Consider the following 243793-nt stretch of genomic DNA (forward strand, 5'->3'; position numbering starts at 1 on the left):
AGGCCACACCTCCATGCCACTACACTCCTTTGAAATTTCGTGTCCCTGTGGGGGAGGGGGGGCAGTTCAGGATGTCCAAAATGTTTGAAAGAAGGACGTCCACGCCTTCACTATGCCTCCACTGACACACACATACCTCCCCTCCCAGGGACCTGCATACTGCTGCGATGGACCTGAGTATGATATTTGAGGCTGGCAAAAAAAGATTTTAAAGTTGTTTCTTTCAGGGTGGGAGGGGGTTAGTCACCACTGAGAGAGTCAGGGGAGGTCATCCCCAATTCCCTCCAGTGGTCATCTGGTCAGTTCATGCACCTTTTTGAGGCTTGGCCATAAGAAAAAATGGACCAAGTAAAGTCGCCCAAGTGCTCATCAGGGAATGCCCTTCTTTTTTCCATTATCGCTCAAGGATGCCCATCTGTTAGGTACACCCCAGTCCTGTCTGCACTACGCCTCCGACATGCCCCTGGGAACTTTGGTCATCCCCGCGACGGGAAGCAGTTGGGGACTGCCCAAAATCGGCTTTCGATTATGACGATTTAGGTGACCCTGAGAGAAGGACGCCCATCTCCCAATTTGTGTCGAAAGCTGGGTGCCCTTCTCTTTGGAAAATAAGCCTGAAAGTCACACAAATGTAACATTAATGACAATGCATACAAAGAACTAATTATGAATCCATCACCATCCACATGATCCTTTACCCCCAAAGTGTACTGACATATCTCATTCATTTTTGAGTCTGACTGTTCTGACTTAGCCTAGTTTCAGTTTTTGTTATGCCTTCTAGATCAGTACCCAGGTAAGGATGTCATCAGTACAAATATTTACATTTGGGATTCCATCAAGTATTAGCCAGGATCGCCGAATATTATTTGGTTACTTGACCTAGTTATTGCATGTGTTGGTTTTATTCATACAATCTTGAACTCCACTTTGACCAAAAGTCTTTTGCAACAGCAAATCCTAAATATTTAAAATAAATAAATAATGTGTATTACTAGTGATGAACACACTCCAAATGTAAATCTTTAAAAAGAATGATGTCCTTGAAATTTGTTTTTACTCTTTGGGGATCTTGCCAAGTACTTGTGACCTGCATTGGTTACTATTGGAAACAGGATACTGGACTTGATGTCAACGCTTATGTTCTTATGAATGCTTAGGCTATAGGGCTCGGTACTCTGTTTCTACTGGTGTTTGTCAAATCAATATTGTTATGTCCAACCTTGAAAAATATTTGGCTATAAGTTTCCCATCTTTTTGGGAAATGTTAACACTTTCTATTTACAGAACTGTTTGTTTTCTTCTGGAGTCAGTCCAGAGGCAGGCAGGCAGTTTCATCGGGCCTGATATTCAGCCAGCAGCAACCAGCATTTTGCTGACCATCACTGGCAGTTAAACCCAGAAGTTCAATGCCAGGCCATGTCCAGGCACTGGCACTGAATTTACAGGATTATGAACTGGCGAACACATAGCCAAGTAAGTATGATATTTATTTTGGCTGCTCTTCTTTGAACCTTTTCTAATTCCACTATATTTTTTTGAGATAAGGCAACTAGAATTGCCTAGAATACGCAAGGTGAAGTCGCAACATGGAGCAATACAGAGACATTATAATATTCTTTGTGTTATTTTCCGTCCCTTTCCTAATAATTCCTGTTTGCCTTTTTGGCCACTGCTACACACTGGACAGAAGATTTCAGCATATTTACTACAATGATACCTAGATCTTTTTCTTGGGTGCTGACTCCTAAGGTGGACCCTAGGATTCAGTAACTATGATGTGGATTATTCTTCCCATTTGCATTTGTCCACATTAAATTTCATCTGCCATTTGGATGCCCAGTCTTCCAGTTTCCTAAGGTCTTCCTGCAGTTTTTCACAGTCTGCATGTGCTTTAATAACTTTGAATTGCTTTGTGTCATTTGCAAATGTAATCACCTCACTTGTTGTTCTGATTTCCAGATCATTTATAAATATGTTAAATACCACTGGTCCCAGTACAGATCCCTGCAGCACTCCACTATTCAACCTCCTTCATTGAGAGAAATGGCCATTTAACCCCTCTGTTTTCTATCTATTAACCAGTTCCTATCCCGTGGCTTTTAAATTTTCTCAGGAGTCTCTCATGAAGGACTTTGTCAAAGATTTCTGAAAAGCAAAGATAATTACCTGTAGCTGTAGCAGGTATTCTCTGAGGACAGCAGACATTATATTCTTACAATTGGTTAATGTGGTCCCATGTTGTCCAGTCTAGAGCTTATGACTAGCTTTAGAAGAACTTTGTGGAGCACAAAACTGGGAGTTTCTCCCTTATATGGTATGAAGCCCCGCATAGCACATCCTAGGATGCACTGGGCAGGGCTGGGCACTGCCATTTTCAAGGCGGCAGTGATGGAAGAGGAGGGAGGCCACCTCCCTCCTCCAATGAAGGTAGGGGTTGGGGAATGGCCACTTAACCACCAGGTGGGGGGGATTGACTCGCAGCCTACTGGGCCACCAGTGCTCCATGTGAGGGGATGCCAGGGGGTTAGGGGGGCTGGAGACCCACTGGATATGCAGTTCCCCTAAACCTGTGTCAGGGGGATGGAGGGTTGACTCGCAGCCCACTGGGCTCTATTTGAGGTGACATTAGGGGGTAAGGGGGGCTGGTGTCATTTGGTTTGGGTGGGGGTACTTGGGGTCTGGTGGTCCCATGGATCTTCAGCCCCTGTGTTTTGACAGCCTAGATCTGTCAAATAAGTGTGGGAGGATATAGACCTATCAAACAAGTGTGGGAGGATTGTGCCAGAGCGCATGAACCTCCCGCACTTTTACCCTATGATCAGAGAGAATAGCATGCTTAAATTTGCATGCTATTATCTCTGATCATAGGGGAGGTAGAGCCTATGCTGTTCCAGTGCTATTTTTAGAGCACTGTTTGGAATAGCGCAGGGCTTTTGATCATATGCCCATGTAATCTTCTGCCTGTCAAAGGAGCTGTTCCCTTAGCAACACAGCTCAAGCTTGATCATAGGTGCTGGCTCTGTGGGTGCTATGGATGCTCGAGCACCCCCAATATTTTGGAGCCTGATATAGATGGCACGGCAAGTGAAACACTTCATCAGAGGGCCCCAAATCATATCCACTCCATATAAGAGGCTTGGGGAGGCTAAGCCTCCCCAGACCAACCATGAACTGACCTTCCCTTCCTCCCTCCTGCTGGGCTGCTACTTCTCAACCTGTGGGGACAGCAAGAAAAACAAAGTTGAGCTTCACCTCCATACTGCCTGCCTGCCCAAGCTGCTGCCTTCCCGATTCTGTGGCTCAATAAACAGAATCCATGCATGTGGATACATAAAGCTCTGTGCGCCACTGTCAGCTCTGCCTGTCACCCCTTATTATGCAACTTCATGCTCGGGCAGACCAGCAGAACTGATAGCGGTGTACAGAGCTTTATGACCCCGCATATGGTTTTTGTTTATTGAGCCACTGAATCGGGAAGGTGGCAGGTCGGGCAGGCAGGCAGTGTGGAGGTGAAGCTCAATTTTGTTTTTCTTTTTAAGGTAATTTGTTTTTCTTGCTTCAGCCAGGTGGAGGTGCCCAAGAGCAAGTGGCTGGGGAGGATAGAAAGAAATAGGGAGTAAAGAAAGAAGATGATGAGAGGGGTGGAGGAAGAGAAGAGACAGAGAAGCAAAGCTGGATAGTGGGGATGAGAGAGATGGGTAGCACTGAATGTTGGGGGAAAAGAGGCAAAGTGGTGATAGTAGAGGGAGGAGAGAGAGGGGGCCATTGCTGAATGGAGGGGGGGTTAGAAACAGAGGGGCATCATTTCAAGGGATGAAGAGACGGACAGAGGAGAGATCCAGGATGGGTAGGGTAGAGGGAGAAAGAAAGATGATGGATGGAGGGGAGAGATTGAGGGGTATCATTGTAAGGGGGGATGAGAGAGACAAAGAAGAGATCCAGGATGGCTAGTGGAGGGAGGGAGAGAGAGAGAGAGAGAAAAGAGATGCTGCTTGGAAGGAGGGAGAGAGAGACAGAAGGGTGATGTTGGATGGCAGGTGGAGAGAGAAAAACAGAAAGGGGTGGGAAGTTGACCACAGATCTCTGGTCCCTTGTGATATATTTGTTGCGTCATGTGTTGTTCATGTGTGACCACAATGTGGTATTCTGCTAGAATGTAGTATTTGCATAGAGATCTTGTTTGTTTGGGGGTTTTTATTTTTCACTAGGTAATTTATTGGTGTTTTAGGGCCCAGTTTAGTATTTACAGTGCTGCCTTTTCACTCATGAGGTTGTAGCTCTTTGTGTCCTGGGAGTTAGTGCTATTATGGTATGGTAAGGTTATGAGTGTGCTTGTGCTCAAGTTTGTGTAAAGATGTCTGAACAAGGTGTGGTTTGGATTTTAAAACACGCAGGTGGCAGTGCTTTGATGGTATAGTAATGTCTCAGGAATGGTGTGCAAGCTAAAGTTCGGGAAATGGAAACTCATGTTATCTTTGAATGCAACCTGAGACTATTTTTTTTTTGGTGTTGGCAGGCAGAGGGAGAATATTGAGTTGTGTTCAGCACCCTCAATCATTTTGAAAAGTTGGCTTCTATGAACTTGGTCATCTGACAAGGGATAGCCAATCACATGATCTCTAGGTTTCTTTCATGGCTTCATGGAACCCTTTTTGAAAAAGCACATTCTCCATTTTGAGATTATTTTTCCCCATAGGATATAATGGGAAAATTAAAGTTTTAACAGAATTCCCACCAAAATTATCATAAAATTCACTTAAAATAATCTTTATCCCTAAAATCCATCAAACTACATATACCATAATGTTCTCACAAATTTTATCTCACAAGTAAAGACATTCCTAGGGTTTTGTGCAAAAATACCCCCCCAAACCCCCATGAAACCACTGATATCCTCTCTAAAAAATATTAACATTGCCCCACGCATGCCCCCCGAGTGACCTCAGTTCAAAGAAATTGTTTCTAAGCCTCAAAACTGCCCCAAAGCCAAACCTTCCGTTTTAACCCTAAAGATAATTTTTGCCAAAAGTTTTGTTGTATTCCCCCAACACAAGAGGTTCTCAGGAATTCATAATTACCATCAGTTTAAAAAGAATTAACCTCATACTTTCCAGTCTACTGGAACCAAAAACACTATTTTTAAATGAATTGAAATAAATTCTTGGGCAACCAGACCCCTTACATGACCCCTAAAGGCTCCTCAGTCAACCCCCACCAACCGTGGGAAAAAGACCTAAAAAACCACTGAACTAATACCAGTAGGCCCAAAATTCAAGGCCCCGACTTGAGTGCTTGGAGTGCTAATGTGCATGCGCATAAAGCCGAACATCAAATCAAATCAATTCTTGTACACAGCTAATATCCACTTTCCAGGGTTCAGTGCGGTTTACATTCTAGGTAAGACAAAAGCCAATAATGTTAGTATGAGGTATGAGAACAATTAGAGACAATTGGTAGGAATGCATGAGACCTAAAACATTATAGGAAAGCATAATGAATGATACTAAGAGATAGAAGTCAATGGATTGTTATGAAGCAGTCTTTGGGAAGAGAAAGGTTTTTAGCCTCTTCCTGAAGCTAAGGTAGCTGTTTTCTGTTCTGATGGCAATAGGTAGAGAGTTCCATATTTTAACTCCAAGTACAGGGAATAGAGAGCTGAAAATCTGATTTTGAATTGTCTTTTGAAATGGTGATGTTAGCATCAGTTGTTCTTTCAGTCTGTTAGACTGGGCCAAATGTAGCGAAGTGGTCTTAGTCAGCAGTTCAGAAGTAAATCTCTGTAAGATTTGAAAAACTAAACAAGCAGCTTTGAACCTGAGTCTTTCTGCTATGGGAAGCCAGTGCAGTTTGTTAAGATGAGTTGAAACATGAAGATGGCTGCATATACCTAAGGAGCGGTTGACTCCTTGTTTCCTCTTTTCGAGAAATGCCTAAACGCCGGGGAAAGGCAGCCATTCGAGCCCCCCTGCCACCTGTATCCCCTATTGTGGGTCCGATGGATCGTCACTTGAGGAGTCTGGGGGCTGGAGGAAAAGTCGGGAGTGGACCTGGTGGAGATGCCGGCTTGAGAGAGGAAGCGGCGGCATCTCCCGGGCTTAAGATATCATTAAGCCCTGACGAAAGAGCTCCTCCCCCGCAACCACAAAGATCAAGTTCTCCCCTCTCTGAATTGATGGTGCCTTCTTTGAGAAGTATGCAAGGCACCATTTCAAGTGAGGCTCATTTATATTGGGGGGAGATTGGAGGAGACGGATTGGAAGCATACTCCCGGGAAAACAAACTTGTTGTGAGCGAGACAGGGGATCAAAGTGCTCCTGAGCTCAAAATGACAAGTGATATTTCTCAATCTACACTGGTATCTTTTCCTGAGTCTTTGTGTAAGAAACCTACTGAGGTAACTTTAGACTTTATGGTCTTTAATTTCTGATCTAGGTAAGACTTTATTTTCACAAACTGCTGTTCTTACACAAAGGCTCTATCAAATAGAACAGAGAGTAGGAAAAGTTGAAACAGAGGCGAAGGAGTTGCACTTTCAAATGGATCAAATTGACAAGGATTTTTCTAATATTCAAAATGTACAGATTTCTTTAAAGACTTGTCTAACTTGAGAAATAATTGTGAAACTTTAGAAAATTTTGCAAGGAGCAATAATCTTTGCTTTTTAAACTTTCCAAGGGTAACCACAGTTAGGCCCTTGGAAATGGTGAAGCGTTACATGATGGAAATTTTGGGAATACTAGAAGATAAATTTCCTTCCTTTACACAAGTTTACTATCTACCGAGAAAAGCAGTGGAACAACAGCAAGACTCTTTAGATGTCTCCACTATACTGGATACCTCAGATTCAGAATTAGCCACCACAGCGACTTTGGTTGCTTCAATGGCACTATCTTCTGATAAACAACATGGTTATTTCTAATGTTTTTTAAAAACAGAGAGAAATTGTTTCTAGGCTTTAAGATTCAATTATTTCCTGATTATCAAGAGATACTCAACGTAGACGTAAGCAGTTTTTATTATTGAAACCTAGAGTTCTGCAAAAAAAGGTGGAACTTTTTTCTTAAGATATCCATGTAAATGTATTATTAGATATAATGCTGTTAAATGCTGTTAAAGTTTTCTTTGAATCTTCTCACTTGTCAGCCTTTATAGTAACTAAGAGAGTTTCAGGAGATTGAGTAGAGATCTGTATATAATTAATTTCTAGCTCATATTCCTCAGGTATATTATTTCCTTTAATTTTTCTTTATTTCTTCCTCTTATTTAGTCCTGGATCCCAATATTGTGGACTTGATTTTTATTATATTCTGTTTAAAATGTTTCTTTATGAGAGGTTATAATTTTCTTGTGTAACACTTTTCTGTGCAAATGAAATTGCTTGGATTTAATTTGTAAAACTTATATATAAATTTTAAAAAAAAGATGAGTTGAAACACTAGTATATCTATTCAATCTGTATATTAGTCTAGCAGCTGTGTACTGTATGATTTGCAGTTTTTTCTGATATCAACATGCAATACCAAGAAATAGAATGTAATCCAAGTGAAGTAGGACTAACATTTGGACTAGTAGTGCAAAGGCATTTTGGTCGAAGAATGATCTGATTAGATGTAGCTCAGTAGCTGTCTCATTTTGAATAGCTTCCATAGCTGGTTAATATGGGAAGAGAAAGTGAGTGAAGAATCAAGCAAGACCCCTAGTACTCTGGTTTCAGACTCGACTGTAATGCTTTGACCACTAGACAAAGATATTAATGATGGGACCTCAACTCCCTAATTTCGGAACCACAGGACCTTGGTTTTTTGTGCATTCAATTTCAGTTTATTGCTCAGAGCCCAGGTACTAACAGCAGACATGCCATTCGCTACAGACTAAATTGTTTGATGCTGTCACTGGTAAGAGAAGCAGGATGTCATCAGTGTAGGAAAATAGTAGTTCATTAAGACCCAGGTGTATTGAGACAAGGGATGACATAGATTGAACAGGATAGGTGAGAGGGGAGATTCATGCAGGACCCCGCACTTAGAAGACCAGTAGTTAAAAAGTTGGTTCTTTTGCTTGACAGAATAGCTTTGATTTGAAAGGAGTTCACTGAACCATTTGATCAGTGCCTGGACCTTATCTGGTCCAGGCATTCAAGTAGCAATGTGTGGTCAACCACATCGAACCCTGCCGATAAATTGAATTGTAGAAGAATTACTTGGTCGCCTTTGCATAGGTGTTGTTTGACATATGTAGTTAGAGCTAGCAGCAATGTTTCCATACTATGTGACGATCTGAAGCCAAATTGTGACCAATGTAATATAGAACATTTTTCCAGCTATAAAGAGAGTTGTTTACTGATGTCGGATTCTAATACTGTAGTAAAAATGGGTATACATGCCATTAGATGGTAATTTGCAGGCGATGTTACATCTAGCCCAGATCCCTTCAACAGCATAGTGAGAACAATTTTGCCCATATCAGTAGGAAGAGAGCCAGTTTTTAACAGTTCATTGAGACTGTCGAGTAACCAGTTTACTGCTTTCATAGGGATGGATTTGAGTAGATATTTTGGGCATTGATCCAGGGATAAGTTGGCTTGGAAGCATTTCAATAGCAGTGATCTTACATCCTACTGTTAGTGGTTGAAAAGATTCCCAGTTTTGGTCAGTTCTGAGTCCTTGGATTATAGGATCTCTGGCAATTGAGGCTGAACTATGGGTTGGACTGTTTTCCTCTGTTGGAGTAGCTTTAGATAGTTCAGACCTAATTTGGAGGGCCTTATTGGTGAAATGATCAGCTAGGTCTTGGGTGGTGGGACATGTATTTTGTGAATGTTTATCATCATTAGTGGAAGCTGTTTTTTTAACTAAGGAGAAAAGATTTTTGTTGTCAAGATCACCTTGACCTATTAGGGTGCTATTGTATTAGCATTTTGAGTTGGCTACCTTCTTTTGGTAGCATCGGAAGGTCCAACTGACCAACTCTCTTGGCTCTAATCCTCGACTTCTCTTCACCACATTGAACTCTCTCCTCAAGGTGCCCCCTCCCCCAACTCCCCCTTCATTATCTCCTCAGACCCTTGCTGAATTCTTTCACAACAAGGTTCAAAAGATAAACCTTGCTTTCTCTACCTCACCAGCTCTCCCTCCACTAGTCCGTTCCCCTCTCTCTCCTTCCCCTCATTCCCTTTCCTCCTTTCCTGAAGTTACTATTGAGGAAACTACACTTCTCCTTTCTTCCTCAAAATGTACCACCTGTTCCTCTGATCCCATTCCCACCCACCTTCTTAATGCCATCTCTCCTACTCTTATTCCTTTTATCTGTCACATTCTCAACCTCTCACTTTCCACTGCGACTGTCCCTGCTGCCTTTAAACATGCTGTGGTCACACCTCTCCTTAAGAAGCCTTCACTTGACCCTACTTGTCCCTCTAATTACCGACCAATCTCCCTCCTTCCTTTTCTCTCCAAATTACTTGAGCGTGCTGTTCACCGCCGCTGCCTTGATTTTCTCTCCTCACATGCTATTCTTGACCCATTACAATCTGGTTTTCGCCCTCTCCACTCAACCGAAACTGCGCTTACTAAAGTCTCCAATGACCTATTACTGGCTAAATCCAGAGGTCAATATTCCATCCTCATTCTTCTTGATCTTTCCGCTGCTTTAGACACTGTCGATCACAGCATACTTCTCGATACCCTGTCCTCACTTGGATTCCAGGGCTCTGTCCTTTCCTGGTTCTCTTCCTACCTCTCCCTCCGCACCTTTAGTGTTCACTCTGGTGGATCCTCTTCTACTTCTATCCCTCTGCCTGTCGGCGTACCTCAGGGTTCTGTTCTTGGTCCCCTCCTCTTTTCTATCTACACTTCTTCCCTTGGTTCATTAATCTCATCCCATGGCTTTTCCTACCATCTCTATGCTGATGACTCCCAAATCTACCTTTCTACCCCTGATATCTCACCTTGCATCCAAACCAAAGTTTCAGCGTGCTTGTCTGACATTGCTGCCTGGATGTCTCAACGCCACCTGAAATTAAATATGACCAAAACCGAGCTTCTCATTTTTCCCCCCAAACCCACCTCCCCGCTCCCCCCGTTTTCTATTTCTGTTGATGGCTCTCTCATTCTCCCTGTCTCCTCAGCTCGAAACCTTGGGGTCATCTTTGACTCTTCTCTCTCCTTCTCTGCTCATATCCAGCAGACCGCCAAGACCTGTCGTTTCTTTCTTTACAACATCCGTAAAATCCGCCCCTTTCTTTCCGAGCACTCTACCAAAACCCTCGTCCACACCCTTGTCACCTCTCGTTTAGACTACTGCAATCTGCTTCTTGCTGGCCTCCCACTTAGTCACCTCTCCCCTCTCCAGTCGGTTCAAAACTCTGCTGCCCGTCTCATCTTCCGCCAGGGTCGCTTTACTCATACTACCCCTCTCCTCAAGACCCTTCACTGGCTCCCTATCCATTTTCGCATCCTGTTCAAACTTCTTCTACTAACCTATAAATGTATTCACTCTGCTGCTCCCCAGTATCTCTCCACACTCGTCCTTCCCTACACCCCTTCCCGTGCACTCCGCTCCATGGATAAATCCTTCTTATCTGTTCCCTTCTCCACTACTGCCAACTCCAGACTTCGCGCCTTCTGTCTCGCTGCACCCTACGCCTGGAATAAACTTCCTGAGCACCTACGTCTTGCCCCATCCTTGGCCACCTTTAAATCTAGACTGAAAGCCCACCTCTTTAACATTGCTTTTGACTCGTAACCACTTGTAACCACTCGCCTCCACCTACCCTCCTCTCTTCCTTCCCGTTCACATTAATTGATTTGATTTGCTTACTTTATTTATTTTTTGTCTATTAGATTGTAAGCTCTTTGAGCAGGGACTGTCTTTCTTCTATGTTTGTGCAGCGCTGCGTATGCCTTGTAGCGCTATAGAAATGCTAAATAGTAGTAGTAGTAGACTTCCATTTGGATTTATCAGTAGTATCTTTGTTCTTTCTCCATAGCTTTTCAAGGCATCAACATTCCCTTTTTAGAATGGATAGTTGCTCTATAGACCATGGTGAATTTCTGGATGTCTTGACCTTTTTAATGGTAAATGCAGCAATTTTGTCTAGTATGGCTTTCACCTTGGTATCCCAGCAGGATTTGATCACACCATGTGTAGGAGATGAGGTAGTGAGAAAATCTGTTAGGTGAGACCAGAAAGTGACCTCTTTGATTTTACCTCTGGTGGAGAAGAGTTTAGAGGGCATGTGCCTGGTTAAGCTTGACATGCAGATATCAATGGTGAAATCCAGTTGTAAGTGGTCAGACCATGGTATTGGCTTCCATTTGAACTAATAAAGCTATTAGGATAGGAACTCATGAAGTCTAATGTAAAGCCTTTGTCATGAGTTGCACCCTCAGAGAATGTAGTTAGTTTGTAGTCCTTCAGGAATGATTTGAAGTTGTGGACATCGGTGTCTGCATCATTTTCCAAGTGTAGGTTTAAGTCTCCCAGGAAGAAAATCCTAGAAAATTGGGACATGGCAGAGAAAGTAATCTCTACAAGTTAAAGTTCTGCCTTGGACTAAGCTCCCGGAGAATGGTAAATGAGAAGTTGGGTGATTTGATTTGCCTCTTTTGAATCATCGCAGAATTTGCACAGCATATATTCCAGTTCAGGGAAAACCCCAGAACTAACTAAAGACATGTGGAAAAAAATCTTAAATATAAGAGCAAGTCTGCCACCTTTTTTTCCCCTGTCTTGGAGAGTGAAGAATACCATAACTGGGTAGATAGATATGAGGCAATATCGGACTATCAGCTTCTGTGAGCCATGTTTCTGAGATAAACAGAAAGCCCAGATATGAAGATTCTAGCAGATCTCTGAGTAAGAGAGCCCAGTTCCCCACAGACCAGTCATTGATATAAATGGCGGGGACAGGAGTGAGTTGAGACTTGTGTTTCAAAGGGAGACTTGTTTGGGTAACTTCAAAAGGTAACAAGTTTTTTTAGGCCATCAAATGTAAGCCATTTGGTTCTGATCTGAAACCATAGTAGTGTTCTGATGGTATACATTGACAATGTCTAGCAGGTATCTGATATTACAATTGGGGGGTTTCTTAGTACAGTGTTTTCTAGATGAAGTATAGATTAAGGGGATAGGATTAGGCACTAAGTTATCTGGTTGGCTGCTGCCCAATGTGCTCAAAAGGGCTAAGCATGTGAGCCACTTCATGGTGATAGCTTTTAAAGTTAATTTAAGTCAGTCGGGTTTAGCGCTCTTTTTTCAGTCCTAAATGTGGGCTTTTAAGTTCTCCCTTGTAAGGAGGTTGGAGGGTCTAAGCAAGTCAGGAGGAGGTATGGGGCCAGACTACATTCCCCACAAGGCCCTGAGAGAAGGGATCGGGGGGGGATAGGTCCCAAAACCCGGTAGGGACACTACGTGGAAGGGAGGGAGAAAAGGACTGGAAACAGCAGCTACTATGGCAGACGAGGGCCAGAAGGGGGAGCCGTGATGACAAAGCTCAATTCCCATGGGTTAGAAATCAGTACAAGATTTCTTCCACCTGGGAGGGGGAGGAGGTCTCCAACCAACAGCCTAGCAGAGAGGCAGAGTTAATGGAGTGCTTGGAGGAAGGAGAGTCTGAAGGGCCCAGCACACCAGGTTTTGAGGAACCGGTTCACATGGACTGTAATTGTACTTTGGGGCAGAGTTGCAGGGACTGAAGGCAGTGGGTGGTCACAGGAGTCAATTAGCTGTGTTGTGGGTGGTGTACTGCCATTCTGCAACCACCCAAGCGGAAAGACTTTTAAAACTGAAACTCAGGCTGTTGAACTGGGGGAGAACTTGGATTTAAAGGGAAGTTTATTTCTTGTTGCTTTGTTTTGAAACTGAATGGGACTTTAACCCCCTTTGACTGAGATTTGTGGAGGAGGGGAAATAAACCGCTTGGAACTAAAAGCTGTGTTGTCTGGAAGGACTTTGTTTGTGGACTGCTGAAGGGAGCCTACCACCCCCTGAAGGTTTGCTACCGGGATTACACCCTGAGGGTAGAAGCCACCGATGCTGAGGAGAGATCATGGTGTCTCAGGAGCTCATAAGGTGGGGAAGTGTGGATGTGTCATTGTGGCAGACTCCAAAATGATGCTATGACTTGCTGTTATTAGGTAGGGTTCCTCTTTCAAGCTGCCATTCTTCCATAGTTAGTCATGCAGCAGTAAGAGAGTGTTTAGAGCATGTAAGAGGCTACAGTGTAGCTCTCATGTTATAGAATTGTCAATTTTCTTTGCTGTTTGAATTATGGTTACAAGTACAAAGCTAAGCAGGACAGGTATTTGTATGACAGTGTAGATAGAGTAATTGACCTTAAGCACTCCTTGAGTTCCTCTTTCAAGCTGCCATTCTTCGATAGCCAGTCACACAGCAGTGAAAGAAGAGTTAAGGGCAGGTGACAGGCCACAGTGTAGCTCTCATGGTTACAAATCCAGATAATTCTCTTTATTCAAGTTGCAGGTTTGGAATTGCTGCAGGCAATGGAGAGAGGAAGAGGAAGGGAAGAGGAGGGGAGCTGAGCAGCTCAGGTAATTGAAAGACAAAGGAGAGTAATTGACCTTAAGCACTCCTTGGAATGCAGCTAAGAGCAATGCTAATGCAGTACTGTTTTTAGATCCCCACAAAACTTGATAGTTTTCCCTAGATATCTTTATTCAGTTAAAAAATGTTGCCTCAATATAGCTCTTTTTCTAAATTCACTTAATCAGTTTTATTTAAGTCAGAAATATTACTTTTTCTTGGCTAAGAGTTCACTGCATGCAGACTTGTAGAGTTTCAGAGTATAGCAAAAGACAGTTTGTCTTTGGCAGCAGTTATCAATGGTATGTTAATTATGCAAATCTAAACACCAAATTAGAGCTTGTGGAATATCACAGTGTATCAGTGTATGATAAACTTACTCAAGATATTCACCTAATTATCTTAATCGTGATGTGCTGCTCTGTTTAGTTCTAGAGGAGGAAAAGCCTCAAATGTTAATGGGATACTCTGTTGTTGATGTATAATCCAACTTAAGGGAGTCCCATCCATTCATCATAGGCACAAAAACCTCCTAGGATGTTAAACATACAATCCTCGAACCCTGCTTGATTATGCTTTAAGGTTCTAAGGTTCACTTATCTCTCTTGCAGTTCAGTCGGGTTTCTCTTCCATGGCCCTACTTCAGCCCGAGTTTCGATATCTGCCTCAGGGTCCATGGTGCCCGGTGACTCTATCGTATGTAAGAGAGTAACCTTAACATATCACTGTGTCTTCAAATATCGACCTCTTAATACATTTTAGGTTTTCCACACATTCAGTACTAACGTTACTCTCATCTGTCTACTGTAAATTATGGGGGTGGTAACACTACACTGGCAACATGGCCACGGTTTTTAAAGCCTGACGTCAGACGTTCTGAGCTGGGCCATTCCCAGGTTGTTGGTCTGTCCAATCATATTGCACAATTAACGTCAAGGTCTACTCCAATCAATAGATAGACAAAAAAGCATACTTTGATCATCTAGATTATGCACAGTTCTAAGCATTGCTGTATAACGTGCCAGTCAAAAGCAGAAGAGAGATCAAGGGAAACATGAATCATAGAATTGAACTGCTCGATGGCAGTCCTAATTTCATTGTACACTGCCATTAGCAATGACTCTGTACTGTAGCATTGATGAAGCACTGCCTTTCTAAGATATAGGGCAAGAGATTTGTCAAGAAAAAAAGGGAAGTTGCTCCAGGACTAATTTTTCCAAAATCTTTGCTAAAAAGGGAAGATTGTAGAAGAGGTGAAAGCTAAGTACATAAGTATTGCCATACTGGGAAAGACCAAAGGTCCATCAAGCCCAGCATCCTGTTTCCAACAGTGGCCAATCCAGGGGGTCAGCAGGGCTAAGGTGTGGCTTTTTGAGTACATGGGTCATGATAATGTGCATTCAGGACAAAGGCATGTAGCCTTGTGATAAGCAAAATTGCAGCAAGGGCAAACTTATAGTTAGGAGTGGTTGCATCATTTTAAAGAATAAGGCAGCAGGCCAATGGTCCAAAGGAAAAGGGGGGGGGGGTATTAAGGGCAGATGCAAGTTTTTTTTACCACAAAGGAAGTGAGGAAGTGGGAAGCTGCCCAAGTGCAGAGAGGGAGCTAAAGTTCTGGTCTCTCAGATGAGGGGGGTAACAAGGGGGAAATAACAGTTTGATCTGGTATAGAGGCAAGAGGGCACAGATCATGATGAAGAAATATGATTTTGATTTGCCAAGCATGAGCCAGGGAAACAGAAGGAGAGATAGTGGGAGAATAATCTGAAATGACGGAGAAGGTGTGAGAGATAGTGTCATGAATTGGAAATAACTTCTCGGGTTTGTTGGAGGAAAGGGAAATAACACCAAAGAATAAGTACATTTGGCAGCATGACTTGAACTCCAATACTCCTCATATCTGGTTTGCACAATATGGAGGGCTGAAGAAGATCAGCATCTATTCCAGAGATGTTCTGACCATCTTGAAACTTAAGGAGTTTCAAACCTGCCTGAAATCATTGGGAGGTCTTCCATTGATCTGCCCAGTGCAGACAATCAGGGGTCAGGAAGTCAAGCATGCTGGAAAGTGAGACACTAAGAAAAGAGACTTGCTGATTCAAGGGGATATCTGAAGATGGAGCTGGGAGGGGGAGTTACCCCATTGTATCAAGATTAAGATTAGCTAAAGTTCTTGGAAAATATTGCATATACTGAGAAGGCAGACTAGGCAGGGGAGAAAACAAGGAAAAGGTGACCAAATGGTCAGACCTGGAAAGAGGGATAGTAAGAAAATCATGTGGCATTAAAGGCTTCTGGAAATGTGAAAAAAAACAAGGTCCAAAGTATGTCCTAGGTTGTGAGTTGGTTGGACAACATGCTGAGTGTAGCCAAGGCTGGACAAGCTGTCAATAGATTAAAGTTGTGTGAAGAGCAAGTCAATCAGAGTAACTAAGAACAAGGAAAGTTCATCCAAAAAGGCTACCAAGGGGGAGGGGATGATAAATAAGAGCTACATAGAAGGAGAAAACAGCACTGGAGAGGCAGATACCTCAAATGTCGAAGTGGAGAAGAGCTGGGAAGGACCAGTGTAAGACTGAGATGCAGTCCACATGGAAGAAGTTGACCACCCATCCATGTTTGGAAGGTCTATTTTACTGCAAAAATTTGAACCTAGGGGAAGGCCTCAACTAAGGAGGCTATTTTGCCAGGCCACAGCCAAGTTTCAGTGAGTCAAATAAACTTCAGTCCTTAGCTAGTGATCACATGACATTCACAACAAGAGGACCCTTGCATTGGATGGAGCTAATATTAAGGAGGTCAATACTGCCAGGTGAAAACACAAATAAAGACCCTACAGTTGCTTCTACTGGATCACTAGCAGAGATGCCAAGTTACCCAGTTCCAGGCTGGAGATTTTGGGCCAGTCCTGGTTTGGAACTTACATTCCAAAGCAGTTAGGATTTGTAGTGCCTGACCCTGCCCATTGAAATCACTGCTGCAAAGTTCCATAATGCACCAGGATGGGGTGATTAGAAATCCAGGACTGGGCCGAAATCTCCAGCCTGGAATTGGGTAACCTGGCATCTCTGCACTAGCGTTGCTCCAAAACTATGTGTTCAGCGTGAATCCAGGTCCAGACCAGTTAGGAACTTGTCAAAGGACCCAGAATAGTGTTTTGAAACCCATGTGCTCTAGATGAAACCCAGATCATTCCCAATTGTGAATCTGCACTTCTGAATTTTTAGTACAATTCACCTGCAAACAAATTTACAGCTAGATTTATAAGTTTGCATTAGCCTATGCCATTAGCACAGCCTGCAGAAAAATAATTCATGTTAATAGTGGCAGCACATATTAGTAACTCTAGCTGTAAGTTTCTCATACTGAGATAGTAACATAGTAGATGACGGCAGAAAAAGACTTGCACGGTCCATCCAGTCTGCCCAAGAAATGTGCCACTTTTTTGTGTATACCTTACCTTGATTTGTACCTGTCTTTTTCAGGGCACAGACCGTACAAGTCTGCCCAGCACTATCCCCGCCTCCCAACCACCAGCCCCGCCTCCCACTACCGGCTCTGTTATCCAATCTCGGCTAAGCTCCTGAGGATCCATTTCTTCTGAACAGGATTCCTTTATGTTTATCCCACGCATGTTTGAATTCCGTTACCGTTTTCATCTCCACCACCTCCCACTGGAGGGCATTCCAAGCATCCACCACTCTCTCCGTGAAAAAATACTTCCTGACATTTTTTTTGAGTCTGCCCCCTTTCAATCTCATTTCATGTCGTCTCGTTCTACCGCCTTCGTATCTCCGGAAAAGGTTCGTTTGCCTTTCAAATATTTGAACGTCTGTATCATATCACCCCTGTTTCTCCTTTCCTCCAGGGTATACATGTTCAGGTCAGCAAGTCTCTCCTCGTACGTCTTGTAACGCAAATCCCATACCATTCTCGTAGCTTTTCTTTGCACTGCTTCGATTCTTTTTACATCCTTAGCAAGATACGGCCTCCAAAACTGAACACAATACTCCAGATGGGGCCTCACCAACGACTTATACAGGGGCATCAACACTCCCTTTCTTCTGCTGCTCACACCTCTCTCTATACAGCCCAACAACCTTCTAGATACAGCCACCGCCTTGTCACACTGTTTCATCGCCTTCAAATCCTCAGATACTATCACCCCAAGATCTCTCTCCCCGTCCGTACCTATCAGACTCTCGCCGCCTAAAACATACGTCTCCCGTGGATTTCTATTCCCTAAGTGCATCACTTTGCATTTCTTGACAAGTTATTCAATTCAGGCATCAGGTATGACAATGCAATCGTCGGTTCTGTAAATTTCGTAGTTGGGAGTCTTCAGTCCCTCAGAAGCTTTAAAAGAAGTGATTTTCCCTCCCTTTCATGTTTAACTCATTGTTTTTCAATACTGTCCGTTGTACAGATCTGGCTCACAGGACATTTCAGTGCTTAATAAATTCATACTCCACCCATAAGGCCTGCCTTTAGTTATGCCACAGAGTGAAAAGAAAGAAGAACCCTCCAACCTACAGCAATCAAGCTGAGTTCAAATGGGGGGGTTCTCTAACAGAGCATCTATTATAGTCACTGGTTATAGCCAGAGGCGTAGCTAGGTGGGGCCACGGGGGCATGGGCCCCCACAGATTTAGAGCTGGCCCTCCTACTTTCACTCTCCCTGCCGCCAACCCTCCCCCACCACATTTGACACCCCCTCTCTCGCCGCCGCCAACCCTTCCCCGCCGCCACCATCAGGTACCTTTGCTGGCGGAGGTCACCAACCCCCACCAGCCAAAGTCCTCTTCAGCGCGGGTCTCCTGCGCATTGCTGATTTAGATTCAGTTTCTGTGAGTCCTGACATCCTGCAGGACATTAGGGCTCACAGAAACAGAATCCAGATCAGCGAATGCGCCAAACTCGGAGACCGGCGCTGAAGGAGACTTTGGCTGGTGGGGGTTGGGAACCCTCACCAGCAAAGGTACCTGGCAGTGGTGGGAGAGGGTTGGCGGAGGCAGGAGGGGGGTTGAAAGGGACGGGGAAGGGGCGGCGGCACCAGGGGAGGGTCAAAAGTGGCGGGGGAGTCAGCAGCACCAGGGGGGCTAAAATGTGCCCCCTCACCTTGGGCTCTGGACCCCCCTCCTGCCGAAGTCTGGCTACGCCCCTGGTTATAGCACTTGTCTTAAGTCTACTCTGTAAAGAGGAGGAGTTGCCAACTTTTCTTTACAGTGCAATGGCACAAATGGCAGAGTATGCACACCAGCCCTACAGCAGGTGTAAATACCTACAACTAGATGTATGCATGAAAGAACATATAATTATAGCACTCTATAATTTCTATACATTTACATGTGTACATGTGTGTTCCGTCCATGCTCTGCCAAACTCCACCCATATGCACACCCACTGGCAAAGTATGCACATCAAAGAGTGTACTTTTCTGCTAGCTAGTATTCTATAATTGGTTATTTCCACACAGGGCTTTTTTTGAGGGGGTACTTGGGGGTACAGTACTGGCACCGTTTCCATTGTCTGCTAAAATTGTCCTGTGGTCCCTAAGTTTTAATGAAGGAGCTCAGGCTCTGCACACCAATTCTGCCTTGCCATTGATTCTGTGACTGGGTGCAGAGGGCCTGTCTATTGTGGGGTTGGTCCCTCAATGATCACCCCACCCCTGAAGGGTGGCCTGGCATTTGAGTACCAGCACCTTTTTCATTAGAAAAAAAAACACACTGTTTCCACACGTAAGTACACAGTTACCTATGTAAATAACTAGAATACCACCATTTATGCATATTGTTACCACCTAAAGCTACATGATTCTTTATAGGTTTGCTCCCAAAGGCCAATTAATATAACAAGTATTACCCTATTAAATCAAAATAGTTTTGCCATAGCCGTAGAATGGGGAAAACATCCAGAAAACAGTGTCCTTTCAGTAATTGTCACAATAACTGAGGATGGGATGGCCTTAAAAATATACTTTTATTATATACAGGTTAGGCAAGTTAAATTATGGATTGAAATATAAGATGAGCCATACTGCGCTGCACAGATATGCCACAGCACAATCCTGCATCTCATGGCTCGGGAAATCCATTACCAACCGGCAGGGTGATGTTTGGTTGGGCTTCACCCCTCCTCTACGTTTCAGACGCAGCTGAGAGTTATATACCATCATGTGTCAGGTGGTGCAGAGCTGTTCTTTCACATAGCTCTATGTTTATCTCATATCAGTTTCCCATACAATCTAGTCACTAACTTTCCATTGTAACGAAAGGACCAGGACCAGACCTTCACCCCCCCCCCCCCCCCCCCACCCCCAGTAATCTATGGTTCGGTGACTGTAATCCAAAATAATTTTATTTTCAATGGGGTCTTATCACTCTGCAATAGTAGACTGAAACCAAAGGTGTTCTTAAACAAACCCAAGGTAAATTTTTATTTATTGTTACATTTGTACCCCGCGCTTTCCCACTCATGGCAGGCTCAATGTGGCTTACATATACAGGTACTTATTTGTACCTGAGGCTATGGAGGGTTAAGTGACTTGCCCAGAGTCACAAGGAGCTGCCTGTGCCTGAAGTGGGAATTAAACTCAGTTCACCAGGACCAGAGTCCACCACCCTAACCACTAGGCCTTTCAGCTTCATCCAGGCTGTGAATTCATTAAACTGCACTCTTCAAGTGTGGCTGGGAACGATCTAATAAGGTTCTGCGGTCATTATCACAAACTTTAACTGTCATTAGCTTCTTTCCAGGTGGGTAGAGATCATCCAATCATAGTATCAAATTGTGATCACGTGAACTCATATTGAGGATTTTTATAGCATTTTAAAAATAATTTATCAAGCTGTCATGATTTGCAATTGTGATTCAATAAACCCTCAGACAAAAAAATAAAATACCTGAATGAGATGTGGAACTGATGACCATTAACCTAGATTGTGATTTTTTTTGCCCAGCTCAATTTTTAAAAAAATATCCTTTGCTTTTATCACTAGAAGTGATTTAAAAATGTACTGCTCATACTGTAAAAGTAGCAAACAGTGTAATTATTTCTGGTGCTGTGAGTAATTTATGTGGTGCTTTCCCAGTGAGACTTGTCTTCAGTCTGCAAAATGCTCTCTTTACAATCCAAGGAAAGGTTTCAGTGCACTAACTAGCAAGGCGTGTCTCCAAGCTTTTACCTGGGAGCAAGAATGATGCTGACAGGTATTTCAGGTGAGACCAGCCCAAGAGTTTTGGGTGGGGAGACTGACTCTGTTATGCAGCATCTTCAGTGCATCCCTCAGAGTAAGGGAGGCACCTCTAAAACCTGGGTGTAGGAACATCTAAGTGTCTCTTTTTTCTCTGAGATCATAGTAGTCACAGAAGGGATTAGGACTACCTGCAGCAGTGGGGCTTGCACCTGACAGGACAGAGGAGAGAGAGAGAAAATGGGCTCTCTCCATTACCGAACACTGACTGCTCTGTTCATCTTAGTGGTAAGTGGGCTTCATGTCCTATTCTGACTTTTTTCAGAGCCTCCAGTTGAAATTCTAAAGAAACACCTCTCTATAGGGCTGAAGACATTCTGCTGAGCATGTTATTTTTGTCTTAGAGGCATGCCAAAGATTGCATTTCACTGATCCCTTTTAGACCTAGTAGAGGCACATCATTCATTTCAGAAACTTGGGAGCATCTAACGCTCACCTCTTTCAAGACATTTCGCAAGTTAAGGTAGTTGTCAATGGAGACAGCTCAAAGAAACCTGCCGTATTTGTGCCTGTGCATTGTCATGCCTACATCTGAAAACAAAACCCAAAAAAGGGAGATAAATTTAAAAAAAAAAAAGAGAATGTTAATCTTTAAGACTTGAAGCAATGGTTAAGTATTATAATTCTTAGCTCTTTGAAACAGGCTGTTATTGACAGTGTGCATGATGTGGCAGATCGCCTGTGGTATAGAGTTGAGCATGCTGTAGACTTTGAGAAGTTATGAGAGGTATCTGTTCTCAGAGGTTGCTCCTTTTGTTGAGAATAATGCAGTAAGATAGGACAGGACAGACTGGTTCTCAGTAGTATTCTTGCTCTCGTCAAGAAAGAACATCCTTACGAGGGAGGAAGGAGATTATACAAAAATCACAAATGTTCCTCCGATCTGAAGCATCCTTCAAATCAATGTGATCCTCTTTCTCTGGTTGTTTGTAAATATCGTGAACATCAGTTAAGAAGTTGGCCAAGTTTAATGTCTTTAGTTGAGTGGCTGGCTTTGTTTCTGTTCTATAAACTACAAACTCTCCAGAAATCCTGCGGTGGTATGTTTAATGATACAGACCTTCTGAACAGCTCATCCTTGAGAACAAGCAGTGGGGCATACTGTACAACAGGGCTTGTTTTGACAGTAAGCAGAGCAAAGTGTAGCAGGACCGCTGTTTCTTGTTCAGTAAGGTAGAACTAATCAAAACACCCCAGCTGCCAAGTAAACGCCCTCTGTTTTGGCAAGAGCTGACAAAGATCTGAGCGTCTTGATTGATGCAATAGCTTTTGCTCCTTTCTCAGGTCTGAAATGGTGTATTGTGTGTCGCAATAACACAGGCCTCTTCTCAGTATCACTGGGGAGAGCAATACCCAGGCATAGGCATGCCTTGGGTATATACTAAGCTTTGAAATGTACATGGAAATAATGTTATTCAATGCAGTTGTGTGGTCTACTCCTTTAACAGCTCTGGTGTTCTAGCAGATACTCTTGAATAATGATATGGCCTTGTTGATCAGACTTGTGATCAAGCAAAACCAGAAATTTGACATGGAAAGTTATCTATTTTGCCACTCACATCTGCATTGAGCTGCAAATGCATAAAGTAAATTTGAGGTTTAATGCAGACACCTCCAGTCTTAAGTATGATCACAGGCTGGGTGTCAAAGCAGTACAGCATGATTTCATCAACTGGTATGAGCAGATGCATGTCTCAGCAGAGGCATGTGACAGAGCATTTTCTGTTGGAATGTAAAGGGATTATTTCACAGCCCTCTCACGGCATCTCTTAGACATTGAAAAGATACAGACCTCTGTAGGGTTCTGCATCTAAATACTGGAACTGAAAAGAAGATTCAAGACATTTGCAATTGATGTGACCCAGTCCAAAAGGATATTTGACCTTTCAACTTAGGGATAAAGACAGCCGCTTCAGGATGATAATTGCCAGTACCAATGAGAGTCATGCACCAAAGACCTTACAGCAAAAGCACTGCCCTGCGAAATCTTCCTATTAGACAATGGAATTTAATTTGAATCAATTAACATTCATTCTTATTGTGCTTTAATTTTTTTTTAAAACATGGCAGCCATAGCAGAATTTACCTAGTCTTTTGTCATCATGTAATGCCCACTGATTGACCAGCGCTAAAGTTTCGATTTCAAAGCAGGGATGGTACATTTGAAAAGGAATGCATTTTTTTCATGTTTGTAAGCTATTTGTTTCAAAATCAAACTTGGGAGGAAATCATAGTGAATGATGAACTACAACTCATACAGATGGATCGAGTGGACAGCAGAATCAGTCCTAAGTGCTTATATGAGACTGTGCAGGAATTAGATTGTATCAGTGTTATCAAATTTGGTGGTTCCTGTATCCAAAAGGAAAAAATAGCAGTTATCGGGTTTTCTGGCATAGTTGAGCTATTTCTTCAGTATGTTGGCCATTTTCCCCCTTTCAAGCAGGCTCTTAGAAAAGTACAACTGCAACCAAGAATGCATGGATAAAGAGAGGTGCATAGAAGGTGCATTTACTTCCTAAATTCAATTGCTTGGTTGCAAACAAGTTTGGGGAAAGAATGTGCAGAGGTGGAAAATGTCCAATATTCACTTTTTTTTCTACTTTTGCTAACAGAGGGCTTCTGAAATTTTAACCAACCCATATAGAACTCAAAATTCTGACCTGAATAACATTTTTAAACAAAACCACAAATAGAAAATAAGCACAAAAGATAAGTATAATGGTATTTTCAAATATTTAAAAACTGCAGAGAACTTAAAAAAAGTTATTCTGTATAAAGTGATACAGTAATTCTAAATTATTTTGCAATATACCAAATCACTTTTTTTTATAAATCTATGGTGCAAAACTAACATCATTAATTTGACCTTCCACCTGCCATTTTGGGAAATTTTGTAATGATCTTGCATACAAGCCTTTCAGCACATCTTCTGAAAGCCTTAAGCTGACTTTGGAGGATTTGCCTAAATTTTTCATATTGGTGTAACCTTGGTCCCCTCCAGACTGGTCTTCAGGTCAGGCACTCAGACCAGGGTGTATAAAAGGTAAAGTCTCTTTTTCAGCTGTGTGCAGGACCGGGCTGGGCTAAATCCCAGCAGGCCAGGGGATTCTTTGCCATCTTTATTGCTTTACCACAGTCTCAGAAAAGAATTCACTATCACACCAGGAGTTGCTTTTGTAAAACATTTAAACCTTTACTAATAGAACTTTTAAGCAGGAATGTTCAGTGACAAATCAGCTTAACAATCTTAAAATAATTATTCTCTGGGGAAATCCCAGGCATTTGTCAAATGGAAAACTGGACTCTTTCAGTGTCCACTTGATTCTCAATCCAGGAAGACCATCCCACCCAGCAAGAAAATCCGGGGCTGCAGCTTGTCTGCTCTTTTGCTAGGCAAGCATCCCACTGGGCTTTTTCCCAACTGCTGGACTGTATTCAGGACCAGACATCCCTTTCCATCCTTCTTCCCCAGAGGTGCACTTTCACCTCCGGGCCTGAACAGATCTCTCCCTGTTTCCCTCACGGGGTGGGGGGGTATTGTCCCTCTGCCTTCCCCAGGCTTCCTTGCTTCAACCTCTGCTCTTTCCAGCTGAGATCACTCTATCACTGCAGCCCTTGCTTATTGTGCCATGCAGAATATCACCTCACTCCACAGGTCATGGCAGAGGTCTGGGCAACCAAAGATCTCGTGCTTAAAATGACAGATATTTTTAGTCTTCTTCACTCCTCCTCCCGATTACATCTCACTGTCAGTCACTGCAGTATCAACTTTTCCCCTCGCTCATTAGAGTACCAGGGCTATACCCTGGCATATCTACCACATGCCAGCCGGCTGGGTATACACCTCCTCCCAGCCAATAAGCACTCCCATTACTCCTCTCAGCTCCTGGCCAGGAGACACATATAATTCAGCAATCCCCTGGGGAACTCATACAGACCTCACTCCATTACTGGTTCTCCCCCAGGGGATTACACTGGTAATTTATGTTGCCAGTGGATTTGCCTCAGAAAACATGTAATTTGTGGAATATGTGGAACAGCAGAGCACACCGTGTCTTAAGTATGGAGATGTATTTCTCTTTGTCTTCTATAGGGAACATCTTTTGCAAGCAAACCTGTTGTGCTCTAATTATGGGATATCATTATGACAATAACCTATTAGTTTCCCCCATTCACAATCATGGACTGGTTCAATAACCTTTAGTCAAATTTCCAGGCAAGTAGTGGTGGTGATGCTTTACTTTCTTTTGTTGTAATGCAGTAACCTGCAATATAACCACCCGAAAAGTGTAATATAGGATTATTACATTAAATACATAAATTTTCTCCTGTTTTTCCACTGTAGTAGTTTCTCAGATATTGTTCTATCATATATTTTAATAGACATTGTGACAAGCTGGACAGTACCCAAGTGGCATTAAAATACTGAGTACTCCATAGTAATAAAACATAGATAGATTTAAAATATTAAATAAAACTATGCAAGGAAGGGAACGTTAGAACTATTTTCATCCAAGGTTTTATCTCATTTTGCAAAACTCCTGAGTAAAATTAATATTTAGTCAGGGAAAGAAATGTGTAATTTATATTTTAAAATAAGGATCTGCATTCATTCTGAAATGAGTGGTATAGTGTGATGAACGAGTCCATTTTCAGTTTTGTTAGTTTCAAATGAAATGAATGGACCTGGGCCTCAAATGAAGTTAAAGTTATTCACTCCCGTTCATGCTGTTTTGTTATTTTTACTTTATTACCAAGTATTGTGGTATTTACCACTAAGGGTCAGAAGACATCATAACCAAAGATGGCCCCATAGGGGAGGAACAGGTAGAGATATTTCCTGTCCCCCAACTGCCTGGGACTTAAGGGAGTGAGTTGAAACTTTGGGACGTAGGCAGATGGAGGATTTGAATGGGGGAACCCCTAGCCCAGATTTGTTTTCAATAGTGAATGGAGCCTAAAACATGGAGCACCAACAGGAAACAGATTATGCTATTTTGAGCCCTAGGACTGGAGTGGAGAAGAGTGGAAGGACCACTGGCCCACCAGGAATCTGAGGTCCCCTGCAGGGGAGAGTCTAGGGGGCCTCCAATTAAGGCCCAGTGGGAGAGGGGTTTGAAGACTACCTCTGCCACGCAAAATTGGGACTTTTTTTCCATTTTACTTGTGTTCCTGTGGCTGGAAATATACAAAAAGCTTTCAAACATGAGAATTCAAGTAAACCCTTTTGCAAAATTTAACCATGTATTCAATTGGCCCACAAGTTCATTAACTAAAATTCAGAGTCCAACTAAGGCTTCCTCCACTGACTTTAAAACATTTGATTGAACCAATGAGATTCTGAGCTCCAAAAAGAAATCAAACCAAATGAAACAAAAACTGATCTGGAAGCAAACAGAGTAAAACATTTTTTATTGTGTGCTTCCTTATTTATAGATATAATTTCTTAGCATGAGAATTAGATTAAATTAAAAGTTTAAATAGTAACATATTAGATGTCGACAGATATGGACTTACATGGTCCATCCAGTCTGCCCAACATACCAAATGCTATTGATTGTGATATATTTGCATTCTTGATTCTGTTCTGCCTTTTTTCCATTTTTTGGACACAAACTGTAGAAGTCTGTCCAGCACTGACCTTACTTCCCAACTACTGGAAATTGGCATTGAAGCATTCCAGCCATCCACCATCCCTCTTTGTGAAAAAGTATTTCCTGATGTTGCTCCTAAGTTGACCCCCCCCCCCCCCCACACACACACACACACACACACACACAACCTCAATTCATGTCTTCTAGTTCTACCTTTTCCTTGTCTCTGGAAAAGATTAGTTTGCATATTATAACTTTTATAAGTATTTAAATGTCTGCATCGTATCTCCCCTATCCCTTCTTTCCTCTAGAGTATACACATTCAGATCATGAAGTTTCTTCTCATACGTATTTTGGTACAAACGTCATACCATTTTTGTTACTTTCCTCTGAACTGCTTCAAGTCTTTTCACATCTTTAGCAAGATATGGCCTCAAAAATGAACATAATACTCCAAGTGGGACCTCGTTAGCAAACTTTACCTTCTAACCCTTCAGCAATGTTCCTCACAAATATATTAAGTAGAATTGGCTCAATCATGACATTTCAGGATTCTGTATTTGCAAAACCACTGCAGTAAAGTTGCCACCTCACCTACATTAACAAAAGGAGATTTATCCCACCCTGGTTTTGTCCCCATTGCATGGCTACAGTTGTAGTTCAGATTTGCTTAAGAAAAGTAGAACTATGCATGCAATGGAAGGAAAACCCAGACTGAATCATCTCCATTGGGTTGACCTGAATGAAATGGGAACCTTATCGACCAGAAATCAGACCTCCTATATCAGTGTTTCCCAAGTCCGGTCCTGGAGTGCCTCTTGCTAGTCAAGTTTTCAAGATATCCACAACAAATATGTATGAAAGAGATTTGCATATAATGGAGGCAGTGTATGCAATATCAAGTTCATGCATATTCATTATGGATATCCTGAAAACCTGACTAGCAAGGGGTACTCCAGGACTGTCCTATATAACACTCAGTTTTGACCTTACTTTCTATGTAACACTTCAGCCTTGATTAAATCATTTCAGAAATAATAGCATATTTCAAAGTAGAAAAGGAATGTACAATCATTTAACACTGCTTGTACACTGGCATTATAATGAATGAATCAGAGTCACATGATCATAGGCATTCTAATTGGATGGTTGTTCATCAAACTAACCTATACAAACCTTAGTCTACCTTTAGACTTTGTGAGTCCTTAGCTATTTGGGGGGATAATTCCATAAAGAAAGCACCAACATTTAGGCATCAAATATGCGTGTAAATGATCAGAATACCAGCATTTATGTGCATATGTTGCACATATAAGTCTAAATGCCTAAAATATGGCTACATGCCATTCTGTAACTATGCACATATATTTGATAGCATATACTTTACAGATGGGAGTTCATACAGGCGGAGTCTGAGCAGAGTGTGAGCAGGGCACTCACACACATGTATTTATCTCCAGAATCTTGGCACAACTATTTACACCAGAGGTTCACGACCCAGTCCTTGGGACACACATAGCCAGTCAAGTTTTCAGGATATCCACAATGAATATGCATCAGTTAGATCTGCATACAGTGGAGGCAGTACATGCAAATCTCATGCATATTTGTTGCAAATATCCTGAAAACCTGACTGGTTAGTTGTGTCTCAAGGATTAGGATGAGAACCCATGATTTCCACCATCTCTATGGCTGTCATACACATATATACCCGGTTCCACTAGTATTCTGTAACGGAAAGTAGGCACTTGGATGCTTACTTGCAGAGTTTAAGCACAAAAGAGTGAAGTTTATTACTTAATTCCTTATAGGCTGGGCTTTTTAGTTGTTCAACTGGAGATTGTTCTTAGAGGGCTGTGGGGGGGGGGTCATAAAATGGGGAGGGGGTTCTCTGTTGTGTAGACCCTGGGGCCACAAGAGTACTGGCCCTTAGCTCTATGTTGTTTGGTGTCTTGAAGTTTGTTTGGTGGGGGGAGGAGGATGGATTAGATTTGCGAGGTTTTCCGGTTTCATTGTGCTCAATATGCATGGGGGGGCAAATATACAAATTTGATGACAAATTTTGTCTTTCAGTTGCGCAATTGTCTGTATGTAGGAAATTGGTTTTTTTTTGGATTTTTATCTCTTTGCTGTTCTTGAAATTTATCTTTTGCTATGTCATCAATAAAAATAATTGAAACATAAGATAAATTCTGCAAAACATTTTAAAGAACCTAACAAACAACCTAAAAAATGTTTTGAAAAAAATGTAAAAACTGATTAAACCTGTTGATAATATGGATGAGTGAGGGACATGTTGCCTAAGCTAAAGCAGTATGGTCTGGTCATGGTCTGTAGATCCAATCAATAATTAACAGCAATTTGGGAGTGTGTTGTGTTGTGCTGTGATACATTATACTCCTAGTTAGTGCATCTGGGTTTAAAAAAAACTTTGGACAAGTTCCTGGAGGAAAAATCCATAGTCTGCTATTGAGACAGACATGGGGGAAGCTACTACTTGCCCTGGGATTGGTAGCATGGAATGTTGCTACTATTTGGATTTCTGCCAGATACTTGTGACTGAATTGGCCACTGTTGGAAGCAGGATACTGGGCTAGATGGACCACTGTTCTGACCCAATATGGCTGTTCTTATGTTCTTAAATTGTAGCACTTACACCAGCTCTCTGGCAGGGATTTATGCCTAAATTATACTTGTACCTCTAACGTGTTATGCTAGTCTTCTAGAAAGGAATGTCAGCTCCTTTATAGATGCCACATAGATGTCCTCTAGCACCTAAATAGGCACACTGTTATAGAACAGCCCTTGAGGAGAGTGGTTTTGTAAGAGGTTACCTAGGTTGGAAGACTAAGTAGGCAATTAAGACGTACACAGGCCTACTTTAGACAGGTCATAGAAGTAGGAATTGAGATGTGCAGTCCAGTGTGTCTCAAGTTTCGCCACTATTTTAGAACAGAATCTGCCAAAGTAGAGCCTGTTCTAAAATACAGGGAAACGGATGTTTATGTGCTGGGGACATGCAGCATGCACATCCATTTCAGAAAAATAAATGTATATAATATCAATGGGCTCAAAGCCAGCACATAACCAGGTATTATCCTGAAGCTGTCAGAGTGACCGTTTTCCCTTGCCTGTTTGGCATTGGAGGGAAACAAAAACCACTGCAGTGCTGCTCAACAGCAGTTGTTTACCAAATCCTAAACCTGCTTGTTAGGAGGTCTAACTCCTGACGTTGATGTTTAGGACATAGCATAGCATAGCATAGCAAAGTTTCTTGTATTCCACATATACCTCAAATAAGTTCAACATGGATCACATTTAAGATAACTGAAACAATAATCAGGAATTATAAAAAAGAAGAAAATCAGCTAAAGAAGAGCATAATAATATATCAGAATTTAGAAGAATAACAGGCTCATTTTCGAAAGAGGTGGACGTCCAAAAAGTGACATAAATCGGCATTTGGACGTCCATCTCACAGAAACATCCAAATCAGTATAATCGAAACCGCAATTTGGACGTCTTTCTCGGAACTCCATCGCAAAGACGTCCAAATCTCAAGGGGGCATATTGAAGGCGTGTTCAAGGCAGGACTTGGGCGTTCCTAAGACTTGGATGTCTTTGAGCCATTGTGGAACAAAGCAAAAACGTCCAGCACTAAAACTTGGACATTTTGAGCTGGACCTGTTTTTATTACGAATAAGGCACAAAAGGTGCCCCAAATGACCAGATGACCACTGGAGGGAATCAGGGATAACCTCCCCTTACTCCTCCAGTGGTCACTAACCCCCTCCCACCCCCAAAATGTATGGTGAAGAACATTACTTGCCAGCCTCAGATGTCATATTCAGGTCCATGACAGCAGTTTGCAGGTTCCTGGAGTATTTTAGTGCACTTCAGACAGGTGGACACAGGCCCATCCCCCCACTACCTGTTACACTTGTGCAGGAAACTGTGAGCTCTCCAAAACCCACCAGAAACCCACTGTACCCACATATAGGTGCCCTCTTCACCCGTAAGGGCTATGGTAGTGGTGTACAGTTGAGGGTAGTGGGTTTTGGGGGGGGGGTTGGGTGGGCTCAGCACACAAGGTAAGGGAGCTGTGTAGCTGGGAGCATTTTATGAAGTCCACTAGAGTGCCTCCTAGGGTGCCCGATTGCTGTCCTGGCATGACAGGGGACCAGTCTACTAAAAATGCTGGCTCCTCCCACATTCAAATGGTTTGACTTTGGACGTTTTAAACTTGGACGTCTTTGTTTCGAAAATGGATGAAAATCAGAGATGTCCAAATCTCAAAACATCCAAATCCAAGGACGTCCATGGTATTTTCAAACATAAAAGATGGACGTCAATCTTTTTCGATAATGACCTTCTCCCCACCTCGGAATTTGGACGTCTTTGTAAAACATCCAAATTCCAACTTAGATGTTTCTTTCGAAAATGCACCTCTATGCCTTACTGAACAAAAATGTTTTTAGTTTTTTCCTAAAAAGTCTTTAGTGAGATATAGATCTAATCTGATTAGCAGTAGCTGCCCTACTATTAGGTCACCTGAGGCAGGGAGGCAGCACTCTTGTGAGGTGGCATCGCCCCCGCCATTCCCTCCCCAGCCCCCTTCCCCGAAATTACATTTTTCTTTTCTTGCTTTTCAAAAGAAGGCGGCGGCAGCAATTCCCACAGGCTGCCCTGCAGTCGGTCCCATCCCCTTCTCTCTACTGCAGGTGGCCCGCCACCAAGGAAACAGGAAATTATGTCAGAGAGACGGGCCACTCGCAGTAGACAGAAGAAGCCAGGACCAGAGGCAGGGCAGCGGCCTCCATCTTCTTTTTTAAAAAAAGGAAATTTTGAGAAATGGGGTTGGGGAAGGAAGGGGGCAGCAACAGAGAAGCTGGGGTGGCGTCTCATTTCTTGCCTCAGCAGCAGATTGTCTTGGGTCACTCCTGCTGATTTGATCAAGCATTGGACTTCCTACCTCTTGAGTTAGGAAAGCTAAAATAATAAGAATCACGCAAAAAAATAGGTAATATTTTGCGAGAAACAAAATAAATCATACAAATAAGAAGGTGCTAAGCCATGCTGAATCCTGTACAGAATACAATAGAATTTAAACAGCACCCTGCTATGAAAATGGAGCCAATGTAAATGGATCAGATATGGTGAAACATGATCAGTACTAGCTAATGAAAAAGTCAATCTAATCACTGTGTTTTGAATAGGCTCAGTTTTTTTTGAAATATAATTGGGACAAGCAAGAAAACTCAAATTGCAATTATCAATTTGAGATAAAATAAGTCTTTGAACAAGAAGTTGAAAGAATGTTCACTGAAATATTGAGGGGGTAAGTTATCAACTTGGGCTGCCACTAAGTTGTGTTTTACTGTTAACCCCAGTTATCAGGAACAAGGGGGGAAGTTATCAACATGGGTTATCATTAAGCCAGGTTTTTACCACAAGTCATGCTATTTTAGCGCAAGGTCCCATTTAGTGCAATGAGAGCCTGTGTTAAAATAGCATGACTTGCGGTGAAATAACCCCTCTTAATGATAGCCCACTTTGATAACTTCCACCCTAGGCCTCACTGCATAAAATGAGACCCTGTGCTAAAACAGCATGCCATGTTGATAACGATCCCCTCTGAAATAGGGAATAAATGTTTATGAACTTGCCATGCCCTTGCCCCACTCAAAACATACCCAGACCACACCCCATTGCCATTTGTATACACTTGGGTATGATACATACATATCCCAGCTTTGTATAATGATGACTTAGGGGAGAAGTTATCGACACGGGCTATTGTTAAGTCAGACTATTTACCACAACTCATACTATTTTAGTACAGATCTCATTTTATGCAATGAGTCGTAGTTACTAATAACCTAGGTTAATAGTAAAATAATAGGCCAGATTCTAAATATGGTGCCTGAAAAATCCATGCGGTAAAAAAATACCTAAGTGTATTCACTAAAGTACGCCTACATTTTATAGAATGGGCTTAAATTTCCATGTGGTATAGAGAATACAGAGTGGCTCTCCATGGTCACATCCATTTAGGCCATGTTTTTCTTGGCATAATTACCGGCACGTAGATTTAGGCGCAGAGGGCCATATTCTATAACAGTACGTGTAAATTTTAGAATGTTCACAATACACCCATTTCCCCACCTATAACCACGCCCCTTTTTGGCTGCTCACATTAGAATTTAGGCACTCTGCATTACAGAATACACTTAATGAGTTGTGCGTGAAAATTCTAATCATTGCCAATTAGTGCTTACTAATCCTTGCTATGTGCTGTTATCAATGCCGATTAACTTGTTAAGCCAATTAAGTTACGTATGTTATTATAGAATACACTTGGATTTTGGCGTGGAACAGATATAGAATCCGGGGGAAAGTGTATTAACATTGGCCAAACTATGCCTCCAAACACACCTACATGTAGATTGTAAAGAAGTACAGGCTTTTTTGTCACTGTCCCCTAATTTTATAAATGTGAACAAATTTGGGCACGTGCGCAATTTGCTCACTTAATTTAATTGAATAATGAGCTAATTAGTGCCAATAATTGGCATTTTAATAAGCAATCATTGGCACATTAGATTTAATTGTCATGTATGCGTGATCTGAAAAAAAGGGGCACAGACATGGGAGTCATGGCATAACGGAAGCGTTCCTAGAATTAACGTGCATTGTTATAGAATAATGAGGATACGCACCTTATGTAGGCACGTACATTTACACCATGTTTCAGTTGGTGCAGATGGCATAGGAGCCAACTTTTCAAAATTATTGGGGGCACTAAGCCCAGTGGAAATAATCCCTCCATGGACACATGCAAAGAAGTTTCTCAGTATTGGAGGTGCTCAAGCACCCACAGCACCTACACAGTCGGCTCCTATGGGATGGCCACGCCTGGTTCCTGGGCATAAGCACTACTCTATAAACAGCATCTAACTTTAAGCACGGCTTATAGAATTGTGGGGGTTTTGGCGCCATATTTAGACTCTAGCCCAAATATGCTTCTATGAACATAACCTGTGTGCTTCTAGAAGAGGTCTTTTACAGCAAAAAAGCTTACATAAAATTACCCCCATATCGCACCTTAATTTCCACACAGAAATTGAAGTGTATTCTATAACAATGCATGTAACTAAGGGATCCTTTTACAAAGCTGCAGTAAAAAGTGACTTGTGGTAGTGTAGATGTGGACTTTGGGCGCACACTGAAATATTTTTCAATGCACATAGCAAAAATGCCTTTTTTATTTTATTTCCCCGAAAATGGACGTGCGGCACGTCCATTTTGGGTGTCTGACCTTACCGCCAGCCATAGACCTCGTTGTAAGGAATCTGCGCGGTAATGACCTACGCGCATCAGATGCCACTTGGTGCACATCCGCTATGCGTGGTAAAAAATAAAAAAATATTTTCCAGATGCACGCAGCGAACGTGCGCCAAAAATGAAATTACCGCAAGAGCCATGCGGTATTTGGGTGATAAGTTCATTTTGGCGCAAGTTGGGCGCGCATAGATGCTTACATGGCTTAGTAAAAGGGGCCCTTAACTTGTTAACTAGCTAATCAGCGCTGTTAATTGGATGTTAACAATCAATTATCAGCACTAATTGGCATTAAGACTTACAAGCACAACTTGCTAAGCGTATTCTGTAATGTGGTCCATTTAAATTCTAAGTCACATAGGGGCTCTTTTACAAATGCGTGTAAGGGCCTACGCACATTCACTGCACACCAAATCAGCATTACCGCCTGGCTACTGCGAGCCCCGGGAGGTAATTCTGAATTTGGCACATACCAAAAACACATGATAGAAAATATTTTCAATTTTCTAACGTATGACACTTATCTGGCAGTAAACAGTAGTTGTCGCGCACTGCATGCCTACCGCCTGGGTAGCATATGAGACCTTACCACTAAGTTAATGGGTGGTGGTAAGGTCTCAGGCAAAAAATGGACTCGCGTTGATTTTTATTTTGCCGTACATCCATTTTCCTGCCCCTTAAAAAAAAGCCCTTTTTCCAGGATGTAGCAAAAACTGGCTTGGCGCACGCCCAAAAAACACACTTGCACTGCCATAGGCCACTTTTTGCAGTGGCTTAGTAAAAGGGCCCCACTGTTGGACGGGGGGTATGGCCAGGGCAGGGCATGGGTGTTTCTAAAATCTATGCTTGTTATAGAATACACCCTTTCTGCGCCTAATTTAGGTGTCAGGATTTACACCGAATAAAACATGGCGTAAATGACCACAACTAAATTTGGTCAAGTGGCAAACGCTCGGCGCAATTCTATATACCATGTGGAAATTTAAGCCCATTCTATAAAGTTTAGGTGTACTATAGACAATACATCTAGGCGTACTTTTTACACAGCGGCATTTTCAGGCACCATATATAGAATCTAGCCCCTAGAGTGCCCAATTGCCACCTGCCTCAAAGCACATGCAAAGTTGTGCAAGAACAGTTGTGCATTACTGGGGTTCATTGAACTAGCCTATTTTATAAAGGCACATAAGATTATTATCAGGATTTGGCTCACATTTTTTCAGTAATAGTTTAAGATGAGTTAAATTCAGGGAGGTAAATATTTTTCTGTTCCCATAGGACTCACCAGTGGCGTAGCCAAAGGTGGGCTCGGGTGGGCCCAGGCCCACCCTTTTTGGGCTCAGGCCCACCCAGTAGCAGCACACCTATGATTTGGCAGGCAGGGATCCCCAAGCCACACCAGCTGAAAACTCCCAATAACTGACCCTCCTGCATACCTTGTAAATAGCAGATCTTTGCCTGCATCGAGCAGCGACTGATACATACTGTGCACTGGCCCCACAGCCTTCCCACCTATGCAGAAGTAGGAAGTTGCCTCAGAGGGAAGGCTATGGGGCCAACATGAGCAATGTGTATTAGTTTCTGCTCGCTCCGGTGAAAATCTGCTATTTAAAAGCTAGGCAGGGGAGGGGGGATTTTGAGAGACCATATGGCATGCAGGCAAGAGATGGAGAGACCAAATCACTGTGGGATAGGGTGGAGTTCTTCTGCCCACCTATCTTGGGCCCAGGCCCACCCAAAATTGAGTGTCTGGCTACGCCCCTGAGACTCACAATCTGAATTTGTACCTAAAGTGTCTTTGTTGCCTTAAAAAATAAAATAGAATTTAAAAACAGGCATCCAATAGGCATATTTTGAGAATTTTTCTAGGTGCCTTGTTATAAAATCCCCCCCCCCCCCCCCACACACACACACACACACAATATTTATTTTGGCAGTTGCTTTATTTCCTAATGCTACACAAGTACCACTTAGAAGTAACAAGAGCATGAATTGATAAAAAGAACAAGAGAAAAATTAGATGAAATGTAGGCTAAAAATGATAGGGACTTTACGGGGGAAATCATCAACCAGCGTTATGGCCTCAATGCATCTTAACATGCATTTTTGGGACATCCACAATGAATATTCATGAGAGAGATTTACATGCACTGCCTCCACCTCATGCAAATCTATCTCATGAATATTTATTGTGGATATCCTGAATACCTAACTGGCTGGAGTGCCTCCATGACCAGGTTTGGGAACCACTGATTATGAGGAATTAGCAAGCACAAGGGATGAATTCTATAAATGGTTATTAAAAGAATTTGCACTGAAAAAAATGCTTAAGCAGTATTCTATAATCCAGCCTAAAGTTCGGCACAGTTTATAGAATAACACTTAAGCGGAGAGGTTGTACGAAAATTTAGGTGTCACCATTTGCACCAATGAAAATATGGTGCAAATGCCTGCACCTAAATTTATGCATGGAGCACCCCATAGTCTATGATTATATGCATAACTCAAAACCACACCCCTGATGCACCCTGAAACACCCATGACCCTGCCATTTCTTTTCTGTACCCCCTTTTTGAGGCTGTGCATAAATTTTAGGCACAGATTCCGCCCCTAAAATTGCACATATAAGTCCCAATTAAATTCAATTAGTGCCAATTGCTTATTAAAAAGCCAATTATTGGCACTAATTAGGTCATTATTCTATTAAATTGCACACACAAATCGGGGGCACTCCTAAATTTGTGCGTGTAATTTTTGGTGACTTTTAGAGAATCAGGGGGTAAATGCTAAAAGCCTATAGGTATAGAATGGGCTTTTAGCATTTTGCACGCGCTAATTCCTTTAATATGTGTTAAGGCCATAACGCTGCTTGATGAATTCCCCCCTTAGTACTAATATTCAAGGCTCATGTTACTAATGACATCATGTTAATATATTATATGCTTCCATACCTTTTATTAGTTTTGTTTGTTTACAAAATAAGAATATTTTAGTTGGTTTTAAATACATCAAGGCTGCCTATTTTAAGGGACATACAGATGTCATTTAGGGATGAAGGTAGAGTTCATGGATAGAGACGTACACTACAGGCTAGGCAAAAAACTGCAGCCTGAGGACGAGTCACTGTCTGCTATCAACCCTCAGTGTGACCTTCAGCAGGCTAGCACCTTATTCCCATCTTCAAAAGTTCTCCTGCCATGGATAGAGTAGAAATATTCCTCTGTGGAATCCACGTTAGGAAATACTTTTAAAACAAATAGGAGGAAATATTTTTTCACTTCAGTGAATAGTTAAGCTCTGGAACTCATTGCTGGAGGGTGTAGTAACAGTGGTTAGCGTATCTGGTTTAAAAAGGTTTGTACAAGTTCTTGGAGGAAAAGTCCAGTCTGCTATTGAGATGGACACAGGGAAGCCACTGCTTGCCAGGGATTGGTAGCATGGAATGTTGCTATTATTTGGGTTTCTGCAGGTACTTGTGACCTGGATTGGCCACTGTTGGAAACAGGATACTGGGCTAGATGGACCATTGCTTTGACCCAGTATGACGATTCTTATTTTCTTACGTTCAGCCTACAGACAGCTGTATGTATGTTCCCGAACTAATAAAAGCTGTTGAACAGGTTAGATGAAAGAATATAAATTATTGCTATTATTTTGTTTATTTCATTTATAAATTACAGGTTTGTTTTAAAAGAGGTGAGACGCTAGCCTGAGACAAGCAAATGAAATAGGGTGGGGTGGGTGGAAGATACAATCATTCATCTTGTTCATTTATAATTTTTATCTGCATGTTCAGAAAGAGAACAGAATAATTAGAATAGTTTAGGACCTGTTTGTTGCGCAGAACAATAAGTCTCAAATTGGTTTAAGAACATAAGAATAGCAAAACTGAGTCAGACCAATAGTCCATCTAGCCCAGTATCCTGCTTCCAGAAATGGACAATCCAGGACACAAGTACCTGGCAGAAACCCAAGTAGTAGCACCATTCCATGCTACTCATCCCAGAGCAAGCAGTGGCTTCTCCCATGACCACCTGAATAATAGACTATGGACTTTGGACTTTTCCTCCAGATACGCTAACCGCTGTTACCACATCCTCCAGCAACAAGAGATCCAGAGCTTAAATATTCTTTGAGTGAAATAAAATTTCCTGCTTTATTTTAAAACTATTTATGTACTTTGATTGAGTGTCCCCTGGTCATTGTACTTTTTGAATGGGTGAAACATAGATTGACTTCCACCCACTCCACACCCCTCAGGATTTTGTAGAACTCAATCATAACCCCCCCCCCCCCCCCCCCCCCCCCCCCCCAGTCTTCTCTTTGCTAAGCTGAAGAGCCCTAACCTTTTTGCAGTTCCATTCTCTCTATCATTTTGGTCGCTCTTCTTTGAAACTTTTCTAATTCTGCTATATCTTTTTTGAGACACGGCAACCAGAATTGAATGCAATACTCAAAGTGAGGTCACACCATGGAGAGATACAGAGGCATTATAATATTTTTGGTCTTATTTTGCATCCCTCTCCAAATTATTCCTAGCATCCTGTTTGTTTTTTTGGCTGCCACCGCAAACGGGGCAGAAGATTTCAGTGTATTGTCCACAATGACACCTAGGTCTTTTTCTTGTGTGCTGACTCCTAAAGTGGACCCTAGCATCACATAACTATGAATTGGATTATTCTTCCCAATGTGCATCATTTTGCATTTGTCTACATTAAATTTCATCAGCCATTTGTATGCCTAGTTTTCCAATTTCCTGAGGTCTTCCTGCAATTTTTCACAATCCGCTTGCATTTTGACAACTTTGAATAGTTTTGTGTCATCTGCAAATTTAATCACCTCGCTCATCATTCCAATTTCCAGATCATTTATAAAATATGTTAAATAGCAATGGTCCCAGTTCAGATCCTTGAAGCATTCCACTATTCATCCTCCTCCATTCAGTAATATGGCCATTTATCCCTACCCTCTGTTTTCTGTCCAGTTACCAGTTCTTAATCCACAGAAGGACATTGCCTCCTATCCCATGACTCCTTAATTTTCTCAGGAGTCTCTCATGAGGTACTTTGTCAAAAGCTTTCTGAAAATCTAGATACACATCAATTGGCTCACCTTTATCCACATGTTTATTCACACCTTCAAAGAAATGAAGCAAATTGGTGAAGCAAGACCTCTCTTGGCTGAATCCATGCTGACCTTGTTCCATTAAATCATGTTTGTCTATGTGTTCTGTAATTTTATTCTTTATAATATTTCCACTATTTTGCCTAGCAGCACTGAAGTCAGGCTTACTAGCCTGTAATTTCCCGGATCACCCCTGGAACCTTTTTTAAAAATCAGTGTCACATTGGCCACCCTCCAGTCTTCAGGTACTATGGACAATTTTAATGACAGATTACAGGTCACCAGCAGCAGATTAGCAATTTCATGTTTGAGTTCTTTCAATACCCTGGGGTATACACCATCCGGTCCAGGTGATTTATCACTCTTTAACTTGTCAATTTGGCTCAGTGCATCTTCCATGTTCACCTAGATTTCTTTCAGTTCTTTCGCATTGTCACCCCTGAAAACCTAATTGGCTTTGTATATATTAGTCTCACAAAACAATGTTCCGTGAAAAAAAATGTTTCCTATCATTGTTACATTAGCTGTTTTGTTATTGTTTTGCCATTGGTTATATATGTTGCTTTGGAAAATCAATAAAAAAAAGGCAGAACTATAAAAAAAAAGACAAAGTGGAATTTCTGAATATCATGCCCACCATATCACAACCTCCTCACCTCATCTTTGAAATTAGCTATAAAGACACTGTAAGAAAGGCCAAAGATCTTCAGTGCATAAAGAATTCCCCCTCCCCAGCCTATATTTCTACCATACAGTATAACTACCATTATATAATTATTTGATAGCAACATTCAGTGAATTTCTCTTCTTGGGAGTAATGTCTGGAATACATATAGCATGGGTTAGACTCTCAGTATAAACCCTGTACTTCTGTTCTTCTGTAATACACAGAATGCGTTCTCTAAAAATGGAGCAAACAATTTTTGAAAAAATAGCTAACATGTGAGATAGTACATGCTGACAGGCAAATTACCACAAAATGCATTAACGTGTTTTGCAGTAGCTTGTTTTTTATGCACTAAGTATGCGCTAGGTCTTAACATCCTTTAGTGAAAGGCCCCCAGTGTTTTAACATTTTTCTAATCTCCCAGTCTCTTTACCCCACACCCTTCCTCTCTTCTCTTCATCCATCTCCAAAGGCTCTTTTCCTTTTACAAGTGCTCACTGCAGACATTACTTCCCCCTTGTGACTCTGGGCAAGTCACTTAAACCTCCATTGCCCCTGGTACAAAAATAAGTACCTGAATATATGTAAACTGCTTTGAATGTAGTTGCAAAAACCTCAGAAATTCCCATTTCCCTTTCCGTTTGCACTCATTCCTTCCAGAATTATCTCCCCTTTGCATTTGCTCCCTAACTCCAAATTCTCACCTTTTGCACTGTTCCCTTCCTCCCTATTTCCAAACACTCTTTCCCCTTCCACTTTTCACCAATTCCCTCTATATATTCTTCCTCCTTTTCAGTCGCCCTTTCTTCACGTTAATCCTTTCTCATCAACTCATTCCTTCTACTCTTCCTTTCCTTGTCACTCTCTTCATCCATTCTTCCCCTTCACTCTTTCTCACCCCTAACTACAGAAGATATTACTCTCCCATTCCCTCATGTTTCCTAAAATTTACCACATACCCAAAGCTTCCTCTCACATGCATCCTTTCTAAACTCTTACACACAAAAACTAATTCCCCTTCCCCCTCACACATCTTTTTCTCATACATACAGTCCTCTCCTCCTTCCCTCATTTTTCTTTTCCACTCCTCCTTTCTTGCCTTTCCATCCTCCTCTTTTCCATCCTTTTCATTGTGTTTATATTCAATGTTCCCTCTCTTTCAATTCTCTTCTTCAGTTAATCCTTCCCTTTCATCCTCTCTGCATCCCTAGCATGTGCTCCAGCCACCTATGCTCATTCCACAGCCTCCTCTTATCAGTTTCTTACTCCTTCCTCCACTGCGCCTGGCCTGCTCCTCCTGTATCTTCTTTGCTGCTGCTTTCCATTTGTCTTCCCCTGCCTCCTATCCCATGGCTAAACCAGCACTATCTGGGAATCCATGTTGCTGTCTCCACAGTTCCTTTTGTTTATGTAGGAAGCAGGCACAGCCCATCCGTTGCTCATGGCAAGATTCATTATACTTAAAATATTTCAGATAAATAATCATCAAAAAAATGTAATGTACTAATTTTATTAAATGCTATTTCTGCTGAATTAGATGATTGTCTCTTTTATGTCTAATACAGCAAGTGCATAGTGAAGCAGTGGTATGAGTGTAATTAAATAAATTCTTGTTAAAATCTCGATACAGGAGACTCTATCACCTTCCCAGGTAACTTGCAACAGTGCTTAAATATTCTTACATTTTAATTTAATCCATTTGTCAGTAGTATATGCACTGTAGCAAGGAAGGTGACAAACATCTGATCATTATTTCTAAACAGAAACAAAGAAAAATATAGACAGATAAAAACCATATGGCCTAACCAGTCTGCCTAACCGTGCCATCTACTCTCCCTATCACTCCTATGTACTTGTCCCAAGCTCTCTTGAATTCAGGTACTGTTTTCATCTCTACCACTTCCACCAGGAGGCCATTCCACAAATTCACCACCTTTTCCATGAAGAAGTATTTCCTCAGGTTACTTCTGAGCAGGGCTTTTTTTGAGGGAGTACTTGGGAGGTACTGAGTACCAGCACCTTTTCCATTGTCTGCTAAAACTGACCCATGGTCCCCAAGTTTTAGTGAAAGAGCTCAGGCTCTACACACCAATTCTGCCTTGTCATAGATTCTGTGACTAGTTGCAGGGGGCCTGGCTAATGTGGGGTGGGGTGGGTCCCTCAGTGTTCGTCCCATCCCTGAAAAGTGACCTGGCATTTGAGTACCGGCACATTTTTCACTAGAAAAAAACATGCTGCTTCTGAGTCTATCCCCTTTCACCTTCATCCTATGTCCTCTCATTCCAGAGTTTCCTTTCAATTTAAAGAGACTTGCCTCCTGTGCGTTTATACTGCATAGGTATCTAAATGTCTCTATCATATCTCCCCTCTCCTGCACTTTTTAACTGTGGGCCTTGCTCTAAGTTGCAAAGCAGGAGTACAGCACACTTTCATATTAAAAACTGCCATAGACACAAAGTACCCATTGATATATTCACTTTGTTTTTGTGTAGGCACTTTTTGAATGGAAAAAATAAATGGGTGTAACTTTGAGAATGCAATCTGTAGCCATTACTTTCTGTCCCTGGAATAGCAATAGTTTATATAACACTACCAAGAAGCATTGTACTGAGATATGTTAGAGACAAGCCCTTCTCCTTGAAACTCACAATCTAGTTAAGACACAAGGCTTAAAAGAAGAATTTGAGGTGGATCCATGATTGGGAAGAACTAAACCAGGTGGATTATAATTAGGATTAACTGTACCTAAGAACATAAGAGCATAAGAACAAATGAACAACCATACTGGGTCAGACCAAGGATCCGTCTAGCACAGTATCCTGTTTCCAACACTAGCCAATCCAGGCCATAAGTACCCGACAGAATCTGAAAATAAATAAAGATTCCATGCTACCAACCACAGGGATAAGTAATGACTCTCCCCATGTCTACCTTAATAGCAGTTTGTATATTTTTTCTCCAGGAACCTGTCCAAACCTTTTCTAAACCCACTTTCGCTAGCTGCTTTTACCACATCTCTGGCAATGAGTTCCAGAGCTTAACTATGCATTGAGGAAAAACATATTTTCTCCTTTTTGTTTTAAAGTATTACCATGTATCTTCATGGAGTGTCCTCTAGTCTTTGTACTTTCTGAGAGACTAAACAATTGATTCATATGTACCCGTTCTACTCCACTCAGGATTTTGTAGACCTCTATCATATCCCCCCCCCCCCCCCCCTCTCAGCCATCTCTTTTCCAAGCCGTCTCTTTTCTTAAGGAATTCCTAATGTGAGAGGTAATCAATAGAAACCAAACAAAATAAAACATGGAAAAGAAAATAAGATGATACCTTTTTTATTGGACATAACTTAATACATTTCTTGATTAGCTTTCGAAGGTTGCCCTTCTTCGTCAGATCGGAAATAAGCAAATGTGGTAGATGACAGTATATATAAGAAAAACTTCCAAGCATTTCATTGAAAGTCCTACCCATCCCCACCCTGTTAGACTGTCAATGAAATGCTTGGAAGTTTTTCTTATATATACTGTCATCTACCACATTTGCTTATTTCCGATCTGATGAAGAAGGGCAACCTTCGAAAGCTAATCAAGAAATGTATTAAGTTATGTCCAATAAAAAAGGTATCATCTTATTTTCTTTTCCATGTTTTATTTTGTTTGATTTCTATTGATTACCTTTAAAAGTGGATTAACATGGCTACCACACCACTCTAATGTGAGAGGAATTCCATCCCTTTTATCATTTTGGTCACCCTTCTTTGTGGCTTTTCAAATTCCGCTACATCTTTTTTTTTTTTTTTTTAAGATGCAACAACCAGAATTGCACAAATTACTCAAGGTGAGGTTGTACCATAGAGCAATACAGAGGCATTATGATTACATTTATATTCCACTATAAATCATGCTTGAATCAGTGCAGAATTCAAAGCAGAATACCAGGCCATCCTTGGAAAATTACATCAAAATTTAAAACAGATAAAAACATATAGCACGACATTAAAAAAAAAAAAGGTTACATCCATAACAACTATTAGCACAAATATTTTTGAAACAAATATGCTTTCAACAGTTTACAAAATTGCAGATCTCATAAATTCAATCTCAGTTCTGATGGGAACAGATTCCAACACTGGGCCGCACGAAAAGCAAAACTCATTGAGTAAATAGATTTAAATTTTAGTCCCTTACATGTAGATTATTGTAAGACACAAAGATCTTTTGATTGCAAGGGGCAATGATGGACCTAACTACCATGTACCCCGGAGACTGTCTACATACCCTGGGATTCTGTATATGGCGCCTTAATTTCCACACAGAAATCGAAGCGTATTCTATAACAATGCACGTAACTTAATTGGTTAACTAGCTCATCAGCACCGTTAATTGGATGTTAACAAGCAATTACCAGCACTTATTGGCATTAATTAAGATTTATGTGCACATCTCGCTAAGCGAATTCTGTAACATGGTGTGCCTAAATTCTAAGCCACATAGTTGAAAAGAGAGTGGGGTCATGGGCAGGGCATGGGCATTTCTAAAATCTATGCACTTTGATATAGAGTACACACACACTCTGTGACTAATTTATGCATCAGGATTTATGCCAAGTAAAACATAACTACATTTGGTCACATGGAGAGGTGCTCGGCGTTATTCTATATACTGCATGAAAATTTAAGCCTATTCTCTAAAGTATGCCTATTTAGGCATACTTTAGAGAATACACCTAGGCATATTTTTTTTCTGTGCGGAATTTTCCAGTGCCATATATAGAATCTTGCCCCCAATGTCTTATATGCAAGTCAGTAGTGTAGCTACGGGGGACCACAGAGGTCTGGGCCCCCAAATTGGCTCTGGGGCCCTGGTTTGGCTAGTGGGGACCCCAATCCCCACCAGCTAAAGCGTCTGTCCCACACTGGTCTCGCCACATTGCCTGCCCTGCTCGTCTCAGTCGCACATGCGACACTTTGCACATGCTGAGGTTCATTAAAATGAGAGTGCAAGGCGCAACTGAGAAGAGTAGGGTAGCCAATGTGGCAAGACCAGCACGGGACAAATGCTTCAGCTGGCGGGGATTGGGGATCCCCGCCAGCCAAGGTATGATGATGTGGTAGTGGTGGCGGGGGTGGTATATGCTGGGGAGGTGGGCCAAAATGTTCCCCCTCACTTTGGGCTCTGTCCCCCTCCCCCATCGAGGTCTGGCTATGCCAGTGGTACAAGTGCATGGAGTTTAAACTGGCAATGAGCTTCAACTAGGAGCCAGTACAACCTTTTCAACAATGGTGTTGCCCAATCTGATCTGTGCTTGTCATGTATCAGTATTCTTTTTTTATTTTATTTTATTTCCTAATAATTCCTAACATTCTGGGGCCCTTTTACTAAAGTCAGATCATCAAGATCCTACCTAAACCTACACTACCCAAATTGCAAAGGACTGAAATACAAAACAACTTACGCAGCCGGCTTCTCCTACATAAGCGCACAACTATGGAATGGGCTCCCAAAAGCTGTGAAAACAATCCACATCCACTTGAACTTCAGGAAATCACTAAAAACGAACCTCTTCACAAAGGCTTACCCCAATGACCCCACATAATCCTCTTTACCTACCAACACAGCATGACTATGATCGAACAGGACATCACGCAATCTTCATCCATTCCGACCCTCCACTTATACCTCATACGATCACTATACAACTTTGGCAGTGAGAAAAGGCTTACCCCAAAACCAACTAAATCATTTTATAGTATTTTGCCTGTTAGCATGCGTTAAAAAGCAATTTACAATTTTTTAAAATATTTTTGGAGGGGGTGTGTCACGGGTGGAGAATGGGTATGTAAGAGCTAAGTCTTTAAGGTTTTAATGATGCCCTATTAATTATTGCACAAATTTTGAAAGGTATTTGAGATAGCAAGGCAAGTGTCTTTTAGATATCTCTTCTTTTCATTAGTTTCATCTTGAGGAAGACCGTCACACATATTTTTATAGTTGGACCAACAATGTAGAACATCCTTTTTCTGGAAATGTGCCAAATAACTTCATTACTAATGTTTAAAAAAACAAATAAAATATTTTTATTTCATAAGCCATTTTATTATAGAGTCTAACTAAGCCACATGTAGGGTTTTCTTTAATATTTTAGTTACTGTATGTTATATGTTTTTTGTATTATTGTTGTATGGTATGATTTTTGCTTTTTTGAGTGTTAGTTGTCCTAGTACCTGTATATAAAATTGTACTTGTTAACTGCTGTGGGCCAGATTCTATATAAGGTGCCTAAAAAAATTGTGCAGTAAACATTTCTGCCTAGGTGTATTCTATAAGCAGCACCTCGATTTAGGTGCAATATATAAAATATGCTTAGTTGATATCCTAGCACCTAAAACTACGTGCCTCCATTTACACCAAAGAAAACATAGCGTAAATCCTTGCACATAGATTTACATGCACTGGGCCATATTCTATAACTATGTGCGTAAATTTCAGAATGCTCACAGAATGCCCATTACCTCGCCCATGAGCAGTATACATTAGAATTTAGATGCAGTACGTTACTGAATACACTTAGGGATTTGTGCATGTAAATTCTCATTATTGCCAATTAGTGCTCATTATTGCTTGTTAAGTGCGGTTATCGACGCTGATTAGCTTGTTAAGCCAATTAAGTTACACACGTTGTTATAAAATAGATTTCGGCGTGGAACGCTAGGCAAGCTATATAGAATCCGGCAGAGTATGCCTATGTCAAGGCTTCAGCAGTATATCAAATGCACTAAATAAATCACTAATGGACTCATTACTCAATTGAGTAGCGTGCATAAATTGGCTGTGCATACAATTTAGCATGCGCTGCTCGCTGCGCCTTAGAATCTTAGCCCAGACTTTACTACACTTTAATAAAAGGGCCATTCTGTTTGCTTATTTAACTAATTCAGAGTGAGGAAAATGTCATTGAGATCTGTTAAAGAGTACCAGATCCGAAGTAGGCCTCTTTTAAGAGTCTATGGGTTCCTTTTACTAAGCAGTGCTACAACTAGGGGTCAAGTGGCCAAATAAGGCTGAGTGTAGGTTGCGTTATTCATTTGCCATTGGAGTTACTAAAGTGTGTTACTGTTGCCACAGATTAGTGACCTCCATGATAAATTAAGCTGCAGTAAAATGTTATATTTTACCACATTTTAGTAGGTATCCCTTTGTTTCAAAATTCCCACCCTTATGAATGCATAATTGAGCATATAAGTCAAAGGGGGTGATTCTATAAAAGGTTTTTCTTCACACAAAGCTGGTGTTAATTAAGCATTGGTAAAATGGATAGAAAAGGTGTTTTATAAAACTCCATTGCTTTTTAAGCGGAATATATGTGTATGTTGACAAAATGGTGTGTATTTATATTCATACAGTATCAGGGCCACCGAGAGGGGGGGGCAGGGGGGGGGACAATAGCATCATGTAAAAATTCAGCCTTAAAAGTCAGTCCATCACTGGCTGGTTTGGCCTCCAAAAGACAAATAGTCATTTAATGCTGCATTTCACAGATATCTATTGCAGCAAAAGAGGATATTTGTATAGCATTTGGTTATGTTTATAATTTGAAGGAGTGGAGAAGTAGCCTAGTGGTTAGTGCAGCAGACGTTGGTTCTGGGGAACTGGGTTCAATTCCCACTGCAGCTCCTTGTTACTCTGGGCAAGTCACTTAACCCTCCATTGCCCCAGGTACAAAATAAGTACCTGTATATATGTAAACCACTTTGAATGTAGTTGCAAAAAAAACACAGAAAGGCAGTATATCAAGTCCCATTTCCCTTTCCCTAAATAAAAATATTTGGAGGAAGAGGAAAGTGGAGCCTGCATTTCTTTTCCCTTATCAGTCTCTTGTCCACCTCATTCTGACCACTAATAGCTATTCAATTAAATACAGACAGGGCTTTATGTGGCTCCTCACATTCTTAAGTAAATCTCTTCATAAAGGCACTGAATAAATCCCAGTAAATAAATGGAGTTAACATTTTTACTGGGGGTTTTTTTTTTTGGGGGGGGGGGTTGAGCTGGAAGTGGGCTGTGGGGTATCTTAGCTTAGAAGGTATTGAGCCTGTCAATACAAATGGGCTTGCCATCTCTTAAAGGCAGGGGCAAGTTACAAAATGAGCCCTCACTGGCTAGTGTGAATGGGGCCAGTCCTCTTCCCATCGCCCTTTCCCTCTTTAATTGAGCAAATGTTCTGTGCAACTTGCACACACCAGGGCTGCTGAGAGGGGGGGCAAAATTCCCCGAGCCCGGGCATCCAAGGGGGGCCTGGCGCTGGGGACTCTTTCCCTCTCCTGCTTCCAGGCCGCTGGCGCCATAGTCCCTAATCTCCACCTGCCTACCCTCAGCTCCCTCGACAGCTCCCTTCTGTCTGCCACCGGGCCCCCTGCATTAAAAAGAAACAATTCTCTAAAACGGCAATGCAGCCCCAGCGAGCAGTGCATTGAGTCTGTGTGAAAGCGGCAGATCACCTCGAGTGGGCCTTCCTTCACTGTGCCCTGCCCTCACGGAAATAGGAAGTTACATTAGACGAGGGCAGGAAACAGTGAGGGAAGGCCCGAGGTGATCTCCTGCTTTCACACAAATGCAAGGCGCTGCTCACTGGGGCTGCACTGCCGATTTAGAGATATTTTTTTTTAATGCAGGGGGCCCAGTGGCAGACAGAAGGAGGCTGTCGAGGGAGCTGAAGGTAGGCAGGTGGCAACAGGGTACTGCGGCGCCGGCGGCTTGGGAGCAGGAGAGGGAGGCAACAGCAGTAACGATTGGGGGGGGGGGGCGGCTTTGCCCTGGGCCCGACTCAGTCTCTCAGCAACCCTGGCACACACTATGGAGCACCTTCCTCAACTCCAAGCCCTATTCACATATATTTCCAAATGCCCTCTGGTCTATGGGGTAGGGGCAGGAGCAATTCCCAGTCAGTCCTATCTCTGACAAATCGCTAGTGGTCAGGTGGTACTTCCAAGGCAAGACTAGCAAGGAATTGTTCCTGCTCCCACCCCATCCCTGACCACTGAGGATTTGGAAGCATTGTTTTGCATATTACCTTGCCAGTGCTCTCAGAAGGAAGATAACAACTCGAGGAATTAACTTTCATAGAATAACTTGTGATGTTTATTGTAAGCCATATTATTCCATTTCTTTAATAATGCCATTTATACTCAAGAAAAAGATCTGGGTGTCGTTGTAGATAATACGCTGAAATCATCTGCTCAGTGTGCGACGGCAGACAAAAAACCAAACAGGATGCTAGGAATTATTTGGAAAGGGATGGTGAATAAGACCAAAAATACTATAATGCCCTTGTATTGCTCCATGATGCGTCCGCATCATGAGTATTGCATTTGGTTCTGGTCACCATATATCAAAAAAGATATAGCGGAATTAGAAAAGGTTCAAAGAAGAGCGATTAAAATGATAAAGGGGATAGAACTCCTCTCGTATGATGAAAGGCTAAAGAGGTTAGGGCCCTTTAGCTTGGAAAAGAGATGGCTGAGGGGAGATATGATTGAGGTCTACAAAATCCTAAGTGGTGTACTATGAGTAGAGGTAAATCGATTTTTTGCTCGTTCCAAACGTACAAAAACTAGGGGACACTCGAGGAAGTTACATGGAAACACTTTTAAAACAAATAGGAGGACATATTTTTCACTCAACGAATAGTTTAGCTCTGGAACTCTTTGCCAGAGGTAGTGGTAACAGCAGTTAGCGTATCTGGGTTTTAAAAATGTTTGAACAAATTCCTGGAGGAAAAGTCCATAGTTTGCTATTGAGACAGACATGGGAAGCAACTGCTTTCCTGGGATTTGTAGTATGGAGTGTTGCCATGATATGGGTTTCTGCCAGGTACTTGTGACCTTACTTGGCCACTGTTTGGAAAACAGGAAAGTGGGCTAGATGGACCATTGGTCTGACCCAGTATGGCTACTCTTATATTCTTATGTAATGGCAACACAGTCGCCTATCTGCTTTATAAAACAAGCTCATACAAGAACCCTTAACAGTACACAAAGGGGCTCATTTCTGAAAGAGAAAAACATCCAAAAAGTGTCATAAAGCAGCATTTGGATTAATTTCTTCTCAAAATGTCCAAATCTGTATTTTTGAAACTTATTTTTTGCAGACATTTATCTATGCAATTTATCTGCAGTGCATCCAAATCATAAGTGGGCATGTTAGGGGTGTTTAGGTGGTGGGATTAGAATGAGTTTAGGGCATTCTTAACCCAGATGTTTTACTGTCATAACGGAACAAAACGAAAACGTCTAGGGCTAAAACTTCAACGTTTTCATCTAGACCTGTTTTTAGAACAAAGGTGCCCTAAATGACCAGATGACCACTGAAGGAAATCAGGGATTACCCTCCCCCCCTTATCCCCCAGTGGTCACTGACCCCCTCCCACTCCTTAAAGATGTGAATAAAAATAGTACTTACCAGCCTCTATGACAGCTTCAGATGTTGTAGCCAGTTCTATTAGAGCAACAAGCAGATCCCTGGAGTAGTGTGGAAGTCAGTGCAGTGCACTGTAGAGAGGAGAACTCAGGCCTATATCTCACTCTACCTGCTACACTTGTGGTGAAAATATCAGCCCTCCAAAACTCACCAAACACCTACTGTACCCACACATAGGTGGCCCCTTTACCCATAAGGGCTATTGTAGTGGTATACATTTGGGGGAGCAGTAGATTTTGGAGGGCTCAGCAGACAAGGTAAGGGAGCCACGGTGAGATGTGTACCTGGAGCATTTATTTGAAGTCTGCTTCAGTGCCCCTTAGGATGCCCCATTGCTCTCCTAGGATGTCTGTGTGGCCAATCTACTAAGAATGCTAGCTCCTCCTACATCCCAATGGCTTGATTTTGTGTGTTTTGCACTTTTTTCGAAAATGACCAAAAAGATAAACACACAGAGAACAAACATGTCTAGCATATAGCTATTTTTGAAAATGGCTATATTTCCTATTTGGATTTGGGACGTTCAGCGCAAAACGTCCAAAGTCTGACTTAGACGTCATATCGAAAGCACCCCTCAAATTCTGCTGCACAAATTTTCAAGGTGTAAATGTGTGTGTACTCTATGCGTGTACACACTTTTTTTATACAATGCATCTAATCAAGGCCCCAATTCCACCTAAACTATACCCCCGGGAATACCTATGTACATCTTGTGAAACTAGGCATAATCTTTTTATGTGGGTGTGTCTGCACACAATTTTATAACAGCTTCTTCCTAAAACATTTTTTACATGTGAAAATACTTTCTAAAATTTACTCCCTTACAGTATGCTGCACCTATTTTAGAAGCGTAACATATGCACCTATGTGCCTGTCTAAAATTCAAATTTCATGTTTCAAATTTATTGATATACCTTCTATTAAAGACTATGCAAAAGCTCCCCAAAAGCAACTGCAGAAAGTTACATCTGTGCTGAGACGGGATTAACTTTGTACATGTGTATGCCAATAAGAACTGGTATTTATGCATGTATTTTATTTGTTTTATTACATTATTTATAATTTACCATATAAAATAGAGACACAACCAGAAAAATAATAATTCAAAAACTAGAAAAATAATAATAAAGAAAAATATACATAGGCTTAGTCCACATCTAGGAAACTGCTACGGGCTAACAAGTGAGCAGAAACTAAACAAAAATTCTAGAATGCAGAGAGGACAATACAATTATATTCATATATCACTCCAAAACCCTCAAAAACCATAACATTTCAGGAAACCTGTTCAACAAGTACTGGTTTAGCAGAAAAACAATTCCAATTGAGAAGGATCCACAAAGATATAAAACTATTGTTTCCATACTGAACCAGGCACTTACAAGGAAATTTAAGGGGGAAAGTTGCATATTTTATATGATATATTCACAACTGCTGCTCCTGTACCACCCATTCGTGCTTACCGCACCTTGAAATGCCTTACCACTCAGCACACTCAAGCATCCCGTGGTAATTTTGGCATTGATGTGCATTTCCCACGTGCTAAAAAATAGATTTCATTTTTTAGCACTGGAGGAGAATCATGGAGCGGACAGTAGGTATTTATTTATTTTTATTACAAAAAAATTCTACTTCACTTAATACTAATCCCCACTTCTGCACTAATCAGTTAGCACAGCTACACTGCCGCATGCTAGCAACTTAGCATCTGAGTAGCACGTCAACCTTACTGCCTACAAAATAGGTGGCGCTAGGGGTTCATGTATTAATGGCCACATGCTAATGGGAAAATTAGTGTGTAGCCATTAATTAAAAAAAATAGAAATAGCAGCCATTTTACCCATGCAGAAAAAAACGGTCTTAGCATACGGAAATGACCCGCGTAAGCACGCGCTAAGGTCACTTTTCACCACAGGTTGGTAAAAGGGCCTCTTACATACCAACATTTACATGCATTGTTCATGCCTAAAACTAGGTGCCACCTTTCAGAATTACTTCCTGAATGACCTGAGGTGAGACAGAAGAGAACTAGAATCCAGAATAGACCCTCCCCTTATTAAAATGAGGAGCAAGTAGATTGAAGAGTTTCCCCAAACACCAATCCAAACCTTAAGAGTCTGTTTACAAAATGTATGGATCTATATAAATGTCTACCATTCTGTCAAGAATTAGGAAATGAGCAAGAAAAGAAAGCCAAAAACAATGTACAGCACAGACTGCAGAAAACTGACAGCCCTCTGTGGAATCTGCCAGATAACTACAATACTATATTTTAGTATTAAAAACGACAACAAACCTGAACCATCCAACCTCAAATCCCAACCCACTTCCCCCCCCCCCCAAAAAAAAAAGGGACACATATTTTTATTCAGTAGATTATATGTTAGTTTCTTCAAAAATATGAAAACCATTGTGAAAAATAGCATGTCTTCAGTTACGCAACAGTTTTTCTACTTTTCTCTCTCTCCATATTTCCATATGTAATAACATGTAGGGCTCTTTTACTAAAGAGCGCTAAAATTTGCAGTTAACATGATATCTTACTGTGTGGCAACTGCAGGTCATGCAGTAATGTTAACATTGGAGCTTAGGGGATGGGATTTGATACACCGCCTTTCTGTGGTCACAGTCAAAGCAGTTTACATATTATATACAGGTACTTATTTTGTATCTGGGGCAATGAAGGGTTAAGTGGCTTGCCCAGAATCACAATGAGCTACAGTGGGAATTGAACCCGGCTCCCCTGGTTCTCAGGCCACTGTACTAGCCACTAGGCAACTCCTCCAATATTTAGGAGGTGCTAAGTGCTCCCATGTGAATCCCCCAAATTCTATAAATGGTGCTCAAAATTTGCGTGTGCAAGTTAATTGAATAACAAGCTAGTTAGTGCCAATAATTGGGTGCTAATAATCAAGCCTTGTTCTGATATTCATTCAGTTTTCTGAGTATCAGTGAGTCCAGCCCCCTAGATAATATCTAAACAATTCTCTGCAACCTACTCTTTACTGGCCTCCCACTTAACCATCTATCCCCCCTTCAATCCGTTCAGAACCCTGCTGCGCGTCTTATCTTCCGCCTAGACCGATATGCTCATATCACCCCTCTCCTCAAGTCACTTCATTGGCTTCCGATCAGGTACCGCATACAATTCAAGCTTCTCCTACTAACCTACAAATGCACTCAATCTGCAGTCCCCCATTACCTCTCTACCCTCATCTCCCCCTACGCTCCTACCCGTAACCTCCGCTCACAGGACAAATTCCTCCTCTCAGTACCCTTCTCCACCACCGCCAACTCCAGGCTCTGCCCTTTCTGCCTCACCTCACCCTATGCTTGGAATAAACTTCCTGAGCCCATACGCCAAGCCCCCTCCCAGCCCATCTTCAAATCCTTGCTCAAAGCCCACCTCTTCAATGTTGCTTTCGGCACCTAACCATTGTACCTCTATCCAAGAAATCCAGACTTCCCACAACTTGATTTACTGCACTTTTTTGTCCTTTTTTGTCCTTTAGATTGTACGCTCCTTTGAGCAGGCACTGTCCTCCTTTTTTAAATTGTACAGCGTTGCGTAACCCTGGTAGCGCTTTAGAAATGTTAAATAGTAGTAGTAGTAGTAAGACAGCGAACCTCAGTGGTGCCGCTCGGCGAATATACTTTGTCGCTGAGTCTTATGCATGCATATCGTCATTGGCCCAACCCAGAAAACTGGGTGAATATCAGAACAAGGCTTGAATTTTGGGAGCCAGCAGAAGATTATTTTGTCATCTGGAATTTGGTTTATCGAACAATCAATTATTGGCACTAATTGGCAACAATTTGAATTTATGCACTCATCCTCCTAGTTGGTATTTATCAAGATGCACATGTACATTTTTAAGCACACATCTGAAAAGGGGCATAACCATGGGAGGGGCAGGGGTAGGTCAGGGGCATTCACTTTAGATGCGCTTAGTATTATAGAATACGGAAGATCCATACTTAATTTAGGCATAAGGATTTAAACCAGGTGTCAGTTCAAGGAAATCCTTGCGCCCAAAATTGAGCATGGATCTCAGCATTAAATACTGTTCTATAAATGGCACCCAACTTTGGAGCCGCGATATCTCACTCAACTCGGAACCCATGGATTCTCTACACACTGCCTTTTTAAAAACCATATTTTTACAATCATCTTGTATCTATGTTTATCAACCATTTGATGGTTTCTTGTATTTTAGCTAAAGATTCCTGAAGCAGGCTAACAGGTGAAACATGGTACTGTGTCGAGTCTTCGTCAATAAACAGTTTATTAACAATTGAAGCTTCATCGCTTGTTTCTGGTTAGCCTGGTCTATTTCCCATTCTTTTTGTTCTCTTGTTATTTCGTTGTGGGATTTCGGTGTTCCTCCACTTTGGCAGACCTTCACCCAGCTTAGAGTGCCATTTATAGAATAGAGCTCAGTGCTCATTTTTTTGGCACCCAAATTTGGGTGCTATTTACTGAATTTAGTCCAATGTGCTAGTGGGCTAAACTTCCACGCTCACTCTCTACCTATACCATGCCCCCTTGGAGAAAAGTTAAGAAAAATTCAGCAATGTGTGGTTTAACAAGTGGCAAAAGCCAAACTTCCGTATAACCTCTTAACATGTTTCTGCAGTAGCCTGTTACCACGTGCTAACCACATGTTAAGTGTTTAACACACTTTAGTAAAAGGGCCCTGGATTCTTTTTTAATAATTACCTTTTGGAAAGATGAAGCTTTTCTTGAAATTATGAAATCAAGTCTTTATATTTTTTGAAAGGGCACTGGCAGAAATGAAAAGATTCCAGTGTGCCTTGGGGCATGATTCCACTCAAATGCCAGTGCAAGGAATTGTATGGAAAATTCCTCATGTTGTAAGCTGAGATATTGATTAGGTATAAAATCTAAAGCAGACTATGGAAACTTCTGTTGATCTTTCTGGGCAGTAAGGCAGAGGACCTCTAAGTGACAGAAATGATAGTTTCAGTAATGAATCACTGATTATAGTTCATATCAATTCTGGTTTCAATAGAACAATCTCAATTCCAACTAAAGGCATGACTGTCCTATTCAAAATGTTGTTTCTAGTTTCTAGTTGAGGGTTTTGGTGCTCGGTTAGGTCACTGATAACTTTTATTTAAACCATGCAGTTTCCTCTTGCTCCTTTGAAACCACTGCTGGGATATACACCACAAGCCTTCATTTGTAGCTATGTGGACTCACTCAGCTTCTTTTATTCCTGTCATTGCAGTGACAGTCCTTGGCTAGGGGCCATTGCACAAGGGCTCCTTCCCGAAACCTGTAATCATGAGCTCGAAATCCAGCCACAAGGAGTTACCACTGTAAACTCCCCATAGGCTAACCTCAGCCAACCCAGACAAAGGTGACCTGACCCAGGAACCAGATCTGGGTCACTCTGCATCACTATGCACCACACTGTCATCAAACCAAAGGACTAGCCCCTACTTTTTAGTTTTTTTGAATATGTATTGTTCACTAATGTCTGAGGCAGAGTGCTACAGAATTAAAATGCAATGTTATGAAGTACAACCTCCTTAAGATGGAAGTCTTATGTCCTAAGGAGGCTTCCATTCCAGAATTCTCATTGCATCCAGAAATGAATTTCTAGTCAGTACACAAATAAAATAGGTAAAGCCATAAGCACATTTAAAATTTCTTGCATCACTTCTAAATATGTAAAGCATCATACATAGTACTTTGTAATGTTAATTTCTTTTCTTTTTTTCGTTTATAGGTATTTTTAGAACTTGCAAGTGGATGGTGGATACAGGTAATGCAGATTAACTTTGTGCTAGTAATTACCACTATAAGAAAGAAATGCTTTAACATATTTCTGGCTTCTAATCAGGAAAGGGGAAAATAATAGTAGTTAGATTATTCCGTTATTTGATTGCTTATTTCAGAAAAAAATCTCACAGTGAAGTACAATAAAAGACCATGCAATGAAAATTATAATAAAATGAATGAACTTGGACATAATTCCTATTAAACTCAGCCTCCCTTCTCATACAAAACCCACCGCACAACCTACTCACCCTACACAATCCCCTCAAACCTTCTGTACAAAAGAACAAAGTTTTCAGTTTCCTTCAAATAACGTTATAGTTCAGCTCTGTTCACAAGGTTGGTAGTCATTTTTGCACAACTTGGAACCTTGGTACATATGCCCAATAATTCAATAATCTTGCACATACATTTTAACACTTACCCGCTAATTCTATAAAAGTTGCCAAAAATTGTGTGTGCAAATTTGGGCATGTACCCAATTTACACATGCAACTTAATTGAAAAACAAGCCAATTAGTGGCAATAATTGGCTTTTTAATAAGCAATTATTGGAATTAATTAGATTTAATTGGAACTTATGCATGTAAATTTAGGTGCAAGATCGGCAGCTACAGTTTACACATCAGTAACAAAAAGGGGCGTAGAAATAGGAAGGTCGTGGGTGGAATGGATTCATTCCTAGCATTTACATGCATTGTTATATAATGAGGAGGAATGCATGCCTAATTCAGGTGTGTACATTTGCACCACATTTCAGTTGGTGCAAAAAGCTGCGTCTAAATTTAGGCATGCGTCCCTGGCATAAGAACTATTATATAAACTGTGCCTAATTTTAAGTGCAGCTTATAGAATAATGCTTTTCTGGCACCAATTTTTTAGACATCATATATACAATCTAGCCCTTAGAGCTCAAAACTGTGCACGTAGGCTATAAAATACTGCCAGTTATGCAAGGTAATTGGTAAAATAAGCACTAACTGGACTAATAACCAATTCTTGGTGATAATTGGAGTTAATTGGCATTAATTTGCAGTTACATGTGTAACTGCACTTGGTCACTATTCTAGAAACAAAGGAAGGAATTCAATAAATGGCGCTGAAAAAATTGTGCTCGAAGCGCTATTCTATAAACGGAACGCATCCTTTATAGAACAACGTTCAGCGCAGATCCCACACTGCACCAAAAGTTAGTAAAAGCAGGTATAAATTCCGGTACCCAACTTATGCATGCTTTGGGCAAATTCTGTAAATTTGTGTGCAACATTTCGGAAAGCCCGAGCATGCCTCCTTTTCAGATACGCACGATCGAAGTTAGGCACCTTGCTTTATAGAATAGCGTGTGAGATGCACATGCAAATTTTTAAGACTGCCAATTAACATCAATAATTGGTTGTTAGCACCCAATTATTGATATTTCCGAGCTTATTTGTCAAATTATTTGCTTGCATCTCCAATTCATGCACAAAGTTGGGTGCAGAAATTTGGGCATGATATATAGAATTGAGGGATTAGTACACCAAAGCTGTAGCTCATAATTGCAAGGGAATGGGCATGAAGGAGGGGCATGGGACGGTCAGGGGTGTGTCCAGCACTTAGATGCTAAGATTCTAGAATACTGTCAGCAACTGCAATATTTAATCATGCTCATTTACACCAGCCATGGACATGGCATAACCAACCGTGCCTAAATGTTGGCATGTAAGCAGTAGCGTATTTATTCCAGGTGAGAGTGTTGCATACATACCCCCTATCAGACCGCTCCTCCACCCGTGCCTTAAAATCATCTCCCTCCAGTTTTCACGTAGGCAGTGGCACTCATAGGCTGCCCAAGGCCTGCACCAGGACCTTCTCTGTGAACCATCCCACCTTTTCTGACGCAAGATCCTATTTTGCGAAGGGCGGGACAGTTCACAGAGAAAGCCTTAGTGCAGACCATAGGCAGTGTATGGGTGCTGCTGCCGCTGCCCGGGCAAAGACTGGAGCGGTGCAGGTGATTTTAAGGTACTGGGCCCAGGGGGCTGTGTGAGGGGCCTGGGGGGCCATGGGATGCACTCCCTGTTAAACCTTTCTGTCTATGCCACTGCATGCAAATGTCAACTTATGTTAGTATTCTATAATAGCAATTACATGCATAATTGCCAATATAAAATTCACACTTAGGGCCAGATCCAGTAAATGGTACTGAAATTAGGTGCTGGGAAAAAAAAATCAGTGCTCAGCCCTATTTTGAAAAGGGCACTCCAAGAGGCATAGCACTGATTCCCATGCTCAACTTTGGGCACGAGGACTTACGCCAGCTGAAACCTGGTGTAAATCCTAGCATTCAAGTTGGGCATGCATCTCCTGTAGTCTAGAACACTGTGCCCAAATTGTCACCAGGGGTATAGCCAGACTTCAGCAGGAGGGGGGTCCAGAGCCCGAGGTGAGGGGACACATTTTAGCCCCCCCGCCGCCGCCGCCGCCACTACCATCAACAACAACTTTGACCCCCCCCCACCGACGACCCTCTCAATCCCCCCTCCTGCCGCCAACCTGCCATCGCTGTCGCCTACCTTTGCTGGCGGGGGACCCCGCCAGCCGAGGTCCTCTTCTTCCTGTGCAAGGCTTCATCAGACTCAGAAACAGAATGAAGCCTTGCGCCGGAAGAGGACCTCGGCTGGCGGGGGCTAGGGTCCCCCGCCAGCAAAGGTAGGCGATGACGGGTTGGCAGCGGGAGGGGGGGTTGAGAGGGTCGTCAGCAGGGAGGTCCAGGGCAAAATCTACAGGGGCCCAGGCCCCCATGGACCCACGTAGCTACGCCACTGGTCGGAACGCTGATGACCTGCCCATGCCCCCTTTTGGGTTGCACACTATTGGATTTGGGCTTCCAGTGTTATAGAATTGTGCATAGACAGATGCACACCCAACTTCTAATTGGTACCAATTAACGGCAATAATTGATTCTTAACATCCAGTTATTGCTTATTAATGGCTCATGTGCATCTCAGGATTGCAAGTAAATTTGGGGCAAATGTACACACAATCCTAGCGCCTAAATTTCTGCAATGATTTTTTAATTACTCCCATAGGCACTATGCCTAGTAATTTTAATTGAATTAGTCACAACAAAGGTAAAGCAAATAGCTCCGAGCAGATAAGCAAAACTGCCTAGGAGAGACATTCTTGGTGACCAGACAAGTGAAATATCCAGGGGCCGTCTTAAGTTTAATTTTAAACATGAAACATACAATTTTAAAATAAATCCAATTCACAATGGAATTCCAATGTAATGCCAGCAATAAAGGCAAAGCCTGATCCCTCCTCATTGCTTTTGTCAAAATCCTTGCAGTGGTATTCTGAACTCCTGCAACCTCTTTCACAGATATATGGTTAAAGCACAATACAGGAAGTTGCAGTAGTTCAGATTTGAGAGGATGGCAGCATAGGCCACTGAACATAAATCCTGCTGTAACAGACAAGCACACGGCTGGCTTAAAAGCTACAGCCCACAAAGATAACTCCAAATCAAACAAAAATCCCAAATCCTGCACTATTGATTTAATTCTTTTCTCTCTCCTGGCTATACAAGTAGGATATCTTTTTCCATGACACTCACAGGACCTTTAGGCAGATTCAACTGCAGAGTCATAAATGTGCAGAAAAAAGGAAGAATCAACTACAAAATGTGGGTGCAGGATTACCAGTGCAGTAAGGCAATAATAACAAAATAATCCACAATGTCAATGTCATTAAACAAATGCACTCAGTCTGCTGCCCCTCACTATCTTTCTACCCTCATCTCCCCTTACGTTCCCGTCCGTAACCTCCGTTCACAGGATAAATCCCTCCTCTCAGTACCCTTCTCCACCACCGCCAACTCCAGGCTCCGCTCATTCTGCCTCGCCTCACCCTATGCTTGGAACAACCTTCCTGAACCCTTACGCCAAGCCCCCTCCCTGCCCGTCTTCAAGTCTTTGCTTAAAGCCCACCTCTTCAATGCTGCGTTTGGCACCTAACCCTTACCGTTCAGTGAATCCAGACTGCCCCAATTTGACTGCCCCTATCGGACCGACCGTTCACTTGTCTATTAGATTGTAAGCTCTTTGAGCAGGGACTGTCTCTCTTTGTTAAATTGTACAGCGCTGCGTAACCCTAGTAGCGCTCTAGAAATGTTAAGTAGTAGTAGTAGTAGTAGTAAACAATGAAAAAAAAAAAAAAATATATATATATATATATATATATATATATATATATATATTGGAAAAGGAAGGAAAAGCCTCAAAGAAGCTCAATACTTCAACAAAGGTTTAGAGAGCTAGTATGATCACAATAGATCCTTGCTTCATCACAGGCAAAAACCTTCTAAAATTAACATGCGTCAGTCAACAGGCAAATGTCATTTCTGTGTCAAAAAAGTGCTAATGCGAAATGAAAATCACTTATCTCAGAAACAGAGGCTGAGCACTTCAAACAGCTTCTGATAGCAAACAGTGGCCAGCTATCAGGGTATACACAAAAAGCAGCAAATATGAGTTAGCTTGTTGGGCAGACTGGATGGACCGTGCAGGTCTTTTTCTGCCGTCATCTACTATGTTACTATGTTTCGTTGAAAACTGCTTCAGGGTCCCAGAAGGGAAAAATGCAACCGTCTGCGTCCCATGCTTCAGTAGCAGGGTTTTTTTTTTTTTCAAAAAGAGCTTTCTCCAGTTCAGTGCCAAAATGTTGTTCAATAAGATATTGCTACCATTTCCAAAGTATATGCAACACTAAACCTATGGTATTTTTCCATTTAGCAAACAAATGTATATCTATATCTTTATATCTATCTATCTATCTATCTATCTATTTATCTATATATATATATATGAAAATAAATATTTTAAACAGCAGTTCATTAACGCTGAATTTTATTCAAACTGTGTGTAAAACTGAATGTTGAACAACATTTTTATATTCAAGACGACCGGGACGGGCTCCCAAAAGGCTACAGTCCACTTAAGAAGGCAAAAACGTGAATGGATTGTACCACCCGTCATGATAAGAGAAGAGGAAGATAACTCGTACAGAAACCCAATTGCCAAAGTAAGTAATGTGACAATATGAAAAACAAGAATTCATGATTTTTCATGATTATATCAGGGGTTAGGAGATAGTATTTCTATTTTACACTTAAAGGAAGATTTTAGAAAGAATATATAAATCAGGATTGAAACATCCGGGTCAGGACGTGTCATATTCTAGTATTAGTTTAGGAAAGGATCTGTTGGCGTAGATCCTTTTCTAAACTACAGAAAAGGATGTGTATGTGCGGCCACATGCGGTGGTAGCACCCATTTTGCAACAGTCAGTAGCTAAGGGGCCCTTTTATAAAGCTGCAGTAAAACTTGGCCTTTCTGTGCCTTTATGCTCAGTGGTAAGGTCATTTTTACCATGGCCATAAAAACCCCGATTTTCTATTTTTTGCATTAATGGCTGTGTGCTAATGTTCAGACTACAAAAATATTGGGGAGAAGAATCAAAAATGCCTAACAACACAAGTTAAATAAATAAAGATTCTTTTTATTCTTATCAATAAGCAATGAAAATGGTGAATAGGAAGGGAAAACCTCAAGAAGATCCCAGCTAACAGTTGGAAGAACTGGGATTCATCATCATTGGCAAAAAAACTCTCAAGAAATTTAAACGAAATGCTGGCCATTGTTGGTCACGGTCTGATTTTTGGTTTAGCTGGAAGAAAGAGGCTCTACAGCTAAGTATTTAAAGCTGTTATTTTTGACAAATTTTGCTCAATTTGCTAAATTCCCTAATTTGTGATTGAATTTCTTGGGAGGTTCTTCCAACTGTTAGTTGGGAGCTTCTTGAGGCTTTTTCCTCCCTACTCACCATTTTCATTGCTTATTGATAAGTATTAAAAAAAAATCTTTATTTATTTACTTGTGGTATGTGCTAATGTTGCCATTAGCTGTAGCCATTTTTTAAAAAGTTATCACAGGACCACTCACCGCCACCTGTTTTGTAGGCGAAAAGGGCTCCCTCATTATCCGTGTGCTAACCCGTTAGCACATGTTAATTTTTTCCCCTCATGCAACTTTCTAAAATCACTGCTTCCTCTGTAAAGGACCACCCTCCCCTCCCCCCATACTGAAGGTATGTTTTAAAGCTTAATGTCTTAGATAATCCCATTTCATTCTTCAAATTCATCTTCAGATATACATTTCTTGTTGCTGCTTATTTCATGATAGACTGCGGCACTGTTCTGCCTTCTCAGTGATATTGCACGCAATATATTTTCAATTATTTAATGTTAACCACCACACACACACACACACACCCCACACACAGAATAAATTGACTTTTAGGGCCAAAGTTATAAATATTTCTGTGGGTAAACCCTGTTACCTGACAGAAAAGGACTTTTCTGTGTTTATTCCAGTGGTTACATGTGTATAAGCTAGGCTATCTGCACCTATTTTTACACGGACTGCGAGAAGGCCTATTTGAAAGAGTCATGATACACAAAGGTATTTTATAAACTATGAGTACCTGCACACACTTGATGCATGACAATTTGTACCGACTCTCAAGGTGGTACAAATGTATGTGGGTTCATTTACCAGCCATTGTTGCTCCTTTTGTGACATCAATTTAGGGCCCTTTTACCAAACTGCAGTAAAAAGTGGCCTTATCGAGTGCTTATACGGATCGTTCCCGCAAGCTGCCATTTTTTCCGCATGGGTAAAATGGCCCAGTTTTCCATTCTTTTTAATTAGTGGCCAAGCGCTAACTTTCCCATTAGCGCATGGCCATTAGTTCATGAGCCTCTACCGCCTCCTATTTTATAGACAGTAAGGGCTCATGCGCTAACCAAGCAAAAATTGGTTAGATGCGGCAATGTAGCCGGCATACTGATTAGCGCTGTACATTCCTACTCTGTGCCCCCAACTTGCCCCAGTGCTAAACAATAAAATCTATTTTGTTTCTCTCTGTTTTTAGGTCCATTCAGACTTTGCAATAAAACAGCAAATCATATACAGATGCTATGGACAAGGAGTTGATCATCCACCTTATGGAATGTTTATCATGGATCCCAGAACTGGAGACTTGAATGTAACAGGAATAGTTGACAGAGAGCAAATTCCTGTGTTTTTTGTAAGTAAAATAAACACTCTGTGAATGATGATCACTACCATAGTCAAGGTTCATGGGCAACGTAAATAGTCTAAGACTGAGCAATTGGAGAGCAATTCTCTAAGCGGGCACCTCCATTTATCACCCCAATGCCCGGGGTGGCCAAATACAATCTGCTGCCTGAGAAGAGGAATGAGCTGCTGTCCTGGCTCCTCTACCAGCACCCCCACCCCGATCTGATATCTCCGCCCTTGCTTCCCCAACCCCCTTTCCCTGAATTTACCTTTTCCTTTCTTCATTTTCAATTGGCGGCAGCGATTCCCATAGGCTGCCCTGCCACTGGTCCCAGCTCCTTCTCTCTACTGCAGCCCACCTCTCTGGCATAACTTCCTGTTTTCTTGGAAGTGGGCTGCAGTAGAGAGAAGGGGCCAGGACCAGCGGCAGGGCAGCCTATGGGAATCGCCGCCACCTTTTAAAAAACGAGAAATGAAAAGGAAGGAAGGGGGTTGGAAAAGGAAGGGTGGGAGGCGATGCTGCCTCAGATGAGTGCTGCCTGAGGCCCCCGCCTCAGTTGGCCTAATGGTAGGGCCGCCACTGCCAATGCTGTGTAGTGAAACCCTATTCTATAATGGGATCTGAGCACCCAGAATACCATTTCTAGAAGGTTACTGCGTAATGCAGTTTCATTGCACCTTTGCCCACAGTTAAACCAGTCATAGACCAGCTCAAGTGTGGCAGAGACCTCTTCAATGTGGCCTTCAGCACCTAACCTTTATACCTTTCTGGAAATCTAGACTGCCCCTATTTGACTGCCCCTACTTGACTGACTGTACACTTGTCCTTTAGATTGTAAGCTCTTTGAGCAGGGACTGTCCTTCTATGTTAAATTGTACAGCACTGCGTAACCCTAGTAGCGCTTTAGAAATGTTAAATAGTAGTAGTAGTAGTAGTAAGTGGGAGTCCCACTCACGTCCTGCCCATGATCCACTCCTATATGTACCCTCTTGCATTTACACACTAGAGGGGGGAGGAATTCTATAAAGGGCACCAAGAAGATCTGCATTAAACTAGTATTCTGCAACGGGCAATCTGCACAGAGTACCCTTTAAAGAATACCAGCTTAGCATAGATCAAGCGCCTAACTTTGGCCATGGCACTTACACCTGCTGAAATCTGGTATAAATGCAGCATGCAACTAATGGCAGTTGGGTGCATAAATGAACCTATTGTATAAGCTTGTTAAATTGTGCACATTATTATAGAATTCGCACCAATTTTGGTGACGATCTCTAGACGCCCTATATAGGCTCTGGGGGTTACCGCTGATTTCCATGTCTAAGTTTAGGTGCCAGACTTACGCCTGCTGAAACCTGGTGTAAATGCTGGTGCCCAAGTTAGGCGCACTGACACCGTGTTCTATAACTTCACGCACAATGTTTTAGAGTGCCCCTGACACGCCCATGGCCACTGCCCCTTTTCAATTATGCACTAGTACAGTTAGGTACAGAATAGCGCACAGCAAGATGCATGTCCAAATTTTAATGCATGCCAATTAACATATTAACATCAAACACTGGTTGTTAGCACTCAATTATTGATAGTTAAGGGCTCACTAATCAATTCATTTGTGCACACATCTTGGGTACTAAGGGCAGTGGTTCTCAGCCCTTAGCCCCTCAATCCAAATCTAGGCACCCTATATACAATCTGGGGGTATTGCACATCATGTGCCAGTTTTAAGAAAAGCTCACACTATCCCCCAGATTCTATAAATGGCGTGAAAACTTACGTGGATAAAATTTCACACTACTCTGATATCTGCACACAACGAAACTGGCTAATGAGCCAATTAGTGCCAATAATTGGATGCCAACAATCAATTATTGGTATTAATTGGCAACAATTTGGATCTTCTTGCGCATCTTGGTAAGGGCTAGTCTATAAGGATCTGCATGCAAATTTTTTAGTGCACAACTCAAAAAAGGGTGTGGCACGGGCAGCTCAGGAATGTTCATTAAGGATGTCTGTAATACTACTAAATACCAGGGATCAGTGCCTAACTCACATGCCAGGATTTACACCAGGCTTCAGTTGGTGCAAATCCTTGTGCCCAAATTTTCGCATGGAAATTGGCTCTAAGTGGGGTTCTGTAAACAGCGTTCAACTCTCAGTGCTGTTTGTAGAATAGCACTGCAAACAGATTTTTTTGGGTATCCATTTACTGAATCTAGTCCTGTGTTCGCATAGTGCACTCTCTTAACGAGATTTGTTTGAAAAACAACATACTTTATATAGTTTATAGCAGTGTTTCCCGAGTTGGTACTGGAGTGCCCCATTGCCAGTCAGGTTTTCAGGATATCCGCAATGAATATGCATGAAAGAGATTTGCATATAATGGAGGCAGTGTACGCAAATCAATCTCATGCAGATTCATTCTGGATATCCTGAAAGCAGACTGGCAAGGGGGTACTCCAGGACCGGCTTGGGAAACACTGGTTTATAGTATATAGTTTATTTATACTTGTTATACCGCTCTAAGGGGCCGTGTCACAAAGTGGCGATAAGCCCATTGCGGGCTTATCATATGCCAATCAGGAACCTACCACCGGCCCAATGCGGGTGCTAATGGTAGCTCTAGCCCCAGCGCGTGCCACTTCCCACACTAGGGACAATAGGCCTGTATTTTTTAGCGCTGCAGTTACCTGGCAGTAATCATGCAGCACCACATGCTACCCAGTTACCGCTGGGTTAGTGCAGGAGCCCTTACTACCGCCTCAATAGATGGCATTAAGTTTTCCCCTCCTCCCCGCATGGCCACATGTAAGTGAAATCTTACCGCATGGCCATGTCTTTTTTCAGCCTTTTTACCCGCTGTGGTAAAAAAGGCCTTAGCGTGCTGCAAAAAAGACCCCTTGCCACTAGCACAGGGCCCTTTTTACCACAGCTTCAGAGCAAAGCAATGTACATACTACAAAATTTAGAAATGGAAAGGAACTCCATTTTTGGACAGAAAAGCAATACATTCACACAAAGAGAAGGAAGATGGAGGGAACAAAAGAAAGGAGGGGATGGAGAGAAAGGGGTAATAAAAACCTTGATATGCTGGGGAGGGAAGGGGGAGAAGCTGGTGGTCTCTATCTGTCTGTCACTCCAAAAGCCTGAAATAAAAAATGAAACACAAAATGAAAATAAAAACATGAAACAGAAACATGAAAATTTCTGGGTGCTCATCCCTACAAACAGTATGAATCAACCTCACAGTGCTTTAGTTTGCATGATTGACCTGAGATGGCACAGTTCAGAGAGAACTGCTAGAAAAGATCGGTTGATTTACACATTGGCATCAAATACTGTTTGGATACAACACAAAAAGATGACCCACCCATTGTGACTCTGCTTCTATATGGTGATCAAGTGAATCGGTTTACATCCATCAATTATTAAATACACTGTTGTTTTTCCAGTTATATGTAGATGCTATAACTATGAGCAATGTTAAAGTGGAAAAGACACTTGAGCTTCGCGTCAGAGTTATGGATATTAATGACAACCCTCCAATATTTACACAAAGTATTTTTGAAGGAGCAATTGAAGAACTCAGTGCAGCAAGTAAGTACTGATTATATCCTAAAAGACCTATTAATAATAGATAATGAGGTAGTGCAACGTTCAAAGACTGGTCTACTAATATGCTGTGAGTCCTTATCACACCTTCTTCATTATTAGCCTCCTTGAGAACTTTCTTGGTAGAAAAACAGCTGAGTAATCATTTAGACATGCCATTACTCTCTGAGGGGCCCTTTTACAAAGCATCAGTAAGCCCAAAGTGGGCTTACTGCACGCTAACCTGGAGCTACCGCCAGCCCAACACAGCCGCCAGCAATAGTTCTGCCTTGACCGTGCACCATTTCTGGAGCACCACAAAAAGGTTTTATTTCATAGTGCAGCACTAACCCGGCAATAATCGGGCATCGCCACATGATGCCTGGTTGCCGCTGGGTTACTACTACAGGATCCCTTACCGTCATCCATTACTCTCCCCCACCCCACCCTCCCCCACATGGCCATGCGGTAAAAGTAATCTTACCGCATGGCCATTTTTTTTAGGGGCTTTTTATCAGCTGCGGTAAAAAAGGCCTTGGCATGTGAGAAAAGAAGACCCTGCTGCTACCGCAGGGCCTTTTGTCCCACAGCTTAGTAAAAGGACCCCTGAGTTTTAGTGATTATTGTAAATGTTTTAGCCAGGGAACATATACATATTTGTGGTAAACTTTACTCAAGTCAACCTACACTAGTTACTTTAACACTCATATCACATTTACTGCATAGCCTCACCTGAGCAAAGGACTAATAATTCAAGATCCCATGACTATGGAATGTGATAACGTAGTCAGTACTGTATGAAAACAGGGATGATGTGGTTAACCAAATGTTAACAAACAAACAAGCATAGAGAAGTCAAATACAAGACTTTAGATCGAAATTTTCCAAAAATGTAAAGCAACACACCATCTGAGTTCAGTTCTTACACTGTAAATTTAGACATAAATTATCTGTGTTAGCAGGTAAGTTGTATTGCTATGGAAAGGATGCAATTAATTCACCTAACAACATGGATTAAATCATAAAATCATTCCCAAGTTCAACGAGGAAGGGACAAAAAAACCCAACAAAGAAAACACACTGTAGCACTCACTAAGCGTTGGCGTAACTGGTCTACAATCTTTTTATTTATTAGTCCCATAAAATCTATATGCCGGTCCTCCTATAAAATAGTTCATGAGGTGTAAAAATTAATGGAGTCCTTTTACTAAGGCGTGCTAATAGATTTAGCATTCGCTATCATTGCTGCACTCTAAATGATAAGATGCCGAATATAATGGGCATCTCATCATTCAGCACATACTAATCAATACACATACTAAGGGGGTCTTTTACTAAAACTTAGCTTGCGTTATCTGCAGCAGGGCCCATAGGAATAAAATGGACCCTGCTACAGATAACTCAAGCTAAGTTTTAGTAAAAGACCCCCTTTAAGGTTCCTGTTTACTAAGCAGCGATATAGGTGTGCTAACGTTTTAATGCGCGTTAATCATGTATGTGCCTACAATATCCCTAAAGGTGCCTACATGGTTGGCACTCGCGCTAAGTGTAGGCATGCTAAAAACACTAACGCATCTTAGTAAACAGGGCCAGAAATCTGTTATCGAGTCTTAGTAAAGGGAACCCAATGTTAATGCAGTGAACAGACCAGGAACAATAATTTAACCTGTTCACATTTAATGGATTTTTTTTTACATTCAAATCCCAAACAATATCGAAATCAAACAAAGTGGTACATATAAAAAAATCTGAGCGTGATAATTAAATTAAAAAAAAAAAAAAGCAAAAACAGTCAGGGACAAAGTAGAAAAACGTGTTTACAGAAACTGATTTCCCAACTGAGGGCAAACAAGAAATATTCCCTGAAGTGGCAGAGGGCATGAAAAAGAGCAATTTAAAATGTCAAACGTGACTTGTAAAACAACTCAAAACAGTGTTCTGAATGAATTGATATCCATGAGAGGTACTTTCTATTATACAGGAGTTTTACAGCTTAGATCCTGCATGTGCATCAGAAAGTATCTCCATGTTTATCATGGAAGATAGTGGGAAAACAGGCTTTGATTTAATGAGTTTTGACCTATTGAAAAAATTCCAGGCATGCATAGCTTCCATATATTGAAGCACTTTCAACAAAAGATAACAAACTGTACTGAAATTCATATCCAGTGCTCTAACATGCTCTGAATGCTGCAGTATTCATCATGAGTCTTTTATGCAAATAATTCACCGTCTGCAATGTGGAGTTTATTGAGGTGGTAGTTCCGTCTCAAGCGCACACCATTTCCGGCGCAATGGAAAATGATTCAGTATTTTTTTTTGCACAGCGCTAACCTGGCGGTAATCGAGGAGTGCTGAGCGCTGCCTGGTTACCACTGGGCTACCACAGGAGCCCTTACCGCCGCCTCGATAGGCGGTGGTGAGTGCTCATCCCCATCCCCCCGCATGGCCATGCAGTAAGTGCAATCTTACCGGATGGCCATATCGGTTTTTGGCCTTTTCATACCTCCTGCAGTAGAAAGGGCCATAGTGTGCAGGAAAAACAGCCCCCGCCGCTACTGCAGCTCCTAACTGTTTAGTAGAGGAGCACCCACTCTTCAACCCTGCCACGCCTCCTCCAAAAAAATATTAAACTATTTGTTAACGTTCGATTAGCGCACATATATTTGGCAGTTACTACAGGACACCTGAGCACATCTCACAGTACACCATTTTAAGTTGCGTTAGGCATGTATTAGCACCTAACACAGCTTAGTAAAAGAGCCCATAACAGACAGAAAGTAAAGTGGAGGAGTGGCCTAGTGGTTAGAGCACCAGTGCTGACATCCAGAGGTGCATGATTCAGTTCCCACTGCTGCTCCTTGTGATCTTGGGCAAGTTACTTAACCCTCCATTGCCTCAGGTACAAACTTAGGGGTCCTTTTATTAAGCTGCGGGAAAACAGATCCTGTGGCAGTGGCAGGAGCTGTTTTTCCCACGCGCCAGGGCCCTTTGTACCGCAGCAGGTAAAAAGCCCAAAAAATGGCCATGGGGTAAGATAACTCCTATTTCATAGCCATGCGGTGGGGAACATTTACCACCACCCATTGAGGTAGCAGTAAGGGCTTCTGCAGTAACCCAGCGATAACAGTGCAGTACACTGCGATGCCCAATTACCACTGGGTTAGCGCCACGCTAGACAAGAACATTCCGGGGTGCGCCACAAATGGCGCACACTCAACCCGGAACTACTTCCGGCATCTGCATTGTCCCGGCAGTAGTTCAGTTTTAGCGTGCGGTAAGCCCATGTTGGGTGTGCGCTAATGTTTGCATTAGTGCGAACACCCAGTAAAAATAATTACTATTTAGGTGGTGTTAGACTCCTGCTTTATGAATGTGCTAACCCATTAGAGTAGTGGTAATGTGCATGCGATAGCTGATTAGCACAGTCCATGCCCATTCTTCGCCCTAAAATGCCCCTACCCAAAAAAATACAAAAAACAAATTACTGCATGGTTAGCATGCAGAAGGCAAAACTAATGCAGAATGCTTTAGTGCATCCCATATGAGGTTATTTTTGCTGCTTTAGGCGCGTGTTAGCGCCTAATGCAACTTAATGAAAGAGCCCCTCTGTTTTTTGCTAGTAAGCCTCCTCGGCAGTCTCAGCTTCAGTTTCTGCCAGTGGTGGCCCTACCATTAGGCCAACTGATGCGGGGGCCAGGTGACACTCTTCTCCCCCCCCCCCCCCCATGCCAGCCATGCTCTGGCATCACCCCCACTCTTCGTTCCCCAAATTTACATTCTTTTCTTGTTTTCCAAAAGTCACGGCAGCATCAGTTCCCATACGTTGCCCTGCCACTCTTCTCTCTTACAACCTGACTCTTTGATGTAACTTCCTGTTTCATCGGTGGCAGGGCAGGCCACAGTAGAGAGAAGGGGTCGTATGGGAACCGCTGCCACCCCAACTTTTGGAAAGCCAGAAAAGATAAATTTGGGAAAGGGGGTTGGGGAAGGAAGGGGGAGATGTCAGACTGTGGCCGGAGGGGGCAGAGCCAGGGCGGCAGCTCATCCCCTCACCTCAGGCGACAGACTGTCTTGGGCCGCCCCTGTTTTCTGCTGACCTTTCTGAATAGCTATTCCCTATAATTTCCTTCCCATGCTCAAATTGGTTAACTCAAACTCTATGGATTTTCTGAATGTTTTTAGGTGACCATAACTGTACTGCAAAGCTGGCAACTTAAGTTTGTTTTTTTTTTTGTTTTTTTTTTTGCTTCCCAGATACACTGGTGATGCAAATAAATGCTACAGATGCAGATGAACAGGGTACTCTAAATTCCAAAATTGCCTATAAAATTATTTCTCAGACTCCTGGAGCCCCACAAATGTTTATTGTGAACCAGCACAGTGGAGCAGTCTACACAATATCAAGTTACCTTGACAGAGAGGTAAGGGCTCCTACTATTTTCTAAGATATCTAGTATTTGTCAAACATTATGCTTTTTTACATTTTAATTAGCTCCATTGAATTAATACAATATTCCACATTGTTCTCTAATCATAAAATAATGTATATTAGAATGGTGGAGCTTTATATGTGCATTTAGAAAACAAGAAGAAGCAGCAGCCTTAAAGAGGGATTACTTAATTTCATTTCACAAAACATGGTCTCCTCTACCCAGCTATCATTCACCTTCCTCACCCTCCTGAGTGTTTACCTTTATTATATACGCCAATATCCTTCTCACCAACCTTAATACCTATGTATGTTCTACAGCAAAATTAACAGCTTTTATTTTCAGAATTGCATTCACAATTTATATTTGTATTGATGTCCATTGTAACTGTTTTTATTTTCTTCTTAAATTTACTGAAAATGTATAAATAAAATGGGAAGGGGGAAGAAATGAACCTTTGAATGGGAAGAAAGTACATTTTTCAAATTATCTTTGAAAGGACTGGAGAGGGAGATTCGATAAGGTAATGCTAGAGAGGAAATGAGGTTTGTCAAGTGGTTTCCCCAGCAAGAGGTGAGGGTCAATTCGCCACCACCAAAGGGTCAGGTGTACTAATGCATCTTCCTCATTTGGGGGGTTATTCTATCAAGTAGGTACAAACATGTAGGTGCATGGTTTATGCAAATGTTTAGAATACTAGTATATATGCCTATATATGCCTAATCTGTAAATACGTGCTTATCTTGCATAACACATATTTACATATTTTTTAGAAAAGACAAAAAAGCAAAATCTCTCCAAACAAAAGATGATGAAATAAATTAATAGAAAACTTTTAAACATCAATAGAAATAAAATAAGTGCCATGAGTTCTTAGGGCACTCTTAGGCACTCACAGATCTGTGAGAATAGAAAGGCACAGTATTAACATAATATTTGGGGGGGTCTCTTTCTCAAATCAATAAACAAATGTTATTTTTTTTTCACACAAAAAAATTAAGGCATTCAGCAGCTACAGTCTCATTGTGGGAGGTGCAGATCTGGACGGTGCTGCAGGAGGAATGTCCTCACAATGTGGTGCAAACATCAAAATTCTAGACGTCAATGATAATTTTCCATCATTTGAACAGCAGTCGGTAAGAATCTATTTTAATGGGCATTACCAACTTGCCCTTAACATTTCCTTAAAAGTTGTACTCTCTCTCACTCTTTGCCTAGTGTGACATTCTGTAATCAAGAAGTATCACACTTTTTTGTCATTGCTCACTTCTGTGCATTCAAAATTATGTTTGATATAATACAACAGAACTACAATGCTTGTAAACAACTTATTTGCTTGTCTCTTTGTTCTAGTATGCCGTAAACATACTTGAAAATCAATTTAATAACAACTTGCTACGGATGAAAGTGTTTGATCTTGATGAAGAATTCTCATACAATTGGTTGGCACTGTGTGATATTGTTTCTGGCAATGAGGGAGGATGGTTTGCGATAGAAACAGATGCTATGACTAATGAGGCAATCCTGAAAGTTATAAAGGTATGTTTCATAAATAACTGTGAAATACCCAATAAGAGAAAATGCAGCAATTCTAAAATGACTTAGGGGTCCTTTTATTAAGCCGCGTAAGTGTCTATGCATTCCTGATGCATGCCAAAATTTCATTTTTGGCATGCATCCGATACGCACGTCTGAAAAATATTTCTTATTTTTGGACACGCGTAACAGATGCACACCAAGTGGCAGTAAACACACACACCCGGTTACTGTGTGAGTCTTTACCGCTAGGTCAATGGCTGGCGGTAAGGTCTCAGACCCAAAATGGATGCGTGGCAATTTTCATTTTGCCGCACATCCATTTTCAGCAAAAATTTTAAAAAGGCCTTTTGTACAGACACACTAAAAAATAGATTGGCACGCCTACACTACCACAAGCCATTTTTCAGTGCGCCTTTGTAAAAGGACCCCTTAATACCCTAGGACACTGGTTCTTCACCCTGTCCGCAGGGCACACCCAGCCATCCAGGTTTTCAGGATATCCACATTGAATATGCATGAGATAGATTTGCATGCCTCCTTAGTATGCAAATCTATCTCATGCATATTCATTTGGATATTCTGATAACCTGATTGGCTGGGTGTGCCTCATGAACTGGGTTGAGAACCACTGCCCTAGGGGGCATGTCAAGCAGAGTCAAGTAACCATAAATGTAATTTTTATATAACCCTTTAATTTTTACAGTCACTTCTCATGTTTTACTACATTCTTTGAAGATTTCATACCACTCCATCACAAAACTGTTGTTTTACTACAAAGAATGTAGTAAAACTGTGTCTAAACTTTAATCTTCTTTTAGTTTGCATGTGTTCTCTATAACTTTCCTTGTGGATTAATCCAAAGTAAAATGTTTACCATCTCTGTCAATATATCCTCAAATAAGGGGCCCTCAAGTAAAATTTTGCTGAGGCCCTCCATGATGGCAGCAGTCACAATGAGAGGCTCCCAGATTAATAGCAAAATTAGAGGACCTTGTTGATTAATGTAGGCTACGTTAGAGAAAAAGTGCAATTTCTCGAAAAACAGGATTTGGGTAAAGAAAGATTCCAATGTATCCATTCTTAGAAACAGCAAGCAAATAAGCAATCATGAGAACTCTGAGATAGACTGTGAGTTAAGATACAATACTCAAAAGATTTACCCAGCTAAAATTAGAGTTTAACCCAGTGGTTCCCAAATCTATTCCTGGAAGCACACCAGCCAGTCAGGTTTTCAGGATATCCATAATAAATATTCATGAAAGAAATTTGCATGCATTGCACCTCCGTCCAATCCCCCTTCCTGTCCATAAAACCTGCTCTCCTGAGAACATACTCCACCCCCTCTCCCCAGGACCTACCCAAGGGTCTCCATGGTGCTCCAGTGACATAAGGTGGAAGTGTTGCCCCTCCACTCCTGCCCAAGACTGCACTGGGATCCAAAATGTGACCCCCCTAGCACAGTCTGAATATTGGTATGAAAGATAATCATATATCTTAGCAGCTCAGCTAGTTTTTGAATATTGACTCATTCGCTAGTTATAAAGTTACTAAAGATTCCTTTTACCAAGCTGCGGAAAAAGGGCCCTGCACTGGCAATAGGGGCCATTTATCCCGCATGCCAGGGTCCTTTTTACCACAGTGGGTAAAAAAGCCCCCGGCACACATGGCCATGCAGTAAGAGAACCCTTACCGCATGGCCATGTGACAGGGAGCCCTTACCGCCATCCATTGAGCTGGCAATAAGGGCTCCCGCGCTAACTTGGCGGTAACCGATTTCCGCTGGGCTACCGTCTCGTAAGCCATTTCCAGGGGTTTTCTTTTAATGGCACGCTGGGGGAGGGACTACCACCAGCAGCCGAACTGGGCCCGTGGAAGTCCCAAAAGAGCAAGCGGTAAAGCCCGCATTGGTCTTGCTGCCGCTCTGTAAAAGGGCCCCACAGTTTGCCAGAGAAGTGGAGGAGTAGCCTAGTGGTTAGTGCAGTGGACTTTGATCCTGGGGAACTGAGTTCAATTCCCACTGCACGTGCAGGACGTCAGACTCACAGAAACAGAAGCCTGCATGGCCGCGTTACTGATCTGCAAGGGCAGGCTTCTACATGGAAAGTTGCTAGTGGAGAAGTAGCCTAGTGGTTAATGCAATGGACTTTGATCCTGGGGAACTGAGTTCAATTCCCACTACAGCTCCTTGTGACTCTGGGCAAGTCACTTAACCCTTCGTTGCCCCTGGTACAAATAAGTACCTGTAAATAGTATGTAAACCGCTTTGAATGTAGTTGCAAAAACCACAGAAAGGCAGTATATCAAGTCCCATTTCCCTTTCCCTATACTGTTTGGATTACTTGTTCATCCCATGCTGATTTTCTTTTTCTTTGTCTATTGCAGCCACTAAATTATGAAGAAATGCAAACTATTAACCTTGGTGTTATTCTCAGAAACCAAGCAGAATTTCACTACTCAATTGCCTCCCAATTCCAAGCAATACCAACCATCATCAAGGTTCAGGTTCAAAATGTGAAAGAAGGGTTTGGATTTTACCCAAATTCTAAGGTGTTTATAATCCCATCTGGCATGACCAGGGAACAATGGCTGAGTTATATCATTGGATCATATACAGCCACAGATCTTGACACTGGGAAAGCTGCTACAAATGTCATGTAAGATCATTTGGAAAAGATTGCTGCATAACTGTTTCGTACCATTAGGATTTCCAAGTAACTCATCATTTTAGCCATGCTTAGAGAGAGAGAGTAGTATCCTGTCTGTTTGATGTCACACTCTGAATGTTATACTCACTACCATAGTGCCATCACAATAATGAATATTTTTCTGTGAACAATTATTATTACAATATTGATAGTACTGCATATATCCTTTGTGACTTTAGGGAACATTACAGTCTAAGCATTTTGGAAAATTAAATTTATCTCCAAGCAATCTGATTGATTGGAGCATAGGATGTTAAATCCCCAAAACAAACTATCTAGGATATTGAGGCGATTCAACAATACATACTCCATTAACGTCTTGTTCAAACTACACAATTAATGTATAGAGGAAAGGCTTCAAGAAGCCCCTGGCTGTGTGATTCAATAGCTCTCGGGGGGCTGGGCTACTTCATCATCGGCTCAAAACCTTTGGGCTATAGTCCTTAAACACAATTTTTTTATATCTCTCTTTTTCGGTTTTATATGTGTTCAGTTTTAAATAGAAGGCTACTTAGCTTTGTTTGGACCTGGTCCTACTCTTGTCAGAGCCTCGTCAACGCTGATCGCGACCACGACCTACGGTGGCCAGCGTTTCGTCACCTGCTTCAGGGTTGCGTGGTCTGCGTTGGGCTGTAAAGAAAAAATGTTTAAAACACAGATCCAAACTATTCAAGTAACATTACATCATTCTTTGGTCTTTTAAAACCTTCTTTAAGCACCTCCGTTCTCAAAAACTTCAGCTTCTGTGGACCAACCCAGAAAAATGGCCCCTCGGTTATTTATACCCAACTACATCAGACGGCAAGAGTAAATCTGACCAATCAGCGTAAGATCTTCTCGCTTCTTTAATCTTAATTGGAAAGCGGACTTATCTTCTACATTGAACATACTGGTCACCGCTGGCCCCTCCCTCCCGAGTTCGCCGCTGCCGGTACCCCCCCCCCCCCCAAGTCACCGACGCCGGTCCGTCTCTTCGCTATTCAACTTACATCTCCGGAGCAGGCAGATCAGCTGAGCTCCCGTCGGCCTTCCTTCTCTGCCTGTGTCCCACCCTCGTGTGACGTAACGTCGGCGAGGGCGGGACACAGGCAGGGAAGGAAGGCCAATGGCAGCTCAGCTGATCTGCCTGCTCCGGAGATGTAAGTTGAATAGCGAAGAGACGGGCCGGGTGGAGGGGTGGCGGTGACTCTGGGAGGGATGTACCAGTGGCGGCGACCTCGGGCGGGGGAGGGGGAGCGATGGCGACCTCGGCGGTTCCCTCCCCTTCGCGCAGTTTCCCTCTCTGTCCACCCCCCCCCCCCCATCATCACGTATTGACACGGGGGCAGGACAGAGAGGGAAGTCTACTGCGCATTTGCGGGTGAGTACGGTCACTCGCCGTTTATATGTTTGATGTCAATACTTCCCCCTAATTCTAAAAAAGTCACCAAAAGTTGCACATGCAAGTTAATTAAGTATTGAGCTAATTAGTGCCAATATTTGGCCTTTTAACAAACTAATGGCACTAATTACATTTAATTGGAATTTACATGCATAAATTTAGGCGCAGGATGTGCGCCTAAATTTTAAGAGCAAGTAAAAAAAAAGGAGCACAGAAATGAGAGGGTCATGGGCATTCCTAGCAGTTACACACATTGTTATAGAATAAGGAAGAATACACACCTAATTTAGGCATGTAAATTTACACCGCATTTCAGTTGGTGCAAATGGCCGCGCCTAAAGTTAGGCACGATTCCAGGGCATAAGCATTGTTCTATAAACCACACCTAACTTTATGCACGGCTTATAGAATAGCACTTTTTTCAGTGCCATATATAGAATTCACCCCTTTGTGCAAAAATGTATTTAAAACTAAAGTCCATAAAAGCTACGTTACCTATAGTGGCCTTTTGAAATCAAAGTTGAAACCTGCTTCTGTCCATTCGTTCTTCTCTCTTGCCTTTTCTCTGGAAATTTTACCCTTTTATATCTTCAATCTTTTATCAATCACTCAGTGTTTTCCATGTCATCTTCATTTCCTCTTTCTCTTTTCTGACCACCACCACCACCACCCTCAACCCTGCCTTATCTGTTATTTTACTGATGATCAGTTTATGCTACAATCTAATGTAAAGTTGAGCATTTAACATATTCTATTGGTTTAAGAATAACCTTAAAGTTATATAAAGAGTCCTTATGCAAGATATAGGAACATGAAATCACATATCATCATCAGTGTTCATAAAACAGCAAAAAGAAATTCAATTTTGGTGCTTATATATTAGGAGCTAAGGATCCTAGCCTGAATGGTCATCCTGCTCCCCAAACAGAGCATGATACAGCATACTATATAGAATGTGTGAGGAACTGAGTTCGATTCCCGGCACAGGCAGCTCCTTGTGACTCTGGGCAAGTCACTTAACCCTCCATTGCCTGCCGCATTGAGCCTGCCATGAGTGGGAAAAAGTGCGGGGTACAAATGTAACAAAAAAAAAAAAAAAAACAGAAGGAAAGAGCATATTTCAAAATAGCTACATTTTATTGTCAATGTATAAGTTATAAAATACTTAGATGAGCTAACAAGGGAATATAACATGGCCATATAACAATCCTAGCCTAAACTTCTATTTATCTTGTTTTCAAAGAATATATTCTGAAATTATATCTATTTATGTTTAGCACATATCCCTTAAAATGAGCATCTTTTTGATTTTCAAAACAGATACAAAAAAGGAAAAGATCCAGAAAACTGGTTAATCATTGACTCTAAAACTGGCGAGATCAAATTTTCTAAAGAGATGACCCGAGATTCTATATATGTTGTCAATGGAACATACACAGCTGAGATTCTGGCCATCAGTGATGGTAAGAGACAGGTGTCCTGGTTGACAATGTTCATGCTGCAAGTATTATTAATGCAGACATCAATACATATTTTTTGCTGATCACAAAGTAATTCTGTCTTTATGTATACCTTCAGTCCAAACATAACGAGGGTAATTTTATAAGTGGATGACTACTTGGGTGCTATTCTATAAAGACACATAGGTATATGTCCACACTATAATTTTCAAGTGCTCTCATAGATTAGCATATTTTGGGGCCCTTTTACAAAGTTGTGGTAAGCACTGACACATGCTAACTGAAGCAAAAAATGGTGTACCACAGGGTGTGTTGAGGTGTCCCGCGATAATTTTGCCATGTGCGTGCACTACCCACATGAGAAAAAATAACATTGATTTTTTTTTTTGGTACGGGGGCATGTCCGGGGGTAGAGAGTGGACATGTACTGCATTTATCAGCTAGCGTAGTTACATTGCTGTATGCTAACCAGGGGCGTAGCCAGACTTCGGCAGGAGGGGGGTCCAGAGCCCGAGATGAGGGGGCACATTTTAGCCTCCCCTGGTGCCGCCGCCCCCCCCCGGCGCCGCCGCCACCACCAACAACTTTGACCCCCCCCCCCCCGCCGAAGACCCTTTCGACCCCCCTCCTGCCGCCAACCCTCCCCCGCCACCGCCTACCTTTGCTGGTAGGGGACCCTAACCCCCGCCAGCCAAGGTCCTCTTCTTCCCATGCAAGGCTTTGTTCTGTTTCTGACGTGCTGCACGTTGTACGTGCAGGATGTCAGACTCGCAGAAACAGAACAAAGCCTTTTTTTCCAAAAGTCCACAAACTGATGCACCCGCTGCTATCAATTCTCTGCTCAACGTGTCATTCATCGGAACATCTCTTCAAACCTCTTCATCCATATACTTCCTTCAAATCCGATTATGGAATGACACGTTGAACAGAGAATTGATAGCAGCGGGTGCGTCAGTTTGTGGACTTTTGGAAAAAAAGTTTTCTATTTAAAGTGTCAGCTTCTTTTTTCCAATAATATCGGAGTTACGGAATGGACACATAGCAGTATTATTACTGCGAGTAGTGCATTAACAGCTTATTAAAAGGACACATGAGAATTCCATTTGAAGCTGAACAAGAGCTTGGGCATGTGTTGATGTTTAATCAGGGGTGATTTCATCACTTAATTTAGTCCACAATAATAGTATGGACATAAGTTTGTCTCTGTTGCATGTATAATTCATGGGAAGGTCTTTGGGAAAAAGTATGTGTGACTAGGAATGATAAGTTGTAATAACAAATTTAATTGTGATATTGTATTGTGAGTTGGTTAATTAAATAATTCTATATTGGTCATTGTCAACAAATTCATTAGTCATATTGGTTGATACATTGTTATATAGTTGGCTGATTTTAGGTGATTTAACCCTGTTATTGTGTATAATAAATATGCATGAGAGAGATTTGCACATAATGGAAGTGACGGGCATGCAAATCTCTCTTGTGCATTTTCATTAGGGATATTCTGAAACCCATGCAGCAAAATCAAAATTGCCATACGTCCGTTTTCGGTCTCAGACCTTACCGCCAGCCATAGACCTCGCCGTAAAGAATTTGGGCGGTAAAGACTTATGCTTGTCAGATGCCACTTGGTGTGAATCCGCTACAGGCGCCAGAAAATAAAAAATATTTTGCAGATGTGCGTATCGGACATGCACCAAAAATGAAATTACCGCAAAAGCCATGCTGTAGTCGGGCAGTAAGTCCATTTTGGTGCGTGTTGGGCACACGCAGACGCTTACATGGCATAGTAAAAGAGGCCCTAAGTGCTTATTAACTCCAATAATTAAATCATTGCAGCCCATTAACTAATTAATTTGGGCACCAATTAGGAATCCAAGCACAATTTTGGACACACTTTATAGAATCCAGGGGAAAATGTACTACTCTTAGTAGACCTGAAATGGCAAAGGGAAAAATTGATCAATTAATTAATTTTACTGTTTTTTTTTAAATATATCCCTCTGTTTACAACCAACATTTTCTTCTTCTAGATGGTGGTCCTGTTAAGACTTCCACTGGAACCATTGTTCTTAATGTTCCGGGAACCAATAAACACTGTCCAACTGTTTCGACTGAACCACGACACACATGTTCTGAAGCGCCATCTGTTATTATTACTGCTACAGATAATGATCCTGCCCCATATGGTGCCCCCTTTACATTCAGTATTGATAGCAATTCTGCAGGATTATGGACCATTGAAAAAATAAACGGTGAGTACAGACAAAAAGAGCTTTCTGTAAACATTATAGTTAGAAAAACCTGTTCCTTCACAACAGAAAACCAGTAATAGTTTTTCAGAGATGCCACGTTATCGAGTTCCAGGCTGGAGATTTTGGGACAGTCCTGGATTTCTGACCACCCCATCCTGGTGCATTATGGGACTTGCAGCACTGATTTCAATGGGTAGGATCAGAATCCCACACTACTTTTGGGACAGGCCAAAAAGTCACCAGCCTGGAAGTGGGTAACTTAGCATCTCCAGTTTTTACTTAAGAAATACCGCTGATAAACAATAAACCAACTGAAACACAGAAGTCCTTATCACCTACAAAATAGGTAGAAGTAAGTACTGCCATGGTAATTTTTTAAAATGGATGCTGATGGCAACATTTGAAAAAAAAAACTGAAAATCAGGATTTTTATGGCCATGGTAAAATGGCCTAAACATGCGGGAAAGGCCCACGTAAGGGTGCACTAAAGTCTATTTTTACTGCAGCTTAGTAAAAGGACCCCTTAATTCCCAATACTCAGGTACAAAAAAAATGTAAGGGTTGATGTTCAGCTGGCAGCGCTCAGCATTCTGCTGATTGCTGCCGGCATTATGCCCGGAAATTCAATGCTGGACTATGTCTAGGCTCTGGCAATTAATTTCCAGGTTTCTGGAGCCAGCTAAAGCACAGCTGGTTAAGAGGCCCTTTTACAAAGCATCAGAAAGCCCAACGTGGCCACCAGCGGTAGTTCCACCTCGAGCATGCGCCATCTTCGGCATGCCATTAAAAAAATTTTATTTTATAGTGCGGCGAAACTGGCGGTAATCAGGCATCGCACGTGCTGCCTGGTTACCACCAGGTTGCCATGGGAGCCCTTACTGCTACCTCAATGGATATCGGTAAGTGCTCTCCCTGCACGGCCATGCAGTAAGAATAATGTTATTACATGGCCATTTTTTAGGGGCTTTTCACCCACTGTGGTAAAAAGGGCCCTGGCAAGCAGGAAAAAACAGCCCCCACCACTACCACGGGGCGCTTTTTACCGCAGCTGAGTGAAAGGACCCCTTAATTCGATATTCAGCACTTAACTGGCTATGAGTTACCACATAAAGATAGGACTGACTTTTATGCAATGACTTTGGCCACTTAAGGGATGAATATGGACACTTAACTGGCCAAGTGCCGTCTGGCCCTGGAACACTCCCAAAATTGCTGGTTTTCCTTTAGGCACTAACCGGGCATTTTCAGAGGCACTAACCAGTTAAGTGCCTGTGAAAATGATGGGTTACCCCAAACAAAAACTGTAACTGACCAGGAGCCATCAACCCTTAGATTGTGAACACACTAGAAATAGAAAAGGGACCTGCCTATAATGAATATTCAGCGCTTGTATCACAGAAAGGTGGTATAACAAATCCAAATAAAAGTCAATCCAACTGGTTTCTTACTTCAAAAGATAGCTTATCCGATATTAAAGCTGCCTGGTATGTAAAGCTGCTGCAAGGTGTAATTTTTAATGCATTAGGAAAATGTAAGAACTGTCATTCATTTGCTAGTAGCAAACGAGTGCTGGTGGAGCTAGAATCAGATGATACTTATATGATTTTAACTTGCTAAGTCAGCAAGGTTCTCTTAAAGCACGCATAACATCTGTGCCCCTCTTAGTGCAGTGCTATATTAATGAGCTGGCTATGGAGTTACTTATAGTGCAGCAAAGGGGCCCTTTTACTATAAGGAACTAAGGGGTTAGTGCATGGAAACTGGAACCACACATCTGTAGCAGTCACTACAATCCTGGCTTAACTAAAATACACTAAAATGTAGGCTTAACACGTTGCAATGCAGGTTTTTACCATGCGCTAAGCTCAGATTTAACATGGCATCTTTTAGGGGTGTCCCCTCTATTTTTCATTGAAGGTCATGCATTAATGTAACCAGGAGCAGACTGAACATTGGAACATTAGGGCAGCACCCAAGGGTCCACAACAGTAGGGGACCCAATCTCCCCTAGCTTCCATCTAATTTAATCATTTTTGATAGGTGGTTAGGGGCCCATGACCCTTCATGCCCAAGGGCCCAGATCACCATCAGTCTGCCCTTGAATGTAACCATTAGCATGTAGTACCTGAGGATGTTAATACAGGACCACTTACCACCTCCTATTTCAGAGGTGCCAAGTTCTCTTGTGTAAACTCTTGTGTCAGCCAGTTAGCATGCGCTAAGTTTAGCGCACTAGCTGGCTAACGCTACCATACCTACTCTCCGCCCATGCCACACCCCCTCAGAGAAGAGTTCTGAAAAATGCAGTAATATGCAATTTCACAAGCAGTGACAAGCACACCTTTGCACAGTAACTGTTACAGCACGCTAACTGCACACTAAGGACTAAATTCAGTGCATGGCACCCAAATTTAAATACCAAACAAAATGCGTGCTGAGCGCTGTTTTATAAATGGCTCTACGAGTTGGGTGCTGTTTAGAGAATAGTGCGTAGCGCCGGGATCTGCTCCCGAAGATTTACACCTGCTGAAACCTGGCGTAAGTCCTTGTGCATAAATTAGGCGCAGATCCCCTGAATTTTATAATATCGCGTGCATCTTTAGTGAATGTTCCTGACCCACCCGTGCCCCTCCCATGGCTACGCACCTCTTCTGCACATAAATGTCTAGAAGGCTAGCACTTATGTGTGTAAGTGTACATTTACCCACAAAAGTGCCAGCAGGGTGTTTAAGTGCTATTTTATAACGTGAACCTAACATTCATAGGATGGGAATACATAGGAGGAGCACGGGTGGGGTCACAGTTTCATGTGCCCCTGGTGCATTTAGGCATTTATGGTTGGTGTAACTGCAGGCACATAAATGATAGGGTTATGCTAGTATTCTATAATGGAACCTAGACCCTAGACCCCCCCCCCCCCCACACACACACACACACAGGCTGGTTAAATAATATTTAAATGCCTAACCACTGATATTAGCACCAAACCAGCTATGTTGAGCAGTCAAAATAGGCCACTTAAACAGCAAGCCTATCTTTGACCGCTGAAAAGTTAACCAGTAGCCAAAGTAAACTCAGATATTCAATGCAGATCAGGGCCACTGAGGGGGGGGGGGGCTGGGGGCAAATTTCCCTGGGCCCAGCCTCAAAGGGGGGCCTGGAGCTGTGCTGCTGCACTGAATAATAAATCGCCGGTTTTGCTAAGCTTTATTTATTAAATCATTTATTTATAATTTTTCATTTTACAAGGGTCACTTGCAAACAGTAATACAGAGATGATTGCACATTAATACAATATAAGAAAAAAGCAATCCCAACTAGATATATGAATTATATACAGTCTTTCTCTTTCTTAGACCACAAAGTGAAGAAAAATAGGGAGAGGGAAATAAGACAAGGAGATCAATTAAACAGTAAACAGAAAAAGGAAAATATGGTATTAATTGATTATCCCCAGATATTACTCATCTAATTCATTATTCTACATTGATCATCTGGTTGGCTTCCTCAAGACCAAATACGGCATATAGTCAATTCATTTCATTGAGAACATACTTATTGTCCAGGTTTTAGTTAGAAATAAAACATCTGATTACATTCTCTCTCTTTTAAAAAACAGAAATTATTTAACGATACATATACTGAAGTCTCTAATTCAAATCCCACTGATTAAAGCAATCCCAGTTTTCACAGGCTTCACTCCTTTCCAAGTAATAATTAAGGAAATATTTCTGAGGAAAACTTTAGGAGTCATACCTGGAACTCTGGGAAAAACAATAATCTCAACATTAATCATCTTCAATAACATCCACCTTATTATTCAAAGTTTCTGGTCCATTATCATTTTCAAGATCATAACCACTTCTTTCTTGTGCAGAACTTCATCTATCATATCAATTTTTCACTCTCAAAGGGTTCAGTCAAATTGTCCATGCAACTCTCCAATAAGATCATATCTGAAACAAAGTTATTTACTACCACCATTAGGTCCCGAAGCGCCTTCTAGATGGTATTCAATGTAACCTCCACGGAAGCCAAAAACTCCAAGATGATTTCTCTTGAAGTGTTTAGGAGTGGTTCCGCTGATTCAGGTTCTGCTGTAAACGTCCTCCGTTTCAGCATAAGCCTCTAACTCACTCCTCCACACCTTTGGACATGGTGGTTGAATAATTTGGGAGCGATGGAGTTGTTTTTCCAGGTCCAAGAGCATCAACGCTCCTTCGCCAGTGCTAATCAAAGGAATCGCCAACCTTTTCATCTGTGGGCAGTTCGATGCGCAGCGGTCCCGCACTTGCTGCTCAGGGGGCAAAACGCTGGCCATCAGCGGCTGACCACCGGTTGTTCCCGTCCTCTCAGTTAAGAAAAATGCAGTTGCAGAGAGGAAATTTACATAATGAAAACAGAAACCTCAGAGGGCAGCTGGGCCGTTGGGCATACAAACTCCAGGTCACCATCTCACCACTCTCCCAGTTTGGGACACTCTTTGTCTGGTTTCTCCTCAGAGGCCTGTCTGATATGGGTAACCCTTCAGCATAGCCCTCTGAGTCATTGAAACACAGAAGCCCCTCCACCACTACAAGGTGGTGTCCCTTCGGAGGGGTTTGCTAAGCTTTATAAAAGTTGGATGGCGGTGGCATGGTAGAGCCAGGGGCGTAGCCACGGGTGGGCCTGGACGGGCCCAGGCCCAGCCACTTTCCCTCCAGGCCCACCCAGCCAATGTCCGTCCCGCCCCGAGTGTCAGCAGGTGGGGGGGGGGTGCTCCGCTGGCGCCACAATCCCCACCTGCCTACCAGCTCCATCGACGAGCAGACGACCCTATTCTGCCACCCGGCATCCAGCCTTAAAAGAAAAACTCGGTGAAACGCCTCGCATCAGCTCTACACTGCTATAAGTAAACCGAGCAAATCGCCTCGTCACGTCGGCCCTTCCTTCACTGTGTCCCGCCTTCGCGGAAATAGGAAGTTACATCAGAGGGCGGGACACAGTGAAGGAAGTTGCCGACGTGACAAGGCAATTTGCTTGCTTTACTTATAGCAGCGCAGAGCAGACGCAAGGCGTTTCACCGGGTTTTTTTTTTAAGGCTGGATGCCAGGTGGCAGAAGAGGGTTGTCTGCTCGTCGATGGAGCTGGTAGGCAAGTGGGGACTGGGTCGTGCAGGGGGGCTCAGATGGGAGAAGGGGTCTGGGTGGGGTGGGGCACAGTAGGGGACGGGGCTGGGTCTGGGAGGGGAGGAGAGGAGAGGGACTCAGATGGGAGAAGGGGACTGGGTCTGGGAGTGCAGGGGAGGGGAGGGACTCAGATGGGAGAAGGGGACTGGGTCTGGGTGGGGTGGGGTGGGGCTCAGATGGGAGAAGAGGACTGGGTCTGGGGTCTGAGAAGGGGGCAGGAGGGAGAATGGGGCCATGCCTTGGGCAGGTGGGAGAATGGGTCTGGGGCTGAAAAGGGGGGCCCTAATCCAAGGCATGTGGATGAAGGGAACTGGGAGCTGAAAAGGACGGTAGGTGGGATAAGGGGGCTAGTACTGGAACTGGGGGCTGAAAAGAGGAACGGGCTGAATGTGCTGACTGGGGGCTGAAAAGGGGACAGGGAGAAGTGGCTGGGGGCTGAAGCTCCGGACTGGTGGGAGAAAAGTGCTGGGGTTGAAACTGGGGACTGGGGGCTGAAAAGGGGACAGGGAGAAGTGACTGGGGGCTGAAGCTCCGGACTGGTGGGAGAAAAGGGCTAGGGCTGAAACTGGGGACTGGTGGGATAGTGGGACTGAAACTGGGGGCTGAAAAGGAGGGGCAGGTGGGAGGTGTGGGCTGGGGCTGGAACTAGGAGCAAGTGGGATAATGGGGCTGGAACTTGGGGGCCAAAAAGAAGGGACAGTGAGAGGGAGGGCAGACCCTGGATGGATGGGAGAGGGAGGGCAAATGGTGGATTGAAGGGGCAGAGAGAAAGGGCAGACAGTGGATGGAAGGGACGGCAGAGAGGGCAGACACTGGATGGCAGAGAGAAAGCAAAGACAGATGCTGGATGGAAGGAAGACGGTGAAAAGAAGATGAGGAAAGCAGAAACCAGAGACAACAAACTGTAAATAAAATATGTATTTTTATTTTTTTACTTTAGGATAAAGTAGTATTGTAGATGTATTAATAAATGTTTATAAATAGAACATGTAAATAAGGTAATCTTTTTATTGGACTAATTTTAATACATTTTGACTAACTTTCAGAGAACAAACCCCCCTTCCTCAGGTCAGGATAGGATACTGTAACAGCACTATACTGTATTGACCTGAGAATGGAGGGTTTGGCCTCTGAAAGCTAAATGTATTAGTCCAATAAAATTATATTATTTTATTTTCTATATTTGTTTTATTTCTATTTGTTAATTTGTAAAATGGTGATTGGTATTTGTTAGTTTTTTTTTCAAATTTACACCTGCTGTCTTTATATTTTGCACAGTACTAGGGGACATTTTCTGTTTCTGTGGTGTTGCATTGTACGCAGAGTCTGGCATCTTGGGGGTTCAGTTTAATTTTTGTCTAAATAGAAAGTTTATGATTACTTATTCTATAGTGGATTAGGGTGTATATGTGTTTGTGAAAAAGACATGGCTTTCAGTTGGCATTGACTGTGCAGGATCGATGATTTGTACTATTCTGACTGGTTTCGTTGTATGTTCTAGTGCTTACTGTAGTGTTTAGGATGCTTTCCTTTTCCTTGTGTGACATATAGAAATTACTGCTTATGGTATGCTAGAATTGCTCTATAGGTCCTGAGTGTTTTGTATTCTCGGTATGCCTAGTACTGGATTTTGGAGGGGGGTGTTAAAAAATGACCAGCCCCAGGTGTCAATTACCCTAGGTACACCACTGCTTTGATCGCTGTTGCTGCCTTTTCTCCTGCGGCTGATGCCAAACTATGGGGGGGGGGGGGAAGGGCAGGGTTGATGCCGGGCTACAGTTCCAGGCTGGAGATTTTGGGACAGTCCTGCATTTCTGACCACCCCATTGTTATGGGACTTGCAACACTGATTTCCATGGGCAGAATCAGGCACTGCAAATCCCACACTGATTTGGGTTATAAAGTTTAAATCAGGACTGCACAAAATCTCAAGCCTGGAACCTGGGTAATTTGCCATCTCTGTGATTTCTAATTTTTTTGTGTTTTATTCTGCAATTTGTAAGGGGTGGTCTGTGTTCTTGGCATCTCTGCAGTTTCTAATTTTTTGTCTTTTATTCTGCAGTTGGTAAGGGGTGGTCTGTGTTCTGCATGTGACCGATATAAAAGATTCTATGTGCATGTAGTTCGTGTGGGGATCTATATGAGTCTGACTTCTCTGGCTTTTTAAATGGCAATGTCAGTTTCAGAATTTACCTGTTTTATGAATACAGCTTAATCAGGCATTTGCATTTGTTACAAAGCAAAGTTTGAAGGATATGTGCCATTGACATACTTGCCTTATAGCAGTCATATTTGGTCAAGTTTAAGATATGGGATAAAATCACTATATTTAAAAATGTTGGTGTTCCATGAACCAGGTATGTGGTTTGTGTTAATGCAGTAGAGCTGTTGCACAGACTGTTTACTTAGAAATCCATCATCAAGTGCACTCTAAGGCATTATTAAGGAGTATCCCAAGAAACACTACTCACACCTAGTGCCCACCCAAAATGTCAGATCTTGCTACGCCACTGGGTAGAGCAGGCAAAAAGCTACCTGCAGTGCATAGAGTGCAATCTTCTTTAGTTTCCTGACTTGTGCGGGGGGGCTGCGGTGCCGCACTGCATTATTGCCATTAACTTGGTGTGCACCAGTGCAGGTCCTCTGTTACTCCTCTCGTCGTCCTTCTGGCTTCCTTCCTGCCTCTCTCTGACTCTCTCTGGTGCATGCCGGCACTGCACAGCTGGGCCCTGTCTGTCTCAGTGCAACGCCAGTGACACACTTCCTCCCTAGCTGAATGGCTCCTCTCCTGCGCTCAGTGCGCTGCGTGGGCTGCCTGCCCTGCTCCTCCACCACATATCCAGTTGCGGGTGTCGGTCCAGGTTCACTGTAGTACAGTGATTGTACTACTGTGTAGTGTCTATAGTCTAGCTAGCAAGGTGCAGGGCAGGACTGGAATAGGATTATAATCCGGCAGACGGTTTCCCAACCCAACTCCTTCTCAGTCCCGGCAAGGACAACACAGGTCACAGAGGACAGGAGGAGAGACGAGCAGACAAACTAGAAGAATTGTTTTTTTGTAAGGTAATGATTAATTTTATTTTCCAATGCCATTTTCTTATGTACTGACTCTTAAGAGAGAGACTGGTTTCCAGCAGTGTCCCGCTCCTCTCCCTCCCTGCTCCCCCAGTCCCCCTCCCCCACATTATATACCACTTTTATGGGAATATGATTGGCTCCTTATTTTAGGCATGGCTTATAGTCTATAGTCATTATTGCTTTTTCTGAAATGACTACTCCTGCTGTGTTTGCTGGAAATACATGAGTATTTGACGCATCTGTCCATATATTTTAATAAAGGCTCCACATTTGGCAGAGCCTTTTGTAAATTACTGGGTGACTTGTAAATCTCTCAATCTGCATCTCAGTTACTATAATGTTTTTATGTAAAGTGGGCAGGTCATATGTTTGACATGATGTGTGGTGCACGGGGTGGGGATGGCCCTTAAAATTGTTTACCCCAGGCCTGGCTTTTTCTCTCGGCGGCTCTGATGCAGGTCGACAGAAATGGCCCGGCATTGAATATCCAGGTTTAACACCAGCAGCGGACAGCAAACGCCCTGCCCACCACCAGCTGAATATCAGGCCCTAGGTCTCATTACAGAATAGGTTCACACCGCACATCCTCAGAGTGCCTAAATGGAGGTGCCCAATTGTAGAATTGTTGGGGCAGGAGTTGTGAAGGACCCTCTGACACCATTTGGCTACGAGGAAGATGTGAGGAATGTCAATGGAATTTGGAAACAAAGGTTGGGTGTGCAGGAGGGAATGGTAGGGGCCACATCATTTTTCTTTTTTTTTTATTGTTCTAATTTGTTTATTCTATTTTAAATGAAACAAAAGAAAAGGCACAGTGAGAAAAAAATCAACTTGTAATGCCTACTCTTAAAAACAGTGCTTTATTATAGAAGCCACAGCTCCCACCTAAACTTGGGGTGAGCACACATCCTGACTAGGCTACCTTCCCCTTAAGGGTGATGAAAGCTTATCTCTACAACATTTCTCTGGTCCTGGAAAAAGTCAAGCTTGGGAAGCCAATCTATATCTCTCTCACGGCAGCCTGTAGCACTGCCATTGAGTCTTTGCAACTATGGAAGTTTGTTACCATCAACCTATTTGATAATACGGTGTCTAGCATTCAGTGAGTGATGCATATTCTGATGTATTGTAGCATATTTATTGAAAGATCAATACACTCTTTACTCACAATTCACAGGGCAGGCAAAACACAAAAGTCACCAGGCAGCAGAACACCTTGCAACCCATTTTTAATCAAAGAGGCAATGAAGCAAGCAAAACAATTACATGATTCCAACAAAACTACACAGTCCTACAACTATGAAAACTAACCCTTTTTTTAATTATTACTTTTTTTCTCAACAGACACAAGTGCGAGATTATTTTCAACGAGTAAACTCAACGTTGTATCGACTACAGTATCTGTCTTGGTGAAGGATAATGCAAATCTAAACTGCAGTGCGCCATTTGAAATTCCAATATTTCCCTGTACATGTGACCAGAATAACCTGTGCCTGCCAAGTGACACCAGTAAAACCACAGACAGAGGCGCTAGCCTTGGTCCTGCTGCAATCGGTCTCATGGTCATGGGTGGTTTAATACTGCTTTGTAAGTAACCTTGAAAACACTCTTCTCATTTCCTAATGAACCACCACAAGTTATTTCTCTATTGTTATTAAATGTGCATTCCTCTGTGCAGATGCATAATAAGAGACTGCCCTTCTCTGTGGTGCTTACATAGTAGTCAAGACAAGCAGGACAGAAGTCTTTTGAAATGTTGTTTGCTATAGGAAATGGTTAAAATCAGCAAGGCTGTGATTGTAGGAGAAACAGGGGTTAAGATTTAAAAGCAGTGTTTGACTTGATTTGGATAAGTGTAGAGAGGGTGCATGGTGGCTCAGATGGTCTATACCAAGCATACACTGCAGGATGTGGAAAGTACAGAGAATAATGAATAACCTGAAGAGCACAGGAAGGGATATCTGGAGAGATACAGCAAGGAGAGGGATAGTTGGGAGTTGCACTTACAAGTAATTGAAGAATGAGCCAAATTCAGAAGAGGATGAGGAAGATAAACTGTTTGGGCATAGCAGCATTGGTGTTGGGTTATTCATGCAGCAAAATTTGTAACAGATTCTAATGGAGAGATGGTTCACGGGAGATCAGTATCAAGCGGGTTGCAGTAGTCTAAGCAGGTGTTGAGGAGGAAGTGGATAAGAGTTTTTGATAATGTAATCTGAAAGAAAGAGCATGAAGTTTGGTGAGGTTGTAAAGGAATAAACATACAGTGGAATTGAGAACCAGCCTAGTGGTTAGAGCAGTAGGTTGAAAACCAGGGAGGCTGGAGTTCAAATCCTGCTTCTCCCAACAATGCTCTTTGTGATCTTGGGCAAAGCTATTCACCTTCTATTACCTCAGGTACAACTTAGATTGTTAACTCCTCTTGCATACCCATTTGTAACTCAATTTGGAAAGGCAAGTAATTAGGATATGTGATGCCTAAGTGAGCAATAGGCAAGTAATTAAATTTAAACATCTCTAGTGTTTTGGATGTGCCCAGAAAATGTGACAGAGAAGTCAAAATGATTCTGTTAGCTACAAGCAGAAAGGACTGGGAGGCTGACAATGTTATTTACAGAAAAAGAACAAGAGGGAATAAGTAGAATGTGGGTGAAAACATAAGAAATTCTGTTGTGGCCATATTGGGGGTAATCTCTCTATATAAAACGCACCTCCAACGTTCTAATGAAGCCTCACTTACTCAACGTTCTAAAAGTGAGGCGCCAGAGATCAATTTTCCGCCAAGAGTGTCTGCCCCGCCCACGCGTCGAACGTGATGACGTCAAGGGCAGGACACCGACACTGAACAAATGGCACTGCCAACCCTTTGCTACGCGACCGCCAAACCGTTGCCATGCAACCAAATGCATTGTAAATGAACCAATGAAAACCAACTGAAGCAGAATAAGGGAGGAGAAACAACAACAGCGCAATCACTGACGGCCGTGCTACTTCTCCAAGTATGTAATGCCTACATCACTAACGACTCTCACAGCGCTCTGGCCCCAAAGAACGCCTCAACCAGCTGCCACAGCCACTCCACCGGTGGAATGGGATGCAAGGAACAGACGCTCAGCACAACATGTTGCCATCCCTCCACCCACACCCCGAAAACACTGCACCTGCTCGCAGCAGCACTCCACTCCCAGGGACGTGCCCAATCGTCCCCAGGAGTACAAAAACTACGAGCTGGCTATCACAGCACTCCACAAAGAACCGGCCCCTGACAACGCCTCACCCGTCCAAAACCCACAACAACGCTCCTCCAAGAACCGGCCCCCGACACTGCCTCACCTGTCGAAAAAAAGCAACGGAACATCCAGCCCCGCTCGGGGACCTACACAATCGTCCCCGAGTAGAAAAAAAAAACACCCCAAGGACCAGCAAAAAAGATCCACCCTACAAAATATCGTCACAGCAGCAAAAAAAAAAAAAAAAAGAGGAAATGCCCAAAGCGTTTCAGCAAATCTATCTAACCACCCAGCAAAAACTTTAAACGAACCCTCCCTTCAAAATATCGGCACAGCTGCAGCAAAATAAAAGGGAAATGCCCAGAGCCTTACAGCAACTGCATCTAACAATCCAGCAAAAACTGTAAACGAACCCCCCCCCTTCAAAATATCGGCACAGCTGCAGCAAAATAAAAGGGAAATGTCCAGAGCCTTACAGCAACTGCATCTAACCACCCAGCAACAACTTTAAAAGAACCCCCCTTCAAAATATCGGCCAAGCAGCAGCAAAAACCAACACTCCTGCCCACACACTCTCTCTCATCAGAAGGAAGGAGAGGAAGGGAAGAAGAGGGGGTCATGGAACTTACAACTACACACATACACTCTCTGACACACTGTAACTCTCTGACAAAAACACTTTCATACACTCAGTCACTCATACACACACAATATCTCTCCAATACACACTGTGACACACACTCTGACACAGTCACACTCTCCACACATAACAGCAATAGGAAAAAAAAAACCCTGCAAACTCCTGTAACACAATAAAGGCTGACTCCCCTACAAACAAACAAGGTACAGCTTCATTAAACCAAACAAAAAAAAAAACCTTAATCTAACCCCCCCCCCCCCCAAACCCACTTCAATCCAAAAGTGCCCCCCACACACACACAGACACTTATGCACGGTCACACTTCCCCAACCCCGCAAACCCCTAATGTGACTCTCACACCCATACACAATTACTGATGTCTCGCACACACTCATGCACTGTGACTCATCGCCCACCACTGTGGTCCTGCCCACACACTCTCATCAGACAAAAGGAGAGGAAGGGAAGAAAAGGAGGGGGTCATGGAACTTACAACTACACACACACTCTCTCTGACACACTGTATCTCTCTGACAAACACACTTTCATACACTCAGTCACTCTTAAAAACACAATATCTCATCCATACACTCTGTGACACACACTCTGACACAGTCACACTCTCTCACTCTCCACACATAACAGCAATAGGAAAAAAAAAACCCTGCAAACTCCTGTAACACAATAAAGGCTGACCCCCCAACAAACAAACAAGGTACAGCTTAATTTAACCAATAACAAAACCCTTAATTAACCCCCACCCCACTTCAAACAAAACGTGCCCCACACACACAGACACTCATGCACGGTCACAGTTCCACAAACCCCTAATGTGACTCTCACACCCAAACACAATTACTGATGTCTCGCACACACTCATGCACTCTGACTCATCGCCCACCACTGTGGTCCTGCCCACACACTCTCTTATATCCCTTAATATCAAACAGAAAAAAAAAACCACATGCTAGCGCTCGTTTCATTTGTTTCGGAAACGGGCCTTTTTTACTAGTTTGTTAAGAAAGCGTCAATGTTTAGGCACCAATAATGCATGTAAATGGCCAGAATATATTCTGACTACATGCTATTCTATAAGAAGAAAACAAAGGTTGAGTGTGCAGGAGGGTATGGTAGGGGCCACATCATTTTTCTTTTTCTTTTTTTTATTTTTTATTTTGTTTATTCTATTTTCAACGAAACAAAAGAAAAGGAAAACAGTGGGGAAAAAAAGCACTTGGAATGCCTACTCTTAAAGATAGCTTTTTTTTAATAGAGGCCACAGCTCCTAAACTTGATGAGCACACATCTTGACTAGGCTACCTTCCCCTTAAGGATGATGAAAGCTTATCTCTGCAACATTTCTCTGAACATAAGAACATAAGAGTAGCCATACTGGGTCAGACCAAGGGTCCATCTAGCCCAGTATCCTGTTTTCCAAACAGTGACCAAGGCAGGTCACAAGTACCTGGCAGAAACCCAAATTGTGACAACATTCCATACTACAAATCCCAGGGCAAGCAGTTGCTTCCCATGCCTGCCAAGAACTTCTGCCCAGGAGGGAAGGGATAGTATAGCTGTTGTAGTTGGTGATTCGATCATTAGGCATATAGATAGCTGAGTGGCTGGTGGACGTGAGGATCGTCTGGTGACTTGCCTGCCTGGTGCAAAGGTGGCAGACCTCACACATCACCTAGACAGGATCTTAGATAGTGCTGGGGAGGAGCTGTCTGTCTTGGTACACATGGGTACCAATGACATAGGAAAATGTGGGAGGGAGGTTCTGGAAGCCATAGGTAGAAAGCTGGTCTTCTCTGGTCCTGGAAAAAGTCAAGCTTAGTTTGAAGGTGGATATGCATATGGGCCAAGTAAGGGCAGAGCTTACAGTCACACTTAATGGAATACTATAATTTACACGTTGTTCAGCATTTTAGGCTGGTATACGTGCTTGCACCTATGGTATAGGCACAAATGGTACCCGGTCAAAATAGCCCTCACAAAAAAGCTCCAAACAAAAAAAGCTCCCGACACAATAGCCCCTGACTTAACAGCCACTGTCAAAACGGCCTCCCCATAATATAGACCTTGACAAATTAGCCCCCTGACAAAAGGGCTTGATCAGGCTGCCCAGAATATGTCACTGCATTTTTGTCTAGGGGCTATTTTGTCAAGAGTTATTTTGTGGGAGGGGCCATTTTGTCAAGGGCTGTTTTGTTACCAGGCTGTTTTGTCAGGGCTTTTTTGTCGGGGCTATTTTGTCAGGGCTATTATGTCGGGGTGCCGGCACAAATTTAACCTGTTAAGCTAATATTATTTAAAGAAAACTAGGTTCCTACTTTTTTTATATATAGAATAGACTCCCGATAGGTGTCTTTTTATAGAATTGTCCTAATTATCTTAAGGTAGCAGTGAAATATGCAGATGGCAATGTCAAACGAGGAGACAGATTTGGGATGGGATTTTTCTGGTGTGGAGAGGTAGATCTGGGAGTTATCAGCATAAAGATGATACCAAAAACCATGGGAGATGAGAGCACCAGTTCATTGTGGATATCCTGAAATGTTGACTGGCTGGGGAGCCTCCAGGACAAGTTTGGGAGCCACTGGGTTAGGTATTTAATCTTGGTGATTGGCTGGAATCTAAAAATTTAAACAAATAAATGTACTGGTTCTGCTTATTTTACACCCAGTGTACTAAAGGTTTTTTTCCACAACAATGGTTCTCAACCCAGTCCTTGGGACACATCCAGCCATTCAGGTATTCAAGATACCAACAATGAATATGTATGATGTAGTATATGCAAATTTACCTCATGCATATTCATTGTGGATATCCTGAAAACCTGAATGGCTCGGTATGTTCCATGGACTGGGTTGTGAGCCCCTGGTCTAGAGGAAAAAACGCTTTGCACATAGGCCATTTGTGTTGATAGCTACAGAATAAATATAATAATGAGTTGTGTGTCCTTTCCCTCCCAACAGTGATACCGCTTTTGTTGCTGCTGTGCAACTGTGGAAATAAAGGAGGAGGCGGATTTATGCCTGTGCCTGATGGATCAGAGGGTGCTATTCAGCCTTGGGGAATTGAAGGAGCCCAACCAGAAGACAGGGTCAGCTACTGGTTATAACTTGTTACTTTAATGATGACCACAGTATGAATTCATATAACGCAGTTAAATTTTAGCATGGTAATATCACTGCCTTCATTGAGATGTATATAATGCATGAGCCTCAGATATCAATAATCATACCTCTATAGAGGGCTTTATCCACGCTACATATGGTAGAAGAGAATGGAAGATGGACACAGTGCAGTGCTTCCATCGATATTGCACCAGACCTCTACATCATATCACGTCATTCGATGTATTTCCAAGGATAACTGAGATATTAGAAACATACTCAAAAACAACTTTCAGCATGCATGAAGTGCTTTTATGAATCCTTTGATATTTCCAAGAAACACAGAATCATCTATAATGTTATATTTTTGCATCTATATGTTTTTGGTTATTTAACAAGAAAATAATGGTACATTGTTACAGGATGTCTCACATATGCATGTACCAGGAGGAGTTACAGATCACCATGAACACGGGGATTACTCTGGTAAGTAGGCATACGCATTTGCTCTTAAAAGGGTCTGAATGAATTGGCAGTGGGTACACATCAGCCACAGAAAGGGTAACTATAAGAAGGTTAGCGTCACTTTGCACATGTAAGGCCTCCTCTTGCTAAAGGACTGAGGATATAGCAGGGGGCACTACTTAAAAGGACAGTGGCACCTAAGCAACCAGGAAAAAAAGCAGGATAATTGACCATTTAGAGCAGGGCTGTCCAACATTGGACCTCGCCAAGTCGAGTTTCCAGGATTTCCATAAGGGAAATATGCATGAGATCTAGTTGCATACTATGGAGGCAGTGCATGCAAAGAGATCTCATGCATATTCATTGGGGAAATCCTGAAAACCTAACTGGGTTGTAGCCCTCGAGGATCAAGATTGGACACCCTCGATTTTGAAGGAAATTTTATAACATAACACCTACATTGATTGATAAGGTAAGAAGACGCCTATTTTTAGATGATTTTATAAAGACACAAAAAGGGATCAATATTCAGCTGACGGCAGTCAGCGTTTTTTTTTTTAATCGAATATCTAGTTATAAATAGCCAGATAATACTTATACAGTTAAGTGGGATATTCAGAACTGGATAAAGATAAGTCTGTGTTTTATGTGGTCTTATTTAACTGGTTAACCTATCCGGTGATGTGCTGACTCCGCCTCTGGGCCGCCCACAAACTAGCCTAGGTGCTCAACCAGCTATATTCAGTGGCACTATCCAGTAAAGTGCTGCTGAATGTACCCAGTTAGCCTCACACAAGTGGCTCTTGGCTGTTTAAATTGCCTTGAATTGCTTTGAATATCAACCCTATAGGCGCTTAGCTCTAGAAATGCAAGTGTGGAGATGAGCTGATTTGATTCCTGTAGCTAAATACCATAAAAGGAAAATCTAACCTACAAACATTTTTATACATTAGTACATGAGGCCCTTTATCTCGTGCATGCCTAATTATGCTCACATTTGCAGTCCACACATTTGTTACATACACACAAACATTTTTTTCTCGTATCTGTATACATCCTTGGGACATAAGATTACTATGAAGAGAGGGCTATTATAATAGCTATACAATGCTAACATACTGCAATGCCAAATCAGCAAGCAGAACAGTCTTGGGTACTTGTAGCAGTATTAGTCAGTAGTATCCATGCAGACTGTAGGCCCTAAGGGAAAGGGATTCACTGTACCTGCGTTAATTTGTTGTAAAGCACCATATAAATACTTATCTAAATACAACTTCTGTGTGATAAGCAGTTAATGCAGCAATTAGTATGTACTGTTAGCACACAAGCTTGGTAATAGTTACAGCGATGGCATGAGGGCCAGGGCCACCGAGAGGGGGGCAGGGGACAAAATTCCCCAGGCCCAGCCTCCAAGGGGAGCCCAGCTTCAGGGTCTGTCTCTCTCCTGCTCCTGTCATATCCTTAGTGATCAAGTTAACGAGATAACCTGGTCCTAGCACAAAGGAGCCCAGCACCAGGCCCCCCTTGGAGGCCAGGGAGGAGCACTGATGCAGGAAGGTAGGGAGCGGGGTGGTGGTGGCCTGAGAGAAAAAGTGAGCAAGGGGCAGCAACTGCAGCAGCCCTGCCCCGAGCCCAGCTCTGTCTCTCTGCACCCTGATGAGGACACACATTAATTTGTGCATTACCTGCATGCTGTGTGAAAGGGTGGGAACTGGGTAGAATAGGACCTTAGCACCCAACTGACACTTATACATGTGAATTTTAAATTCACACGCGTATGTGCTAGTATTTTGTAATTTTAGCATGCAAATGGTGCGTACATTTAGGTGCTAAGGTTACAGAGGGGGGATTATGTGCAGTGCAGTTGACATGTGGCAAATATATTGTCTCAGCATAAAAACAAAAGCACAAAGGGCCTTCAAGGAAAGGGACGTCAACTCAAACTTTATTCAGCAGACCCAACACGGTCCTTGTTTCAGCAAAACTGCCTGCATCAGAGGTCTTAAAAATAAAACTGTGTCCAAAAATACCATGAGAATGCAATGGGACCAAGCTCAATCTGAGGATGCTGAAGCAGATGCCAATAGTAATTTTGAGTACAGTAGGGTATCAGAAATGCCAACGCCACTCCTCAACCAGGAGCCGGTAGAGAAACAGGCAGTTTTGTCGAAACACAGACCGTGTCGGGTCTGCTGAATAAAATTTGAGTTTACACCCCTTTCCTTGAAGGCCCCTTGTGCTTTTGTTTTGTGTGCTCTTCTATGAGTATACTTCGGTTTCCCTCTCCAGTTTTTCTTCTCACCTATATTATCTCTGCATTAACTATATGGTAAACCCCCACCAGTTAATGCAGAGGTTTTGCAGTTACTGCGAGTTAATTTTGGCCATTAACACTTGGTAACTGCACAAGATAGAAAAGCACAAGATCATACAAAGCACTTTGTAAGCAAAAATTGCTAAAGAGACTTATCTGCAAGTGGATATATTCAGGTCAAGCCGACGGTGGCCAGCATTTTGCTTTCAAGCTACATGGTTCATTTGGTCCTGATTTACCCTGAGGAAGCCTGAAAAGAAAATGCTGGCCACCATCGGGTGAACTTGGATATATCCATATGCAGATAAGTCTCTTTAGCAATTTTTGCTAATTTAGTTATTTTGCATTGCACAGAGCATTTTATTATTGACTAGTAAAAAAGGCCCGTTTCGGTATGAAAGGAAACGGGCGCTAGCAAGGTTTTCCTCCCCCCTCCCTCTCTCACTCTCTCCCCCCCAAGTCCCACGGCCCCCTTTCCTCCCCTCCGTTTTCCATGGCTTCCTCCCTCTGTCACTCTCCTTCACTCTGTTGTCCCTCCGAGTTGCAGGCCCCCTCCCTCCCTCCCTCTGTCTGTCATTCTCCTTCGCTCTGTCCTCCCTCCGAGTACCAGTCCCCCCCCCTCTAAAATCGCCAACCCCCCTCTCCCCCTCTCTGACCGGGGTCCCATCAGCAGCATTGAAGAGTGAACAGACTCAGCAAGTGTACTGCCTTTCCTTCTCTTCGCTCTGAGCTCTGACTTTGGTCCCACCCTCATTTCCTGTTTGCGCAAGGGTGGGGCCAGAGTCAGAGCGAAGAGAAGGGAAAGCAGCATACTCAGACGTCAGTATGACGTCAGTGTTATCTACCGCAGGTAGCAGACCACATCCGATGGAGCCATGGTCCCAGGCAGTTTCAGAACGTTGAAGGTGAGAATTATTATATAGGATATAAAGGAAGGTTTTTTTAAATGCCAATGATGTGTCTACTTTTAAATTTCCGAGGCACAGTTTAATGGCAGGGGTATGGTTCTGAGGCTTTTTCCTTCCTTGTTATCTTATGAAATGCTTTCTATGATCTTGAGTTTTTCTGGTTTGTATAATTATTGGAAGAGTGATGATTTTGGTATATTGATTAGTTTCTCTAATTTGGTGGTCTAATTTTATAAAAGCCATTTTACAGGCATATATTATTCACCTAAAGTACCAGTTGCTATATTTTTCAGACGTTTATGCAAATACACATATGGTAGGAGGAGCTGGAGCACTGCTAGGGGCTGCCGCTGGAGCAGGTGGAGGAAGAGCTGGAGTCACAACTATAAGTGGAAAAGCTTGGTCTACAACTGGAGGAACACTGAGAGATGGAGGAGGCCTAAACCCCGCATTCCTCAACAGCTACTTCAGCGAGGTAAGTTTTCAAAAATGTTATTTAAAAAAATTAATTTTCATTAATACATGTAGTAGTACCATGCATTACATTTTCCAAAGCCAGTCTCCTGTTATGTGTCCATGGCAAGACTTTCTGAAAGGCAGAACATCCCATATTTAAGTTAACCACAACCTTCTTTGCAAGAGCAAATTAACATGGTTCATGCTGAATTTATCTTATTCTTTTTGGAATTTAGAGATGATGGCCCTCATTTTACAAGACCTATTCATATTTAATACATACATAAGCCGGCACTTAAATGTGTATCTTGAATAAATATATACCAATATAACTATGACATCTGTAAATTCTTCCAATTCAGTCTTTAAATATTTGATTTATAAAGGACTATCAGAGGTGGACATCCATAAGAGACAGAGAGGGGCATTTTCAAAAGAAACGTCTAAGTCAGAATTCGGATGTTTTACAAAGACGTCCAAATTCCAAGGCGGGGAGAAGGTCATTTTCAAAAAAGATGGATGTCCATCTTTTGTGTTCAAAAATACCATGGACATCCTTGGATTTGGACTTTTTGCGATTTGGACGTCTTTGAATTTTGGCCATTTTAGCAGACTGGTCCCCCTGACATGCCAGGACAGCAATCGAGCACCCTAGGGGGCACTGCAATGGACTTCATAAAATGCTCCCAGGTACACAGCTCCCTTACTTTGTGTGCTGAGCCCCCCAAAACCCACTACCCCCAACTGTACACCACTACCATAGCCATTACGAGTGAAGGGGGCACCTATACGTGGGTACAGTGGGTTTCTGGTGGGTTTTGGAGGGCTCACAGTTTCTTGCACAAGTGTAACAGGTAGTGGGGGATGGGCCTGGGTCCACCTGTCTGAAGTGCACTAAACTACTCCAGGGACCTGCATAGTGCTGTCATGGTCCTGAACATGACATCTGAGGCTGTCATAGAGGCTGGAAAGTAATGTTCTTCAACACACGTTTTGGGGGTGGGAGGTTAGTGACCACTGGGGGAGTAAGGGGAGGTCATTCCTGATTCCCTCCAGTGGTCATCTGGTCATTTGGGGCACTTTTTTATTCCTTATTCATAACAAAAACAGGTCCAGCTCAAAACATCCAAGTTTTAGGGCTGGACGTTTTTGCTTTGTTCCATTATTGCTCAAAGACGTCCAAGTCTTAAACGCCCAAGTCCCACCTTGAACACACCTCCGGTACGCCCCCTTGAGATTTGGACGTCCTTCCAACGGAATTCCGAGAAAGTCATCCAAAATGTGGTTTTGATAATACCGATTTGGACGTTTCTGTGAGATGGACGTCCAAGTGCAGATGTGTCACTTTTTGGACGTCCATCTCTTTCAAAAATGAACCTGAGAGTATTTCAATTGTACAGGAAGTAGGTGGCACACCTATTTCGTCATCGGTCCATAATAATTTTCTTAAAACTTTTTAAATCTTGTTTTGTAGCCTTTTGTAACGTTTTAAAACTTTTTTTTTCAAACTCTTTTTATATATTTTTCAGTCCATACTTATCTTTCAATTTTAATCAGGGATCTGTATACCCCTGTCTTCACATTTAAATTGGGGGTTGATGTGCCGACATGTGTTTCGCCTGTGCTGTTTCAAGGCAACCCCTTAAATCGTTTAATGCGGACTTGTCGTACTGCTGTGCAATATAAAGATCACTGATTAAAACTGAAAAGATAAGTATGGACTAAAAAATATATTAAAAGAGTTTGAAAAAAGTTATTAAAAAGTTACAAAAGGCTACAAAACAAGATTTAAAAAGGTTTAAGAAAATTATTATGGACCGATGACAATATAGGTGTGTCACTTACTTCCTGCACAACTGAGAGAGTCCACCTCTGATGGTCCTTTATAAATCAAATATTTAAAGATTGAATTGGAAGAAACTACAGATGAGGTATAGTTATATCGGTATATATTAATATCTGTAGTTGGATAAATATATATTAACTTTGAGGTTTGGACACTTATCTTGTATAAATGTCTAAGTCCCTATTTTATAAAGCTGCGCTATGCATGTATCAAACCAAAATATGTGCAAATGGCAAGTGGGCAAAGTCTGGGCATGTTTTAAGTGGGACCAAGGCATGACAAGTTCATAGACATTTTTAGGGGTGAACTCTATATGTGGCGCCAAAAATATCAGCACCACAAAAAGCACTATTTTATCTTTATAGAATAGTAATTATGCCCGGGAATCAAGGCTAAATTTAGATGCAGCCATTTGCACCAAATGAAACGTGGTGTAAATCTTCACACCTAAATTAGGTGCATTTCCCCCCTTATTCTATAACTATGAGCCCTGCTAACCATGTAGGAACCTATAGGGATATTGTAGGCACGTATACGGTTAACGCGTGTACATGGTTAATACACATTTAACACACTAACGCGCCTACAATATGGCTTAGTAAACAGGACCCTACGTGCACTAATTCTAGGAATCACCCTGTTCTACCCATGACCCTCCCATTTCCACACCCCATTTTTGAACTCACATGTAAAATTTAGGCATGGATCCTACATCTAAATGTACACGCGTATATTCCAATTAAATCTAATGATTGCCAGTAGCTTATTAACAAGTCAATTATCAGTGCTAATTGGCTCATTATTCAATTATATTACATGTGCAAATTGGTGACTTTTATGGAATTTGGGGGCAAATGTCTATGTCCTAGAGCATCGACATTGGGAGTTACACTTGCTACCAAGCATGTTTAAGATTTAATAAACAGCTGCTGTTGAGCAGAACTCCACTGGAAAGATGGGGCAGGGTTGCCCACTTAATCCCCCAGTGGCTATTGTCCCCCCTCCCCCCACCATGACAAACTGGCAAGAAAATTGCATTGGTATGGTTATGGTTATGGTTCTAAGGACATTAATGGGCTCATTTTCGAAAGAGAAGGGTGCCCATCTTTCGACATAAATCGGGAGATGGGCGTCCTTCTCCCAGGGTCACCCAAATCGGCATAATCGAAAGCCGATTTTGAGCGCCCTCAACTGCTTTCTGTTGCGGGGACAACCAAAGTTCCCGGAAGCGTGTCAGAAGCATAGCAAAGGAGGGACTGGGGCGTGCTTAACACATGGGCGTCCTCGGCCGATAATGGAAAAAAGAAGGGCATCCCTGAAGAACACTTGGCCGACTTTACTTGGTCCTTTTTTTAAGACCAAGCCACAAAAATGTGCCCTAAATGACCAGATGACCACCGGAGGGAATCAGGGATGACCTCCCCCTACTCCCCCAGTGGTCACTAACTCCCTTCTACCCTAAACAAAATGTTAAAATATTTTTTCCAGCCTCAATGTCAGCCTCAAATATCATACCCAGCTCCATGACAGCAGTATGCAGATCCCTGGAGCAGTTTTAATGGGTACTGCAGTGCACTTCAGGCAGGCGGACCCAGGCCCATCCCCCCCCCATCCGTTAAACTTGTGGTGGTAAATGTGAGCCCTCCAAAACCCACTGTACCCACATCTAGGTGCCCCCCTTCATCCCTAAGGGCTATGGTAATGGTGTACAGTTGTGGGGAGTGGGTCTGGGGGGAGGTGGGGGGTGGGGGGCTCAGCACACAAGATAAGGGAGCTATGCACCTGGGAGCTTTTTCTGAAGTCCACTGCGGAGCCCCCAGGGTGCCCGGTTGGTGTCCTGGCATGTCAGGGGGACCAGTTCACTACAAATGCTGGCTCCTTCCACGACCAAAGGGCTTGGATTTGGTTGTTTCTGAGATAGGTGTCCTCGGGTTCCATTATCTCCGAAAATCGGGGACGACCATCTCTAGGAAAGACCATCTCTAGAGAAGACCATCTCTAGGGTCGACCTAAATGTGGAGATTTGGGCGTCCCAGACCGTATTATCGAAACGAAAGATGGCCACCCATCTTGTTTTGATAATACGGATTTCCCCACCCCTTCCAGGGGACGTCCTGCAAGGACTCCCTCAGGAAAACTTGGGCGCCCTGTTCAATTATGCCCCTCAAAGATAACAAGTTATACATTTTTTATACATTTATTTTGCTAATGGAAAGTTTATGCTGCAATCACCTGCTGCTTAAATGTCCATTTTTTTCCTGTACTGTAGAACAGGCTCTACGTTGGCAGATTTTGCTCTAAAATACTGGTGAAACGTGAGATGTACTGATCTGCTTGTCTCAATTCCTACTTCTAGAACTTGTCTAAAATGGGGCTGTATACTCTCAGCCAAACCTTAGTTAGTGATCTCTTCCAGTCCCAGATTATTCTAGTGACAAATTATTTTACTACTGTAGTGTAATGCATTACATTTTTATGCAAGCCAATTGGAGTGAAATGGAAGCATTAACTTAAAATAAATATGTGCAATTATATGTTTACGGAACCCCCAAAAATGAAAGATTTCTTAATTGCCAAAGAAAGTGGTCAAGGACTTTCCCAGAACTCCCAATAGAGTGAAAATACGCTGATGTATTCCGGCTGCTGATATCTGCATGTCCCTGTTTAATATTTGTTCTTTTTTTCTTTTTTGTAGTATAATTATTCCTTGTATCTTGCTCACATATAGTGGTCTAAATAATGGGTTATTTTTCCTATGTTAGAATTGTGATCTAATTTTGTTTCCATATCTTACATTTATGTAATAGATGTATCTAAATTTTAAATGCAAAATAAATAAATAAATAAATAAATATGTGCAAAATTAATTTGAGACATTATTCTGACAGAAGATTAATCAGATATCATGCAATTTACTTAAGCTGTCTTTCTTTATCCAGGAAACTGGTCATTAGAGTAACCGGCAAGATACATATTTTAGAGGCACTTTCATAACTGTGTTAAGCGTTCATGCAAGTTCATCGCAGGAAAATGGCCTAACGCAGGATGCACTAAAACGTTTTGCGTTAGTTTTGCTATTTGCAAGTGCTTAAGTGCACAATATATTTTTTTAAGGAGGCGTGTGCCCGTAATGTGGGAGCCCTTATCCCTTCCTAAACAGGAGGCAGTAACTGTTCCCACCTTCATTTTTATTAAGTGGCCGCGTGGCCCAGCCAGAAATTCAACAAATAGAAAAATGTCTGTTTATGGCCACACTAGAAATGGGTTTAGCGTGTGGGAAAGTCCCATGTTAGGGCACGCTAAGTACTAGCACAGCTTACAAAAAGGGCCCCTTAATTCTGCAAAACAGTTAAAAATGTTCATGGGAGTAAACTTCCATGGTACAGAGCAAATTATTTGCTGAGCTCAGCTCTGCAACATAATGATAACATAATGATACCACCACAAAGAGGTCCAATTTCAAGGTTCAGGACATTTGAAGATTAGTGGTTACTGAGCAAACTGTAAGATGCAGAACTCATTTTGCTGCTTGTCAGAACATGAAGCCTATTCTATTGTCAGTTTGGTATGTACAGGAAGGATGAGTTAAGAGGCCATTTTACTAAAGTGTGATAGGTTTTGTAGTTACCATACATTTACTATAAAAATTAACATGCAGTAGCTGCAAAGCCTATATGGTAAATGCAAAGGGCGTGCATGGGGCACCAGGTTACACACAGCCACTATGGTACAAACCTGGGCCAATAGCACAGGACCTCTGTGCTATCAACCCGGGCGTGTAAAGCAGTGGCCATACACTTAGACGTAACATGACAGCTAACCATGGTAGCATCACATTTCACCCCCCCCCCCCCCCCCCCCACGGATACCACTCTGATGTCACTGATGGCTCCCCAACTCCACTCCTGAAAACAGTTCTGATACCCCCAATGGCTCCCACAATCCCCCTGAAAACAACTCTCCCCGGTGGCTCCCCAACCCCCCACAAACACAGCCCCAATCCCTAACACAAAAACCCCACCACCAGTGCAGACCCTGCCTGTCTGAGACACTCCCAACCTCCCTGACACAACCTCACCTCCCAACACAACCTGATATCCCTTGAAACTCCTCCCAATGACAGGCCAGACACACACCCTCCCATTAACAAATCAGGCCCCACACAACCATCCTGCCCCATCTTTAAACCCCACCCCTTTAACTAAAAAACCCATCCCCATAGAGCCCAACCATTACCCACCCCTATTCCCCCTGGACTTACCCAGGGGTCACCATTAGTGGGGCAGTGAGTCCCTGGCAGGGGCGTAGTTAGACAGCAGATTTTGAGTGGGCCTAGATAAGAAGTGGGTGGGCACCAAGTGTTCTAACCCCTCCCCCACCAACTTAAAATTATATCTCAGCTGGCGGAAAACACTGCTCTCCACCTTGGCAGCCTGCAGCAGGCGTGCGCAGGTGCCAGCTTAGGAAGCTCAGACTGCTGAAGTGGAGAGCAATGTTTTCAGCACCATCAGGGCGAGGTCTTCAACTGGCAGAGCTTGGGATCCCCACCAGCTACTACTAAATGAGTGCTGCTGTTAGGTGGGCCTGAGTCCTAAGTGGGTGGGCCCCGGCCCACCCAGGCCCACCTGTGGCTACGCCACTGGTCCCGGGTATCAGCGATTCCCAGCTGCTGCTTTCTGAGTTGACTCACTATCCAAAATGGCACTAATGACCCCTAGTGGTAGTCTCACAATACTACTGCTAGGGGTTATCCTTCCTTAAACAGCAAAAATCTTCATATATGGATGATCCCCTAGTGGTAATATCATGAGACTACCGCTTGGAGTCATCAGTACCATTTTGGATAAGGCGCCAACCCGGGTGGCAATCAAAGGAAATTGATGACTGCCAGGTTAGTCCCAGGGGAGGAGTACAGTGGTGGAGGTAAGGACAGGCTCATGTAAGGGTGGGGTTTGGGAAGGGGATGGGATGGATGTGTTGGGGCTTGATTTGTTATCAGGGTATCTGCCTGTCATGGTGGGGATCCAAGGGATATCAGGGTGTCAATCAGGGGGAGTTCAGGTTGTATCAGGGGGTAGGGTTTGTGTCAGGGAGGAGGCTGGGAGTATGTTGAAGGAGTAGGGTCTGTGTTGGGGGTGAGGTTTTTTTGTCAGGGGATCAGAGCTGTGTTCAGGGGGGGAGTTGGGAAGCTGTCAGGGTATCAGAGTTGTGTTTGGGAGTTGACTGGCCGATTGTGATGTCAGGTCTGTGTCAGGGGTGGTGTGGGAGGCCATGGAATGTGCTGGCCTGGCATTTTACATTTCACATCTGTGCTACAGGACTGCCGGTGGCAGAGCTGCATGGTAAGTTTTGTTGCACTATTGGCAACTGGGACAAGTAGCACATGTTAAATACACATGCACTAGCTGTCACAGCTGGCCACATGTCCGCCCGCCCATGTCACGTCCAGATCCAGCCCACTCCCACATTAAGCAGCTAACACAGGATTTTTACTGTAGCAGCTGCCTTTTTAGTGCAGGAGACAGTAGCATGGGTCTGTGCTAGTCTACTGCATGGTAAGCCCAGCATTAGCTGCTTAACGCAGCTGAGTAAAAAGGCATAGAAGAACTTTGAGTAAAGTCCTGAGACATGAGTTCAAGACTCCCAGCTCAGCTGTTGCCTCTCACCCCCCTCCCCATATGATGTAGTGTAGTATGTGTTATCTCCTTGTACCTAGTTATTTCAGAAGCCTACAGCCAAAACAATATCCTCAGAGCTGCCCCTTACCATAACATCGTGGGAAAATGATTCAAACCTGTCTGCTTCTAGTTTTGCTGCTTTCTGCTACTCTGCTGTTAGCACAGCACTGCTGCTGTCTGCTCCTGTGCAGCTACCGCCTGCCTCGCTCAACATGCAGCAGTGCAGATCTGCATTTTATAAGAAAAGTGAGGGGCGTTCTATGACTCTTGAGAGCTCATGGTAAACAGAAAGAACTCAGGATTAGTGTCTGTGCAATGCTGCTGATAACTCCGAAAAATCTCCCTAGAGTTATCCTTAGTGTGGGTATTTCCCGGATTAGGTTCAATTTCGGTATAAAGCTGCTGGCAGAGTAAAAAGGGGCAGAAATGATTGCTAGGAAGGGAGAGGAGATCAAGGATTGAGTAAAGGATAATGGAAGAGATGAATGAATGGGAGGAGAATGGAGAGACTGCTTGGAGTAATAAGAGAATGAATGAGAAGGGAGAAAGGATGAGGAAAGGGGGAAAGAATAGAAAAGAATTAATATGAGACTAGAAAAAGGGAAATGAACAAATGGCAAGGAAGTATGAAGAGAAAAAGGAATATTTGTGAAAGGACAGATAAGTTATACTAGAGAAGATATAAAAATAAATAAGTAAATACCGGTGCTGGGAGGCAGGGCTGGTGGTTGGGGGGCAGGGATAGTGCTGGGCAGACTTATACGGTCTGTGCCCTGAAAAAGACAGGTACAAATCAAGGTAAGGTATACACATATGACTTATCTTGTTGGGCAGACTGGATGGACCGTGCAGGTCTTTTTCTGCCATCATCTACTATGTTACCACGTTACTATGTTACTTCAAAAATTAGAAATGAGAAATAGGGAAAAAATAAAAAATGAAATTAATTAAATGTATGCAAATGAAGCATTTCATTAAACACTCTTCAATAAAAATTCCAAAAGCAACCAACAAACTTGCTCAGATTGTTCTTACTGAAGCAAGTCATTGCATAGTAATTTTTTATCACTTTTCCTGCAATACAGTATATAACACTTGTATTTTTGTCATGTTTAGAAAGCAACCTCCTATGCTAATGAAGATGAAAGCCGACCCACAAATGACTGTCTGTTAATATATGACAACGAAGGAATTGGAAGTCCTGTTGGCTCCATTGGCTGCTGCAGTTTTATTGAAGAGGATTTGGATGACACCTTCTTGGAAAGCCTAGGTCCAAAATTCAAGACCCTGGCAGAAATCTGTATTGGTAAAGAAATTGTAACAGAACCAAATGAGAGAAGACCTCCCATAGTACCTGATATTGTAGGAACTGATAGAAATGTTACAATATCGGAATCTGATGTGGTTGTCCTCGAAACTGCAAATGTGCCTCCAGCCATTGGTAGTTCGTCTGTTGTTACTGAAAGTACATATACCTCTAGGCCTGGTCTCCAACCTGCTATACCTATACCTGATACCTTAGTCCCTGGTAATGTCATAGTAACTGAGACCTATACAACTTCTGGCCACGCTAGAAAACCTCCACCACTGCTGCTCAATCCTAGACAACCTAATGTGGTGGTGACAGAAAGGGTTGTTCGTCCAGCTGCTGGTCTGGGTGGGATGATAGACATCCCTGATCTGACAGATGGCTCCAATGTGGTGGTAACGGAAAGGGTGGTTCATCCTGGCTCTGGTCTGGGTGGCATGTTAGATATCCCTGATCTGGGTAATCTGGGTGATCTGGCTGATGGCTCCGTAGTGGTGAGGGAACGAGTAATTGCACCCAGTGGTTCAAGGCTGCCTAACTCCTTTAGTATTCCTGATCTCAGGGATTCTGGGAATGTAGTAGTGACAGAGAGAGTGATACAGCCTGCTTCTACTCTACAAGGCAACTTGGCTATCCCTTCCGAGCTCTCAAATGCACAAAATGTGATTGTGACTGAAAAAAGAACAGTTTCTACCTCTGGTGCGCAAAGCCAGCTATTAAACCCCGACCCTCTCTTTAGCCAGCCTATTAGGCCTGCTTCTCCTAGTAAATCCGTAAGTAGAGTAACAAAGTACAGCACATTGCAATACTCCTAAACCATAAAATATTTATTTTCCATTTCCACCTATATGATTTTCGTTTACGTTTGAACTACCTGGAAAAAAATAACCACCAATGTGTATCAATTCTTAGTAGAGACCAGAAAATCACAGTAGCGTTACATGGCTAGCCATCTGACTACACGTTCAGGCTATCCCACAAAAACATTTTTCAAACCAAAATGTTTCTTCACATGGAAACATCTGGGTAACTCAAAATCTTTCCTGTCTTTAAATGCTCAAGGGAGAAGGAGCCATGAGCACGATAAAGCAATAGCTTTATCATTAATTATGCGGCAAATTCTAAGCACTGTATAAACTATTGGAAGGGTTAGTTTAATCCTAATTTAAATTTAATCCTGGTTTAATTGTTTGGGATGACAGAACTCTCAAAGCAGGAAACATGAGAAGAGAAAGTATTGTCAACAATATTGATGTTTTTTTTATATCTTCATTCTAGTGAGTAGTTGAGGCAGTGTCTGACTGCTCTTGAAGGCCATTACCAAGTATTTTTCATACCAGAAAAAAAGAGATTTACCTATTGAAGATTAAAGTTCTAAGACTAATGAAATGTGTTCGTGTTTTTCTACAAATAATTCTTTAATCCAGGGCTAAACTGATTTAACAGATATTTTCAACATTAAGGGCCCTGTTTACTAAGCTGCACTAGCATTTTTAGCACATGCTAAATGCTAGTCACCCATATGGGTGACGTAGCGTTTAGTGCGTGCTAATTATTAGCCCGAACTAAAAATGATAACGTGCCCTTAGCGCTGCTTATTAAAAAGGGCCCTATGTTTAAGTACATATATTTAAAGAACACCTAGAGGCCAAGTGCATGAATGTGTTAAAATGCAATATCACAGCCTAGACAGTTTTTAATTTTAGCTCTGTAAAATATGTAAAGATATGATAGACACAAATTCATAGATAGTGTAAATAGTTCTGTGGGGTTAGTTTCTTATTGAATTTCGATAGTGCTGATTTGTCATACCCACTAAAACTCAGCACTATAAGCAAAGGTGCCCTATCGTGGCTTTTGCAAGCTAGGGGCATGGCGTTTTCACTGTGGTAGAACAGAGGTCATCAAACATTTGACATGTTCATCTCCATTGCCACCCGCACCGCAATGTAATATGTGTTGCTTCCAGGGAAGGGGTCTGATCTAGTGGCTAGGGCTTGGGTCTAGGAATCGGGAAATCCTAGGTCGGAGTGCCAGCTCTGCTAGCACCTTACTGTTAACTTTTCAGCAGATAACAGTAATGAAGCAATGTGCATCATGGCTGGAATGCTATTAGTTGCAAATCAAGGGGGTCTTTTACTAAAGCTTGGCTCGAGTTATTTGCAGCAAGGCCCATAGGAATAAAATGGGCCCTGCTGCAGATAATTCGAGCTAAGCTTTAGTAAAAGATCAAGTCAAGGTCTTGTTGCCATACAAGGTACTATGGAAATGAGGACACTGTCATTGGTTCTTGCTATGCACTGTCAAACTCATATATTGTACAGCTTTAGTGACTCTTCTGTGGCTAGATTTCTCCTAAGAATGTGTTCCTATTTTTTGCCCAGTGTGATGAATATTGTATGTTTTTTAAAAAATATATTTACATTTATTTCCCTTCATAAAGCATAATTGCAAGTTCCGGAAGCATCTCAACATTTGACTTCTCAAAAAATAAAAGAATGCTATGTAATGGACAGTTATTTGCACTAACTTTAGGACCACTTTTAAGAACTGGACAAAATGCAACAACTTTTAGGCATATCATTTAATTCATAGGTTGTTGGGACATTGGCTCTTACACATCAGCTGATTTCCACCCTGAGCGAAACTCGATCTATTCCAAAATGGCACAGGGGGAGCTGCCCTGTTTTTGTGTTGCTTTTTAAGTCATTTCCAAATTGTGTAGACATTTTAAGGGTGAGCTGTGTTAAGTAATACAGTATTAAAAGCAAGAAAATGTCTCACAATTTTCCTGAGGCAAACAGTATAATAACAGAGGATGAGGCAGAAAGCAGGTCAAGCAAGAATATTATGCTTTACAATTTGCCTTCTTTAAATTTTGCAATTCTTTAGGTAAACTGAAATTTTTTCTTTTCACTTTTGCATGGCATGTGCCTTAAGATCTTTTTAAAAGAAGAAAATCCATGTTGTCTCTTCTATATTATTACAGGTTACCGGTGAGAGGAACCAACCAAATATAAAACAATTGTCTCCTATCTTATTCTAAAGTCTCCACATTTGCATAGAAACAAATTAGCATTGCTTCATTTTAATTTTTGATTTGCAGATTTTTGTGCAACCAAGCTATTTTTTGTCCAGTCATTAAATCTGGCCTTTAACCCCTTGTAATGTGGAAAAGAGATAGAAAGAAGAAAAGCATCAAAATTATTTGGATTTTAAGTGTTTTTATGGCTATGCAGGCAAAAGGTTTTTGCTGCTTTTACTTTGTTTCATTTACTTCCAGAAACATGATTTACATGTGTAAAAAAATGCATTGTGCATGTAAGTTATGCTGATAAATTTGTGCATGTAAGAAATGAAAAGGATACAATACATGGTCCCTAAATATCTTCCTGTCTACATTATTTCAGGCTGCTGTTATGGATAAGTTTAAAAACAGCAGTGTTTTTCTTATTTGTTGTAATTGCATAGCAGAAGTGCACAATGATTCGGTTTCTTGTAGAACAGGCTCACAGCTATAGAATTGCCCACATCTATCCCTTTTTAATTAAATTTCCCATTGTTGCTTAAAAAGCCAGCCTTGATTGTTATCAAATATATGATCTTATTTTAATACAGTTTGAGGTTATTTTAAAACAGTATTTCATCCATGTACATACTTTCTTCTTTAAAAAAATAAAAAAAATAATGAAATATGGCTTTTTGGCTCCATATCCTGATTTGCATGCTTGAGAACCATAGTGCATGTCCGTTGTTTAAAAAAGTCCAGCCCTATGTTACAAGCCACTGTGATGTGCTCTTTAGCAGTACAGAATCAGGTCTCCTCTATGACAATCAGACTGAATAGATATGGAGGGGCTGGAGTGTAAATTTTAAGGGGCTTCGACGTTAGCGTCAGAACTTTTAGTATAGAAACAGCGCTGGGCAGACTTTTACGGTCTGTGCCCTGAGAAAGGCAGGGACAAATGAAACTCGGGTATACGTATAAAGTATTAAATACCATGTAAAATGAGTTTACCTTGTTGGGCAGACTGGATGGGCCAGGTCTTTATCTGCCGTCATTTACTATATTACTATCAGGCTCATTTTCGAAAGAGTTGGACGTCCAAAAAGTGACATAAATCTGCACTTGGACGTCAATCTCACAGAAACGTCCAAATCGGTATAATCGAAACCGCATTTTGGACATCTCTCTCAGAAGTCCGTCGCAAGGACGTCCAAATCTCAAGGGGGCATATTGGGGGCGTGTTCAGGGAGGGACTTGGGCATTCCTAAGACTTGGACGTCTTTGAGCAATAATGGAACAAAGCAAAAACGTCCAACACTTAAACTTGGATGTTTTGAGCTGGACCTGTTTTTGTTATAAATAAGGCAAATAATTGTGCCCCAAATGACCAAATGACCACTGGAGGGAATCAGGGATGACCTCCCCTTACTCCCCCCTTACTCCCTCACTAACCCCCTCCTACCCCCAAAACGTGTGGTGAAGAACATTACTTGCCAGTCTCTATGCCAGCCTCAGATGTCATATTCAGGTCCATGACAGCAGTATGCAGGTCCCTGGAGTATTTTAGTGCACTTCAGACAGGCGGACTCAGGCCCATCCCCCCACTACCTGTTACACTTGTGCAGGAAACTTTGAGCCCTCCAAAACCCACCAGAAACCCACTGTACACACATATAGATGCCCCGTTCACCCATAAGGGCTATGGTAGGGGTGCACAGTTGGGTTTTGGGGGGCTCAGCACATAAGGTAAGGCTGTGTACCTGGGAGCATTTTATGAAGTTCAATGCAGTGCCCCCTAGGGTGCCCGATTGCTGTCCTGGCATGTCAGGGGGACCAGTCTACTAAAAATGCTGGCTTCTCCCATGTCCAAATGGCTTGACTTTGAACGGACATCTTTGTTTCGAAAATGGCTGAAAATCAAAGATGTCCAAATCAGAAAATGTCCAAATCCAAGGACGTCCATGGTATTTTCGAACACCAAAGATGGACATCCATCTTTTACAAAAATGACCTCCCCACCTCAGAATTTGGATGTCTTTGTAAAACATCCAAATTCCGACTTAGACGTTTCTTTCGAAAATGCCCCTCTATGTTACGATCAGGCTCATTTTCAAAAGAGACAGACATCCAAAAAGTAACATAAGTCAGCATTTGGACATTTATCTCACAGAAACATCCAAATCAGTATTGTCAAAACCTCTTTTTGGACGTCTTTCTCTGAAGTCCATCCAAATCTCAAGGGGGCGTGCCAGGGGTGTGTTTAAGGTGGGACTTGAGCGTCTTTCAGTGACAATGGAACAAAACAAAGATGTCCAAGACTAAAACTTAGATGTTTTGAGCTAGACCTGTTTTTATAGTGAACAGCTACAGTGGGAATTGAAATTACTTCCCCAGGATCAAGGTCTGCTGTGCTAACCACTAGGCTACCCCTCTGCTCCACACAAGAGGTGCCTCAGATGACCACTGGAGGGACTTGAGGATCACCTCCCCTTACTCCCCCAAATCACAAAACATTTTCCAAACAGCACTTTGAACTGACTCCTGGTCTCAAACAGGATAAGATAAGGATCTAAAATTTTTGACCTAGCATTAACATTTCAAGTTTTCTCCCACCTAAGCCTTCTCAGGATTCAGATTCAGCACCCTTTGGAGTTTGAGCCAATAATGATACCAATGATCCACCAGGCCTGACTGCTGCCATCAAGATGTTTGTAACTGGTACCTTATGGGAGTGCCTTAAGTGAACTACTCAAGCAAAGTACAATATGTGTAAACCCAACAGGAAATGTCAGTGGAAGAGGATAAGAGTTAAGTATTTGTTAATAATTACTGAAAAATAGGTTACCACCATCAATTCAACAAGCATTGCATGTCAGTGAGCTGTATTTAAGTGGCAGTGCTAATGGGTAATTTTGGAAATGTGAGGGTGGAGAGGGAAGGAATGAGAGTTGGGGGGGGTTAAGGGTGAGACGTGGGCATGTGGATTGGTGAGGTAGGTAGTGCTCGCTAAAATAAGGACAAAGATTGAAAGGAAGGAGTGAGGAGGGGGTGGGACGTAGCAGTTGGAAGGCAGATTAGGGATTGGCTTTGGGTAGTTCAGGGAGGGTGTGGATGAAGGCTGTGGTTGGGTGCTTTGGTTCCCTCCCCTGCCCTCCCCATGGTGGGGGTGGGGGTGACTGGGTGAGCTCAGAGCTATGTTGATGGGGTGGGTTTGGCCTGTGTGTGGAGTGGGGTGGAGGGATTGGGAATCAGAGGGAAGGTTGCGGTTGCAGCTTGTGGGTGCGGGGAATAAAGTCTAGGGGACCATTAAAAAGGGGTAAGAATCATTTTGATGAATGGTTGGGCTCAATTGAGCTATATTAATTTGTGGTTTATGTGCGACACCACCACAAGATTGGAGCACGCCCCTGCAGCACTGCGGGGCAAGCATTGGAGTAGTGAAAAGTTAATAAGTGATGGGATCAGGGGGAGCAGCTAGTGAGTTACCATCTGGCTGAGTAGGTTGGGGTGGATACTGAATTTTTACGTGTTTTATTGAATTTGAAGCAAGCTTTGTAAAGTGATGTTACTAATTAAGCTGTAGCCAATGTTTTGCCACTTATCTTACTTTGCTGAGTAACAATTGGGATGTGGCTGGGCTACAAAAGGGAGATGTGAGTGCCAATGTTATAAAGTAGAATATCATCAGCACAGAAGTTTAAAGAAATAGCAAAGCTTTGAATTAAAGTGGCTAAAGGACAAAGAAAAAGATTAAATAAAGTTGGGGAAAGGATAGATCCTCGTGGAACACCACATGAAAGAGGTTTATTTGAATTACTGAAGTGATTTATTCTGTTTCTTAGCCTTATTTTGTATTAAAATAGTTTATCTTTGATTTCAATAGATTTTCTGCTTGATATTCTCCCCACGATCTCGTGGACTGGAATTAAACTATTGTATTCCAATATAGATATGTTTAAATATTCGGTGCTTAATATTATTTACTTTATCCATATTTCTAAGCAAGTGATTATTCCGCAAATTATATTGAAAATTGCAATAAAAATAAAATGTTAAAAAACTTTCTAAACAGTATTACATCAGCAGCAAGGTTCCTTGATTTGGACTCAGTTTCAAGGAGGCACATGTGGTGATTTAGGGGGGGAAAGTTATTAGTGTGGGTTACTGATAAGTTGGGTTATTTTACCACAAATTACTACTACTACTACTACTACTACTATTTAGCAATTTTATAGCGCTACAAGGCGTACGCAGTGCTGCACAAACATGTTATAGCACAGGGTCCCATTTTATGCAATGAGACTCTGTGCCAAAATAACCTAACTTGTGGTAAAATAACCTGATCTGACAGTACCTCCACTGATAACTTTCTCCCTTAATACAACTTTCTTAAAGACATCATCCCCAGGATTCTACACATGGCGCCTTAATTTCCACGCAGGAAATCGAAGCATGTTCTATAACAATGCGTGTAACTTAATTGGTTAAACAGTTAATCAGTGCTGTCAATTGGACATTAACAAGCAATTATCAGCACTAATCAGCATTAAGATTTATGTCACAACTCGCTAAGTGTATTCTGTAATGTGGTGCACCTAAATTCTAAGTCACATAGTTGAAAAGGGGTTGTAGCCATGGGCGTTGTTATTGAATACTCCTGCTATTCCCCAGATTCTATATTACATGCCTAGAAATCCGCACTGAAATCGGCGCAGACTCTATAACAATGCGTGTAATTAACAAGCTAATGAGCACTGATAACAGCACTTAACAAGCAATAATGAGTGCTAATTGGCACTGATTTGAATTTGCATGCACAACTCATTAATTGTATTCTGTAACGAAGTATGCCAAACTTCTAACGCGTGCAGGCAAAAAGGGGCATGGTTATGAGAATGGAAATGGGCATTTCATGGGGGTTCTGAAATTTATGTGTGTAATTTTAGAATATGACCCAGTCCACGCTAGGGATGTAGCTACAGGGGGCCACGGGGGCCTGGGCCCCCGCAAATTATGTCTGGGCCCCTGGTTTGGCTGGCTAGGGTCCCCAACCCCAAACAGCCAAAGCCTTCTTCAGCGCCGTCTCCGGCGCAGCCGCGTTCCTGCCCTTCTTGCTCCTCCTGTCCTGTGCACGCTGACACAAAGGAGCGTCAGCATGCACAGGACAGGTGGAGCAAGAAGAGCAGGGCAGGAATGCGGCTGCGCTGGAGATGGCGCTGAAGAAGGCTGGAGGGGGTTGGGGACCCCCGACCGGAAAAAGGTATTTGCGAGGCGAGGGAGGTGCGAGGAGACGCGAGGTGGTGGCAGGGGGGAGGTGAGGTGAAGAGAAGGGAGGCATGGCATGGCAGTGGGGGGGCGGCACTCAAAATGTGCCCCCAACCTTGGGCTCTGGCCCCTCCCACCATAAGGTCTGGCTACGCCCCTGGTCCATGGAAATCTGCATGCCAGGACTTACAGCACATTTTCGTTGGTGTAAATGGATACGGGTAGCTTTAGGTGCTGAGATATCAACTAAGCTTATTATATATCTGGCGCCTAAGTCTAGGCATTGATTATAGAATACGCTGAGTCGGCACTGATTTCAGCACCAATTTTTAAGGTGCCATATATAGAATCTCCCCTTATGTGCTTAATTTAGGTGTTGGGATTTACACCAAGCAGGGGCGTAGCCAGACTTCGGCGGGAAGGGGGAACCAGAGCCCGAGGTGAAAGGACACATTTTAGCCCCCCCCCCCCGGCGCCACCAACACACCCCCCCATTGCCGACCCCGCTGCCACCACCAACTTTGCCCCCCTGCCGATGACCCTCTCCACCCCCCCTCCCGCCACCAACCCGCCATCGCCTACCTTTGCTGGTGGGGGACCCCAACCCCCATTTAGCTATGCCACTGACACCAAGTACAACATGGCGTAAATGGCTGCAACTACATTTGGTTGCATGGAGAGGTGCTCAGCGTTATTCTATATACCATGCGGAAATTTAAGCTTATTCTATAAAATTTAGGTGTACTTTACAGAATACACCTAGGCATATTTTTTTCTGCGTGGAATTTTCAGGCGCCATATATAGAATCTAGCCTCGTATTTGTAATGGAAATATTTCTTTTATATTATGTCAATCTGTCTGGGCAATTTCATCTATTCTCTTTGTTTATTTTCAGAAGCATGATCTTATGAGCAGCCATCAGATAAGAAGGTTTGATCCTGAAGGGCATGAGATGGGAGTGGCTGTTGCCATAATTTTAGCTGCAGTACTTGGAAAAAAAACAGGTAAATGTTCTGCAACAAACATGTACTGTGTGAATTCTATGGTACACTGCAGAATACACCGACAGGAAGGATGGATCACACTGTCTGTAACATGAGAAGAAAAAATAAATAACAGTCACAGTTCTCTGTCTCATATTGGATAAAGTAGTGTGGTTGCCGTGTTAGCCTACTTTAAAGGTGATAAATAAAAATAAAACACAAAAAAGGAAAAAAAGGTGACACTTAGGTGATACTGGGAGGAGGGGAGGAGTAACCTAGTGGTTAGTGTAGCAGACTTTGATCCTGGGGAACTGGGTTCAATTCCCACTTCAACTCCTTATGACTGTGGGCAAGTCACTTAACCCTCCATTGCCCCAGGTACAAAATAAGTACCTGTAAATATGTAAACTGCTTTGAATGTAGTTGCAAAACCACAGAAAGGCAATACATCAAGTCCCATTTCCCTTTATTTGGACTAACAATACATTTTTTGACAAGCTTTCAAAGGCACAGCCTTCTTCTTCAGGTCAGTTATGAGCAAAAGATGCAACATTAAAATATATGTGGAGGGGCTTTTTCAATATGACATTTAAGTCCAACTTTAGAAGTTTTGCTCAAAACATCCACAATCCGAATAGTGAATACAGCGATTTTCAAAACAGCAAAATGTCTTTTTTTAATTGCTCCGTGCATTTATCTTTTTAGTCCATTTTTTAAAAATGTCCAAGTGAAAAACACACAAAATGAAGCCATTGGGATATAGGAGGAGCTATCATCTCAGCAGAGCAGTGGGGCACCCTAGGGGGCACTGCAGTGGATGGAGAATAAAAGGTCCCAGGTCAACATCTCACCATTGCTCCCTTATATTGTACTAGCCGTTGTGCCCGTTAAAACGGGCGAGATTTCCAGCTACCCTCCTCACCAGGTCGTCGCCACTACCGTTCCCCCCCCCCCCCCCCCCGGAGTCGCTGCCGCCGCCTCCCCTCCACCCGGGCCGGGCGCTCTGTTCACTACTGAACTTACAGCGCCGAAAACGCAGCAGGCAGGCAGATCAGCTGAGCTCCCGTCGGCCTTCCTTCTCTGCCTGTGTCCCGCCCTCGTGTGACGTAACGTCGGCGAGGGCGGGACACAGGCAGGGAAGGAAGGCCGACGGGAGCTCAGCTGATCTGCCTGCCTGCTGCGTTTTCGGCGCTGTAAGTTCAATTGCGAAGAGAGGGTCCGGCCCAGGTGGAGGGGGGGCGGCGGCGCCTCCGGGTGGGGGGAGCAGTAGTAGCGACCTCGGCGGTTCCCTCCCTCCCCTTCGCGCAGTTTCCCTCTCTGTCCCGCCCCCGTTATCAAGTATTAGCGCGGGGGCGGGATAGAGAGGGAAAGTCTCTACTGCGCATTTGCGAGTGAGTACGGTCACACGCAATTTATATGTTTGATGATGAATCCCCACCCCCAAACCCAAATGTACACCACTACAATAGCCCTAATGTCTGCAGGCGTCACCTATATGTGGGTATAGTAGTATGGGGGGACTTGACACTTTCCACCGCAAGTGTCACAGTTAGAGTGGATTATTGGCCTGGGTCCCCTCCACAGTGCACTGCACTGACCACTAGGTTACTCCAGGGATCTGCTTCCTGCTCTAATAGGACTGGCAATAACATAGAGGCTGATATCTACTGTTTCTTTCTCATCATTGGGGGGTGGGAGGAGGTCAGTGACCACTAGAGGAGTAAGGGGCAGTCATTTCTTTATTCCTCCAGTAGTCATCTGATCATTTAGGGCACTCTTTTTGTGCCTAAGTCATTATTAAAACAGGTCTTTCTTTCTTTTTTTTTTTTTTTTACATTTATATCCCACATTATCCCAAGCAAACTCAGGTTCAATGTGGCTTACATTTGAAAATACAGTGAGACTGAATAATAGAATTCAGTTATATCATGGGTATGTCTGAAACATTTAACAAAGATGAGATTACCAAATATACCCAGCAGGGCATTTAAAAGTCTGTCTTTAATGATTCCATATCATAGTCATAAGTATAGATAGTTATTCAAATATTATCACATGCATCCATACACACATTTTAAAAGTAAACAACTTCTACAGAGTACATCTCAAAATGTCTTCGTTTAAGTCCTGGACATTTTTGTTTTGTCCCATTCAGTGGCATAGCCACAGGTGGGCCTGGGTGGGCCTCGGCCCACCCAACAGTAGCACACGTTTAGCAGTAGCTGTTGGGGATCCCAAGCTCCACCTGCTGAAGACTTCCCCCTGATGGTAACAAAAATGCTGCTCTCCACGATACCGGTACCTGCACATGCTCAATTTTCAGTGCATGCCTGCTGCAGACTGCCAAGGTGGGGAGAAGCATTTTCCTGCCAGCTGAGATATTTTTTTGGTGTGTGGGGTGGGGGAGGACACTTGGTGCCCACCTACTTCTTGCCTAGGCCCACCCAAAATCTGCTGTCTAGCTAAGCCCCTGGTTCCATTATGGCTGAAAAACATCCATGTCTTAGGAACACCCAAATCCTGCCCTTAACACCCCTCCCCAACATACCCCCTTGAGGTTTGAATGCACTGCAGATGAACAGCATAAAAAATGTCTGAAAAATTGGTTTAAAAAAAACACCGATTTGGAGAAAAACATCTACCAGTGTATGCTACTTTTTGAACGTTTTTCTCTTTCAAAAATGAGCCCCCTAGTAAAACATAAAAAGCTTAATTAGGAAATAAAACAAGATGCCACCTTACTTTCCTTTCCTTTCTTTTGTTTTATTTCTATTTATTACCTGTCTTATATAAACACAGAAAACAGTCATTAGTGATTCCCTGGCAACTGTTTAATCAACTACATGACAAAAAAAAAATCAATTGCATCTCAGATATTTTCATGCAATCATCGATAATGTATGTTTCAATTAAATTTAGCTCTTTAATGAAATCTTTCATTGCCCTTTAGGGAAAACTAGATTCGTCTGTACTGACATGACAGGGGATCATGCATCTTCTCAAAATGAAGGTAATCTATTGCAAAGAGCTTCTGCCAGAATCTTTAAAAGGTAACAGGGAAATTTCTCCACAGAACACAGATGGGAAAGTATATATAGGTGCAGTGAAATCAGGGCAATATATACATTCTACCTGCAAACTATGAGGCCCTGTTACTAAGTGCTTACTGCAGGTTAAAAAGCAGTACCCCCGGGCACCCTCTGGTGTCTCACAGTAGTTTTCTGATCGCTGCATGCTTCCCAGTGCTTATAAACTGCTGATCACTGCTGGGTAGGTGGCATGCAATAGAAAATAAAAAAATATTTTCTACCGCATGTCAAAAATGGAATCACTGCCCAGGGCATGTGGTAGGTGAATGGTGGCTCCAATTTGGTGCACATTGGGCATGCATAGGCACCTACATGCCTTTATTTATTTAGATTTTGCTCACACCTCTTTCAGCAGTAGCTCAAAGTGAGTTACAGTCAGGTACCTGCTGAGATATTTCTCTGTCCCAGGAGGGCTCACAATCTAAATTTGTACCTGAGGCAATGGAGGGTTAAGTGACTTGCCCAAGATCACAAGGAGCAGCAGTGGGATTTGAATTGGCCACCTATGGATTGCAAGACTGGTGCTCTAACCACTAGGCACCTCCTCCACCCTTAGGGCCCTATTTACTAAGGCGCACTAGTGTTTTTAGCATGCACTAATGCTAGAGACACCCATTGGAATATATGGGTGTCTCTAGCAGTATGCGCTAAAAACACTAGCGCACCTACAGTGCGGCTCAGTAAACAGGGCACTTAGATTGCGAGCCTTCTAGGGACAGAGAAAGTACCTGCATATAATGTGTACAGCGCTGTGTATGTCTAGTAGCGCTATAGAAATGATTAGTAGTAGTAAATTAGCACATGGCCATTCGTTGGAAAATGGGGCCATTTTACTGTTGTGCTACAAGTGGCCTGAGTACACAGGAAAGCCCCGTGCTGAGCATAGTGCTGGCCACTTTTTAGCACAGCTTAGTAAAAGGGCCCCTTATATGAGTCATGAACGGCAAAAGGGTGCAAAATGAAGATGGTTGAGCCCAGTTCCATACAATATTACTTCTCTGCTAATTCCTGGTTCAGACTGCACCCATCTCAAAAAAAGAAAATAACTTTATTATAATTATCTCTTCTTCTCAGATCTCATTGCACAAAGTTCAAGATCTCCTGTGAAAAGACAAAAGATTTGAGAGGCATAGATCCATATCCTCACTCCTATCAAACTGCAGAATCCATTCAGATGTGTGATATGATTCTTCGATGGTAAGTTCCTTGACATTAAACTCACTGCATGCTGCTGAGGATCTCAAACATCAAAAATTATATCAGGTTCTGCAGGGAAGATAACGGACCTCAATTTTAATTAACTTAATATCTGTTTAAGAAAACTCTATTGTATATGCTAGTGTGGGAAGTGTTTTTCATTTCACTGTGTGGGATTGTGTTGAGCAAATTAGTATTGAACTATTTTGAGCTATTAGGGCTTCTGTAATGTTAAATATATAAAACTCACCCTCAACGTTCTATTGGCTGCTGACGTCACTGAAGCCAAGGTTCATATGTTCGAAGCTCTGAAGCCTCGAAAATCACAGTCTCTGGGCCCCGCTCTCGCGTCAAACGTTATGACGTTGAGGGCGGAGGCGGAGCAATTCACCCACATCGACGATGGGTGGGGAGGGGGCCACAGGAAAGCCTTGCTAGCGCCCGTTTCATTGGCTCCAGAAACGGGCCTTTTTTTTACTAGTGTTAAATATATTGCATATTTATTTCCTGATTTTGTGTGTGTGTGTGTGCCCCTGCATTACTAGCTAAGTGCTTCCAGCTCTGTTTACCATTTTAATAATAATTAATAAAAATCAGTCCGCCTGATATTCAGCACTCGCTAAAAATGCTAACGTGGCTTAGTAAACAGGACCATTGGTGTAATCTTTGACTGGACACTTACTTTCCATTCCCAAATATCTAATGTATCTAGATGCTACTTCACTTTAAAACAGATTCACTCAGTTCACTCTGTACTAGATTCCTCTTCAGATTCTAATTTTAGGCTTGTGATATCTCAACTGGATGACTGTAACTCGTTTTATCATTTACAGGTTACACAATTGCATAGACTGCAACTGGTGTAAAACACAGTTCTCAGGTTACTGTTTGGAACTTTGGTTTGAAGAACCATGATCAAGATTCCCCCCTCTTCCTCTTTGAGCATTTATACTGGTTGCTTATAGACTTCTGTTAAAAATCCTAGTGATCGCTCATCAGGCTTTCCATTCTGAGCTACTCCTCTTCCTCTCAAGGCCTTCTTACTCCTTACTGTCTGCAGAGAATGTTTTGCTCTTCTCTCCAAACTATTATCAGTCCCTTTTCATCATCATGTCCGTCTTGATACTCAGACATTCCTGCTCCATCCTACTTCAGTGTTCTTGCCCTGACCCTCTAGAATAATCTTCTACAATAAATCAGATCTCAGCCCCTTTTTCCTGCTATTCAAAACATCTTTAAAGGCTTACTTTATCTCCCAAGCCTTTCCTCAGACACAAACTGTCTATTCCCCTCCTTCTCTGGGCATTCCCAGACTCCTTGGTAGCAGCATTCCTTCCAGACTGTAACCTTTTGTAAGCCTCTGTTGCTCTTGCTTGTTTTAATGTATTCTTGTCTTTTGTTAATTTCCTCATGTTTACTGGTCTTGATTCTCCTTGTTAACTGTTTCTCATTTCATGCAGGGGGGAAGCCACAGGGGGCCTTGGGGGCCTGCTCATCCCCCACTCCCCACTCTGGGCTCAAGCCACTTCCAGAATTGTGGCACTGGATGCATGGCTGGTGGGGATACCGCTAACCAAAAAGCTTCTCTGCTGGAGCTCCGCCCATGCTACCTGAGCAGCAGGAAGTCAGCGGAGTGCTCCAACCATCAATGCCGGTGCTTCCATGCATACTCAGTTCATGCATTTGAACTAAGCATGCGCAAAACTGCTGGCATCAGTGGTTAGAGCACCCTGCAAACTTCCTCACTACTCAGGCGCATGAGTGGGGCTCCGCCCTACCGGTACATGTTTTTAATAGTTCAAATTTGTGAATGTCTGCTTACATTTGAGCCAATCCCTATAAGACATAGTAAAAAAAATAAACAGATGTGAAATTGATCAGGATTGGCTCTGGGTAGCTTTGTAAATTCGATCTAGATACTGATCTCCTGGGCTGAAAGTGACTCAGAAGAGGTTCACAATCACAAGTCCTCAAACAGTCTGATTCAGACATTTAAACCAAGCAAGCAGTGCTGCTGAATGCTAAGACCACCCTTATACAGAATGAATTATGAAACAAGATCAGCCAATCAAACCAGTTCCTCCCTTTTCAGTATGTAACTTCTTCCAGCATTGCCTGGAATGATATGTAAGGCCAGAAAGTTTTAACAAGATGTGATAAATTTACCAGTACCACGAACTGATCATCACGTTAGTAACAAGACTGGATACCTCACATCTGATCAATGGTATCTTTCAAAATATAACAAGTTTGTTTTCTCTGTTTTACAAAGGTCCATAGATTACCAGTTCATCGGGTTTTTCCTCTGCTCTCTTCATCATCTTTTACCCTCTTTCAAATGCAGTCCTTCCCTTCCATCCTCACAAAGAAACAAATGTTTGCCTATGCAGAGGATGGTGTGATTTCAGGCAAGAGAAGAAAGCAGGAGGTCAAAGCAGGCAAGGGACTGTACCTAAGGAGGTTTTTCTTGGCTAGTGATAGGTTTATAAAATATTAGAATTCTGTCTTCTTTCTTAAACAAAAAGAAATCACTGGCACAGAAATATTCACAGCACTCAGCTTGCTTCAAAACCACTTAGAATAAACAGGTTTCCACTTGTCTTCCCATCAGCCCAGTGTGTGATCTGGGAGTGGCACTCCCTAAACATGTTAGTGAGATCCAAAACCAATTTCAGTGGGGCCTGCACTGCACATAGTATAAGAATAACTTTACAAAGAGGACATCAGTGATTGCTACACATTATTTTTCTTGTCTCCTTTATACCATTCCCCTTTTCTTTACAAAGGATGCTGTTTTGTGCTTATCTTAATTAACCCTTTAGCTGCATGCTGAGTGTAGCACTGTATGTGCTGTAAGAACCATGTCTGTGAAAGATGTTTTCTTTAACCACTAGTAAAAAAGGCCCGTTTCTGTGAGAAATGAAACGGGCGCTAGCAAGGTTTTCCTGGGAGTGTATGTTTGAGAAAGAGTGTGTGCGAGAGATGGAGTGTTTGTGTCAGAGAGAGAATGAGAGAGAGAGAGAGAGAAAGTGTGTGTCAGTGTTTGTGTGTGAGAGAGAGTGTGTGTGATGAAACAGGTGGTAGCAAGTGTGTGTGTTTGTGAGAGGGAGAGAGAGTGTGTGGGAATGAGAGTGTGTGCCAGGGTGCCCCCCTCCCCCAAGGTGGCCCCCTTCCCTCCCTCTTCCCTGCCTGCCAGATGCAAGTGTGTGTTTGTGACAGACAGAGTGAGTGTGTGCGAGCGTGTTTGTGAGAGACAGTGTGTTTGTGAGAGAGTGTGTGTGTGGGAATGAGAGTGCGTGCCAGTGCCTGCGTGTCTGGCAGCCTGCCTGCCAAGGGGCTTCCATCCCTCTGCCTCTCTCCCCACCTTGTACTCCTCCTGCAGCCTTCCCTGCCACTTGATCAGCGTTATTCAATACTCCTCCCCCTGCCTGGTAGCACTGAGATGTTGTACTGCGTGCCTGCCTGCCTGGCTGGCTGCCAAGGGGCCTCCACCCCTCTGGCTGTCTCCCCAGCTCGTAGTGGTCCTGCACCCCTCCGTGCCACTTCATCGGCGTTATTTACGACTTCTCCCCCTGCCTGCTAGCAGTGAGCTGTTTTACCTCCTGCTTGTCCGGCCTTCTGTTGGTTGTTTTTTGGAGGGTGTGAGCGTGGGAATCACGGCAGTGTTGTCAGCTGTTTTGTTTGGACGGCAGGGTCGGGAGGGCGCAGGACCGCAGCGTGGGTCATCAGCTGTTTTCACGGCAGGGTCAGGAGGGCGCAGGAGGCCAGCATCAGGAGGGCGCAGGTGGTGCGTAAATTTTTGGAGGGCAGCAGCGTGGGGATCGCAGCGGATCAGCTGGTCTGATGGCACTCCTCCCCGTGTAGGTCGGTGTTTGCCGCTGTGCGTCGGGGGGGGTGAAGGGTCTGCGTAGGTCGCTGTTTGTCGGTGTGCGTCGGGCGCGGGGGGGGTGAAGCGTTGGACGGCAGTGGAACTGGGGATTCGTTGAGTGTCATAGCCCCGCCCTTGACGTCATCACGTTCAGACGCGAGGGCGGGACAGACAGTCATGGTGAAAATTTTTAGTCTCTGCCACCTCAAAAACGGAAGTGGCAGCTTCATTTAGAACGTTGGGGTTGCGAATTATGTGCGGAAGGGGCGTGGCTGAGGGGCATGGCTGAGGGCGGGTCTATGAGTGAGAGTGAGTGGTGCATGAGTGACAGTGACTGTCCCTGCCACAGAGTGAGCTTCAGAGCTTCAGAATGTTTCAGGTGAGATTTATTTATATAGATAAGGTTAAGGTTATGCGTGGCCATAAGGTAACTGCATAAAATGCAGTCTTATCTTTATGTGTTTCACCTTATGCAGTTAAGTGCTGAATATTATACTTAATTGCATAAGTGCTAGCTTTCTGCATATGCCAGATATTCAATGCAGGTGCCCAGACATGGCCTAGCATTATCCGGGGATAATGCTAGGCCATGTCTGGGGATAATGCTAGCAGCAGCCAAAAAAAAACACTGACTGTCACCAGCTGAATATTTATTGACCGACCCCCCCCCCCCCCCCCAAAAAAAAAAAAACTAGAAAAAAAGTCTTTAATATCTTTATCAATTCCCCCTCCCCCCTCCATCCAGTGGTACTTGGATGAAAAAAAATCTGCTAAGGAACCTAACAAGTTGTCTGCTCAATTAAAATCTGTTTTTGGAAAGGCACAATAAAATCTATGTGCTCCCGATACAGGAGGATTAGCAGTTAAACCTAGAACTGAAGAAACCCAGTGTACACACCCACTCATGTCTGAAAGACAAAGTTACACCCCTGCAAGAAGTGACCTGACTGGTTTTGCTTTTTATCTCACTTTCCTGTATTAGAGTTCATTATACAAACCTGGCTTCAGTACAGGCACAATCAGTAACCATGAGTCAGTCTTTGGATTCTTAAATCAAGGAAATTAGTAGGACATGTGCTCATCATCAGTGCCTTTATTGCTCCATACCTGCTGATTCTACAAAAATCACCAAAAATTGTGCACACAATTTAATTAATAAGAAGCCAATTAGCACCAATAATTGGCTTTTTAACAAGCAATTATTGGCACTACTTGAAATCAATGAATATGTTTGTGAGCTGCACCTTAATTTTACACGTCCAGGAAAAGGGGGCACAGAAATGGGAGGGTCATGGGCGTTTCAAAGTGGAGTGTGGGCAATTATAGAATAAGGGGATTCTGCGTGTAAATTTTGGCAGGAGCATTTGCACACATTTTCTTTGATGTAAATGGGCACAACTAAATTTATGCATGACCCCTGAGCTTAAGCCTTATTTTATAAACCACACCTAACTTTTGGCGCTGCTTATGGAATAGCGCTTAAGCAGGGTGGTTTCGATGCCAATTTTTTTAGGCGTGATTTATTGAATTCACCCCATAGTGTCACGTATGTGAATGTTTCCTTATCTGTGCTCACCTCGCCCTCTGGTGGCCAGAACCGGTAGCTGCTATGGACTGTCACACGTTCCAGATTTCAACCCAATCCGGTCCAAATCTTCCGGGCTGCCAGACTTGCTTTTCTTGTTTTGTACCTGAACAGCACCCGTAGTTGCCTTGTGACTCCTGCAGCTGAATTTCAGCTGCTGATGGGCTTTATTAGCCATCTGGAAACTTCTGTGTTTGCCTTTGCATCGCCTAAGGTCCCTGGTATGCTGGTGTGCACTTCTGCCTAGTCCAGTTTATTGTCTGAGAGTCTTGCCTGTTTCTAGTCTTTGTGTAGTTTATCTTATACTGTATTGCTTGTTTCTCAGTCTTGTTTCTTGTTTGTATTTCTTTGTCTAGTTCTTGGTGGTCTGTGTTTCTTGTTTAGTGGCTGCCTGGCAGCTTTCAGTTCTGTCTCTTACCTGTCTGTGTTTCCTTTCTTAGTGGCTGCTTTGCAGCTTTTAGTCCTTGCTCTCAAGCCTGTCCATTTCCAGGGCTTAATTTGTGCCAGAACAGAGCGGAACGGCGTTCTGGCACTTCTTTTGGCTCAGGAAGTGACATCATCACCCATGACTTCCTCCCCCCTCACTGCGGTCAGTCTTCTCTCTCTTTTGCTCTTTCCACAATGCCCAATGGCATCCCTCCCTTCCTGTCCCCACTCCATCCCCCATATCTTTTCAAAGCTGTCTTCTGTTTTAGAGGTTGCCGGCAATAAGCAGTGATTCACAACGCACTGCTCGTACTGACATCAGAGCCTTCTGTCTGACACAACTTCTTGTTTCTGCTTAGGCGGGTGTGGGGTGGGGAGAGGGAGGGAGGAGAGGATGCCATCACGCATTAGAGAAGGAGCAAAAGGAAAAAAAGCCTGATCACATAAATAGGGGAGAGAAGAAATGCAGGACTGATGATGGGTAGGGGGAGGGGAAAAGCTGTACCAATGGTGGGTGGGTGGGGTGAGGTGAGGAGAAAAGCAGGACCAATGGTGGGGGGGCTGGTGGGCAGGATGGAGGGAGAAAGAGAAATGCTGGACCAATGGTGGGTGGGTGGGGTAAGATGGAGAAGGAGGAAAGCTGGACCAGGGGTGGGGAGGAGAAAGAAGGTGCAAAGCTGGACCGTTGTTTGGTGGTTGGGGAGAAGAAGAAAAATTAGATCAGTGGTTGGTGGGTGGGTGGGGGAGAAGGAAAACAGCTGGACCAATGGCTGGGGTGGGGGGGGATAAGGAGAGATATTGGACCACTGGTTGGGAAGGGAGGAGAAATACTGGACAGGCACGAAAGGGTATAATGGGGACAAAGGGAGGGAAGAAACAGTGGGATTCTAGATATGAAGTGGGAAAGAGTGGGGAGATGCTGACTATTGAGGGAGAGGAGAATGAGAGAGAGGGGGAGGAGATGGAGTGGAGAGAGAAAGGGGGAGATGCTGACTCTCAGGAGAAGAAGAAGGGAGGAATAGTCTAGAGAGGAGGGATGCTGAATATGTGGGGAAGGAGAGAGAAAAAAGGAGAAGCTACATTGTTGGCCAGAAAGGAGAGAAGCTGCTGTGTTGGATGATAGGCTACAAATATGTTTTTGGAGGGAGCGGGAAGATGTTTAGCTCCAAGAGTATGGGGGTGGAGAGAAGATGAGAGAGAGAGATGTTGGGCTACAACAGTATGGCAGGGGGATGGGACTTGATATACTGCATTTCTCTAGTTACAATCAAATTAGTTTACATATTCTGTACAGGTGCTTATTTTGCACCGAGGGCAATGGAAGGTTAAGTTACTTGCCCAAAGTCACAAGGAGCTGCAATAGAAATTGAACCCAGTTCCTAGGCCACAACATTAACCATTAGGCTACTCCTCCACTCAATGGAATAGTGCCCTGCAATGGCAAAAGGAAGCAAGTGCTTCAATAAAAATAGGCACTTGCTTCCTTTTGCCATTGCAGGGCACCTCTCCTTCATGCCACCCAGCTGCCAAAAAATTCTGAGAACACTATGGTATCAAATGTGTAAATGTTGATAAAAATATTGATTAGTCAAATATTTTGTTGATAAGGTTGTAAATTTATACTACTGTGGGTGATATTCCTTAAATAACATTTTTTAAATTACATATATGAATTTTTCAAGTATATGCACATACCACCTTCCTTTTAATACACAAATAAATTACTGTAAATGTAGGAGTAAGTTTGCTTCTGACCCTGGCCCCACTCACTTCTGGTCATGGCCCCTCCCCCAGTTCCACTCACTTCCTTTTTTTGTCTACAAATTAAACCCTATTTCAAACTATGTATAAATAATTACCCATCTACAGAATCAGAGCTCAGTTCCATTCTGTGTTCCTCGATTGTTTGTCCTCCAACTAAATAATATTCTGGTGATATGACAGTGGCAGGAATTCAAATCAGAGGTGTGCACAGTGGCATAATCTGGCCCCATCATATTGCTTTCATCTTCTCAACATCCCTGCAGATTTCCCACTGTAGCAAACCCCAGGCATGCACACCTCTATTCTGAACAATGGTGGAGAGTTAAATTTCCATTTCACACAGAAAAAGTAAGTTATAAAGGGGATTTAAAGCATCCAGTCTAGCCAGTTTCTCTCAATGAGAACACATTAGAGAATATCATGCTAGCAGCTCTATTCCACCTTCCCTCACTAATACAGAAAGAAGAAAAACCTCATGGGCTAAGCTAGCCAAGAAATGCACTGCACCTCCCTTTGCTCTCCCAAGAATCTAGTTTTGTAAATACTGATGTCCTTCCTCTGGCTAGCACTTCCTTTACTGTAACACCAATACAAAGGTTTGTTTTGTTTTTTTTAATTTGTATTGTATTTTCAGATAATCAAAATATGAATAACATTCATGAAATGTATGAATTATATGTGTAACAATTGTAAGAATATAACCAAACATAGCACAAAAAACTAGCATGAGTAGTAAGAATTATAACTAAGTATGGAGTTATAGTAGACTCAAAAGTAGTTTGCTGCTGACCTTTGCAAATTAGAAATTAGAAATATATATGTATCTAGCGTTTTCAATTTTAATAATTTCCTAGAGTTTGGAAAAGTATAATATACAAAGGTTAATACTTCATGTCATTTATTCATCTACAACTTGTTCTGCATTACAACCAACATTAATAATAATCAAAAACAAACATAAAGCACTCCCAAGATTAGAACAATAATATAAAACAATGTTTTAAGTTTCTATGTCGTTTTAATTCATTGGGATCTTGTCTGCTCTTTTTTTTTTCTAAGTTGATGGCTTTTTCTTTTCTTTTCTAGGCACCTTCACAGACTGCACAGCAGATAGAACAATTTGGGTCATACCAGCCATTAACTATTATTTATTTTATTTATTTATTTATGTACTTTTGTACCCCACTGTTATCAAAAAACAAGTTTCAGTTCAAAGTGGCTTACAATTTTACATTTGGATGAAGTTGTAGTAGTGTTTTTCAGCTAGAAATTATTGTGGAGCATCTGTAGTTTGTGTTTAGTTATATATGTTGTTTTTTTTGTTTTGTTTTGTTTTTTGAAAAGTTGGGTTTTCAGGTCTTTTCTGAACTGGAGATAGTTAATGATACCTATGGCTTTGGGTATTGAGTCTCACCATTTTGAGCCCAGGTAGCTGAATCCAGCTGTGTGTATGGTATTGTAGAGTATGTTTCTGCAGCTGGGTAGGTGGAGAAGTAGGTAGCCTCTGGTTTATGGGATTGCATTTCCTGTAGGTAGTTTGATTAGTTCTAGCATCTAATCAGGAGACATACCAAATAGTATTTTGTACATGAAAGTGCTTATTTTGAAGAATAGTCTTGCCTTGATTGGCAGCCAGTGTAGTTTTTCAAGTAGTGGGGTTGCTGTCTTATATTTTGATTTTTTAAAATATCAGCCTTGCTATTATGCAGGTCTTTCTGGCAGGAAGATGTAAGTTGGTCATCTTTGTCAAGCAGGATCTCTTGTGAGAGCCAGGGCTATCACTGGACAATGAAGTGGGCACACTGAGCAAGGGAGGAACCCATCCCAATTGTACAGCTGGCTTGATGGAGGAAGGATAGGAATTCCTATCCAATGATGCTGTCAGTCTGGCTGCCTAAGCACCTCAATAGAGATTCATGTAACTAAAAGATGTACTCCCCCACATTTTGTCTCTCTCAGCCTTCCCCCTTCTCCCAACCTTTGTCTCCCTCAGTCACTGTCTGCCTAGCTCCTTATCACAGACATTCTTCAGTCAGTGCATACTTTCCCTAAACCCATTCTAGCTAGTTTCAAATCCCACCCACCAACCAATCACCCCCCACCATGCTGTCCTCACTCCTCCAAGACACTCCCATACTACCAGGCTTGTAAGAATATGCAGAAGTGCATAGAGAATCGGTGCTGCCCGAAGAAAACAGAAAACCTAAATTGTGTTATACCATTGGATTGTATGGCATTTTAATTAATCTGGTTGCAAGCTGCTTTGAGCCATTCCCACTGCATTCAGTACAGTGAGTGAGAAGTTCAAACAAAAACACGCTTCCAGAGAATGCGGGGGAGAGCAGCATTCACAGGAGCAATGGGATGGGAGCCACTAGTGAAGAATGCTGATGTGATACTACTCTGGAAGATCAGATACTGCAAGGGCTCAGGGAGCATGTAAAGGTCACATAACAAAGAATGCATCATAAAATCAAACAAAATTTGAATAAATGTGGTAGTAACACATTGCTTCTCTAAAACAAAACAAACAGAAATATGACTTCAGAGCAGTAGAGAGACCAGTATACACCTGGTGAAAGGAGCAAATCAACCAAGAAACTGCCAGCTACCAGAGCGCTCAGCACAGAACCCTCACCAGGGTCCTGCAGCTGCTGCCAAAACAGCGGCGCGCGCCCCGTCAACGTGACTCACCTCGCCACAAGAGGGCGGGACTGTCCTTACTCTTCCCCCCCCCCCCCCCTTTCCGTGTCACCTGGAGACCAGCTTGTGACGTCAACCATAGGCACAGGTGGGAGAAGGGAGCGCGCGAGCACCCTCCCCTTCCGCGGGTGGAGCGTTATCGATACCTGCGGCGCCTGGTCATCTGGGTTAATAGTGTTGTGCACTGTAGTGGGAAGTACGTCCCTGTCTCCTTTTGGCTATGGTTCCTACCATGGCGGCAGCGCTCCGCGTTTACCTTCTGCTCCAGACGGTGAGTGAGGCATTTAATTCTTTTTTTTTTTTTTTTGTAGCGTCGGACTATCGTTAAAGTTATGTCACTGTTAAAAGTATTGAAAGGAGTGCAAGGCCCAGAGACTTTATGCATGAGTATAGATTCTAACGGGTGAGGACGGTGAGTGTTGTTGCCTGGGCAAGCAAAAACAGTCCCGGCACTAGATAATCTCTCTCCGGAGGCTATAATGATTTTAGTTGGTGCTTTTGTAGATTAAACTTTTGTTGAACTGACTATATTGCTGTAGGCATTATCGTGCTGGAGCAACTCCGTTGTAATGGTGCCTGAAGTTGTTCAACCACACCCTGCGAGAGTAGAAAGTGGTTTTCGACCGCCGACAAGCTTGTACGAGTCTAGGGCACGAGTTGGAAAAAGCAGTAGTGTTTCTAGTTTCGGAATTGCTGGATTAGGTGAAAACTCGTCTACACATAACTAAAAACAAATATGACAGCGTTGATACATGGTTCATGGCCGGGTCTGTCGGAGAGTATTTAATGGTCTGAAAGATGATCAGCTTATCTCTTGTCAACAAACTCATTCGAAGTAAAATAACTACTGGTTATACACGAATACTTTTACATTTGTTCAATATGTTTTGTGAATAAAGTGGCTGCATTGCGATTGGCTCCTAAACTGAGCATTGATTACTAGTAAATACGCATTGGTTCGGACACAATACCAGAAATAAACGATATGTGAAGTGGATTTTGCTAATGAAATCATTAACGCATTCCTAGTTCCTGGACAGAGAAAAATTGCACAAGCGTTTTTGTTTTTTCCACATCTTGTAGGAATAGTAGTAGTGTTCAAAGCAGGAGGGTACTTGGTGTTTTAAGGAACCTTGACTTTCCTCACAGCTTCACTAGAATTTTCTGCAGTTCTCCCCCTGTTAGTGAACACTTTGAAATTTATTTTATTTATTTCTCACACCTTTTTCAGTAGTAGCTCAAAGTGAGTTACTTTCAGGTACACTGGGAGTTTTCTCTTTCCCCCCAGGGCTCACAATCTAATTTTGTACCGGAGGCAATGGAGGGTTAAGTGACTTTTTTTTCTTGTTACATTTGTACCCCGCGCTTTCCCACTCATGACTTGCCCAAGATCACAAGGAGCAGCAGTGGGATTTGAAATCAGCCACCTCTGGATGTCAAGACTGATGCTCTAACCACTAGGCCACACCAATTATCTGAGCTTCTAAATTCTGCATCTGATTTCTTGACTAAACATGTCTACCTATACAACACAGTCATGAGCTAGTCAACTAATTTCTTGATGTTAACATTTAATCCTGACTTCTGATTTGAAAGATTTTGTTTGATTACTTTATATGGCCTTATTTTGGGGGCTTTCGTTGTGTACTGGAGGTAAACAATATTTGCTTTTATTTTTGTAGTTGCTAAAAATCTTAATTTGAAATGTTAGGGTAGTCTGGTATTTCTTGTTTTATTTAGAACCAAATTATTCTATTTTGTAGTCTGTTTTATTAGGATTTACAGTGCATCAATTATGTACTGAAGAATTGTAAGTAGATTATTTCATTGGTGTATAATTCATATTAGTTAAGCGGATATGTTCTATTGATTTTTGTAATATTTCTTACCTTTTCAAAAAAGGATTTAGTATTTGTTTTTGTTCAATGCTTAATAATTTTATGTCACATTTTATAGCAACACATTTCTATTATTGTACCTGAAATGTTTCCAAAAGGCAGTTTAAAAATTCAGCATTTTCACATAACCATTTTTAATACTATTTGATCATTGAGCTCATGTTAATACATGAGTTAAGATGTGCAAATTTGTATTCTGTGGAAGTATACGCTTGAAAGAACACGCACACATAGGAAGATCCTTAAGTTTTCTGGTTTCCGGAGATGGGAAGGCAATAGAACTAGAGGACATGAAATTAGATTGAAGGGGGGCAGACTCAAGAAAAATGTCAGGAAGTATTTCTTCACGGAGAGAGTGGTGGATGCTTGGAATGCCCTCCCGCGGGAGGTGGTGGAGATGAAAACGATAACGGAATTCAAAAATGCGTGGGATAAATATAAATCCTGTCCAGAAGGAATGGATCCTCAGAAGCATAGCAGAGATTGTGTGGCAGAGCCGGTGGGGGAGGTGGGGCTAGTGCTGGGTAGACTTCTACGGTCTGTGCCGTGAAAATGGCAGATACTAATCAAGATCAGATATACACAAAAAGTAGCACATATGAGTTATCTTGTTGGGCAGACTGGATGGACCGTACAGGTCTTTCTCTGTTGTCATCTACTGTGTACAGTTCTTAGTTTGTTAACCATATCAGTAAAGAGAGAATATGAATGCAAGACAAAGATCTTTGTAATGCCATTTTATGAAGGCAGTGGCCCAGAGCTTTCCAGAGGGCTGGTCAATGATGTACCAACACAGAGCCACAGGATACTTTTGTAACCATGCACTTAAATTTAGGGTGACCATTTGTGCCTGCCTCTGCACTAGCTTTCCAGAAAGGCTATTGTATAAAGGCACCTCGTTGTATGGCATTTAAACCCTGCATTTCCCTCTTTCCTTTAGTCATACATTCTGGGGGAAAAGAATTCTAGTGGTTCAGCGCTTGTTTGCTACAAGCAAAATCTAGTTAGAGGCTGGTACCCATCCTTTTCAAAAGGATAAGTCGAAGTTCTGAACCTTAGAAAATGAGGCAGTGATGGCATTTCCTCTGCTATTTCCACCTGGATACAGCCCGACTCTGTATCGGAGGAGGAAAGGAAGAGGGAGTGTGTAAAGCTGAATTCATTTTTAACCCTATTGAGAGGGTTATTTGATAACAGGGTGTGCCTAGTCTGTAAAAGAATGTATAATATCCCTGTAAGGTCAATGGAAGGGGTTTCGGTGTCTTTCCTCCATTACTCAAGGTATCTTGCCACAGGATAATAGCCCTGTGATATCAGGATACCACTAGACATTCTTTTCTCAGGACTAATGTAAATGGTTTATCAGCTTCTAAAGATAGGAATACTTTTTCAGTACACTTATTTTTGGCCTTTTTACTGCAGAAATGTACAGCACATTAACATTGGACAGCTGTTTAGTTTTATGTATTACACAGGTGTGTACATCAGATCCAGATGGAGTCATGTCGACTTAAAAATAAAACAAAAACCCTAAAGTCGACATGACTCTCTGGATCTGAAGTACGTCAACTTTAGGGTTTTGTTTTTGTTTTTTGTTTTTTTTTGGGGGGGAGGGGGTTCCACCTGTTCAGTCATGAGAGACAGCATGTCATTCCCCCGACATTTGCGCATAGTGACCTTTTGGACATTCAATCACTTTCTCTCCTTGCCTGTTTATCATCTTTTCAGGATCTCCTTTCTCTTTTGTGACCTTACTTCTTTCAGCATTTACAGTAGCTTGCTGCCTTCTTGTTGTTCTTTCTCTTCGAGATCCAAAGTCTGAATTATACAAAGGCTTGACAGTGATTATTTCAATGTGATATTGTGAGATCCAAAGTCTGAATTATACAAAGGCTTGACAGTGATTATTTCAATGTGATATTGTGAGTCCCCAAAGTCTCTTATGACAGTTATTGCATCTCACATAGCTCTGAGTCGCGAGGCAATGCTAGCTGCAGCATTTCTCGTACTCCCTTCCCCTAATCGGTTTAAGCTTGGCTAGCTAAGAACCTACAGCACGGGAAAGGCGCAGCAGAAGAAACCATTCGAGATCTCATTCCCTCAGTCAGTCACATTTTTTTTGCTACAAAGATCCTAATGGCTTCCAAAATATTTGGTACCTTCCCAGCATAAGGTGTTCTGAGTCTTCTACAGTTTTCCTTATATTGCATTTGCATGTTTCTTATCATCTTGGTCTCTGGAATCCAGTTGACTTCCTGCATTTGTTTTCTTATCCCAAGAGTTGGGCATCAAGAAATTACTTTTCCTTCTGGGAATTTGGCTACTTTTCTTCCAACGTGTCTTTCGCTACATAGGGATTGTCGGGACTGAGGGGTTTCCGCCTAGCCCACTTGTAGTCTGTTCTCTTAGAATGATTGACTCGGTCATCTTCCTTAGACTGCTATGCTTCTGATCTTGCTTGCTTGGCTTCACAGTTCCAGTGGGCACTTCTGCAGCCCAGTTTGTGGTCGACGTTATCTCTGATGCCAGTATATTGGCTTGGGGAACCTGCGCTTAGCTCAGCTGCGATGACTGTTCAGGTTCCAGGGTTGGAGTGTTTTGTGTGACAATAAGAGTTTTGCGGCGATGATCGGTCACCAATGCAGCTGTGTTTCTATTCTTTTTTTTTTTTTTTAATTCTTTATTTATAATTTTAACATTAATTAACAAGAATAATCTTGTTTACAGAAACACAGGTGAATAATGGTACAATATTATTCTCAATTCACAATCCTTAATAAAAATACTGAAAGAATTGTAGGAAGAAAACTATATAGCAAGACGTGAAAACAAGAATTTAAAAAAAAAAATTTTTTACATAGGAAAACATTTTATCCTTTCTTAGACCTCAATAAAGTATGAGGGGGAGTATGAATTAGAGAAGTTTTAAAATAGGTATATAACAAATCAGAGCAAAAAGGCTAACATAATCCCAAGTCAATTTACATATTATTTCAGTTGTTTTAACTCTAGAAACGATTTTAGATGATCCGGCGAAAAAAAAGTATATTTCGTTTGACCCATTTTAACTACACATTTGCAAGGATATGCTAAAAAGAAAGAACCCCCAATTTCTATTGTCTTTTGTGCCATAGCAAGAAACAACTTCCTTTTTTGCTGAGTTTGCTTAGACACGTCAGGATATATCCAAACTTTAGAACCACAAAATTGAGCTTTAGGTTTTTGAAGTAAAGTCTTAAGATAGTATTGTAGTCCTGCTCAAAAATAAATGAAGCAATTAATGTAGCTCTCTCAATCACAGTTTCTGAGGATTGCTCCAAAATAGCAGAAATATTTTGAAGATCAAGAATTTCATTTTCTGCACCTACTATCTCTCCTTTAGGTTTAGGAATATAATATATCTTGTTTATCGGGGTATAGCCTCCAAAGGAATTTTCAATATTTCATTCAAATATCTTCGAAAAGTATCTATTGGCACCACTCCCGGCAACTTTGGAAAATTTAAAAGGCGGAGATTGAGGCGTCTATTGAAATTTTCAATCTGCTCAATCTTTCTTCTTATATCGCTGTTATCTTTAATAACCGTAATTTTAAAATCTTTGAGTCAACCTCTTTTTGTAAAGTTGTTATATCTTGTTTGACAGAGTCTACAGTCATTTTTAAACTTTCAAACTTACTATTCAGATTTTCAACTTCACCCGACGTTTTTTGAATTGTGTCTATCCGATTTAACATCGCCCAAATTGATTCTAGAGTTACCTCCGAGTTCTTCATCGAAGAAGGCATAGCTCCTAGGGGCTTCAGCGTCATCTGCTGCGGGCCTAGGTCTTCGCTGCTCGCTGATTCCAGCACACTTCCGGGCTTGGTTAGGCGTCCCTCTATGACTGCCTTCAACACTGGACAAGGAGGAATCATCGAAGCTGAAGGTGGAGAAAGGGAAGTCTTATCTCCTGGTGGGGAATCTGCTTCTCCAGAGAACCCTGCAATGGGATCATTTCCCTGCTGTAACTTGGAGGCGCCAGAGAAGTAACGTTGGAAAGGAAGTTGAGGTAGGCTGAGGAACTAATCTCAACATTCCTTTTCTCTTAAAGTGCGGCATCTTGAAAAAGGAATATTTTACCCCAGAGGATCAGAGCGTTTACTAACCTATCGGTTAGGCAGCCATCTTGGAACGCCCCGCTGTGTTTCTATTCTTATCTGTCAGAGCAGCAGGATGAGTTGCCTGGATCCCTATCTTCTGTTTGGCAGGCAGCTGTCTCGAGGGGCTATGGGCCTTCCTTGTGGGCCAGAGAGCTTCCTGTATGTTTGCCGTTCCTTGCCTTAGGCAGGTTTGGGGGGAGGGGTTGCTTTTTGTGGATGGAGAGGCGCTTTTTTTCCGTTTGGTTTTCTAGTCCTAGATTCTTTCGGGATACCCCTTGGGTGGTTCTTGACAAATCCTTCTGAAGTTGAGATTTCTGTATTATTCGTCTCAAGTGTACAGCACTGTGTACGTGTAGTAGCGCTTTAGAAATGTTAAGTAGTAGTAGTCTTATGTCTACCGGGAGGACCTTGCTTTACTCCTTTTTCTCTAGTGATCCTTCCAATGCACATAGTATTTTGTTTTTGCTTCAGGGCCATTTCCTCGGTGAGTTGGGGGTCTTAGTTGAGGTCTCTCTCTCTCTCTCTCTCGATTCTCTTTTTGCCTGTGTCAGGGGACCATGCGGAGGTAAGGCACACCAGCTTCTTTCTTCAGAAAGTCATATTTCCAGTCTATGGTCCTTCTCTAGGCTCTTCTGGGATTTTCAGAAGCTTCATTTTTCAAGTGACATGGAAGTGTGGACTATTTAGTAGCTGCCTCTGCATGATAGGGGGGTTAGGGACTAGGATTAGAGGTATCTCAGAGGATCCTTGTTCAGTGACTTGAAAGGTTCCTTGGTTCAATCTTATGTCAAGAGTTTTTCTTTTTCTCCTCATTCTGTGGAGGTCAGGCCTCCAGTCAGACAAGAGTGTTCTCTGGTGAGAGTTATTCTTGGCTTGGATGTTCTTGCATTCAGATATCCTGGCCTTCTTTGGTTGTTGAATAGATATCTAGGTGTGTGGAGCCTCGGTTTCAGTCAGGGGGCGCTGTCAGTGGTTCTGTTTTGGGTCCCTTCTGTGATTTACTGCACTGGTACTTCCCAACAGTCATTCTGGGCCGGTACAGAGGGATGCTAAGCAAGGAGAAATTAGGTCCTACCTGCTAATTTGCTGTCCTTCAGTCCCTCCAGACTGGCACAGATCCCTCTGTATTTGGTATCTGTTCTTATAAATGTGTTTGAATTTTATTAGACCCCAAAAATGGCATTTTGGTAAATGTCACGTGCTCATGGACTGACAACCTTTCAGAAAAGGGGGTCTAGATCTGCAACTATTGCAGTTAGAGACTTCAAATTTTGGGAAACTTCATTTAACACCTGACTCGCACAACAGATAAAATTTGAACAAAATTGGAGAAAATGATGGTGGGAACATTTTTTAATTTTAGACCACTTGGCATGGAATGACCCAATACTGAGGTTTCCAGGGAGCTGAGCAGGGCTATTATTGGCTGGCTGAAAATCAGTCTTCTTAGTCTCCACCTGCTGGTAGGCGTGCACAACGCAACAGTCATTCTGGGCTTATCTGGAGGGACTAAAGGAAAGCAAATTAGCAGGTAGGACATAATTTCTCCTTAAAGGTTCTTATGCATGAATGTTCATGCCAAAGTAGTGGCACACTTGCTTGACTAGGACATGTTTGCATCTTCTCAGCCATATCCCCATGCATTCATCACTTGGAATGATGATGTCAGGACAATGGAAATTTTCTTGACTAAGTCTTGGTTGTTAGGTCTGGTATCTGGCTGTCCACAGTAAATCATGAGCAAGACCAAATATACTGTAGGCCCATATAACACTAAACAAACAAAAAAAGAGTGGAAGGCTCCATGACTAGGTCCAAGATAAACCAGAAATGTTTTGTTTATTTCTTCAAATGAATGAACATTCTGATTTATCTTGGGCCTTGTCTTGGTGCTTCCACTCTTTTGGTGTTTACCTGTGGAAGTGTTTTCTTCAACTTTGTTGAGTTGATCTCTTGTTTGAGAACTCACCATGTCCTTTCATCCTTGTGACAATGTTTTCAACTTTCCAGACAATTGTTTGAATGCATTACTACAAAATCAAAATCCCCTGGCTGACGACAAGGAGACTACTGCATCACTGCTGGATAGGTGGACACCCATTGTACAGATGAAAAAGGACGTTGTTAAAAATGAACTCCATTTTTCTTTTCTATTAGAATATTGTAGACATCAGAGGATTCCACATGTGCTGAGAATTATGAAAGGAATGACAGTGTTCCAAGATGAGTCTTTTTTAGATAAGTGGTGTAAAATTTTAAATAAATGTTCCCTGGACTTGATTCTCTTAATTGAGACTTCAGAAAATAAAGTTCACTCATCCGTTGTTCATTTAAATACACAATTAGTAAAGCTTAAAATTGATGATAGTAGCTTTGATTTAGTTTTACAGGATGCAAATCAACATTTTAATGTTTTTAAGAAGGATATTAAGCAAAAAATGATGGACAAATTTAAGTGTGACCTCGACTACTAAAGAGGGCCAGTCTGTCCTTTGGCCATTTCTAAAGCCCCTTATCCTAACAGTCAACCTAGATCCTTATCAAGGTCTAAAGTTTAGAAAGTTTTGAATACTAGACATAGATCTCTGGAAAGGACAAATATGTCAAGTCTCTCTAGAGGTTCCAGTGTTTTTTTTTGTTACAAGTAGACTTGGAGGGGCATTTTCAAAAGAAATGTCTAAGTCGGAATTTGGACGTTTTACAAAGATGTCCAAATTCGGAGGCAGGGAGGTCATTTTTGAAAAAAGACGGGCGTTCATCTTTTATTTCGAAAATACCAAGGACGTCCCGTGATTTGAACATCTTTGTGATTTGGGTGTCCTTGGTTTTGGTCCATTTTCGAACAAAAAATGTCCAAATGCAAGACAACCAAAACAGAAAGGGAGTGGCTTACTGGTTAGTGCAACAGGCTTTGATCCTGGCAACATGGGTTCAATTCCCACTGCTGCTCCTTGAGACTTAGGGCAAGTCAAATACAGAGAGGGCATTTTTGGATATGACCTCGGTCTTAATTTTGACATCTTTTGTAAAACGTCCAAAATCAGAACAGTAAAGATCTTTAAAAAAAAAAAAAAAAAAAGTCTATCTTTTTCTTTTGAAAGTGCTGTTTGGAAAAATGTTTTGTGATTTGGGGGAGTAAGGGGAGGTGATCCCCGAGTCCCTCCAGTGGTCATCTGGTCATTTGGAGCACCTCTTGTGAGGAGTAGCCTAGTGGTTAGTGCAGCAGACTTTGATCCTGGGGAAGTGGGTTAAATTCCCACTGCAGCTATTCATTATAAAAACAGATCTAGCTCAAAACGTCTTAAGTTTTAGTCTTGGACGTCTTTGTTTTGTTCCATTATCGCTGAAAGACGTCCATGTCTTAGGAACGCCCAAGTCCCGCCTTGAACACACCCCTGGCACACCCCCTTGAGATTTGGACGTCCTTCTGACAGACTGCAGTTGAAGACATCCAAAATCGGGTTTCGATTATACCGAGATGGACGTCCATGTTCCGATTTATGTTGAAGGATGGACGTCCCTCTCTTTTGAAAAGCCTAATAATCAAGCATCATTACCAAACAGGACTGATATGGAATGGAATTGTAAAAGAATCAGAATTGGGTCTGATGATCTTTTTACCCCCCCCCCCCCCCCCCAACTAACCCCTCCAATATACTTGGCCCTCCAAGACCTTTTTAGATCAACTTTGGACACGCGATCTCTTGCAACTAGGATGGAGAATGTCCAAATCCAGTCATTTGATTCGGAGACCACTGTATCCCATGAGAGGGAAAGACAGGAGCAGGGGCCAAGGTGTCCGTCCTTGAGTTCCATGGTAGAAAACCTTCCCATCTATAATCTAGCCAGTGTGTCCTTAACTACTATTGAAGAAACCGTGTTACAGAAGGGTTTCTTTCGTTCCCACTGCAGCATATGATTCCTTCCAGACATGGATAGATCTATTCATTGTGAGTATCCTGAAAACCTGAGTGGCTAGATGTGTCCAGAGGACTGGGTTGAGAACCCCTGCTTCATGTTAGTCCCCTATATGCAAATCACAACAACTTATGGGAGCTTCCGCTTACATAACAATTTCTCAGCAGGCTGTTGGTGGGGTGCCATTGCCTTCACCATTCAACTTTACTCCTTGGCTAAGGTCAGGTACTCATTTACCGACTGAAAGTGGATGGATGACTGAGTTGGTTAGAGGCTGGCTACCTGACAGAAATCTCAATGCAGGATTAAAACTCAAGTCATGGGTACATTAGGCAGATGACCTACCAATTGCACCACAAGACCAGTCACTGTCCTTTTAGTACACTGGTTTTATTCAAGGTTTTCCTGTGCTAGGTTTTCTACACGGGAGGGAAACTAGTGCAGGAAAATGCTTTTGGCCTCATAGTATGGGCCAGATATACTAAAAATATTTTGCTGTACTTTTTGGCAACTAATATAACTGAAATAACAAAGGAGTCTTATGTTCATATTTATCTGCTGCAAATGTAATTCTTGCTGCTGCGTTTTATACTCACTGTAATTTGTTACAGCCAATGTAATTAGTTACAGTAGTCTAGTTTTGAAAGTATCAAGACAAGACCTGAACTAACAATCTAAAAACAGCCATATTAATTTCCGAATAGTTCTTAATTTCTTTAATAGCAGAAAAGAATCTCTTACCACTTTATGAACCAGAGTACTCAAGGATAGTTCGCTGTCCGCCTCAATTCCTAGAATTCTAGAAGAAACATCCAATTTTATCTGTGTGTTATTAATCTGCAATATCATACCACTCAAAGATAAAGGTGGACCTACCCATAAAAACTTTGCTTTGCTTTCCCTTTTTTAAGCTTCAGTTTATATACAGACAGAAACCTATGTATCAACTAGGTCTAAACAACCACTAACAGCAGATTCATGTCCTGTGTTGTTATTGCTAATACAATAGTAATATCTGCATATATAAATGATTGAATCTATGACTTCTGCAGACATTTTGCTAATGGCTGTATCAAGATATTAAACAACGGGCAGAGAGTGGGCATTTCTGTGCTAATCAGCCCAGCTACATTGTCACGTGCTAACTGATTAGTGCAAGGTTAGTAAGTGAGCCCTTACTGTCTATAAAATAGGTGTCGGTATTTCATAATGACCATGTGCTGATGGCAACATTAGTGCGTGGAACCACATGGTGGCTGAACACAAGAATCCCATGGAAAAAAGCAACCAGAAAATAAAAAAGTAGGAGATGGAAGAAGCCTCAAAATGTAAAACAATATTTTATTTAAACAAGTCCTTGGGTATTACAGTATAAAAAAAATCTCTTCTTGTGTTACATGAAAGACTTGACACAGTACCATTTTTTGGCTTAGAGTGCCTGCCTCAGGAGTGTACAGGAAATCAAACCCAAACTAGAAATAAGCAAGATATACATATGAAATATATATTTTTAAAAAGTCAAATAATGTACCGTATTTTTCGGACTATAAGATGCACTTTTTTTTTCCTCCAAATTTGGGAGGAAAACCTAGGTGTGTCTTATGGTCCGGTGCGTCTTATAGTCCGAAAAATACGGTATATATGTCTCAAACTCATAACATTATAAAGTGAGTGTTGGCAATGAAAACATTAAGACATAACCTGGTTCTTCTAAAGGAAAAAATGTGTAAGTTTTACATCATTCATATTCTGCAAACATTTATTGTATCATGTTAGTTCTATTACTGGGATTCAATTTGTCATCTCCAAGTTAGCACACCTGATTTTATGCTAATATTTGGTAATTTTACTATTGTTATGCTACTACCAAAATTTGTCGAGCTGTACCTTTCTGTACACTACCTTGGGTGAATCTCTTCATAAAAGTGTCTAATAAATCTCAATTAAAAAAATGCATCATAGCATCGGCTGCAATGCTGCTGTCATCTCCAGCCTTCCTTGGCGCCTGTTTGGGTTTGGTGAGGGGCATGAGCTACAAACTGACTTTTTACCTGGCCTGTTGTGACCCTAATTTTTGTGACAACCCCCTCCCCCCATTTAGGATTGTGACCCAGAGTTTGAGAAATTCTATCGTGGGCACTTGCTTAGTTTGTACCTTAATCCTGTCCTGCATATTGACCTTGTACCCTCCTTAAGAAGAAGATGCCCAGGTTGCTGAAACGCTTGAGCCTGTATATAGGTTCACTGACAAGAGTATACCTTGGCACTACATTGAGGTGCATTTTCAAAGCACTTAAGACTTAAAAGTTACATAGTAATCTATTGAACTTTGTAAGTCTGAGGGGCCCTTTTACTAAGCCGCGTAGTCGCCTATGCACACCCAATGTGTGTCAAATTGGATTTACCGCCCGGTTACTATATAGCTCTTGCGGTAATTTCAATTTTTGGCGTGCGTCCGCTACGTGTATCTGAAAAACATTTTTTATTTTCTGGTGCACTGCAGCTACGCGCATAGACCATTACCACCCGGTTACCATGTGAGACCTTACCGCCAGGTCAGGGTCTCAGACCCAAAATGGACATGCGGCAATTTTCATTTTGCTTCACGTCTGCTTTTGGCAAAAAAAAAATCATTTTTTTTTTTGTAGGTGCACTAAAAAATAATTCTGCGTGTGCCCAAAACATGCGTCTACACTACTGTAGGCCATTTTTCAGTACACCTTAGTAAAAGGACCCCTAAACGGTTTGAAAATGAGCCCCATTGTCACTTATCAATTCTAAATAAACAAGAGCATCTTTCTAGTTCTCTGTTGTATTTTTTTTTTTTTTTTTTTACAACAGCTTAGGGTAGGCAAGAGCTTTCACAATTCATTCATAAGTATTGCCAAACTGGGACAGACCAAAGGTCCTTCAAGCCCAGCATCCCAACACATTTTATGCTGCTTACCTGATGTATGCTGTGATTCTTTTGTCCAGAATTAAGTTCTGACTTGAATGTGTGTGCAATTTCACCTTATTAATGTAATTGCACCCTAGTTTGGAAATATTGCTCGTGAAGACAAGTTTAAGATGTTGCAACTGGAAAATATATTTGCTGCTATTTATATACCACCAAATCCTCTGGAAAACAGAAACAAAACCATGAATAAATGTTCAGTGTGTATAAAGTTAAGACTTTTATATTGTTGGTGGGAATAAAAATAGTGATGGAATTCAATAAGGCATGGGATAAACAAGGAAGATAACTATCTAGCAACAAGATGAAATCCAAGAAAAAAAATAAATGGACTCTACATTTCAAACATGCATGCAACAGGAGGTACAATTCTAGCCACCTTACTGGGTAGACAAAGAGCAGAATGGTCCATCTAATCTGGCAACATTTACTATGTTAAGATGTCATGCCTCTGTGGAACCTTTTTGAGTTGTGGAAACCTTGGATGATGATACATTAGAACAGCTGAAATGAGAATAACTGTGGCCTTGTGTAAGAGAGAACAAATGACAATTTTGTATGACATTTAGTTTATTGGATTCTCACTCAAGTGAACTAACCAGTAGTGGAGTCAATATACTGCAGTGTATTTTTTTTTCACTGTCTCTTACCACTCTTTATCATGCTAGGTGAACTGAAAATTCTGTACTACTGAAACACACCCAGATGTATGCCATGAGGGCATTATAGGATTCACATCTGCCTTCCATTTAGGCAAAAATATACAAAAGACCAGCATACCTTTCTGATGAAGACCTGTTACCCACCATGTGCTCTAGTTTGATAAAAGTTCTCAATTGGCATGCTCTTGATGTGAAGCGGGCATGAGCTTGACACTTCTAACCGAAAACTCTGAGAGGGGGAGGAGGAAAGTTGTTTAATATTTTTCTTCTCGCTGTTGACTGCATTTCTATAAAATAAAATGCCCCTGGTAAAGTCACCACTTCCACACGCTCCATACTACAAAAAATTGTTGCTGTCATATCATGACATGAATGATCTCAGTACAGCCATTTTGTAGAAGGTCTAGCTTTTGATAAAGTAAAGCTACATATTGTAATTGTTTAAATATTTAATACTAGTAAAAAAAAAAGGCCCGTTTCTGAAAGAAATGAAACGGGCGCTATCAAGGTTTTCCTTGGAGTGTGTATGTTTGAGAGAGAGTGAATGTGTGAGTGTGTGTGTGTGACAGAGAGAGAGTGAGACTGGGTGCGAAGTGTGTCTGTGAGTGAGAGTGTGTGCTAGGGGCACCCCCCTCCCTCTCTCCGAGTTCCAGGGTCGTCCCTCCCCACGAAGTTTAAAAGTCATCTTGACTTAACTCATTGGGGTTATGGCGGCTGCCATCAGCGGTAAAAAGTGTGCAGCCTCGGCCCTTTTCTCTCTCTCAGCTGTGGTCCCGCCCTTGCAGAAACAGGAAATGAGGGCGGGACCACAGCTGAGAGAGAGAAAAGGGCCGAGGCTGCACGCATTTTACCGCTGCTGGCGGCCGCCGTAACCCTGACTTGGTAAATGAAGATGACTTTTAAACATCGGAGGAAGGGAGGGATGATGACACCCTCATGTTTGACGTGTTGCTTTGCCTGGCAACTATGCTGCGACCCCTTCCCTCTCAGTGTTCAGCCCTCGACGTCATAATGTTATGACGCGAGGGCGGGACAGTGAGACAGATGGTTACAGGCAGCACGAACCGCACGGACCCTTCAGTGCTATGGGAGTCAGCTTCAGAATGTTGGAGTTGGAAATTATTATATAGGATATATTGTCATAATATATATTGGGCTCACACTTCATTATGTTGTAATGCTACTAATTACAGAATTTTAAATAAAAAGTTTATTTTTTTAATGACATAAGGTGTATAGATGCAGCTGTTTTCTTAGTAAGGTGTCTCAATTTGTGTGGAGATTTGATTTATAAAGAAATGAGTAAAAGTGAAGGCAGAGAAAAATAACCCCCCTTCATAAGATATTTTATACTTTAAGAGGCTTCCAGGTAGTGGATGAGTATTACAGCCTCAGGCAAAAGACAGTAATATGTTTTCTGTTCCTCTGAGGCAAAGGCACAATGAATGATATAATAAGAGATAATGTATTATGCTTGTATATTTGGAATGGCTTTTCAGACAGCAACAAATGACTGATTAAACTGTGACTCATATCTTAGGCTCAGACTTATTGAGATGTGTGGAAGGGCATTGTTGATAAAATGTCTGTCCAAAATCAAGTGATGAGCGTAGATGTTTTTCAGATTTGTAAATTTGGCTGTATTTTTGGTTAGAAAATCACCTCTTTTTTTTTTTTTTAGACATTTTGTGCTCGTTGCAGGTTTGTTTGTTTTTTTCCTTTTAGGATCATTTAGGGGAAAAAAATAATAAGAGAAAAGCACCCAAAAACCAACTTTTGGGATGTCTGGGGGCCATCATTCTTAGTAGCCTGGCCACACAGACATCCCAGCAGAGTGGTGGGGCAGTGTAGGGAGCACTGCGGTGGATTTGACAGAAAAGGCCCCAGGTACATATCTCACCATAACCCCCATATATTGTATGGTGAGCCCTCCAGGAACAGAAAAGAAACCTCACTGTACACCACTACAGTAGCCCTAAAACTTGCATGTGTCACATATGTAGGTACAGTAGGTATTTAATGGTTTTTGGAGGGGTCATACATTCCACCACAAGTGTACCAGATAGAGTGGGATATGGGCCTGGGTCCCCTTCTCTACAGACCACTAGGCTACTCCTAGGACCTGTGTGCTGCTCTTAACAAGAATGGTCATAATATCTGAAGCTGTCATAGAGCCTGGTATGTACTGCCTCTGTCATATCTTAGGGGGTTCTGCGACTACTGGGCGAGTAAGGGGGTGGGGGTTATGCCTTAATCCCTCCAGTGGTCATTTAGAGCAACTTTTGGTCAATTACTCATGATTGAAACAGATCTAGTGGAAAAAGTCATAATTTTGGCCCTAGATATTTTTGTTTTGTTTCATTGTTGCAGAGAAATGCCTATCTTTTGGTGCTGCCCAGGTCCAACCCGCTTGAAATGTGAATGAACTGTGGAGAAAAGTGTCTAAAATTGGAGTGTCAAAAATCGCAACTTTGGACTTTTTAGAGAAAAAATTCCCATCTACCACTTTTGATGTTTTTTAAATGAGCCTGCTAGCCATTGACCAAATGCATCCATATACTCTTGATTCAGAAGTTGTGGAGATTTTACTTGTCTAGGCACAATTAAGTACATGCCTAAACCATGCTATCAAGCAGTGCAGTTGGAATGACCAGATTGCAATGTGAAACATCAAGTGCATTTAGTATTGATGTCTCATATTAACAGCAGTGCTTGTACTCTCCTTAAACAGATTCATAAGCTTTGTGTCACATTCTTCTTTTTAAATACACAGCTAAGCTGCTCATCCAAGGGTAAATTATCAGTAAAGAGCCTGCATCAGTTGCTACTGTGTGACAAGCAGCTAGGATGTGCTTGTCACATAGGAAAGCAAGGATAAAAGTTAGTGTAAGCTTTGCTCAGCTTAACAGGAAAAACTTGAAGCATAAGATTCCATAAATCTGAACATTGTTTCCCATCAGGCAGTAGGGTCTGAAGTTAGGAGGGGTGTGCAAGAGGTAGCTGGGGAGAGAGCTAAATAATCAGCAGGCCAGGTGCTTGATTATCAGCTCCGTCATGGTATAGCAGCAATTTTAAGAGGATTGGTCTCCTAGAAGGAAGAACAGCCCTTAGGGAAAAGGAAGGAGGAATTCCAAGGAGAGAGAGTGGTAACCATTGTAGCAAGGTTCCCCCTTTCCATGCTTTCTGTCTGACTCCGAGACAGGCGGCTGGGCCTGTGAATTAGATGGTCTCTTCACAGTTGGAAGTTAGGGGCTTGGGAGAGGAGAGAAGACCTCTGGCAGGATGCCATGACAGCCACTTAGGTACTCTTCTGCTCAAGGTATAGGTGAGAAGAAAAGCTTAAAAGTGAATTCTGTGAGAGCAGTTCTGGGATGTACTTTGCAAATAGTAAAAGCAGTTCTGATATACAGTATTAAGACCAGACATTACTGAAACTTGAAAAGGGTGGGGAGGGGGGGAGGGCAGGGGAAAGAGATCTGACACTTTAGAGCAGGTCTTCAGTCCCATCAAGAGGACTTTGAGTTAAGGCACTGCTGTGGATGGTTGGGTGATCTGATACCCTGGGCTGAGACAGGACATAGGAATTAATAGAAGTCTGTGGAGTTGAGAGAGAATGCTTGGACCAGCACAGACATAGGAAAAATCCAAGCAGGCACTAGTGACATTACCCAGGTAAAAGAGAAGAGGGGAGGAGGAACTACACATTAAGGTTATGGAGATACAGTATCTTTTTTTTTTTATTTAAAGCATTTACTTTTCCAGAAGTCTCTTTCCCAAACTGCTTCATCCCTATTTCAGTACCAGTTATCTTTGTAGCACCTTGCGAGGTCCAGGGAACATCATCAGCAAACAGCTTTCACCTACTTTTGCACTGAATTGAAATAACAGTGCTCCTGCCACAATTTGTGAGTAACTGGAGGCACTGATCACACCTGAACCTGTGTAAACTGAAGGTTCTGCCGGCCAAAACACAGCAAACTAACCAAAACTTGTGAATCATCAACTTGTGTATACAACAAAATAATTTAGTCGTGGGGGAATTCTGTGCAATCTGCTGTTGCAATGCAGCGGGGCACAGATGCTTATTTTCCTCCGTCCTTGCCGTGCTGAAGAAGGCAGTGCACAGCCGCACTTCAGTCTGCTTCCCGCTTTGCCACCTTGGTGACCTGCTGTTCCTTTTAAGTCGCTTAGCTATTCAGAGGTCTCATAGGAATAGTTGAGCTCAGGACAACAGAGGAGGAAGCAGCCCACTGCAGCGGCTCTTCTTGCCACACTGGAGTGGTGTGTGTATGGGGGGGGGGGGGGGGGGAGACTGGGAAAATAGTGGATGAAGTGTATGGGTGTGTACAGGAGAGTAGATAAGATTGTGCATGCCTTTGGGGGGGAGGGGTCTGTGCCATAGAGAGGGGGGCTGTTGGAGAAAGGTGGATTGTATGTGTGCCACGGGAATTAGAGCAAAGTAAGGTGGGCTTTGCCTGGGAGAGAGAGAGACCTTGGGGGCAGATAGAGTAGGGGTCTTGTTGGGAGTTATAGGGTGAGCACAGGGGGAGGGGCAGTGATGGCTGAAGGATTGGGAGAGAAACAGTGCTGCTACAGGGTAGAGGAGGGAAAAAAATTGAAGGAATTCACCCTGGTGATGGGGTAGAGAATGCCGTGGACTGAGCTTACTGGAGGAACGGATACAAGCTGAGAGAAAAATGGAAAAGGTGGAACCTGAGGAGGAAACCTTTGGGGGGGGGGGGGGGAATTTTCATGCCTAGGGAAGGAGTCAGCCTTTATAATAAGGGAATTGTGCACATTTATTTATGTGAACTGTGCAGAATTTCAAGTATTCTGTGCACAGTTCCCCCAGAAGTAGGTATTGAACCAAGAAAAGCAACAAAGAACATATTTAAAACAAAATCAGGAATAGAAAAATTCTCCCGATCTTGCTATATACTCCTGTCCACAGGTTGGGGACAAAGCCACTGCTTTCTTCTCTACAAGTGGAAGAACTAGGATTTAAAAAATCATTCTTTTCTCCTGGATGAATCCACCTCTGCTCATTGAGTTATCTTGCTAGTCATCTATTTAGTGCTTTTTCTTCAAAACCTTGGTGGTGGTGGTCAGATTAAAACCCTCACTAACCAGAACTCCTTCATGCCTGCATCTGCCACACTTGTTGCAGTACTGATCTTGAAAGAATGCATGCCATATACTGATACTTTCCTGCATGTCTAGCATTCTTTTCATGATAACACTGAACTGAAGCTTAGAAATGCACTACCATTGCAATGGACTAAATATAGAACACTAGCCGTTGAGCCCGTAAAACGGGCTAGTATAGGAAAGGGGGGGGGTTGAAAGCCCCTTCCCGTCACAGCTGCAAGGCCCCCCGCTGCCGAGCTCGCCCCCACCCCCGAGTCGCCGCCACCACCCCTCCATCCGGCCCGGGCCCTCGCTCCGCTATTAAAACAACGAGGGAACGCAGCACACAGCTCTGCTGAGCTGCCGTCCTTCCTTCTTCTCTGCCTGTGTCCCGCCCTCGTGTGATGTAGAGACCCTCTCTGTTCCGCCCCATCATAACGTATTGACGCGGGAGCGGGGCAGAGAGGGTCTCTACTGCGCATTTGCGAGTGAGTACGACACTCGCCATTTATATGTTTCACTAGCCGTTAAGCCCGTAAAAACGGGCGGGTATTGGAATGTTTTTTTTCCCCAAGGCCCCCCTCCCGTTGCAGCTGCAAAGCCCCTGCCATCCTCCTTCCCTGCCAGCTCCAAGGCCCCCTCTGTCCCTCCCTCCCAGCTCCAAGGCTCCAGTCCTCCCCCCTTCCCAGCTGCAAGGCCCCCTGCCCTCCCTCCCTCCCAGTTCCAAGGCCCCAGGCCCTCCCCCCCAGCTCCCAAGGCCCCCTTCCCTCCCAGTTCCAAGGCCCCCTGCTCTCCCTCACAACTGTAAGGGGCCCCATTCCCTCACAACTGTATGGGGCCCCCTGCCCTCCCTCCCCGCTCCAAGGCTCCAGTCCTCCCCCCTTCCCAGCTGCAAGGCCCCCTGCCTGCCCGCCCTCCCTCCCTCCCAGTTCCAAGGCCCCAGGCCCTCCCCCCAGCTCCCAAGGCCCCCTGCCCTCCCTCCCAGTTCCAAGGCCCCAGGCCCTCCCCCCAGCTCCCAAGGCCCCCTTCCCTCCCGCCCTCCCAGTTCCAAGGCCCCCTGCTCTCCCTCACAACTGTAACAGCCCCCCTGCCCTCCAGCTCCAAGGCTCCAGTCCTCCCCCCTTCCCAGCTGCAAGGCCCCCCACCCTCCCTCCCTCCCAGTTCCAAGGCCCCAGGCCCCCCCAGCTCCCAAGGCCCCTTTCCCTCCCTCCCTCCCAGTTCCAAGGCCCCTGCTCTCCCTCACAACTGTAACAGCCCCCCTGCCCTCCAGCTCCAAGGCTCCAGTCCTCCCCCCTTCCCAGCTGCAAGGCCCCCCACCCTCCCTCCCTCCCAGTTCCAAGGCCCCAGGCCCCCCCAGCTCCCAAGGCCCCTTTCCCTCCCTCCCTCCCTCCCAGTTCCAAGGCCCCCTGCTCTCCCTCACAACTGTAACAGCCCCCCTGCCCTCCAGCTCCAAGGCTCCAGTCCTCCCCCCTTCCCAGCTGCAAGGCCCCCCGCCCTCCCTCCCAGTTCCAAGGCCCCAGGCCCCCCCAGCTCCCAAGGCCCCCCAGCTCCCAAGGCCCCCTTCCCTCCCTCCCTCCCAGCTCCAAGGCCCCCCTCCTTCTGAGACGTCCCATGTCCCCTCCCCCCCCAAGGTAGCCGCTACCGCCCCCCCCCCCCCCACGCCGGAGTCGCCACCACCCCCCCCTTCACCCGGCCCGGGCCCTCTCTTCGTTATTCAACTTACAGCAGCGCCGAAACAGCAGCAAGCAGCAGCTCCCGTTGGCCTTCCTTCACTGCCTGTGCCTCGCCCTTGTGTGACGTCACGTCGGCGAGGGCGGGGCACAGGCAGTGAAGGAAGGCCAACGGGAGCTGCTGCTTGCTGCTGTTTCGGCGCTGCTGTAAGTTGAATAACGAAGAGAGGGCCCGGGTCGGGTGAAGGGGGGTGGTGGCGACTCCGGGGGGGGGGGCGGTTAGCGGCTACCTTGGGGGGGGGGAGTGGTAGCAACGTCAGCAGTTCCCTCCCTCCCCTTCCGCGCAGTTTCCCTCTCTGTCCCGCCCCCTCCCCCCCCCGTCATCACGTCTTGACGCGGGGGCGGGACAGAGAGGGAAGTCTCTACTGCGCATTTGCAGGTGAGTCGGTCACTTGCCATTTATAGGTTTGATAGAAACATGATGTCAGATAAAGGCCAAATGGCCCATCCAGTCTACCAGTCCTCTGAAACCCCTAACTCTTCCTTTTCCTAAGCAATCCCACATACTTATCCCATGCTTTCTTAAATTCTGACACAGTTCTCGATTCCACAACTTCCAAGGGGAGGCCATTCCATTCTTCCACCACCTTTTCTATGAAATAATACTTTCTTAGATTACTCCTGAGCCTGTTCCCTCTTCATCGTATGCCCCCACATTCCAGAGTTTTCCTTCAGTTGACAAAGGCTCACTTCCTGTACATTAATGCCCTTGAGATATTTAAACATGTATATGCTGGAAAAGAGGAGGGAAAGATCATATCTCCTCTTTCTATCCTCTCTTCCAGCATATACATGTTGAGGTTCCTAAGCCTGTCCCTATATTTTTTGTGTTCAAGACCGCTTACAAATTTTGTAGCCGCCCTCTGGACCGACTCCATCCTGTTTATATCTTTCCGTAGGTGTGGTCTCCAGAACTGCACACAGTACTCTAAATGGGGCCTCACCAGAGACTTATACAATGGCACTATCACCTCCTTTTTCCTGCTGGTCATCCCTCTTTTTATGCACCCAAGCATCCTGGCTTTGGCAGTCACTTTTTCTACCTTTTTTGGAAGCTTTAAGGTCATCAGATACAATCACCCCCAAGTCCCATTCTTCCTTTGTACACTGAAGCACTTCACCCCCTGTATTGTACCGTTCCCTCAGATTCTTGCAACCTAAGTGCATGACCCTGCACTTTTTAGCATTAAATCTTAGTTGCCAAATATCGGACTATTCCTCCAGCTTCACTAGGTCCTTCCTCATGTCATTCACACCCTCCAGGGTGTCCACTGTGTTGCAGAGTTTAGTATCATCCACAAAGAGACAAACCTTGCCAGAAGCCCTTCTGCAATATTAGTCACAAAGATGTTAAAAAGAGCCGACCCAAGGACCAATCCCTGGGGTACTCCACTGACAACATCCCTTTCTTCAGAGCAAGCTCCATTTACCACTACACTCTGTCTCCTTCCATTCAACACATTTTTAACCCAATCAGTTACTCTAGGTCCCATACCGATGGCACTCAATTTATTTATCAGTCGCCTGTACAGAACAGTGTCAAAGGCTTTGCTGAAATCTAAGTATACCGCATCTAGCGCCCCTCTCATGTCCAGCTGTTTGGTCACCCAGTGACCAGCCACTAGTGAAGCCATGCTGCCTCTGGTCCTGCATTCCATTCAGTTTGAGAAATCTCACAATCCTCTGCTTTAGTAGCGTTTCCATTAGCTTACTTACCACCGAGGTAAGACTGGCAGGTCTGTAATTCCCAATCTCCTCCTTACTTCTACTCTTTTGCAAAGGAACCACATTTGCCCTTCTCCAGTCCTCTGGGACCACTCCAGTCTCTAAGGAAGCATCGAAGAGGTCAGTTCTCAGAGTTCCTTGAGCACCCTCAGGTGTATTCCATCAGGCCCCATCACTCTGTCTACTTTTAGTTTAGCTAGCTTCTCACGAACACAGTCCTCCATAAATGGGTCTTGATCTGCCATACATCCATCCCCTTTAACATTTGTTTTCTGCAGTCCTACCCCCGGCCTTTCATCCGTGAACACAGAGCAGAATAATTAAGCAGTTCAGCTTTATCCTTGTCCATATTTCTGTCCCTCAGCTTTGAGCCTCACAGTGTTGTTATGACACAATCCTCCTGTCACTTACTCTCTCCTTTCTTTCCACCAAAATATGTTGTAGTCACCACCAACTGATGACCCCATTTATTATGTATTTTATATATCGAGAGAGAGAGAGAGAGAGAGTGTGTGAGTGTGTGTGTGAGAGTGTGAGTGAGTGTATTTATAGCCCTCCCGTCAGGGAGAAATATGATGAAACCTGCTAGTCTTCATAATCAACGACGCAGCAGAATTCTGCACTGTTTGCAAAGTCTTCAACATAGCACATGGTAAACAGCAGTAACTACGGGGACAGAGTTCACAGGGATGGGGACAAACTTTGTCCCTGTGTCATTTTCTGCTTTGAAGCCTGTTAATGAACTGGACTGTTATTTTGATATTTTGATTTTTTTTTTTTTTTTAAACAAACTATGCTGGCCACAACTAGCAAACTTTTGCATGGGGGATCCTGTACATCCTGCTACCAGCACATCTTCTAAGAAGACATCTTCTATTGCAGGAAGGACTGTGGAAGACAGGAGAGCTAGACTGAATCCTGAGGTTGATGATGACTTCTTATTCATCCACAGATTTAAAAAATCATAACAGTGCTTCATGGGGCATATTTCTCCCCTCTAGGGCATACAGAACAGGTTGTATTTTAACCCCCCCTGGACATTTTAACAAGATGGATTAGGATTCCTTGGGGTAGTAGAAATCAGCTATTGTTGGTGTTGGAAGGGTAGAGGGTGAGGAGGGTTATTATAGCTGCTCGCTGTTATTTTCTATTTGTAATTCATACACAATAGTCGCACAGCATATTACTCGTTTTTATACTTTAATAAAAAGATTTAAATATAAAATCAACAACAACAACAACAACCATTTCTAAAGCGCAACTAGGGTTACGCAGCGCTGTACAATTCAAACATAGAAGGACAGTCCCTGCTCAAAGAGCTTACAATCTAAAAGACAAGAGAACAAACTAAAGACAAGTGAACAATCTAGAGGACGAGTGAACAGTTAATCTGATAGGGTGGATAGATTGGGGTATTTTATATTTCTCGAGCGGTTAGGCGCCAAAGGCAGCATTGAAGAGGTGAGTTTTAAGCAGAGATTTGAAGATGGGTAGGGAGGGGGCATGGCGTATGGGTAAAGGAACATTATTCCAGGCATAGGGTGAGGCAAGGCAGAATGAGCGGAGCCTGGAGTTGGCAGTAGTGGAGAAGGGTACTGAGAGAAGGGCTTTGTCCTGTGAGCGGAGGTTGCAGGCGGGAACATAGGGGGAGATGAGGGTGGAGAGGTAGTGAGGAGCCGCAGACTGAGTGCATTTGTAGGTAAGGAGGAGGAGCTTGAATTGTATGCGATATCTGATCGGAAGCCAATGAAGTGATTTAAGGAGAGGGGTGATATGCGTATATCGGTTTTGGCGGAATATAAGACGTGCAGCAGCGTTCTGAACGGATTGAAGGGGGGATAGATGGCCGAGTGGGAGGCCGGTGAGGAGTAAGTTGCAGTAATCGAGGCGAGAGGTAATGAGAGCATGGACGAGAGTTCTGGTGGTATGCTCAGAGAGAAAAGGGCGAATTTTGCTGATATTGAGGAGGAAGAAGCGACAGGTCTTGGCAGTCTGTTGGATATGCGCAGAGAAGGAGAGGGAGGAGTCGAATATAAAATCATAATTGTTCGAGGCTTCTGCAGATGAGGACAGAGCCCATGGGGATGAGATGGGGTGGGGATGGATACGGGGTTTGCGTGGACGGGGTGGGAACAAACTTTGTCCCTGTATCATACTCTACTTTTCACCACTGTGCGAAAATTCTGCTCCAAGGGAAAATTGCATATCCTGGCCATCAACCACAACTTAAAAGAACACAGCACGAACTACCAATGCCACATGAGCTCAAAAAGATAATGTAGTATCTAAAATTGCTCTCAAACTATTTATCAAAGAAATGACTGGTACCAGCACTGTATCCAAACAAAAACTAGTAAAAGGACATGATGCCCCAGAACATGACAACCATAAAATTTGCATTTTGGCAACATTTGAAGTCAATCCATTGTTTTGTAAACAAACTTGCACTGATCTAAAGTAGTACTGAACCAAACATCTGCCATCATCTAGGTCACCCAGAACAGGAAAGTTGAATTGTATATCATCTGCATATATACGATACCTTACACACAGGAACCAAAATCAAATAACAAAGATAATAAACAAGAATTAAGTGTATTTATTGGGTTGCATTAACCTGCATTACCAGGTCTAAAGGACAAGAACACTATATATTTAGATTCAAAAGGTTTATTATTTTACAATATGATTAATGCAATCATATAAATAAGGTTACAAACGAGAGCTTTTAAAAGGATCTTAGAACAGAGAATTTGTGCATAAAATAGAACAAAGTAACAGGTCCAAATCTTAAGGTTATAGGTTAACTTAGTCCTTGTTACAAGCATGCTGTGGTCCAGCTAATTGATGAGCACATGGTCAGGAGCAAGGCATCAGCAGATCCCAAAGAGAGCAGCAGGTCCCAAGAGAGCGAGCTGGGCTGTTTCCAGGCTTTTTATAATGTTCCCCGAGTCCTGGGCATTGAAGCTTGCAGAGGATCTTGGGTATTGTAGTTTGCAAGGGGTCACATGCCATCAGCCCTTTGTCTTTACATGTGCTGAAGTCTTATCTGAAGGGGGGGAGCACTGAGTCCTCTGTGGCAAGTGGTTTATGGCTTCCTGTTTATTCTTTCATTCTGAGTCAATAGCTGGAGTTATACCTTCCCAGACTCTCTGTCTGCTTCAGTTTTTTGTTCTCTAGAGATGTCTTGGTGACCCTCCCAGCCAGCTTTTGTCTCTGTTAAGTGTTTGTAATTGACTAACCCTGCTACCAGAAATTCCCAGGGAAAAGGGGAAAGAAGGTATTGAAATGCAGTTTCAATACATCTTTTAAAAGCTGCATTTTTATATTGGTATATCTGATTGAGCATAATTCTACATATTTCAATAATTCTGCTGCATATTTAATTTTGACAGTTGAACTGATACCATAACAACTGTCAGTATGGACCCGACATGGGCCGTATTTCGGCGCACAGCGCCTGTGTCAGGGGCCTGGTGTATTCAAAGACAGAGGCTTCTTTCCTACTAAGTAGGATAGCGATCCGTGCCATTCAAGAAAAATAAGCTCAATGTGTGGGAAAAGTCCAGTCCCTTTGTCCCTTTTTTTTTGCTCTCTGAGCAAGGGACGAAGGGACTAGACTTTTCCAACACATTGAGCTTATTTTTCTTGAACGGCATGGATCACTATCCTATTTAGTAGGAAAGAAGCCTCTGTCTTTGAATACACCAGACCCCTGACGCAGGCGCTGTGCGCCGAAACACGGCCCGTGTCAAGTCCATACTGACAGTTATTAATAAAGAACCGTGTCCCATTTCTGAAGGCTCCTGGTGCTTTTGTGGTATTTTGGACTTTGTTTTGTACTTTGAACCCTGTCAGTACTGTTCCAGGAGCAGATTAAGCCATTGGCAAACTGCACTTTGTTTAGGTGGCTCCTGTGAATTGGCTTTTTTCAGAAGTTGGCAGAATTTTACATTAATGTCCAGAAGTTAGAATGATGGATAATATGTCTGGACACTTACCTGACAAAAAAAAAATCTAATAATATCAGTACAAAACCAATGCCTCTACCATCAAGGTCACACAACAGCCTATCAAACAGAGGGCATTAAGATCTCAACTCCATAGTTTCTCCGAAATCCATGTAGATTTTATTTATTTTATTTATTTATTGCATTTGTATCCCACATTATCCCACCTCTTTGCAGGCTCAATGTAGCTTACAATACGTCATGGATACTGAAAATAGAAGAGAATATGCATTTGGTTTGACAGAGGGTTTTGGGTTACATGGTGGTGAAATACATGATTGTGTTAAAGCAAGAAACATTATAAGACATTTCTGGATATATTAAAGATTGTACAGTTACACGTGTTGATCTTTGTGATATATCTTGTCGAAGAGATAAGTTTTCAATAGTTTACGGAAATTGGTCAATTCATGGACCGTTTTCAGGTTACGTGGCAACATGTTCCATAGCTGCGTGCTCATATAGGAAAAGGTAGATGCGTGCATTAATTTGTATTTCAGACCTTTACACTTGGGAGGATGAAGATTGAGGAATGTGCGAGAAGATTTTATTGCGTTCCTGTGTGGTAGTTCTATTAGGTCTGACATGTAGGCTGGGGCATCACCATGGATGATTTTATGGACTAGGGTACAAAATTTGAACGTGATGCGTTCTTTAAGTGGGAGCCAGTGTAGCTTTTCTCATAGGGGTTTCGCGCTTTCGTATTTTGATTTGCCGAATATTAGTCTGGCTGCCGTGTTCTGGGCTGTCTGGAGTTTTTTTAAGTATTTGCTCTTTGCAACCAGCGTACAGTGAGTTACAATAGTCCAGATGACTGAGTACTAATGATTGTACCAGATTGCGGAAGACAGTCCTTGGAAAAAATGGTTTAATTCTTTTTAGTTTCCACATTGAATGAAATATCTTTTTAGTTATGTTTTTCGCGTGGTTTTCAAGTGTTAGGTGCCGATCAATGGTGACTCGAATTTTTAGGGTGTCTGAAACTGGTAGATTTAGTTTAGGTGTGTTGATGGTGGTGAATTTATTCTTATTGTATTGCGAGGTGAGTACTAGGCATTGAGTTTTTTCTGCATTAAGTTTCAGCTGAAATGCATCTGCCCAGGAATTCATGATGTGTAGGCTTTGCTTGATTTCGTTGGAGATTTCCCTTAGATCTTGTTTGAATGGGATGAAGATCGTTACATCATCAGCGTATATATAGGGGTTTAAGTTCTGATTCGATAGTAGTTTGGCCAAGGGTGTCATCATTAGGTTGAATATGGTCGGTGAGAGAGGGGATCCCTGTGGAACTCCGCATTCAGGTGTCCATGTAGCTGATGTAACCGAATTTGATGTCACTTGATAAGAGCATGTAGTTAGGAACCCCTTTAACCAATTGAAAATGTTGCCTCCGATTCCGAAGTATTCGAGGATGTGTAGTAAATTCCATGGTCAACCATGTCAAATGCACTTGACATGTCAAATTGTAACAGTAGTATGTTATTCTCGTATGCTATCAATTGTTTGAGTTTGGTCATGACCGTAACTAGTACGGTTTCAGTACTGTGATTAGAGCGAAATCCTGACTGGGAATCGTGTAATATTGAGAACTTGTTTAGATACTCTGTGAGTTGTTTGGTCACCATACCTTCTGTTGTTTTGGTAATTAAGGGAATGGATGCTGCTGGTCTATAGTTCGTTAGTTCATTAGCATTTTTCTTTGCATCCTTGGGTATGGGGGTGAGTAAAATGTTACCTTTCTCCCTTGAGAAGAGTCCATTTTGTAGCATAAAGTTCACGTGGTTTGTTAGGTCCGTTATAAACTGTTGAGGGGCCGACTTCATGAGGTTGTTTGGGCATGTATCTAATTTGCAGTGAAATTTGGCGAATCTTTTAAGCGTTTGTGAAATAAGGTCTTCCGGTAGTATTGTGAATTCAGTCCAGATCCTGTCTGCTGGGTAAACTCCAGGGTCTGGGTCTAGGCAGTCTAGGAGTGCGGTGTAATTCCACCCTGTTTACTATCCAAGAATGTGCCAGCTTATACTACAGGTACTTTAAGTGTGACCTAACTTTGAGTCTATTTGCATGCATTAAATGGTTTATAAAATCATCCTCTGTATATCTAAGCTTCTTGCAAAAAAAACAACACTTTGTCAAGTTCACAAATAAATTGAGGAGACTGGGGTGTAAATGAGACAGTTTGACTTCTGTCAGTTTCATAGCGCAGAGAGTGTTGATAGTACTGAAAGATCTGTGGAGAAGTTTGGATAGTAAGGTAGATTCAGTTTTTGTGCTGTTGGAGCTAAGCACATATGACACGGTCAACCATTCTATTTTGTTGGAGCAACTGACCTTAAAAGGGGGCCAGAAGAATCATTTTGCATTGTTTTAGGTTTTCTTAGCAGGGTGATAACTGGGGTGCTGCAAGGGGCTTTGATCTCCCACCTTCTATTCAACATGTTTAAAATTAACTGACTGCTATTACAGCATCCTTTGTCTCCTATCAAGTGTTTTTTGTAGGCAGTATCCAGCTTTTTGCTCCACTGGAGGAAAATTGTGACTTACAGATGAACAAGTTATCAGATTATTTACAAGCATTACAAATTTGGAGGATGCCAAGAAGATTACCTTGCTAGTATTTAGCTTTAGAAATGTTATGGGTTAGAAAGCCAGGTGTTATATCTCCAAGGCTGCTGATGGGATGGGGTGACAAGTGTATGACAGAGGATAAGGGAAGTAGTTTGGGGCTTGATCTAGATTTGGGGCTGATAGTCAATTGTCATATTTCTGAAGTAATCTGGGGTTTTTTTTTTAACTGTGTAAGATAGCGAAGAGAGAATAGGTCATTTGTTTAGAGGCAGATTTTGCCATGGTAATGTAGGCTTTCATCACATCACAACTAGATTAACGTAATGACGACTGGCTCATCAGAGCAGACTCTGCAGAAGAGAGTCATCAGGTTACAGCCAGAGTGGTCTCAGTACTGCAATCTCTGGGCTGGGTCGCCAATATAGCCAAAAGTCACCTGACCCCCTCTCAATCTCTAGAATATTTGGGGGTCCGGTTCGACACAGCCTCAGGGATGGTCTTCCTACCCGAGCAAAGGCGGTGCAAGCTTCAGAACCAGGTCCGTCCGCTCCTGAGGATGCCTCGCCCGCGAGCTTGGGACATAGTCCAGCTGTTGGGGTCGATGACATCCACTTTGGAAGTGGTGCCTTGGGCGAGAGCGCACCTGAGGCCTCTGCAGTGTTCCCTGCTTCAACGGTGGTCTCCAATATCTCAGGATTATCAGTGCAGACTCGCGTGGCTCTCTGTGGCCCGGCTCAGTATGGAGTGGTGGCTCTCAGACAGCATGCTGCGGCGAGGAATGCCGCTAGCGCTCCCCGATTGGTGCCTAGTGGTAACAGATGACAGCCTGAAGGGCTGGGATGCACATTGCCGGGGAAGGCATGCCCAGGGTCTCTGGACACCCGAGGAGTCGGAGTGGTCCATCAATCGCTTGGAGTTGAAAGCGATTTTTCAGGCGCTTCTAGCTTTTCATTTGACCCTGGAAGGATTGGCTGTCAGAGTTCTGTTGGACAACACGACAGCAGTGGCCTACATAAATCGCCAAGGAGGCACTCGGTGCTTAGCTCTAGCAGCGCAGGCCGCGCAGATTTGCCACTGGGCCGAGCTTCATCTGCAGTTTCTGTCAGCAGCTCATATTGCAGGTCAGAGCAATGATTAACTGAGCAGGAATCAAATCAACCCAGCGGAATGGGAACTTGCAGACGAAGTATTCCTGCAGATATGTGCCAAATGGGGAAAGCCCATAATGGATCTTATGGCATCAAGCACAAATGCCAAAGTCCCGTGCTTCTACAGCAGACGGAGAGATCCTCGCTCGGCAGGGTTGGATGCCTTGGCTCACCCCTGGCCTCCTGTATGTGTTCCCTCCGTGGCCCTTGATAGGGCGAGTACTCCTGCGGATTCGGCTCCACCAAGAAGAGGTGGTTCTCATTGCCCCGGATTGGCCCCGGAGCCCGTGGTATGCGGACCTCCGGCAGATGCTGGTAGAGGATCCCTTGCCGTTACCTCTGGTACCGAACCTGTTGTCGCAGGGCCCGGTGACCATGGAGGACGCCTGCCGCTTTGGTCTTACGGCATGGCTATTGAGAGGGCGCAATTGAGAGACAAGGGATATTCCAGTAAAGTCATTTCCACTCTCCAACAGGCCCGCAAGCGTTCCACTTCCATGGCTTATGCCAGGATTTGGCGCCAATTTGAGGCTTGGTGTGCTTCTAAAGCAGTCGCACCCATGCGGGCTTCTGTCTCGCTGAGACTTGACTTTTTGCAGGATGGTTTACAAAAAGGCTTGGCCTATAATTCCCTGCGTGTTCAAGTGGTAGCCTTAGCATGTTTTCGAGGGAAGGTCGCTGGCCTCTCTCTGGCTGCTTGCCCGGATGTGACACGGTTTCTTAGAGGGGTGCTTCGGCTCCATCCTCCCGTGCGGGCCCCGTGTGCGGCCTGGAACCTGGGGTTAGTTTTAAAGGCCCTTCAGTATTTGCTCTTCGAGCCGCTTAGGCGAGCTTCAGAGAAGGATGTAACCTTAAAGACGGTCTTTTTGGTGATCGTGACATCGGCGAGACGGGTATCTGAGCTCCAGGTGCTGTCCTGAGCTCCAGGTGCTGTCCTGTCGAGACCCATTTCTGCAATTCTCAGAGTCCAGAGTAATGGTACGTGCGGTGCCTTCTTTCATGCCTAAGGTGGTTTCAGCGTTTCACCTAAACCAGCCTATTTTCCTACCCTCCTTTTCTAAAGAGGAGTTTCCAGAAGCATATGGGCAGTTGCTCCTTCTTGATGTGCGAAGGGCTCTGTTGCAATATCTGCGCATGTCAAATGCCTTCAGGACCTCTGACCATCTTTTTGTTCTTTTGTCAGGTCCGCGCAGAGGGTCTCCAGCGTCTAAGGCCACTATAGCCCGTTGGCTTAAAGAAGCTATCTTTTCAGCATATCTGTTATCAGGCCGGCCTCCACCTGAAGCCTTTAAGGCACATTCCACAAGAGCAATTTCCTCGTCTTGGGCTGAAACTGGAGCACTCTCTCTTCAAGAGATATGCAGTGCAGCTACTTGGCTTCGAAGCTCTCTTTTGCCCGACATTACAGGCTGGATGTGGCTGCCAGGAAAGACGCGCATTTTGGAGCACAAGTGCTGGCGCGTGGTGTGGCTTGTTCCCACCCTATCTAGGGATTGCTTTGATACATCCCACTCGTAATGGATTCATCTGCTTGATGACAAGGAAGGGAAAATTAGGTTCTTACCTTGGTAATTTTCTTTCCTTTAGTCATAGCAGATGAATCCCTGATCCCTCCCTCTGTGGTTCATTATGTTAATTTTATGTTCAGTTTTTCCTGTAGATATGTTCCTCATTGGGAGAAGTTGGAAAACAGTCTTCAGGATTTCTGTTCAGTTACAGGAGGATGAGTTCATTCCCTCCAGGAGGATGAGTTCATTCCCTCCTTTGAATTATAGCTCCAGTTTTGGCGCGTTCATCCGCTGTGAGGAAAGTTCATGTTATTATGCTTTGTGGTGTAACACTGCTTTGGAAGCTTCAAATACTGAAGAGGCAGATGGAGCTAGCTGGCCATGACGCACTATGGTTTTTCAGTGCTCTCTCTCTCCCCATGCTGGTTGATGGACACAACCCACTCGTAATGGATTCATCTGCTATGACTAAAGGAAAGAAAATTACCAAGGTAAGAACCTAATTTTCCCTTTCAAACTCCTAAATGCTGTATTCTTTTGTCTGAATCTTTAATTTCACTCATGTTTTTCTACTAATGTATCACAAGCAGTCTCCATAGGACATGATAATGTGTATGATTTGTGAAATAGTTGATAAAAATAAAGTTCAATGATTTTATGGAGCCACACCCCTGTACATGATTTGACATCTTGTGCATTAGCTGTTTTTACGGCTGCCTAAAGCACTTACCCCCAGATTCTATATTTGACTACTAAAATTGCACGCTTAAATTTGGCAGTGTTGCCAAACTGCACATGCAGCTTAATTGTTTAACAAGCCAGTCGGTGCTGATTATTGGCCAACAACAAGCAATTATCGACACTAATTGACATTTACATGTGTAACTTTCTAAGTGTATTCTGTAAAGTGGTATGCATAAATTCTAATGCATGGATCTCAAAAGGGTGTTCGCATGGGAAGGGCATGGGCATTTCTAGAAATTACACACACTGTTGTAGAATAAGCCTGATCTGGCCTAAGTTAGGCACAGGCATTTACACCAGGTTTTAGTTGGCGTAAATGGTCGTGCATAAATTCAGTCACAGGTCCAGCTGCTACATGTATTCTATAAACCGCACATAACATTGGGCATGGTTTATAGGATAGCACTAAACATGGCTTTTTTTTCCAGTACCTTAATGTTTAATGCACTCAGGGGTCCTTTTACCATTCTGCAGGAAAAAAGGCCCTGTGCTAGCGGCGGGGGCCATTTTTCCCACGCGCCAGGACCCTTTTTACCGCATGTGGTAAAAAGCCCCCAGACAAACATGGCCATAAGGTAAGAAAACTCTTACCGAGTGGCGATAAGGGCTCCTGCGGTAACCCAGCAGTAACCGGGCAGTGGGCAGCGATGCCCAATTACTGCCGGGTTACCGCTGCGCAAGCCATTTGCAATGGTTTTCTTCCCCCCCCCCCCCCCCCCCCCCCCCCCCCCCCGGAAATGGTGTGTGCTTAGGGCAGAAGTACCACCGGTGTCTATGTGGGCCGGCAGTAGTCCCGATTTATCGTTCCACACTTTGTAAAAGACTGCCTCAGTTTTTGACTTTGCCTCTCAACAAATCCAAAATCTGGCTTTTGAAAAGGTCTGTTTTCTAAGAATTTTTGTATGCTTTTTGTATACCTTTTTTTAAATCCCTTTACAGATTAATGGTACTTATACGACAAGCATGTTCTTGGAGCTCCCAGATCTGTTTGGTACCTTTTTGATTCTTGTTTGATTTGTAGTGCAGAGTCTGGGCACTAATTACCTTATAACAATTGGTGCCCTGTTTACGAAGACGCGCTAGCGTTTTTAGCACGCACTAATGCTAGATACACCCATATATTCCTATGGGTGTCTCTGGTGTTAGCGCATGATAATTTTTAGCATGACTACAGCGCGGCTTAGTAAACAGGACCCTAAGGGACTTGACATTAAAACCTAGTCTTACGTTTGTATCAGATGAAATATGAAAAGTGATCTACCTTTTACCCCAGAGGAAAATAAATCTACTTGTCTTCAGATTTTGCTTAAATGTTGACTTGTAATCCTATTGAATGTATAAGATCTTAGTTATAGAAAATAAAATCACCATTCTGCTTGCTTACTGTAGGGCTGAAATGTGTAACAAGTAGCAAGGTTAAGTGATGACAGGAGGAAAAAAAAATTGGTCCATCAATTTGAGCTCTGCTCTGAAGAGGTTTTGAAGGCCCTTTTACTCGTGTGCCCAGACAAAAAAAAAAAAAAACACACACACCCCACACCCCACTGGTTTAGAGAAGTTATTTAAAATGGTGTTAAGGAGGGTGGGAAATAGTTATTTATGGACTGCACCTTGCAGTTGATACACAGTAATGTACTGCAGTAAACCCAGATCACTTTAGTAAAAGGGCTCCTTAATAGTGGTTTTGTCCATGAGAAATGAAAGAAGGATTCAAAAGACTCTGATTTCCACCAACTAGAATGTTCTTAAATTTTGAATATTGTTAGTATGCTGGGTTTGCTTTTAGACACTGCCAAGTTCTTATATAGATACTAGTAAAAAAGGCCCGTTTCTGACACAAATAAAATGGGCGCTAGCAAGGTTTTCCTCGGAGTGTGTATGTTTGAGAGAGTGTGTGTGTGTGAGAGAGAGTGAGTCTGTGAGAGAGTGTGTTTGTGAGAATGAGAGTGTGTGCAAGTGCGTATGTGAGACAGTGTGAAAAAAGTGTGTTTCACACAGATACAGTGTGTGTGAGACACAGACTCTCTGTGAGACTGAGTGTATGAGACCAAGAGAGTGTGTGAGAGAGAGTGTGTTTCACACAGATACAGTGTGTGTGAGACACAGACTCTCTGTGAGACTGAGTGTATGAGACCAAGAGAGTGTGTGAGTGACTGTGTGACACATAGAGAGTGAATGTGATACAGTGTGAGACATAGTGTGTGAGAGACAGTGTGTGAGAGTGAGAAAGAAAGACATTGACTGTGAGAGAGAGAGAGTGTGTGTGACAGAGATACCTGCCCCCCTCCCTCCCTTTCTCTGGTGTCTGAGCGTTATTGTGCAGGACGCTGAGCTCTGGCTGTGCTTCAAGGAACTGACCAATCCTATTTAATAGAATGCACCTCCAACATTCTGAAGCCGAGAAACCTCGTGTGGTTGGACACTTCTGCTTGTGACAAACCCGGAAGTAAGTGATGTCAATTCAGGAGATGGATACAGAGAGCAGGAATGCCTCAGCCATGCAGTCAGCTTCAGAATGTTGGAGGTGTGTTTTATTATATAGGATTCTTAAATGGACCCAGTAAACCGTTCTTTATTTTAAATCTTTTACTTGATGTAAATTTTAACTTTGTGACGAAAAGAGATCCTGCTACATTAAACTGTTTGGAGTATTTGGTTGAATATTTCTTGAATTCAATCAAATTAATCCTTTTCACTTTATTTTTTAGGTCTCTGTACACATTGGATATGGACTTCATATTCAGGCAAGTCAAATTATGTGTTTTGTTTATGGAGGTAACAGGGTAAAATTGCCTGAATTTAAGATGCTTTTCATTTTAAGAGCTGTATTTTTAAAAACTGAATGTGTTTTTGATTATCAAGCATTCTTTTAATAGTTTGCAGCGCTTTTAGGGCTGTAGGTAAAGCATGTCCTTTGTTTCCTAATTACTACAGGTTCCTCTTCTCCCCTGACAATTTTCTAGACTGTCTCGGGATGTTCAGTTTTTGACTTAGAGTAATTGTTGTGAAGGAGATATTTGGGAGGCGCTCTGTTTCTTAAAAATCTTTTGCAGCTCAAAATGACTAAGTGCAGGGGTGAGCAAACACTTAACATGAGGCCACATTTTTATTTATTTATTGCATTTCTATCCCACATCTTCCCACCGTATGGCAGGTTCACATTAGAAGGTCTTGCCTGCACCAGGGACGTGGAGTGTTCCCTCTGAGCACAAGTCAAGAGCAGGAAGAGACTGAGCATAAATGAAGTTGCAAAAGGACTTCTTCTTTAAGAAGTACTAAACGCTATATCTTGGCTACAGACTTAAATTGAAAACCCTCTGGAGACTGGGAATGATACCTGAATGTAACTTACCTTCAACTAGCACTGGTGTGAGAGAACCCACAAATTTATATAAATGGCACCCAAAAATAAACTCTGCAGATTATCGTTGGAAGGGGCACACCCTTCTCTACACCTGCGGACAGAGCACAGTGGTAGTTACCCTTTGCCAATCTTGGAGATCATCCAGTTTGACATAGTGGCAGACCTGGGAGCTAGTCGACCACCACCGTGATGGCGGACTTTGGTAACATCACGTGCGACTGATGGTTGCTTGAATGGTATAGGGAATGCATGGTATTTGGCTGTGTGGGTTCCAGGGAGGTGTCTGTGAGGATGTGTTGAAGAATGAAAGTGCAGTGTGTGGATTGCTTTGTTTCAGTGCCCCATACAGCTTTGTAGTGTTTTGCTTATCTGTTGTCATTTTGGTTCTGTTGGGCTTCTGTGTAGGACTGGGAGGATTTTCATGTCTTCGGGACATCGAGTGGCCCCTGCTTGGTGGGGCCATCTCTAAGGACGACCTAAATGTCGAGATTTGGGTGTCCCTGACCGTATTATCGAAACGAAAGATGGACATCCATCTTGTTTCGATATTACGGGTTTCCTCGCCCCTTTGCCGGGATGTTTTGCGAGGACGTGCTCAGCAAAACTTGGGCGTCCCTTTCGATTATGCCCCTCCACATGTATTGGGTTGGGTGTCTGCTAGGATTCAGAGATGTGGTTGATGGATGTGAATGATTCTGATGTTCATTGGGGAATTCAGGATGGATAAGTGTCAATGTGTGATTGGCCTCATATTGGAGACACTGGTAATGGATGGGGTAGGGAGTAAATTTGGTCAGGGTAATTTGGGGGGGGGGGGGAGCGGAGAGAGGTTAGCGGAGAAGAGGGAGGGGATGTGTGAGGGGGTTCCAGATATGTACTGGTTGTGGCACAGTACATATCTGTAACATTCTTAATACCCTACAGTTTTGCTTTTTACCAATTTTTGTATTACTGTTGGGCTGATGGCTAGAACAACCCACCAGGGTCCCAATTTTTAGCTCCTACTGGTAGAGTCCTTTAATCTGGTATCACATAATGGTGAAGTTAGTCACTTGGAATGTGGGAGGAATAGATTCTCCAATAAAGAGGTCTGAAATTTTACAGGTGTTAGAGACATAAGTTGGATGTCGCGCTGCTTCAGGAAACCCACCCGATGGCTGTGGAACATGCAAAATTGAAGAGATGGTGGGTGACTGATGTAGTGGCGGTGTCGACCACTACTAAGAAGGGGGAGTGGCTATTTTATTTTTTTAAAGGGGGTTCTATACAATTGTCAGTGCCTATACACTGATCCTGTAAAGCGACTGTTGTGGGACACCAACTAATTCTGTGTAATGTATATGCTCCAAATTAGTTCAGTAATATTTTATAAGTCTTTGGTAGACCATCTTCTCCCATAAAATAATATTCCCTTAGTGGTAGGGGGTGACTTTAATGCAGTCTGGGATCTGCTAATGGATAAGGCCAATAATCTGAAGCAGGAATGTCTAAATGAGGCCAAGGGCTTGCTCCATATATCTCAGTTGTTAAATCTTTGGAGCATGATTACACATCTCTTTAGAGCACATTCTTCCCAATTGCACATTGATTATCTACTCATCTCAGATTTCTTCTTTGGTGATGGAAGTGGAGATCAGCCCCTGCGAGATATTGGATCATGCTTTTGTGTGAATGGAATTGCATCCAGGACGGGATCCAGGGGGTTCAGTTCAGTGAAGATTTCCTTTGTGGTTGATGCAAGGTAGTTGCTTTCAGGAGTATTTGAGAAGTAAGTGGCTGGGTTACAAACATCTTAATGCAGAGTTCAAAAACCAATTCTGTTTTGGGAGACAGCGAAGGCAATTCTAAGAGGGGAGATTATCAGCTATGCCATTCATAAAATGAGGATTAGGCATAGTGAAATCGTGCATTTGGAACACCAAATTCGGCATGTAAGGCAGCTGTATGGTACCTCTCACGAGGAGACAGATAAACAGCAACTGTTAGAAACACAGACCGCTTTGATTGCACCATCAGCAGGTGAAGAAATCGCAAGCTTATTATAAGTATTGTCTATATAAATATGGCAATAAGGGGGGGGGGCGGCTTTTAGCACAATTGATATATAGACGAGAGGGTCCCTGTAGGGTGGCAGTGGTTAGAAGGGAGGATGGCAGATTGCTCTATATTGATGTGGACATAGGCGCTAGATTCCGTACCCATTTGGAGCGGCTTTATGCTGCCCCAGAAGATGAGGGCCTGTGTGGGGAGCAGTATTTTGGGAGGAGTGGGTCATCCATTTTATCCCTGAGATGCAGGACTCTCTGGAAGCTCCTATTCGTTTGGATGAGGTGGCTTGGATGTTGCAGCAATGTCCCCCGTTTAAAGTGCTGGGGCCAGATGGATTACATATAGAATTCTATAGGCTTTTAGGGGATGAGGCTATTCAGCCTTTGATAAACATGTTTAAAATCTTTGCATATGACCATCTGCTGGGAGATTTGAATGTGGCTCATATTGTGGTCTTGCTAAAGCCTGGCAGGAATCCGCTTCTACCAGATTCCTATAGGCCAATATCTCGTTTGAATATAGAGGCCAAATTGTTGGCCAAGATCATGACAAATCTGCTAGCAAAACTGTTAACTTCTTTGATCTATGGTGCCCAAGTAGGATTTGTAGTAAGCCGTTCTGTAGTTAAAAATGTGCGCGAGGAGGTCCTGGCGCAGCATCGACTTCAGATAATAAACCAACTGGGGGATTGGAGAGTGAGCTCTTCCCCCCGAAGATATCTGGAGCGGTTTCTGTGGAGAAATTGGATCTGGTGAAGCCAATAATGTCACAATGGACGTACTATGGGAAGTGCTGCAGAGTGTGAATAACTCTCTTCTTCAGATGTGAGTTAAAGAATTTATATTAATATCTAACAAAGTGGAAGGCCAAGATATAAAAATAGAGACTTTGGCTACTGAAATGGTTTCTCTACGAAAATCAGTTAATTTGGTAATGACGGACAGCCATGTTTCTTGTAACAATTGGAATTTCTGGAGAACCAATTAAGGAAAAATAACTTGAGGATGATGAATTTTCCTGTAACTTCCTATATATCAGCTACTGAACTGTTGAAGAAATATTTCTCTGATATTTTGTAAATACCTTCTGATAGCCACCCTCTGGTGTCTAAAATGATTTATATTTCCCTTAAAATTTTCTTTATCAGAGAAAAGAGATGTGAACTTAACTGACATTTTGGAAAATTCAGAAATTACAGATAGAGTTATAGTATTAGTGACTTTCGCCTTTGATTTAGATAGGAACAATGTTTTGAAATTGTATTTCCGACACATGGCTGATAGTTTTTTGAGTTCAAAGATGAACATATTTCCTGACATATCAAGAGAATCGCAGACTAGGAGGTGTGAATTCTTGGCTTTTAAGCCAGGAATCATTGCCCTAGGTGGGACCTTCCTAGTGTGATTCCCTTGTAAGTGTTTTATTTCCTTATTACTTATTTGTTGAACCTAAGAAATTACAAGAGTTTGTGGAGTTGAAAGAAGAGATGAAGAACCCTCTGCAACAACTTACTTTAGTTACCACTGTACTGGCTGCAATTACCGATTAACCTTCCTCCCTCAGAAAATGTGAATTGTAAGATTAACCATTTTGAGTTTTTCTTATTTTCTTTGAGATTGTTTTCCTGATCTTGGATCTTCCAATTGTGGACAATTATATAATATACTAGTAAAAAAGGCCCGTTTCTGTTTTAAAGGAAACGGGCGCTAGCAAGGTTTTCCTCGGAGTGTGTATGTTTCAGAGAGAGTGTGTGAGAGTGACTGTGTGAGAGAGAGTGAATGTGTGAGTGTGTGTGTGTGACAGAGAGAGAGAGTGAGACTGGGTGCGAGTGTGTGTGTGAGAATGAGAGTATGTGCCAGGGCCCCCCCCCTCCCTCCCACTTCTAGGGTGGCCGCCCCCCCCCCCCCCAGTCTGTCTCCCAGTTGCAGGGTCCCCCCCTCCGTCCCAGTTGCAGGAGGGTCCCCCTCCCCCCCTTTTTCCCAGTCGCAGGGTCCCCCCTCCTCCCCTCCCTCCCTCAATTTAAAAACGACAGTGTAAAACAGCAGCCCCTAGTTTTGCTTGTCTTTTAGTGTATACGAATGACGGCTGCGCAGGGGAGTGGAAACAGAGATTAACCAATGTGCTTCCTTGCTTACCTCCCCTCCCTCCCTTTCTCGCTTTTTCCCAGTTGCAGGGTCCCTCCCTCCCTCAATGTAAAAACGACAGTGTGAAGCAGCAGCTTCTAGTTTTGGTTGTTTTTTTGTGTATAGGAATGATGGCTGCATAGGGGAGTGGAAACAGAGATCAACCAATGTGCTTCTTTGCTTACCTCGCCGTCTTGCCGCCCTTCCTCTTCCTCTCTGACGGTCGGACCCACTGCTCTTTCCCTCCCCCCTGTATTCCGATTCGCCAGTCTCCACATCCATTCGGTCGACGTCTCGCCGCCCTCCCTCTTGGTCCTCTTCGACAGTCCGAATCTTTGGGAGGGAGGGCGGCAGCATTTTTTTGAGGGCGGAGTCAAGTGTTGAACTGGGTGGGAGGGGCGTGAGGGCGGTTAGGTTACGCGGAGGGGCGTGAGCGGTAACGTCACAGAGTGTGGGAGGGGCATGAGGTGGGACGTCACTGATGGTGCCTCGGAGACCACCGATCCACGGTCCCAGGCACAGAACGTTGGAGGTGAGAATTATATTATAGGATATTGATGAGAGAAAATGTTTTCTTGTTCCTTTATATTACTTTCTGTTTTTCCTTACATTTATGTGATAAATGTGAATGTAATTAAGTAAAATAATACATTTTTTAAATTTATTTGGTAGTGGAGGAGTGGCCTAGTGGTTAGGGTGGTGGACTTTGGTCCTGAGGAACTGAGTTCGATTCCCGGCACAGGCAGCTCCTTGTGACTCTGGGCAAGTCACTTAACCCTCCATTGCCCCATGTAAGCCGCATTGAGCCTGCCATGAGTGGGAAAGCGCGGGGTACAAATGTAACAAAACAAAAAAAAAATAATAAATTTTTTAAAAATGTGTGACAAATTCTGGCTTCTTTGGAATATAGGGAGCAGATAGATTGCCAGTCTCTCTTCGTTAGCTTTGATTCCGAAAAGGCCTTTGATAGAGTTATATGAGACTTCCTTTTTTCTGTTCTCCAGGGCTAAGGCTTGTACTTTATACATGCCATCTGCATTCTTTATGCAAATCCCCAAGTGAGAGTGGTAGTAAATTGTATTTGTTCAGACACCTTTCCTATCCTGCGGGGCACTTGACAGGGCTGCCCTCTCTCCTCTCTTTTGTTCGTTCTTACTTTGGATCCATTGATTAGGGATATGTACACAAATCCAGATGTCAAGGGGTAACAATAGGCACACAGGTCTTCAAGCTGGCCACCTTTGCAGTTGATCTCTTAGTTCATCTACTAGAGCCGCAGACCTCGCTTCCAAATATGGGGAGTTTGCAGGTTTCTGGTTGAACTTTTAGAAATCGGAGGGTTTGCCATCCACTGGCGCGGTTAAACACCTTTGGAGGATCAGTTCCCACTGCTCTGGGCCATGAAATCTTTTCATTACTTGGGTATACGCTTGGGGATGCAGCCCTGCAAGCTCTAGTCAAGTCAACTCTGCCAAGATATTAGCCAACACTAAGCACCAGCTTGAGTCTTGGCAGCTCCTACCTCATTTTCTGATGGGCTGGATCAATTTATTCCACATGATTCTGTCTCCTAAATGTCTTTGTCTTTTCAAGTGTTTCCCGTTTGCCTCTTAAAGAAAGATCTCTCTTGTTTGATTGCACAGTTCTGTTGAGTGGGCAAAAAGCCTAGGGCTCGTTATTCTTGGCTCATACGTAATTGGGCGATGGGGGGATTAGGGCTTCTCTGTGTTCAACTGTATAATCAAGCTTACCTCCTTAGGCATCTCTACAACTAGTTGTACCATACTCAGGACTATACACCCTATAATATTAAGGCTGCATTTTTTTCTCTCTCTATCACTTCAACTCCTTATTGCATGTATCTAGCAGGTCGCGTCCTCATTTCTGGGGCCACAGTGTTCTTTTGCTCCCGCTTTGGGATGTTTGACGTTTCTTGGTGAGCCTACTGGTGGGTAACCCCGCTGTTACGGATCAACTCTGTATTCGAGGAAATCGGTATTTTTGTCTGGGAGGGAAAATAGGGCCTTTCTTGGGTGGGAAGCCTGCAGGTTATTTATATTGGAGCATGTTTTTACACAGACTGGTGACTTTAAACAAGTATCTAACCTAATTGTTTTAGAATCATGAGCATGGGGGGACGCGTTTACATACTGCCAATTAAAGCATTATCTCTGTAGCTTGGATAGGGAAGCCTTGCGAGCATGGTTGGGAAATCGCTTACACTTCTTTTTTACCTCAGTATCATATCATATACCTGGTCTCTATAAAGCACTCTGTGAGTGGGAACCATGGAAGGATTTTAGCCCCTGCATGAGAGATGGGAACAAGATATAGGTTCCCCATTGCTAGATTGGGATGTTCAGGGAGCTCTTGCCATTGCCCCTAGGGTTATCACTGATGCCCATTTACAAGAAACACATTTTAGAATCATGCACAGGACTAATCTCTCTCAACAGCAATTGGCACTTGCTGGAGTGCTTCTTTCTGCTCTGTGCCCTAAATGCCAACTTGAGGACAACTCCTTTTACCATTCCCTTTGGAGCTGCCCTAGAGTGCAGTGTTTTTAGTCCACTGGGTCAATTGTTCACCTCATCTTTACAGTTTTCACTTTCTTTGACTCGCCAGGCATGCCTGCTGGGCAGAGTGGTTCTTGGAGTTTTTGAGGACAGGGGTAGGTTTTCTTTGTTTATAGAGCTGAGAGTTGTGGCTATTAAATGTGTCCTGCAGGCATGGATCTTGTCAGAGTCTCCTTCCTTTTGGGGATGGAGGGCTCAGGTACGTGCTTTGGCCACCTGGGAGGCCAGCAATGTTTGCACTTCTCCCAGACTGGCTCAAAAATCTTTGGACATTTGGAATTCTTATCTCCAGCTACTCTCTCCTTCGGGCAGGAGCTTGTTATTCAATAGACTGCAGCATTGATTGTTCCAGAAGGATGCTTGCTGTGGTTCAGGGCAGGGGATAGGTGGGCTACTTGGCTGGGATGGAGGGGATAGATAGTAATACCACTGTTAAACTTGGTAACATTATGGTTGTTAGTTGCTATGTCCAGTATTTCTGCAGCAGATTACTATATGTTTGTACGTCATTGGTTGGGACTGTGGTAGTTTCTTGTCATCAATGAAATTGTTGAAACATAAATTGGAAGCAAAGGTGCCATTCGTGTACCTTAATATCCAAAAATGAAGCCTCACTACTACTGAAATTTAATTCAAATTTCAAATTCTTATCTTTGGTGTTTAACCAGTTGTGGAAAGATTGAAACTCATCCTCATCCCAAATCAAAAGTATGTCATCTATTTGTTTTAATCAACTAGAACACTTCATAAAGGAAGTAAAACATATTGAATAGAAGTGGTGCTATGAAGAGCATTTTTTATTAATAAACTTCTTAGTTCTACTATATGCTGGTCTGCTTCGTCTGTTGATTGTCCAAAATACAGACAGTCCTTTGGACCTTAGACTGTCTGCACTACACTTGATGGAAAAGTGATTTCTGGAATGTACGGTGTGTTTGTACAAATATGCACAATGGGAGAATATAATATTTTTAAAAGTTCAGAAATGTGAGCGCCTTTAGCTGCTGTAATTTTTTATTTTTTGTTTTCTTAGGTACAGTGTATAATATGGTGTTAGTATCCTCCCAGATGATTTGGGAAGGAATTTGTAAACAACACCAAAATGTAGGCGCTGAAAATATTTAGCACTAAGGCGCATGCCCTATTATGAGAATAGCTCTTATATAGAATAGTGTTTAGCATAGATCCTGCTTCTTAATTTGTGGGAGTCAGACTTATGCCTGCTAAAACATGATGTAAATGCCAGCACCAAGTTAAGCAGTATCCTTGAATTGCGTGTGCAGCTTTTTTTCAGAACATCCCCAACATGTCCATGGCCACACCGTCTTTTGAAATGCATACCATGGAAGTTAGGTGCCATACCTTATAGAATAGCATGCATCCAAAAGCATGTGCAAATTTTAATGAGTGCCAGTTAACATCAATAATTGGTTGTTAGCACCCAATTGTTGATTCACAACTCATGCAGTTTAATTTGTGCATGTATCTTGGAAGCACACCCAAAGTTGGGTGTGCAACTTTGGACACTGTATACAGAATCCAGGGGTTAATAGATACTGTAAATTAAACTAGGGCAGGGGTCCTCAAATCCAGTCCTCAAGGGCCACAACTAAGCCTGATTTTCAGGATTTTCACAATGAATATGTATGAGATCTGATTATATTCACTGCTTCTATTGCATGCAAATAGATTTCATACATAATCATTGTAGAAATCCTAAGAACCAGGCTGCATTGTGCCCCTGGGGCTTAATCTGACTGTAAATGTTGGGTCTCTCTCTCTCTTAACCCCCCCCCCCCCCCCCCCCCCCCCTTTTCAACCTTCCCTGTTTGGCCTGTCTTGGTCTTAGACTATAAATGGTGTACATTCTCCTGAAATAACTGCACCAATAGAAAAATTATATTGACTATTTGAAAATTGTGTGTAAAAGTTCTTATGAACGCAGGACAAATATAGGATAAAAAAAAACAAGTATTTTCACTAGATTTCATGAATGAAAAAGCTAAAATACTAAGCAAAAACATTTTATTAATAGTGATTTTTATTGTTTGAATTGTTTTTCTGTTTCTTTAAAGGTTATGAGTAATGATGATATTTCACACAATTTGCATAATTTTGTAAGACAAAAGCGAGAATGGATCATACCACCCACAAATGTCATGGAAGAGGTGGACAATAAGAATCCAATTGCTGTAGTAAGTTAAAAATAAATATATTACACAATGTTGTGATTCAGGTTTTAGTGTAAACCATGAAGAAAAAGTGCTATAGCCTCCAGGGATTGAAGCATCAGACAGTAAGGGTTGGTTTAAGTCCTAATTTTCATTAGCATTTTCATTTTCAACTTCACCTAAGAAAATAAATATATCCATATTTGTTAATATAACCATTACCATTCTTTACAAATACGGAGCCTTTACATCTACCATCTAATTATGCATATATTAAAGCAACAATATTGCTTCTCAAATTCTAATTAATCTAATTATAAAATTGTGAATCATTACTAGGTAATCAAATATTAATTTTTAATACATGCTCTTTAGGATGGTTGTTCTGTCCTCTTGACAGCCTCGCACTAGTTTATAACATGATCCTAAAATGTGTGTAATGCTTTTACTGTTATTCTCAGTTCTAAGGACTATCATTGCTGCAGTTTTTCACTGCAAAGATACATGAGCAATGCACTGTGGGTAGTTCACAGGCAGTGCAACCACACTTGCTTGGCTGTGTAAGAACTGTTTCACTGGTTGTGAGGCTGCCCAGACCTCCTCTCTCTCTCTGCCAAGCTTGGCTCTTTTGTCCTCCTGCTGTCATTTCCTGGTCATTCTCACTGTCTCTGTCCTGGGAGGTCAGCCAGGTATGACCTTTCCCTCCAATCGAGAGCCGTCCTCTAGGACCACCCCTTGCTACCCAATGGCAGGCTCTGTCCCCATTGGTCTCTATCTGCTCCTCCCTGAGCCTGTGTGAAGCCTCAACACCTCTTTGTCCTTTCAGCCATGAGGCATTCCAACATCCAGCCAGAGACATGGAGCATGTAGCATCTTATTCCAGACAGCTCTGTCCTGCTGAAACTCCCTGTAAAGAACCTGTTTTTTTTTTACCTTGAAAATATCTCCTCTTTAATGAGAGATTGCACATTCCAGTCACCTAGCTTTGGACCATTTCTACCTATTCACCTATCCTTCCCCCCTGCAATATATCTACTTCTCTTCAGATCTCCATCCCCAACAGCTCTCAAATTAAGGAGTCTCTGTGTCCTGGAGCAGCACCTCAGAACATCTATCTGTGAGTAAATTATCTGTGATTTATTCAATAAAAGAAACGTCATAAAAATAATAGAGACTTCGGGTGATTGGTGTGCCAAGGTTATACTCCAAGATATTGGGGCCTCTAGTTATCAAGCCCCAGGAGTCTTGAACAATGGTATCTATAATGTAGTAAGTGCACATACAGACAGCATTTGGAAACCTAGAGCATAATATGTTGTTATTGTAACTGTGGGAGGAAAACGCTCCCTAAGAATCCAGCTTTATAAGAAATTGAAAGAACCCAATCTGTTTTGTCATAAGCTTCCTTGTAAAGAATTTATGTAAGGTGTCTTTTTTTATAGGGAAACCTCATATGAAGACAGTAACTCTGCAACTACAGCAATTATGTTGTGCTTTGGATGTCAGGAAGGGTGCATTTTAAGGTGCCGATTATGACTTTTAGAGCAGTGAGAGATGGAAAATCCAAGTATTAGCAATGAAGTTAGAACTATGTACCCTAACCCAGGGCCATGAAATCAGACTCTGATCTCCTGCTCCAAATGCCAACATGGAAAGAGGTGAAAAGTTCCAGTTTACAAAATAGATATTTGTACTTGTGGCACCAACATAGTGGAACAACCTCCTAGAGAGGCTAGGATGGAAAAGGGCTTGAGCGAGTTCTGAGGATTGGTGAAGATGCATCTTTTCCCTATGGCTTAAGCTAAAGCATAGTGAAGGTGCGAGGTGAGGGCAGTTATGCCAAGTGCAAGACAGTTGAGATCTTCTGGGCAGGATGTATGAGTATATCTTTGTTAATATTTTGTTATGTTTTATTTGTAAACCATCTTAATGCACTTTATTGGTAAGGGTAATATATAAAATTTTTTAGTAAAGATTTAATTATTTAAAAAATATATATAATGGGAGATAAAGATTGGAAGACCAGCTAACCTACCGATTTTACTTTCTGCTGCATTGCTTTAGACCATTGTTTTCTAACCAGGTTGCCATTGAAAATCAACGCTGCCTGATGCTCAGGTCCAGACTTGCACATGAGGGCTGTTCTCTTGGCATTTTTGTAGCAGCAACAAGAGACAGTAGCAGTAGCTGTTCAATGTACAGGAGCTTCTTTCTGAGCAAATATGTAGTCACACCTGCCTCTCCTTGCTAGAGACATCATGATTCCCAGACTGGTAATTGACAGATAGGGCATGGATAGCTAGGCCCTGCTTTGTACAGCCCATATTGCTCAGCGTGTCCCTCTCTTTCCATTCCTGAGCTAACTCCTTTTGAGTCCTTCTGGTGGGGCTTCCACTGTTTCCATAGCATTTCTTTTGACCATCTGAGTCCTCTCCCATTTCCGCACTGCCTGTTGGATGGAGGTTTGTGTACTGCACATTACTTATGAAAATGTAGGTATGCATTTGGACTTAAAAAGGTCATGAAACACTGCTGCAGACATCACTTAATCTGTCTTGGCTTTCTTTTCCTCACTGCTAAGAATCCTTTGTGCTTATCCCATGCTTTCTTGCAATGTATTGGTTTTGCCTCTACCATCACCACTGGGAGGCTACTCTGTGCATTCAAAACTCAATATGGACTTAATTTCAGCAAACCTCAATGTATATAACACCTGAACAAGCTGAAAAAAATTTTTTTAATGATCTCTTCTGTATTGATGATACTAATCTACTTAACTTGGAGGAAAATACCTCAAAAGTCCCAGCTTGACAACAAGTATAACATCTTCAATGTCAGCTTTTGTTGGACTCCGTTCTTATTATCGGTCATAAAAATCACCTAAGACGGGTAGGCAACTCCGGTCCTCGAGAGCCACAGGTCAGGTTTTCAGGATATCCACAATGAATATGCCTGAGATAGATTTGCATACCATGGAGGCAGTGCTTGCAGATTTATCTCCTGCATATTCATTGTGGATATCCTGAAAACCTGACCTGCGGCTCTTGAGGACCGGAGTTGCCTACCCCTGTCCTAAGAAATTATTCTTAAATCTTTCTATTATATTTTTCAATTGTGTCTTTTTATATATGTACCATGCATCAAATCTCAAAATAATTAAAGGGACACTTAGCTCTCTGCTGCTACTCAATGGGGCTCTCCGTTTCACTCTTTCAAACAAGCTTCTTCAAGGGGACTAAGTGCTCCGTATCTGAAAACATGTATATAAATGTAAGTGAAAAGAATATTTGTTGTTCAAAAACCTACAAGAGAAAAATAAACTTATTTTTTTTTACTTCCTCTTGACACTAAACATGGCGTCTAATAGCTAAAGAACGCTGACCTTTTCCCTTAACCGGAACTGGAAATCAAGCCCTTTAAATAGCCATGTATTAACTCTTCATGATAAACTTCATTGGCATAGTTTAGTTCGAGCAATTTTATAACCATCATCAGAAAAACACTGTCCATTCAATCTGTTCATTTAAACCCTGAAGTTCTAAAGATGTTAAAATATGTATCCAGTGTTTTGTAACGCAAATCCCATACCATTTGTGTAGCTTTTCTTTGCACCGCTTCAACTTTTTTTTTTACATCTTTAGCAAGATACGGCCTCCAAAACTGAACACAATACTCCAGGTGGGGCTTCACCAACGACCTGTATAGGGGCATCAACACCTCCTTTCTTCTGCTGGTCACACCTCTGTCTATACAGCCTAGCAACCTTCTGGCTACGGCCACCGCCTTGTCACACAGTGAGGATCTGAAGGCGCTGAAACAATCACCCCAAGATCCCTCTCCCCACCTAAGACATATGTCTCCCAAGGATTTCTACTCCCTAAGTGCATCACTTTGCATTTCTTCGCATTGAATTTTAATTGCCAAATATTAGACCATTCTTCTAGCTTCTGCAGATCTTTTTTCAGGTTTTCCACTCCTCCCCCCCCCCCCCGGGTGTCCAGTTACAAATCTTGGTGTCATCCGCAAAAAGGCAAACTTTACCTTCTAACCCTTCAGCAATGTCACTCATAAATATATTAAACAGAATCAGCCCCAGCACCTATCCCTGAGGCACTCCACTACTCACCTTTCCCTCATCCGAGTGAATTCCATTTACCACCACCCTCTGGTGTCTGTCCGTCAACCAGTTCCTAATCCAGTTCACCACATCAGGTCCTATCTTCAGCCTGTCAAGTTTATTCAAGAGCCTCCTGTGGGGAACCGTGTCAAAAGCTTTGCTGAAATCTAAGTAGATTACATCTATAGCACGTTCCTGATTCAGTTCTCTGGCAACCCAGTCAAAGAATTCAATGAGATTCGTTTGCACGATTTACCTTTGGTAAAACCATGTTGTCTCTGATCTTGCAACTTATTGGCTTCCAGGAAATTCACTATCCTTTCCTTCAGCATCACTTCCATTACTTTTCCAATAACCGAAGTGAGGCTTACCGGCCTGTAGTTTCCAGCTTCTTCCCTATCACCACTTTTGTGAAGAAGGACCACATCCGCTTTTCTCCAATCCCACGGAACCTCTCCCATCTCCAAGGATTTATTAAATCTTTAAGAGGACCCACCAGAACCTCCCTGAGCTCCCTCAATATCCTGGGGTGGATCCCGTCCGGTCCCATGGCTTTGTCCACCTTTAGATTTTCAAGTTGCTCATACATACTCGCTTCCGTGAACGGTGCTATATCCGCTCCATTGTCATATATACTTTTGCCAATCAATCGTGGTGGTCTTTCTCCAGTATTTTCTTCAGTGAAAACAGAACAAAAGTATTTGTTTAGCAAATTTGCTTTTCCTTCATCATTATCCATATAGCGGTTTGCAGCATCTTTCAGTCTCACAATTCCATTTTTAGTGTTCCTCCTTTCACTAATATACCTGAAGAAATTTTTGTCGCCCCTCTTTACATTTCTAGCCATTTGTTCTTCCACTTGCGCTTTTGCCAGACGTATCTCTCTCTTGGCTTCTTTCAGTTTCATCCGGTATTTCTCTCCGGTGAGTCTGAAATGTGCTGTATCAAGAAGAAGTTCTCTGGGTGGGGCCAGCAATGATACAGTCTGATAAATTCAATTTGATTCAACAATCAGATTCCACTAGAATATAATTTTTCTTTAGTAAATCTAAATATTTCCACTAATTACAACAGTTTCATCAATGTAAAATGCAAATTTATAACCAGTTGGGAGACTAAGAGGCTCATTTTCAAAGCACTTAGACTTACAAAGTTCCATAGGCTACTATGGAACTTTGTAAGCCTAAGTGTTTGAAAATACGCCTCCGCCGCAGCTTTTTTTTCCCTTTTTTTTGCCTAGGATTGTCAGAACCTGTATACAAAGTTAGAATGCTACAGCAAGATTTAGCAGGGTGTTGGACAAGAAGCAGTTAGAAAAACCTATCCTCTCTACTATCAGAGCTAGGCAGGAAGAGATATTTTTTTTTCTTTTTTGGGGGGGGGGGGGGCATGGTTATAAGACAGAGAAGTGCACCACAATACAGATTAACAGGATAGCTTAATTAAGCAATAAATTCAAGCGAATAGATATATCAGATAGCTAAAACAGTAGACAGAAAGTTGCTAAATTGGAGTAAAATAATCAGAAATCACTTAGCAATATTTTGGTTCCGGTCCAGCACATGGATTGCTACAAACAAAGTGGTCTGTCTCCCTATTCAGAGCCTAACCCACCTCCTGCTGTGCAGTGATTACCTCATAGTGAGTCTGAAAGGTGCTGTATCAAAAAAAAGTTCTCTGGGTGGGGCCAGCAATGATACGGTCTGATAAATTCAATTTGATTCAACAATCGGATTCCACTGGAATATAATTTTCCTTTAGTAAATCTAAATGTTCCCACTAATTACAGCAGTTTCATCAATGTAAATTGCAAATTTATAACCAGTTGGGAGACTAAGGCTGCTTTTTTTCTTTTTGCCTAGGATTGGCAGAACCTGTCCACAAAGTTAGAATGCTACAGCAAGAGTTAGCAGGGTGTAGGACAAGAAGCAGTTAGAAAAACAGACTGTGACTTTCTGTGACTCTCTGGGGAAAAAGTGGCTAAAGTTATAGGTCCAAAATGTTGAGACTGGCCGATTTGTCATGTCATAGGTCTATTCTGTAACTTTTTTTTTTTAGTTTTTTTTTTACATAAAAGTTCAAACCAAACACCCCCTCCCCCAACAAATTTATGATCATATGGCATGGTAATTATCAGAAAGTTTCTTCTTACCGGCTACTTGTAAGTATATAATACACACACTATCAATTATTCACTGATGTTTCATTTGCCAGTGTCAATGTCTGTTACCTAGCATGCATATGTATGTTTTTAGGTTTCACTCACGCAATTTCAGCTTACCTTCAGTACTTTGTTGGGAGGCATGGCTAGTATTAAATGCAGTTTACTGTGATTTTGACTAAAACCTGATTATAAAACAAAATTGTTGCTGATTTAATCATGTATGTTTTTAATTTTCTTGACATATTTTCTTGTCAGATACAATCTGATGCAGAGCTGGATAAGTCAAAACAAATTACTTACAGAATCACTGGAGATGGTGTGACAGATCCACCCTATGGATTATTTGTAATTAATAAAACAAGTGGAGCACTGAACATAACAAGAAGAGTAGACAGAGAAACTAAAGCAATATATTTTGTAAGTTAAATCATTGTTTTATTTTCTTATAGTATTCTTATGGTTTGGTTGGGGCTTTTTCCCCCACTTTAGTTTCTAAATGCTTTTGCTTTAAAATAAAGGTGTCCGTGCATAGCTATTCTTACATACCACACACATTTTTTTGATATGTATGTTGTGTTACTATATTTCAGCTGACCGGTTATGCTGAGGATCAGAATGGAGTGGCAGTGGAATCTCCAATAGCACTTCGAATTAGAATTCAGGATATAAATGATAATCCTCCAGTTTTTACTGAAGAAGTATTTATTGGTGCTGTTGAAGAGATGAGCTCATCAAGTAAGATGTTGCATTGTTATTTTAGTTAACCAAATAGGGCAGATTGATTATGTTTAGCTCATTTCAGGAATGTGGACTTTTCCATTAACAAGCTGGATTGAGTCAGGCGACATCTGACAGCACCAGGGTGGAACAGTTGTCCTAGAGCTCAAAACTGAATGTAAAGCTCTGAGCCTGTGCACTGCATGCCCAAGCTCAGACATGTCGGTTATGTGTGTGCCGGTCTGCTTAGTTTTGTTCTTTCCACTCTGCCAAATGAATACGAAGCAATACGTTCCTAAATTTCTGCAGATAATGGTCATCTTATGTTCTTGGTAATTTTCTTTTTATTCCATTTTCAAAACGACATACTTACATTGAAAGAGAGATTCAGGTCAAGTTCTAAAAGTTTGTTTCTGTGTCAGTGCACCAGAATTGTATTCCTCATCCAATTTGCTTCCAGTACCTGGGTGCAGGTTGTAACCAGGACCCCTGTGTCTTTTCTGTTTTGCTGTGTCCCTTAAATCACAGAGAGAGCATCGCCTTCATCTATGAAGATAAACTTTGGGAATATGTGACAAATAATAGGCGATAGAGAAGAGGTTGTGTCAGCTAATGCTGTTTTTCAGATTACATACCTTTGTATAGTGGACCATGAGGCAATGTGTGGTCCATCCAGGACACCTTCAGATTCACTAAATACCTAAAATCTGTTGCATAGCTTAACCATCCACACACACAAGTTATTCCACGTAAGCTGCAGGTGTCTCTAATGGGTCCCCACTATACAGACCAACTGAAGCTGGCCTGCAATTATTCATATGCACCACTTTTCTCTCTCCCCCCCCCCCCCCCCAAAGTACTTGACAATTTACAAAGTTATAGGCCTCTCAAGAGCAATTAGATACTTGAGGAACACTGTTGTAGACCACCCTAAGTATAGCAAGGTATTATAGCACAAATTTCACTTTTTGCCTCAGTCTACTGCATACTTTTTATAAATTCTTTGCACTGAGTAGCATAAATCTTGAAAAATTAACACTCTTACCTTCAAACTCCAACTGTCGGGTGTAGCAGGCTGCCTGAAGCATAAGGTCTTTTACTTGTAATTCGGAAGCTTTATAATTACCACTTGCAGTCTGGGGTCCTAAAGCCAGCAAGGTCCAATTTTCTGACCTTCTCAATCTGTATCAGGCCTAATACTGCATCTAAATTTTTAATAGGCAGCCATGTTTCCAAAAAAAAAAAAAAAACCAGCTCATATTCTTTCACAATCTCTGCAATTTCTAGGAGCCTTAAGATTGTTGCACCAGTAATGGTTTTCAGGGTATTCTATCTTATCAACCTGCCTCACCAGCTCGGTGTGTAGAAGGGTTAGCTCCATGTCCACATGACTTCCTGAGTCTTCTAAAGCAGATACTCATTCCTTTACCTCCACCATTCACTGCTGAAATTGTTAGACTGCCTGCAACACTCCTTCCATTTTCTCATATAACTTATCAAACTTACTCCCCAATGCCTTAACTACTCCCGCTGTCACCTCCTCCACCATGAAATAAACGAGAGGCAAAATCCAACAGCAGCAAAAGAAAAAGGAGCAGGTAAACCAGTTGGCTTAACCAATTGGAAAATGAGTATAAAAGGTAGTTAACAACTGTATTCGTCCAGACTTCTTTTTCACTTATGTTCTTCAGACTGACGTGTTTAGGCACGTACTCTTCTGACGGAAAAGATAATTAACTTTCTAGAATCCAGCGGGTTGCAGAATTCAAAGCAACATGGCTGTACTAAAAGAAAATCCTGCCAAACGAATATAATTTGATTTCTTTGACTGAGTGGCCAAAGAACTGGGTACATTAGATGTAATCTACTTGGATTTCAGCAAAGGCTTTGATACGGTCCCGCACAAAAGACTTATGAATAAACTGAGAGGGCTGAACTGGTGGGGAGATTCTGTCCCGCAGCTTTATCCTTGATGTGGCCCACCAGGCCCTGCCAAAAAACTGTCACCTGGGACTCTTAATTCCATTGCAGTTCAGAAACCAGGATCTGGAATTGAATGGTCTACTGGAAGCTACCGAAGAAAGACAGCCCTGCTCATCAAATACCTGCCAAAAGCGTGTGAGGAAGGCAACCAAGTTGGACATAGGCGGGTCATTCTGCTCCCACAGGGGAGAAGCCCAAGCCAGTGCTTGCCCAGAAAGGAGGGAAACAAAGGTAATCTTGACTCAATCTGTGCCACCACCACACACTGGGACAGAAGATTTCAGCATATTGTCTAAAAACATACCTAGATCTTTTTCTTGAGTGCTGACTCCTAAGGTGGACCCTAACATCGGGTAACTTATGATTCAGATTATTCTTCCCAATGTTCATCACTTTGCATTTGTCATACTAAATTTCATCTGCCATTTGGATGCCCAGTTTTCCAGCTTCCTAAGGTCTTCCTGCAATTTTTCTCAATCCGCATGTGTTTTGACAACTTTGAATAGTTTTGTTGTCATCTGCAGATTTAATCACCTCACTCATTTCGTTTTCCAGATCATTTATAAATATGTTAAATAGCTCATGTCCCAGTAAAGATTCTTGCGGCACTCCACTATTTACCCTCCGTTGACAAAAATGGCTTCTGTTTTCTGTCTAATAACCAATTCCTAATCCACAGAAGGACATTGCCTCTTATCCCATGGCTTTTTAATTTTCTCATGAGCTTTTCATGAGGAGCTTTGTGAAAAGCTTTCTGAAATAGATACACTATATCAACTGGCTTACCTTTATCCACATGCTTATTTATACCTTCAAAGAAATGAAGCAAATGCTGCTACAGTAGATTTCTTTAATGACTTCCCTCCAGATATTAGCTCAATCTTGATCATGTTATGATCACTATTTCCCAGTGGATCCAGCACCTTTACCTCTTCTACCATGCCCTGCTTTCCACTAAGGACTAGATCTATAATAGCTCCCCTTCTTGTCCGTTCTTGGACAGTTGCTCCAAGAAACAGTCATTTATTACATCTAAGAATTTTACCTCCCTAGCTATCCCTGATGTAGCATTTATCTAGTCAAAATTGGGGTAATTGAAATCACCCATTATTATAATGTTACCCAATTTGCCAGCTTTCCAAATTTTTGTAAACATTTATCTGTCTCTTTGTTCTGTCCTGGTGGATGGTGGTACAGCCCTACCAGTATACGCTTTCCCTTCACACATTGAATTTCTATCCACAAGGATTCCATGCTGTTATCTGTTTCATGTAGCATATTTATTTTGTTTGACTCAATTCCCTCCAACATACACAGCACAACCCTCCCCCCCCCCCCAAAAAAAAAAAAAATTTGATCCACTCTTATCATTGCAATATAATTTGTACCCTGATCCCATTTACTTTTTTTCCTTCCACCAGGTCTCTGATCTACCTCTTCGTTTAGTGCTATATATATAATCCAACTCCTCCCATCTTATTTCGTAGGCTTCTAGTATTTGTGTACAGGCACTTCAAATTGTGTTTTTTTTTCCCTTGCATCTACAAGCTGCTTTGAAGTTGATGGGCATAATTTGCATCCTTTACTCTATTCTCCCATTAAACACTCCTGGCTGTCTTTCACCATTACTGAAACTTCTCTATTGGGATTCCCTAAAAGTCCTGTTTCAGTAGTATCTTTCGAGGATACTTACAACAAACTATGCACTCCTGGGTGACTGTCAGCTCCCCCCTCCCCCCCACCAATGTTAGTTTAAAAGCTGCTCTTTTTCCTTTTTAAAGCAGCCTGGTTCCATCCTGGTTAAGGTGGAGTCCATCCTTTCGGAATAAGCTTCCCCTTCCCCAGAATGTTGTCCAGTTCCTATCAAATCTAAATCCCTCATCCTTACACCATCGTCTCAACCAAGCACTGAGACTGCAGAGCTCTGTCTGCCTCTTTGGTCCTGCGCGTAGAATGGGGAGCACTTCCCAAAAATACTACTCTGGAGGATCTCGATTTCAGCTTTCTTTCTAAGAGCCTAAATTTGGCTTCCAGAACCTCCTCCTCACATTTTCCTATGTCATTAGTACCCACGGCAGCAGGCTCCTCCCCAGCACTGTCTAAAATCTTATTTAGATGATGCATGAGGTCTTCCACTTTTGCACCAGGCATGCAGGTGACCAGGTGATCCTCACACCCACCCACCAACCACCCAGCCATCTACATGCCTAAAGATCAAATCACCAACTACAACAGCTGGCCTGAAGCTCCTGAGGACACATCCTCAGTGTGAGAGGATATTGCATCACCTGGTGAGCAGGTTCTGGCTACAGCATTAATTCCTACTTCACCAGGTGATGTTCTTTTAGGAAATCTCCTTCCTCCACTGTAGCAAAGGGGCTACCAGACCGGAGGTGGGACTTTTCTACTTAGTCCCTGTAGGCCTCCTCTGTGTACCTCTCTGTCTCTCTCAGCTCCTCCACTAGTCTAGCCTCAAGGGAACGGACTCATTCTCTGAGAACTAGGAGCTCTTTTGCATCGAGCACACATACAGTCTCTCACCAACTGAGAGAGAATCATAGATGTGATACTCAGTTCAAAAGACTAGAGAGCAACCCTGTTGCTGCTGGACTGTTGTCTGCATCTTAGTAGAAGATAAGAAGATAGGTCTGTCTCAGAATGGCAACACTTAAGATCCATCAAGCCCAGTATCCTGTTTCCAACAGTGTCCAATCCAGGTCACAAGTACCTGGCAAGATCTCAAAACAGTACAATACATTTTATGCTACTTATCCTAGAAATAAGCAGTGGATTTTCCCCGAGTTCATCTTAATAATGGCTTATGGACTTTTCTTTAGGAAGATATCTGAACTTTTTTTAAACCTCACTAACTGCTTTTACCACATTCTATGGCAACGAATTCAAGAGTTTAATCACGCATTGAGTGAAAAAATATTTTCTACAATTTGTTTTAAATGTACTACTTTGTAGCTTCATTACCTGCCTCCTAGTATTGTTGGAAAGAATAAACAAGAGATTCAAGCCTACCCGTTCTACTCCACTCATTATTTTATATACCTCAATTACCTCTATCGTATCTCCTCTCAGCCGTCTTTTCTCCAAGCTGAAGAGTCTTAACTGCTTTAGCCTTTTTTCATAGGGAAGTTGTCTCATTCCTTTTATCATTTTATTTTATTTTATTTTTTTTGTTCAATAATTTGTATGTATTAAAAATATTGAAACATGAGAACATGATGAAAGTGAGGAAAAAAGCTGCATCATACAAAACATAAGGTCACATGGACCAGAGTAAATGGCCCTGTTCGCTGTTCCTATATATAGTGGAAACATAATGTAGCAATATATTCAGATTAAGAACTAAACCAAGAACAATAGTAGAAAACTAAGAAATAAATACACTTGGCAGGCCAGGCTAACTGTGTGGCATATTGAATATCCAGGGCTTTTTTTGATGGGGTACTTGGAGGTACTGAGTACCGGCACCTTTTCCATTGCCTGCTAAAATTGACCCATGGTCTCCCAAGTTTTAATGAAAGAGCTCAGGCGCTCTACATGACAATCCTGCCTTGCCATAGATTCTGTGACTGGTTGCAGGGGGCCTGGCTATTGTGGGGTGAGTCTCTCAGTGATCACCCCACCCCTGAAGGGTGGCCTGGCATTTGCATACCGGCACCTTTTTCGTTAGAAAAAAACGTACTGTGAATGTCTATACACAGACAGTACTGGGATAGCAAAATGCAACATACAAATATATAAATACATGTTAATAAGAAAGATTAGAGTATGAGTGTAGAGGAGCCCATTTATTATCAAAGGATCTTAGAGACATGTTTTTTTTTTTTTCTGCAGCTACGTGAATTTAGCAGTTACTTTTACTTGGCTCTAATGGTCTTTCTCAAGCTCTAGATGATTACAATTCTAAACTACTAAGGATACTACTCAACACTGCAATTAAAATGATCCTCTGCAACTGGAAAGATTTTTCCAAACTAGATTATCACCAATAGTGGAATGTGGTATGTCTAACACAGCGGTTCCCAAACCTTTTCCTTGAGGCACCCCTGCCAGTCAGGTTTTCAGGATACCCACAATGAATATTAATGAGAGAAATTTGCATGCACTACCTTCACTGCATGCAAATCTCTCTCATAAATATTCATTGTGGGTATCCTGAAGACCTGACTGGCTGGAGTGCCTCAAGGAAAAGGTTTGGGAACCGCTGTGTTAGACATACCACTTTCCACTATTGGTGATAATCTAGTTTGGAAAAATCTTTCCAGTTGCACAGGATCATTTTAATTGCAGTGTTAAGTAGTATCCTTAGTAGTTTAGAATTGTAATCATCTAGAACTTGAGAAAGACCATTAGATCCAAGTAAAAGTAACTTATAGGACAAAGAATCCGTAATTGGAGAGATCTGGCAGATTTCCAAACATCCGAGCAGTGGCAGCATAAGAGTGGACAATCAAATAGTAGATGTTTCAAAGAACCAGTGGATAATTGGCAACTCCAACAGATAGACTGATCAGATTTAGCAGTCTTGCCTAATTTGCTTGGGGTCCAGTTTGTGTGTTAAGAAGTAAATAGATTGAAGCATGGATGCTGAATGCAGGTTTGGGGCCTACAGATACCTTTGAGCAGAGTTCCCAGCTGCTAGGGTGGGTTCAGGAGACAATGTTGCAATGTTAAGCTTTACTGAGATGCAGTGTTTATCTGAATTCGTTTTAAAAAAACTGGTGAGAGAGTAGGTTATGACTTGAGCATAAAAGCTCAAATGGTAACCAGGAAGAGTTCTTAAGGAGATGGTCAACAGTCCGTATTCCAGCTTTCTGCCACAGAAGCCAAGAGAAGCATTTGTTGTTTATTGTGAACATGTTATTCCATAAGAATAGGCGAGTAGTTGATTAACAAGGTGCTAGAGTATATATTTGTCCATGGCATTGAAAACAGTGTGGGTAGAAGATATGTCATTAAGGAGACGTTTATCAGGGCTAGTGCATCCTATATAATAAAAAGCACCTCCAACGTTCTGAAGCTGGCTGCTGACTGCGAGGACAAAAACCTTGAGGCATTCGTTCACTTCCTGGTACGTCAGCATCGACACTAACCAACCACAAGAAAAGCAACACGATCCAGGGGAATCGTACTCGCTCTCATAGCCCCGCCCTCGGAGAACAGCTAACGCAACGTCAAGAGAAGGAAACAAACATAGCGGCAGGAGAGATAAAGCAATCCAGGACAGTCTCAGGCAGCTTGACTGGCACAGAAGCAGTGCCCTGGGGCAATGAAACAGCTCAAGCAGGCACTCTCTCTGTCATCCAAACTCCCCCACCCTCACCGCCCGCTTGGCAGTGAAGAAGACACTAACAGCTGATCGAAATAGGAAGACTGGCGAAAACAGGTAACCCAGCAAAAAGGAAAACGCACAGTTAGTATGAGGAACCTGATGGGGAAAGGGGGAATTGACCTTGAAGCACACACACACACACTCTCTGTCAGCCAGACTCCCCCACCCCACAGCATATTAGCAGCAAAGGTGAGGCATTGGAGCATGTCTGATCCCATACAGAGCAAAACTCTCTCTTTCACACACACACACACACACACTCTCTCTCTCTCTCTCTCTCTCTGTCAGTCAAACCCCTCCCCCACCCCCAGCATATTAGCAGCAAAGGTGAGGCATCGGAGCATCGCTGATCCTCATACAGAGCAAACCTCTCTCTTTAACACACACACTCTCTCTGTCAGTCAATCCCCCCCCCCACCCCCAGCATATTAGCAGCAAAGGTGAGGCATCGGAGTATCGCTGATCCCCATATAGAGGAAACCTGCAAACCTCTCTCTTTCACACACACACATACACATACACACACTCTCTCTGTCAGCCAAACTCCCCCCCCCCCCCCCCCCCCCAGCATATTAGCAGCAAAGGTGAGGCATCGGAGCATCGCTGATCTCCATACAGAGCAAACCTGCAAACCTCTCTCTTTCTCTCACACACACACACACACTCTTTCTCTCTGTCAGCCAAATTCCCCCCCACCCAACCCCCCCACAGCATATTAACACCAAAGGTGAGGCATTGGAGCATCGCTGATCCCCATACAGAGCAAACCTGCAAACCTCTGTCTTTCACACACACACACACACTCTCTCTGTCAGTCAACCCCCCCACCACCACAGCATATTAGCTTCAAAGGTTGAGGCATCATAGCATCGCTCATCCCCATACAGAGGAAACCTGCAAACCTCTCTCACACTGTCTCACGCTGTATCACATTCACTCTCTATGTGTCACACAGTCACTCTCAAACACTCTCTCGATCTCATACACTCTCGGTCTCACAGAGAGTCTGTGTATTGCACACATACTCTCTTACACTCTGTCTCACACACACTCTCACACACACTCTGTGTGAAACACACTCTTACACTCACTGTGGCTCACATACGCACTTGCACTCACTCTCATTCTCACACATACACACTCTCTCTCACAGACACACTCGCACCCACACTCACTCACTCTCTCTGTCACACACACACACTCGCACATTCACCCTCTCTCACAGTCACTCTCTCACACACTCTCTCAAACATACACACTCCGAGGAAAACCTTGCTAGCGCCCGTTTCATTTGTGTCAGAAACGGGCCTTTTTTACTAGTAGTAAATATTGTAAAGGAAATCTAAACCAATGATAGGATTCAAATTGTTGCCAAATAGGGGAGGTTGAGCTGTTGGTAGATATAATCCAGGATGAAGACCAACTTAGTAGAAAGGCAGAATGGTAATCCAGAAAGCTGGGAAAGTTCATGCCTCCATATTTTTTAGGGCCTTTGAGTTTCTTCAGTGAAATACGAGGAGTTTTGTTTGTCCACAGAAAGGCAGGTAGGATTTTATTGATGGTAATTTAGAAATTGGAGGGGAGTAGCATTGGTATTATGCTCAGAGTATAGTTAAGTTTAGAAGCAATCCTCATTTTTATTGTGTCACAGCGACCCCACAATGTGAGGCAAAGGGGAGACTAGTTATTAGTGAGATCCTTGGTAACTCTGAGAAGGTGTTTAGAGTTCAGCTTGACGGTGTCCAAAATGGAAGGCCCAAACAGAAAACATAGATATTTTGGTATTGTCAAGAGCAAAATGAAAACCATGATTCTTAACAATATTTTTAATGTCAGGACAATTAAGAGGTATAGAACTATCTCAGATTTCGAGGTGTTTAACTTGTAACCAGAGATTGCCTCATAAGCAGATATAGGGGGAAGGGAAATGGGACTTCATATACCGCCTTTCTGAGGTTTTTGCAACTACATTCAAAGCGGTTTACATATATTCAGGTACTTATTTTGTACCAGGGGCAATGGAGGATTAAGTGAGTTGCCCAGAGTCACAAGGAGCTGCAGTGGGAATTGAACCCAGTTCCCTAGGATCAAAGTCCACTGCACTAACCACTGGGCTACTCTTCGTATCTAGTAGCCTGGGAATAGAGGCAGGGGAGGTGTATAATAACTACTACTACTACTACTACTATTTAACATTTCTAAAGCGCTACTAGGGTTACGCAGCACTGTACAGTTTAACATAGAAGGATAGTCCCTGCTCAAAGAGCTTACAATCTAAAGGACAAATGTACAGTCAATCAAGAAGGGGCAGTCAAATTGGGGCAGTCTAGATTTCCTGAAAGGTATAAAGGTTAGGTGCCGAAGGCAACATTGAAGAGGTGGGCTTTGAGCAAGGATTTGAAGATGGGTAGGGAGGGGGCTTGGCGTAAGGGCTCAGGAAGTTTTTTACAGGCATAGGGTGAGGCGAGGCAGAATGGGCGGAGCCTGGAGTTGGCGGTGGTGGAGAAGGGTACTGAGAGGAGGGATTTGTCCTGTGAGCAGAGGTTTCGGGCGGGAACGTAAGGGGAGATGAGGGTAGTGAGGGGCTGCAGACTGAGTGCATTTGTAGGTGAGAAGGAGAAGCTTGAACTGTATGCGGTATCTGATCAGAAGCCAGTGAAGTGACCTGAGGAGAGGGGTGATATGAGTATATCAGTTCAGGCGGAATATAAGACGTGCAGCAGAGTTCTGAACTGATTGAAGGGGGGATAGATGGTTAAGTGGGAGGCCAGTGAGGAGTAGGTTGCAGTGGTCAAGGCAAGAGGTAATGAGAGCATGGATGAGAGTACGGGTGGTGTGCTCAGAGAGGAAAGGGCGAATTTTGCTGATGTTAAAGAGGAAGAAGCGACAGGTCTTAGCTGTCTGTTGGATGTGCGCAGAGAAGGAGAGGGAGGAGTCGAAGATGACTCCGAGGTTGCGGGCGGATGAGACGCGGAGGATGAGGGTGTTATCAACTGAAATCGAGAGCGGTGGAATAGAACTATATAGAACTATCTCAGATTTCGAGGTGTTTAACTTGTAACCAGAGATTGCCTCATAAGCAGATATAGGGGGAAGGGAAATGGGACTTCATATACCGCCTTTCTGAGGTTTTTGTAACTACATTCAAAGCGGTTTACATATATTCAGGTACTTATTTTGTACCAGGGGCAATGGAGGATTAAGTGAGTTGCCCAGAGTCACAAGGAGCTGCAGTGGGAATTGAACCCAGTTCCCCAGGATCAAAGTCCACTGCACTAACCACTAGGCTACTCCTCGTATCTAGTAGACTGGGAATAGAGGCAGGGGAGGTGTATAATAAGATGTCATCAGCATAAGCTGAGACATTGGCTAAAGTGGAGCCTAATTTAATGCCAGCTATGCAAGGGGGAATTCTGAAAGCAATTAGTAGGGGTTCTAAAGCGATGTTAAAAAGTAGAGGGGACTACCCTTTCTAGTGCCAAATGAAGGTTGGAATGGGTTAGAAATGGTGTTATTTATTTGGATTCTGGATGTAGGGGAGGTGTATAGCACCTTAATTATTTTGATGGCTTCATCTGAGAATCCAAACCAGTGTAACACGTGAAAAAGGAAGGGCCATTCAACACGGCCAAATGCCTTTTTGGCATCTATAGACCAGTGGCGATTAAGGGATCTGGTTAGGATTTAGCTATTGAAAGGATGTTGGAAAAAAGTCCAGTATTGTTATAAGAATGGTGACCATGCTTGAAGCCAGTTTGGGAAGAACAGCCTGAAGTCATTCAGCAATAATTTTTGCCATAGAGTTTGGCATCAACATTAATAGGAGATAAGGGTCTAAAATTTTGAACGTGAGTGGGGTGTTTACCAGCTTTTAATAAGAAAATAATTGTGACTTCAGTAAAAGAGCCTTATATATCACCAGAAGTGATAAGGTTTTCAAAAAAAAATGAGGTGAGAATGGGAGATAATATATAAAATTCAGTTATGAGGCCATCAGGACTGGGGCCTTGTTTTTGACTATGGAGCATAAAGTTTCCTCAATCCCATTCGCAGTAGTATTTTTAACCATGTTAACATTATCATTAATATCTAGAGTAGAGTGAACCAAATCAGCTGGAAAGGTAGGCTCCTTGTCAAGGTTAGAAGTTTAAGCTGAGTATAGGGAGGAGTAGAAGGCGCAGAATCTGTTGGAGATATCAGTATCAGATGTTAATAGCCAATCATTATCATCTAAGATGGTGGTTATATTGTTTCGTTCACTCTTGGATTTCAGATAACTAGCAAGGAGTTGACCACATTTGTTACCTTCTGAGCAGTAATGGACTGATCACATGAAAATAGATTTGGTAGCTTTTTTACTTAAAGAGGAATTGAATTCAAATCTAGTTCAGTTCAACTGCTTTAAGATTTTCGTACCAGATGGGATTGCTTATGTGAGGATTCTAATAATTTTGAGTTTTCTAGTGCTTTAGTTTCTGCTACGAGCTTTTTATTTAAGGAGGCAGAGTATGATATGATAACACATCTGATGAAGGCTTTGAAAGTATTCCATAAGGTAATTCAATTTGTATGTTGAATAGTGTTAAATTGAAAAAATTCTGTGATAGCTTTAGAAATCGTGGGGTGGAAATCAGTGTTACTAAGCAGAGTGGAGTTGAATCTCCCTGTGTTTTTTTTTTTTGTATGGGAGATATGCCAGTTAGGGACATAGTTATGGGAGCATGATCAGACAGTGTATCATGTCTAGAAGGGAACTACTCACTAGAAAAAGTCAATACTTGAATAGGTATTGTGAGGGTGTGAGTAAAAAGTGAAATCTAAATCTGTAGTCGCCAGACATCAGTGAGACAGCTGGGAAATGACATTGTGTAGCATTTGCCAAGCTTTCGTTTTCCTGCATGCAATGAAGCTACAAAGTAGTAAATTTAAAACAAATCGGGGAAAATGTTTCTTCACTCAACGTGCAATTAAACTCTGGAATTTGTTGCCAGAGAATGTGGTAAAGGCATTAGCTTAGCAGAGTTTAAAAAAGGTTTGGACTGCTTCCTAATGGAAAAGTCCATAGACCATTACTAAATTGGACTTGGGGAAAATCCAGTATTTCTGGGATAAGCAGCATAAAATGTTTAGTACTTTTTTGGGAACTTGCCAGGTATTTGTGACCTGGATTGGCCACTGTTGGAAACAGGATGCTGGGCTTGATGAACCTTTGGTCTGTCCCAGTATGGCAGTACTTATGCACTTATGCATCACTTTACACTTGCTCACATTAAACATCTGCCATTTGGATGCCCAGTCTCATAAGGTCCTCTTGCAATTTTTCACAGTCCTCTTGCGATTTAACAACTTTGAATAACTATGTCGTCAACAAATTTAGTTACCTCACTAGTTATTCCCATATCTAGATCATATATAAATATGTTAAAAAGAAGCAGTCCTAGTACAGACCCCTGCGGAGCTCGACTATCTACTCTTCTCCATTGAGAATACTGACCATTTAACTCTACTCTGTTTTCTATCTTTTAACCAGTTTTTAATCCACAATAGAACACTACCTCCTATCTCATGATTTTCCAATGTTCTCTGGAGTGTTTCATGAGGTACTTTGTCAAGTGCCTTTTCAAAATCCAGATACAAAATATCAACCGGCTCACCTTTATCCATATGTTTGTTTACCCCTTCAAAGAAATGTAGTAAATTGGTGAGGCACGATTTCCCTTCACTAAATCCAAGTTGGCTTTCAGGCTCATTTTCGAAAGAGATGGACGTCCATCTTCCGACATTAATCAGTACTTGGACGTCCATCTCTCAGAGACGTCCAAGTCAGTATAATCGAAACCCGATTTTGAATGTCTCTAGCGAAAGTCCGTCGCAAGGATGTCCAAATCTCAAGGGGGTGTATCGGAGGCGGGATTTGGGCGTGCCTGAGACTTGGAAGTCTTGAGCCATAATCGAAAAAAGCAGAGACGTCCATGACTGACACTTGGACATTTTCACCCGGATGTGTTTTTCTTACAAATAAGGCACAAAAAGGTGCCCGAAATGGCCAGATGACCACCGGAGGGAATCGGGGATAACCTCCCGTTACTCCCCAAGTGATCACTAACCTCCTCCCACCTTCAAAGAGCATCATTAAAAATATTACGTGCCAGCCTCTATGCCAGCCTCAGATGTCATTCTCAGGTCCATGACAGGGCATGCAGGTCCCTGATGCAGTTTTAGTGGGTGCACTTCAGACAGGCGGCCCCAGGCCTATACCCCCCCCCCCCCCCTACCTGTTACATTTCCAGTTTTGTGCTCTACCTTTTTGGATTATCCATAGCACTGCATACATTTTCAAAGGCGACAGTGGTGGTGGTAGCAGCCACCTTATGCAAAGAGAGAATTTTGGTCCACCCGTACTTTGACAATTGATTAGCATGAAGTCATTTCAAGAAAGCAAAATGGTCACAGCGCAAGTGGTACCTTTCTTGCAAGAGTTGGGATGGGTTGTCAGTTTGCCCGAGAGCAACCTTACCCTGTCCCAAATGTTGGAATATTTGGGGGCAAAGCTTGACACTCTCCAAGGCAAAGTGTTTTTTCTCCCATGATGAGAAGAGAAAAGCTACAATCTTAGATTAGAAACCTTCTTGCACTTTGCAAACCAATAGGCTGGAACTACCTTTGAGTGTCTGGATCGATGGCTGTGACCATAGAATTAGTGCCATAAGTTCTTGGCCCAAAACTATAGCATATTTGTTGGGTGAGAGGACAGCTCTATGTCATCCTCACTTGGTAGAGTGAGTGAATAGGGGTTTAATTTTTGTCTCTTTTTATGCTGATGGGCCGTTACGTTCCTTTGCCAGTTTGTGTGAGAGATACTGTTTACCAAAGGTGGACTTTTTTTTCCTCTGTTTACAATCTCTCCCCATGAGGGCAGTGATGAATAGGTCACGGTATCCTTTTGGAGGACCTGTGGCTTCGGCCCTGGGTCTCTTGGGGATTGGTTTCTAATCTGTATAAAATCCTTTTGGGACAGGACTTTCAGAAAACTGGGTATATGCCTCAGTGAGAACAAGATGGGGGGGTGGAGGACTCTTGGTGGGTTCGCAGTTTGAGAAATACGCATATGCAAGGGTATGTCAATTCTTGTTTGTTATCTAAGTGAGGGTTGTGAGGGAGTTCTTGTGTTGGCAGAATTGTGGAAGGGAGAGTACTCTATTTCATATGTGGCACACAATCTTTTTGGTACTCTATCCAGAGTGTCAAAAGATAATGTGAGTTATCTTGGTGTTTTCTCCAGACCTTTGTTTATTTAATATGTACCCTGATCTGGATTATTGTATGTTATTGGTACTCAAGTGTTTTTACTCGTTTTGCTATATCTGTGGATTGGAAATCACATTTGCCTTTTTTGACCACTAGATGGAACCACAGACTACATTATGTTGCTTTGATGGACTATCTGACTATCTTCATAATACCTTTGTAGAGAATGGCTGGAGAGTATTTTGCCAGTTTGGACTATACTTCATTCCTCTAGTTTGGACTGATTGTGGGGAGGGAGGGGGGATCTGTGGGGTTATGATGTTGTGATTTGCGTTTCTGGTTTGTAGTGCCACTGTGTGTTTCTATGAAGAAACAAATTCAATAAAATATTTAAAGTTGAAGAAATGCAATGAGCCTGGATGGCCATGAGACCTTGAGTTCCACCTTGTACTGCCACTAGCACTGGAGACTGGTAGCTTTTGTCATGCAGAGCATCCACTGAAAAAGGAGGACAGTGAGATGAGAACTCCTCTCCACTTTTAACAGCTGGAAGAATCAACACCAACTATTCTAGATGGGGTTGGTCCCTCCTTTTGGGCCCTTTCACAGTCGGGATGAACTTCCCTTTAAAGTTCAAGAAGATTTCTTATGATGGATTTGCTCTTATTAAAACAGTTCATAACATTCCTCTTCTGGTAAATCCCATTCTTTGTATTTTTATACCTCAAAATGCAATAAAAATCAAGATAGTTTGACAGTAGTCAATAAATATGTTTGTTTATTAAAAGACTTAATATAGTGTTTATCTGCGTAGCAATCAAAGCAGACTATGCAGATTAGCTCCACGTTTACCAGATTGGAGTAATCAAAGCCTTAACTAATGTAGCACAGCAGTTCAGGAAAGAAGTCTTTTAAATAGTATCTCTCAAAGTTTTATCTCCTGTCTAGGTCCTGGTTTTAGCGGGAAACCGGAGACCATTAGGCTAATGGTGAGTGCAGCGGGCTTTGATCCTGGCAACCTGGATTCGATTCCCACTGCACCTCCTTGTGACCTTGGACAAGTCACTTAACCCTCCATTGCCCCAGGTACAAAAAACTTAATTGTGAGCCCCCTAGGGACAGAGAAAAGTACCTGTATATGTGTACAGCGCTGCGTACGTCTAGTGAATCGTTTGTTTACTGTTTCCAAAAATACTAGGACTAGGGGGCATGCGATGAAGCTACAAAGTAGTAAATTTAAAACTAATCGGAGAAAAATTTTCTTCACTCAATGTGTAATTGCCACAGAATGTGGTAAACGCGGTTAGCTTAGCGGGGTTTAAAAAAGGTTTGGATGACTTTCTAAAGGAAACGTCCATAGATCGTTATTAAAATGACTTGGAGAAAATCCACTGCTTATTTCTGGGATAAGCAGCATAAAATATATTGAACTTTTTTGGGATCTTGACAGGTATTTGTGACCTGGATTGGCCACGGTTGGAAACAGGATGCTGGGCTTGATGGACCTTTGGTCTGTCCCAGTGTGGCAATACTTATGTAGTTTGGACAAGGGGACTGGCACTTGTTTCATTGAAGCTGGCTGCTTTGTCTTATTTTAGAGGCCCAGTAAAGGGGCAAGCTTGGTTTTGCCTCCAGATGTTGTACTTTTTTTTTTTTTTTTCATGTGATAAATATCAGTCCACTATGTTCTCCGTTGATTTCACTCCTGAGATTTAAACTTGGTCTTGTCTGCCTTGGTTCATTCTCCTTTTGAATTTCTTGATTCTGTAACTTTAAATTATCACCCTCAAGAGTGTTTCTTGTAGCCGTTTGTTCTGCTAGGCAAATTTCAGAATTTCAGGCTTTGTCCTGCAGGGAACCTTTTTTGGTCTTTAGGAAGGATGGATGAAACCAGCCTACAGTGATAGTGTCCTCCTATTTGAATCAAATTATAGTGCGGGTGCCTTGCACAAATTGGATTTAAGACATATGTTAAAGTACCTGAAGAGTATGGAAATTTAAATAAAACTTCTTTCCAACCGATATTTAAGAGATTTAAGTGGATTCTGTATCCCGACCGCTGATATTCCACTGAACTGTGCAGTGCCGCTAAATATCAGCACAAAATGGCCATTTTTGAGCCAGGACGCACAGTCAGGGAGAAGCCAGCAATTATGCAGATGAAGGCAGTATTCAGTTCCTGCACCCACCTAGCTAAGCAGGCACAATTAGGACTGTATCCTGCTTCCAAAAGTGGCCAGTTCAGGTCACAAATAGCTGACAGAATCCCACATAGCAAGATTCATGCTATTGATTCCAGTGACAAGCAGTGGCTTTCTCCATGTCTGTTTCAATAGCAGACGATGTACTTTCCCTCAAGGAACTTAAACCTCTTTTAAACCTAGATACGCTAACTTCTGTTACCAGATCCTCCAGCAAAGAGTTCTAGAGCTTAACTATTCATGGAGTGAAAATTATATTTTCTCCTGTTCGTTTTAAAAGTAGTACTATGCAACTTCCTTTAGTGTCCCCCCTAGTCTTTGTACTTTTTGAAAGAGTAAAAAAATCGATTTACAATTACCCATTCTACACTACTCGGTATTTTGTAGACCTCTGTCTTATCTTTGTCCGCCCCCGCCATCTCTTTTCCAAGCTGAAGACTCATAACCTCTTAAGCCTTGTATGAAAGGAGTTCCAGTCACTTATTCATTTTGGTCGCCCTACTTTGAACCTTTTCTAATTCTGCTATATCAAGATACGGTGACCAGAATTGCACACAGTACTTTGATATTCAGCCAGGACCCGCATAAGACACTTCTGCATAAGTTCCAGTGGCCCTTGCTGTTTCACTTAGCACTGGATATTCAGTGCCAGTGCCCGGACAAGGCCCAGCCAGTGATGGTCAATGTTTAAAAAAAATACTGACTGACTGACTGGCTTAATATCAACCAGTTTATTAGGTTTAGAATTATTTAAATTTAATATTCCTTTCAGAGGAGGCTGTAAAGGGGGAAGCAGCTTCAAAAGCAACAATTGCTTGATAGGTTAACGAGACCATTGCTTCTGTGTAATTTGTCCATGGTCATCCAGTTCCAGAAATTTTGAAAACTCACTCCACAAGGGGTTAGTCTGCTTCTTGAGCAGAGCACTCCTTATTTATTCCTTATAGAATTTTGCTAAGTGGCAACCTGCAAATCTATGCATCCCTTTGTCACTACAGATGGGATGTTCAAGCTTGAAGTGATGTGGCCCATGAGGCCTAAGTCTTAGCAGCAGGGATTACCCACCCTTGATAAGTACTGCTTTGGTACATCTCAAACACCTTGACTGGTCTTTGCAATGTTTTATACTTGGGAATGTCTTTTGTATCTTGGTTACTACTGATTCAAAATATGGCTGCAAGACTTGTATTGAATAGATCGAAGTTTGAGATGATTACTTCTTTGCTGATGTCTTTGCATTGGCTATCGATTAAGGCTCCAATAGAGTTCAAGGTTTGTTTTGTTAAGATTTTCTATGGGAATGAACCCAGCTTATTTGACTGATATTCAGGCATATTTTCAAAGCACTTAGCCTTCCAAAGTTCCATAGAAACCTATGGAACTTTGGAAGGCTAAGTGCTTTGAAAATATGCCTCTATGTCTTCATTCCACTGGCAGGCCAAGTAGACAGTTTCATGTAAACTAACTGGATCTTTCATTCCTTGTGACAGTTTATTATCTCAGAAGAAACTATTTTTTGTAGTAGCTCCACAATTGTTGAACCCTTTCAGTGAGTGTCTGAATCACATTAAAAGCTTTGGTAAGCTGCAAAAAAACTTGATTATTTTCAAAAATATGTATTAGGTTTTTAATGATTTTATTTTGTTTTACTTCATTGTACTTTCATTTTATTGTTATTTTGATTTTATATACTTTTATTTGTGTGATTGTAAACAGTCTTGAGCTTTTGGTTGTTGACAGTATATAAAAGTTATATATTAGTAGTGTTAATATTACCTGCTAACTTTCTCTTCTTTAATCCCACTAGACCAGTCCAGAACCTTTCTGTGGTTCTTATCTGGGTTTTTTTAATCTCCTAAAGCATAAAGATTTTAATTTGGCATGTTTGAGCATTAGTCTGGAGGGCTGTATTGTTCATTAGTTCTCTGTTGAGCAGTTCATTCATTCCTAGGGGATTGGTTTTTGCTTTTCATTGCCTTTGCAGTACTCCTTTGTCATAATAAATACTGTCTAGCCAGGGGGGTTGTAGAGTTCACATCACAGCTCAGTAGTTCTCAGTCTCCACCTGCTGGCAGGACAGCACAAACCCAAGTGTCTGGCCTGATCTAAAGGGACTTAAGGATAGAAAATAGCAGGTAAAAACTAATTTACCTGTTAACACGTCCCTGCCACATGCATGCACCTGCAATTACACCAGATCTGTAGCCTGAATATTAGACGTGCCAATACCGGCTTACACTAGTGATTCTGTAGTAGCATCTGGGCACCAAGATGCTGTTACAGGATAGGCCCTTAACGTACAGCATAGAGGTGCTTAAATGAGGTACCCAGTTGTAGAATTGCCCCATAAGGACGAGCCTCTGGGAATGACCAATAGTCCAAGGTACAACATTTGACCCTAAGGCCTAAAGCCAGGCAGATCTCAAGTAGACTGGAGGGAATGGGTCACATGCAGCATTTAGCCTATAAGAACAGAGATCATGAGAACCTAGCAGGAAGCCACTGCTTGCTTTAGCTTTTCAGGCTATTGGTATCAGGGGCGTAGCTACGTGGGGGCATGGGCCCCCATAGATTTGGCCCTCCCCCCCGCTGCTGACCCTTTTGACCCCCCTCCCCTCCTGCCACCATCAGGTACCACTAGCCGAAGTCCTCTTCAGCGCCGGTCTCCGGCACATTGCTATGCTGATCTGGAAGGATTCTTCTGTTTCTGTGATTCCTGATATCCTGCACGTTCCTATGTAGGAACATGCAGGACATCAGGACTCACAGAAACAGAAGAATCCTTCCAGATCAGCAACATCTTGGAGACCGGTGCTGAAGAGGACTTCGGCTGGCGAGGGTTGGGGACCCCCGCCAGCAAAGGTACCTGACAGCGGCGGAAAGGGGAGGGTTGGTGGTGCTGGGGGGGGGGGTCAAAAGTGGCAGGGGGCAGTGGCACCGGGGGGGGGGGGCTAAAATGTGCCCCCTTACCTCGGGCTGTGGACCCCACCTCCCGACAAAATCTGGCTATGCCCCTGAATTACAATGTAAATATATGAACTGTTGGGGCAGACAATCCTGCATAGCCTGTCAGACAAAACTAGCTACATGAGTACCCACAATTTGATAAGATTTGTCATTTCATATTGCCCCTATTGCCATATATTCTGGAAATTCTGAAACTAATTGTTGTTGTATCTGTTTCATGGATTATGTTTCTGTTTAAAATTCTTGTATGCTATGGGAAAATAGGTTTCTTAAATCTAAATTTTATTTGTTAAAGTACAACATGTGAACATGTATGGATTTCAGAGTCTTTTTGGAGTCCTAATAAATGTTTGTTTTTTCTGATTTTGCAGATACTCTTGTAATGAGGTTAAATGCTACAGATGCAGATGAGGAAAATACTTTAAACTCTAAACTTGCTTTCAGGATCCTTTCTCAAGACCCTCGACTGTCTCAGATATTTCAAATTCAACGGGATACAGCCGAAATTTACACAAAGATATCTTCCATTGATAGAGAGGTATTGGGAAACTTCAGAGACTCAGTAATTAAATGTGCCATTAGGGAGAAGGATAGTACTGAAGGTTAGTCTTGCCTTGAATTCAAAAATGGGAGGATGAAGTAGACATCCTGGGGGAAAAAAAGCCTCCCGTCTTTTGTACCTTTTAAGATGACACAAGTATTGCTATTGCTGGATATTTCTTGCAGTGCTATTACAGGGTAACTTTATTAAGGATATTTTGTGTGTATATGTGTATGAAATGCCTCTTATAAAATCCCCCCCCCCCCCCCCCCCCCCAATATATATGTACACAGTCTGTCAAGTGCATACTTGTATGCAGCTGGAGAATAAGGTGTTTGGGGAGGAATATGGGCAGAATTTGTGTTATCAGGTACACACATAGGTTACATGGTTCTGTAGTAGTAGTACTAACTCACCAGCAAGAAAACTCATCATGTTTACTTAACATGACATGCAGTATCACTATAATATTAGTGAGCAGCTTTACACAGCACAACCCATTAATTTTAACATGGGCTAAAACACAAGTGCATTAAAGGTAACAGTGTTAACATGTATTCTCCAAGGACAAGCAGGCATTTATATTCTCACATGTGGGTGACATCATCCACAGAGCCTGGTACAGATGCTGCCAAGTATACTATCACTTTAAATCTTTGAGTCAGAGCCCCCACAGTACTTGCGTGGTTTCCTTCCTGCCTGATGCTCAAGCGCGGGACCAGCAGTCTTTCATTTTCCATGGAGCAGAAAGTTGGACTTCTCAGTGCTTCAGACTTCTTTTTTGGTGCTTTCCTTTTTCAGAGCAATTTTTCTATGTTTTTATTTTATTTGTTTGGTTTTTTTTTGAGGGGGGGGTTGCTATTTAATTTACTTTTAAAATCATTTTTTCAGATTTTTAGTTTTTTGGCCTTCGGGCCCTATAAGGCCTTTCTCTGGCTGGGAGGCCTTTCTCTGGCTGGGAAGCATCAACCATTTCCAGTTAGAAATCACTCAACCATCTCAGCCCATTGAGCCTTTTGGCTTTGCATCGGACATTTTCCCCTCTATGTAAAAAAGGGTGCCGAGTGGCTTTAAAAAGTGTGCTCTGTGCAATAGGACTGTCTCAGGCACTGACCCCCATAACTGATGTGTTCAGTTCTTGGGTCCAGTGCACTGGGACATACAGTGTGCCCTCTGTCTGCATATGCAAGCAAGGTTTCTAAAAGCCAGCAGAGACCAACAAAATAAACTTTTTGGTTCGGCATGGGCTTCAAGCATGGTAGAGGTTTTGACACCAGATGCGGAACCTGCATCAGTGTCAGGAGTGACTTCAGGTACACCCACTGTGCATCCAGATGGTTCAACCTCAGAATCAGCAGCACGTCCACATAAGAACTCAACGTCCTCATCGTCGGTACTATGTGCATCAAGGGATCAGCAGTGTTTAAAAAAAAAACTAAGAAGCATAGTCTTCACTGTCCCTCTACACTTGGTGCCAAGAGCTCCTTGGCATAGATATCATTGAAGTGTCGATGCTGAGATGATCACTCTCCAACTAATTACTACACAAAGGCAACCTTCCATATCTTCAAGGTCTCCTACACCTAGACAAGTGATACCGTAGGCTGCATCCATGCCAGTTTCCCAGCCAGTATCAGCGCCTTCTCTCCAGGAGAAAATCCAGGCTATACTATACAGGCTTTCAGGGTTACTGCATATGTATTCTCAACAGGCTTACAGGGTGCTTAACGCCAGTCTTGGCCCAGCCCAACGATACATTGGAGCTACAGTCACGAGAGAGGTCCCACACACCAGCTCAGTGTTGACTGTCGGGGAGCAGCATGAACTCGACCGATGCATACATCAGCAGAGGAACTGTCTCCTCGTTCAGAGACACCTGCCTCAGTGTTCTTCCATGTAGAACCAACGCACTAGTTGACAGGCTGTTCCACGTACCTCCCAAGAGGAGTACTTTCAACAGTTGGACTCTGACTTCTCCTGGGAGTCGGACCATGTTCTACAGAACCTCTCAGCTGAGGAGTGCTATGGCATTCCTTCGGAACCATCTCCGCCTCCTGAAAGGCATAAGTGTCCTCCAGAAAATATAACGTTTCCTAGATTTGTACATGATGGCCCAGGCCATACTTTTTAAACTGGAGATTGAGGGAGAACTTTGTTAAGAACCTTTTGAGGTATTAGGCTATGACTGTCCTCCACGAGAGGAAATCATTGTTCCCCTTCATAAGGTTATGAAGGATGTACTTTTCAAGAACTGGGAGTCTGTATTGACAGTCCAGGTTGCTCCAAAGAAAATAGATACTATGTACAGGATATAAAAATGCACTGGATTTGATAAAACTCAACTACCTCACTATTCTTTAGTTATAGAGTCTGCATTAAAGCAAACTCATAGTTCAAGATCCCATGCATCTGCTCCTCCAGGTAGAGAAACCAGAACTTGACTCTCTTGGGAAGGAGAACATTTCAAGCATGTATGGTAACAAACCATATGTTGTGTCAATGGTCCCAAGCCACTGGTCCTCAGCCCAAATTTGGGTCATTCCCTATAGTCTAGAATGCCCTAAACACTTTCCAGGACCGCCTTCTCAATCAGGTAGTTCTAGTACGGATTCTGATTGACCATCAGGTTGCAGTGTATTACTTGAACAGGCAAGGTGGGACAGGTTCTTATCCCGTATGCCAGCAGGCAATCCAGATAGGGACTTGGGCAACTTAGAGACAAATCACTCTGAGCAGTCTAGCCAGAAAACAGAATGCTGTAGCGGACAAACTGAGCAGAGTACTTCAGCCTCATGAGTGGTACCTCAATATGTCTGTGACTCATCAAATTTCCCAGTGATAGATCTTTTTGCTTCTCCACAGAATAACAAACACCCTCGCTTCTCTTCCAGGCTCTTTGCTCCCAACCATATTTATTTATTTACTGCATTTGTATCCCACATTTTCCCACCTCTTTGCAGGCTCAATGTGGCTTACATTATGTCGAAATGGCAGTATCCATTTCCGGAGTGAGAAATAACGTATTATTAATTTAAACAATAAGTACAAAAAAGTATGAAGTACATTAGTAGTAAATGGATAAATAATGTTTCATGAATTTGAAATCAAAGATAATGTAGAACATTCATTAAAGAAAAAGAAATTAAAGTAATTAGAAGAGTTAACTGTTAACCTTTGTTCAAATTGAGTTAAGATGTCAGATCATTTATGAAGGATCCTTTGGATAAGTCTTTTTAAACAAATTAGTCTTTAGTAGTTTCCGGAAGGGTAACAAATCGTGCGTTGCTTTTATGGTATTCGGTAGTGCATTCCAAAGTTGTGTAGAGATGTAGGAAAAGCTAGATGCATATACCGATTTGTATTTAAGTCCCTTACAGCTGGGATAATGGAGGTTCAAGAATGTGTGTGATGAGCTTTTTATGTTTCTTGCTGGTAAGTCTATGAGATCTGACATATCGGGACTTCACCATGAATAATTTTGTGAACCAGGGTACAGGTCTTGAGTGTAATACGATCTCTCAGTGGAAGCCAATGTAATTTTTCTCTGAGGGGTTAACATAGAATACTTTTCTTCTCTATTGGGGAACAGATCTCCTATACCCCTTTCCCCCACTATCTCTCATTGGGGAGAAAACTACGTTGAGACCAAGGGACCACTATATTAATTGCTCCCTACTGGCCACAACAGGTTTGGTTCCTTTTTCTCCTAGAGTTGTTATACAAAGAACTGTGGCGAACCCTTTCCAACCCTCATAACACAGAATGTGGGATCCCTCCTATACCCAGATCCCTGCTCTCTGGCACCGATGGTGTGGTTTTTGATGGCATAGATTTAGCTACTTTAAATCTTTCAGAAGATGCCTCTAGGACACTTCAAGCTTCTGGGGAAGCCTTTTATACAGAAATGCTACCAAGTGGTGTACAGCCAGAGCACGTAATCCTTCTCGATGTTGTCTTCCACCTCTTATGGCTGATCCTTCATGGCCATGGAACCACTCATAATGTAAGAGCCATGGCTGCTACAGTAGCTCACTTCTGCTTGGCCTCCTTAGGGGAAATTTGAAAAGCAGCAACATGGTCTTCTATCCACACCTTTACTTCTCACTGTTGTGTGGAGCAGTACTCCAGGTGGGGATAGCCAGTTTGGACCAGCAGTCCTGCAAAATCTTTACTACTTGAATGTCCTTTTTTTTTTTTACACCAGGCTCACTTTGCACTTTAGTTATTGATTAATTATCCAAATTGTGAGCCTGGCAGCTAGTGAGTCACACACGTTTGAATATAATGCCTGCTTGTCCTTGGAGAAAACTTCAGTTACTTACCTGTAGCAAGTGTTTTCCAAGGACAGCAGGCATATATTCTCACATCCCTCCTGCCTTCCCTTGGAGCTGTCTTCCTAGCTTTTATACTATACTGCTGGTCCTGCACTTGAAAATCAGGCGGAAAGGCATGCGTGGTGGGGTGCATTGCCTCAAAGTTTTAAAGTGATAGTACACTTGGCAGTGTCTGCACCGGGATCCGTGGATGACGCCACCCACATTTGAGATGCCTGCTGTCCTTGGAGAACATCTTCTACAGGTAAGTAACTGTGCTTTGATTGCAGTAAAACTGGTGCAGATTTTAGTGCAAGGAATATCCATGCTGCCACATTATACAGCTTGAACCTTCTGCTGCTTGTTTAACTAATCAAAGCTCAAACCATTCCAGATTTCTACTACTACTACTACTACTATTTAGCATTTCTATAGCGCTATAAGGCATACGCAGTGCTGCACAAACATAGAAGAAAGACAGTCCCTGCTCAAAGAGCTTACAATCTAATAGACAAAAAAATAAATAAATAAATAAAGTAATCAAATCAATTAATGTGAACGGGAAGGAAGAGAGGGGGTAGGTGGAGGCGAGTGGTTACAAGTGGTTATGAGTCAAAAGCAATGTTAAAGAGGTGGGCTTTCAGTCTAGATTTAAAGGTGGCCAAGGATGGGGCAAGACGTAGGGACTCAGGAAGTTTATTCCAGGCGTAGGGTGCAGCGAGACAGAAGGCGCGGTCTGGAGTTGGCAGTAGTGGAGAAGGGAACAGATAAGAAGGATTTATCCATGGAGCGGAGTGCACGGGAAGGGGTGTAGGGAAGGATGAGTGTGGAGAGATACTGGGGAGCAGCAGAGTGAGTACATTTATAGGTTAGTAGAAGAAGTTTGAACAGGATGCGAAAACTGATAGGGAGCCAGTGAAGGGTCTTGAGGAGAGGGGTAGTATGAGTAAAGCGACCCTGGCGGAAGACGAGACGGGCAGCAGAGTTTTGAACCGACTGGAGGGGGGAGAGATGACTAAGTGGGAGGCCAGCAAGAAGTAGATTGCAGTAGTCTAAACGAGAGGTGACAAGGGTGTGGATGAGGGTTTTGGTAGAGTGCTCGGAAAGAAAGGGGCGGATTTTACGGATGTAAAGAAAGAAACGACAGGTCTTGGCAATCTGCTGGATATGAGCAGAGAAGGAGAGAGAAGAATCAAAGATGACCCCAAGGTTTCGAGCTGAGGAGACAGGGAGAATGAGAGAGCCATCAACAGAAATAGAAAACGGGGGGAGCGGGGAGGTGGGTTTGGGGGGGAAAATGAGAAGCTCGGTTTTGGTCATATTTAATTTCAGGTGGCATTGAGACATCCAGACAGCAATGTCAGACAAGCACGCTGAAACTTTGGTTTGGATGCAAGGTGAGATATCAGGGGTAGAAAGGAAGATTTGGGAGTCATCAGCATAGAGATGGTAGGAAAAGCCATGGGATGAGATTAATGAACCAAGGGAAGAAGTGTAGATAGAAAAGAGGAGGGGACCAAGAACAGAACCCTGAGGTACGCCGACAGGCAGAGGGATAGAAGTAGAAGAGGATCCACCAGAGTGAACACTAAAGGTGCGGAGGGAGAGGTAGGAAGAGAACCAGGAAAGGACAGAGCCCTGGAATCCAAGTGAGGACGGGTATCGAGAAGTATGCTGTGATCGACAGTGTCAAAAGCAGCGGAAAGATCAAGAAGAATGAGGATGGAATATTGACCTCTGGATTTAGCCAGTAATAGGTCATTGGAGACTTTAGTAAGCACAGTTTCGGTTGAGTGGAGAGGGTGAAAACCAGATTGTAGTGGGTCAAGAATAGCATGTGAGGAGAGAAAATCAAGGCAGCGGCGGTGAACAGCACGCTCAAGTAATTTGGAGAGAAAAGGAAGGAGGGAGATGGGTCGGTAATTAGAGGGACAAGTAGGGTCGAGTGAAGGCTTCTTAAGGAAAGGTGTGACCACAGCATGTTTAAAGACAGCAGGGACAGTCACAGTGGAAAGTGAGAGGTTGAGAATGTGACAGATAAAAGGAATAAGAGCAGGAGAGATGGCATTAAGAAGGTGGGTGGGAATGGGATCAGAGGAACAGGTGGTACATTTTGAGGAAGAAAGGAGAAGTGTAGTTTCCTCAATAGTAACTTCAGGAAAGGAGGAAAGGGAATGAGGGGAAGGAGAGAGAGGGGAACGGACTAGTGGAGGTAGAGAAAGCAAGGTTTATCTTTTGAACCTTGTTGTGAAAGAATTCAGCAAGAGTCTGAGGAGATAATGAAGGGGGAGTTGGGGGAGGGGGCACCTTGAGGAGAGAGTTCAATGTGGTGAAGAGAAGTTGAGGATTAGAGCCAAGAGAGTTGGTCAGTTGGGTATAATAATCCTGTTTGGCACGTAAAAGAGCAGATTGGAAGGAGGTCAGCATGAACTTAAAGTGTAGGAAGTCAGCAAGGGCCCGAGATTTCCGCCAGAGGCGTTTGGCGGAGCGGGTACAGGAACGTAGGTAGCGGATATTAGAAGTCAGCCAAGGTTGGGGTTTTGTACGCCTTACAGGGCGGGTCATCAAAGGTGCAAGAGTGTCTAAGGCAGAGGATAGAGTATTGTTGTAAGAAGAAACAGCCTCGTTGACAGACGTGGATGGTGCCACAGTAGAGAGGAGGTTTGAAACATGGGAGGATAGAGATGAAGGGTCAAATTTGTGAAGATTCCTAGATAAATGAGATAAGATAGGACGGGACTGGGAGGGAGGAGATTTAAGTGTGAAAGTTATAAGATGGTGATCAGAGGAGGGAAGATCAGAGGCAAGGAAACTAGAGGGTGAACAGTTGGAGGAGAAGATAAGATCAAGACAGTGACCATTTTGATGAGTGGGGGAGGTGGAGCATTGTTGGAGATTAAAGGAGGACGTTAAAGCGAGTAACTTGGAAATATAAGAGTTGGAAGGATCATTAGCAGGAATATTAAAGTCACCAAGGATGAGAGAGGGGGAGGAAGGATCATGGAAGAAGGCAAGCCAGGCGTCAAAGTCACTGAGAGAGGATGAAAGGGACTTATCAGGGGGACAATAAATGACCGCTATTCGAAGAGGCAGAGGAGACCACCAAAGATTGTATAAACCTAAGTGTCTATTCTTAAGCATCTACCTCAGACAGAAAATGGAGGGAAAACCTTTTAGCGCATAGGCCCCTCAGTTTAGAAACAGGCCACTAAATTGCTAGTAGCTCAGTCTCTGCATAAATGAACTAGCTAACCCAGAAACACCATACAGTGTGTCAAAATAGATTTTGAGTAGGTTTTTATAAAAAATCTTTTTTTTTCTTCTTTTTTTAAAATAGCAACAAAGTTCCTATGTGTTCTCTGTGGAAGTGAAAGACAGAAATGGTGATGATGAAACCGGAAAAGCTGGGACATCTACTGTCCATATCAAAGTTTTGGATGTTAATGACCATGTACCAGAGCTTGAAAAGGAAATGGTAAATTAAAGCTGGCATATGAAAAGCATATTGCTGTGTAGTATATTCAAAGCTTTGCTCTGATACCATTAAATCAGCCACTTTAAGTAATTCTAAGAAGAGCAGAAACCATAATTGCTTTTAAGTTCTTTACAATTTGTTTCCTCACCATCAATAGTCGTGTACTTGATTTGTGTGAAACTTGGATTTTTGTCTGAAAAAATTGCATTCATGTAGATTATTCATTAGTTTTTATAAGCTTATTTAAATCTGGGTGTAAATTTTCTGTAAAATGTCTTGATAACTTTTTTTAAAAATAAGTTGAACCTATCGTAAGTTAATATTCTGTTTTGCATTTTTATAATAAATTTCAGGTGTGCCCTTAAATATTGATGACAAATCAAATGTTATATTCTATTTCTGATTCTTATATTCCACTTAGTTTCCCCTAAGATTCACAGCAGATTACATTCAAAGAAGCCTTTACAACAAGGGAACTAACAAATCATATATAATATAATCATCTCAATGTAAACAAAGTACCAGTAGCTATATAGTATTCAGATACATTTTTAGGGTCTTGCAAAAAAGAATGTAAGAAGAAATCTGTCTTAAACTGTTTGAGAAGGTCATTCCAAACTTTTGGCCCTTGATATGATAAAGTGAGTTCAAAATAAGACAGCAGAGATTTTTTACCAATGGGTAGCCCAAATGCATATTGTAATACCAAACAAGTGCTCTCAACGAAACTACATTAGACTCTTACACAAAGTGGCTCATTTTGAAAACAAAAAAAAAAAAGTCCTAAAAAATCATAAGGTGGCAGAAGGTTGTTTTTGTCTTAAAGATGTCCAAGTTGCAATTTTTGACACCTCAATTTTAAATGTTTTGCTCCACAGTTGTCCAGATTTCAAGGGGGTATGTTTGGGGGCATGTGTTTGGTAGGGCATAGATGTTTTTCTGCAAGAATGGAACAGAAGGAAAATGTCTAGAGCCACAATAAAGAAAAAAAATAGTAAAGCAGAAGATACACCTTTTGAAAAAGAACAAGCACAAAGCAAACAACATTAAAAAAGGGGGGGCGTGACCACTGAAGTTCCAATACTGGGATATTTATTAACAAATTAAAGTCATACAATAAATACCCTAAATATGATGCGACACAGTCCTGCGTTTCGGTGCAGAAGGCGTCTGCATTAGGAGTCTTAGGGATGAATCTGTATATCAATTTGTGTAGGTATCAGGATACAACAAAAATTACAATAAACACCATCAAAAATGTGAAAAAAGCTGACGTGAAAAAAATGTCAAAAAGAGGAGACAACTGATATGACGAAAGTCATAAATGCGATCTGCTAAACAAGTTTACAAATTGGTACACTGATTCATCTCTAAGACTCCTGAAGCAGGTGCCTTCTGCGCCAAAACACAGGACTATGTCCAGTTGTATTTAGGGTGTTTATTGTATGGCTTTGATTTGTTAATAAATATCCCATAGTTGGAACTTCAGCGGTCGCTCCCTTTTTGTTGTTTGTTTTTAGGGCCAAAATTAAGACATTTTTGGTTAGACCTGTTTCAATCACAACTACGTGACAAGAAGGTGCTCTAAATGACCAAATGCCCACTGGAGGGATTAGGCATAACCCTCTGTCACCCCCCCAGTGATCACTGACCCTCTCCCACACCCTAAAGATGTAAATGAAACAGTACATACCAGCTTCTATGACAGCTTCAGATGTTATGGCCAGTCCTATTAGAGCAGCAATCATGGTCCCTGGAGTAGCCTAGTGGTCAGTGCAATGGACTGTAAAGAAAGGGACCCAGGACCATATCCCACTCTAACAGGTACACTTGTGGTGGAAAGTGTGAGACGTGCAAACCCCACCAAAAACCTACTGTACCTACATATAAGGCATAAGAGCTATTGTAGTGGTGTACAGGTGGGCTTTGAAGGGCTCCCCGTACAAAATTAGGGGATAACGGTGAGATGTGTACCTGGGACCTTTTGAAGTCCACTACTCTGCTGGGATGTCTGTGTGGCCAGTCTACTAATAACACTGGCCCCCCTCATACATCCCAATGGCTTGTTTTTGTGCAGTTTTTCCCTTGGACTTTTTTTTTTTCTTTTTCGAAAATGGCCCTAAAAGATAGATGCACTGAGCACAAAAACGTCTAGCAAATGGCCATGTTCACTACTGGATTTTTTTTACTTTTTCACAAAATATCCAAAATTGGACTTAGACATCATATCAAAAATATCCCCTCATAATATGTGAATAGGACAGTCTCATATAGATAAAATGCCAGCCATTATTACAGTCTTTGCCTTTTAGAGCTGTTAAATAAGCTTCATAAGAATTTTAATCACAGAAACCTCCTGCTCCTACACTATGCTTATCAATTCAAAAGTGCAAAAGTGTTCAGTTTGTTATCACAATGCAGAATGTCACTCCTTTTTTTTTTTTTTTTTTGCAAAATTGTCCAACTGTTAGAAAACAAAATGCCTGGCGCAGCTTACTGGTATAGTATTTCAGCTGGCAAGTCTCAGTAATTCAGTCTCCACAGAGGCTGTGAATTTAAGACTTGTCAGCTGAAGTACTGTACTAGTGAGCTGCACCAGGTATTTGGGGATTTTTTTGTAATAGTTGGACAATTTTGCAAAACAGAAGTGACACTCTGCATTGTGATAATGAATTGAACACTTTTGTGCTTTTGAATTAATAAGCTTGGTGTAGGTGCAGGAGGTCTCTGTGATTAAAATTCTTAAGAAGCCTATTTAACAGCTCTGAAAGGCTGTATTGATGGCTGGTATTTTATCTATATGAGAATGTCCTATTCACATATTTTGTATGAGTCTAATACAGGGGAATAGCCACAGTGGCCGGTGGGAGTGTTCAGTGCATTTCTTCCCCCCACCCCTGCATTTAAAATATTATCTTTGCTGGGGGATGCCAAAGCCCCACCATCCAAAGGAATTTGCTACCGAGCCGCTGTCGTCATCGTCTTCCTGCTACGGTAACGAGAAAGTCGGTGGCATGCTAAGGATTCCTTGCTTATGGTAACTGAGCATGCATGAGGAATCCCAGTATTGGCTTAGCAATGTATGCACATAAATTCCAATTTTTGCCAATTATTGCTTGTTAAGAGCTGTTAATGCTTAACAGCTTGCTAAAACCAGGGGCATAGCCAGACTTCAGCGGGAGGGGGGTCCAGAGCCCGAGGTGAGGGGGCACATTTTAGCCGTCCCCCGCCATTTTTAACCCCCTGCCATTTTTTACCTCCCTGTCGCCACCACCACCTTTAACCCCCCCCTCCAGCGCCAACCCTTTTGACCCTCCCCCACCGCCGTCGGGTACCTTTGCTGGCGGGGGTCCCCAACCCCCGACAGCCAAAGTCCTCTTCTCCAGCATGGCTGCGTTGCTGATCTGCAAGGGCAGGTTTCTGTGAGTCTGACGTCCTGCCAGCAAAGGTACCCGACTGCGGCGGGAGGGGGGGTCAAAGGGGTTGGCGGCAGGGGTCAGGGCCAAATCTGCGGGGGCCCATGCCCCTGTGGCCCCACGTAGCTACGCCCCTGGTTAAAACAATTACGCGCATAGCTATAAAATACGCCTAGATTTACCAGCGGAATCGCGTGCAACTCTAGGCACTCTATATGGAATCTGGGGGTAAACGGTTGTTTTCAGTGGCACTAACTGGTTAAGTACCATTGAAAATGACTGGTTAGCCCCCAGCAGGCTATTTAACTGGCCAGAAGCTGTTTCTAGCCAGTTAAATCGCTTTGGATATTGACCCCACAATAATTAACAAGATATAACATCATAAAAGCAGTTAATAAACTCTTTTACTCTATCATGGGGTTTAATATCATTCAAAACTTGCTGAAAAAAATTCATAAATATTGTTGGTCAGATGTGTGTGTGTGTATTTATATAATTTTTTTTCTTTTTAGTATGAAGGAAGCATTGTAGAAAATACAGCAAATGTTGAGGTACTACGCATCAAAGTCTTTGACAAAGATGAAGAACACACTGATAACTGGCTTGCAAATTTCACAATTCTTTCTGGGAATGAGAATGGCTACTTCAAAATAGAAACAAATTCTACAACCAATGAGGGAGTTTTGGTGCTTGTGAAGGTAATTGGTTGCAGTATTTCAAAATAAGATATTTTAATGAACTTGGATAGATGGCAGATGAAGGACAGAAGGGCATTGTTCTCTATTGTGAACCACTGAAGAACTGAACCATCTTAAGCCAAAAATATGTTCAGAATTACTGATGGCCTGATTTGATTTTTTTTAACAAAGAGAACTTGTTTGGGTAGCTTAATAAGCGTTATCTATTTTTCAGAGTTTTGTCAGGAGCACAAATAGGTTGTAATCTTAAAAAAAAAAATGAGGGGCTTCTGAAATTTAACATCACCAAAGAAACACACTTTACTTTCAGTTCAAAACTGCTTTTCATTTCTGCTGTTGTCTTATGCTACCCAAATGCATTGACCTTTGCCTTCATATAAGTTTGATATAATATAAGAATAGCCATACTGGGTCAGACCAATGGTCCATGTAGTCCAGTATCCTGCTTCCAGCAGTGGCCAATCCAGGTCACAAGTATCTAGCAGAAACCCAATTAGTAGCACAATCCATGCTACCAATCCGAGGGCAAGCAGTGGCTTCCCCCATGTCCATCTCAATAAGACAATGGACTTTTCCTCCAGGAACTTGTCCAAACCATTTTTAAACCCAGATACGCTAACTGATGTTACCACATCCACCAACAACGAATTCCAGAGCTTAACTATTCTTTGAGTAAAAAAAAATATTTCCCTCTATTTGTTTTAAAAGTACTTCCATTTAGTTTCATTGTGTCCCCTAGTCTTTGTACCTTTAGAATGAGTGAAAAATCGATTCACTTCCATCCACTCCACACCACTCATTATTTTGTAGACCTCAATCATATCCCCCCCTCAGCCGTCTCTTTTCCAAGCTGAAGAGCCCTAACCTGTTTAGCCTTTCCTCATATGGGATCATCCCCTTTATCATTCTGGTCGCTCTTCTTTGAACCTTTTCTAATTCCACTATATCTTTTTTGAGATACGGCAACCAGAATTCAATACAACATTCAAGGTGAGATCGCACAATGGAGCGATAGAGGCATTGTAATATTTTTGGTCTTATTTTGCATCCCTCTCATAATAATGCATCCAGTTTGCTTTTTTGACTGCCGCCGCACACTGCGCAGAAGATTTCAGCATATTGTCTACAATGACTCGTAGGTCTTGGTGCTGGCTCCTAAAGTGGACCATAGCATCAGATAACTGTGATTCGGATTATTCTTCCCAATGTGCATCGGATTATTCTTCCCAATGTGCATCGGATTATTCTTCCCAATGTGCATCATTTTGCATTTGTCTGCATTAAATTTAATCTGCCATTTGGATGCCCAGTCTTCCAGTTTCCTAAGGTCTGCCTGCAATTTTTCTCAATCCACATGCCTTTTGACAACTTTGAATAGTTTTGTGTCATCTGCAAATTTAATCACCTCACTCATCGTTCCAATTTCCAGATCATTTATAAATATGTTAAATAACATCCCACTATTCACCCTCCATCGAGAAAATTGGCCATTTAACCCTACCCTATGTTTTCTGTCCAATAACCAATTCTTAATCCACAGAAGGACATTGCCTCCTATACCATGACTCCTTAATTTTCTGTCTCTCATGAGGTACTTTGTCAAAAGCTTTCTGAAAATCTAGATACACTACATCAGCTGGCTCAGCTTTATCAACATGTTTATTCACACCTTCAAATCCTCATAAAATATATCCTTGACTATTTTCATTCGAAATCACGAGGAAAAAACCAACTCTGGTTTACCTAAGTAGGTTAAGGAGGGAAGTTATCAACGTGGTCTACCATTAACACAGATTATTTCACTGTTAACTCAATTCTTAGTAACTAGTTCTCATTGCATAAAATGGGACCTGTGCTAAAATAGCACAAGTTAGTAGTAAAATAACCTGTCTTAATGATATCCCATGTTGATTACTTCTACCCTTAGTGCCCTATTTGAAGCTGCACCTTGACCTTATAGAGCTTATGAAACAGTAAAAATAGATGCATGTTTGCCCATTTCCCTCCGCTCAGGATTTTAGAGACCTCTGTATCTCCCCTCAGCCATGTCTTCTCCAAGCTGAAGAGTCCTTAGCCCCTTTAGCATAGCCTCATATGAGTGATTTCATCGTTTTGGTTGCCCTTCTGTGTGCCCTTTCTACTTTTGTTATATCATTTTTTGCAGTTCAGGAACTGGAATTGCACACAATACTCGAGATGTAGTTGCATCATGGAATGGTATAGAGAGAACCCTATATTCTTTGTGTATTTCTCTATTCCTTTTCTAATTCCCAACATTTTTGTTTCCAGCATCTACACACTACGTATGATTTTAATGTATTTTCCATGAGACCTAGATCTTTTTCCTAGGTAGTGACTCCTAGTGTGGAAACTAAAATTGTGTGGCTTAATTAGAGTAATTCTTCCCTATATGCATCAATTTGCATTTGTCCCATGTTAAGTTTCATCTACTATGCCCTGGAAATAATTTTGACTCTTAAACTATTTAGAAATATTTTATTTCTCTGTGCTTATGTTCTCAGAGGCCAAAATAAAATGTAAGTTTTGTAATACTTTCATGAGAGGGCAAATTGATTATTTTGTGTGTAATTTTTTTCTAAAAATTTGTTTTATAAATAGGAAGTGGATTATGAAGAATTTCAAAATCTTGAACTAAAGGTTGTTGCTTCTAATAAAGCAGCATATCACAGTTCTATTCTTAGTAGTGGCGGTAGCAGCTCCATGGGAAAAGTAGTTCCAATCAAAGTGAAGGTGAAAAATGTTCTTGAAGGTCCCATTTTCAAGCCTAAAACAAAGCAGATTTATGTGAGTGAAAACAAGAAGACTACAGTGATAAACCAAATTATTGGATCATACCAAGCCTATGATGAGGATACTGGAAAAATAGCAGAACATGTCAGGTAAGATTATTTACTTCCATTTAGTAGATGCTTATATTCCATAAAGTTCAAGGTAACATACAATTAAAACTGCTGCTATTTCTAATCACAGCATCCTACTTTCTGGATTATTGTAAATGATAAACACAATATCAAAACTGATCAAATAGTTCTGTTTTTATCTGCTTCCTAAAACTAAAATTCTCCACAAATCTTACACTCCAGGAAGAAAATGCCAAAGTTTTGAAGCACAACAAGCCTTTGATGCAGTTTCCACATTTTGCTAAAGGCATTGTCAATTTTTCTTGTGAAGATCCAAGTGCCTTATCTTGAATATGACATTCAAGTTTACCAGCGAGTACTTGGAAGAGCTAGTGCTGAAAACATTGAAAAAGAATTCTTATACTGGTAATTTGCACAGGTTTCAACAGTACAAGCTGGGATGGCTTAGCAGTACCCTGCAAAGCAGGTTTCTATCCCAGGGTCAGTCCTTTTGTAGCAACAGACAAAAGAAGGTTGAGACTCCAGCATCAACAGTGCTGGTGGTCAGCATTCTACACAGTGATGTTTGGAAGGGGGCCAGTGCTCCAGTTCCTCGAGTGGTATGTCACCTACGGCATTTTGTCTAGATATGGACCTAGATAACCTTAGACCAGTGGATCCTCAAAATAGTCTGGGATGGGTAGGTCCTTGAATTTGTATGTCCTTTGTAAAATACCTTCATGGTACCCCCCCCCCCCCCCCCCCATTGCAAGTCCCTAGTTAAAGTGCCAGCAGTAGAGTCAACAGGCAGTCTTCAGGTGGTGGTTCTGGTCCTGCACGGAGAGTTTTAGTTGGGGAAGTATTCCATCTATTGTGCCAAAAAAGGAAGGAAGTTTCCATCCCATCATGGATCTCTGCAGGTCAGCAGCCTCGAGATTCCCAAGGTTTCTGTTGAGAACATCAGATCCAGGATTATAGCCTTCCAGAGTACAGAATTCATCATATTCCTGGATCTGGCAGAAGCTTATCTACATATTCCCATTCACGGGGAGCATCAGAGGTATCTGTGGTTTGCAATCCTAGGCTGTTACTATCAGTTTTGTGCCCTTCCATTTGGTTTGACACTAGCTCCCAGGATGTTTTCGAAGGTGGTAGTAGCAGCAACCTTAAGGTGAGAGAGAGTATTTGTTCATCCTTACCTGAGCAGAGCTAAATCCTACCAGGAGAGTGTAAAAGCAGCCACTCGGGTGGTAGAATATCTGAAGGAGCTCAGTTGGGTAGTCAACTCAAGAGCAAGCTGAAGCCATCCCAGATGCTAGAGAACTTGAGGTTGTGGTTTGACATACAGTAAGGGAAGGTGTTCTTGATGAAAGAGAGATCAAAGGTCTACTTTACCAATTAATGCCAATGGCCTGATATTATCTGCAGGTGGTCAACTGCATGGCATCTACCTTGGAGCTGGTGTCATGGGCTTGGGCTCAAATGAGGCCATTGCAGAGAGCTTTGCTTTTCCTGTGGTCCCCACAGAGTCAACAGCAGCAGAAGGTTCTTTCGATGTGAGGTAAGGCATGAAACAGCCTCCATTGGTGTCTCCAGTCATAAAATCTGAACAAGGGAATGGATCTGGAGACTCCAGAGTGGTGCCTGGGGACAACGGATGCAAGCATAGAAGGCTGGGGCAGTCACTGTCAAGGAAGCTTGGTGCAGAGGAGCAGAGTGGCCAATAAAACTGTCTGGAGGCCCAGGCGATGAGGTTGGTGCTCCAGGCTTTTCATTTGCAGGTACGGAACAGGGAGGTATGCCTCCTGTGACAATACTATAATTAACCAGAGTGGCACAACAAGTTGAGGAGCAGCCTTGGCGATCAGATGGCTGATGAGATGGGTGAAGCCATTCTATTACAACTGATGGCAAGTCACAGGACTGGAGAATATTCAGGTGGATTTCTTGAGCAGAAGTATCTAGGATCCAGGGAATGGAGTCCAGTAGAAGTCTTTTATCCCAGTCTTCGAAGCAGTTGTCTAGAGAAGAGGTACTGGAGATGGATGATATTGGCACAAAATGCCAATGTTCCCAAGTTCTTCAATCAATGGGGCATGATCAGTAGACTCAAGGCATAGATGCACTGTTTTAGCCTTGGCCCTGGGGGGGGGGGGGGGGGGGGGGGGGAATTGTGCATGTTTTTCCCTTGGACCTGCTGAGGTAAGGTTCATTTTGAATGTCAGAGGTGTCTCAATTCTCACACCCTGGCTCATAAGTGGTCAAGGTGCAGAGGAGAAGTTATTTTTCTGGTCATATAAACCCTTCTACATTCAAGGAAGTCCTCAGCCTCCTTGGTGTATGTGAGGGCATGGAGAATCTTTGAACAGTGATGTTAAAGGATTGTCAGGTGGGGCCACTCAGGTCTTCAATTTTGTAGATCTCTGTTTTCTTTAGGATGGAGTGGAGAAGGGATAAGCGTCTTGGATTCAGGTGGCAGCGATTTCCTGCTTCAGAGGTTTGATCGGGGTAGGTCCTTGGCATTTCATACAAATGTAGTAAGAGTTTTGAGTGAGGTTAAACTGTTGTGGGCTCCCCCACAAAGGCATCAAATTGTTCTGTGGGATCTGAATCCTATGTCATCCTTGGTGTGAGTGCTGTTAGGGCCAATCCAGGACACTATGTGAAGGACCTTTGATGACAATTTGCTCAGTGAGAATTTAGAACTCTTAGCTCTCTTATAGGAAGACTTTCATGCAGTTTTCAAAAGTGAAAGTTGTGCTCCAGCCAGCCTCATCCTTTCTGTCATAGGCGGTTTCATCATTTCATCTCAACCAGGTCACTTCTCTCCCTGTATTTTGGGAGAGATTGCAGGGGAAAGGGCTTGGAGCAGCTGTATAAGCTTGACATAAGGAGAGCTCTGCACTGCTGTGTGAAATGTGCTAAAGAGTTTCAACAGATGGGACAGGCTTCTTCCCTTGTTTGGGGGTCATAGGAGGGAAGAATCTGCGTTGAAGGTGACTTTTTGGCATGTTTGATAAAAGGAGCAATTGAATAGGCATATCTGCTCAGTGGCAGACTGGTACACCAGTGTTGAAAGCGCATTCCACTTATGCTCTTCATAGGTGGAGCACAGCCTCGTTCTACTGCATGAGATCTGTAAAGCAGCTACTTGGCCATCGTCCTATTCCTTTGTGCAACACTACAGTCTTGATGTGCATGCATCCTGGGATGCAGCCTTTATGGCTCAGGTCTTAAGGTATGGGCTCTCTGTTTCCCACCCAGAAGTGTACTGTTTTGGTATTGCCCACACGTCTGGACTGATATAGAAGGATGGTAAGGAAGGAGAAATGAGGTCTTACCATTTAATTTGCTTTGCTTTAGCCCCTCCAGACCAGTCCAGAACCCTCCCTGTTTTATTTGGAAGAGTGTTGTAGGTGAGTGAGAGAGGAGTACACACGTATAGTTACGCCATCCACATCTCTGGAATGCAGTTGCATTGTCTGATTTGTAATCTGTTTTTTTTTTTTTTAATTCAGAAAGTTTTTCACATTTTGGGGGAAAGTGGTTTTGCTCCTATTTGCTTTGTAATTGAAATCCTGAGTAGTGGGGAATTGAACAGGATACTTAAAGATGATGTTACTAGTTCTCAGTCTCCATCCCCTGGTAGAAGGAGGCAAACTCACATGTCTAGACTGGTCTGGAGGAGCCAAAGGAAAGAGAATTAGCAGGTAAAATCTGATTTCTCCCTTTTCTTGCATAATGTATAATACATTTGGAGAATGAGTTTTTTAACTTTATCGTTCTCTTTGATCTCATTTAACAGCAGATGGTCTGTATGCATTTGTCTATGCTTGAGAATACATACAATTCTCTTCTGCATCTGGTGATATTTGATTTGCTTGGGGTTTTGTAATATGTATATCTTCAGTCAGAAATGGAGTGAGAGTGTGCCCACTATGAGCCATAGGAGGCAAGTGCAAAGCCTAAGTCTGTTTAGTAGCAATTTTGTTTTAACCTTTCTGAGCAATTGATGCGATTTTAAAAAATAAAGCTGCCTCTCTTCCCCCCCCCCCCCCCACACACACACACACATGCAAATGGACCAGATTATTTGATTTTGATGTCACAATTGTGTTTCCCTTTTACAACAGATATGCAAAAGAGTATGATGCAGATAACTGGTTCACAATTGATATTAATACTGCTGAAATAAGACTTTCAAAAATACCTGATCGGGAGTCATCATATGTAGTCAACGGCACCTACATTGCAAAAATTCTGGCTATTAGTGAAGGTATTGAAAGCATTTTCATTCTGTCTGGTCATTCTTGTTTTCATAGCAATCACTACAAAATCGACAGACTATAGAAGTTGATTCACAAACTTGATGCACATATACCAATATCAGTTTCAAAAGACAGGCTTGCATATACAATGATGATGAATGAGTTTTTGTGGGGATCAGACAGTTAATTCTTTACCGTACAGCATCACCCAATATCGTCACTGGCCCTTATCAATTATTTTTTAGCACAACTTCGTATTGAAAATAATCAATCTTCCTTTTTTTCAAAACTCAGAGTACAATATTACTTAACTTTGTAGTGTTAATTACAGAGGGTCTCTTCAGTCCGACGTGAGTCATGTTTCTAAGTTGTAACGAAGAAATCTTTCACAGAGAGAGAATTTTTCTTATCAGTTTTAATGCCTAGCTGGGTTCCCAAACCTAGTCCTGGAGGCACCTCAGCCACTCAGGTGTTCAGGATATCTACAATGAATATTCATGAGAGAGATTTGCATATAGTGGAAGCAGTGCATGCAAATATGTCATGAATATTCATTGTGGATATCCTGAAAACCTGAGTGGCTGGGGTGCCTCCAGGACCAGGTTTGGGAACTACTAGCCTAGCCATACATGCCGACCAAACCTTGCTGTCAAGATCGAGGTGGCGTGTTTTTTTTTCTCTGCCTTTAAAAAACCTCCCACCCTACTTCAATGACATCTATAATTCGCCAACGTAAATCTTCCCAATAATGTTGAAATTGATGCCAATGAACTACTTAATGGGGCTTGTAATGTTTCAGTGATAATCCTAGACTTGTGTTCATTGAGTCTGAATTTTATGGGACAATTACTTTGTCCTACAAAAACTAGTTTACATAGACATTCGATGATGTAAATAACATTGCTGCTGTTACAAGTAGTCACTTTTCTGGATGTGAGCTTGAATCCAGGACCTTCCAAATGGACCCACTGAGTGAGAGCACAACATTGGCATCTCCCTCATGCTTGATGTGACCCAGGGACATCCTGGTTTGAGTGTTTAAAATATCTTTGAGACTCCTTTCTTTACCCCTTTTATAAGCAATAACTAGAAATTCTTCTAACCCTGGGTAAGGTAGTAACAAATGCCAATGTGATCACAAAGATTGAACTACTAGATGTACTCAAGATGAAAAAGGGCAAAATGTTGTAGAAATTCTAGCTGGCTGTGGCCATTTCAACTAGAATTTGTAAACATTTTTGATAGCTTTAGCAACTTTTATTTTTGGCGCAAGGGTTTCTACGAACAAGTAAAAGGGGTGGCCATGGGTGCCACCCTAGCTCCATCAGTAGCTACTCTATATATGGCTAGATTTGAGCAGCAAGGTCTCTATAGTTGCACTGCATTTCAATCTGTCATATTATGGAGAAGATCTTTAGACAATATATTTTTTTTTTTTTGTCTGGAATGGAACTGAATTTTCATTAGGAAGTAAGTCATTTGAACAGTGGATTAAAACCGGGTTTGAAGTTCACTTTGAAATATAGTTCCACTGAAATTGACTTTCTGGATGTAAAGTGTATAAAATATTGTAATAGGTTACATACTACACTATATCAGAAACCAGGTGAGAGAAACAATTTATTATAGTTTTCCAATCATCATCCATTAAATTGAAATACATTTTACCAGTTAGCTAGTATTTACGACTTAGAAGGATTAAGCAGGAGTGATTAACTTGCGTTTTCACTTTTTCATGTTGAGCACATCTAATAGTTCAGACTTTGCGATCACATTGGCATTTGTTACAACTGTACCAAGGGTTTGAAGAATTTCCAGGTATTGCTTATAAAAGGGGTAAAGTAATAGAATTACTGGCATCTCAAAAATATTTTAAACATTCAAACCAGGATGTCTCTGGTTCTCATCAAGCTTGTGAGATGCCAATGGTGTGCTCTCACACTCAGTGGGTCTTGGGAGGTCCCAAATACAGGATTCAAGCTCACATCCCGAAAAGTGAGTACTTGTAAGGCAACAATGTTTTGTCTATGCTATTCTTAGAAGTGAAAAAAAATGAAACTGAAGTTAGAAAGAAAAGTATCTTTATTACTCACCATGACAGGAGACGGAATCAGCAGTACATACTAGTTATCTAACAAAATCTAACATCAGTAGCTTTGGTAACTGTGAAAGAATCAGTCTTGTCTCAGAGAAACAGGAAGAAAGATAGACTTTTATCCCTCACCAATGACAGGAAATATCACTGGCTCTAAGTTTGCAGAAAAGCCACAAGGCTAAGAGAAGGAAAAGAAATATAAGAAATAAACAAAAGAATGAAGGAGTCTCAGCTGCAAAGATTTAATTCTCACCTATATAAAAGGGGGAGTATGTTTCCCGGGGAATATGCTGTGAGCAAGGATATGAAACTCTCCTGCTAGAGGAATATTCCGGGGTTTTCTCTGTGTCCTGTACCTTTTATACCAGTCCGAAAGGGCTTAATGCAGAATTAGAATGGTCCACTTTAATTTGATCTCATTTTCCTGATTGGTGGGTTTCATGATCAGCTGTTCTTTAAAGGCAGAGAAATAACATGCCGCCACTATCTTGATGACAGTAACGTTTAGTCAGCATGTATGGTTAGGCATTAAAACTGGTAAGAAAAATTCCAAGTTACTGCTTAGATTCTAATTGGATGTATCTTTTTTTTTTTTTTTTTTTACATTGGGAGGTTGTTTCTTGATACAGCTATTTGTCAGCGAAGCATGATTCCTGTCAGACTAAAGAGACCCTCTGTAGCCAACACTACAAAGTTAAGTAATATTGCACTCTTAAGTTTAGAAGATTGGTCGGGGGGGGATTATCATTAACCGTCTGATCTCCACACTGAGGTCCATAAAAATTCATTCATTCATTATTGTATATGCAAGCCTGTCTTTTTGAAATTGACTGATATGTTTTCATAACAAAGCATATAATTCCTCTATCTACTGCATAATGTTAGTATTGTTTGTAGGTGGTATAAAAATACATTACCCAGTAATACAGATTGTACACATACACAAGTTATAAGGAACCCTGTTCACTCTTACTCCATAAAGGTATGAGAGTCATGGAATTCTTTGTCTTTGGAAGTGTAGTCAAGGATTTTTCTTACTCCAAAATATTGAATTAATTTACAATTTAACGCTGAATCAGCTTTTGAATAAAACTTGAAATTTTTAATGGATTAGAATCTGACTGTTATAACTTCTCTGTCTTCCTTCAGCCCTGCCAGGTAAGACTGCAACAGGAACCATTGCAATTCACATTGAAGATATCAATGATAATTGTCCAACCATTGTGAACCCTATACAGACTGTGTGTCATGATGCTAAATACATCAGTGTTACTGCTAAGGATGAGGATGCCTTTCCAAATGGTGCTCCTTTCACGTTTACCATTGTTGATGAGCCAGTAGGAGCTGCAAAAAACTGGATAATTGGAAATCAGAATGGTAAGTAAGCATCTGTTACTCTCAGCCACTTCATCATACTACTTGACTATCGTTGAAATTCAAACTTAAGCCACTTTGAAATCGAGCTTGTTTCGGGATAATGTGGGATATAAATGTTACAAATAAAGTTTTTGTTCAAATACATAACACCATTTGGTTTCATGTAAACACATTGAAATGTGGGCATCTTTCTTTTTTTTCTTCTCAGCTATTCATCATTGGAATGCGCTTCCTTCAGAGTTATGTTCAATGAGTAGCTATTTAGTATTTCAAAAAGCTCTGAAGACTTGTTTTCTAGGATTTGGGGGGTTTGTGATTTTTTTTTTTTTTTTTTAATTATCTGTATTTTATAGTTTTTTTTCTGTTCCTCATTGATATCAGTTTTCTTAATTAAATGTTATAACTCACCTTGAATCTTGAGTGAGAGAGTTGGCGAGTAATTAGTCTTTGATAGCATAGCATCTTCCTTAAGTATTAGAATATGGAAATTTAAAAGTTGTTATAGAAATATTCTTCTTTTGTACATACTAATTGTCATTTAGAGGGGACATTGGCTACTCACCTCCCCGGCTATTAAAGACTTACAAACACCAAGGAAACGGTCTACAACAGTGTGCTAGAAACCTTACATCTACTGACATTTTTGTTTGCGTCTAAGATTCTTTATTTAATATGAGGATGCCCCAGAGCACACAATGGGTCCAATGCACAAAAGTCCCCAGAAAGAACCACTCGCTATTTCCACCCCGGTAAATATTACCGAGATGGAAATTGCAGGCAATTCTCCAAAGTAATGACATGCAAATGAGCTGCTTGGACTTTTAGCATGCATCTTGGATAAGGAAAGCACCAGGGCATGCACATAGCAGTCAATCGCTAAGCATGGCTGCTATGCGTGTACCCAGAACAGTTTCACTATACACGGCTTTGTTATACACATACAAGCTGTATGTATGGAAACCATGGGGAGAGGAATGTTTACAGGAACGGCCAACTTTCATACAGCATTAGCCAAAGAACCAGAAAGCACAGTAACAAAGAGCCTCGCATTTTCAAGAGGGGGGGAGTTTTTCAATGGGAATCCTTCCTCCCCCTCTCTTTCTATGTATTGGGAAGGGGCGGACCATCAGTAGCAACAATTTGCGTCCTTTCTGACAAAAATGAAAATTCAGGTAAGGGGGAGGGTTGGCAAAAAAGACCCCAGAAAAGAGGAGGGGGCATGGGGAAGGGGGTAAGGCCACAGGAAGCAGAAAGGAAATTGGGAGATTCAATACATTTTTTTAAAAGGAGTAAAGTTGCTGAGGAGAAAAAAACTAAGCTACTTAAGGATTCAAGCCATTATTGCTGAAAATGCAAATTTGTTTCCCAAATCTCTTTTAGTGGCATTTGGCGGAATTTAGCACACTAGTATATAATGCAAGCCATTGTATTTATAGAGATTGCAAACCTCATGAAAGGGGGCAGAGAGAGAGATTACCCAGTAATCAAGGAACCCTCATGATATCTCACACACCAGCCCTCTGCTCACTGCTGCAGGAAAGGGGGGAGAGGCCTGCTCCCTACTCCCATGAGGTGGAAGGGATTGCCCGCTGTACAGAACCAGAGAGGCATCTCCTCACACAACTACAGGTCAACCACAGCATACACCCCCTCCCCCCGGACCTCTTCACTGTGTCGCCTAGCCAAGAGGAGAATCCATCAATCTGACCACCTGACATCTATGCAGTGCAGTCCACAAAAGCAGAACACACATCTTAAAAGGCTTTTATTCTTGCACGGAATGCATATTTAAATATTAATCAGATCATTTAAATACACTACCATATGATTCCCATTGTCCACTGCCACAAACAGTAAAAGAACTGCAGAGCCCCTTTATATATTGCCCGCTCAATACTGTGCTTGCTGAACCAGTCAAAAAAGCACATTGCTGGCCCGGTAAGTTTTGTGCATTGGGCCCAAAGTGTTTAGCCACGATAGTTTTAAGTTGATACCCAAAAATTGGAGCTTGATAGTAGCAGTGATAAACACCAGAGTTTCAGTATTTTTTGTTCCCGTGGTGTCTCAAATATTTCCTCAGCTTAACTTGCCTCTAGTCGTTCCACCAAGACCTAGAGAGAGAGGCCTTTGTTCTTCTGTGCTTGTTTCCCATTAACGTGGGATTCATGGTCTTAGCAAAACGCCACCTTTCTACCCATTTCAAGTGTGGTCCTTCTGTGACAAGACACTCAAAAACATCCCCAATATCCTGATGAAATTGTATTGATTTAACGGTTTGTTTTTCCAAGCCTTTTCTCCTCCATATCAATTTTCAATACTTCATTTTTGGTCATTATTTTTTTAATGTTCTCTGTGGATCATGGTCTCTCTCTTTTTTTTTTTTTGGTAGGAAAATGGGTGATATGATGCTCCTAAAATGAGTTGCATCCTTCATTGCATAGTAAACTATTTCTCACCCTAAAATTGCTAATCTTCTTTCATTGAACATAATTTCATTGAACATAATGTATTTTTTTTTCTCAATCCCCAAAGGCACAAGCATAGAAATGGTACCACAGAATGTTTGGTATAACAATCATGACGTTCAGATTCTAGTAGAAGATATGCAAGGATTCAGCTGCCCTGATAAGCAGATTCTCAAGTTGACGGTTTGCACGTGTTCTGCTGGTGGTGGTTGCATGGAAAAATTAAGGAACAACAGTGCCAGTTTAGGGGCTGGAGCTATTGGACTAATGATTCTGGCATTTCTGTTGCTACTGTGTAAGTAAAATTACCTAAAACTATTTTGAAGTATCCTTTTATAATATGAGCAAGCTTTTCACCAGCATCCTCCTCACAAAAATCACCACTCACCATTATTGGGTTAACAAGGACTGTAGTTTTATTAGCATAAAAACCTGAATTGAGTATGAGCAATGTATGAATGTTGACCTACCCTCTTCCCCTTCTTTTATTGGCCAACACCATCAACACCTCCCATCAACTGAATTAGGAGTAAAAGGTTGGGATCCATAACAGATGAATGTACAAACCAGGGGATCCAGATGTAACACACCAAAAACAGAGCTAAAATTCCAAATCTTTTTTAGCATCAAACATACATAACATCCAACATTTGCCATGTTTTTAACAATCTTCAGGGCTGTAACATGTCCTAAAGGATACAGTGCTTGATAAAATTATGGACTACTCTTCCAGTATGAGTTTTGACAAGTTAATCATTTCACACCATTCATAGAATATAAATTGGTACCGTTCTTCCAATATGATGGGAAAAAAAGTGCCAACTCACCTTTTAATAGAGTTACAGGTACACATGGGTATCTGCAGTTCTACTAATAGGCTAGTGGGGGGGGGGGATTCTAGAATATTAGAAGAATGTCATCAGCTATATTCAGTGAATGGTGTGAAATGATTAACCTCCCAGCAACTAGCCATGTTTAGCCCACCTATTCTTCAGCTCCCTTCTGGTGGAGCACTACTGCTCAAAAAGTCCTCCTGTGCCCCACATCCCAGCATGAGAGGTTACCATAACTTAAGACAGTAACCACAGTGCCCAACCACCAGAATCTGGCATGCCCTTCTACCCACTCTAGGCATACCTTGGTGCACTGAAATTAACTTCGTCAAATAGATCACCAGTTCAGAACAATTAATGCAACAAAAGGCTTGCAATGTTTTTCTAGCTGCGACAAATTCTTGCTCATAAGGGTGGGAGGGTAGGAGAATGTCAAGCAGGGATGGATAGGAAAAAAGGTGCAAAACCTTGGGACTCCCCATTTTATAGCTACTCCATTCTTGCAGCCTACCCTGCAGTGCCCCACAGTTGTCAACCCGGCGGTACTTCCCGCTCCTAGCGAGCCGTCATTTCCGGTGCTACAAAAATGTATTTATTTTTGTAGTGCCGGAGTGTACCCAGCGGTAATCGGGCAGTTCCATGCGCTGCCCATTTAACGCGAGAGCCGCGCCCCCCCCCCCCCCCCCCCCCAAATTGCCACGCAGCAAGTGCTTTACTTGCCGCCCGGCCATTTCCTGTAGGAAAGTGAGGCTTTGCTTTTACCAGCTGCGGTAATAGGGTCCTCGGTGCAGGTGTAAAACACACACTGATGCCAGCACCGGCCCCCTTTTGCTACAGCTTAGTAAAAGGGGCCCTAAATTTTAAAAGATCTGTAAATAACATCTAGGTTTCATCATTCGTACCTGTGCGTTAGTGATAGAAATCTCCATGATGCTTGGTTGAATGCAGTTGTTTCATGACAATTTCTTAGGTTACCTTGCTTTTGAGTCTGAATGATGCATGTTTATCTTGATTAATACTTAAAAAAAAGTTTTATTAAGTGAGTAAACATTCTACATTTATTCTGATTTCATTTTTACATAGTCCTTAACATGACTTAAGCTGGTAGTGTGCCAGTACTGGCTTTCAGCTATACTACAGAATGAAAGATTTCTGAGAGGGGTTATGAGCATGTAAATGAAGAGGTAACTGGACACCCGGGTGGGGGCAGGGAGGGAGAGCTCTGAAGAGGATGTAGAGAGAGGGAAGGGGGGACTTAAGGGGCCTAGGTTTATTGATGTTTTGGATGATGGAGGGAAGGGGTGAATATTTGGAGTTGGAAATTATTTGCAAAATGTGGTTTGTATTTGTTCAGATTGTTTCTAAAAACATACTGGTAAATTTTTAAAAAAAATGAATTCAATGCAGAATGTTGTCATAACATTTCTCCCCCCCCACCCCCCCCCCCTCAATTTCCTGACAGTGGTACCCCTTCTTTTGCTGTTGTGCTACTGTGGCAGTAGTGGTAAAGGCATTGCAGCAATACCTGATAGTGCTATGGAAACGCTGCGAAACTGGAATAATGAAGGAGCACAGCCAGAAGACATGGCAAGTATAATAACATAATATTTTTCTTGTTTGGGTGTAGGGGTGGGGCAGAGAGGAATGTCCTATGAAATGCCATTGAGAACTTCACAAAAAAAAGGTCAGTTTGTTTATTAATTAGGATTTATTAACCCTACAAGGACAATTACGGTTTCATTTTCTTGACACCATTGTAAAAAAAATAATCTCTGCACAATTATTTGCATATTAAGCAACTTTAATGTGGAATGAATTGGTTACTATGGGAACTCTATTTAATTACATTATATTTTGTAGAAAATTTAAAACTTTTTGAAATGAAACTTGCAAGAACTTCATGGTTGTTGTTTTTTTTTTTCTGGAAATGTACTATACTATTTGGAATCTATATCCTAGAAATTGCTAGTTGTCTCTCTTGTGATCTACATTGGCCAAAATGATAACTTGCAGAATATAAGCTCTTTATTCCTAGTAGTAATAGTATTAATTATTATTATTATTGTTATCCACCTATTTATGAAGTGATTCACCCAAGATGGTGTACAAAGGTTTCAGAATAGTTTAATCATTCTTTGTGACTAGAAAAGAAGATTCTGGTATACCAAGTGGCTGATCAATGTGAAGGTTTCATATTAAATCTTGACTTTTGTAGAAATGCACTGTTTAAAGAATTCTCACTCATAGCATTTTCTAATGCTGATGGGTAATCCTTCATTACTATTATTTAGTGAACTGGAAGCCACATTGGTTTTGGTATTTTCAATAATCCAGCTATATTGCTATTGCAAGTGCGAAAAGGTTGTTAGCAGTAGGGATAACAAGTTTAGTTCAAATTATGAATGGTAGGAGCTTTTCTTTTATAAGATAATATTTGTGTGCAATGTCATATCATGGAAAGCAAGAGGCCACTGGGTTGAAGCCAACAATACTTCCAAAACAAACAAACCGTCCTGTTCGATTTGATGGCTAACAGTTCTGCACAAAGGGTACCAATGGAATTTAGCATCACAGTCTAGTTACATCTGCATCTGCTACTTTGTGCAAAACCTAATTCTGGTAAGGATTTTATATTGTATCGTGAGTACTTTAATGATTGGGGCTGGATTCCCATGCATTTCTACACATTATAGAGGTAACATAATAAAGTGTTTTAATGCCTAAAATGCAAAGTTCAGAAGTATACTCCTGGAGTACTGCAGCACAAAATTTGGTGCACAGATCACTGAGTGCCTACTTTTGTGTCTCTGAAAAATAGTCATTCTTAGGTCATAATTTGCATATATTTTGCATTTCATCAAATCTGTATGTACAAATAAATATAGACGCCCAACTTTGTGTATCCTTTGAGTGTGCTTGGGCTTATTTTTATAAGGGTGAAAAATGTGATTGTTTTCCCTGTAAAATAGGAGAATTGTAAGTGCCTAATTCCTCTCTAGGACCTAGTTGCCCTGTTATAAAATTCTTTCAATATGTTTCAGGTTTTCTCATTTTGTTTGTTTGTTATAGACCGGTTTTCTTCCTCTGGTATCAAGTGACTATGCTGATCGAGTTGGAACAGGAATGAAAGAGGCTGGTAGATTTGCTGGAAATGGCATAGAAGCTGATAGCGGAGGAATGTACGGTACCAGTCATGTGATTGAAAAATGGGATGAGCACAGAAATCTGCTTTCTGGGACAGGGTATGGTGGTGGTGGTGCTGCTGCTGAAGGTGCTACAGCCATTGTTGGTGTAGCTGGAAGAACTGTGAAGACAGGAAGTGCTGCTGGAGCCACAGGAGCTGGCGGTGCACTTAATGAAGAATTCCTAAAAGACTACTTTTGTGATGTAAGTAGTTAATATAGAAAATTCTTTTAATCAAGACAGATGTATTTTAGTCTATCATTTTTCCTTTGCATCACTATTCTTCATTTATTTTCTGTCCCTTATTTATTTATTTTTTTAAACGAAACTATTCTCATACATTGCCTACAATTCCTTTTTAGTTGCTAGTCAAATAGGGGACAATTTTCAAATCTAGCTGACTGTCTTTGAAAGTCTAGCTGTCTAGATCTGCCCTGTTTAAGTGGTGAGATTTGTTTTAGCTGCTGAAAAAGTAGGGTTTGAGCAGAGGACAAGTTAGGTACCTCGTCCTAATGATCAGCCCTAGTTGCCTAACATTGGCATATAAATACAGGTACTACAGTAGCAGACCTAATCTAGGCAGCCTAGTGTTTGGCCAACCAAATTTAATGGAATTGTCCACTGTAAAGTTCTGCTACCCTTGTTTGGGTGGAAATTTTTCACCTGCATGACAAAAATTTAGATGCCAGGTGGGACACTAAAAAACTGATACCATCCATCTACTTTATAAAAACCCTTGCCCTCAAGACTTTTCCTCATAGGCATCTAATTGATGGAAAACAAGTATTGGTGTCACCTCACCATCAGATTCTGGACTTGTTTTGTGTCCAACTAAATGAAATATGTGAGAAAAGTGACAGTGAGGTAGAAAAGCCCCTCTGGATAAGGACTTTGAGTATAAGAGCCTCAGTATATTTAATGATTTAGCTAACACTTCATTTAGAAATTAACCCCCGAATTCTATAAAAAGCACGAAAAATTGCACGCACACAAGTTAATTGAATAACGAGCCAGACAGTGCAGATAATTGAGATCTTAAAAAGCAATTATTGGCGCTACATGGATTTAATTAAAATTTACGTGTAATTTTACGCAGCCAGATCTGTGCATAAATCCAAAAAGAGGGTGCAGCCATGGGTGAATCGGGGGCATTCTCACAATTTATTCACTGTTATAGAAGAAAGTAGATCTGTGCCTAATTTAGGCGTGAAGATTTACTCCAGGGTTTCATTGGTGTAAATGGTCTTGCCCAAAGGTAGTCGTGGTTCCCAGCATTAAGTGCTATTTTATAAACAGTGCCTAACTTTAAGCTTAGTGCAATTTTTTTGGCACCAATTTTTTTAGGCGCTGTTTATAGAGTTCACTCCTAAAGGGCATATGTATTAAGCCTCATATGTTTTTGCATTTAGTAAACGTGGTATAAATCTCGATGCCTAAATTAGGTGCAGAGTAGGTGTATTCTATAACACGCATAGATTTTAGAAATGCCCACGACCTGCTCATTCCACACATAACCACGCCCACTTTTTAAGTATGCAACTGATATTTATGGGCACCTAGTTGCAGAATACCCTTAGCAAGTAGTGCACGTAAATGCTAATTAATGCCAATTAGTGCTGTTAATTGGTTAATATCCACTGATTAGTTTAAGTAAGTTATTCGAATTGTTATAGAATTCCATGCGGAAAGCTCATTTCGGTATATAGAATCCTAAAGGGGCTCATTTTCAAAGCACTTAAACACACAAAGTACAATAGTGGTACTATGTGTGTCTAACTGCTTTCAGAATGAGTTCCAAAGTACAAAACCGCTGTGGTAACCATCGGGAACATTTCCACTCCTCTTTGGAAAGGCATGGGTCAAGCAGTAGTGTTAACTGAACCAAACAGAGGCAGGTTCTAAACTGCTAGCAATAGAAACAAAAGTTAGCAGCAGGAAATGTCCAAAGTTAAAATTACAAGATTTATTAGTGGAAAACTCACCCATGTATTTTCTGCTAATAAATCTTGGAATTTTACTTTTGGATATTATCGTGGTACATAATGAACAATTTACACACACTCTAATCATTCCAGGTACTTTAACTGGAGTTTTCACGTCAGCCCCTTGAACTCTATAAAACGCGCTAAAAATTGGACCTGTGCCCAGTTTGTGTGTGCAGTTTAATTGAATAACGAGCTAATTAATGCAAATTGGATTGAGCAATTAGCAGTAATCAGAATTAAAATATACACGTGTAAATTTAGGCCCGAGTCAAAACAGAGCATGGAAATGGGAAGGTCATGAGCGGACCGGAGGCATTCCTCTCAATTATACACGTAATTATAGAATAAGGTGGAATCCGCAACTAAATTAGGTGCAAAAATTTGCACCATGTTTCTATTGGTGTAAGTGGCTGCACCTAAATCTAGTTGTGGTTCCTCGGTATAAACAGCACCCAACTTTAAACACGGTTTATAGAATAGCGCCGAGCCTTTTTTAGGCGCCATAATATAGAATTTAGTCCTAGATGTTTATTGCAGCACTTAACACTACACAGTAACGGCTATGGCACATATTTGTGTTTTAACGCCACAGAGATCAATGTGAGCTAAAACCCACATTTAACACTTAGGAGGGAAGTTACCAGCATGAGCTACTGTTAATCATCCCAGAGTTTTTGTTGGTGGCTTTAGTGTCGAGAGTGAAAAGGTTATTTAAGTCAAAAAAAATACCATCAGTTTTACTTCAATTTAATATTTGTGGTGCATTTGACACTATGGACCATGCTGTTTTGTTGAGCAAGTTAGCTGATCTTAGTTCCTGGGGCAGTTCTTGACTGGTTTCAGGGTTTTTTGAAAAATAGAAGACACAGAGGAAAATTGGTAATACTTTTTTAAGCCGCTGGTCACCTACTTGTGGAGTCCCACAGGGCTCGCCTTTATCCCCAGTTTTGTTTAATATTTCTATGAATTTACTGGGATTTTATATGAATTCTTCTTTATATTACATTTTCTCCTGTGTGGATGACATTTTTCTATTGGTGCCTATCTTTTCAGGATTTGAAGAGGGTTATAAACTGATACAGGACTTTATAAATAAAACACGAAATTGGGCATCTGAAAATTATGTAAAGCTTAATACAGATAAAACGAAATTACTTCTGTGAGACATTGTTGGCTATGCCAAAAACTATTAGTATAAATTTGGGAGAGAACCTAAAGTTTGAAACTTCAAGGGTATTAGGTGTAGTACTTGATAGTTGCATGCAGTACGTTCTTTCTTTTTTTCAGGACCATTTTGTGTGATAGTAAGGATGGTAATTCTCTCTCACAGATTGATTATTGCAGTGTTCTGTATGCTGGTATACATCAGCAGTTATTGAATAGATTACAGCTATTACATAACACTGCAGCCAGCTTAATATTTGGTTGTAAGAAATGTGATCATGGTTCACTTTGAGAGAATTTCATTGGTTGCCAGTGAAAGTCCAATTTCTCAGTCAGTTATTAACGTACCCTTCTAGTACAATGACAGTTCGCTCTACCTCCTTTTTAAGATTAGGTTTTCCTTCTGTCAGAGATGTGCAGTATAAAAGGATACATGCTAGTTTTTTTTTTATTATTTAGATTTTGCTCACACCTTTTTCAGTAGTAGCTCAAGGTGAGGGCTCATAATCTAAGTTTGTATCTGAGGCAATGGAGGGTTGTGACTTGCCCAAGATCACAAGGAGCAGCAGTGGGATTTGAACCGGCCACCTCTGGATTGCAAGACTGGTGCTCTAACCACTGGGCCACTCTTCCACTAATCACTCCTCCACTAATAGGGTCAGAGATAGTAAAACAAAATACAAAGAAAGTTATTAAAATACACTGCTAAATTAAAAACCACTATGTCATTCATTCCCACAATTATAACATGCCAATTCAAAAGATATGTTCACTGGTGGCCAGTGAATGTTTAACGCTACTATCCAGAGATTTTGCACCTTTATACTAGGGTGTACCAAATTAGCATATTTTACTATTCGGCCGAACATGAATAATGAAAAATATATGATAGTTCTTTGCTCATCAATCTTGTAAGATTTGGAATACTATTCCTGTCTTTATTTGAACAATTCCAAATTATTTAAAGTTTAAGAAGGCTTTGAAAGTCCTATTTGATAAATATTAAGAAAAAAGATATATCTTTCTTTAAGCTGCTTTGATTCCTCGCTTGATTTAAGCGGTATATAAGCAATCGAATGGAAATTTTATGCAATGAGACCCTGTGCTAAAATAAGCCAAATTTTAGTAAAATAACCCAACTTAACGGTAGCCCACATTGACAAAATCGTCCCTTAAGGTAGCTTAGCAAAAGGCCACAGGTTCCATTGCTCTGTTTTCTTTCATTTATAAAATAAGTCATGAATTTGGTTTGATTTGATTGACAGTAGCAATAAATCACCACCATTAGATTTGGGGTGGGGGATAAACCTTTTCTGTACAAGGTTTTTTTGTTTTGTTTTTTTAATAGGAAATGGAGGCCCCTTTACAAAAACTTAGCAGGCACTAACAGACATTAGCATACACTAAGTGCCACGTTGCTATAGGTAGAAAAAGTGACTTGCAGCATCTAGAGTGTGCTAATATCCGTTAGCACATGCTAAGCTTTAGTAAAATGATCCCTATAATAGCAGTGTCTTTCAGCTAAAAAAAGATCATTTGTTATTGAACAGCTGGCTAATGGGGGAACCCTGGTACTCTATTTTTTCAACCTGCCAAGAAAATTCTTCATTCTTTGTAGCCAGTTGTAGAAACACTTCGCAGAATACTTGTGTTTACTTGATTTATTATTGAGTGGAGGAGTGGCCTAGTGGTTAGGGTGGTGGACTTTGGTCCTGGGGAACTGAGTTTGATTCCCACTTCAGGCACAGGCAGCTCCTTGTGACTCTGGGCAAGTCACTTAACCCTCCATTGCCCCATGTAAGCCGCATTGAGCCTGCCATGAGTGGGAAAGCGCAGGGTACAAATGTAACAAAAAAAATGTGGTTTTTAGTAACATCAAGAATGATTTATTGCTTGTGGATGAGAGAAATTGCTCTAGAAATTTAAAAGCTGTGCAGTATTTAAGGAACTTGCAGTTAATCTGCTCTTTATCTCTGTGCTATTTCTAGAAAGCCTTATCTTATGCTGATGAAGATGAAGCTCAGCCTGCAAAAGACTGCCTCCTGGTTTATTGCCAAGAAGGGGTGGAGTCTCCCACTGGCTCCATTGGCTGCTGCAGCTTTGTCGATGATGATTTGGAGGAGGATCTGCTGGATAATCTAGGACCCAAATTTAAGACCCTCGCAGAAATCTGCTTAGGCAAGCATCTGATCACAGATACAGAAATAAGCCAGCAGAGTTCCCATGGACAGCATGTTGGCATTCCTAGTGCAGCAGGGAAGGTGGTATCTACATCAAGTGTGCATGCTGGTGACCAGCCGAGGTCTGTTAGTTCTGAAAACAAGTACTCTGTTTACGAGTCTAGCATCCATGCTCCTGAGCTTGTTAAAATACCAGAGATGGTGACTGAGCAAACTGTGTATACTGAGGAATCCTCCAGGTCAGGCATGCAGTCTGCTAGACCTATACCTGATCCACATGTTCATGGTAGCATGCTAGTGACAGAAAAATCCTATACTGGCCTGACCTTAAAACCCACCCCAGTTATTCTTGACCCTCTCCATCAGCAGAATGTTGTAGTTACTGAAAGGGTGCTTGCTCCTGCCTCTGGTTTTCAAGGCATAATGGACATTCCTGATTTATCAAAAGGCCAGAACGTTGTTGTGACAGAAAGGTTGATCAAAACTGATTCTGGTGTACCTGGCTTACTAGTCATGAACGAACGACCAGATTCACAATATTTTGTTGTGACTGAGAGGCTGCTTGCACCCACCTCTGGTCTACAGACCAATTTGAGCATACCTGATTTAACAGATGGACAGAACGTGGTGGTGACAGAAAGACTGTTTACACCCATTGATAGCCTCCCTGGAGGTATGAGAATACCTTCTGAGGTTTCAGGTACACACACTGTAGTAAAAGAGAGAAATATTATTTCTGGAGCTGGTGTACAGGGGCATATGCCAAACGCAGAACTTCTGATCAATCAGCCAAGCATTGTCATAAGGGAGCCTTCTGGCTCAAATCGCAATTTAAGTCAGTCGACAAGCAAAGTGACAAAGTACAATACTGTACAGTACACACATTCATAAAATATTCATACTTTTATAGAACTTAAAGGTATTTCACCTTCAAAATGCCAATCTTCTCTTTTTTTTTTTATTAAGGGAGAAAAACATTGTAATATATAGTAACATAGTAGATGATGGCAGATGAAAACATGTATGGTCCATCCAGTCTGCCCAGCAAGATAAACTCATCACATAAGGTATCATGTCATACTTTATATGTATACCTGATCTTGATTTGTCCTCGCCATTTTCAGGGCATAGACTATAGAAGTCTGCCTGGCACAGTCCTTGTTCTAAAACTTCAGAAGTTGTAATCGAAACCCCTGCACTCCAACCCATCTAAATCTATTCTGCCACGATCAGGGCACAGACCATAGAAGTCTGACCTTTACTGGCTTTGCTTCCCAATTACCGGTGTTGCCATCTAATCTCCGCTAAGCTTCTTTGGATCTGTTCCTTCTAAAATGTTTGTCCCATGCATTTTTGAATTCCATTACTATTTTCATCTCCACCACATCCCGTAGGAGGGCATTCCAGGTATCTACCACCCTCTCAGTGAAGAAATACTTTCCTGATATTATTCCTGAGGAATATTTTTTTCACTGAGAGGGTGGTAGATATCTGGAATGCCCTCCCGCTGGAAGTGGTGGAGATGAAAACGGTAATGGAATTCAAAAATGTGTGGGGTAAACGCAAAGGAATCCTGTTTGGAAGGAATGGATCCAAAGATACTTTAGTGGAGATTAGGTAGCAACACCAGTAACTGGGAAACAAAGCCAGTGCTGGGCTTCTATGGCCTGTGCCCTGAAAATGGCAAGGATAAATCAAGATCAGGTATACAAATGAAGTATCAAATCATACCTTATGTAATGAGTTTATCTTCTTGGGCAGACTGGATAGACTGTACAGGTCTTTATCTGCCATCATCTACATTGCTTTCATATATTTTAGGCATTTCTAAATAATAAAAAAGAGGACACCATCCTTAAATGTTGAACTATCTAAATCTGTTTGCAGTATCTAAAAAGCTGCTTGACTGGCTCTATAGGAATTTGGTCTTATGTTTTCCACAGGCAATGAGAGGCTCATTGCTGAAAGAAATGGAAACTGGATCTGCTGGTGGAGCAACCCATAATTTGAGAGCAGCCTGGAAATCCTGGGCTTTTGAAGCTGATGCACACTGCTAGTTCACAATACTAATGTTTCAATTTTGTTTTTATATTTGAGGAATGCAAATACCAGCAACTGCCTTGAAATACAGGAAGCAACCCCAATAAAGCTTTTTTTAAGCAAGATTTTGCTCTTAACCATTTGTATTCCCCATAACGAGCACCTGAATAAATGTGGTGTTGAAACTTTTTTTTTTAAGAAGTTGACTTCATAATGTTAAATTATAACAACAACGTAGTTACCAAAAATAATTGGAGCCTTTTGTATTTAGTCAGATGGTGTATGCTTGGCATTCACATTTTTTTTAGGTACTTAACTCTACTAAATGATCAGCATGGGTTCTCAGCCCAATCTTCAGTTTTCAGGATATCCACAATGAGTATACATAAGATAAATTTGCATGCTCTACTTCCATTATGTGCAGATCTATCTTACGCATATTCATTATGGGTATCCTGAAAACCTGACTTTTCTAGGTCTGTCCCAAGGATTGCGAACCGCTGCCCTAAAGAAATCTTATTGGGAGATTTGTTTTGGTTTTGGGTTTTTTTAATCTGGTTTTTGACAATTAAAATCATGCAACATCTTTATTTTTTGAGGAATTAGGTTCAAATAAATCTGCTTTTTATTTTCTTCTTCTATCACTCTTTCCTTTTTTCAACTGGAATTAAAGGAAAAACAGTTCAGGTCATAAACTGTGTGTCCATTAGAAAATGTTATGACTTAATGTATGCTGTTTGTACATGGTCACTGTTTCTATAAGCGATACTATTCTTGTGGATCATGAGACAAGAGCTGAACAGTCAAACTAGAGCAGTGATGTTGTACAATATATACCACATTTTATTTGTGTGTACTTTACAAACTTAAATAGACCTTTCCTTGCCATCTTTTTTTTTATTTTTTTTTACCTTAGGCTACTTTTGGAAATAAGAATCAAAAAAACAAATTGTACATGATACCTTTTGTCACTGGAAAAAAAAAACCCTGCAGGATAGCATGACTGTGCCAAAACATCACAGGACCCCATAGTTACCCACATTGGAAATATTTATTTTAATGAAGCATTCACATTCATGATTCTCTGTGTAATATACTTGATGCAGTTTGTTACCTACATGGTTGAAAAAAGCCAACACCAAGAACAAATCTTCAGAAATAAAATTACACACTGCAAAGAACAAAATGACACCTCAGTAGTGAATATTTTTCAAAGGAAGAGCGTTCTCCTAACAACCTCATAATTTTGAAGACCTTTCAGCAGTAGCAGTACACAAAAATGTAAAACATTTTGAGCTTGAGGTGATCACATAATTTGAAATGAATGCTTTGTCTTCTCACCAGCTTCCAGTTATTGGCCCTAAGTTTTAACTCTTCTTCTCCGCCCCCGCCCCCCCCCCCCCCCCCCCCCAAAAAAAAAAATCCTCATGTTTCCCTTTACTGTGCCCTCTTTTTTGGGTCTTTGCATAAAATTTACACATGTACATAACACATTTAATTGGTGCCAGTAATTGCTTGTTAAAAAGCAAATTATTGGCACTGATTGGCTCTAGTCAATTAAACTGTGCTTGCAAATTGAATTTTGGGCAGCTTTTGTAGAATTAAAGAGTGTGTGTGCCCACACCAACTAGAATTGATAACTACCTGCAAAATAGCTTCCACGTTAGTTCTCCACTTATGCCCCACCTAATCACTGCCCCTAACACCAAAGGGATCATTTTCAAAGCTCTTAGAGTTATAAAGTTCCATAGGTTACACCTCCAAATGCCCTTCACATATCGTTTAGCTCATGGTAACTGTCAAAATGACGCAAAACCTGTTACAGCATTTGTGCGGTAGCAGTTATCACACTCAAAACCACGTGTTGAGTGCCTAACGCACTACATTAAAAGGGCTCCTAAATTTTTTTAAATTGATGTGTTTGGGTTTTATAATTCTAGTATTTTTATTCTTTTTTTGTAATATATTTTTATTGAAATTTATGGACATCATAATATAAAAAAAAACACTGGAAAGATAGCAGACCTAACAGTATAATTAAGAGAGTGGTGCAAACTTGAAAATACTATTCAGACAGAAAATATTTAAACAGAAATGTTTGATCATGCCTATAGATTTAGATATAAATTTGGAAAGAATGGTTTACATGTGTGTTATACAATTTAAGTGTTGTGTATATGGTTCACATATTTTAACTTTTTTCTTTTATATGTTTGAATTTCATTTAATGTCTTCATGGTAACTTTACCCATTTTGTACATTTTTCTCCTACTGGACATTTTTTGCACTGGTTTTATACTTGGGCCACCTTTTTAGGGAGTGTTTTCTGTATTTTCATAGCACTTCGATAAAGAAACACCTGTTGAATAGTTTCATGTTTTACTATTTTAATAAAGACCTTAATTATGTAGATAAGCAAGACCAAGCTAATCTATAATTTTAACACAACCATTTGTAACTGAAATGTTTCATTTTGCTTCTAGACTGTTTTGAAGTTGTGAATTTAAGCTTTGATGCTGATTAATAAAAAAAAAAGTCAAATAAGATGGTCTACTGTAATTCTTCAAGATCATAGCTTAAGTATTCTTTATATCATCACCTCTCTCTGTATACATACTCCTTTTTCACAGTAATATTTTTGCTTTGGCCCAACCATTTTTATCTACATAAGTACACAATTATTGCCATACTGGGACAGACCAAAGGTCCATCAAGCCCAGCATCCTGTTTCCAACAGTGGCGAATCCAGGTCACAAATATCTGGCAAGATCCTGAAAAAGTTAAATACATTTTATGCTGATTATCCCAGAAATAACAGTGGATTTTCCCCAAGTCAATTTAATAATGGTCTATGGACTTTTCCTTTAGGAAGCTGTCCAAGCCTTTTTTTAAACCCCGCTAAGCTAACTGCCTTTCCCACATTCTCTGGCAACAAATTCCAGAGTTTAATTACACGTTAAGTGAAGAAAACTTTTCTCTGATTCGTATTAAATTTACTACTTTGTAATTTCATTGCATGCCCCCTAGTCCTAGTATTTTTGGAAAGAGTAAACAACTGATTCACGTCTACCCGTTCCACTCCACTCATCATTTTATAGACCTCTATCATATCTCCCCTCAATCGACTTTTCTCCAAGCTGGAGAACCCTAGACGCTTCAGCCTTTCCTCATAAGGAAGTCGTCCCATCCCCTTTATCATTTTTGTTGCCCTTCTCTGTATCTTTTCTAATTCCACTATATCTTTTTTTGAGGTAAGGCGACCAGAACTGAACACAATATTCGAGATGCAGTCGCACCATGGAGTGATACAAAGGCATTATAATGGCCTCACTTTTGTTT

The 243793-nt window shown here is 42.2% G+C and overlaps 2 protein-coding genes and 2 long non-coding RNA genes across 5 annotated transcripts; 3 read left to right on the forward strand and 1 right to left on the reverse strand.

Annotated features, from left to right (window-relative positions):
• The first annotated feature begins 20821 nt into the window (after nt 1-20821).
• On the forward strand, nt 20822-111301 carry LOC115477140 (desmoglein-4-like). The gene is made up of 16 exons (XM_030213777.1): nt 20822-21029; nt 55765-55800; nt 60756-60878; nt 62790-62945; nt 66389-66533; nt 70785-70951; nt 71962-72096; nt 72314-72499; nt 74882-75153; nt 77906-78048; nt 80079-80300; nt 89891-90133; nt 95395-95522; nt 95958-96021; nt 99516-99697; nt 108319-111301. The coding sequence occupies exons 1-16, from the start codon at nt 20982-20984 to the stop codon at nt 109324-109326; spliced, it is 3258 nt and encodes a 1085-aa protein (XP_030069637.1). The 5' UTR covers nt 20822-20981; the 3' UTR covers nt 109327-111301.
• A 6386-nt stretch (nt 111302-117687) lies between these two features.
• LOC115477159 lies at nt 117688-132349 on the forward strand. The gene is made up of 4 exons (XR_003943288.1): nt 117688-117788; nt 120718-120777; nt 121931-122053; nt 130783-132349. It is a non-coding gene; the product is annotated as an uncharacterized LOC115477159 (long non-coding RNA).
• Nucleotides 132350-132490: 141 nt separating this feature from the next.
• Nucleotides 132491-239423, forward strand: DSG2 (desmoglein 2). Of its 2 annotated transcripts, XM_030213796.1 has the most exons (16): nt 149287-149292; nt 163139-163141; nt 167242-167277; nt 176721-176840; nt 183353-183514; nt 183688-183832; nt 203932-204098; nt 211752-211889; nt 215818-216003; nt 218623-218903; nt 222998-223140; nt 226377-226604; nt 229137-229364; nt 231365-231489; nt 232972-233289; nt 238223-239423. In XM_030213796.1, the coding sequence occupies exons 4-16, from the start codon at nt 176724-176726 to the stop codon at nt 239303-239305; spliced, it is 3321 nt and encodes a 1106-aa protein (XP_030069656.1). In that variant the 5' UTR covers nt 149287-149292; nt 163139-163141; nt 167242-167277; nt 176721-176723; the 3' UTR covers nt 239306-239423. The 2 variants fall into 2 exon arrangements, with proteins under 2 accessions (XP_030069648.1, XP_030069656.1); XM_030213788.1 differs by lacking the exons at nt 149287-149292; nt 163139-163141 and adding an exon at nt 132491-132670.
• Nucleotides 239424-241164: 1741 nt separating this feature from the next.
• LOC115477164 lies at nt 241165-242978 on the reverse strand. The gene is made up of 2 exons (XR_003943289.1): nt 241366-242978; nt 241165-241319 (listed from the first exon to the last, which is right to left on the reverse strand). It is a non-coding gene; the product is annotated as an uncharacterized LOC115477164 (long non-coding RNA).
• Between the last annotated feature and the right edge of the window lie 815 nt (nt 242979-243793).

The sequence above is a fragment of the Microcaecilia unicolor genome, chromosome 1, assembly GCF_901765095.1.
Source record: "Microcaecilia unicolor chromosome 1, aMicUni1.1, whole genome shotgun sequence".
Lineage (NCBI taxonomy): Eukaryota > Metazoa > Chordata > Amphibia > Gymnophiona > Siphonopidae > Microcaecilia > Microcaecilia unicolor.

Coding starts and splice junctions, on each gene's coding strand:
- LOC115477140 (XM_030213777.1), top strand. CDS start 20,982: ATGGGCTCTCTCCATTACCGAACACTGACTGCTCTGTTCATCTTAGTG. Junction 55,801..60,755: donor CAAGTGGATGGTGGATACAG/GTAATGCAGATT, acceptor TTTATATTCAAG/ACGACCGGGACGGGCTCCCA. Junction 90,134..95,394: donor GGGTGGTTTAATACTGCTTT/GTAAGTAACCTT, acceptor CCCTCCCAACAG/TGATACCGCTTTTGTTGCTG.
- DSG2 (XM_030213788.1), top strand. CDS start 132,620: ATGGTTCCTACCATGGCGGCAGCGCTCCGCGTTTACCTTCTGCTCCAG. Junction 226,605..229,136: donor GATAATTGGAAATCAGAATG/GTAAGTAAGCAT, acceptor CAATCCCCAAAG/GCACAAGCATAGAAATGGTA. Junction 233,290..238,222: donor TAAAAGACTACTTTTGTGAT/GTAAGTAGTTAA, acceptor TGCTATTTCTAG/AAAGCCTTATCTTATGCTGA.